At 35.6% G+C, this 288,358-nt stretch overlaps 2 protein-coding genes and 1 long non-coding RNA gene across 6 annotated transcripts; 2 read left to right on the top strand and 1 right to left on the bottom strand.

Annotated features, from left to right (window-relative positions):
* The first annotated feature begins 118,157 nt into the window (after positions 1–118,157).
* Positions 118,158–119,124, top strand: LOC105500042 (ferritin mitochondrial). Its single transcript, XM_011772942.3, has one exon. It carries the CDS (start codon positions 118,250–118,252, stop codon positions 118,979–118,981), a length of 732 nt encoding a protein of 243 aa, XP_011771244.1. The 5' UTR covers positions 118,158–118,249; the 3' UTR covers positions 118,982–119,124.
* Positions 119,125–152,385: 33,261 nt separating this feature from the next.
* On the bottom strand, positions 152,386–225,742 carry LOC105500043 (uncharacterized). Of its 4 annotated transcripts, none has more exons than XR_011624732.1 (5): positions 225,196–225,736; positions 206,053–206,190; positions 203,141–203,261; positions 160,003–160,091; positions 152,386–153,519 (listed from the first exon to the last, which is right to left on the bottom strand). It is a non-coding gene; the product is annotated as an uncharacterized lncRNA (long non-coding RNA). The 4 variants fall into 4 exon arrangements; XR_011624734.1 differs by lacking the exon at positions 206,053–206,190 and adding an exon at positions 174,012–174,088; XR_011624733.1 differs by lacking the exon at positions 206,053–206,190 and having other exon boundaries at positions 225,659–225,742.
* A 78-nt stretch (positions 225,743–225,820) lies between these two features.
* On the top strand, positions 225,821–286,799 carry LOC105500044 (serum response factor binding protein 1). Its single transcript, XM_011772943.3, has 8 exons — positions 225,821–225,962; positions 237,922–238,010; positions 239,035–239,107; positions 258,188–258,259; positions 278,992–279,073; positions 279,822–280,536; positions 282,048–282,085; positions 285,980–286,799. The coding sequence occupies exons 1-8, from the start codon at positions 225,927–225,929 to the stop codon at positions 286,162–286,164; spliced, it is 1,290 nt and encodes a 429-aa protein (XP_011771245.2). The 5' UTR covers positions 225,821–225,926; the 3' UTR covers positions 286,165–286,799.
* Positions 286,800–288,358: the final 1,559 nt, after the last annotated feature.

Here is a 288,358-nt window from a genome sequence, read left to right as displayed (position 1 = left end):
GTACATGTGCATAACGTGCAGGTTTGTTACATATGTATACTTGTGCCATGTTGCTGTGCTGCACCCATCAACTCGTCAGCACCCATCAACTCGTCAGTACCCATCAACTCGTCGTTTACATCAGGTATAACTCCCAATGCAATCCCTCTCCCCTCCCCGCTCCCCATGATAGGCCCCGGTATGTGATGTTCCCCTTCCCAAGTCCAAGTTATCTCATTGTTCAGTTCCCACCTATGAGTGAGAACATGTGGTGTTTGGTTTTCTGTTCTTGTGATAGTTTGCTAAGAATGATGGTTTCCAGCTGCATCCATGTCCCTACAAAGGATACAAACTCATCCTTTTTTATGGCTGCATAGTATTCCATGGTGTATATGTGCCACATTTTCTTAATCCAGTCTGTCACTGATGGACATTTGGGTTGATTCCAAGTTTTTGCTATTGTGAATAGTGCCGCAATAAACATACGTGTGCATGTGTCTTTATAGCAGCATGATTTATAATCCTTTGGGTATATACCCAGTAATGGGATGGCTGGGTCATATGGTACATCTAGTTCTAGATCCTTGAGGAATCGCCATACTGTTTTCCATAATGGTTGAACTAGTTTACAATCCCACCAACAGTGTAAAAGTGTTCCTATTTCTCCACATCCTCTCCAGCACCTGTTGTTTCCTGACTTTTTGTTACAAGTCAATTCAGCCTACTTGAAATCTTGAAAGTCATATTGGCAGTGATATTTTGAAGAGAATATTGTTTGGCAGAGGGGAATAGCATCCTGATATTAAACATGAATTAATAAGGAGGGTCACTTGGTAACTATTTCTATGAATCATGCCCTAAGAGAACTCTTTACAGGAATAGGTCTCTCATCGAGACAGTGACTCTTAATCGTTCTACTTCCCACTGAAGGAGGGTACATAGATGCTGGGTTGTGTTGGATAATAAATAATGATTATTATACATCTAAAACATTGTCCAAGACATTTATTCTAGTTATGCTTATTTAGGAATGCCTATATAAATGGTTATGTGGTACTGCTGAACATCTGTCTCCTGTCTTTCTGACCAGCATCTTATTTTTTAAAATGCCAGTTGTGGCATTACTCTGTTGATTCACAGATATGAATCAGTAATTTTTCTATGTTGTATTTTAGTCTAACTTGATTCCCAGAGTAATTAAGTGGCCCTATCCACTATGTACCTTTAACACCAAATTCTTGTCAGATATGTAACAATATTGGCATATTTGATCACCATCACTATAACAAGAACTTAAGCAAAAATAATTATTCTATAAAACCAAAACAATAATCACACTATGCATAGTCAGTGACCATTGCCACTTGAGATAAGTAACATTATTTTTCTAGTCGAAACTTTCATTTCAGTTCTAACAGAGAGAAGCTAGTTTGAAGATCATTTTTCCCAAAAACCTTCCTCAGTTGTTGAAATGGGTATGTTGACACATTTTCTACTTAATTCAATGTAGATTAGTCAGTGACTTCTCTTCAGCTAAACCTCAAAATGGTATAAAACTGAATTTGCTATCTTTCCCCAAATCAGCTTACCCTACAGATTAATTTATTTGTGTCAGTATTATTTTTCAATCACCTAGGCTTGAAAATTTGGAATTGTTTTTGACTTCTTCCTCTCTTGCATTTCTAACAATTAATAATCAAGTTTTTATACCAAAAATTATTAAGCGTTTACTATATTCTGTGTGCTTAGGATGCAAAGATAAATGATATCACACCTGCACTTCAGGAACTCACAACATTTTCATTTATCCCTTCTGTATTTCTACTGCTGTTAAACCAATCTTCACTAGCTTTCTTGTCTCCACTCTTTTTCACATCTAACTTATCCTAAACATTGCTGCCAGATTAATTTCAGTCCAAAAATGCATTCTATACATTATACTTTTATTAAAATGTGTAATGATTCTACTTTTTATGCAGAATTTTGTTGTATATCTTTATCAGGCATTCAAGACACTTGACAATATGTTCCTCATCCTACTTTGAAGCTGTCTGTTCACTCCCCCAAACCTTCTGTTCCATCTAAACTAGTCTACACACTACTCCTACTCAAGCCATATATATCCCTACTATCAAACCTTAGTTCACACCATTTCTCTTGCCTGAGATGTATACTTCCCCTGACTAAACATATCTAAGTAGAATAATACAAATTTAAGAATGTACACTATTAAGAGTACTAGCTACTTATTGAATACAATCTATGTATATTTAAAGTTTATAATCAGTTTTCCAGTTAGGTTGTACATGCATTGAAGTTCTTGATTTTGAGGTACGTACCTCATTTAGGAAATAGTACATATACTTAAAAGTTTAGTAGTTTTTGTTTGTTTGTTTTTTATAAACAACCTCCCTTCCCTGTACCTTCTTTGTGGAAGGAGAACTTAAATACTTAGTATAGAACTTCTTCAAAAATGTATGCTGTACAATAATCTATCATAAATATCTTACATTTCACATTTTTATTTCTATAAATGAAGTCTTTATAGTCTTTTATTGAGTTTGACTTAGAGTTAATTATAAAATATTATTACCATGAATTCCTAGCTGTAATTCAATCATAACACTCAGAATTGTAGAATTTTGGACTTGACAGGATCCCAGTAAATATTGAAATAAAGGAACTGAGGCCCGGATGTTGCTGGAAGGCATGTATTTAAGAATTGGAAGTATCATGTTTGAGTCTCATCTTTTATGTACTTGAATATAAGGAACCAACCACACTAACATGTGTACATTGTAGGGAATAAAATATTAAGTAATATTGTCACCCGGGCAGCCGTGATGAAATAACTGGAAAAATTACATTTTCTTACTGTTTTTCTTTAGTCCCTTTATCTATAGGCAAAACTGCTTAAAGAAACAAGATGGCCGAGGATTCCACCAGATCTTTTTGACCCTTTGGCCAAATAAAAGATAAGACCCCTTCATGAAACTATTGCAAACTAGAATGGGTGACCCCTTAGATAATTAATGTATTAATACAATGCTAAAACCCTCTCGCCTAAAAGAAGATCATAGCCATTTGTGTACATGCAGGGAGTGAAGCATGTTTGGGGATTCTGCCTGTGTGTTTGGAACTTCACACTGTGCATGCTTACATATACCTCCCTGACCATATCTAACTATCTAAAATCTCCCTGCCTCCCATCACTCTGGGAGAAGGTGTCTTCACAGCAGGAGCTCACCTTCTCCATTCTCTGAGCACTGAATTGTCTTTTTCAACTGGATGTTTTTTCTTTGCAGCCAATACAAAGTAAAGAAATAAATCAATTTACCAATGACAATATTACTCTCTCATTTTCCTCAAAACCTGTACAAGATGTATCTAACAATATCCCACAAATTCAAGTGACATAAGGGCAATGCCTATTTTTCTAAAATTGACATTGGTGATTAGAATTTTCATGTAGATGTATTTGGATGGTAAAGGTAATCCTGTGGTCAATTACATTCTCATCTCACTTTTTTTCACCCTGTTATTTTAAAACCAATGCTTCAGAAATTAATGCTAAAGTAAGTTTTGAATAGATAAGAATTTGTTTCTAAATTTGCTCATACAACTTTAAAAGAATAATGTTACTGGCTATAATAATGCCAATAATGATAGTATTAATTGGCAGAATGGCTACTATATGGCAGATTTTTCTAGAAACTTTACATGAATTAAAACATTGATGTCTCACAAAATTACTCTAAGGTGAATTCTGTCATCAATTAAATTTTTCCAATGAGAAATGTAAAGCTCCAAGGTTAATAAACTTTCTCCAGGGTATACATTGCCTTCTAACCCCAACTGTCTGCCTGATGTTTTGATCCACCATGCAATCTTCTTTATTGTTCTTTCTAAACTCTACGTTCTGTTTTTATGGGCGCCACTGGCTCCTGTCTCTAAAAACGGAGAACAAAGGAAAAGAATTTACCATTTTTTAGCCCTCAAATATTAAATGAAAAGTTGCAGATCTCTGGCACTAATTAGCCTAAAAATTTCTTAATCATAATGTAAGATTTTAGCAGATATGTATAATTTCTACAATCTCCATTTTTAAGTATCTGTAATCTTAGAATATAAAATATTTTTTCTTTCATGTTTATTTAATGGTGCCTTTTCATTTGCCCCCCTCACTTGCGGCTCTTTTGTCACCAGTTACATGGTAATTCCTCAAATTTTAGTTTTCTGCTATATCATGACTCATCAAGTTTTAAGATAGTCATTCAATCCACCAAATATTCTTCTCATTGTGATACTTCCTCTGATAAATAAAAATGGTGTCAAAACAATACAAAGAGTCTCCAATTAGGATATCATCTCTGTGTCATAAATGAAAGGATTTTCTATAAGTGACAGTACACAATTCACAACATGGGTGACTATGTACCACCTTTTGAAAAGATATAACAAATAGAATTGAAAAATCTAAGTCAGTGTATAGTAGCATTATGAGAGTTTTCAAGGCAACCTTAATTTTTCAAAGCTTGTCTATTTATGTTTTGAGAAAGTGGGAATTCCATTAAAAATAATTCATTTACATGGTATTTCTGAATTTATAGAAATTTGGTGATCAGGCTCTTGTTATGGGATCTATTAGTATGCTAGATGTAGGATTCCTCCAAGAATGTCTTGAATTATGTTTATCAACTGACTCCTGTCAATACTTTGTACAACATTCAACCTATTCTACAGCCCTACAGCACCTAAAGAGGCATGCACAAGGGACTCAAAGAAGATATAGCAGTAGATAAGACATTCTTTTTTCTCCATAATAACAATAAAATATTTTTGAGTACTTACTACATGCAAGGAACTGGTTAAACAATTCTCATTTAAAATTTTATTCAATCCTCCTAACAGCCTCATAAGGTGAGGGTTATTTTAACCCCATTTTCATAGAGAAATCAGACACAAAGAGATTAAGTTACCCAACTAGGAAGTATTGGAGCTCATATTCCAATCAAACTGTTATTTAATTCTATAGTCAGTGCTTTATCAACCAAGTTATTAGCCCCTCTATTTTTTCTCATAGCCTATAGCAGCAGAGAGTGGACACAACCAATCTGTGGTCAATCTTGAACTGGGTCACTATATGGTAAGTGAAGAAGTTTAATAACCGAGCTCCTAGGTCCCACTCTTATTGTAGGAGCCAGAGAACACAACTCCTCTGTTCCTTCCTAAAAGCTTCAAAGAGGAGATGTGCCCCATCTGTAAAGATACAAGTTTATATTTTCAGCAACTCTACCCAAAATTAAGAAGCGGCACCCAGTGGGAAACTCTTCCCAAACCAATTCTTTCCAAGTCACACTCCCACTATGCTTCCTCCTATGACCTGATAAATCATTTCCTTTGAATCATTTTAACCTCTTAGAGATAATCTAGATAATTTATTGGCATCGTTTTTAGTATAATCACCAAGAATCTGGTAAAGATATCAAAATATTAGAATCCATAATTATATTAAAGCTATATCTTAAGAAGAGTACATTTTAATAGAATATAAATTGCTAACGTGTTAGCCAAACACAACAACAAAAATTGCTGTTTGGTTGTTTTTTGTGTGTATGTTTGTGGTTGTGGAAGACATTAGTAAAGAGCAGCCAAACAATGGTTTATTTCCTATTTTGGAAAACCATATATCTGGTACAAATGAACCTGGATGGCTCTCACTTGACAGTGGTGCCAAAATGGAAAGCAAATACAAGAGAGCCTAGTTACGAGTTTTGAGCCAAGAGATTATATTCGATTTCTTTCTCACATGGGGCATTTTAGCTTTTTATTACATAATACTATGTGTTAATGTTTATAATGCAGAATAATTGCTTGGCACAATTCACAAATTACATTCACTGCTTTCTATATCAAATAGAGATTTTTAAATAAACTCAAATTGTATAAATTATAATTGGTTGTCTGTAATGGGCTGGTGGTCTCTCTGTCCCTCTGCGCACAGCCCAGTGCCACTGATGCCCCATAAAAATACCATCTGCCTCTGGTATTACAGCTCAAGGGATTTTCTAGTGCTGCGTGCCACCATTATTTACTCTCACTCTGGTCTGGTTTCCATAGTTCCCAACTGTTGGAGCCTATGCCGAATCTGTCACTCTTTCCACTAATAGCCAGGTTGAGCTTTCTGCAGGCTTTGGTTTCCAGCTTTCACTGGCACACCTTCAGGTCTGCTTTGCTTCACACTCTGCCCCTAGCAGACAAGTGCCTCCTGCCTACAAGCTTCCCTGGTCTGCAGTCCCAAACCTGATTCACTGTTCCAGGGAATGGGAGGGAATCTGACAGTGATGCCCAAGTGCTAGTGCAATAAAAGTTGCAACTTCCCAACTCCCTTCAGAGATTTTAAAGAAAATAACAGAAATAAGTAAGAATTCAATTGAAGATTTGGAAGCATAAGTTTGATATCAAAAATGTTTAAAAGAACATAAAATCTCCAACTCAAGATTTAAACTGTGAACTACAGCTGGGTGTAAGATTAGGTCATATGATTTATGTGTTTGAATATTTTTATAGAAAAAAATAAAGTATCCATTTGCATTTACTCACACTATCCACAAATTATTGTACACACCAATAGAAATGTATTATGCTAGTTTTATTAAATGGTGCTTGGCCTGAAGGTTTTTTTTAATCACAAACTTTCTCAGTACCTCATGCACACAAAAGTAACCACAGAATAAAAGCCACCTAAAGTAAAGTGGTCCAGTAGAACTATAATGTGAGCCACATAAATACTTTCCCAAGTATCTATATTTAAAAATTATTTATTTTTAGTAATTTATTTTATTTGACCCAATATATCCAAAATATTGATATTCTTTTATACACCAAATTTTTGAACTCTTTTATGTATTTTACACTCACAGTACATCTCAATTTGGACTAACCACATTTCAAGTACTCAATAACCATATGTGAATAGGAGCTACCATACTCACAGCACTACTTTAAAGGAAAAGATACTTTCTATCAATTTCTTATAAAAAGAATTATTTCTGTAATGATAATATATTCTTAAAAATAATACATACATGTCATGTTCATTAATATCCTTCCCAAATTAAAATGATTTTACTTCTCAACAAAAGTTTCTTTTTTTACATACTCAGTTATCTAGTATCAATATACAATCATGAGTTATAGTTTTGAATTCCTATTGCTGCCAGACAAAAATTTGAGCTGCTCTCATTCTAGGCATCCATGTGGCTGGGTGTTCCAAGTGAAATTGTCTCAGCCCTTGCTATGGAAATATGGTCCTGGGATAAGGTATGACAGGTTAATGGAATGGTATGTTCAGTGAAAAGAACATATAACAACAAGGCATTAAAAACAGTGTATTCTCAATTCTGCGTGCAATTTCAAGGCTGACAAAACATTTCCATGAATTCTTGTTTCCTTAATTAACTTTTTATGCTTTCTTCTTTCTTTATCTCTAAGCAACTCTACAAATTTAATGAGAATTGATTTCATCACAAGGGTTTTCTAAGAAGAAAAACTCTAGTTTTTTAAAGGTCATTTTAGAAAAACCTTTACATTTATAGGAAGAAATGCTAACATATTTATTTTTTAAGAGCCAAAAACATAATACCAAAAATGCTTTGTGTAATTCATTTAACAACACCACCAGTATGTATTCATTTGTTCATTCATTGAAGCTGCATTAAATAGACATTATGTACCATATGGTGTGCTTGGAACAAAAATACAACAGAGAACACCAAAGCTCCTGCCTAGAAGTTTATGTTCTACTGAAAGAGATAGAAATGTGCACTGTCTGTATTCAGAAGTCTACAAGGGAAGTAGCCACAAAGCAGTTGGAGAAACATCAAGAGGACACCTATACTTGTTTACATGGGCAAGTCATCTCTGAAGGTAGTGATAGCTAAGGTGAGCCTTGAATGCCAAGTAGAAACTTCCAGGCCAAGGTAAGAGAAGAGAGAAAAAACAAGCAGTGTTGAAAGAACTTAAGTTCACATAAGGTAGTCTTGTTTATGAATTTAAGAAAGTTTGTATGGCCAGAAATGAAGCTAGGGAATCAAGTAAACAGGATCTACATTTTGAAGGGTCTAGTAAAACCACTCCAAGGATGAGGAGCTACCACAGACTTTTAAGCTGGAAAGTAATTTACCATATTGCATTAGTCTGTTTTACATGCTGCTGATAAAGACATGCCTGGGATTGGGAAGAAAAAGAGGTTTAATTGGACTTACAGTTCCACATGGCTGGGGAGGCCTCCAAATCATGACAGGAGGTGAAATGCACTTCTTACATGGCAGTGGCAAGAGAAAAATGGGGAAGAGGCAAGAGTGGAAACTCCTGATAAAACCGTCCGATCTTGTGAGACTTATTCACTACCAAGAACACAGAATGAGGGAAAACCCCCTCATGATTCAAATTATCTCCCACTGGGCCCCCCCTCCCACCACATGTGGGAATTATGGGAGTACAACTCAAGATGAGACTTGGGTAGGTACACAGAGCCAAACCATATCATGTATTATGCATTATAAAAGTCATTCTGTTCACTGTGTGGATTCCACACGGCTGGAGGAAAATTCATTGAGAAGATGGTATACTTTAACAATTGGTAAGTGTCTAGACATTTAGTGATTAGAAGTAGGTAAGGGAAGAATTTGATAATGATTCCCCAGGTGCTTGCTCTGGTAATGAAGGAGTAGTAGTGCCATCCATTTATTAAGGCAGAGGATCATAAGAATGCATGCGAAATCAAGCACTTACTCTGTGCCAGGCATTGTACTTACTTTTTTATATCAAGCAATTGAATCTTCACAACAAATATAAAAAGCAAGTACTATGATTATCTCAACCATTGCAGAGAGACACGAAAAGCTATAACTGGCCCAATGTTACACAAACTAGGAGAAGGACACAAATCACAAACATATATAAGAGCTATACAATAACAGCATTTGCAGAAGAAAAAGGAGAGAGGAGCAATAAGGAGTCTGACTGGAAATAGCCAAGAGTTATTGACTAGAATGAGCTGCAGCCAACTGGAGAATTGAATTTCAACTACCAGGGATTGCACCCACTCCATTACCTGGTGAATGAATGCAAGAGAGTCAGTATAAAAAAGGAAGGAACTGATGACGTCTACTCACGGGAAATCTCAAAAGAGTTTTCTTTCTGGACAGGGACCAACATGGAGAAAAACGAAAGTGCTGGGAATAAAATCAAAATTGCAGGGATTACACTAGTTGATGTAGTTCTTAATGTTATATTAATATGAAGTGGCAGCTCCACAGACCCCACAAATGATCAAGCACTAGTGAACCAAGATAATTTAGATTTGTGTGTCCAAAAAAATATTTTGCATGAAGCTATTAGAAGCATTTTGAATACAATTACAAGTTTGGTTCTATCAAAGGTATTTACTAATATTCCTATGAAAGTTCCTAGTCAAATATGGGAGACTAGAAGAACAAGAGTGCCATATTGTTCCTCACCTTGTCTCTCTTCTCAAAAAAAAAAAAAAAAAAAAAAAAAAAAACCTGAAAGTTCTCAATAGTCTAAGTCACTTATCTGTGTGTCAGAGTTCTGAGAATTCCTCATTAACAGCTGCATCGAAGAATTTCCATCATTAGTCAGCTCTCAGAACTGGATGGATCTACACTGAAAGAAAATTGCTCATTTTCAAAGCCACTGGGACTGCACATAGGAGAGCACACATATTTTAAATTGAAATTACGTAAAATTTCCTCTGAATATTATTTACTTTACTACAATAGTAATTATTTTTAATATGTATTCTAAATTACAATTATTTATCTGAATTGACAAGTAATATTGATTACTTAAAGTTTTTTGAAAATTTTTTGTCTAAGTCATATATGTAATATCACCTATAATAAAAATTAACACTCATGACTTTTTAAGGCCCTTACAAATATCATAAACAGACACAGAGAATGTCAATTGCTATCACTATTTTCACATTCTGGAGAAGCTAGCACCCAGTTCTAGGACTAAGATTGGAAAATACAAATCTGAATTAAATTAAATATACTTTATTTTCCGAAATATATTTTCTTAAAGCAACACTGAAAATTTAGTTTTGTATTTTGAAAAATGCAAAGAGAGTGGATGTTAAGTGTCCTCACAACAAAAATGACAACTTTGTGAGGTAATGCATTTGGTAATTAGCTACATTTAACCAATCTACAGTACATATTTACTGTAAAACATCATGTTATATATAAATACACACAATATTATCTGTCAATTTTTTTAAAAAAAGAAATGAGAAAAAATAAATGAAACCAAAGAAAAGCACTATACCTTTGCACTGCAAAATACAAATGAAGAAACAGCATTTTCAGTGGATTCAGGTGAAACCCAAAGTTTAGCTCATTCAGGTTCTAAGATGTGATTATAATAATCTGTGTTCTGGAATAAGCAGTTATTTGATTAAGCTGGCAAAAGCTCTTGAATTTTAAAGGAAAATGTCTTTCAGTTGAGTTGACTGTGACGGTTAGTTTTATAGATCAATTTGAGTAAACTAGGGGATGCCCAGATGGCCGGTAAAAGGTCTTCTGGGTATGCCTATGAGGATGTTTCAAAAGAGGTTAGCATTTGAATCACTAGACTGAATAAAGAAGATCTGCTCTCACCAATGTAGGCAGGCATCAGCCAGTCCTTGAGGGACTGATTAGAACAAAAAGGCAGAAGAAGGGTGAACTCTCTCTCTTGCTCTATTTCTCTTTCTCTTCTTGAGCTGGGATATCAATCTTATACACTTAGGCTTTGGAGCTCCTGAACCTTGGGCCTTTAGACTCAGACTGAATTATACTACCCACCTTCCTTGTTTTTGGATCTCCAGCTTGCAGACAACATATTGTGGGACTTTCTGATCTCCATAACCATGAGCCAATTCTCATAATAAATTGCCTGTAGTATATCTATATGTAGCCTTTTAGTCTTGTTTTGCTTGTGTCAATCAAGAAAAAATGACAAGACAAGTCTCAAACATTTTCGGAGATTTGTTTGTCCTGCCAAAGTTAAGGACATGTGCCGGGAAGACAGGTCTATGCCTTTCTCCGAAGATGATTTTGGGGATTCCAAATTTAAAGGGAAAAGGGCAGGATATTGAGAAGTACACAGTTTCCTTGTAAGAGGTGGGCAGGGAAAAACAGTCATTCACACCTTTGCCTTGCTCAGTGAGTCTGCATTTTTTTACACAGGATGACATAGACAAATGGGGCAGAGGAAAAATGCAGGGAATCTGTATTTTACGTAAGATAATATAGACAAAATGGGGCAGGGGAACAATCAGATATGCATTTGTGTCTGGTGGGCCGGGGATGACTGGACCTGTAACGGTAAGCTATTAATTTGTATTGCCATGGTGAAATTTTAACAACTCACTAAAAATTTCCTTGTGGGCAAAATATGGGGGAGGCGTGTAGTTATTCATCTCATAGCCATCTTATTTAGGAACCAGGTTTGCATGACCCAGTGGCCTGCTTGACTTTTCCCATTGGCTAAATGAGTCTGGGGTCCCAAAATTTAATTTCCTTTCTCACTGGGAATCCCTGATACTACATTAAGTAAATAGAAATCAGAAAGTTTTTTGTCTATAAATTTAGATTGTTTTTTGTCTATAAATTTAGACTGCTGAAAAAAAAATATTTTCCACTTTTTGGCTCCTTAGTACCAAAAGTTTATGCTCAGTTATAGTACCCAAACTTATGCTCTGTAAGAACTGACTTCTCTTGAAAATAATATACATTCAATCACAGTACTCATTATATTCCAATTTTATATCTAGCAATATTGCCATTTGATTTGAGTTCAGGTATAAATATCTGAATGTGTCAAAACATTTATTTCAGAAAGTGGGCATTAGAACCTAAAAACAGGAAGGAGTGACTGTTAGCTCAATTAGGAACACAGAGATTCAAAGACCAGGTAAGCAAATAGCTTTCATTTGCAATTGGAGGGGCACTATTTTAGGACAATAGACTGTTAGTCCTTTAAAAGCAGAGATGATATGTTTTTATTTTTGTATCCCCAATATTTAGTGCAGTGCTTGGCACATAGTAGTACTAAATATAAGTGTACACTGACACTTAGGAATTAAAGTGCATATAATGTTATAACCATAAAAACCTTTTAACTTGTCTTCCTTATATAGCATGTATTTATAACAGAAAGTTTTTGGAATGCAGGACCTGTCCTTTTGTGTTTTGTTTTTTTTTTTTTGAGACGGAGTTTCGCTTGTCACCTAGGCTGGAGTGCAATGGCGCCATCTCGGCTCATGGCAACCTCTGCCTCCTGGGTTCAAGCAATTCTCCTGCTTCGGCCTCCTGAGTAGCTGGGATTATAGGACCTGGCTACCATGCCCAGCTAATTCTTGTATTTTTAGTAGAGACAGGGTTTTGCTATGTTGGCCAGACTAGTCTTGAACTCCTGACCTCAGATGACCTCTCTGACTCGGCCTCCCAAAGTGCTGGGATTATAGGCATGAGCCACCATGTCTGGCCTTATCTTGTAATTTTTAAGTAAAACAAAAATTACCAAGTAACAACTTCACTGACTTTAGAGTGTTTTTAATGCTTGGGGAAAAAACTGTTTTATATATTCTTCTACCTTAACACTATACCATACTAAGATTTATAGATTGCCTTCTAGTGTTTGTCTACGCACATATTTTATGTAGTTATGCTGAAATTTTATATTCATTGCTTTGCTCTGTATTTTTAATTTAACATCTTAATATTGCAATGTTTTTATGTTGACGTGTTGTCTGAATAATTATCATTTTTACAGTTTCATAACATTTCAGTAAGTAAATGACAAAATGTATTTAACCATATTTCCTACCATTACTTTTTAGAAGAAATACATATTTATCTGATCTATTCTTTACAGAGCATAATTTCAGATATTTAAAAACATGTTTGGATGCAGAAATTTTTCTTTAGCACAGCACTTACCTCTGGCATCTACAAAAAATGCAAAGCAATCAAACTTGAAGGCCAGTGTAAATTGGGTCAGATTATTTTGTACCCAACACGGGAATGCCCCTTCATCTATTTTGATTTGAAATGTCAATTTCTCAGCTGAAGGCCTAGGAATAGCTCCTCTTTGAATTAACTATGAAGAAATAGAAGATGACCCAGCTCAGTGTTCAGCTGCTTGCTACATATCCGGTTTATGTACATAGATAAATCCCAGGTCTGTCATTGGCTTTAATTTTGAAAATATTATGAAACTCATTCAGGTCCTTGAATTTACCAAATCTAAACTTTGAAATTTCTTAACCTCCATTTCACTTCTCTAGAACACTTATACTGAAAGCTCATCTGTTATAGACATTTTATATTTATTTATTTTTATAAAGTCAAGCTTCCCTTTCCTAGCAATTCTCTTTATGAAATCCCTTGCCTCTGGAAGTAGGGCTACCCTTAGAGAAAAAAAAAAATAAAAGCCAGAGATCTATTTAGTAGTAAAGATTCCTTATTGCCTCTAAAATCTGAAAGCATTGATAAGGGAATAAAATTATTATAGCTAACACTGAGGGCTTACTACTTGCCAAGAACAGTGCAAAATATGTTATATATACTTTAGTCATCACAGAAATCTTATAAGATAGATACTTTTATTAACTTCCATTTTATAGAGGAGAAAAAGGAGTTAAGCTTTATAAATAAATTGCACAAGATCACATCATGTGTAAACGTTAATGTTGAGCAAGATTGATGCTTAATTTCATTCAGCTGGGGAATCAACAATGCCAACCGAAGAATTAAATACCACCATTGCAGAAAGAAGATAAGAAAATGAAAGTTTTCCATTATATGAAAATAAACTAAATAACATTTATTCCCCAGATATATTTCTGTGAAGTATGCCATGCTCCCTCTTATTTCCTATGCATTCATGCCAGATGGGAAAGCCTATAAGAGCATCTTTTGTAGAGGAAGCTTCAGAATTTTCTCAAAACAGTGGTCTAGGGGGCTACCCCCAATCAACTGGAACAGGCTAAAAAGATTACTTCTGTTGCCTATTACTCCTAAGAACGTTATGATTCAGAAGTGGTGCTGGGAATACCTTACAGGTTTAACTGACTAAGACAGAGTCACCGTCTAGACACTTCCAGAAAGGCTCTGTGGCCTGTGTACTAAATAGTGACAGGGAATGATCGTATTATCTACCTCATATAACTGTAAGAAGGAATAAATGAGCAAAAACAAAGTTCCAGATAACTTAGGTTTGATAAATATCCCTCGCCCCCCCCCCCCCCCACACACACACACACAATGATCCAGGCAGTTTTCTATACCCTATTCATCGATGAACATAACAGAAGAAAATCCACCCCCTGACCACCACCTTTCACAAAGTTTAAGAAAAAGAATATTATTCATATTTATTAATTTACTCATGCAGGCATTCATACATTTATTCATTTACTTCAATTTGCTTGTCCACTATGTGCCTAGTAAAGCTTTTTGTTTGAAAAATATAAATAATGCAACCTCTGCCTTCAAAGAACACTGTTAATCAGGACAGACAACAACAACTGACCATAATAAAATGTATTAGACGTTATTATATAGGGAAATGTAAACAACTATGGAGATACAGGCAGTAGTGAATCTTCTTAAAGACATGAAACTTGATTTAAAATATAAATATATAATATATTAATACTTGTTTTTTAAAAATCTCAGTGGATCCAAGTATCAGTTTTAAAGGCCAGCATCTTTTTTCTTTCTAACAAAAATTTGATTTCACTTAATTATATGTGCTTGCTTTTGAAAAAGGAAAAGATACTGTTGAGTCCACGTTGCGGTTAAAAATATATACAATATATAATAAGCATGGGTGGTAATTGACTCAGTACAATGCAACTATCACTTGTCCAATCCTGTATTCTCTGAAGGAATGTTATAATTCAGCAGTGGTGCTGGGAATGCCTCACAGGTTTAATTTAATTACTACAGTTCTGACCTTTTCATAGTAGTAACATATAATCTTTTGTCCCTATGGGTTGGCCTGTTCATTATGTTTTCTGCCCAAAGCTTACCGCACATTGATTTCCAATTACTAGTTTATAAAACTGCCAAGTCATCTCTGTCAAATTACTGTTCCTCACCAAAGCAGCTTAAAAATTATGCAAGTCAAGTGAAGTAACTGAAGCATTAATTAAAATTTGCAGATTGTTAAGACAGACCCAAGAGACACGAAAGTACTGTTGAGGAGGAGCCGTGTCTCTCAAATCATCTGCCACTGTAATTAACTGCCATGTCCTGGTCATATTGCCAAGACCAGAAATTTCAGATTTTTATAATGAATAAACAATTATCTGTGAAGTTTAAGCTACTAATATACATATAAGATTATTCTATAAAGAGTACAATTCTGACTAAACAACCTGAGAACTTTAAAGGCCTTGTGTAAGAATTCAGACAGTTATATATTAATATAGGTAAGACCATGTATATTCGTTAGGACTGGAATCACCTGAGAGTAAGGATGATCTAAATTAACATTGGTTAAACCAAACAGGAATTTTGTTTCCTAATAGGCCTGAGGCAGAGGGCAACTCCAGTTCAATAAGTCTGAAGGAACCAAAATCTTTCCAGCTGTTTGTTTCACCATCTGTATTTCTCATCCTCATAGATCAAAGGGGAAGTTACAACCAGGGGATCAGAACAGGCAGCAGGAAAAAAAGAAGGGGGGTTTAAAAAATTGAGCAAAAGTGGGCTATTATATCTTAAGAACCCCAGAAGCTGCCACATAGTCACTCAGCCAGATTTAGTCACATGGTCACTCCTGGCTGCAATGAAGGCAGAAAAAAGTTTTTATTCTGGCAGCCAACTGCTTCTGCTGAAACATGGGCATCCTATGACTGGGGGGTGAAGGGAAAATTGACATTAGAACAGGAATCCCCAATCCCTGAGCAATGGACTGGTAGCATTCCATGGCCTATTAGGAATTGGACTGCTCGGTAGGAGGTAAACAGTTGGTGAACAAGCATTACCACCCTAGTTCTACCTCCTGTCAGATAGCAACAGCATTGGATTCTCATAGGCGCACAAACCCTATTGTGAACTGCTAGAATGGGCGCTCCTTATGAGAATCTAACTAATGCCTGATGATCTGAGGTGGAATAGTTTCATCCTGAAACCATTCCCCTTTTACCCCTGTCACCCCATCCCCCTCCCCAATTCCGTGGAAAATTTGTCTTCCACAAAACTGGTCCCTGGTGCCAAAAAGGTTGGAGACCGCTGTGTTAGGTCTCCTACTAGTCTCTACTACACCCTTTGATTACTGAGTGATTTAAAATATCTTGGTAGTTTAACAACAAACTAAAGACGTAGTATTTGTAGACAACAAACTAAGAAAACAGTGGTACAAAATGGCCACATTAAGAAATAACAAAGAATTAAAATCAACCCTTCTAATAATTTGGAGATTCCTCAAAAAACTAAAAATATAACTACCACATAATCCAGGAATCCCACTGCTGAGTATGTATCCAAAGAAAGGAAATCAGTAAACCAATGAGATATCTGTGTGACAATGTTTACTGAAGCACTTTTAATAATATCCCAGGTATGGAGTCAGTCCAGGAGTCTACAACAGATGAATGAATAAAGAAAATGTGATGTGGTATACATGGACAATGAAATATTATTCAGCCATTAAAAAAGAATAAAATCCTGTCACTTGCTGCAATAGGGATGAGACTAGAGGACATTATAAGTAAAATAAGCTGGCAGAAAAAGACAAATATCACTCTTCTCAGTCATATGTGTGAGAGCTGAAAAAGAGAATCTCATGGAGGTAAAATATAGAATGATGTTTCTACAGGTTGGGAAGAGTATGGGGAGGCACAGATGAAGAGAGTTTGGTGAAGGGGTACAAAAATACAGATAGATAGAATAAGTTCTAATGTTTTGTAACACAGTAGGGTGACTACAGTTATCAATAATTTATTGTATATTTTTAAATAGCTAAAAGGAATTATTTGAAATGTTCCCGTCACAAACAAATGATAAATGTTTGAGGTGATAAATATCCCAATTGCCCTGATTTGATCATTACACTTTGTATGCGTGTATCAAAATATTACATGTATGCCATATATATGTACAATTACTATTTGTCAATAAAAAATAAACCTTGAATATTAGAAATGAGGGATAAAAAGTAATATACAAGTCATCAGAATATAAATATAGGGAAGGAAAAGGAAGGAATATACAGATCTTTAACAGCAGGTTAATAAGTAGATAAGGAACAGATGTCAAACCAATTAAAGAAGGAAGTATTAAACAGAAAACTATAGACAAGACTCTTAGTGCTCCAGAAATTATTCAAATAGATGACTAAGATTTAATTCTTTAAAGTAAGTTAGATATTTAAAAAGACATTATTAGGGTGTCTATAAAATTTAAAATTAGAATAGTGCTAGGAGCTCTAAAATATGCAAATATATGTATTACAATAAAATCTTTTTCATATAGGGCTTTTGAACTTCATGCAGGAAGAAACATTTTCATTCAATAATGTTAATAATTCTATAATGAATACATAAATAATGGAAGACAATGACAAAATGAGTAACTTTGGAGGAGAGTGCACGAGATCTGGACCTTGTAGGAAAATAAGGATATCAACAGGCATCTTCACCTGCAGATTAAGAGAAAGAAATGCAGCAACTAAAGCCACTCAGCAGCCTCCAATACATTCAGGGTATAAAAGATTCATTTGTGCGAAAAAATTAGGAAGATTACAGTCCACGCTTAGACTGCTGTTCTCTCTGTGCTTGTATTTGAAACCCATCCCTAAGCAGATTGAGAGGAAAGAAATCACCACTGTAGCTGCTCATCATTCAGCATTCGTTTGCATTGGTTTGCCTGCCTCTTTCACTTTTGTAAACATCTTTCAAACTCCATAAGTCTCATTAAAAATCATAACATGTTGTGGCAAAATTTAGACCAAGCATAAGAGATCAAGAATATAAAATAATATGTGGATATATTAATTCTCCTATATAAAGGTAAACTCTGAAAAATAAAGCCAACCAGCTACCAGGACTTGGGACAACAGGCTTCTGTCTCCAGTACCCCAGTGTAGAGGAGTGTGCCACAAAAAGCCTAATCACCCCATCCCCAAAACAAAACCAGATGTTTTTGTTAAACAATACCAGACAAACTAAATAAGCATATTTTCTTGCTTTTAACTGTATCCATCAATTTATTGTGTCATGATGATGCCAAATCCTGTTGGTCAACTTTTTGTGCCGTTGATTAATTAAAAATGGGAAAATCAACTATTATTCAGTAAGTGCTTTGTTGCCAAAACTTTTCAAAAAATGAAATTTCTGAGTTAAAAGTAACAGACAGTTGAAGAGATTCCCGGTGATAAAAAATGTTTAGGGAACATTGAACTAAATTTAAGGAATTATACAATATTACATCTTTGTAGAATATAATTTCAGTAAATAGTATTTTTCCATATTTAGGTTCATTTTCTGGATAGTTGAAAAAGAATCAGTCTATTTTTTAATAATTAGTATTTTAATGCAAATATTAAAAATTTACTTTATCCTTCATGATGTTTTTCAAAGGGATAGTTAAGAAAGTTGTCAAGAACAATATTTTTTCTCTCATCATCTTAACCTGTTCTGAGATAGTCATTAGTCTCCAAAAATAAGCTATTAAGATTTTGTCTTTGTATAGCTACTTTCAAAATAGCCACAGTATTAAGACAAATTGGTAATAATAGTAAACAATAAGAGATCATCTGATTTTTTGATATTACTGTCAAAACAAGCATTAAGGCTTATCCCATCAAAAATTTTTGAAAATCAAATCTCATCTGAAATATGTTTATCATGCAAGCCCAGTTTTGATTCTGAAACAGAATTTTCCTATTCTATAGGGAATTATAGAGTAAAACTAAAAAGACTAAATCGGAAATCAAGAACGCTGATCTAGTTTCAGATAAGGTACTAGCTTCTAGGGTTAAACCAGTTGGGGAACTCAGAGGCAAGAGCCATGTCTTGATTAACTCATGAAAGAAAATTAAATCAAGAATTCCTCAGAGAAGTAGACCATATGACATATTTAGCAATAATGCCAAAGTAATAAAAAAATTCAACCACCAACTTTTACTACAAATAATCTGACTTTTCATCGTGGAATGCTATAATTCTCTTTTTAGCTTCATTTCAGATTAATTTTCTAAAGAGGAAAATATGCATTTATTTGTATGAGAGAAATTATAATTTAGTATTTATGTAACAGACATACAGCTTCAAATTTATTATGAGAAAATAAATATTTTTAAAGATTACCAGATTTTCATTACATTAGAAACAATTCTTTGCAACATTTTATCTTTGGTCTTTATGCAAAGAAATGAACATAAAGCAAAGCTATCTAAGCTGTGGAATTTGATAATCAATTTTCTGACATCTAATTTTATGTTCCATACTTTAGAACAAGAATTGGCAACCCACGCACGGCCTATGTGCCAAATCTCGTTCTCCACCTGTTTTTGTAAATAAAATTTTATTGGAACACAATCATGCTCATTCATTCATTTATGTATTATCTATAGCTGCTTTTGCATTCCAATGGCAAAATTGGGTAGTTATGATCATATAGCTTGTAATACCAAAAATATATGCTACCTGGCCTTTTACAGAAAGAGGGTTGACGCAGGAGGTCTGGGGTGTTCAAATCCTGCACATTCCAGTGAAATTAATGACCCTCGACCACCTCCTGGAAATAAGCTCTAAGTCCTTGGAATATCCTGCCTGGTAGGACGCAAAGACAAGGAGTGTCTTTGTCTATCTGAGGCCTTGGGCCATGCCACATAGTTTGTGCTAACAACGTGATTATGGTGGGGTCCTTAGGTCACACAGTTTTAGTTTGACCTCTGGAGAACCTAGGAAATAACCCTCAATAAAATCTCTGGATACCAAGGCTTGGATGAGCTTCACTAGCTAGCAATACTTTGTATATGTAGTCACACATTTTTTTCTGGTGGAATTAAGCACTAGTCATATAACCATTGGACAAAGACACATGGAAGCTTGAACTTGGTTTCTTCTGAACTTGGCCCTATGCATATTTTGCCTTTGCTGATTTTAACAGTATTCTTCTGCTGTAATAAACTTTCACGGTGAATATGATAGCTTTTCTGAGTTCTATGGGTTGTTCTAGTGAATTATTAAACCTGAGGGTGGTCTTCAAGACCTCTAAACTCACCGAATCTTTCCCAAAATGTTTGCCGATCCATTCCCTGGCCATTATTGAAATGTAAAATGTCAGATAAATAAAACTGATCATACTTAAACTAATAAGATATATTTAAAACTTTTCAGAGTTCACATTATTTTTTCTAACTTAATCATCAATTATATTTTTTAGCAAATTCAATCCCTGAAATAAGACCATTCCATAAGTAAACAACATCAAGCCAACCTATTTTCCTTAATCCAAGTTTGCAGTTTCTTAACAAGTCCTCAATTATGAGTATTTTCAGCATATAATATTTATTTGGAACAATCACAAGAATAAACAACTCATGATGCATTCTCTACTATAGCCAGCAGTGGCTGCCAAGATTTAAACTTATCAAAAATAAAATAAAATGAACCTTACTGTGAATGAACTTTATTCTTTTTTTTTTTTTTTAACCTCATACAAAAGTCAAGAAAGGTAATAGGAAACTCAGTCCACATACTGAATCACTAAGCTTTGTCTTTATGCAATATAAAAAAAAAATTTGCTGTTATTGATTTGTAAAATAAAAAAAAAAATTTAAACCTAACTAAAGAGAGATTATATTCAAAAGGATTATTTCAATAAGGAGAGAGGGACAGTTGCAATAGAGAGAAATCCTGACCTAAGATCTACAAGCCTTTCAAAAGTTAAACAGAAAGAGCTTTTCTTTTATCAGAAAGAGTCAACAAGCCTAGAAAGAGCCAGATGCAGGGACATGGGAGGAGGAAGGGTGGCATGATCTGACAACAGCTTGGAGAATGCTTTCTCAGTGGTCAGCCTATTCCCAGAAGCTTGCGGCTAAGTAGGGGCGGTATGCTGGCTCAGACCAAGGGAGGATCAAATTTAAGAGGATAGGGAAAGGAGAGAAACTTAAGTTCAGCTAATAAGTATTTTGTTTCAGAAATCAATGGGGAAAAGAGAGTTCAGCTAGACATCTGTCTGGCCTTGTCATAGCTAAATAGGGACATCCATAAGTCTGCCCCTATGGGATTTATGGATGTGGGGAGGATTTTTTTCCAGAATATAAAGGTGTGTGGGGATCTCTTAATCCCCACTATGTTTCCGAAGCACAGGGCTCAGGTAAAATTCAACACCGTCAGATCATACAATTAACAATGACAACAACAAATCATTTAGGTAGTATGATGCTGCACAGTGTTAGAAATAGAACAAGTGAACATAATGGGAGAATTGAATTAATTCATGGAAAATAGAAATAAGGTAAAGTAATATTAATAATGTTTTAGCTGAAAAGAATGTCTTCAAAGTCATTTGATATTAAAGACATAACAGGAGTGAAAATGTCCTGTTAAAACAAAGGGAAAATCAACTTTTATGCCTTACTGATGTTGCAAGAAAATCTAAACTGGCCTCTAGAAACCTACACTAATGTTGAGTTACACAGAAAGGGTTCCAAGAGTGGTGAAAAGAGCTATGATCCAAGCATCATCCTCTTGTCTCAGATTATGAGCTTAGAACAAGAAATGCCTTACATTTTCTTATATTATTTTTAATATTTGCAAAGAATGCACCAGGAGAATTTTAGTAATGGCAGTAATAAATAAGTCTTTTCAATTTGGGAAAAAAATAGATATCATATTTCTATTTAATTTAGTTTAAAAATAAAGATCATTGATCTACACTCAGAGCCAGGTACTTGTTTAGGTGGTGGTTTGAGAGTGTGCAAAAAACTAGGTAAAGCCCTGACTTTGTGGGGCTTCATCTCCAGTGCAGAGGAAAGATAAAAGAAAGTAAATAAATAAAAGACCATATTATTATAGGTAATTTTTATGGGCTGAATTGCATACCTCCAAAATTCATGTGTTGAAGTCCTAACTCCCAGGACAACAGAATGTGACTATTTAAAGGTAAGATTTTAAAGAGATAATTAAGAAAAAAATGAAGTCTTTAGGGTTAACTTTAAGCATATATGACTGGCATCCTTATCAAAAGAGGAGACTGGGACACAGACACACACAGAAGGAAGATCATGTAAAGACATGGGGGAGAAGATGGTCATCTACAGGCTAAGGAGAAAGGCCTCAGAAGAAACCTACCTTACCAATACCTTGATCTTGGATTTCTAGTCTCCAGAATTGTAAGACAATACATTTCCACTGATTGAGCCATGCGGTTTGTGGTACTTTGTTAGAACAGTCCTAGCTGCCACAGTTGCACCTTGTACAGTTTGCTTAGAGAAGTCAGAGAAGATCTGTCTGAAGAGATAACATTTTGATTGGAACAAATCATGTCAAAACGCAGGTAGCCACATTCCTGGCAGAGAAGACTAAGTTTGAAAAGCCCCAGAGAACACAAATGAGGCCAATGTGGCTGAAGAAATTGAGAAAATGTGAGAACTGAATGAGATGACTTTGGAGAGATCATACTTAAATATGGTTCCCTGATTTTCGGCATCTGTAAAACACACGGAGAATATTTTAAGGTCTAGAGGTTGTGTTTTGACTCCCTTCTCTCTTTCAGAGTCCATAAGAACAAATCTTTTGGGCTGCCAAAGTCAAAATAATAAAAATCATACTGAGAATTTCACAGGCTTTGTCATCCAAATAGTATATCTGTTGTCCATTGCAACTTGATTACCTTTAAAGGAGATAGAAAATAGAGCCCCATATGGAAGAAGCACAGAATAAAAATTGATTCAAGGAAATACAGAAACAGAGTCACATAAACACTGAATTAGATAATATGTGCTGAAAGGCATGTTTCCAAAATTGCTTATGATCTCAAATAATATAAAGAATGTAATGGTTAAAGAAGAAGAAGAAAAAGAAAAACATAATGTAAAAATGCCCTCTTATCACCTCACCTCCCACACAGACAGGATTAGACATACTGTGAAAACCTAACCCAATTGCACGCCTAAGAAGACTTCCAGCTTTAAAAAGTATTTCTCAGAACAGGCATATCAAACTCTTTAAGGTTATCAGAAGAAATACAATTTACACTGAAATTATAATATAAAACATATCAAGGATAGAAAATAAATGACATATTTCTCCTCTCCCATTTTTGGCTCTGAAACTTCTGGTAAATATCACCAATCTCTCCTGACCCCTTAATAGCATCCCAATTATCTCAATTGGGATGCTCTCAACCGTTATAAGCAGAGTAATACTGTTTAAGTTATTTGAATGTGTTTTTCCCCTTTACATTTCTGTCCACGTGACATCCTCTGTAGTCAGCCTAGGCCTTAGAGTTACTACAGGGAATTACTACAGGGAATGTCACAGGGACATCTGGGGACAGAGAGAGGATTAACAGCTTGTCACAGCAAGAATATAAAGAGAAAAAAGAGATAATCTACTTTTCTTTGCAATAAGACAATATGCTTGAAAGCACAGCTTTGTCAGAGGAAAGCAATGTCATAAATTCCCTTATCTGATATTTTGGAATAAGGATACAGGTTTAAAGGCCTTCATAAATGAGCTTTATATTAGACATTGGCCAAATAGCAAGCAAAAGGTGGTAAGATTTCAGTACTGACAGAAGCAAACACTCAGACACATGATGTGATATCCTTTCTCATGGCCAAAACCCCAAAAGCGGGACTTATGTTAGGAAGTTTGATAAAAACTTAGGATTCTAGAAGTCAATTTTCTTATAGATTACCCCCAAGCAAACCTAGAAGCAGCCATCTCAAAATAAACTGAGTGAAATAAACTGAAACAAAGATCAGCCATCCTTTGGTTCCCATGTGGCATAGTGTCCTGTGGGTACATGGAAGACGGCTGAGTTGAGCATCTATGAACCTGTCCCAAATGAAGGGAAATTCCAGGACAAAAACTAAGAAGCTAAGAGATCAGGTTAGGGAGTTGATTATATTACCAGGTCAAAACCAACAGGTTAAGATCAAGCGGGAAATGTTTTAACATAACAGAGAGACTAGTTGTCATCAGTCGGGTAGTAACCCAGGCTAGTTATATCTAGCAGAGATCAGCAAGATTACAGAAGATTCCATATAAATTTCTGCTCATCACCAAGAGGAAATATGTCATACCCTTTTCCAAATGGCCAACTTGAAAAGGAGCAAGGGAAAGAGTAGAACTCCAAGACTGAGCATATATCTAAAAGGTTATTTTATCATTACGTTAGACTGAATTACCAGTTTGGAATCAAATCTTTGGTTGTCACCTCCATATTATCCATATTATCCACCAATATAGATTTTAATGAGGAAAATCCAACCAGTTAATTGTTTTTTAAAAAAGAGGTTTTATTTTATCTGCCCCTGTCAGTATAACTTTTAAACCTACTAGACAATAAACTGTAACTATTCAAGTTTGTGGGCTAAGTCTTTTTCTTAGACACAGCTAATGTGAATACTAAAAACATTTTTCTCTATGATGCTTCTTTTTCCCTAAATCAACCTGACTTTTCTCTAAAATCATATCAGATTGACACATTCTATTGTAAAATGTCAATTCAGACTGGTTAAATCAGGTTCTGCCAGCTTAGAAGACATGCGATTTTTCTTTTGGGAGTTGTTTTCCTAATATCCATGGCTTTGATTAACAGTTTTTAACTAGAAGACAAATCTACCCATTAATTCTCAAAGTTCTTCAGTGTTTGTTGAAGATGGGGTGGGAAAGGCAAAGGATGTTTCCAAATTTACAGTAAAAACAAAATTTAGCATATTAAGTTACCATTCACTCACAGTAGATTTACAAAAGTATCATACAAATTACACTTTTTCTAATAAACAAATTACACTTTTTCTAGAACATATTTAGACTGGCTATGAGTTCATTAACATGCTTTAAACCACTGTCTCTTTCCCTGAGATTCTAAGTTTATAAATGTTTTTCTCCTTTCCTCCCTGCAACCCCTTCCTTCCCTGGCACAATATTCTCTCATTTTTCTAATTGGATTCCCTGGTTTTATCTTGTAGACATAAAAATTATCCCATGGGTAGACAGGGTTCACTTTGACTTCCATTTCTTTTATCTTCAATTTCAAAAGAAGTTTTTCATGATGAGAAAAGACAACTACGTGTACTTTTATGTAGAACTATGCATTTCTATAGTTCTGAAAATAAGTGGCATAACTTAATACTGTGAAACCGTATGCTCTGTTTAGGTATTTATGCTTTCTCTGGGAAATGCTATTCTTAAAAATGCATTTCATTTTAGTATTCTTAATGGGTTAGTAATAGGGCTACCTTACAAAGGATAAAAACAAAAAGGAAATATTTCTTTATTTCTACTAAGCAATGGCCTCTTTTGAAACTATACTGAAAATGCTTGAATGGACAACAAAACAAGATGAAAGTGAAAAACACAGAAGAACCTTTAAAAGCTTTGTTTTGTGTATTTTCCATTATAGAGAGTGTTATAATTTGATTTGTAATTTAATGTACTGTCTTACATGCATAATTTGTACTTTTGTATTTAAATATTACTATTTCTTATAATCAGTTACCTTAATTATAAAAATACCAAATTTGTTTTATTGAAAATCGTTTTTAAAAACTCAATTTAACAGTTTTCACAAATTAGTTACTTAAGCAAATTATAATAGTAGTTAATATCTTGATTGTTCAATCTGATGAAGCAAAAAGAACAAATGGAGGTCCTGGATTGTTGACCAAGCATCTCTATCCAGGACCTTTCTCATCTGTCAAGTGGGCAAATTGGACTTTACCTCCAAATTCCTTTTCAAGTCTACATTCCCATGGCTATTCCAAACTATTGAATACTTTGAAAAGATTGGTTATAATATGATATAGTTTGGATATTTGTCCCCACCAAATCTCATGTTGAAATGTAATCCCAAATGTTGGAGGTGGAGCCTGGTAAGAGGTATATTGCTCATGAGGGCAGATCCCTCATGGTTTAGTGCTATCCTTGCAATAGTGAGTGAGAAGTATTGTGAGATCTGGTTGTTTAAGGGTGTGGTACCCATGCCCTCCTCCCCAGCTCCCAACTTCTTGCTCCTGCTTTTGCCATTTGACATGCAAGCTCCCACTTCACCTTCCACCATGAGTGAAAGCTCCCTGAGGCCTTCCCAGAAGCTGAGCAGATGCTGGCACCATGCCTCCTGTACAGCCTGCAGAACCATGAGCCAATTAAACCTCTTTTCTTTATACATTATCCAGTCTCAGGTATTTCTTTATAGCAATGCAAGAATGGCCTAAAACAGAAAATTAGTACTGAGGGGTGGGGCATTGTACAAAGATACCTAAAAATGTGGAAGTAACTTTGAAACTGGGGAATGGTCAGAGGTTAGAAGAGTTTGGAGAGCTCAAAGGGAAATAGGAAGATGAGGGAATGTTTGGAACTTCTTAGAGACTGGTTCAATGATTGTGACCAAAATGCTGATAATGATATGGACAATGGAATCCAGGTTGAAAAGGTCTCAGATGGAAATGAGGAACTTATTGGGAACTGAAGCAAAGGTCACCCATGTTATGCCTTAGCAAAGAACTTGGCTGCATTCTGTTCAGGCCCTAGGGATCTGTGGAAGGTTTAACTTCAGAATGATGACTGAGGGTATTTAGCAGAAAAAAATTTCTAAGCAGCCACATGTTCAAAATTGGGCATGGCTGCTTCAAACAACCTGTGTTCATATGCGGGAAAAAAGAAATGACTTAAAGTTGGAACTTACATTTAAACAGTAAGTACAGTGTAAAACTTTGAAAAACTTGCAGCCTGGCCATCTGGTAGAAAAGAAAAGCCCAATTTCAGAAGATGAATTTAAGCAGGCTGTGGAGCAACAGTCTGCTAGAGAAATTTGCATAACTAAAAAGGAGTCAAGTGCTAAAAGTCAAGACAATGGGAAAAAGGCCTTGAAGGCATTTCAGAGACCTTCTAGGCAACCCCTTCCATGACAAGCCCAAAGACCCAGGAGTACTAAATGGTTTCAGGAGCCAGGCCCAGGACTGTGCTACCCTTCACAGCCTCAGGACACTGTTCCCCACCTACAGCCCACTTCAGCTCCATCTTCATCTCAGAGGGCACCAGGAACAGCAGAGGCCACAGAACTGAGGGCATAAGCCATAAGTCTTGGTGGCTTCCAAGTGGTATTAAGTTGGCAGGCACACAAGAGTGCAAGAGTAGTGGAGGGTTGGTATACTCCACCTAGATTTCAGAGGATGTATGAAAAAGCCTGGATGCCTAGGCAGAAGCCTGCTGCAGGATAGATGCCTCACTGAGAACCTCTACTACGGCAGTGTGGAGGGGAAGTTTAGGCTTGGAAGTCCCACTCAGAGTCCTTAGTAGGGCACTTCCTAGTGGAGCTGTTGGAGGGCGACTGCCATCCTCCAGACCTTAGAATGGTAGGCTCTACCAGCAGCTTGCACCCTGTGCCTAGAAAAGTCACAGGCATTCAACAACCTGGAGAACATCCATGGGAGCTAACCTCTGTAAAGCTGCAGGGGTGGAGCTTCCCAAAACCATAGGAGCCCTATTTTGGAACTTCAAGATTTAATGACTGCTCTGCTGAGTTTTGAACCTGCACAGCCTGTAGCCCCTTTCTTTTTTCTGATATCTCTCTTTTGAAATGGGAATATTTACCCAATGCCTATACCACCATTGTATTCTGGGAATAAATAACTATTTTGATTTTACAGGCACATAGATGGAAGAAACTTGCCTTGTTTCAGATGAGACTTTGGACTTTGGAGTTAATGCTAGAATGACTTAAGACTTTGGGGAACTGTCAGGAAGTCATGATTGTGTTTTGCAGTGTGACAAGGACATGAGATTTGAGGAGCCAGAGTTGCAATAATATAGTTTAGATATTTATCCTCATCCAAATCTCATGTTGAAATATAACCCCCAATGTTGGAAGTTGGGCTTGGTGGAAGGTGTATCACTCATGAGGGTGGATTCCTCACAACAGTGAGTACTCATGAGACTGGGTTGTTACATGTGTTGCACCACACCCTGCCATTCCTTCTTGCTCCCGTTTTTGCCATGTGACATGTAAGCTCCTGCTTCACTTTCCACCGTGAGTAAAATCTCCCTGGGGTCTCCCTAGAACCCAAGCCAACGCCAGTGCCATATTTCCTATGCAGCCTATGGAACAATGAGCCAATTAAATTTCTTTTCTTTATGAATTACCTAGTCTCAGGTATTTCTTTATAGAAACGAAAGAACAGCCTAACATATAATACAGGTCCAAAGAAATATGGCTTTTCCTCATTTGGTTTATATATTTGAAGCTGCATTTTCAAAAAACGTTGGATAGTGTACTGGGCTGAATGGTGGCTCAAAAGAATATGTTCATATCCTAATCCCTGGAACCTACAAATGTTACCTTATTTAGGAAAAGGGTCTCTCTATATGTGACTAAGTTAAGGAACTTGAGAAAGAGCATATTCTAGATTATTCAGGTGGGCTCTAAATGTAATCACATAGAGAGAGGCAGAGAACTTTTCGACACACAGAGAAGACATCAAAAAAAGAAAGAGGTAACATGATCACAAAGGTAGAGATTGGAGTCATGTGGCCACAAGCCAAAGAACTTCTGCAGCCATGAAAATATAAAAGAGGAAATGTTTTTCCTCCTAGAGAAGGTACAGCCCTGCTCATGCCTTGATTCAGTCTCTCACCCCTAGTATTGTAAGAGAATAAATTGTCACCCAGTACCTAGTAATCTGTTGTAGCAGCCTCAGAAAATGAATACAGATAGATTGCCTGAGATTTATTTATTGGCAGTGCAGTCAGTGGTGAAGACTCTCTCTTGTTTGATTTCTTGGTTTCCTTGAAACAAGATTCTACTCAGGGAGTCAGAGAAAGAGTCCAAGCAGCTGTGATGGCAGAGTCTTCTAGTTTCCACTTGTTTTTCATCCTAAAGGCTCATCTCTTTCTTTCTGCTCCCTCTTCCTTCAGTTTCTGGCGTTGTCCAGAATAGTACCAGTTACTTATCACATTCAGTGATTTATCATCCAATGGTATTTGAAAAGGAAAAGGGGAACATCCCTCAGCTTTCTTAGAGAAAAATCTCAGAAAATTAGTCTAATGTTATTATAAGTAAAAATCTGTGCTACATGAACTTGGAAGAATCAAAATGGGTTATATATCAGTTTCTTAAGAAAATTTCCAAATGGTACTTCTATAAACCCTCAACTATTGACTTCTTTACTCTCAGAACTGCTTTTATCTTTCATTCCCTACCTCAACTCTTTGAATTAACAACTGTGGTATTTAATACTAAATAGGATATATAACTTCCTATTTGGCCTTCTCATGAATTTGTTTATCTATTTGAATATTGATTATATTCTCTTTTTTTTTTTTTCCATTAATAATGGCCTAAACCTCACCAACTAGCATGCAAGCAAATAGAAAGTGAGATATTTAGTCAAGTTTACCCAGGAAGTTCAAATAAAGTAACTTAGGCATAAACATGGTGGTAAAATCAAGCAGAAGGAACCACATAAACAAAAACAGATGGGAAAGTAAATGGAGAAAGCTGTTTCTGAGAAAGGACTGAAGAACTACATTGATTACTCATTTCTGGATAACTACTCCCACTCACTTCATTACCAGGTAGTTTTTCTAAGTGTGTCCTGTGTAGTATATATTTTGAAAAGTCTATAAAGTCACTTTATTCCTAGATATTAAAAAAAAAAATCTTTGGACCACATTAGATTTGATGTTTTTCAATTCATTTATTTATATTTAGTTTGCATTTGGAAGAACAGAGCAATTTTTACCAATCTAATCTCATTAATCTCCAAGTTATCTTTCTGAGACAGAAAAGCTACATAGCAAGCTATTTATTTTCTGTTCAATGAATTCTTGTGTCATTCTCTTTGCAGTTTAATGAACAGTTTCTCCAAATCCTCAGAGAAATTGAAGTGTTTATTTCAGCAAATAATATGTTTTTAGAAGCACACATTATTACAGAAGTCTTTCCTGAGAAACTTCTCCTGATATATTATGGCCTCTTATCCCATTGTGCAAAGGAAGGTCATAGTAAAGCACATTTATGCTTAGCTCAGTGCTGCAGTCTTTCACTAATAATAAAGTACTGGAATCTGGCAAGGCATTTACATTGTCAAATAAAAGGATTTTTTAAATATTAGTTTTCTTTCCAGGCAGTTTTGATTTGTTACTTATTTCAGTATAATATACATACAAGTATACATGTATAATTTTTTTTAAATTGCTTGCGTTCATGTTACTAATACCCAAATCAAGAAACGGTCCATTTCCAGCACCCTAGAAGATGCCCTCATGCCTCTTTCCAAACACTACCTCTAAGCTCAACACCATTCTGACTTTTATCACTATAATTTGTTGTATTATTACTTTATATAGTTTTTCATGTCTGACTTCTTTCATTCATTATATTTGTCAGATTCTTCCATATTGTTGCATGTTCTTCTAGATCATTCATTCTCATTCTACATAATACTACCTCATTTTGTGATTATGCCATACTTCATCCATTACACTGTTGAGTAGCTTCAGGTTACTCAAAATTGGGTAAATTCACAAATCAGGTTTTGATGAACATTCTTGTATATATTTTGGTAAAAATCAGTAGGCATTTCTGTTGGATTTTGTCTAGGAGTGATATTGCTGAGTTGTGGTATATGTATACATTCAAATTTAACAAATAACACCAGTTTTACAAATTAGCTGTCCTAATTCACTCTCAACAGTATTTGAGTGTTGCAGTTGCTTCACCTGCTCATCTACATATGGTATTTTCTTTCATTTAAGACATTCTGATAAGTATGCAGTGGCATGACACTGGAGCTTAATTGGCATTTCCTTAATTATTAAGCTAGAACATAATTTCTATGTAAATTGGCTACATATGTACATATATATTTGCATATATTTGGTTTTGTCCATATATTGATTCTGTTCATATAAATTGCATACATATATATTTCTTTATATATTTGAATTTCATAGGTATGCAAACATATAATTGTTCAACTGTTTTGCTTATTATTCTATTGCTCTCTTTAATTTTCAAAATTTGTTTATAAATTATAGATATAACCACTCTGTAGAGAAATGTATTATAAATATATTCTCCCACTCTTGGAGCTGCCTTTTCCCTTCTATATGAGAGGGAAGATTTTCCCTCTATGCTCTAAGGGCTCAATAACTGAGTCTATGAAATAAACTGACAACAGGCAGATTAACAGTAGAAGAGGTATACAAATTTCTTACCTGCACAGGGGCATCACAGGAAAGAAAAGTGAATAGCCAAAAACTCAATGAGACCCAAAAGCTTATATTCCCACTTCATAGGGAATGGGGGATGTAGGCAACTTAGGGAAAAACAAATGGCTTTTGGGAAAGACAAATGGCCCTTTTGAAAAACAAGTGACCGTCTGTGACAACGTTTGTCTGGGTGTGGTGTTGACCACTAGCCTGGAGATCAATGACAACTGAATCATTTTGAAGAATGTGTCCCTAGGTAGATAAGGAGAGGCCAGCCTCTCCCTGCATCTGCTGTCTCCCGGGTGCCCTCAGTTTGAAGTAATCAGTATACTAAGGTGGCATATTTGGGGATGCCATTTTGAAAACGCATTCACTCACTTAATGCTCTCTCCTGATGAACAAAAGTTTCTTCAATTTTACTGTAGATCAATTTTTAAATTTTAACTTCTGTAGTAGACACTTTTTGTGTATGTTTAAGAAATCTTTGCCTATAAAGAATTGTGAAAATGTTCTCCTATGCACATGTTTCTAAACTTTAGTGGTTTACCTTTTTCATTTAGATGGAAATCCTTTTGTAACTGATTTTCAGGTATGGTATGAGATAGAAATAAAGATATTTCCATGGATATGCAATCCATCCAGCACTATTTATTGGAAATCCATCCTTTTGTTTACTATACTTTCAAGACATTTTTCATGACAATCAGTCAGATATCAAGCTAGCATACTTTTAAAAAACGTGTCTGTAATCAAGTTTAAATTTTAATTTGGAAAAATGTAAATCCACTGATAGACAAATAAATAAGATGTTTACATATTAAATTTCAGAACAGGGAACAAGATTTTTAAATGATTGGGGAGAAGTAATTATTTTCTTTCCACTTGATGTTTTGTTATTTCAAATGTATCACTGATCTATAACAATAATCACTAATATTTCTCCATCCCCTTTGTCCTGAGGTCCAATTTATCCCAAGAATGCCATGAAAACAGGCATTTGCCTAGGTTCCATAGAGGGTTATGTGAGGAAATTATCACTCTCTTCAGCAGGCACATCTTTTTGCTTTCTTTCTCACCTCACCTATTCAAATCTCCACTTATTTCCAAATGTATTGATATTTCTTCCTTTTCTAAATGATCGTCACCAAACTTTTTGCCTCAGTCTTGCAATGGAAAGTCAGGTAACATTTCGTGAACATTTATTTATGTATTTATTTTTAATTTTTTATTGTTTATTATACTTTAAGTTCTAGGGTACATGTGCACAACGTGCAGGTTTGTTACATATGTACACATATGCCATGTTGGTGTGCTGCACCCATTAACTCATCATTTACATTAGGTATGTCTCCTAACACTATCCCTCCCCCTTCCTCCCACCCCACAACAGGCCCCAGTGTGTGATGTTCCCCTTCCTGTGTCCAAGTGTAATCATTGTTAAATTCCCACCTATGAGTGAGAACATGCGGTGTTTGGTTTTCTGTACTTGCAATAGTTTGCTGAGAATGATGGTTTCCAGCTGCATCCATGTCCCTACAAAGGACAAGAACTCATCCTTTTTGATGGTTGCATTGTATTTCATGGTGTATATCTGCCACAGTTTCTTAATCCAGCCTGTTTTTGATGGACATTTGGGTTGATTCCAAGTCTTTGCTATTGTGAATAGTGCTGCAATAAACACACGTGTGTGTGTGTCTTTATAGCAGCATGATTTATAATCCTTTGGGTATATCCCCAGTAATGGGGATGGCTGGGTCAAATGGTATTTCTAGGTCTAGATCCTTGAGGAATCACCAACTGTTTTCCACAATGGTTGAACTAGTTTACAGTTCCACCAACAGTTTAAAGGTGTTCCTATTTCGCCACATCCTCTCCAGCACCTGTTGTTTCCTGACTTTTTAATGATTGCCATTCTAACTGGTGTGAGATGGTATCTCATTGTGGTTTTGATTTGCATTTCTCTGATGGCTAGTGATGATGAGCATTTTTTCATGTGTCTGTTGGTTGTATGAATGTCTTCTTTTGAGAAGTGTCTGTTCATATCCTTTGCCCAGTTTTTGATAGGGTTGTTTGTTTTTTCTTGTAAATTTGTTTGATTTCTTTGTTGGTTCTGGATATTAGCCCTTTGTCAGATGAGTAGATTGCAAAAATTTCCTCCCATTCTGTAAGCTGCCTGTTCACTCTGATGGTAGTTTCTTTTGCTGTGCAGAAGCTCTTTAGTTTAATTAGATCTCATTTGTTGATTTTAGCTTTTGTTGCCATTGCTTTCGGGTGTTTTAGACATGAAGTCCTTGCCCATCCCTATGTCCTGAATGGTATTGCCTAGGTTTTCTTCTAGAATTTTTATGGTTTTAGGTCTAACATTTAAGTCTCTAATCCAACTTGAATTAATTTTTGTATAAGGACTAAGGAAAGGATCCAGTTTCAGCTTTCTACTTATGGTTAACCAGTTTTCCCAGCATCATTTATTAAATAGGGAATCCTTTCCCCATCTCTTATTTTTGTCAGATTTGTCATAGATCAGATAGATGCAGATGTGTGGTATTATTTCTGAGTGCTCTGTTCCATTCCATTGGTGTATATCTCTGTTTTGTTACCAGTAGCATGCTGTTTGGTTACTGTACCCTTGTAGTATAGTTTGAAGTCAAGTAGAGTGATGCCTCCAGCTTTGGTCTTTTGGCTTAGGATTGTCTTGGCAATGTGGGCTCTTTTTTGGTTCCATATGAACTTTAAAGTAGCTTTTCCCAATTCTGTGAAGAAAGTCATTGGTAGCTTAATGGGGATGGCATTGAATCTATAAATTACCTTGGGCAGTATGGCCATTTTTATGATATTGATTCTTCCTATCCATGAGCATGGGATGTTCTTTCATTTATTATCTATTGAGCAGTGTGGTAGTTTTCTCTTAAAATAATATTTATCATATGTAGACCCAAACAGCCTCCAAAAGAAATTACTTAATTTTTCATCTGTAATCATTACTAGTGTCTTAATGAAGTTATATTCCTTGTAAATTTGATGAAAGATTTTTTTATCTCCTGAAAATATGCATATACATAAAATCATAAATACAATTTCAGAGGTTCCCAGGCTACTAGAAGCCATAGGTTGAGAAATCATTATTTTTCTTTTTTGATGATTCTCCATGAGCATATTTAATGATTAAACATCACAGTGTATGCAACATGTTGCTTTATTGAGGATAATTTTATGGTTGCTCATAGGGCTGAATAAATGATTCCATTATAAAACTGTGTTAAACTGTATATAATAGCTGCTTTTCATTCTAGATGAATTTAGGATATTTCATTTTGATACTAAGAAGTTTCTAAAAATCCCCTTTCAAAAAGAAGTGTCATTTGGAGAAGACATTTCTTTCAATCATGTAATGAAATACTTAGTGGTTGCCCTTCCATCCTATGTTTAAGGCACTGGCTAAGAGAAACACAGAATGCCATATTACCAGTTTTTTTCAAATATATAAAAGAACAAAGCATAATTATAACAGAGCAAAGCAGCTGGTCCTTTCTTTAAAGAATCTAGAAAAATAAATTTGTTACAAAAGATACCCATTTGTTATGATATTCAGAAATTCCACATAGAGCACTTTTTAGTGCCATATTGAGTACAGACACACAGAAAGCCTCTCACACCTGAACACTAGACTGAAACAGAAAGCCTGCATGTGGTGTCAGATACAGCTGTGTATTGCAAAGAACTGCAACTTCAGTCTCATCCTCAAACATTCTCTTACTCAAAATCTCACTGTTTTAATTTTTTTCTTACTGCTCCACAGATGCTAGAGCTGTCAACCCTGAGTTTTATCTAATAGGAGCATTCTTTGCTTCACCAAAATAAAATCAAGCTCTGGGAATTAACATCTGCTTAGATGTGACACCATAGACCCAGTGGATTAATCTCCTTGAGCAGGTAACTTCTTCCACATGTTCCAGTTGCCTTCATAAGTCAATATTTTAAAAAATCAAAACTATTTTTACTCTAAAGATTTTACACTTAGTCGTTCCTAAAATCATGTCCTTTTTATGCACAGAACTTTCCATCAGCTTTCCTTTACACACAAAAAAATAAAATCCAAACTTTTTAACTTAACCTATAAAATTATACATGACTGAGTCCCTGGATACCTCTCTGGCCTATTTTCAGATCACTTTTCACCTTGATCATCATACTCTAACAACTGTCTGTTGCAAGAATACAACAACCACCATCTCTTAGGCCTTTGCTGTTCCCTCTGCCTGGAATGCTCTTCTCCCAGATATCCACATGGTGCACCCTTTGCATTCCTTTAGGTCTCTTTTCATATTTCACTTCTGACTCTACTTAAAATCACAGACCGTTTACTAGTTTATCCTCTTTTTCTGTTTTATTGCCTCAATATCACTTACTACCTAATATTGATTTACATTATTATTTTACTTATGTTTAAAATATAAGCTTCATGAGTGTAGGCATTATGTTAGTTTACTGTTATTCCATTGTGTCTAGAACTGTGCTTGGCAAATTGGGGATGCTCAATAAGAATTCGTTAAATGCATGAATGCTTCCTGAATCTTAACACAGGATGAATTTGCTAACTTTTATTCAGAACCCAGACTTTATGTATACCATTATAAGCAGTCTAGTAACTCAATAATTTCAACATATTTTTTCAAATGAAACAAATATCAAAAGAGTATTAAAACAAAAGGGTTAACTCCATTCATGAAATTTAATTCATTGCAAGTACAAAGAGGACTTAGTAAAATAGTCAATGACTTCAAAAGCAATTGTTGTCATTCTGTAGCCATTTTCTGTGTATCAAAGTAATTCCTTTCTCTGAATCAAACTATACAGTAGGAACCTATTTTTAAAATAGGCAACTTATGTAATAATTATTTCATGAAGAAATTTTAACACCATGTCTTCTAAGGGCTCATTACTAAGAAGAAGTAGATGAACAACTTTTCCCAGATAAATTGTCTGTGCAAAACTGGAGTTGCACTACACCATAGCATATATGCATCCATTTGGCACACTGCAGGTGCCAGTAGGACAACATACCAGAGTGTAACTCTTCCTGATCATTTTCATAATGTCCTCAGTTATTACCTTGTAATAAGCTGGTAAATGTCTATAATTGTTTTTGAGTCATCCCAATGCAGTCATGTAATAATAACATGTATTTTAAATTAAACTTGGGGGTTTTCCTCCATACTGGAATCTCTAGTATTCACATAAATGAAAATCAAAATTAGGATAAGTTAATGTCAAACTTTAATGGATTTTTACAGTGTTAATTGGTGTTCCTTTTTAAATTATTGCTGCCTACAGACACATAGCTGTAGTTCCATGCACTTTCAACCACTAATGCCACCAGGCTAGTAAAGCAATTAATGTATATTTGGGGTTAATTACCAGAATCATCAGAAACAATTTTTCAATTGTTTAAATATTTTATTTTTCCGTAGATTATTGGGGTACAGATGGTGTTTGGTTACATGAGTAAGTTCTTTACTGGTGATTTGAGAGATTTTGGTGCACCCACCATCCGAGCAGTATATACTATACCCTATTTGTAGTTTTTCATCCCTTGCCCCCTCCCACCCTTCCGTCCAAGTCTCCAAAGTCCATTGTATCATTCTTATGCCTTTGTGTTCTCATAGCTTAGCTCCTACATATCCATGAGGACATATGATGTTTGGTTCTCCATTCCTGAGTTGTCTCATTTAGAATAGTAGTCTCTTCAGTCTCATCCAGGTTGCTGTGAATGCTGTTAATTCATTCCTTTTATGGCTGAGCAGTGTTCCATTGTGTGTGTGTGTGTATATGTGTATATATGAATATATGTGTGTGTGTATATGTATATATGTGTGTGTATATGTGTGTGTATATATATGTGTATATATATAAACACATATATATCTCTCTCCCACAGTTTCTTTATCCACTCATTGATTAATGGGGCATTTGTGTTGGTTCCATATTTTTGCAATTGTGAATTGTTCTGCAATAAACATGTGTATGCAAGTATCTTTTTCATATAATGACTTATTTACCTCGGGATAGACACCCAGTAGTGGGATTGTGGATCAAATTGTAGTTCTACTTTTATCTCTTTAAGGAATCTCCACACTGTTTACCAAAGTGGCTGTACTAGTTTACATTCCCACCAGCAGTGTAGAAGCGTTCCCTGATCACAACATCCACGCTGAAAGATCTCTACAAGGAAAACTATGAAACATTGGTGAAAGAAGTCATAAATGACACAAACAAATGAAAACACATTCCATGTTCATGGATGGGAAGAATCAACATTGTGAAAATGACCATACTGCCAAAAGCAATCTACAAATTCAATGCAATCCCCAACAAAATATCACCATCATTCTTCACAGAATTAGAGAAAAATTCAAAAATCCATATGGAACTATGAAAAGATAAAAAACAAACAAACAAAAGAGTCCATATAGCCAAAGCAAGGCTAAGCAAAAAGAACAAATCTGGAGGCATCACACACACACACACACACACACACACACACACACACACCAGATTTCAAACTATACTATAAGGCCATAGTCACCAAAACAGTGTGGTAGTGGTAAAAAAATAGGCACATAGACCAATGGAACAGAATAGAGAACCCAGAAATAAACCCAAATACTTATAGCCAACTGATCTTCAATGAAGCAAACAAAAACAGAGTGGGGAAAGGAAACTCTCTTCAACAAATGGTGCTGGGATAATTGGCTAGCTGCATGTAGGAAAATGAAACTGGATCTTCACCTCTCACTTAATACAAAAATCAACTCAAGAAGGATGGAGGACTTAAATCTAAGACCTGAAAGTATACAAATTCTAGAAGATAACATTGGAAAAAACCCTCCTAGACATTGACTTAGGCAAGGATTTCATGACCAAGAACCCAAAAGCAAATGCAATAAAAACGAAGATAAATAGCTGGGACTCAACTAAACTAAAGAGCTTTTGCACAGCAAAAGGAACAGTCAGCAGAGTATACAGACAACCCACAGAGTGGAAGAAAATATTCACAATCTATACATCTGACAAAGGAGTAATATTCAGAATCTACAATGAACTCTAACAAATCAGCAAGAAATAAACAACCCCATCCAAAAGTGGGCTGAGGACATGAATAGACATTTCTCAAAAGAAGATATACAAATGGCCAACAAACATATTAAAAATGCTCAACATCACTAATAATCTGGGAAATGCAAATCAAAACCACAATGCAATACCACCTTATTCCTGCAAGAATGGATATAATCATAATTTTAAAAATGGATATAATCATAATTTAAAAAATCAAAGTATTTCGTGCGCTATGTAACAGTAGTATTACTTTAAGATCAAATTAACATTACTTGAAAATAACTTTCGAGTTTCTATACGTTTAGTTCTCATTTTATTAAGAAGTATGGTTTCTATAGGTGGGAAGTCTATGTTTGGCTGTGAAGGAAATTAGGGAAATAGAATTGGGTTATAAGCTGAGACTGACATTGATGAAGAAAAAAAGGATTTGAAAGTGTTTAAGGGAAAATCTTAAAAGATAGGAGCCGGCCAAAATGGGCACTGCATGAGCCAAGGAAGGAGGTGACAACTCAGGTGACATGGTGGAGAACAACAGTGTGCTCTTTTTGGTAGTTGGATGTCGCGCATGTGATATATACTTCCTTATCTATCTCCCCTGTGAAATTCTTATTAAAAGATACTTGATTACTAATTGTGACACCACATGGGTTGATTCCTTAGGAAAACTGGAAGAAGGACTGACCAGCATACATATGGATATGGGATTAACAGGCAAAGAATTCGTGAACACACAGTTTGAGATGGTAGGAGGGCTGATATCTGGATTAAGTAATCTTTTTGATTCACCTTACTTCCAGAATTCAAACAACCACTATCTGCTTTCACCAAAAGCCTAAGTTTTCCACAACAAAATAACATTGAAACAGTTTGAATACCATACTTACAAAACTCATTTATAAAACTGAATATTAATAAATTTTGCCTTTGAGAAAATTATGCCCAGATAGCAATTTTATAATCTATCCAAGACTTAAAATAAATTTATTTGAAAATATTTTAAATATAAAGACAATAATGACTTCCATGCATAATGACTTCTCAGCAACCTTTAACTCTGTTGAGATCATAAACAAATTCCATGCCAGAAGCCCTTAGAAATAGGAAATAAAGTATATTTCCCTGCCATAGTACTCCTTTTAATCACGATGTCACCCTTCAAATACAATTGTCCCAAGCAGCTTTCCCCAGTGATGAGTTTATGATTCAATAAAGCACACATTCTCCTGCCCTGAAATTGAAGATGCTTCATTATAGACATAATAAAGTTAAATGGACAAGTCACATGCCTCACAACAGAAGGTTCCTACTGTTCTTACAATAACTAAATGTCCCTAATTTACCTTTATTCAAAGAAAGAAGCTATACTATTTTATTAATCAACCCAACTTAACATAAAAAGACTTTTCATATGTGAAAAAATATCACACAGAGGCTGACCATTTTGTGAATAGAAAACACACACAGTAGCATAATCCTCAATTTATGCTTTCTGAAAGTGAGAGTCATCAGGCATAGGTGCAGATGCTGAGAACTAAACAAGGTGGAATAAGAGTTGAAAGGGCAAAGCTTTGTTTGCCTGTCTATAATAAGAAAGACTGTCCTCCACACATCCCACACAGAATAGAGTTTGGGGAGGTATTTATTTTGGGAGGAGGGGAAAGAAATGGAGAGCCCATGTGAAGACACTGCAATAATCATTAAAAGATCTATTCAATAGAGAAAGAGTTTAGGATAATAAATTACAAAGAGGTATGGAAGCAAAATACAAGGTAAAGTAATTGAGTAAATAGAAAGGGAACTTTAAGAGTTATTAGCATTGAGTTGCATGGAAAAAAACAACTATTCTTCAGATGCTGTATTTAAGTTCCACATTTAAAACAAAACAAAAAAATTCTTTTACTTCTTAATTCAATAATCGTTATATTTTCCTCTGAAAATGTTTCATAACTCATAGTGATAGCTCTCTCTTCTCTGGCTTGCTTTTCCCCAAGGTTATTTATTTTAAATGATAAATGAAGAAAAATCCTAGTACTTTGTAAATAGAGATCATTTTTGTTAGCAACCTTAAATGGAATTTCTTAGAGTATAATACATAGGAATGTAACCATTATCTTTACCACTGATACTCAGTCTGCTTTTACATTTTATGTGAGGAAATACTTCTATTATCTGAAATGCATTAAAGGCACCTACCATGTTTCATTGGAACTAGAGTTTATAGCTACTATAGGGGAGGATATGGACAGTAAGAGTAATAAAAGTTTTGGTAAATAAATAATTTATTTCTACTCCTACAATGGTAAAGGAAATTCCTCAGGACTTTTCATATGTTATTTTTGGATCAACATCTATTCTCACATTTACAAGACAATATTTTACTCATGCCAATATATAAACATAGACTTTAAAAATCCTATAGTAGTATTTCTTCAAGCATGTTATGTAGAATTTTTCCATGATACGTTAGTAGGTGTTTCAGAGAAAAATGAATCTTGTTCAACTAAGTTTGAAATAACTAACAGATTTCTTATTTACTTGAGGACTTCTCAAAACATTTGGTGTGCTCCAGCATTTAATGAATTTAAGAGGCAATAGATTATGCAGGCTTTCACATTTTATTTGATCAGGAAACCATTACACTAAGCATTTATCCTGTGATATTAGTGTTGTGCAGAAAATGCTTTGGTAAATGCTATTATATTTATTCATAAAATGGATAAATCTATAATAGGTAAATGTGCTATTGCAAATCTACATAGTGTTTATTCCTAGATGTTGTGTGTTAGAGATCATGAAATATATTAACCTTACTCTTTCAAACATCACACACAATGAGAGGTCTTTGCTCTATACATGCGGAAATGCAATTATGCTCAGCAAATTGAGGGAAACTAACTGAGGGCAGATTCCTTCAGCTAAGACTTATATTTTCCCCAATAGTTTCTATAAGCTAATATGAAAAGTACTCTTGGGTCCTTCAATTCCCATCTCTGTAGAAACAGCTAGGGAGAATGGGGTAATATTTTAGGTTAGGAGATCATGTTTTGGGTCACAGTGTTATTTAGAGTGAAGGTTTGAGAAAGTATAATCTAATACAGTTTACTGATTGTCATAAAATAACTCAAAGTCATAAAATGAGACTCAGGCACTAAATATGCCAATCATTTTTGATAAATGAAGATGTGGTTCACACTCAAATTGTGCCCTAAGCTGCTTACAAGATTTGTTTTCACATTTAGTGTTCAGGTATGTATTGATAATCCTACAAAAACGCAGGCTAAATTGTATTATTCAGAAAAGCACAATGTATATTTGTATGTACATCAGGCCTCCACTTAAGTCGCTTACCAGGGTGTGACCTTGGGTGAAATACTTTTCTGTATCTCAGAGTCTTCATAAGTAAAATAGGAGAAATAATTATAATCGTATGCACACACATGCAGACATAGACACCATAAAGTTACTGTGAGGATTAAATGAGTTAACATACATAAAGCATTTGAGACAATTCTTGGCACGGAGTAAACATTCAATATGCTTTAGACACTATCATGTGTGAAGTACTATGCTAGTTACTGGGGATGCACACAATAGCAAGCAAGGCAGACAAATTCTGTGACCCCAGGAAGCTAGCAGTCCACTAGGAAAGAGAGATAAATAAATCAAAGAAACGAACAAATACATAAATGCAAGTGTAAATGGTGTAATAGAAACAGCATATGGCCATTGAAAACTATATTAGGGCTCCCACCATACTGTATCTAGGTAAGGAGAACACCTCCTAAGAAGACATTTCAACTGATATTCAGAAACAAACAGGACAATTATGTGAAGAATGTGAGAAAGCACATTCCAAATAAAAGAACAGAATGTAGAAATGCATTGAAATAGGAGTAAATTTAGAGAGCCACTGTTCTGCCAGAAACAAGTGGCATGCTCACAGTAGGCTAATTAGAAAAGGAATTAATAAAGGGATGATTTGCAGTTATGAGCAGGGAACACAGTGTCCTGGGCTTAGTAAGTAGAACTATTACCGTGTCTAAAAGGATGAGATTGGGCAGTGCTTACCAGAGCCCAAAATAAGAGAGATATGCAGATCAGGCCAACTTGAAAGGACTTGATCTTCCAATGGATAGAATCAGCCAGAGGCGGCTGCACAGGGAGAGAACGAGGGAAAAAATAATCTCTCCCTCAAATCTCCTGCTAAGGCACCCTGTCAGTCAACCCAGTGAGCCACAAGGCAAAGAGAGCATTGATGTGGTCTATAAAGACATACTAGGGCAGAGAGCAAGTTGGAGAAAGGGGAGAGGAAAAATAGAGGAACACTGAAAGAAATCTGGTATGAATGGAATATAGCAGTGAGAAGAGGCAATGAGAGTAGATAGACAGGCAGGGAATAAATTACTCAGAAGACAAAGGGAATTTAGATCTTATTCTAAATGCAATGAGAAGTCATGGAAGGATTTTAGGGGAATGACATAATCCAAATTGTATTTTAACAGATTACTCTGCCTGGTATGTAAAAACACCTGGGAAGGTGTAGCAATAATCTAGACAAAAATCTGATGATGGCTTGCATTCAAGTGAGGACAGTGGAGATGGAGAGACGTGGGCACATTCAAGCTGAGAATAGAACTGACAAGATCTTCCCTGGGATTTGATGCTGGGTAACAAAAAGGAAGAAATCAAAGATGACTACTAGATTTTCAGCTTGAGCGACAGGTGGAATGTCGTTCAGTGGGTAGAAACAGACTTGGGAGGGGAGGATAAGGAATTCAATCTGGGATATGTTAAGTTTGAAATGATCTGGGACATCAGATGAGAACGTCAAATAAGTAACAAAATACCTACATTCCCACTGAGAGAAGTTGTCTGGCCTGGGAACAGAGTTATCAGAATGTGGTAGTAATTAACACCACGCCAGAAGAATTAATGAGATCACCTAGAGAGAGTATTATGAGGAAAAAGAAAAGATTAGCTCTGATTTATCCAAACCATTTTTATATAAATTAATTGGATTTAAAGCAGAGAGAGTAACTTTTTTTTATGTATATTATTTTACTTCTCATTTGATAACTTTTGTAAAGTAATGAGCAGAATGTATTTCTTCAGGGAACCAGATATATACATTTATTCATTCAAAAAAAATTCATTCTTATAATGGCCACTGATACTTATATTCAAAATGTTTCTAAAAATATCTCCTCAGGCCTGCATCATCTTTGCAACATTGCCTTATATTTTATATTTGTTTATTTATATGCCTCAGAATTTTATGCTCCCCACAGTAATTAGAGTTAATTATCTCTAATGCAAATAGATCTGTGAATCATTCCTGAATACCTAATGTCCAAGCATCTTAAAGGTTTATATATTTATTTATTTTATTATGCTTTAAGTTCTAGGGTGCTTGTGCACAACGTGCAGGTTTGTTACATATGTATAAATGTATGCCATGTTGGTGTGCTGCACCCATTAATTCGTCATTTACATTAGGTATATCTCCTAATGCTATCCCTACGCTCTACCCCCTCCCCACAATAGGACCCGGTGTGTGATGTTCCCCATCTTGTGTCCAACTGATCTCATTGTTCAGTTCCCACCTATGAGTGAGAACATGTGGTATTTGGTTTTCTGTTCTTGGGATAGTTTGCTGAGAATGATGGTTTCCAGCTGCATCCATGTCCCTACAAAGGACACGAACTCATCCTTTTTATGGCTGCATAGTATTCCATGGTGTATATGTGCCACATTTTCTTAATCCAGTCTGTCACTGATGGACATTTGGGTTGATTCCAAGTCTTTGCTATTGTGAATAGTGCTGCAATAAACATACGTGTGCATGTGTCTTTATAGCAGCATGACTTATAATCCTTTGGGTATATCCCCAGTAATGGGGATGGCTGGGTCAAATGGTATTTCTAGGTCTAGATCCTTGAGGAATTGCCACACTGTTTTCCACAATGGTTGAACTAGTTTACAGTCCCACCAACAGTGTAAAAGTGTTCCTATTTCTCCACATCCTCTCCAGCACCTGTTGTTTCCTGACTTTTTAATGATTGTCATTCTAACTGGTGGTGAGATGGTATCTCATTGTGGTTTTGATTTGCATTTCTCTGATGGCGAGTGATGATGAGCATTTTTTCATGTGTCTGTTGGCTGTATGAATGTCTTCTTTTGAGAAGTGTCTGTTTGTCTGTTCATATCCTTTGCCCACTTTTTGATGGGGTTGTTTTTTCTTGTAAAATTGATTGAGTTCTTTATAGGTTCTGGATATTAGCCCTTTGTCAGATGAGTAGATTGCAAAAACTTTCTCCTATTCTGTAGGTTACCTGTTCACTCTGATGGTAGTTTCTTTTGCTGTGCAGAAGCTCTTTAGTTTAATTAGATCCCATTTGTCAATTTTGGCTTTTGTTGCCATTGCTTTTGGTGTTTTAGACATGAAGTTCTTGTAGTTTGTAGTTCTCCTTGAAGAGGGCCTTTACATCCCTTGTAAGTTGGATTCCTAGGTATTTTATTCTCTTTGAAGCTATTGTGAATGTGAGTTCATTCAGGATTTGGCTCTCTGTTTGTCTGTTACTGGTGTATACGAATGCTTGTGATTTTTGCACATTGATTTTGTATCCTGAGACTTTGCTGAAGTTGCTTATCAGCTTAAGGAGATTTTGGGCTGAGATGATGGGGTTTTCTAAATATGCAATCATGTCATCTGCAAACATGGATAATTTGACTTCTTCTTTTCCTAACTGAATACCCTTTATTTTTTTCTCTTGCCTGATTGCCCTAGCCAGAACTTCCAACACTATGTTGAATAGGAGTCATGAGAGAGGACATCCCTGTCTTATGCCAGTTTTCAAAGGGAATGTTTCCAGTTTTTGCCCATTCAGTATGATATTGGCTGTGGGTTTGTCATAAATAGCTCTTATTATTTTGAGATATGTTCCATCAATACCGAATTTATTGAGAGTTTTTAGCATGAAGGGCTGTTGAATTTTGTCAAAGGCCTTTTCTGTATCTATTGAGATAATCATGTGGTTTTTGTCCTTGGTTCTGTTTATATGATGGATTACGTTTATTGATTTGCATATGTTGAACCAGCCTTGCATCCCAGGGATGAAGCCCACTTGATCATGGTGGATAAGCTTTTTGATGTGCTGCTGGATTCGGTTTGCCAGTATTTTATTGAGGATTTTTGCATTGATGTTCATCAGGGATATTGGTCTAAAATTCTCTTTTTTTGTTGTATCTCTGTCAGGCTTTGGTATCAGGATGATGTTGGCCTCATAAATGAGTTAGGGAGGATTCCCTCTTTTTCTATTGATTGGAATAGTTTCAGAAGGAATGGTACCAACACCTCCTGGTACCTCTGGTAGAATTCGGCTGTGAATCCATCTGGTCCTGGACTTTTATTGGTTGGTAGGCTATTAATTATTGCCTCAATTTCAGAGCCTGCTATTGGTCTATTCAGGCATTCAACTTCTTCCTAGTTTAGTCTTGGGAGAGTGTAAGTGTCCAGGAAATTATTCATTTCTTCTAGGTTTTCTAGTTTATTTGTGTAGAGGTGTTTATAGTATTCTCTGATGGTAGTTTGTATTTCTGTGGGGTCAGTGGGGATATCCCCTTTATCATGTTTTATTGTGTCTATGTGATTCTTCTCTCTTGTCTTCTTTATTAGTCTTGCTAGTGGTCTATCAATTTTGTTGATCTTTTCAGAAAACCAGCTCCTGGATTCATTGATTTTTTTGGAGGGTTTTTTGTGTCTCTATCTCCTTCAGTTCTGCTCTGATCTTAGTTATTTCTTGCCTTCTGCTAGCTTTTGGATGTGTTTGCTCTTGCTTCTCTGGTTCTTTTAATTGTGATGTTAGGGTGTCAAGTTTAGATCTTTCCTGCTTTCTCTTGTGGGCATTTAGTGCTATAAATTTCCCTCTACACACTGCTTTAAATGTGTCTCAGAGATTCTGGTATGCTGTATCTTTGTTCTCATTGGTTTCAAAGAACATCTTTATTTCTGCCTTCATTTTGTTATGTACCCAGTAGTTATTCAGGAGCAGGTTGTTCAGTTTCCATGTAATTGAGTGGTTTTGATTGAGTTTCTTAGTCCTGAGTTCTCATTTGATTGCACTGATGGTCTGAGAGACTGTTTGTTATAATTTCTGTTCTTGTACACTTGCTGAGGAGTGCTTTACTTCCAACTATGTGGTCAATCTTGGAATAAGTGCGATGTGGTGCTGAGAAGAATATATATTCTGTTGATTTGGGGTGTAGAGTTCTGTAGATGTCTATTAGGTCTGCTTGGTGCAGAGTTGAGTTCAATTCCTGGATATCCTGGCAACTTTCTGTCTCGTTGATCTAATTTGACAGTGGGGTATTAAGGACTCCCATTATTATTGTGTGGGAGTCTAAGTCTCTTTGTAGGTCTCTAAGGACTTGCTTTATGAATCTGGGTGCTCCTGTATTGGGTGCATATATATTTAGGGTAGTTAGCTCTTCCTGATGAATTGATCCCTTTACAATTATGTAATGGCCTTCTTTGTCTCTTTTGATCTTTGATGGTTTAAAGTCTATTTTATCAGAGACTAGTATTGCAACCCCTGCTTTTGTTTTGTTTTCCATTTGCTTGGTAGATCTTCCTCCATCCCTTTATTTTGAGCCTATGTGTGTCTCTGCATGTGAGATGGGTCTCCTGAATATAGCAGACTGATGGTTCTTGACTCTTTATCCAATTTGCCAGTCTCTGTCTTTTAATTGGACCATTTAGTCCATTGACATTTAAGGTAATATTGTTATGTGTGAACTTGATCCTGTCATTATGATATTAGCTGGTTATTTTGCTCGTTAGTTGATGCAATTTCTTCCTAGCATCGATGGACTTTACATTTTGACATGTTTTTGCAATGGCTGGTACCGGTTGTTCCTTTCCAGATTTAGTGCTTCCTTCGGGATCTCTTGTACGGCAGGCCTGGTGGTGACAAAAATCTCTAGCATTTGTTTGTCTGTAAAGGATTTTATTTCTCCTTCACTTACGAAATTTAGTTTGGCTGGATATGAAATTCTGGGTTGAAAATTCTTTTCTTTAAGAATGTTGAATATTGGCCCCTACTCTCTTCTGGCTTGTAGAGTTTCTGCCGAGAGATCTGCTGTTAGTCTGATGGGCTTCCCTTTGTGTGTAACCCAACCTTTCTCTCTGGCTGCCCTTAACATTTTTTCCTTCATTTCAACTTTGGTGAACCTGACAATTATGTGTCTTGGAGTTGCTCTTCTCAAGGAGTATCTTTGTGGCATTCTCTGTATTTCCTGAATTTGAATGTTGGCCTGCCTTACTAGGTTGGGGAAGTTCTCCTGGATGATATCCTGCAGAGTGTTTTCCAACTTGGTTCCATTTTTCCCGTCACTTTTAGGCACACCAATCAGACATAGATTTGGTCTTTTCACATAATCCCATATTTCTTGGAGGCTTTGTTTCTTTCTTTTTACTCTCTTTTCTCTACACTTCTCTTGTCGCTTCATTTCCTTCATTTGATCTTCAATCGCTGATACTCTTTCTTCCAGTTGATCGAATTGGTTACTGAAGCTTGTGTATTTGTCACGTAGTTCTCGTGTTTTGGTTTTCATCTCCATCAGTTCTTTTAAGGTCTTCTCTGCATTGATTATTCTAGTTATCCATTCATCCATTCTTTTTTCAAGGTTTTTAGTTTCTTTGCGCTGGTTACGTAGTTCCTCCTTTAGCTCTGAGAAGTTTGATCGACTGAGGTCTTCTCTCAACTCGTCAAAGTCATTCTCCATCCAGCTTTGTTCCATTGCTGGTGATGAGCTGTGTTAATTTGGAGGGGGAGATGCGCTTTGAGTTTTTGAATTTCCACCTTTTCTCACTGCTTTTTCCCCATCTTTGTGGTTTTTTCTGCCTTTGGTCTTTGATGATGGTGATGTACTGATGGTGTTTTGGTGTGGGTGTCCTTTCTGTTTGTTAGTTTTCCTTCTAACAGTCAGGATCCTCAGCTGCAGGTCTGTTGGAGTTTGCTTGAGGTCCACTCCAGACCCTGTTTGCCTGTGTATCAGCAGTGGAGGCTGCAGAAGATAGAATATTGCTGAACAGCGAGTGTTGCTATCTGATTCTTGCTCTGAAAGCTTTGTCTGATGGGTGTACCCAGTCGTCTGAGGTGTGAGGTGTCGGTCTGCACCTCAGTTAAAAATGCAGAAATCATCTGTCTTCTGTGTTGCTCATGCTGGGAGCTGGAGGCTGGAGCTGTTCCAATTCAGCCATCATCAATAGTAGCATTTTTTATGCCATGGATGCCTTTGGAGGTCTGATGAAAGCTATGGACCCCATCTGAGAATAATATTTCTCAATGCATAAAGTAAAATATATAGGATAACAAAAGTAACTAATTATTTTGAAGTACATTTATCAAAATTTAAAATCAAATTTATAACAAAGTTATTTTTAATGCATTAAAAACTGTGCAAGTCTAGTAATTATCATAATTTCAATACAGTAATGAATGCAAAATATATTTTGTAATATCTGTGACAACTAGAATATGGTATAAAAATCTGTCATTTCTGTTCAACATATTCTGATTCTATTGTGTGCATACCTATATTTAAAATGAAGGAAATATTAAACATCAGTTGGGGCACTCTCTACCCCCAAGGAGGTAAGGGTCTTGGTAATATTAGCAGTAGGAGAAAGTGGGGAGGACAAACAAGTCATTAGATCATCGCATTGTGATGAGAGAACATTTGGGAAACAGGAATGCATCATGAGTGATTGGAACACAGTAGAAGTCTTAGAAAGTCTTCTCAGAGATGCCTCTATAGCCATACCAGTAAGGAAGTGTGTGTTTAGCATTTCACATAAAGTAACATGAGAATGCATGTGGAATCAGAAACAGTAATGAAAGCAGCAATATCACAGCTATGCCATGCATTGTCCTTGTGTTCTGCATGAGAATATATGGGAGGGAGTCTCACAACTGCTCTTTCTTCCACTCTCCCAAATAGCATCCTGAGCATTGTCTGCCTGCATCAAAATATCTCATGTACCCCATAAATATGTATACCTACTATGAACTCACAAAAATTCAAAATTCAAAAAAATAGCATTCTGACCCGACAATAGAACCAGAGTATAAAGAATCCTTTAAACTTGTTAATCACTCTATGTGAAACCTATTTAATTCACTCACATTATTGTACACATTGGTTTCTCACTTCAAATTTTTGTTCAAATGTCACATTAACAATGAGGCTTTCCCACACCACTCAATACAAAACAGCCCATTTTCCCATCATTCTCTACCTGCTTGGTTCCATAGTACTTATCATTGCCTAAAATTATATTCTGACAAGAGAATAGTAGTTTATTGTCAGGCTCCCCACTACAAGGTAAACTTCATAAGGGCTATGATTTGGTCTTGTTCAGAGCTGTTTCCATAGTACCTAGGTGAGTGATTGTCACATGATAATAACATGTGATAATAACAGCACTGATTGTTGTTAAAAAAAATTAATGTACATATTGTTTAAGGATGTATTTGTCCTCACCCAATTATAACCATGACTACAACCCTGTCTCACATGTCCATGTCTCTCAGTATCCTTGGTCTTATGTATGTGACACAACATACCCCTTGTCCTTGCAGATACTACAAAAACCATCCCTTGCTGCTACATCTTGCTATTCCATCCCCACCTTCTGTTGAAGTTTCCTGCCTTCACCCACAGAAAAGCCAACATTCTGGAGTATAACTATCTTTAAATATCTTACTCCAGTATAATACACTGCTTATCTCTGAGGATGGTGATACCATCACACTCTACATCCCTGTATCAGGCTGGACTGGGACGTTTTCTCACAATGCTGCTGGCAATATGACTTCACAGTCCATTGCAGAAACCAAGATAAGGCCACACAGCAACACTGAGTTCTACTTCTTCCTGGTTCTTGTCCACCCTACCCCCACTCTGCTCCAGTGATCTATTTTCTCTCTAGGCTCTACTGCATTTAGTTATTTTTTTTTCTTCATTTTTAAATTTCTTTGCATAATCATACATACCACTGGGCAAATAGCCCTCCTTTGTCACCCACATGCCTACTTTAATCATTGCTCATTCATCAATTATGGTTTATCTGTCCATGACAGATATTATAGCAGTGGTGAACTACTAGCAGTGTGGCATAAATAGTGCTCAATTATTTTTGTAAGAAGAAAAACAGGGAGAGAGTAAGGCAAGACCTTCATTTATGTATTTAGTGTGCATTTGTTGAGCTCAGTTTTACTATGTTCCAGATATTGTTCTGTGGACTGTGGATAGAGTGGTGAACAACATAGGATAAAAACTTACCATCCTAATGCTTATATTCTAGTGGGTAAATAAAAGATAAATATATAAATATATAATATAGCAGCTAATGATAAGGGCTATTTTAAAATTTAAACCAAACTAAGGGACTGGAAAAGATGGGTAGAAATGAGCTATCTTAGATAGAGTGCTCAGCGAAATCCCTATGGGGAGGAGATATTTAAACAGAGATGAAATATAGGTAGAAGTAATGCCCAGCACATCCAGATCTGGCCCAAACAAACCTCCTGAAATATTTTTTACTTTCTTTTTTCTTCTAACTCTTGAGTAGATATTGACCCAACGGCAAGCTTTAAGGTGGCAGAGAGTGTCCTTCAGACTAAGTCCATCATTATTGCTTTAAACAGAGAGCCCTCTTCCTTATTACCTCCCAAAAGGTGCCACTCCCATAATGAACATCCTAATACTTTATAAATGTAATGCTGTGTATAGTATATATACTTTATATAATATATATATGATTCTGTATGTGGTAATGTAGTACACTTCATGAAGGTAAAATAGATTTCTGATTTTTTAGCACTGAGACTATGAAGTTACTATTATAGCAACTACCTCTAACATCTCACATTACAATAAATAATAAAGCCTTCTAGGCAGATAAACATTATGTGCAAAGACTTTGGTACAATGAGGCAATAGTGTGGCTGTGTGTTCCATTCCAGGCAGAACATGGAAAGCGTAGCTGGAGCCCAGCACATTAAAGGAAGAGCTGTGTGAGGTGAGATCCAAGAAGTGGGGATGGTGGATGATAGCACTTGGGATTTTAGTTGGTCTGAAATGAATAGGCCCTAAGCTCAGCTGTGTCCTAGAGCTTTCTAAATTGATGAAAACAGCTTTATTGTCCAAAAAGGTAACTACTAACTACTGCAACTGATGAACTGAAATTTTAATTTAAATTTATTAAATTTTAAAATTACAGAGTCACATGTGACTAATGCCAATATATTGGACAGTGCAGCTCTGGTGGCTTTCAGCAGAGGAGTGGCATAACTTATCTTACATTTAAAAATAAAAATCATATGGTACATCTAGTTATAGATCCTTGAGGAATCGCCATACTGTTTTCCATAATAGTTGAACTAGTTTACAATCCCACCAACAGTGTAAAAGTGTTCCTATTTCTCCACATCCTCTCCAGCACCTGTTGTTTCCTGACTTTTTAATGATCGCCATTCTAACTGGTGTGAGATGGTATCTCATTGTGGTTTTGATTTGCATTTCTCTGATGGCCAGTGATGATGAGCATTTCTTCATGTGTCTGTTGGCTGTATGAATGTCTTCTTTTGAGAAATGTCTGTTCACATCCTTTGCCCACTTTTTGATGGGGCTGTTTGTTTTTTTCTTGTAAATTTGTTTGAGTTCTTTGTAGGTTCTGGATATTAGCCCTTTGTCAGATGAGTAGATTGCAAAAATTTTCTCCCATTCTGTAGGTTGCCTGTTCACTCTGATGGTAGTTTCTTTTGCTGTGCAGAAGCTCTTTAGTTTAATGAGATCCCATTTGTCAATTTTGGCTTTTGCTGCCGTTGCTTTTGGTGTTTTAGACATGAAGTCTTTGCCCATGCCTATGTCCTGAATGGTACTACCTAGGTTTTCCTCTAGGGTTTTTATAGTATTAGGTCTAACATTTACATCTCTAATCCATCTTGAATTAATTTTCGTATAAGGAGTAAGGAAAGGATCCAGTTTCAGCTTTCTACTTATGGCTAGCCAATACTGGGTATATACCCAAAGGATTATAAATCATGCTGCTATAAAGACACATGCACACGTATGTTTATTGCAGCACTATTCACAATAGCAAAGACTTGGAATCAACCCAAATGTCCATCAGTGACAGACTGGATTAAGAAAATGTGGCACATATACACCATGGAATACTATGCAGCCATAAAAAAGGATGAGTTTGTGTCCTTTGTAGGGACATGGATGCAGCTGGAAACCATCATTCTTAGCAAACTATCACAAGAACAGAAAACCAAACACCGCATGTTCTCACTCATAGGTGGGAACTGAACAATGAGATCACTTGGACTCAGGAAGGGGAACATCACACACCGGGGCCTATCATGGGGAGGGGGGAGGGGGGAGGGATTGCATTGGGAGTTATACCTGATGTAAATGACGAGTTGATGGGTGCTGACGAGTTGATGGGTGCAGCACACCAACATGGCACAGGTATACATATATAACAAACCTGCACGTTATGCACATGTACCCTAGAACTTAAAGTATAATAATAAAAAAAATAAATAATAATAATAAAAATAAAAATCCTGTTTACTTTGTAGGTAGTACATTGTAACATAACAGGCATGGGAACAAGGCTAATAAATAGGAGGAAAGGCTGGTAAAATTGTTCAACTGAGAGAAGATATCTTGGACTCTGATCATTGTAGTGGAAGCAGGAAGTGGATAGATTTTGAACATTTTAAAGGTGCAACCAATGGTGTTTTTAACATCCACAATATGAGTTGTACTAGTAAAAGAGGAATCAAGGATTACTCGAATAATTCCCTCCCACCCCTGTCCCTTAAACAGCTGGATAAGCAGAAGGCATTTTCTAAAATGAGAAGCTTAAGGGGAGAGTACATTTGTTCTGATGTAAATATGTTTGGTTTGAGGTGTCCACTAGATATCTAAATGCAGATGTAAGGGGTCTGGAGTTCATGGGACAAAGTTAGATAAAATGGTGAGCTACATATGCTAAGTTGTAAGGGAGAAAACTCTTTTGGCCAAAGTGATGTTAATGTCACTGTATGATATGTGACTTCACTAAAAAAGCTTGTCACTTTTATTTCTGTCCAAATATTTAACTAATTCTCCAATTTCTGTAATTTATACATTTTTTTAAAAAATAAATATTTACAATTCCAGATTTCTATAATATTGTTTTGTTTAAAACTGAATATTTTACAATAAGAAATTCAAATCTGCATACAGAGAATTCAAAAATAGCATAAAGGCACCCTTGCAGTACCAAGAAAAATAATGACTATGCATGAAATTTAATTCTATCAGAAAAAGACATTGATGTTAGTCATTGAGAATATAAACACATATTTGAATGTTATCCTTTATTTTTTCTAAGTATTACCTAAAATCTTTATGCATATGTTCAAAATTTTCTATTTCTGGATAAGTGTGATCACATCGTCTGCACCTTTTTTGGTGCCAGATTTTGCTTTGGTTTTCCATTTTTGCCTGCTTCCAATCTTTCACCCTTTATCACTTCCTCCCTTCCCCATATCACATGACATACCCCTGCAGGTCAATCATGTTAAAATCTGGTTTGTAGCTGTTCATATTTTTCTTTATGATCATGGAATAATAAACAGAATATATGGTCTTATGATTTGTTTTAGAAAAATAAAGGATACATCTGCTCTCATGAGAAATAATTCTTCCAAATCTCTTTACTTTAAATAATACGGTTCTAATTAATTCTTTGTAATGGCATAACTTCCCACATTGTTAGTTCCATAATTTACTCAACTATCCCCCTATTTCCATTTTCATGTACATTCACTCAGTTTTCAATATTTTTGGCAACATAAAAAATAACTTAAATATGAATGTACCTATATTCTAATATATCTCCTTACATACTGATGTTTTGATTTCTATGAGCTAGAGTACTAAGAGTGGCATTTCTAGGTCAAATAGCATACACATTTTTAAAAGATGTCAACAGTTTTTCCCCAAAATGTGAAAAATCAATTTGTGCTTTCATCAGTGCTATATAGAAATTACCTTTTTCTCATATTCCCACTAGCAGTAGGTGTTAGAAATCTTTTAAATTTTATTTTACTTTAATTTGTATTTCATTAACTCCTAGTGATTTTAAACAACTTTTTGTGTGTAGGGAGAACATATGAATATGCTTTGCAATAAGGTACATATTTTTCTACCAAGTTGTTTGCCATCTCCTTGTCAATCTTTTGAAAACTCTCTAAAAATGTGTTATCATCTGCACTAAAAATCTGTTTTCTCAAATTAAGCATTTGTCTATTTCTTTATGGTATTTTGTCATTATAAGTTTAAATATTTCTATCTTCTCTTTTATAAAATCAGAGTTTTATTCTTAATTAAGAAGTCTTCTCCACACTTAACTAGTCTCCTAGATATTCTTGCATGGCAAAATGATTTTTTACATATAGGTCTTTCATTCATTTAGAATTGTTCTTGTTTGTGGTTAAAGAATGGTTTTATTTTATATCCCTTCAGATGGACAGCCAGGAGTTGAAGAACTTTTCTGCAAATCATCTATTCTATTCTCATGTGTATTTTTCTAGAGAAAATATATTGTAAACATATTAAATAATCACCAAAGGATTTTTAATGAGATTTTAGATGGTTCCATCAAACTAGAGGGTAGGCAAACAGTTGAATAGCAAGATAAACTAGGAAACTGTCTTTTTTTTTCCCCAGGGAATTTTTTCAGAAGTTCCACAAACTACATCAATATTTATTTCCAACATGGAATATTTATTTCCAACATGAAAATGGAAGAGCCAGCCAAAGCCTTCCAGCCTGGTAAATGGATACTTTCCTATTTATAGTTAGACTGTGAGTTACTTGAAGGCATGCAGGTACAAACTATCATTCCAGAAAGTACTCAAAACAATTTGTTTAATAAATGAATGAACAAATAAGTGAATGGATAAAGAAAGTGAGGACAGATTGGAGAGACAATTCCCTATGGGAATTTTGCATTTCTTAACATTTTATGAGAAGGCATTGACAACTTTTGTTCCACACTACCTTATCAAGAATGTATGTATAGAAAACAATCATGGAAAAAGATATTACCCCACTCTAAGAAAGAGGGCAATCTGTTTTCTGAACAGAAGAGTAACAATAATGTATAAGGCATAGGTATTCCTCTAAGGCAAAGGTTGGGTAGTTTCCCCCGAGCCCTCTTTATAAGCTCGAGGGTTTCCTAAACTCCAAATTCCTTCAGTTGTGATATAAATCCATGTGTGAAGACTGTAGCCACCTGGGCCTGACTTTGCATAACCTTTGCAGAACTTAGGGGGCAACAGGAACTAAAGATATCATGAATTTCATGCTCAATGTGATCACGAAGTTCATGTGTCATGAGTAATAAAACTCTGTTTCTGACCTAGATAGGAGTCTCATGCCTTCTGTCATCATCCATAAAACTATGGCAGGCAAACTTGCTAGCTTGCAAGTATGGTAAAACCTCATACCCTTCACTGTTCTTAAAAGAAGGACCATCAAATTCACTTCCCCTCACAAAATATCTTACCTACTTTTTGCTTTTCTGATATTTCATTCTATTCTCTGGATTAACTCTATTCCTTGTTAAATTTCAAATATTTCTGGAGACAAAAAAATAATTACTACAAAGAAAAAAGATAAAAAGAACATAGGAACACAATTCTAAGGAAATTATTGAGAGACTATAACTGAGCCACTAATGGTAGAAGTGGCTACACAGAAAGGGCTTGGAATTATCAAAGGCAAACTATGCCTCCATCAAATAATTATTTTGAAATCAATACTTGTGTGTTATGGTGTGTTCCAGTTAACAATTTTTATATTGTCAACATTCATTCTGGATTTTCTCTAAAGTGACCAGCCACAGCCCTGCAAAAATATCTATAAACCACATTTTTCAACTTTTGATAAAATAACCTCTTAATTATTGATTTATTGCCAAAGTCCTTTTGCAGCTTCAAGAAGATTTTGGTTTCTAAAATTCTACTGTGTTTTAATGTTAAACTAATATACAAGGTGAATTTTTAGATCAATAATTGGGATTAATCAGTGAAAAAAGCTAAGATGGCCTGACTAGGATATATATTTTAAATTTTTACTGAAAAGTTTTAAGTAACTATCAGTTGAGACTTGTGGAAAAAAGTTAAAAGTTTTATTAGTAATACCTTCTATTTAATATTAAAAAGCTTCAAATGTCTTATGGCATTATATAATTAATGCTTACATTGCTCTTGGGAAATTAGTAAGGATATAAGTTATTCTCTCTCTACTACGCAGTTAGGGACCCCAAGCAGCCACCCAAGTGTTCAGTCACTTTTCTAAGAAACACAACTTTTTAAACTATAAACAGAACTCAACACTCTACCAGACTGTATCTGGACAGAGTCTATAATAAGCCCCAGTGGGTATAATGATAGGGAAGTTTCTGTGAACTTTAACAGCTTGCTGAAATCTTTATGATGGAAACCTGTATTTATGCTTTTAATTACCATGATTTTAGCAGTCATATTCAGGTAAATATTTCTGACATTCTGTGTATAGGAAAGCATACACGTGCCAATTTACACTGACAAAATTTGTTCTTTCAATTTATCAACTGACTAATTAGCTTTCATTATAATGCTTTAAAGATTTTCCTGGGATTTCAGCTCAGTAGTCTGAGAGCTCTCTCTGAGTAATGTATTCACAACAAAACTTGTGAAGCTGCCATCAGAAAGACAGAATTCATGAATGAGAGAGGAAGGCTACGTCAATCTTGGGCAAAGAAAAGGAGGTGTTAAAACTGCATCTCAGAGTATGCTTCTTAGGGAACACATCTTCAACAGTTGGTACCAGGTTGGCCCAAGAAAAAAAGGGCACTAAAATGGATGTTTGGAAGTGTATCACCTCCTACTCCCTTGCAATAAGAACCTCCACACCTGCTGGCAGATAGAGAACTATAGACCCTGGCACAGGTGACAAGCCATCTGTTAAAAATTCTCACCACTGGTAAACTGGGATGATATCCCAAGGGAGGAAAATATATTCATTGATGCATTTTGTCAAGCATTTGGAAAAATATGGGGCAAATAGTAACTATGTGGCCAATGCAATTGGGTGGTTATTAGTAAGAGTAATTGATGATGTAAGAAAAGATAAAGAAAAGCTAAGAGTAATTAGTTCCCAATTGATAGCTAAGTGTGAAAGCCAGAGGGTCTCCTTGATAGCTCATAAAGAGTCACTGATTTGTTCTGCCAATATAAAAGCCCTATTTATGAAAGAATGGGACCCTAGCAGCTTTTTTTGGGACATAGTGCAGGAAAAAACCCCACTGAACCATGACATTGCAATGTAAACAGCTCAATCACTGAGGCAAATGAACTGGCAGACTCTATGGTGTAAGATATTTTGGTGGGAGGAAAATACGCCACATGAAACTTACGGAAAGGTCCAACAGGAGAATCACAATGTGAACTATTAGAGGTATTGAGCAATGCCTTGCCTTGCAACTAAAATTATATATCTTTTGAAAAAGCAACTCCTGCTACATTACTAAGATAGAGAGTTTGTCCATGGGGCACTATATAATTATGTAGCATATTTTCCAATCATGAGTTGAGTATTTTCATATGAATAAGAGGACCAACAAAATCTATCATAATATGAAAATGGTACATCAGAGTTCTAGCACAAGCAGAACCAATCATAAGCAAGCTGCATGAGTATGTAACCCAGATGTCCACTTCATTGCTGTTGCACCAGTAAACCTCCCTCTGCTTACATCCATGGCCATATGGGTAATCTCCTAACCAGCTGACTACAGAAGAAAAGTTTGAGCTTGGTTCAGAGATGGGTCAGCTTAGTATGCGGATGCAAATCACAAATGGACAGCAGTCACACTACCCTCACTAAGGAATGGTGTGCGAATCAGGGGCCAGGGAAAATCCTCCCATTGTGCAGAACTCTGGCGTCGCACTTGGTCATCTACTTTCTATGACAATAGTGGTCTGACAAAAAATTCAAAATGGGCTCCCCTCTCCAGGCACAAGAAATATTTCACTGCTGAACTGCATCACATGCTTTGACTCTAGTCAAACTCACATGCTTACTTTTTGTCAGTTTTATAATCAGAAATATTTAATAAACTATGTCTTCATTTATTTTTTGGCCTCCTGAAAACTTACAGTCAAATTTAAAGTCCAACTGTGACACTTTTGCTGGTTCACGTTGTTAATATAATTGTGTTTTCTTCCATAGGATTTTGATTTTTCTATTAATAGGTCTTTTCTCTCATTGTAATTTTCCCATTTAGACTTCTTTTTAAATATAATGCCTTTCTGTGCCCTTCAGGGGTGCTTTGTGAAAAAGAAACTGATGATTGATATATAATAAATTGATAGGCAGATAAGTATTGCTACATATTTTTAAAAGCAAACAAAAACATGAGACTAACACTAAGACAAAACTGTTAATTGGGATAACATCTCTTGGGCATTCTCCTAGACTTACTGTAGTCCCTACTCTCTACTCTCCAATTTCTTGTTCTCCTTTTCCATTTTCACCCTAGATTCTCTCATATCTTTTTTTCATAGAAATATGGGTTCAGCCAACCAGGGTCAACCAAGGCACTGCTCAATAATACTTTAAGGAGTGACCCTTCCCAGGAACACTTTTATTTTAGTAGAAATCTATTGAAGACAAATAGGGTGAACGCCCAAAGGGATGATTGAATTTAACACATACAGAGAGATAATTGGTTCCCTTATCTCACTTTACAGCATCTTCTGTATTTAAAGCATGAGGATTATGTTATCCATGAAGATCACAACATTCCTATGTCTAGCTCAAAACTAGCTAGACAAGTTTTGTTTTATTAAGCCTCAAGACAAAGGAAAATTGCCAGACTTTTTATAGCTATACTGTCATTTCTTTCCTCTAAATTTTTATAACATGAAAGAATCTTATAAGAAAAAAGAAACTAGCTCTCTAAGCTACTACATGAACAAAACTGTTTTCACTTTTGCAAATTTCACTTATGGCTTTGCATACTACAAAATATGTTTGCATAGCTGTAATCCCAGTTCCAAGTAAATCTGTACATGGTGCTTTATGTCACTTTTAGAATATAGCTTCCCATGCTTCTATATGGTTTCTGGAACTACTCATTTTAACAGGATATGATGTAACATAATTTACCTAATCATCCTTTATGTTATTAAAATTAGGCTATGGTTATGTTTCTTGCCATTTTGTATAATGCTACAATGAAAATTTGGCACAGCTTTATATCATTGTTGCATTAGTTCTGCAGAATTAAATATCAGAAGGTGTTTAAGTAAAACATATGAATATTTCTATTTACCTTAATTATCTCTTATTACTTTGCTCTTCAAAATTCTTGTAGAAATTATAATTATTTAAACCATCTTAATAGAGCATAAGATTGTTGAGTAACCTTCCCAAAACATAGACTTTAATTAGTAACAGAGCAGATATTGGAATCCTGTCTCTTGAGTCCCTGACATTAATTTATTGGATGCACAGTCTTACATACAAGAAAAAAAGGAAATAATGAACTCAATTTTGTGGAAGAGAAGGATGTAAATCTGACTAAATTCCAAGGATGATAGGGACTTCATTAGATTCTGTTTTCTGGGTATAAATATTTTTTCCCAAATTTCTTTCTTAGAAATTTATGGACATTCTTCTCGCTCTAGAACAAAACTCGAGTTTTACTTTCAGAAATCTCCTCTCACCTCCAGATTATATTAGGAATCCTGAAAATTTAATAGGAAATTCTGTCATTCCAAACTTACTTCTTCATATAGAATCTATTACAACTGTAATTAAATCACCAACAATGACTTTCCTAACTGAACATAAGACAGCTTCCATCTATCCTGTTCTCCACTATAACTACAAGGCCTAAAATAATGCCTTATATATAGAAAGTTCTCAATATTTATTGAATGAATAACCAATTAATGGATAGAAGAGCAGATGGGGAAATTAATATATTTTTAAGCAGGACTGAATCACATTCACCAGAACTACTATTATCTCTCTTTCATCTAAAAATCTGCAAAGACTATTCTGGTTCAAGATGATGAATTTACTGTAAGCATGTTCTTTTATTGCCTTTTAAAATCACAGCGAAATGACAGTAAAGATATGCTGTTAAACGACAAACTCTGGCAACTCTGAAAATAGAGAATATGCCATTAATGAAGAATTTTCTGGAAGACAGCATGCACATGAGAATGTAAAGACAAATCAAACCAGAGGAAATTACAACCCAAAGCATTAACTGGAAAAGGCTAATACAGAGAGGGGAGTTGCTTAGCCTGGTAATGACCTGAAAAGGTCTTAAGGCTAGAATTGGCAGGCATAAAATATAAGAATGGGCTGTGCGGAAGCCATCATATATTAATTGATAGAATACCTAGATCTGCTCCTAGCTAGAGCCCTAAAAAGTACTATATAAGAGAAAAAGTTTTTCCTAGTGGCCAATCGTGATGTCAGTGTTAGGGATTGGGATAGAGGCAAATCAAAGCCTGAAGTGATTCTATGCCTCTGCAAGGACCTGCAGGAGCACAGTAGGGGATGCAGTAGAAAGGAAAACAGCTCCTCCTAGGAATAAAATTGATCATGTGCTCTCCCACCAGAGTAGAGAATGCATGCGTGACTGCCATGCTACAGGGACTTTGGATGTCCCCCACCTTTGCAACCAAAAGGTAGCCTTCCAGGTGATAAAGTCCATACAGTTATAGAAAGTCTATATCCAGGCATTCCACTGAGGGTAGAGGCTTGAGGATGTGCAGACGTCTGAACTGTGAATACTATCTATCTATCTATGCTAATCAGCATAGGCCTCTGCCTATAAACAGGAGTGGTTGAACACATTAATAAAAATAACAGCATGAAAAAGAAACATTAATTTTCCAAGCATTAGGTTTAAAAACAAAACCCTGGGTCAAATACCAATATGGTAAGGAGCAGAAGATAATTAAAGGAAAAACACCCACCAGTATTATATGAAGAGAAATAAAAGATTATTATTACTGAAAGTTCCTTTGCTGTCTAGAATGTAGAGACTGGAAAGAATATTGCTTCCATCATCAAAGCAGGAAAACGCTGGGGAAAAATTTTTAAGAATCATAATTTTTCTTGAAATTATTATAGAGCAGAGTTTGCAAGGTAATCAAGTAGCCAAAATCCAAGGGAAGATGGGTCCCTCCTCAGAGATACGGGATGTGAGCACTGAGTTACCTGAGGCAGAAAATGTGAGAATTCAAGCATCAGGCAAGCTGGTTATATGAATTCAGGTAAATTTAGTTTTAATTGCCATATTAAAGTTCTCTGGAGAAACAGAACCACTAGGATGTACATGTGTATGTGTGTAAATATATATGTGTATATATGTATATATACATGTACATGTATACATATGTTCATGTTATGTATATACATATATGTATATCTACATGTACATCTATACATATATGTATATCTACATGTACATATATAGGTATACATATATGTATACATATATGCACATGTAAACATATACACATGAACACATATACACATATACGTGTGTGTGTGTGTGTATATATATATAGAGAGAGAGAGAAAGAGAGAGATTTATATTAAGGAATTGGTTCATGTAGTTATGGAGGCTGGCACATTCAAAATCTGGAGGGTGAGCCAGCAGGCTGAAGGTCAGGGAAGAACCAGTGTAGTAATTTAAGTCCAAAGACAGTTTGTTGACAAAATTACCCCTCCTTCAAGAATGGCCAGTTTTTGTTCTCTTCCGTCCTTTGGCTGATTGGATGAGACTGACTCATATTATTGAGGACAATAGCTTGACACGAAGCCCACCATCTTAAATGTTCATCTCATCCCAAAACACTCTACCAGAATCACCAATAATAATGCTTGACCACACCTCTGGGCACCATGCCCCAGCAAAGTTGACATATAAACTTAACCATCATGATTGCTAAAGCCCATAAAAAAATGTTTAAGTTATTACCTCTAAAAAGTAAGACTATGGGATGAAATAAAGATAATTTTTTACTTTTCATATTTGACTCTATGGTATATCTTCTGGTTGCTATCTTAACTATGTAACTATGTTATTTTTACATCTATTACAAAGACACAGCAATAAAAGCCACAATGTTAGCAAAGTATTTTATAGTTCCACATTGTTTCAAGCCATCATTAACTCTTTGGATTTGCAAAATTAAATTTGTTATACTAGACCAGATAATTGTCACATGCAAATTATGTTTACATAAAAGAAATTTTACCGGCCGGGCGCGGTGGCTCAAGCCTGTAATCCCAGCACTTTGGGAGGCCGAGACGGGCGGATCATGAGGTCAGGAGATCGAGACCATCCTGGCTAACACAGTGAAACCCCGTCTCTACTAAAAATACAAAAACTTAGCCGGGCGAGGTGGCAGGCGCCTGTAGTCCCAGCTACTCGGGAGGCTGAGGCAGGAGAATGGCGTGAACCCGGGAGGCGGAGCTTGCAGTGAGCTGAGATCCGGCCACTGCACTCCAGCCTGGGTGACAGAGCGAGACTCCGTCTCAAAAAAAAAAAAAAAAAAAAAGAAATTTTACCCAAATTGTACCCAAGGGGATTTTGTTCATGCTTCGAGGTTTCTTTCTTTCCAATGATGTCCACCAGGTGTTCATAAGAAAGATTGGAGGTAAAGTGAAAGATTGAAGAGATTCTTCCATGGTGGTTCAGGCCTACAGGAGTGAAGTGACAACCACTGTGAGAAAAGCCTGAAGCCCTAACTAGACACTTCTCTGTGGAACAAAATCCTTAAACACCTTAGTCATGAAAGGAAGCTCTGTCTTCACTCAGGGCACAGGTGAAGACTTACTGTGGCTGAAGGAGGGTGAAAGAGAAAATCCTACCCCTGGGAGAGGGGCAAAAATTATTCCTGGGCTCAGAGTCCTATCTCAGGAAAAGCATTATATGAAGAGAAATAAAAGATTATTATTACTGAAAGTTCTTTTGCTGTCTAGAATGTAGAGACTGGAAAGAATATTGCATCCATCATCAAAGCAGGAAAATGCTGGGGAAAAATTTTTAAGAATCATAATTTTTCTTGAAATTACTATAGAGCTGAGCTTGCAAAGTAATCAAGTAGCTTAAAAGTTGAGCAGAAAAACTGTTCCAGAACAAATCTGCAAAATACAGAAGGCAGAGATTAGCTGCCATGGAGACAAGCAGCAGGATCACTGAGGCAGCTCCACCCCTGAGACCTAGAAGCCCAAAGCCTACTTAAGACCAAGACCCAGACAAGAGAGAACACCTCTTGCCCCATACCTTCAGACAAGAAAACACCCAGCAGTCAGCCACTGGAGGAGACTGGAAAGCTTGGAGAGACATTCACATTATGACCCAGGAAAGAAAGCTGAGGCACAAGGAAACATTGAGAAATATTATACAGCAGGCCAGCCCCTAGCTTAAACGCAACGAAACACAAGAGCAGTTTGAAGTTGGAGGTGCACTGAGGGTAACCATGGCAACAAAAAATTTCCAAACCCGTTGTCTCAACTCCTGACAAAATGAAAGCAACGCTTTAAACTAAGAGCCTAGCAGAAAATGCCTGCCAATTTCTTGACACAAATGCTATTTTCCTTCATCTTTCCTGTACTACACATTATGTATAACCTCATAAAAATTATGACACATACACAAAAAGTAAAACAATTTATTGTCAAGAAACAAAGAAATCAACAGAACTGGACTCACAGATTACTCAGATGCTGAACTACATAGCAGATATAACAAAGGGGAAATGGGGAAAGTAAAGGAAGCTATTTCAGTAACTGAAATCCAGACTCAAGTCTTCAGATTTTAAAGGTTCTTTAAATGAAAATACTACAACAAATTTTAAACAACTTAACCCTAGATTCATTTTAATAATATTCAGAATTTCAAGAATAAATTAAAACTTTTAAAAGCATCTGGGAAAAGATAAGTTTTCAAAGGTATAAAAATAAAATTTGCATCAAATGTCCCATCAAAACATTGGAAAGTAGAAGGTGGCACAATGCCTTCAAAATTTTGAAAGGAAAAAATTTTAACCTATAATTCTATACTCAATGTATTAATAGATGAGGAAGAAGGACATCGGCAAGACAGCAGAATACAATTCTCCAGCGCTTGACCCGTCACAGAAATTCCAATTTAAATAACTATCCATGCAGGAGTTTGAAAGCAAAATAAAGGTATTCACAGGATAAACAAAGATTATGTAAAGATTATGTGAATAACCAAATGAATGTTTTAAACATAAAATCTAATAGAAAGGAAACAGGAGATCTTAGAAACAATAACGCCAGCTCAGGGGAGAACTGTTAAGAAGTTAACATTTTAATAAGATCACCAAGTGATTTTTTTTTTGCTTGTTAAAGTCTGAGGAATTTGTGTGAGTGATTTGAATTACTAATGTTTGATATCAAAAGTCAACTGGTAAAGTCTCAAGTTGATAAATAAAAAAATCAAGACTCAATAATTGAATTTAGAAGTATGGGCAATGGAGGGACTGAAGGATTAACAACTTTAACTAAAAAAAAAAAAAAAAAAGTTTAGGTTATTACCTCTAAAAAGTAAGACTGTGGGATGAAATAAATAAAGGTAATTTTTTACTTTTCATATTTGACTGTATGGTATAGCTTCTGGTTGTTTTCTTAACTAAGTAACTAAGTTACTTTTACAACTATTTTAAAGATATAGGAATAAAAGCCACAATGTTAGCAAAGTATTTCATAGTTCCACACTGTTTTGAGCCATTATTAACTATTTGGATTTGCAAAATTAAATTTGTTATACTAGACCAGATAATTGTTACATGCAAATTATGTTTACATAAAACAAATGTTACAATGAAGCATAAGATTTACTAACTACAAGTTTTACTTATTTTTAAAATATTCAGTACAATAAAATTCCATTTTATTTCAACAAAATATTTGACAGTTTCTTAGATTTGATCAAAATGGTATTAGACTTGAAAATTTTTGCCATTTGGACTGAAAAACAAATATCACTGTAAAAGAAACTACTCATTTTTCATATCACAGTAAAGTTCTAAATAATAGATCATTATCTCTATTCATAAATTGAAAGCAGTACTTTTAACTCGATTCAATTTTTAAGATGGAGTGGTTCTAAAATGAGATTAATCCCACTTTCGTACTCTAAACCTTAAAAGAAACAATATTTTGTGTCCTTATTAATGAAGTAAACCTACTCAATTTATAATTTCTTAAAGATAAAAACACAAGCAACCATTTTGTATTAATCATTTGTGTTGTGGTAATAATCAACCCATACATCTCAATAGTTTATGACACAAAGGTTTATTTATCATTGATGTCTGATTTGGGTAGCTATAGGTCTCTGCTTGATGTGTCCTTTCATTCAAGGATCTAGGATGAAGATGAGGCACCTATCTGGGACACATAATTCTCAGGGCAAGGGAGACAAAAAATAACAAGATTTCTGCTTGGATTTGTGTATCTAATGTATGATCACATGTCATTGGCCAAAGTCCAATGTTGTTGGGGAATTTCTATTCCACACAGTAGGCATATAAAGTTTCTTAGAAATGCATGAGACTCATAATCCTCCTTCAAAAAGAAGAAATACATTTTAGGGACCACCGTGTAATCTTTCGTAATCCTGTCTTTTTCACTTTTACTTCACGCACTGTCACAATCACCTTCGGAGATATTCTGAGGTCATGCCAGATGATGATGTGTTCCACAGAGGAACAGGAAAGCTGAAGAGTTGTATTGCTGCCAAAAGTATGGTTGAGTAAATTGAATAATGAAACATTTTTAACCTTCTTTAATGCCAAAAATTCTTCATTTTCGTTAAACTTATGCCACTTAAATTATCTTGTTTTATCTTTTATTTTAGGTTCAGAGTTACATGTGCAGATTTGTTACATAGGCAAATGCATGCCATGGTGGTTTGGTATACAGATAATTTTGTCACTGGGGAAATACGCATAGTTACCCAGGTAATAAGCATAGTACACAATAGGGTTTTTTTTTGTTTTTTTTTTTTTTTTTTTTGCTCCTCTCATCTTGCATACTCATGAGGACCCCAATGTCTGTTGTTCCCCTAGTATCCATGTGTTCTCATTGTTTAGCTCCCACTTATAAGAGCATACAGTATTTGCTTTTCTGTTCCTGTATTAGTTTGCTTAGGACAACAGCCTCTAACTTTACACATTTCATCTTTTGTTTGATAAAATCATAGGTTTATGATTATTTCTGCATATAATTTTGAAAAGGCAATAAATATAAATATGAAATGCTTCAATTAACCACGGGATTAAACTGGGAGCCAAATTTGACACCAGATGAATTCTGAATATCGATTTCTCAGTTGAATAGAAAGAGCTATTTAATTCCAATCAGTTCTATGCAAAATAGACAACTCACAAAAGAATTTTCTATGAAACATTAGAATTTGTCAGACTATGTGATTTTTCTCCATTTGTATGCAGAGTATATGCAAGTCAGACTGCAGATCCTGAAACTGTCAATATCATTGTACCGTATTGATTAATAACAGTCTGCTTATACTTCTTATCCAAATAGCTATCACTGCCAATCAATAGAATGTCTGTTGTTAAAATTCTTGCTCTACTGATTACCAAAGGATACAAAGAGTAAGTTTTCTTACCTAGAGGATAGAAATTAAATGTGTTGCAATGGTTATGTAATGCTTTTTACAAAACTCAAAAGATAAAGTGTAATTGTTCTGCACAAAAAGCACTGAAAATGTACTGATTGCCCTAAATAAGTGAAAACTCTAGAAATTAAACTGTACACTCTCTCTCTCTCTCTCTCTCTCTCTCTCTCTCTCTCTATATATATATATATATATATATGGCTATATTTTGTCACTTTGCATTCAAATATAAAAGTGCGTATGTAGTAAAAATATCCTTTTTTTTCTTGAATTTTAAATCAAAATAACTAATTGATATACAGTTTTCAGTGTGATATCATATAAGACAGATTTCATTTTTCATCATCAATAGTATAATTGATGGGAACCAGAAGCAGAACTATAAAGAGAATGTCCCTTGGGTACTGGTAGGGGACAAACTGAAGTTTTTCAGGAACTTCAAAATAGGCAATATCACTGTCAATTTTCCAACTTCCTTTCATTTTGTAATAATTCATTTCACAAGTACAGAGAACATTTCAAGAAGTTTCTCACATGTGGAGCAGTGTATTATAGACAGTGCTTGCCACATTTGCATCTGAACTGTGTAGTTATGAGCAAGACAATCAAGCTATTACCGCTTCATGTGTAAAATGGGGTAAGACATACCTTGAAATATTGTGAGAATGAGAGAGGATGCATATAAAGAACCTGGCATAGTGGTTGGCATGTAAGTAGAAACCAATTTTTGGAAGTTTCCTTTGTTAAGATTGATTTTAATGTTTATTAATCTGAAAAGCTCTTAAAACTCTAATATGCTACTCTGTTGCTTTGAATACACTCTTAAAAATAAGCATTTTTGGAGTGTGCTCTACTTAAGACATGACAACTTTTATTTCTAACCCATTGTCAATATGGTATTGAGAAGGGACGACAGTGGATTTAGCCATAATAAAAATTAGAGGTATTCGATTGTCACTTTTTTAACTGTTTGAATGAAAAAGAGTCCTATCCTTTCCAGACATATTGACATACCTGGAACATGCAGAGACATCTCTCTGCGGTTTTTTTTTTCCTTTTGGAAAGTATGATACATTGGGAAATAGTTGGTCATTGATCCCAGTTCTTAACAGAGCTCCTAAATTCCTTTTAATTTCTTGAGTGATAAGGGTAATAAAAACTTCTTTATATTGAGGTGACTCTTGGTGAGCCCTAGCCAGCTTCAGAAGGGGGACTCATCACCAGAACAACTAAGGCATGATTATTTTGTCAGAATCTTCAGTCCCACCCTCACAACCTCTAAAGGAGGGAAAAGGGCTGGAGGTTGAATTAATCCCCAAAGGCCAATGATTTAATCAAATATATATATATACACATATATGTATGTATGTATGTAATGGAACCTCTTTAAAACATGGGATTCAGAAAGCTTCTGGCTAGGTTAACACGTGGAGGTGCTAGAAGGGTGGAGTCCTTGGAGAAACATGGACGCTCCATGCCCCTTTTCCTATGCAACTCTTCCATTTGGCTCTAGGTCAGTTTTATTCTCTATTAAAAGAATGATAATAGCAAGTAAAGCATTTTCTGAGTCCTGTGAGGCATTCCAGCAAATTATCAGACCTAAGGCAGAGGACATGGGAACCCTTTATACAGGCAATTATTCAGATGTATGGGTGGAAACCTGGGACTTTTGACTAATATCTGAGTGGAGGCAGTTTCATGGGACTGAGCCCTCAACATGTGGGGTCTGCATTAACTCCAAGTAGTAGCAGGATTTCAGTGGATTGCAGGACACCCAGTTGGTGTCCGAAAAGTTGGAGAATTGGCTGCTATAGGAGAAAACGTCTACATATTTGATGTCAGAAGTGTTGAAGGGAAAGGAAGTGGAAAGGGTATTGGCAACAAACAAACAACAAAAAAACACTACTTGGGCAGATATTCTAGCTAATTTATAACTCTTGAAAAGAAGAGAAATATTGGGAAAATAGAATTCCAACACAATTTGTCAAACAGGGCAGAGAATGATGCTTTTTAAATGCATTGCTTAGTCAAGGAACTATAATGGTGTTTTGAAGTCCCAAAGGGATTAGAAGTAGGGAGACATGCTCTTCATGTGATATCCTACACATTATTAGCAACAGGGGAAATCAAAACTGGAACAAGTATACTGGTTAACAGTTAAGGTTTAGTACAAGGAGGAGTTAAATTCTTATCTAGGGTTCTAAAACATTTCAATCTTATTTCTTATAGTTTCTGTTCAATATATATGTACATAACTATTAAAAACACACTGGTTTTTACCCTAAAATTGTAATAAGCCACACCCAAGGCAGTACCATTCACTTTTAAGAGCAATATTTTCTAGGACCAATCCGAGCAAAGCTCACTTTAAAATAACTGCAAATATAACTTGGATATATGAGGAATAGTAAACGAAATGGGATTATTTGTCTGGAGGAGAAACATTTGCCTAATAATTGCTTTAAAAGTTCTATTTAATAGTCACCATTCTAACTGTTGTGAGATGGTATCTCATCGTGGTTTTGATTTGCATTTCTCTAATGACGAGTGATGATGAGTTTTTCATATTCTGTTGGCCGAATAAATGTCTTCTTTTGAGAAGTGTCTGTTCATATCCTTCGCCCACTTTTTGATGGGGACTTTTTTTTTTTTTTTTTTTTTTTTTTTTTTTGAGTCTGGCTCTGTTGCCCAGGCTGGAGTGCAGTGGCGTGATCTCGGCTCACTGCAACCTCCACTTCGTGGGTTCAAGCAATTCACCTACCTCAGCCCCTTGAGTAGCTGGGATTACAGGCACCCACCAACATGCCCAGCTAATTTTTTGTATTGTTAGTAGAGACAGGGTTTCACCATGTTGGCCAGACTGTCTCAAACTCCTGACTTCATGATCCACCTGGCTTGGGTTCCCAAAGTGCTGGGATTACAGGCATAAGCCACAGCGCCTGGCTGGATGTTTGATTTTTCTTGTAAACTTGTTTCAAGCTCCCTGTAGATTCTGGATATTAGATCTTTGTCAGATGGGCAGATTGCAAAAATTTTCCCCCACTCTGTAGGCTGCCAGTTCACTCTGATGATCTGTTCTTTTGCTGTGCAGAAGCTCTTTAGTTTAATTAGATACCCTTTATCAACTTTCGCTTTTGTTACAATTGCTTTTGGTGTTTTAGTCATGAAGTCTTTGCCCATGCCTATGTCCTGAATGGTATTGTCTAGGTTTTCTTCTAGGGTTTTTATGATTTTGTATTTTACATTTACATCTTTAATCCATCTTGAGTTAATTTTTGTTTAAGGTGCAAGGAAAGGGTCCAGTTTTAGCTTTCTGCATATGGCTAATCAGTTTTCCCAGCACCACCTATTAAATAGGGAATCCTTTCCCCATTGTTTGCTTTTGTCAGGTTTGTCAAAGATCAGATAATTGTAGATGTGTGGTTTTATTTCTGAGGTATCTGTTCTGTTCCATTGGTCTACATGTCTGTTTTGGTACCAGTAACATGCTGTTTTGGTTACTGTAACATTGTAGTATAATTTGAAATCAGGTAGCGTGATGCCTCCAACTTTGTTCTTTTTGCTTAGGATTGTCTTGACTCTATGGGCTAAGTTAGGAAACAACAGATGCTGACAAGGCTGTGGAGAAATAGGAATGTTTTTACACTGTTGGAGGATTGTCAATTTGTTCAACCATTGTGGAAGACAGTGTGGCAATTCCTCAAAGATCTAGAACCAGAAATACCATTTGACCCAGTAATTCCATTACTGGATATATACCCAAAGGATTATAAATCATTCTATGATAAAGACACATGCACATGTATGGCTATTGCAACACTATTTACAATAGAAAAAGACTTGGAACTAACCCAAATGCCCATCAATGATAGACTGGATAAAGAAAATGAGGCACATATACACCATGGAATACTATGCAGCCATAAAAAAGGATGAGTTAATGTCCTTTGCAGGGACATGGATGAAACTGGAACCCATCGTTCTCAGCAAACTAACACAAGAAAAGAAAACCAAACACCACATGTTCTAACTCATAAGTGGGAGTTGAACAATGAGAACACATGGACAAAGGGAGAAGAATATCATACACTGGGGCCTGTCAGGGGGTGGGGGGCTAGGGGAGGGATAGCATTAGGAGAAATACCTAATGTAGATGACCGGTTGATAGATGCAGCAAACCACCATGGCACGTGTATACCTATGTAACAAACCTGCAGTTTCTGCACAAGTACCCCAGAACTTAAAATACAATTAAAAAAAAAAAAAAGAATCTGGGGGAGTCTTGGGAAATGTGGGCATTTTAAAACTAGAAGGAAAGTGAATTATTTGTGATCAGAGAATAGACTGTAGATTCTTAAAATGCTTACAATTATCCCTTCTCCCATTAAAAGGCAGAATCCATTTTTCCACCTCTTGAATCAAGGTTAGTAATACGATTTGCCAGGTAAATAAGACATTAGCAACATGAGACAAGCACAGAGTTGAAAAGCTCTTGCACGTTAGAGCTTACACACTTGCTGCTCCTGGGACCTTGCCCCTGCCACCACTTGAATACATCCAGTGCTAATGAGAAACATATGGTCCAGTCACATACTCTATTTGAGAGGTGGTTAACCACCAGTCATATGAATAAAGCCATCCAAGATTATCCAGGCCCAGAAAGCCTGCCAAGTAGTAACAGAGGAATGGCCCAGCACAAATTGTCTAGCTAGACAAAAGGTTTTTGTTTCAAACCACTATAATTTGTTAACAACAAAGGTAGACCAATACACAAAACTGACATATCTCTAAACAAACATCTAAATATAATATTAAAACAATGACATGAATGTCTTCTGTATCTCTTGTTAGAAGTCTGGAAATCTACATTGTTGGAATTTAGATATTTTATTTGCTTACAGGAAAACATTTTCATCAGGAAAGTTGAACCATTTTAAAACATGATGGTCTATACTTTTTTATACTAAGTTTAAGATAGCCTATATAGTACTATCTTAAAAAGTAAAGAGAATTAATTATACTACACAAAAATAATTAAAGTTGAGAGATCTGGCTGTTGGTGGTGGTTGTTTTTCTAGTAACCATTACGTACATAGATGCCTTAGAGCATGAAACTCAACTGTTTTAGTCCTCTGCTGTTCAATAAGTAATATAAGGGAGGTTGGAAGAGATGAAACCTGAGCTTACATCTAAGATTTTTTGGTTTTCTGATTTCATGTCAATTTTTGAGGTCCAATTTTTCTTCTGTCAATCAAACTATGCTTTCCATAGCAGTTAAACTTACATAACTATATTCTTTAAGTATGTATTGAAGATTTATATTTCAAGAAAGAAAATAACTACAAATGTAGCTTGCTCACCCTACCTATCTTTAGAAAGGGAGATAGAGATTTGTATTTTCTTTTATTTATTTATTTATTATTATTATACTTTAAGTTCTAGGGTACATGTGCATAACGTGCAGGTTTGTTACATATGTATACTTGTGCCATGTTGCTGTGCTGCACCCATCAACTCGTCAGCACCCATCAACTCGTCATTTACATCAGGTATAACTCCCAATGCAATCCCTCCCCTCTCACCCCTCTCCATGATAGGCCCCCGTGTGTGATGTTCCCCTTCCCGAGTCCAAGTGATCTCATTGTTCAGTTCCCACCTATGAGTGAGAACATGCGGTGTTTGGTTTTCTGTTCTTGTGATAGTTCGCTAAGAATGATGGTTTCCAGCTGCATCCATGTCCCTACAAAGGACACAAACTCATCCTTTTTTATGGCTGCATAGTATTCCATGGTGTATATGTGCCACATTTTCTTAATCCAGTCTGTCACCAATGGACATTTGGGTTGATTCCAAGTCTTTGCTATTGTGAATAGTGCTGCAATACTGGGAGTTTCACTAATCAGTTCATTAAAATAGTTTATTAACCCCTATTATATGTAAAGTATTTGTGCTTAACACTTTATAGGTTACAAAAAAATTTTAGATATAGAAATTTTCCTTGAAGAGCTTTCTAGTAGTTGGAAAAGATATTTACTTATTAAAAAGCAAATACAAGGTAAAACTTTAAAATATATAACAAGTACCAGAGACACACCACATAGATTATTATAGGGAATATATAAGAAGTGCTGAGAAAAATTTAATGTTAAATTCATGAGGTGCTACACACACATAGTAAATGTTATTTAAGTGTTATATGTTTATGTATAGATAATAAGTAGCTAGGAATAATTAGCTACTTGACATGAATGGCTCTGAAAAGAGACAAGTCAGCTACCTCTTTTTAAAAGTCAGTCAACTTCCTGCCAAGGTATTCCATCCATTAATCAGTTTTCAGAATTGGAACAAAATTTGCTGAAACATTTATTTCCTCAAATATTTGAATACAGTGTTGTCATAGTATTTTATATTATGGATGAACTCTAACACAAGAAGTCTTCTTGTTGGCATATTTTAATTATATCCCTCATATGTTGAGCCTGCTCTGCTTTCAAATGACGGCATTATCATAGAAATATACGCATAAACTTCATATTTATGTGGTGTACTGGCGTATTGGTGTATCTAACCCTGGAGATTGTCATACAGTAGGCAGTCTGAGAATCTTCTGGGAATAAATAAATATTTCAAAGTAATTTTAAAATTTGTAGACTACTAAAGGCAGTGTTTTTTAAATGCAAAGCTAGTAGGTACTGTTGCTCAGCCTATAATTTTTTTAAAATACAATAAAAAGTATGAAGTCACCAAAGTAAAAATCCAAAAACTGAAAGTTGAAGATTACTTTGAATTTATTTCAAATACATAAAGATTTAAAAAGCTATGACATTTATCTAAAGAGGCTCTTAAATAAAATAAAAATTTTATGTAAAATTTATATGTAAAAAAGAACTAATTTTCCCAACTTAACTTCCACCAGAGACAGGCTTGAAAATTAAAAATAGAGATGAGGGAGGAAATGGGAAAAATACAAAGGGAATTTAGAATCAAGTCTTAAAATTATGCCAAGGTGCTATACTATTTTTTTAATTTTTGTTATTTTTATACTTTCAGTTTTGGGATACATGTACAGAACATGCATGTTTGTTACATAGGTATACATGTGCTATGGTGGTTTGCTGCACTTACTGACCCATCCTCTAAGTTCCCTCCCCTTGCCTCCCACCACCAACAGGCCCTGATGTGTGTTGTTCCCTTCCCTGTGTCCATGTGTTCTCATCGATCAACTCCCACTTGTGCGAACATGCAGTGTTTGGTTTTCTGCTCCTGTGTTAGTTTGCTGAGGAGGATGGCTTCCAGCTTCATCCATGCCCCTCCAAAGGAAATGATCTCATTCCTTTTTATGGCTGCATAGTATTCCATGGTGTATAAGTACATTTTCTTTATCCAGTCTATCATTGATGGGCATTTGGGTTGGTGTCTTCGTTATTGTAAACAGTATTACAATAAACATATGTGTGCATGTGTCTTTATACTGGAATGATTTATAATCCTTTGGGTATATACCCAGTAATGGGATTGCTGGATCAAATGGTATCTCTGGTTCTAGATCCTTGAGGAATCACCATACCGTCTTCCACAATGGTTGAACAAATGTACATTTCCACCAAAAGTGTAAAAGCATTCCTATTTCTCCACAGCCTCGCCAGCATCTATTGTCTGACATTTTAGTAATAGACATTCTGACTGGCATGAAATAGTATCTCATTGGGGTTTTGATTTGCATTTCTCTAATGATCAGCAATGTTGAGCTTTTTTTCATATGTTTTTTGGCCACATAAATGTCTTGAGAAGTGTCTGCCCATATCCTTTGCCCACTTTTTGACTTTTTTTTTTTTTTTTCCTTGCAAATTTGTTTAAGTTTCTTATAGATTCTGGATATTAGACCTTTGTCAGCTGGGTAGATTGCAAAAATATTCTCCCATTCTGTAGGTTGCCAGTTCACGCTGATGATCTTTTCTTTTGCTGTGCAGAAATTCTTTAGTTTAATTAGATACCATTTGTCAATTTTTGACTTTTGTCGCAATTGCTATTGGCATCCTCATCATGAAGCCTTTATCCATGCCTGTGTCCTAAACGGTAATGCCTGGGTTTTCTTCTCAGGTTTTTATGGTTTGGGGTTTTACATTTAAGTCTTTAATCCATATTGAGTTAATTTTTGTCTAAGGTGTAAGGAAGGGATCCAGTTTCCATTTTCTGCACATGGTTAGCCAGTTTTCCCAGCACCACTTATTGAATAGGAGATCTTTCCCCATTGCTTGTTTTTGTCAAGTTTGTCAAAGATCAGGTGACTGTAGATGTATGGTGTTATTTCTGAGGTCTCTGTTCTGTTCCATTGGTCTATGTCTGTTTTGGTACCTGTACCGTGCTGTTTTGGTTACTGTAGCCTTGTGGTATAGTTTGAAGTCAGGTAACGTTATGCCTCCAGCTTTGTTATTTTTGCTGAGAATTTTCTTGGCTATATGGGCTCTTCTTTGGTTCCATATGAAATTTAAAGTAGTTTTTTCTTTTTCTGTGAAGAATGTCAGCGGTACCTTGATGGGAATAGCATTGAATCTATAAATTACTTTGGGCATTATGGCCATTTTCGTGATATTGGTTCTTCCTATCCATGAGAATAGACTGTTTTTTCCATTTGTTTGTATCCTCTCTTATTTCCTTGGGCAGTGGTTTGTAGTTCTCCTTGAAGAGGCCTTTCACACCCTTGTTAGCTGTATTCCTTTGTAGCTATTTTGAATGGGAGTTCATTTATGATTTAGCTGTCTGCATGTCTATTGTTGGTGTAAAGGAATGCTTATGATTTTTGTACATTGATTTTTGTATCCTGACACTTTACTGAAGTTGCTTATCAGCTTAAGAAGTTTTTGGGCTGAGATGATAGGATTTATAAATATAGAATCATGTCATCTACAACCAATGAAAATTTGACTTCCTCTATTCCTATTTGAATATTCTTTATTTCCTTCTCTTGCCTGATTGTTCTGGCTAGAACTTCCAATATGATGTTGTATAGGAGTGGCGAGAGAGGGCATCCTTGTCTTCTGATGGTTTTCAATGGGAATTCTTCCACATTCTGTCCATTCAATACGATATTGGCTGTGGGTATGTCATAAATAGCTTTTATTATTTTGACATATGTTCTATCAATACCTAGCTTATTGAGAGTTTTTCAACATGAAGGAATGTTGAATTTTATCAAAGGCCTTTTCTGCATCTATTGAGATAATAATTTAGTTTTTGTCTTTGGTTTTATTTATGTGAAGGATTATGTTTATTAACTTGTGTAGGTTTAACCAGCCTTGCATGCCAGGGATGAAGCTAACTTGATTGTGGTAGATAAGTTTTTCGATGTGCTGCTGGATTCAGTTTGCCAGGATTTTATTGAAGACTTTTGCATTGATGTTCATCAGGGATATTGGCCTGAAGTTTTCTTTTTCTTTTTGTTGTGTTTCTGCCAGGTTGTGGTATCAGGATGATGCTGGCTTCATAAGATGAGTAGGAAGGAGTCCCTCCTTTTCAACTGTTTGGAATAGTTTCTGAAGGAATGGTACCAGCTCCTCTTTGTACCTCTGGTAGAATGCAGCTGTGAACCGCTGTGAATCCTTCTGGTCCTGGGCTTTCTTTTTGGTTGGTAGGCTATTAATTGTGGCCTCAATTTTGGAAGTTGTTATTGGTCTATTCAGGGATTCGAGTCTTCCTGATTTAGTCTTGGGAGGGTGTATGTGTCTCGGCATTTACCCATTTCTTGTAGATTTTCTAGTTTATTCACATAGAGGTGTTCATAGTATTCTCTGATTTTAGTTTGTATTTCTGTCAGGTCAGTGGTAATATCCTTTATCATTTTTTATTGTGTCTATTTGATTCTTCTCTGTTTTCTTCTTCACTAATCTAGCAGTCTATCTATTTTGTTAATTTTTTCAAAAACCCAGCTCCTGGATTCATTATTTTGGAGCATTTTTCATATCTCTGTCTCCTTCAATTCTGCTCTGAGTTTACTTATTTCTCATCTTCTGCTAGCTTTTGGATTAGTTTGTTCTTCCTTCTCTAGCTCTTTTAATTGTGATGTTAGGGTATTGATTTCAGAGCTTTCTAGCTTTCTGATGTGGGCATTTAGTGCTGTAAATTACCCTCTTAACACTGCTTTAGCTGTGCCCAGAGATTCTGGTATATTGTATCTTTGTTCTCATTGGTTTCAAAGAACTTCTTGATTTCTGCCTCAATTTCATTATTTACCCAGGAGTCATTGAGGAGCAGGTTGTTCGGTTTCCATGTAATTATGTGGTTTTGAGTGAGTTTCTTAATCCTGAGTTCTAATTTGATTGCAATGTGGTCTGAGAGACTGTTATAATTTCAGTTCTTCTGCATTTGCTGAGGAGTGTTTTACTGCCAATTATGTGTTCGATTTTAGCATTAGTGCCATGTGGCACCGAGAAGAACATATATTCTATTGATTGGGGGTGGATAGTTCTGCAGATGTCTCTTAAGTCCATTTCATCCAAAGCTGAGTTTAAGTCCTGAATATCCTTATTAATTTTCTGCTCATTGATCTAATATTGACAGTAAGGTGTTAAAGTCTCCCATTATTATTGTGTGGGAGTCTCTTTATAGGTCTCTAAGAACTTGTTTTATGAATCTGGATGCTCCTGTATTGGGTGCATATATATTTAGGATACTTAGCTCTTCTTGTTGAATTGATCCCTTTACCATTACATAATGCTCTTCTTTGTCTTTTTTTTTATCTTTTTTGGTGTAAAGCCTGTTTTGTCAGAGACTAGGATTGCAATCCCTGCCTTTTTTTTTTTTTCTTTCCATTTGCTTGGTAAATTTTCTTCCATCCTTTTATTTTGAGCCTATGTGTGCCTTTGCATGCGAGGTGGGTCTCCTTAATACAGCACACTGATGAGTCTGGACTCTTTATCCAATTTGCCTCTCTGTGTCTTTTAACTGGGGCACTTAGCCCGTTTACATTTAAGGTTAGTATTGTTATGTGTGAATTTGATCCTTTCATCATGATGTTATCTAGTTATTTTGCACACTAGTTGATGCAGTTTCTTCACAGTGTCATTGGTCTTTATGTTTTTGGTATGGTTTTTGCAGTGGCTGGTACCAGTTTTTCTTTTCTATACTTAGTGCTTCCTTCAGGAGGTCTTGCAAGGCAGGCCCGGTGGTGACAAAATCACTCAGCATTTGCTTCTCTGGAAAGGATTTTATTTCTTCTTCGCTTATGAAGCCTAGTTTCACTGGATATGAAATTCTGGATTGAAAATTCTTTAAGAATATTGAATATTGGCCCCTACTCTCTTCTGGCTTGCAGGGTTTCTGCAAAGAGATCCGCTGTTAATCTGACAGGCTTCCCATAGGTAACCTGACGTTTCTCTCTGGCAGCCCTTAACATTTTTCTCTTCATTTCAACCTTGGAGAATCTGACAATTACATGTCTTGGGGGTTATCTTCTCATGGAGTATCTTAGTGGTGTTCTCTGTATTTCCTAAATTTGCATGTTGGCCTGTCTTTCTAGGTTGGGGAAGTTCTCCTGAATAATATCTTGAAGTGTGTTTTCCAGCTTGTTTCCATTCTCCCCGTCTGCTTCACGTACTCCAATAAATTGTAGGTTCAATTTTTTTATGTAGTCCCATATTTCTTGGCGGTTTGTTCATTCCTTTTTGTTCTTTTTTCTCTAATCTTTTCTGCATGCCCTATTGCAGCAAAGTCGTCTTCAAACTCTGACATCCTTTCTTCTGCTTGATTGATGTGGCTATTGATACTTGGGTATGCTTCACAAAGTTCTCGTGCTGTGTTCTTCAGCTCCATCAGATCGTATGTGTTCCTCTCTTATCCTAGTTAGCAGATCCTCTAATCTTTTATTAAGGTTCTTAGTTTCTTTGCATTGGGTTAGAATATGTTCCTTTAGCTCAGCAGAGTTTTTTTATTACCCATCTTCTGAAGCCTACTTCTGTCAATTCATCTGTCACATCCTCCATCCAGTTGTGTGCCCTTGCTGGAGGGACATTGTAATCATTTGAAGGAGAAGAGACACTCTGGCCTTTTAGGTTTTCAGCATTTTTTAATAGATTCTTTCTCCATGGGTTTGTCTAGTTTCAATCTTTGAGTCTGCTGACCCTCAGATGGGGTTTTTGTGGGTACCATTATGTTGTTGTTGAGGCTGTTGTTGCTGGTTGCTGCTTTCTGTTTTCCCCCCTCCCTGCGCCACAATGGTCAGGTCCCTCTTCTGTAGGGACCTGTGGTTTGCTGGGGGGGTCACTTCAGGCCCTACTCATTTGATTCAGTTTTACGCCTGGAGATGTCACTAAAGGAGGCTGAGGAACAGCAAGGATGGATGTCTGCTCCTTCTTCTGGGATCTCTGACCTTGAGGGGCCCCCAACCTGATGCCAGTAGGAATGTTCTCATATAGGGCATCTGACAATCCCTGCTGGAGGGTGTCACCCAGTTGAGTGGTACAGGAAACAAAGCCCATTTAACAAAGCACTGTGTCCCTTGATATAGGGGGTGTGCTTTGCTGTGGGGAAACACACTGATCTGGGCTACCCGGATTTCTCGGAACTATCAAGAGGAAAAGCTATGTCTGGTGGTCCACAGAGACTCTACACTACTATTTTCAACAGTTATTGAACATCTATATCATCTCAGTAGAATGATGATAAGTGATTAATGCCACTTTTGTGATAGACAATGAAGGCTACAGTATCAATATAAATCAAACTTAAGAGATTTACATTAGCAGATAATGTTGCAGTTGTTTATGTTTGCTTTGAATTTCTTGTTTTGTATTTTAAGGATAAATTGTTATCGCCTTTATTTTTCCCCTTTACCTTCTTATAGTTATTCCTTATAACCATATTAAAAGTGATTTACAATTAACCACAGTATTAACCACTTTCAGGATTAGAATTTAGATTAATACAGTCCCTCTTTTCACAAGGGTCACAATGTAGCAGAGACATAATTTATCTACTTCACAATGAAAATACACATCTAAAAGCCCTAGAGAGAAGACAAAAAAAAAATTCATTTTAACAAATAGATTTATAATACTGAGTTCCAAGAAACAATTCTATAGTTGGTCTTTTCAGGTGAATCACAAAAACAGATCTCCAATAAGATAAACTTATGTTGATACAGGCCTAACGCAGTGTCTCAGATGTAGTGGGCACTCTGTAAATATTTGTTGCTGAACATTGCAATAAATTATACTATCTTTACTTTCAGAGTATAAATATCTGCACCTTAAATAGTTGTGTTAATATACCAACCAGAGGAATTAGTAGACAAGAAATGAAGATACAGTTGTCAACTATACTAACAGAGGTTTCAGAGTTTATGTCATAAGAGGACTTAAGTGACAATGAAATGATTCAGTGAGGGATAATGAGATATTCTAGAGGATATAATAATAAAACTGTTAATATGAATTAACCTATAGGAAATCTATTTAAATCCAACAGTATGTAAGAAGATCTAGAAAACTAGGTTTGTAGCTAGAAATGGGCAGACAAAACACATAAGAAAACTCAGTAGAAGGATGATAAGTAATAAGTCCCAATTTTATGATAGACAGTAAAAGCTATAGGGTCAATATCGATCAAACTTAAGAGATTTACATTCACAGATGGTGTTGCATTTGTTTATATTTGCTTCAATTTTCTTGTTTTGTTGTATTTTAAGGATAAAATTATGATTGCCTTTATTTTTCTCCCTTTACCTTCTCTTCTCACTCTGCCCAAAGCAAGAACATCAAAGAGCTTATGGTGGTGAGATGGAGGGTATATGATTAGGAAAATTTACAAAGATAGTAAAGAAAAAGAAAAGAAGATATTGTCTATAATCTGTTCAAAGAAACATTCAATCAAATAAGTTCACAGGGTTAAGGGGGAGGTAGTTAATCTATGTATCAATGGTTTATCATAAAAACAAAACTCAAATCTACAGAACTAATTATAATTGTACCAAGTTTGCCAGTAAAACTATAATTTTTTCTTGACTCATGTTCACACATCCTAAACAATTTACGAAGTGATTTGTGTACACATTTTATGATTAATTTGCACAACAAATGAGTAGAAAACAACTGCTCAGAAAGTTTAAATAAGTAAAGGCTAACGGAAGTTGGATGAAGTCAGGAACTCAAATACTGAAAACAGGTTTCTTTGAAAAACCAGAAGTGAGGATGCTTCGTGGTCTATATTTAATATTAAAATTTCTCCTGATAAAAGTAACTATCGCTTGTTAAGCAAACATGTGACAAATGTTTTACCTCTCCAAGTGGGAGTTTCTCCCTGGCCCAGCTGGTGGCTCCTAGGACCCATATATTATCATATGGGTTTCTGCCCTTATAGTCAATAGTTTTCACCTGTTAGTACATGAACCTAGGTACGCACACATTTGGGTCTCTTTAACAGTAGTAAAGACAGAGAGAATAGCTACCAAACTTCTCCCATAATCTTTGCAGACCCTCTGCCATCCTGTCTGTTGGGGTTCTGCTGTCCCTCATTAATTCATTGTGTCCACCATATTGCCGATGCACCATTCAGGCAGTTGGCCATGCACCTATCAATTATCTTCAGATCACTGACCTCCTCTCTACCCACAGGCAGCGCCTATGTCACATTACCAACCTCCAATGCTCCTCCAGTACTCTGCTACCTCGCAAAGAGCTCTCTCCTCCTACCTCTAGATGTCATTCACTCACTCTCTGGCCAATAAATGAATATTTTCCTTACCTAGTAAACAGTTTTCTTAAGAAGGTCCCCACAGTTTATTTGTTTGGTCCCTTGCCTATTATTTTTACAGTTCCGCTAGAGTAAGGTGAAAGAAGTCCTCAGCAGAGTAACTTGGAGACTAATAACACAGTCTTTCATCCCTACCCCAATTCCTTACACATACAGGTACACACATGCAAACACACACACACAGTTTACAGGTGACACTAGAGAACAAGTCAGGAAATGTTCACCCTCAGCAGTTTGTACTATATATTGGATGTATTGCCACCTCTCTTGACAGGCAAAACTAGTACTGAATTTTATTCGCTCAAGTCAGATTTCTCATTTCTCTCAGGAGCCTCTACCTCAATCCCTAAAATCTAGTTTCCTTCATTTCTATTGCTCCAGTCCATCATACATAACTGTATTCATCAGAAACCCAAAGTCAGACAGATTTCAAGCTCTTTTTTGGGCTCCTGAGCCTCAGGCAAAAGCAAACCAAGGAATGTGGCTACTCACCTCTTTATCTCTCAAGGTTCTATGGCCATTAATGAGGTTTTGTCTTTGTAAAACACGGAACTTCTACTACCACAGTACTTTTCAAACCACATTATTATTTCAAATAGGAAACAATACATTTAACCTCAAATTACATGCATCTAAAATAAGCATTGATGAACCTTATCTATGTCCAATAAAATTTAGTAGTTTTTTATTCTACTCAATATTTTTTATGTTTAAATAGGAGTCAAACCCACTAAAATGATCCAATGCATCACTAGTAGATCATTCCCACAGTTTTAAGAGTTTTTTCTAGGAGGCAGAATGAGAAAATGCCTAACTCAACATGTTTGAATATTGAGTCTCTAAGTCTACCCAACAAAATACCATGTAATACATATATTATATCTTAAACCTTCTCAATCACACTCCATGGTAGATACTGTTATGCCTAAATGACAAAGTCCAAGATATTTAATGACTTTCCCAAGGTTGCATATCTAGAAATGATACTTCAGAACATGAAATTCAGGTTCATCTGAGCTAAGTCTCCTCTCCATATGACAGTATGTTGTTACTTATGGTTCAAACAATCCATGAGTATGGATGGAACAATGAAGAATATAAGGCATATGTTGCAGGGATTAAGAGAATTAAAAGCCAAGCTTCCTTGTAAGCTGGACTTTATCAATTCAGTATACATTTATCTTTTGGGGCCCAATTTGCTAGACATTGTCATACAAAGATGGATACTAAACTCCCTCTTCTCAGAGAACCCAAAATTGTGGGTCAAACTTGAATTCTGGATGTAATCTGGACAGACAGAAATGATGAAGATACTTCAAGTCAACAGCACAACACGAGCAAAGAATAATCACAATAAGAACTTATGCAGAGGCAACAATAAAAAAAAAGAAGACTGAGGTGGAGAAAAACACCCTACCATATGTTGCTAAATGAGAGAAGTAGGATGAGGACTAGTCACAAAGAGCAGCAACTATGTGCAGAATGGGGCACTTGGTGAGGAAAAAAGACACCCTGTAGGGTCATACCTTTGACAAGGAAATAAGAATGTGTTCAAAGGCATAGATATTTTTTTGACAAGTTTTCTAAAAGATAGTTAAAAAGGTATCCAAAAGGCAGTAGAAAATCTACCTGCCTCACTCTTTCCACGCCTTTAATCAGAATGCTAAATACAGTTGTTTTTAAATATGTCTCCCAATTTTTTGATAGTCCTCCCATCAAAAGGCAGAGTCTAATTCTCTTCTTCTTGAATAAGAATTGATTTTAACAAATCACTTTTAAGGAAAACTTCTAGCAATTACAATGAGAAGGAAGTGACGCTATGTGACCTCCAAGGCTGGTTCAGGGATCAGGTCACAATAGTATTTCTGCTTCTCTCTCTCTCACTCACTCACTCACTCACTCACTCACTCCCAAACAAAAGGAGGAGCATGTATCACAGTAATTTCTCTTGAACAGTCACTGCCTGCATAAGTAACACACACCAAAACAAACTTAGGGGAAAAGAAAGTGGGTGCTGATTGAGACATGAGACTGTGATGGCTTAACAATACAAATCAGTGGTGCTGTCCCAGAAGCAAAGAGGAGCACACAACAGAGAAAAACATTTTCTTCAAACATAGAGCCCGATACAAGGATTTGGGTGCAAGGGGTTCATTCTGGAAGTGATTGTAGAAGTGCAATGAGGGTAATAGGGATGTAAGGGAGGGAAAGGAAAACAGCTAATAAATGTTGTATTGCTCTGTGGGCAAGTGGAACTTACTCCTACTGGAGACCCTCTGAGAAATAGCTTGAATACTCTCTTGGAATCATCTTGCATGGGATAAAGAAGATGGGGTATTTCCACCAATTCCCGTTCTTCATTAGTTAAGAGATTGCTCTAGAGTTGTTAACTCTTCAGCACCGCTGGTGTGGCCCATTTGTGGGTAGAGCATACTCCTAGAAGCAGATAATGTTTCAAGCAGAGACACAGGTAGCCATTGGTATTCTTCCTACAGGTAAACTTCAGGCTGAGAGGATGTGGGTGAGACACTGCCTGCTGCAGTGTCTGACTGAATGGGTCATTAAGCTGTGAGTGAGAGGTAAAGAAACAGAGATGGTAGTAAAAATATCATTCTGGTGAAGACTGACTGTGGAACAAGGAGAGAGATGCAGTGACAGCTGGTGTTTTATGGTTCTAACACTTAATTCATAGATGCACATTTCAGCACTCAGTGTCTCAACTGCCATCTTACGTGAGAAACCTGGACCTAAGAGGAGATAAATTGTTCCTCCAAAGTTTCACAACCACCACGGTTCTGCGACTCCTAACATTTACTCTGTGTTATTACATACTTCCTCATTAATATATCTTTACCTTAAAAAGAAAAAACGACAAATAGGGATTGGCACGACAACCTGCACCCAGATAGGGCATTGGCAGCCCCTGGAAAGTGGTCTGTTTACCAGTGAAGTCAACACCCAGCTCCCAGGATATGAACACCTCTGTTTCTTGAAGTGTATATAAATATTTTTCTTTGAAGAACTCACTTTTTCTCCATTCTCGTATATTCTGCTATTTTTGAAAAAGATGACAACGCTTTCCACAGATTATTGCTTCTGTCCTTTATATGCACATCAAGGTGCATAACGTATAAGTGAGAAAAACTGAATTTCTCCAGTTGAGTATTAAAGAGTGAAGCGGAATTATTGAATTCAATCATGTGTTAGTAATCCTCCAAAGAAAAAGTTAGCATATACCAGAGGAACAAAATTTTACTAAGCCAGATACATCATAGGCGTCTAAGAAACAACCTGAAGAGGTTTAAAAAAATCAATATTAAAATAGCACTTAATCATTTATAGGAGGACGCCATTCTCAGAAGTATCTTTTAGTAACAGTCTGAAATTATATCCCCTAGTATAAAAACATGCCTTTAGTCATTGGAGAGATTCTGCTGGCACAGAGTGATTTATTAGGGAGTACAGGAAGATTTGAGATAGTAGAGTCTTATATTTGAAAGATTATCTTCTCTGCCTGGACAATAATTATATATAAGGGTAAAAATATGACATGAAAAAATAAGAGGACATCTATGAAATAAGAACACAAGATCAATAAAATTGTTTAAAATAAAGTGAACAAGAGAAGTTTTCATTAATGATATCTAATATGCTGAGTACACACCTGAGGACTATGTAAGAAAAAGTCACCATAATTGCTGCCACGAGCAATTTTAAAAAGAGAAAAAACTATAAAGGAGTTATTTTAATCAAGATTAAGTTTTCCAGAGACCTATGTGAGGTTGTGGCATACCTCTCAACCTTTCCTAAAAATCTTCCCAAAATGATGCACCATGTCAAACCTTTCTATTTAAGCAGCTTCAAAGGATCACAATAAAACTTGGCCTGCTCACACATTTTAAATTCAGCTTTTATCAAACTGATTGATGATTTGAATTGGACTTATGTCAATTTGATTTATGTGTCTGCTCTTGGCCTATGCTATGTGTACAGACCATAACCGAGTTGTCACTGATGAAAGAAGATCCACAAGGACAGGGATAATATACCTCCCAAAGGGCCATTAAAGGGAAATCACAGGACAAACCTTGTCCTTTGCTGAGTCCCATGAGCTCCAAAAAGCATGTATCTTGCAGTGCCAGGCACAGATTAGGAGCACAGAATCACCTGAGATTAGCAAACAAACATATCATGTGCTTTCCGGAAAGGTGACATCACTCGTCATGTTCCTTTGAAACAATTTTTAAATAATGGCTGAGTTGAGAAACCATTTAAGACTCATCAACTGTTAACATTAAGTGATATCCACAATTATGATCAGCTTGCATTGCTACACAGAGCCCTTGTAGTTGTCTTACATTTTCTGATTTAAATAGACATTTTTCTTGCCCCAGGGAGACACCATTATCGACGTTTGGTGGAGAAAAAATATATGAGACAAGTATTGCACTATGAATAGTCACATAAAATTAAGTTCTTAGCCAATGAACTTGAAGACTTGATATTAAATTTCTAAGTTGATTTTTTTAGCAGTCTGCCCTTTTAGGAACAATATTTTGATTTTACCATTAACAACTGTTGGCCAAGATAGAGAGTCCTATTTTCTTCACTTGTGATCTGTCATTATCACATATTCTTCAAAATCTTGTTGCCACTGCTAAGCATTTTAACTTTTTTCTCTATTGTTGTTCATTACTATATTTACCTTCCACTAATCTATAATGAAAAATAAAGTATAGAACAGACTGCAGGTGTCTATCTAGGATGTCAGTATTTTCTTGGATCATTACCAAACAGTGCAATGACAGGATTCCCAAACTGGTCTGTTGCTTAACATTGCTTTGCAAAGATCTACTGAAAACATTACTTCTTTAACAACTACAGTGTACTTTCTGTAAATTGCCACTTGTTGATACCTCCTAGAAAACCACCAAAAATTAGCTGGAAAAATATGTTTTGAAAATGTTGAAAGGAAAATTGTTTCCACTGAAATCTGCAGAAAGCAATATACCATGATTTTGGAGGGTTGTGTTGGTGCCAGAAAATGTGTTTGTCTAAGTAGACCTCTAAGAATATGGAATTTTACATTTTCTATAAACTTAAAGCTGTAACCATCAACAGTTCGCTGGCTACTTTCTTCTCTCTGGTTAACAACGCTCAATAATGGGGTATCCACAGAGTTATGAAAGCATATTCTTTATAGATCTTCAATCAAGAAAACAGTCTTGTCCTTGGTAAGTTTATGTGCAGTTCTCTAATTGGAGAAACTGTTCTAAGCCAATCATGAAGTCCTACTTTCTCCCCAGAATATTAAGATATCAGATACCCCAACTGGAAGGTTCTACTGGTCTCAGGAAACATCTGGCAAACTGGATTCTTACCAGTTGTCTCTGATATTCTTAAGGAATTAATTTGAAAAACTTTATGCTTCCCCAAATAAATAATACAATAACATTTCAAAAGTACTACTCAATTTGAGTAAGGGACAATGAAATTTGCTTGAATTTCAAACATGAAAAATAGTCAAAACTTACTCAAAACCAAGGTGACTCTGTTCCCACATATAACACCCTCTGAATACAATTCAAGTTTGTAACTTGGTAAAATACAAATGATGATAGGTTTTATAAAACACTGTTGAAGCAACAAATGCCATAGTTCTGTCTTATTTCTTCTCTCATAACCATGGCTTCAAGCACCACACTGTTCTGTCTCAATAAAATGCACATCATTGAGAGAGCTGATGGAGGAGAAAGCAGCTAATAGCTCTGAAAGAAAGGAATGATTAAATACAGTGTATTGTGACTATTGTGTTTAATTTCATGATATATAAAGAAATTTAATGACTTATTTAGCTGTTTCTTCAGGATGGCTTCTTCTGACCTTTTACAGCTCATTCAGTGCCTTAGGAGAGAGGAAGATAAGAATGCATTTCAGATTCTTCCATTATCCTGCAGTATAACAAGAGGAGCACTTTCTGGTGTCACTACAAAACTTGATTATCCTGGTTAGGAAGATGCTTTTCCAAAGGAATGAAAGCGCTCCCACTCTGCATGATGCTTTCCTTTCTCATTAAGCCTGACATTTCAGTGCTTTGTTGCAAACAAAAACTTATAATAGCACTGGACCAAAGGTATAAAATTTTGCCCTGAACACATAATACACTGTATAAAAGGAAAGGGAGTGAGAGTTGTTGATGTATGCTTTGTAGTTACCACTTTGTGACAGTTACCAAACAGCAGCAGCTATTTTAGCCAGTTTGCAGAGAACCAGTTTTGGACAAATGTTCGAATACTGGCTACTGAACCAACCTACGTAATGATAATTTAGAATGGGCTTTCACTAGAAAACCAAGCATATTTGCTCTAACATGTATTCTTCAAAATAAACAAACTGCCTACTTTCTCCATAGCCAAAAATGTCGGCTAAATTCCCAAATTTAAATTTTGACCTTCATTTTAAGGAAAATGAGCACCTGTTTTACTTTTAGAAATGGAGACCTAACCAGAGAGTACCAGCAACGATTGGAAAAACATAGCAATGGTCTGTTAGGGGTGGAGTGGCTGTTAGATCCAGCTCAATCATTATGATCTAGGACTTAGATTTTCTGGAGCTTGAGGAGGGGTGGCCAGCATATGCATATGTCACTGTATCCTTCTCACACTATATTACACCTCTTTATTTTCTTGATAGAAGTTTAACATTTGGGTGTGCTTTTCTTTTAATATTGAAAGCATTTTTTTAAAGAAGTTGAATATTACCATTATTTAAACTGCCAAGTCTTTGCAAATATTTTTTAATTTCTACTTTTATTTTAGATACAGGGGTATATGTGCATATTTGTTACATGGGAGTACTGAGTGATGTTGAGGTTTGGAATACAGATCTGGTCACCCTGGTAGTACCTCATAGGTAGTTTTTTAAGCCAACACTCCTCCTTCCATCCTCTGGTAGTCCACAGTATCTATTATTTCCATATTTATGTCCATGCGTGCTTAATGATTAGCTCCCACTTATAAGTGAGTACTTATGGTATTTGGTTTTCTGTCCTTGTATTAATTTGCTTAGGAGGATGGCCTCCAGCTCCAACCACATCCCTATAAAGGACATGTTATTCTTTTTTTTATAACTGTGTAGTATGCCATGGTATATATATACCACGTTTTTGTTGTTGTTGTTGTTGTTGTTAATCCAATCTACCATTGATGGGCACCTGGGTTGACTCCATGTCTGTGCTATGGTCAATACTGAAACAATGAACATATGAGTGGATGTGTCTTTTTGGTAGAATGATTTAGTTCCTTTTAGGTAAATACCTAGGAATGGGATAGCTGGGTCAAACGGTAGCTCTGTATTAGCTCTTTGAGAATCTCTAGAATGTTTTCCACGGTGACTGGACTAATTTAAATTCCCACCAACAATGAATAAACTTTCTCTTTGCTCCACAGCCTCACCAGCATCTGTTATTTTTTAACTTTTTAGTAATAGCCATTCTGACTGGTGCAAGGTGGTATCTTATCATGGTTTTGATTTGCATTCCTCCAATGATTAGTGATGCTTAGCATTTTTTTCATATGTTTCTTGGCCACTTGCCAAGTTAGGGGTTATTGGGGTTAAGTCATAGGTTATTGGGGTACAGGTGGTATTTGGTTACATAAGTTCTTTAGTGGTGATTTGAGAGATTTTGTGCACCCATCACCCAAGCAGTATACACTGCACCCTATTTGGAACCTTTTATCCCTCGACCCCTCCCACCCTTCCCCCCAAGTCCCCAAAGTCCATTGTATCATTCTTACACCTTTGCATGCTCATAGCTTAGCTCCCATATGTGAGTGAGAACATACAATGTTTGGTTTTCCACTCCGGAGTTACTTCACTTAGAATAATAGTCTCCAGTTTCATCCAGGTGGCTGCAAATGCTGTTAATTTACTCCTTTTTATGGCTGAGTAGTATTCTATTATGTGTATATATACACACGCAGTTTCTTTATCCACTCATTGATTGATGGCCACTTGGGTTGGTTCCACACTTTGGCACTCACAAACTGTGCTGCTATAAACATGAGTGGGCAAGTATCTTTTTCGTATAATTACTTCTTTTCCTCTGGTAGATACCCAGGAGTGGGATTGCTGGATCAAATGGTAGTTCTACTTTTAGTTCTTTAAGGAATCTCCACACTGTTTTCCATAGTGGCTGTACTAGTTTACATTCTGACCACCAGTGTGAAAGTGTTCACTGATTACTGCATCCATGCCAACATCTAATGTTTTTTGATTTTTTGATTATGGCTATTCTTACAGGAGTAAGGTGGTATCACGTTGTGGTTTTCACTTGCATTTGCCTGATCATTAGTGAGGTTGAACATTTTTTCATATCTTTGTTGGCCATTTGTATATCTTGAGAATTGTCTATTCATGTCCTTAGCCCACTTTTTGATGGGATTGTTTTTTTCTTGCTAATTTTTGCTGTAGATTCTGAATATTAGTCCTTTGTCAGATTGTATGGATTGTGAAGATTTTCTCTCACTCTGTGGGTTGTCTGTTTATTCTGTTGACTGTTCCTTTTGCCATGCAAACACTCTTTAGTTTAAATCCCAGTTATTTATCTTTGTTTTTCTTGCATTTGCTTTGGGGTTCTTGGTCATGAAATCCTTGCCTAAGCCAATGTCTAGAAGGGGTTTTCCAGTGTCATCTTCTAGAATTTTTAGTTTCAGGTCTTAGATTTAAGTCCTTAATTCATCTTGAGTTGATTTTTGTGTAAGGAGAGAGGTGGATCCACTTTCTTTCTCCTACATGTGGCTAGCCAATTATCCCAACACCATTTGTTGAAAACGGTGTCCTTTCCCGTTTATGTTTTTGCTTGCTTTGTTGAAGATCAGTTGGCTGTATTTAGGTTTATTTCTGGGTTCACTATTCTGTTCCATTAGTCTATGTGTCTATTTTTATACTAGTACCATGCTGTTTTGATGACTATGGCTTAGTAGTATAGTTTGAAATCAGGTAATATGATGCCTCCGGATTTCTCTTTTTGCTTAGCCTTGTTTTGGCTATGTGATCTCTTTGTTGGTTCCGTATGAATTTTAGAATTTTTTTTTCTAATTCTGTGAAGAATGATGGTGATATTTTGATGGGGATTGCGTTGAATTTGTAGATTGCTTTTGACAGTATGGTTCTTTTAACAATATTGAGTCTACCCATTCATGAGCATTGGATGTGTTTTCATTTGTTTGTGTAATCTATGATTTATTTCAGCACTGTTTGTAGTTTTCCTCATAGAGATTTTTCAACTCCTTAATTAGGTATGGTCCCAATACTTTCTTTCCTTTTTTTTTTTTTTTCCAGCTGTTGTGAAAGGGATTGAGTTCTTGATTTGATTCTCTGCTTGGTCACCGTTGGTGTATAGAAGAGCTACTGATTTGTGTACATTAATCTTGTATCCAGAAACTTTCCTGAATTCTTTTATCAGTTCTAAGAGCTTTCTGGAGGAGTCCTTAGGATTTTTGAGGTAAATAATCATATCGTCAACAAACAGTGACAGTTTGACTTCTTATTTACTGATTTAGATGCCTGTTATATCTTTTTTTTTTTTTTTTTTTTTTTTTTTTTTTGTCTGATTGCTCTGCCTAGGACTTCCAGTACTGTGTTGAAGAGGAATGGTATGAGTGGGCATTCTTGTCTTTTTCCCATTCTCAAATGAAATACTTCCAACTTTTCCCCATTCAGTATTATGTTGGCTGTGGGTTTGTCATAGATGGCTTTAATTATATTGAAGTATGTCCCTTGTATGTCGATTTTGCTGAGAGATTTAAATCATAAAACGATGCTGGATTTTGTCGAATGCTTTTTCTGCATCTATTGAGATAATCATGTGATTTTTGTTTTTAATTCCATTTATGTGGTTTATCACATTTGTGTATGTTAAGCCATCTCTGCATTCCTGGTATGAAACCCACTTGATCATGGTGGATTACCCTTTTGATATGTGGCTAGATTTGGTTAGCTGGTATTTTGTTAAGGATTTTAGCATCTATGTTCACATCAGGGATATTGGTCTGTAGTATTCTTTTTTGGTTATGTCCTTTCCTGGTTTTGGTATTAGGGTGATGCTGGCTTCATAGAATTAGAGAGGGTTCCCCCTTTCTCTATCATGTGAAATAGTGTCAAAAAGACTGGTACTAATTATTTTTGTATTAGTATTCTGGTAGTATTCTGGTAGTAGTCTGGTAGTATTCTGCTGTGAATCCATCTGGTCTTGGATTTTTTTGTTGTTGGTAATTTTAAAGTTACCATTTCAATCTCACTGCTAGTTATTAATCTGTTCAGGGTATCTAATGCTTCCTGATTTAAGCTAGGAGGGTTATATTTTTCCAGGAATTTATCCATCTCTTTTAGGTTTTCCAGTTTATGTGCATAAAGGTGTTCATAGTAACCTTGAATGATCTTTTGTATTTCAGTGGTGTCTGCTGTAATATCTCCCATTTTGTTTCTTAATGCGGTTATTTGGGTTTTCTCTCTTCTCGGTTAATATTTCTAATGGTTTATCAATTTTATTTATCTTTTAAAGAATGATCTTTTTGCTTATCTTTGTATTTTTTTGTTTCAATCTCATTTAGTTCTGCTCTGATCTTGGTTATTTCTCCTCTTCTGTTGGGTTTGGTTTGTTCTCGTTACTCTAGCTCCTTGAGGTATGACCTTAGATTGTCAGTTTGTGCTCTTTGTCTTTTTGATACAGGCATTTAGGGCTATGAACTTTCCTTTCAGCATTGCCTTTGCTGTATCCCAGAGGTTTTGATAGGTTGTCATTATCATTCAGTTGGAAGAATTTTTAAATTTGCATCTTGATTTCACTTTTGACCCAATGATCATTCAGGAACAGGTTAATTTCCATGTATTTGCATAGTTTTGAAGATTCCTTTTGGAGTTGATTTCCAGTTTTTTTCCACTGTGGTCTGAGAGAGTACTTGATATAATTTCAATTTTCTTAAATTTATTGAGGCTTGTTTTGTGGCCTATCATATGGTCTATCTTGGAGAAAGTTCCATGCACTATTGAATAGAATGTGTATAGATGAAATGTTCTGTATATATTTTTAAGCCCATTTATTCTAAGGTATAGTTTAAATCCACTGTTTCTTCATCGACTTCTGTCTTCATGACCTGTCCAGTGCTCTCAGTGGAGTATTGAAGTCCCCCACTATTATTGTATGACTGTCTATCTCATTTCTTAGGTCTATTAGTATTGTTTTATAAATCTGGGAGCTCCAGTGTTAGGTGGAACCTAACAATATACGTTTATGGTTGTGATATTTTCCTATTGGACAAGCCCTTTTACCATTATATAATATCCCCCCTTTTTTAACTGCTGTTGCTTTAAAGTTTGTTTTGTCTGATGTAAGAATAGCTACCCCTGCTTGCTTTTGCTGTCCATTTGCATGAAATGCCTTTTTCTGCTCACTTATGTGAGTTTTTGTGTGCTAGGTGAGTCTCCTGAAGGTAGCATGTAGTTGGTTGGTGAGTTCTTATCCATTCCGTGGTTCTGTATGTTTTAAGTGGAGTATTTAGGCCATTTACATTCAATTTTAGTGTTGAGATGTGAGGTACCATTGCATTCACTGTGCCATTTGTTGTCTGTGTACCTTGGATTTTTGGTTTTTGGTTTTGCTTTTTAACTTGTATTTTTGTTTTATAGGTCCTATGTGATTTATGCTTTAAAGAGGTTTTGTCTTGATGTGTTTCCAGATTTAGAGCTCCTTTTAGCAGTTTCTTGCAGTGGTAGCTTGGTAGCAGCTAATTATCTTAGCAGCTAATTATCTTAGCATTTGTTTATCTGAAAAAGACTATCTTTCCTTCATATATATGGTTAGTTTCACTGGATTCAAAATTCTTTGCTGATAATTGTCTTGTTTGAGGACGCTAAAAATGACCCCCAATCCCTTCTAGCTTTTAGGTTTTTTGCTGAGAAATCTGCTGTTAATCTGATATGCTTTCCTTTATAGATTACCTGGTGCTTTTGTCTCAACTCTTAAGATTCTTTCCTTCAAATTAACTTTAGATAACCTGATAACAATGTGCCCAGGGAATGATCTTTTTGTGGTGAATTTCCCACGTGTTATTTGTGCTTCTTGTATTTGGATGTCTAGGTCTCTAGCAAGGCCAGGGAAGTTTTCCTCGATTATTCCCTTGAATATGTTTTCCAAACTTAGACTTCAATACGTTTGGTCATTTAACATAATCCCAGACTTCTTGGAGGCTTTGTTCATATTTGTTTTTCTTTGTCTTTGTCGGATTGGGTTAATTCAAAGACTTTGTCTTCAAGCTCTGAAATTCTTTCTTCTAATTTGTTCAATTCTATTGCTGAGAGTTTCAAGAGCATTTTGTATTTCTATAAGTGTGTCCAATGTTTCCTGAAGTTTTTAGTTTTTTTATTTATACTATCTATTTCCCTGAATATTTTTCCCTTTACTTCTTGTATAGGTTTTTGGATTTCCTTGCATCAGGCTTTGCCTTTCTCTGGTGCCTCCCTGATTAGCTTAATAACTAACTTCCTGAATTCTTTTTCAGGTAAATCAGGGATTTATTCTTGGTTTTGATCCATTACTGGTGAGCCAGTATGATTTTATGTTGGGGAGTGTGGGTGTTAAAAAGCCTTGTTTTGTCATATTACCAGGGTTGGTTTTCTGGTTCCTTCTCTTTTGGGTAAGCTCTGTGAGAGGGAAGGTCTAGGGCTGAAGGTTGTTGTTCACATTTTGGGGGGTGTTCACTTGATGTAGTACTCTCCCCCCTTTCCTATGGAAGTGGCTTCCTGTGAGTCGAGCTGCAGTGATTGTTATTTTTCTTCTGGTTCTAGCCACCCAGCAAGTCTACCCAGCTCTAGGGTGGTACCAGGGGCTGTCTGCACAGAGTCCTGTGGTGTGAATCATCTATGGTTCTCTCAGCCATGAATACCAGCACTTGTTCTGGTGGAGGTGGTGGGAGTTGTGGGTGTGAAATGGATTCTGTGAGAGTTCTTAGCTTTGGTGGTTCAATGTTCTATTTGTGTGTTTGTTGGCCTCCTGCCGGGACGTGGCACTTTCCAGACAGCATCAGCTGTGGTAGTGTAGAGAAACTGGTGGTGGGTGGGGCCCTAGAATTTACAAGAATATATGCCCTTTGTCTTCAGCTACCAGGGTGGGTAGGGAAGGTCCATCAGGTGGAGGCAAGGCTAGGTATGTCTGAGCTCAGACTCTCCTTGGTGCAGCTGCTGTGGGGGTCCTGCAGCAGGTCTTGCTGCAGCTACTGTGGGGGATGGAGGTGAGGTTCCCAGGTCAATGGAGTTATGTATCTAGGAAGATTATGGCTGCCTCTGCTGAGTGATGCAGATTTTCAGGGAAGTAGGGAAAAGCCAGAAGTCACAGGCCTCATCCAGCTCCCATACAACCTGAAGGGCTGGTCTCGTTCCCACCATGCGCCCACTAACAGCCCCGAGTCTGTTTCTAGGCAATGGGTGAACAGGGCTTGAGAACTTGCCTTCAGGCTACCCACCTCCCAGCTGTGAAAGAAAAGGACTTTGGTTCTCCCCCAGCCTGTGGAGTCTACACGCCAGATTCACACCCTCCCCCGACTTCTGGTCAGGATTCTTCTCTCTCAGTCCAAATTGTTACAAAATTCAGCCGGAGACTTCCTTCTTGTAGTGTTTTCCCCCACACCTCTGGCCACCCTCCAGAAGGATCTCTGTGGTGCCAGGCAGGAATGGCTTGCTTGGGGACCAAGCCAGCTCCCAAGGCCTTCCCCATTGCTTCCTCTACCCCTGTATTTCACTCAGCTCTCTAAATTGACTCAGGTCCAAGTGAGGTTGGAAACTTCTCCTGCAAACTAGGCCTTCAGTTTTCCCAGTGGAGGTGGGTGTGTTTGGGAGTGGTAAATCTCCCTTTCCCACTTCCACAGTTGGGGCACTCACAGTATTTGGGGTATCTCCCGGTCCTGCAGGAACAGTCTGCTTCCTTCTGTTAGAGGGCCTGTGGGTCCTCTTGGGATTCCTGGTTTGTTCTTTCAGTTGTTCTGGAGCCAAAATTCACGATGCAAGCCTCCTCACACTGCTCTATCTGAGTAGGAGCTGCGATCTTGTATCTCTTTTGAGAAGTGTTTTGTTCATGTTCTTTGCCTATTTTAAATGAGGTTATTTGGGTTTTGCTTATCAATTTAAGTTCCTTATAGATTCTGAATATTAAGCCTTTGTCAGATAGTTTGTAAATATCTTCTCCCATTCTGTAGGGTATCTGCTTGCTCTGTTGATAGTTTTTTTTGCTGTGCAGCAGCTTTTTAGGTTAATTAGGTCTGACTTGTCTGTTTTTATTTTTATTGCAATTGCTTTTGGGGACTTAGACAAAAATTCTTTGCCAATGCTGATGTCAAGAAGAGTATTTCCCAGGTTGTCTTCCAGAATTTTCATAGATTGAGGTCTTACATTTAAATATTTAATCCATTTGAAGTTAAATTTTGTATATGATGAAAGGTAGGGGTGCAGCTTCAATCTTTTGCATATGGCTAGCCAATTATCCCAGTAATATTTACTAAATAGGAGTTTTTTCCTCATTGCTTATTTTTTTCAGCATTGTCAAAGATCAGATGATGTAGGCTTTATTTTTGAGTTTTCTGTTACTTTCCATTGGTTTAAGTGTCTGTTTTTGTACCAATACCATGCTGTTTGGGTTAATGTGGCTTTTTAGTACAGTTTGAAGTTAGGTAGTGTAATGCCTCCAGCTTTGTTCTTTTTGCTTAGAATTGCTTTGGCTATTCAGGTTCTTTTCCGGTTCCATATGAATTTTAGAATTTTTTTTTTTCCTAATTCGGTGAAGAATGACATTGGTAGTTTGATAGGAATAACATTGAATTTGTAAATTGCTTTGGGCAGTATGGACATTTTTATGATGTTGATTCTTACAATCCATGAGCTTGGAATGTTTTCCATTTACTTGTGTCGTCTGATTTCTTTCAGCAGTGTTTTGTAGTTCTCCTTGTAAAGGAGATATTTCACCTCCTCGGTTAGTTGTATTTCTAGGTATTTCAATTTCTTTATGGCTATTGAAAGTGATACTGTGTTTTTTATTTCACTTTCAGTATGGATATTTGTTTTTAGAAGTGCTACCTATTTTTGTACATTAATTTTGTTTCCTGAAACTTTACTAAAGTTGTTTATCAATTCTAAGAGTTTTTTGTCAGAGTCTTTAGGATTTTCTAGGTATAGAATCATATTAGCAAAGATGGATAGTTTGCCTTCCTTTCCTATTTGGATGCCTTTTATTCCTTTATCTTGGCTGATTGCTCTGGCTAGGAGTTCCAGTACTGTGCTGAATAGGAGTGTTGAGAATAGGCATCCTTGCCTTGTTCCATTTTTCAAGGAGAATGGTTCCAACTTTTGCCCATTCAGTATGATGTTGGCTATGGGTTTGTCATAAGGGGCTCTTGTGTTTTTCATAAAGATAACAGTCGTTGCCCTATTTAGGAACTGCATTAGAAATGGAAATTTTACTTTTGAAAAATATTTTGAGATCACCCATTGAAACTGTCATAATCAATTTGTTGACACTTTGTATACTACTGAAATATACTTAAAAGTATTGTTTGACATCGTCTATAATGTTGTTAGGCGGCAGCATGGTTTTATGTAAAATACCCATTTATCTGTAATCTAAACCCTTAGTAGAACACACTCTATCTTATTTATTTATCCATAGAAATAAGAGGCATGGATCCACTGAAGGAAGTTACGAGGGTCAGAAAAATCCTGTTTAGTATATAAACAATACATGCAATTCTGTGCTATAAAGAGCTACATGAAATTAATTTTAAACACAGGGTTATCAAAAGATGATATAGACCAATGGTCAGAATAGTCTAAAATAAATGTATTTTATCTTATGATATAATTTCTATTTCTAAATTCTCACCCTTTCCTCCCTGAATTTAAGTATGCCTGAAATTTAGAAATCAAATATACACTATGAAATATAAAATTTTCCTACCCTTTAAAACATATAATTTATTCCTAAAAATATCACTAACATGCAATATAAACAAATTCACATGCTCTATAGATCTGCATTATCCAATTCATGCTGTCTTTAGTAAGAAAGCATATAAAAATTATATTTATTAAAATAAAAATGACCAGTGGTTAATGAGTTAATACTAGTTAATAAATTAACAAATATGTTGTATTAGTTACTTAGCACTGCATAGTAAGATTAACAGCTGAAAACAACAGACCTTTATTATCCCCCAGTGTCTGTGGATCAGAAGTCTGGTTGTAGCTTAGTTTGGTGCCTCTGGCTCAGGGTCTTTCATGAAATGGCAATCAAGGTGTTAACTGAAACTGTGTTCCTCTGAGACTGGACAGGAAGAGAACACACTTCCAAGGTAAATCATATGGCAGTTGGCAGGTCTCAGAAGACCTGCATGCAAGCTCACTCAGTCTCCTGCAGACGTCTGCCTCATGACATAGCAACTGGTTTCCCCCCACAGCAAAAATAATCCAAGAAAGAACAAGAGAACTCCCCAAATAGAAGTCACAGTCTTTTTTCACCTAATGTTACATGTGACATTCCATAATGTTTGCCATATTCTATTCATTAACAAGTCAGTAACTCCAGTTCACAATCAAAGGAAAGGGATTACACAAGGGTGTGTATACCAGTATACCAGGAGGTAGACATCTGGGGTGAAGGTGGAGGCTGCCTTTCATTTATTATATTGACATTCTTTTAGTAATATATCTTTTAGATGGTAGTTCTGCTTAATCACTATTCATTTCTTATATATGATACTTAATTCAAATACTCTATATCAATATGATATCTGGCTAATTCAGTTGTTTGCACCTATTGAACTAAAGGCTCCAATAAGCACATTTAAATGTAATGTATTCTTCCATATAAAGTAAGATATAACTTACTTTATATAGAAAAGTGGGATATTTTTGACATTGTTGGAAACCAATTTGTACTTTCTACATTACTTAAAATCACCTTCACACATAATTTCCAAGTATCAAGTAATTGTTAAATGCCATTATTTGAAAATAAAATTATAACATTCTCTGGTATAATATTAATAAACTCAATTTTAGCCCACAAATCAAATCTGAAAACTGACCTCTGTATTTCTGCCAAGAATGTTTTCCTGGTTCAGCAGAATGGGGTTAAAACATTGGACAGAAACAAAATGTAAGAGCCAAAATGTAAAAGACTTAGAAAACTTTAGTTCATAACAATCATTTTCTCAGATTTTTATAAATAAAATAGAAAAACAGCATTGATCAAAAACAGGTATAGCATTCATACCTGCCTTTTAACTATAGGTGCTGCACATATAGCTGCCATTCATTCATCACTTCCCAAAGTTTAAAAAAAAAAATCAAGTCTTGCTCTATTTATATAATTCTTTATATAAGCATCATCAAGGATTAAATTTAAATTTCAATAGTGAATCACAAAATCTGTCCCTTCCAGCTTTCTAAATAATTTTTGTAATACATTCCTTATTAGACTATTACGTTTTTGGTTTTAAGACAGAAATGCTATAAGACTATTGGATTTTCACCATTACATTTTTTTTTAATAAGGCGGAATCAAGCCAATCCTGTGACCTGTGGGTATTTCAGACAATGTCATGGTTAGAGGACTAAATGTAAATCTTTTCTGAGTGTCTTTCTCTCTAACTTGGTTCTTGATTGTGGTTGGTCCTAAACTGAAAGTGTTGGATATGACAAAAGACAGCTACTAATGATCATGCATGTCTGCAAAAATCACACCTCACAGCACTAAAGACTTCTCAAGGCTTTTCAGAATACTCTGTGTCAAAATGATTCATCAAGACTGCCACTTCAAAATATTTCTAGCAATCACATAAGGAACATGCTGAGAGTGCTGTGAATTAGATCATTTTAAACATATAGAAGTAACTTTATTTTCTTAACTGCTTTCATCAAAGTAGAAGATATTCCCAATTTAGAGGTTCTTCATAAATGATACACATTCACATAAGAATTGTTCATATAAATGCTAATGCACAAACACACACACACATTACACATTTAGGCTCACACATGCTGTGAAGAATAAAACAGCTTTTCATCTCAAGTAATGCTGAAATACACTTTTGTTAAAGCATAAAAGGCACTTGCATAAATGTATAAGCATCAAACTGAAGGTTTACAAGTTAAATAATTTAAAAGGAAAATAATGAGTGTTAAGAAGTCTCACTTAAAAATTAAAGCTTGTTCCATAGACCAATAAATACTTAATTACTAGTAAACAAAAATAAATCTCTATTTTAATTCCTCCAAGAAAATAGCTCTTCCAACTATTGTGTGAATTCATCAGTTTAATATGAAACAACAATGGCTGGTCTTTCCTCTAGAGATGCTTTCTAAATGTGAAAACAAAGTCTTATTCAAGACCTTTACGAACACAGAAGGAGTTAACCCTGACAATGAGATCCGTGTTTGGAAAGAGTATCACATTTATAAGGATTCTTGCAGGTTATAAAGCACCTTTGTGCAAATTAAAAAATAGCAACCCCTCTGGGCCCAGATTGGCACATGAACAGCATTGTGAATTATGGGCTTCCTTTTATTGAATGGACAGACTAAACAGGAAGCACAAGCAGGATCTTGACCTCTTGTAAACCCCTCCATTGTGCCCACTTCTACAAAGAGCACAAACCGCACAACCATAGATACCAGTCCTGGTGTTAGGTGGCGGGACTCTGAATGATTGTGGAGCAACACAGGTCACCAAGCAAACTTACCAGTATAATACTGTTATAGCAGGTAACTAGTCAAGCATGAGCAGGGCGGGAGAGGGCTTCCCCTGACCCAAACACACACCAGGAATGTCAGGTGACCATCAGATGATGGTCAGGCAGTTGTCACTCTGTCTCTCTAAAATAATAATTGGTCACAGCTGGCACCAGGGAACGGCTGTCTACCAGTAGATGGTAACACCTGAAACTGGTGATCAGCAGCTTCCAGGTAAGATCTAAGGAGTCACGCGAGTAGGCTCAAGCATACACATTAAGAGGCAAAATGGCAGAGTTTGACTGGTTTGTGATCTTCCAGGGACATTTAACTGGTAAGGGAAGAAGGCCTCAAATGAACATGTGTACAATTTCAGTAAACACTGTACATGCTCACCTCCCAAGTGCTAGCAAGCAACTCACATTGGGACAGCCCACTCCAAGGGAAGAATCGGGGGTGCAAGGATGCAAGACCTCAGAAGTATGCCAACATAAAAAATTCAAGGTCAAACAGGGCACTTGATCTCTCAAGTCACTGGCCATCATCCAAGTGTACTTCCTTTCATTCCTGCTCTGAATCCTTTTAATAAACTTTCATTCCTGCTCTAAAACTTGCTTCAGTATCTCCTCTGCCTTATGCTCCTCATTTGATTTTTTATTTTTTGAGACACAGTCTCACTCTGTCGCCAGGCTGCGTGCCGGGATGCAATCTCAGCTCACTGCAACCTCCGCCTCCTGGGTTCAAGTGATTCTCCTGTCTCAGCCTCCTGAGTAACTGGGACTACAGGTGTACACCACCACACCAAGCTAATTTTTGTATTTTTAGTAGAGACGAGGTTTCACCATGTTGGCCAGGATGGTCTCGACCTCTTGACCTTGTGATCCCCCCCACCATGGCCTCCCAAAGTGCTGTGATTATAGGCACAAGCCACCACACCTGGCCTGAATTCTTTCTTCTGAAGAGGCTAGAATTGAGGGTGCTAAAGACCCATACAGATTTGCTTCTGGTAACAATGCAACCCTAATGTGGTTTCAATGTTTGTCCCCTCTAAAACTCAGGTTGAAATTTCCTTGCCATTGTGATAGTATTGGGAGATGGGACCAGTAAGAAGTGTTTAGGTCATGAGGGCTCTGTCCTCATAAATGGACCAATGCTGTTATCACAGGAGTGGGTTCAGCCACTCTTACTCACTTTCTCTCTCACTCTCCCTCTCTCTTTTCCCTTCTACCACACTATGATGAAGGCTCTCTCACCAGTTGCTAGCACCCTGGCATTGGACTTCCCAGCCTCCAGAACTGTAAGCCAATCAACTTGTGTTTATTATAAATTACCCAGTCTGTGGTATTCTGCTATAGCAGAACAAAACAGACTAAGACAAAGCCTTACAATGCAAATAGTTAACCAGAGAAGATTAAGGTCTAGGAGGTTTCAAATAGAATCCAGAGATCAAGGAAAATAGTGCAGACTCCTAAAGCCAAAAAAATATGAATAACTATGAATTCCACAACAATGATACTCTGGCAATCTTTGTAACTGGTTTTGTCCCCGAGAACTAGTTTATCTGCTAGAGAAAGCAAGAGAAGTAAAATATTTGTATACCATATTTTATAACATGCTTGATCCAGCTGTCTATTCTCTGGATTGGATTACAAATGTGATTACAAATGTGCTACAGACAGGGACCTTAAACTGTGAATGCCAGGTACCTTACGGGTACTTAGTAATGCAAAGCAATAAAATCTCACTTTATATAGAGGGAAAAAGGGAAAAATGGGATTTTGAAAAATTAGTTGGGTAAAAATGACTAATTTCTACATTTAGGGAAACAATTATTGGGTGATAAGGGACAATGTCAAAAGTGTCCTGCATACACTATCCTAAAATAGCTCCATATTCCATTTATTTTAGTGTTTTTCCAATAGGCCCGCATGAGTGCATGTCATTAATTTGGTGAGTGACAAATTTGGTGATACCATTTTTCTATATCATGAAGGTATATTCACAACTTAGCTTTGGACTTATAATTAAATGAAGCACAAAACCCTGATTTATTAAAATTCATTGCAGATTTTTGGACAGAAATTTATTCATGCTCAAAGGCAAGAAATCATTGTGAAGGTTTGTGAACTCAAATTTGTATTACTTTTACCCCAGGAAAAAAACAAGATGTCAGTAAAACCTGTATTCTCTTTACTATATTGTAATTCATATCTAGGTGGACCAAGTTAATAATTTGGTTGACAGAAAATATAACTGATAGTAATGCTAATAAAATATGAATAACATTTTTAAAATGTGGTTGAATATAGAAATCACTGCAATACCTATGACAATACAACAGCCCTTGATTCTGGTTAGCACAAATCCCCATTCCCCTTCCAGCAAGCACACTTGTTCATAATCTTTTGTACAACTTACTCTGTTTAATTCTTAACTAACATTTCCTAACCTACATTGCCATCTCAATTTGCCTCTTGATCTCTGCAAATTATTTGTCATCCCCATGTCTCTCCCTGTGCCACAAATTCCACTACTCTCAGACAGATGAGTAGACCAAAGTCATTAGCCTATGTTGAGATTTATTTCTCCCATCTATGATGATGTAGCATCTTCAAAAGTCTCTTTTAATTTTTTTTAAATTTAAATACTGAAAAAGTAAAATAGCTCTTAATCACACTATTTTAAAATGTATAAAATGTTAATGTACAAAAAATTAAAGTCACATTTCCTTTCTCCAATGCATACAATTGTGATGGTCAGAGGTTACCATGGTTAATAGCTTGGTGCCAATCTTTTCTGACATTTTACTGTATTTATTCATTTGTCTTTCTCTTTCTCTCCAGTGTCTGTGTGTATACATACTTACATATTCACCTTTTTTAATCCTTCCAAATATAAAATCACATACACAGGCATACACTGATTTTCCCATTAATAATATTTTCTTAATATCTCCCCATATTAACACAAAGAGGACTATACTTTGTTTTATTAAAAGGCTGAGTGATATTCCATGGTATGACCCTTCAGTAATTTGCTAATGTTCCGTTGATAATTTACATTCAGTTTTTAATTGTTATATACCACACCACAATGAAGTTAACATACATCTTTGTATACTACCTCCTTTTCCAATATAGGATATTGAATCAATATGTACTTCAGTGTATACTTTTGCCTTTTTTCAATATGGCAAATTTCTCAAAATGGAATGGCTAAATTATAGGATTTTGTATGAGATTCCTGAGAACAGGATTAGTGCCTTTTCTTTCCTTATAGATTCCCACGATTCATATAATATTCCAAGATATAGTAGTGACTAAAAGGGGTTAGTAGACTCTAGTTAATTGAGTGGTTGACTATTCTAAATACAGAACCTACATTTGTAAACATTCTGAAGAAAATTGACCCTTTCATTTTTTTCCTACAACAATAGAGCACTGCCATGTTATTCAACATCTAAAATATTTCTCCCATTTTGATTAAAAACTGAATTATCAGAAACATTTTTCTCTATTCATTCAAATTATATAAAATGGAAAATAAATGTGTGCATATTCTCTGCAATTTGTAAAGAGAAAAATGGGTAAACTGATTCCTACTGCACAGTGTGTTTGTGAAGTTTCAATGAAAGGATGCTCTTAGTAAGTCTTGTATAGTATTTTCCATATACAAGCACTCAGTGGCTATGACCTTTCTTCATTATAATCACTGGAGAAAGCCAAGAGCTTATGTTTAAATGTTATATTACCATATCCTGTTTTAAGTTACAGAAATTGTTCAAAGTATGAGAATTAAGTTGTAATTATTAAAAAGGTTTTGGTGACATAAAATCTGCAGTGTCTTGAGCCATTTAACAAAAATAAAAGCACTTTCAAAGATATTTACTTGTGAGCCAATGTTAAAGAATTAAGAAATAACAAGCAGACAGGTTTACAAAAAATACACTTACAGTCATCAGTCATCCTTGGTTTTTCTATGTCCAGTTCATGAACTGAAAGTACTCTCTTTTATGTAACTTGAGCGATAGTGGTAAACCACATCTTTGGTGGAAGTAGCATCCTTGCAAGAGTTCTAGCACTTAAAATTGCTACTCCTGGCACACATAAAGGCCAGCATATGTATGTTTCATGAACTTTATCATTTCCTAAGATTATCGTTTCCATATTACAGCAAGCAAGGATATACACACTATTAAATTCTTTAGAGCTAGAAAGAAGATTTAAAACTCTAGCCCAATTTCAAACCCATTCTCTTCTAAGGTACAATGTACACTGGCCATATCTGACCAAGCACCACAGAAGTTTTGTCTGCACTTTTCCTCCTCCAAATGTAAGTTTGACCTGTCACCTTTAAGTTTCTGATGTTATTTTTTCTGCATACAGTCATCATCCCCCAACCTTTATTAAGACTGTAGTCAAATCCTACCTTCTCTACAAGGCATTCATTAATCCATCTCCTGCGCTTGCTTTGAGATGCTAACATAGCTGACTTTCTATGATTAAATGTGACTCTACCACTTTGCCATGAGTCCATACAGGCCGTACAATCCAAGTTACTTTTACTCATTTGCAGTGTTATTTGATTCTTACCCTTCTAGAACCAGGTTCTAAAGACATTTTTTGAACTGAATTGAGATGAGTTGAAGATAACTGTTTACTTAATTTTAAGTATGTAGGGCTGAAAATATGTGGCCACTGGCCTCTACCAGCAATAGAGCTAGACAAAAATAAGCCATTAAATGAACTATAATTTAAAAAACTATAACTCTCCAAGACTTTGTTCCTAAAGTATAATTTGTAACTAAGAAAGTTTGAGGACTTGAGGGAAGTTTAGTTCATAATTATATTCATTAACAGTATTATTGACTCCATTGTATCGAGAATCATACTAAATGCTATATACACAGGAGTGAGAAAATGGACATTCCCAACAACCAGAATCTCTTAATTTAGTGGAGTAAAAAAGTAAATAATTATAATCCAGTGTTATGACAGAGTAAGTACAAGGAGTTGAGATGTCCTATAGGGAAATGAAGGCTTCTAAGAACTGTCTAAGAAATGATGCAAAGAATGATGGAAATTAGCCAGCAGACAAAGCTACAAAAGGACAGGGCAAGAGTAGACACAGTTGCAGAACTATTGAAAAGCAGGAGCAGCATGGGAGCTGTCAGAGGATAAATCCACTCTAATTTTATTCCCTTCAGCAGCTACCAAAGGGTTTTTTTGAGTTCAACTAAACATTTAAATTTACAACACTAGCACACGCCACTAAGAAGGACACAACAGGAACTGCAGCTTACTGGCAACCTAGTACCAAGCATTCCTCATCAATGTGGACACCTGCAGTATTTCTTACAGCAATTCACATAGCTCTCCAGAAGCTATTTTCTCCCCTGTGTAACAATTCAAAAGCCAAGAGACAGGATCCACGTAAAATGAATACAGAAGATTCCCCAGATGGAAAGCCTCGTAGTTGACAAGAGCCACTCTCTTACAACAACTCCATACTTTCCAGTGACCACACGAAGAATATACCAGAAATAAGTCACCACACTCAGAGAAGCCCAATGTTACTTTGCCAATCAAGGGTAATGTTTCCATAAGCAAGATCATCTAGAAATAGACTCCACGTTTTAACAGAGCCAGACAGTTAACTGGTGGTTATAATTCCACACAGAAGGGGAAAGAGCTTTGTAATCCTCTGCCCACACTCCCTCTGTGATTAGTCCTGGATGGCCCAGTGATCCAGGTAGTGGACATAGCATACAGAAGCCTGTGGGAAAGAACAAATGGTACATCTGGTGTCTAAAAGAAAGTTCATAATGACTGGAGCATATTGGGGTTGGAGGAGAGTAAAAGATGCTGGAACTGGCAAAAGAATAGCCACAAGGCAGCAACAGAGAGTATGTTTTGCAGGACTATAGTTTAATGTAGAAACACTAAAAGGTTTAAAGCATGGGAATAATTTAATCATATTTATACTTTAAAAAGTTATCTATGGCCTCTCTATGGACAGTAGATTGGAAGAGTATCAGAAAGCCTAATACCTTATGTTTGACCCAACAAATCCACCCCTACCCTGTTTGCTTCCCCAGGGGCTGATCTGAATGCACTACAACAAAGGATTCACTACCTTGTGGCTTCCTGTTAGATTCAACCTAAAAAGAGATCCAAGGGAAGATAGAGGCCAGAGTATTCATTCTCCTAAATTCTTTCCTCCAAAGTTTCCTGAGGTGCGCTCTGCTCCTTGACCAGGTGCCCCTGCTCTATGTGATTGTCTCTGAATAGCTCACTCTCACCTGGGTTCTGATAACGCCTCCCCTTGAGACTAACTCCAGGTCGCTCAACTAACTTTTCTGACCTCGCTTCACATACATTTGTATACAATCCTTCTATGAAACCTTTCTAGAATTCTAATTTTCATGCTCCATCTATTTTCTACTGGATCCTGTGCTGATCACAATAAGACATTAGGTCAGACAACAAGTGAGTAGGTGTTGGTATTCTGCCCAAGATCCTCTTGTAAACATTTTCTATTTGTGCGCCTCTCTGCCCCTTCAGTATGCTGCCTCTAACAAGAGAAGTTATAACTCAATTAGGATATCAGTCCTCAGACTACAGGTAGGACAGGAAAACCAGCATAGAACATGGGTGTTTGTATCTTTCCAGAGTGGTCCTGAGACAGTGAGTGGCTGTTGCAAGAGTATGAAAGCCCAACTCCCTTACTCCATCTTAGGACCATTTCTGAGCTCCTGATTTTCTGTGTTCCTGATTTTCCCTGTGGAGTCAACTGATATCACCTGCACAGAGGATTAAGTACAAAATAAAAACGTGTGGCCACCTTCTTCAAAAAGCAGAAACAAAGTGCTATTAGAGGTACTAAAATATAGAATATTTTTTCTTCTATGATCTCTCGTCATGATGTTTTTGCTATTTTATGTCATTCTAAAATTTAAAAAAGCTTAAAATTTTGAATCGTAAGCCTGTATTTCACCATTCATCTTTAGATTGTGCAATGCTTGTTTTAATACCAATATAAAAGCAATTAACTCATATGCAAAATCTCTAATTACCCAATTTGTATTTTGTAGTTTGTACATGCGCATGTATTTCATTGTTATCAAAACAGTGCATACACTACACAAAAGTAACGGAAGTGTTTTTCTTTCATTTATTGATGGTCTCACATTTTATCAACTCTTACTTTGGCTTACTGAGAAGGAAGGAGTAAAAGAAAAATGAACTATGGTTTGCTTTATTTCCCACTTTCCTTCTGTGTCATCGGTTTTAGCATGAGTAGTCACTAACACAAGGAGGTAACACTAGTAAGAATAAACCTGATATTTCTTTGGTTGTTTGTGTATCTAAGAATGCCATTGACTTCTTTCTGCAGTCTCAGCAAGTGCTGTTTTAAAGGGAAATCACCTTCTAAGAGCTGTTGGCACCCTGATGTACTCATAGACTCAATCCACTTTTGTGCTTGCTTTGAGTCTTCCTGAACTCCCACTACTGCCGAGTCACCAAAATTCAATGCTCGTGGGACATTGCAAATGCTACATATGAATTTTGGGAAGGCAAGAAATGGCAAACACATAAATTGCATTTCTCTCATCTGCTCAGTTGCGTGCTCCATTTTCCCATCAAACTTCAATCACAAATACAAATTCAAAGATAAAGTTTAAGAATTTCAAGACATAACAGCAGAACAGTAAGCCAAGAACCCTTCTGAGTGAAGGTCCCTGTGCAATTGCAGAGGTTGCACATCCAAGTCTTATCTTCATTGGATTTTGCTGAAATCGGGCCCTTTTATTATTTCCCCCTTTCGTACTCCCTCTAGCTCCTTATTGGTTTCTCCTGGCAGTATTTCCTTAATAAATCACTGGAGAATGAGTCTTTTTGTCAAGGTCTGCTTACCAATTTAACTTAAAATGGTTTTTACCGAAAGTGTTCCTGAGAAGCAAATTTAAGATGAGATTCAGGAGATGTATCACATGTTTAGCAAATAATAAAACACCATACTCCCTTTCCACCATACAGGTGATGAGTGTGATAGCTTCTGGAATTCTATGGCACTGAAATTACTAGAATATTCACCTATTTAACTGGGACAAATACAAAGAGATACCCTGGCTTGGGCAGTATCTGTCTTGATTTAGGACTATCGTGAAAATGTGGAATTGATTGCTTTTAACTAGGTGATACTAATGTCTTAAAAGAGAAAAAGGCAGGCTCAGTTGAGTTACTTACCAGCTTAATGATACGAAAATCAGAAATTCCCTCATGGTGGAATTTAAAGGGACCCTCATGTCCTAGAGCGGGAGTCAACAAACTCCAGACCTGAGGCCAAATCTGATCCCCTATAGTTTTTATAAATGCTAAGTGAAGTAAGTCAGCCACAGGAAGAAAAATACTGCATGATCTCAGTTATACGTGAAATCTAAGGGGAGCAAAAGGTAAAATATGCAGACATAGAAAATAAAACAGTGGTTACCGGGGTAGGGGGAATGAAGGGAAAATGGGGAGATGTAGGTCAAAGGATTCAAATTAGCAGATGTGTAGGATGAACAAGTATAGAAATCTGATATACAACATGAGGACTACACTTAATACAATTGTATTGCATTAGGGATTTTTGTTAAATAAGTAGTTTTAGCTGCTTTTGTCACAATAATACTATGTGAGATCACAGACGTTTTTACTCTGTTAATCTTCATTATAGTAACCATATTACTGTTTATATGTATCCCATCACATCATGTTGTAAACCTCAAATATACACAATACAATTTATTAAATAAATTATGCATTATTATTATTAGCACACAACCATGCTTATTCATTTACTATGGCTGCATTCATACTACAAGAGCAGAGTTTAATAGTCGCAACAGAGACTGGCCTGCAAAGCCTAAAATGTTTATTGTCTGGCCGTCTCTAGAAGAAATTTGCAAATCCCTGTCCTGGAGTCCGAGAGCAGCCTGAACAGAAGAAAAGGCACAGGACCTGTGCTAGTCTGTTCTCACACTGCTAATAAAGACATACCTGAGACTGGGGAGTTTATAAAGGAAAGAGGTTTAACTGACTCACAGTTCCACATGGCTGGGGAGGCCTCACAAACATGGCAGAAGGCAAAGGGGGAAGCAAAGTCACATCGTACATGGTGGCAAGCCAGAGCGCTTGTGCAGGGGAACTCCCATTTATAAAACTATCAGATCTTCTGAGACTGACTCACTACCACGAGAACAGTATGGGGGAAACCACCCCCACGAGTCAAGATTCAATTATCTCCACCTGGCCCTGCTCTTGACATGTGGGGATTATTACAATTCCATGTGAGATTGGGATGGAGACACAGTCAAACCATATTAGGACTTGATTGTAAAAGTAGGAGAATTTCATTGAAGGCTGAATTCATTGCCTTCACCAAAATTATGGCTCTGATAGAGAAAGACTGAAACTTGGAATAGAAACATCTGGGTAAAATGCATATAAGTTCATTCAACTGCCAGATTTTCTTATTGGCTTATTATTGAACCATATTGGCTTGCAAAAGCAGCCCACTGCTTCTTGCTGGAAGAAAGAAGCAAACCCACCTCTATCAGTGACTATGCAGAGGCATCAACAGGGCTGGTGCTAGTAGGACAATGCTTTTCCTCAAAATCAATCCACATTGCCCCTGATGGCCCCTTGTATTAGTTTCCTATGGTTGTCATAATAAAGTATCATAAACTAGGGGGCTCACATCAACAGACATTTATTCTCTTACAGTTCTGGATGCTAGAAATCCAAAACCAACGTATTTATTGGCAGGACCATCCTCCTTCCAAAGACACAAAGGAAGAATTCTTCCTTGCCTGTTCTAGCTTCTGATTGTTACTGGCAATCCTTAGTGCTCCTTGGCTTGTAGCTGCATTGCTCTAATTTCTACCTCTGACTTCACATGGTCTTCTCTCCTCTGTGTCTATGTGTCTGTCTAAATTTCCCTCTTCTTATAAGGACATCAGTCATTGAATTAGTATATACCCTAAGCCAATAATCTTATTTTAACTTGATTATGTCTGCAAAGATCATGTTTTCAAATAAGGTCACATTCACAGGTTCTGGATGGACATAAAGTTTGGGGGGATATTATTCAACCCAGTCACTCTGACATCAACAATTAGGCATCCATCATTAAGCATGGCCCAAACAGAGAAATACTGATGCCAACCCTGCTGTGAAATAGAAGGTTTATACTTAGAGGGAGCTACAAATCTGATTAATATATACTGGCATCAACTGAGACAGAATGCTTGGGAGTGGATCTTGAGGGTGTAAACTGTGGCAGAGTGGGGAGGAGTTGGAATATAAAGTTGTGTAAGAGTAGGAATTGGCCAGGCATGGTGGCTCATGCCTGTAATCCCAGAACTTTGGGAGGCCAAGGTGGGCAGATTGTATGAGACCAGGAGTTCGAGACCAACCAGGCCAACATGGCAAAACCTGTTCTCTACTAAAAACACAAAAAATTAGCCAGGCATAGTGGCACATGCCTGTAGTCCCAGTTGCTTGAGAGGCTGAGGCAAAAGAATTGCTTGAACCTGGGAGGCGGAGGTTGCAGTGAGTTGAGATCGTACCACTGCACTGCAGCCTGGGCGACAGAGCGAGACTCTGTCTCAAAAAAAAAAAAAAAAAAAAAAAAAAAAAGCAGGTTTTGTTGATGTGGGGGCACTTTTCCCCTGACTAAAGATTTAATTCTCTGACAAGAGTCCCTAGAGAAAATATTAATACACTGCTGGATGGCTCTTTGAAATCTTCAAAATCTGTTACTACATGTTAAATGATACAGAAATAGCAGAACTGCCTGAGCAGAATTGAGGGAGAGATCAAGTTCAGAAAATGAGCATGCTGGAATGCATTTACTGTATAAGACCCAAGAATCCACCAGATGACCACATTCCTTAGATGGCCAGAGTACGCCGTTTACACAAGGCAAAAATGAATGTGATAATGAACGAGTCATGAACAGCATTCAGACGGTCAGTTATATAGGCCAGGACTAATTATTAAAGATGCTGTTATGTAGAACTATGTTCCCTAGTATCAACGAGTATGACAGGATTCAGAATAGCAAGGCCAGATAACAGCATTTATCCACCAGAGAGAGGTAAGTTGAATTTACCACAATAACCAGAAGATCAAATGGCAACCAGGGGCATTGACCTGCCAACACCTATGGTAATGCCTATTGACCATGCTGTTACTAGTGGCAAGACAAGTGAGTAGCCAGATTGAGATACATGAAAATAATAAAAAGGGGTCCAGAGTGGATGATGTCAGCTGCCTCAATGGAAATTTATAATCAGTTGTCTAGTTTCCAGACATCATCCAGTTCTTTTTTTTTCCCCTTTCTTTCTTTTTTTTTTTTTTTTTAATAGAGACAGGATCTCACTATATCACCCATGCTGGTCTCAAACTCCTGAGCTCAAGCTATCCTCCCTCCTCAGCCTCCTAAAGTACTGGGATTACAGAAAAGAGCCACTGTACCTGGCCTTTGACATGAGCCAGCTCTCACACCCAGACATATCAATCGAACATGTTTCTCCTTGTAGAATGACCCTGCAACTCCTCAGCAAGTAGATATAGCTGTTTTGTTTGTTTTTGAGACAGGGTCTCATTCTGTCACCCAGGCTGTTAGTGCAGTGGTGCAATCACAGCTCATTGCAGCCTTGAACTCCTGGGCTCAGGCAATTCTCCCACCCCAGCCTTCCAAGTAGCTGGATAGATATACACCACCAAGACCAGCTAATTTATTTATTTATTGGAGATATGGGGTTTCCTTATGTTGCACAAGCTGATCTCAAACTCCTGATCTCAAGCAAGCAATCCTCCCTCCTCAGCCTCCCAAAGTGCTGGGATTGCAGGTATATGTAGTTTGGATTAACTCTTTCCTTTCCTGAAAGGACCTATGGGCATTTGCTTGTGTAATAATATACTGGATAAAGAAAAATACTCAGTTCTTTGAGGATTGTTGGATACAGAGTCCAACTGATGTTAATATCCAGAAACCCAGAGCACCACCATAGCCCATTATTACAGTAAAGGTAGAGGGAAGACATGTGACAAATGAAGTCCTTCCCCACAGTTATCTCACTGTGGATACAGTATATCCATGGACCTACCAGTTGCCATCTTCTGAGTTCCTAAATGCATAACTGGAATGAATATACTTAGCAGGTACCAGGACCCTCACGTTGATTCCTTGACATATGGAGTAAAAATGTCCACAGAAAACTCAAGAGGAAGCCCCTGAAATATCCCGTTCATCAAAGTTATTCAAACTAATGAGTTCCATATCCTGTTTGGAATGTCAGAGGTTAGTTTTACCCCTAAAGAATTAATGAGGCAGAGGTGTTGGTTCCCACTCTATCACCATTTAATTCACCAAGTAGACTCTGCAAAAAAACAAAAGAATATTAGTGAAGCATGGTGGACTGTCCAAGCAGTATCCACAATCACAGCTGTTATTCTGGGTGTGGTGTCTTTACTAAAACAGACCAACTAAGCCTCCAGTTCATGGTATGTGAATTTTGATTTGGGTGCATACGTAATTTTCAGTATTCTTCATGAAAGCATCTGAGGTAGTTTACATCCATCTAGGATGGGCAGCAGTATACATTCACAGTCTTGCTCCAGAGATATGCTAACTTGCCTGCTCTCTGTCATGATAAATCTAAAGACAACTGGCTCATTTGAACATTCCACCATATTGGAATGATGACACTAAGTTAATAGACCTAATAAGTGAAAAAGTACTCTGGACAGTCAGCTAAGAGGGTGAAAGGTAACCAGTGACTGGAATATTGGTGAAGTTTTAAGAGTCCAGTGGTTTAGGAAAAGCCAATATCTCTTGCAAGGTAAAGAGTTACTGCACCTTGCACTTCCATTCCTAAATGAATAAAATGAATGAATAAAGCAGAATTTGCTAGACTTCTTTTGGTTTTAAAAGCAGTACGTACTACACTTGGGAGTTTGGTTCTGACTTATATACGGTTCTTATCTAAAAAGTTCCCAGTTTTCAGTGGACCCCAGCCTAAGGCAAAGAAAAGTACTCCATAGCTGAGTCCAACTACTCTCTTCAGAATTCTGAGACTTCCTAGTGATAACAGAGCAATACATATGTTATATGCTTTTTCTTTTCCCAAAGAGTAGAAAACAAACCCTCTATTATTTTCTATTCAAAACCCACAAATATTCCATTAACAGCAAGTGCATAATCCATAGTGATCAATGGACTTATCTCCACCCTGGCTTCATCACATTACAGGCTTCTGACAGCAAGCAATTTTAGAAGGGACCAAGGTCAGTAATGAAAATGAAGAGTTGCGTACATGACTGACTTTGTTACATAAAAGAGAATTTTTTTAAAATGAGAAAAAGAGAAAAATGTCTTCATTACAAATGCAAATATAAAGGGATCAAGTTACTTTCTACCTTTTTTCCTCATTGTTTATGACTGCTCTCATCTATTAATGTAAAAGAGTAGCATATTCTTCAAAGATTTTTCAAGGTATTTAAATTCTAAAAAATGTTTGGTGTTTAAAATCAAGTGCTTTCAAGTAAAGAATATAATAAAATATGATCTACATATTACATAAATCAAAACATGGCTTAATAAAAAAATCCACATTCATATAGTTAATTTCCCATTGGCAAAGCATTTTCACATATATAATCAATGATTGTCTAATATATCTATAAAGGAGAAATAAGTGAATACTGTTATTCCTTTGGAGACTGAAACCACCAAGTACAGAGATTTTCTGCAAAGCCTCAAATAATTTAAAGTGAAGATGTCTCCTGATATACTTTATAAAATGTATTAGGCTCAACTGGTATACCATACAAAATAAGAATTTCTACTCTAATTTATTTGGACATTTTAAAGCATTTATGTGTGTTTATTTTTTAATATGTGTCAAGCTGTAGGCTGGGGCCTGGGGATTTAAAAATGAGTAAATAGTAGGCTCTGCCCTTAAGAACACATACATACACACATGTATATACAAGGAATTATAACATAATACAATATGCTCTTGATATAAGCAAAGTACTTAACCAAATACAAAGTAATGATTAATTCTGAATGATACTATGTAAGACTTTACAGAAAATGTAATATATTTGATGAGACAGTTAAAGGAGGTTGGAAAGATGAGTTCTGGGTGCGAGGAAAGGAAAGTGAAGAAGCAGAGAGAAATCCAGAGAAGCCTAAAAGCTTAGGGTGTTTTAGAGGAAGAGAAGAAGACATTACAACTAAGAAAGAAATGAGTTGTGAAGAGTGGTGGGCAATCATCTAGGTTTGTATTTTTTTAGAACATTAATTTTACTATAAATACTAGAAATCAAAATGCCCATAATATAAACATAAGACCTATCACATCCTCGCATTTTCAAAGTCCAGCAAATTATATGACACATTTTGTAATATGAAGAAGAAACACTTTTGACAAATTAACATAATATTTAAATGTGTATTGTATTTAATGGCATTTCTGCATTACGCTTCATGTATTACATTTGTTTTACATCTATGCATTTTATTACTTAAGGGATAAACATTTATATGAAGAACATCAATTTTCCGAAAACGCTAGTAGCAGCAGTCAGCATTTACTACTATTCTAAACAATCATTTTCATAACCTCTCTTTAGGGAACTACATTTTAAGAAGAGAAAAAATGGGGGAAAAATAAAAGTAAAGATGGGTGTGGAGAAGTGAAAACTAGTGAGAAATTGCCTGGCGAATATCAATCACCTTCTAGTAGCAAAGTTTAAGTGCAACTAGATCTTAAGCATCCCTTTTATTTGCAGCACCTTTTAAGAAGCTATATGAGAGCAGAGAGCTTACTAGTAAACTACAAGTTTGACACTCCCATACAATACAAGAATTTTCACCTCACTACCCATACATAATAGCAACAATATAACATCTGTAAACATCCTTTGTAAGCTGTAAAGTTCTTTTCATATTCAATAACAATAACACTTGCTTACTGAATAATTAAGACAATTAATTTTTAATAATTAAACAGGAATTATCCAATAAAAACTATTAAAGGGTATTCCAAGTGCTTATCCTTTGTCAAGCACTGTGATAAATGCTCTGTATGCATTCTCTTATTTAATTCTTTCAACCACCCATGGGAGATAAGTAGTTTCCTCAATTTACAACTGAAGCAACTAACCTAGAAAGACAATCTGAGCTGACCAAGGAAATAAAGGAAAGTAACATAGAAACAGTAATACACAGATAACATAAAGAAGACCTGAATAGAGACAGTACTATTATCAACGACCCAGATAATAAACATAAGAATCAAACAATCATAACAAAAACAAATAGCTCAATATATAAATGGACAAAGATTTGAATACACACTTCACCAAGAATATGTGGTTGACAGAAGGCAGGTGCAAACATACTTAGCATCAGTAATCATTATGGAGATGCAAATTAAGAACACATTGAAACACCAGCACACATTCATTAGAAATTTTTAAATTTAATTAAAATTAAATGACTGACAATACCATGTGTAAACATAAAATGTGAAGGAACTTGAACTCTTACAGTCTGCAGATGGGAATGTAAAATGGCATAATCACCTTGGAAAACAGTTTGGAAATTTCTTTAAAAATTAAACATATACCTATCATGTAATCCAGCTTTTCCTACAAGGTATTTTATCAAGAGAAATGAGAGCATCTGACCACAGAAAGACTAGTACAAGAATGTCTATAACAGCTTCATTTTAATAGCCAAAAACTATAACAACCAAAATGTCCATCATCAGATGAAAGGATAAACAAATTATGGTATATCCATACAATGGAATACTACTCAGCAATAAAAGGAACTACTGAAACAAGCTACAGTATAGATGGATCCTAAAATAATTATGGTGACTAAAAGAAAGCAGGTACAAAGGAACACATACCGTTGACTCTATTTACATGAACTATATGCATCTGCAGTTTATTGTATGTCAATTATATATCTCTATATAAAGCTGTTTTTGTATGTTTATATTCACTTTCGTGTGTCTGTAATACACGTTTTTCATTTTTTAAAACCTCTGAGTATTACCATCAACATTTTAACAATAGTAATCTCTGGGCAGAAGACGAATTAGGGTTGTTTTGAATTTTCTTCTATGTGCTCACCCTTATTTTTTCAGTACCCCACAAAAATTACATAAATACTATTTTAACACTAAATGCTATTTAAAGTTTAATTTTTAAAGAGCCATTTTTATAAGGATATAATCTCTGCATTAACAAAAGATAGGAAAGTACATATTTTGAGTTCAAAGGCATTTTATTCCTCCTAGGGTTTCTACGGTATCTCTTTTTTTTTTTTTTTTTTTTTTTTCGAGACGGAGTCTTGCTCTGTCGCCCAGGCTGGAGTGCAGTGTCGCGATCTTGGCTCACTGCAAGCTCCGCCTCCCGGGTTCACGCCATTCTCCTGCCTCAGCCTCCCGAGTAGCTGGGACTACAGGCGCCCGCCTCCACGCTCGGCTAATTTTTTGTATTTTTAGTGAAGACGGGGTTTCACCATGTTAGCCAGGATGGTCTTGATCTCCTGACCCAGTGATCCGCCCGCCTTGGCCTCCCAAAGTGCTAAGATTACAGGCGTTAGCCACAGCGCCCGTCCTATGGTATCTCATTTCTTTACAATGAAGATACATTTTATATTTAAAAATAAACTATGCATGTATTTTAAAAGAAACAGTCTTAAAAATGTGCCCACTATGCTGGCAATTGTTTCCATACTTACATGTTAAGCAATCAGTTAATTTATGTACACCTGCTTTGGATGTGGACCTTTATTCTCACAGGTAAATGGTGACTTTTGGTTCACCCTTTTCACTGTGTTGCCCATCCAACTCTTGGTCCTTATGAAAAGGTCAGAGAAGAAGGGGGAGTACAGCTTGGTCCCTTCTTTGGGAAGTCCCAGTGCCTACTCTCCTGACAGCCTTTTTCAAGCAGGTGAAATCAGTGACAATCGCCAAAGAGCAGAAATCTCGTGTCGACGGTGGGGGCGAATGTTCACGGAATCGTGACTGGGCATCTGCGCTCGCCTCCGCCTGGGCGGCGCCCTACGCAAGTCCCCAGCGACCCCGGCGGCGCTTCCCCGGCGCCCTCCGCGTGGAACCCTGCGCCTCTGGCAGAGAAGGGGCGTGTGACGCAGTCGCCGTTGCCTAGGGCCACATTCTGATCGGATCTGACGCTTCCAGATCATCGGATGTGAGGCCCGAGAGGGCCGGGCCTCAGTTTCCCCACTTCCAAGGAGGCGGCGCTATGCTGTCCTGTTTCAGGCTCCTCTCCAGGCACATCAGCCCTTCGCTGGCGTCTCTGCGCCCCGTACGCCGCTGCTTCGCGCTTCCGCTGCGTTGGGCCCCGGGGCGCCGCCCCTCGGATCCCAGGCCGATCGCCCCCCGCCGCACCCTGACCGCAGCCGCATCCTCCGGGGACCCTACCTGTCCCGCAGCCGGCTCCTCTCGGGTGCGCCAGAACTTCCACCCCGACTCTGAGGCTGCCATCAACCGCCAGATCAACCTCGAGCTCTATGCGTCCTACGTGTACTTGTCCATGGCCTATTACTTCTCCCGGGATGACGTGGCCTTGAACAACTTCGCCAGGTATTTCCTTCACCAGTCCCGAGAGGAGACAGAGCACGCGGAGAAGCTGATGAGGCTGCAGAACCAGCGAGGAGGCCGGATCTGCCTGCAGGACATCAAGAAGCCGGACCAGGACGACTGGAAAAGCGGGCTGCATGCCATGGAGTGTGCTCTACTCTTGGAAAAGAATGTGAACCAGTCGTTGCTGGAATTGCACACTCTAGCCTCTGACAAAGGTGACCCCCATTTGTGCGACTTCCTGGAAACCTACTACCTGAATGAGCAGGTGAAGTCTATCAAAGAACTAGGTGACCACGTGCACAACTTAGTGAAGCTGGGGGCCCCGGATGCTGGCCTGGCGGAGTACCTTTTTGACATACATTCCCTTGGAAATGAAAACAAGCAGAACTAAGCAACGGGCTGCCTTCCTCCCACGTCATTGGGTTCAAAGACCAGAGTCAGCTGTCTCCTGCTTTCTTGCCCTTAAAATCACCTCCATCTTTATATTTTTCTGTTATACTATTCTTGCAATAAAGTGATTTGTAGAAAAAAAAAGTTTTGCCCATGTTTAACAAGGACTTTTTATTAACCATCAAGACACTTATTTTCCCAGCTCGAAGAATAGCCCAGATAACTATGGTATGAAAAGGACTCCAAAAAGCTACTGAAAGAGGGTGCAAACTAACGTTCTCCAGTTGCCAAGTATTATCAGAATATGAACCTACACTTAAATTCTGTGATTTTTAATTCAACAAGTGCCTGCTATATTCAATACCTTATGCAAAACGCTAAAGTGGGAAAATGGATAAAAATATACAAATAACTATAAGTGAAGAATATTTAGTACTGTGAAAATCATACATGCAAAATGCTATGACAGCTTTTGCCTTTTCCCATGGTGTCCCAAGAAGCAGTACAGTCTGGAGATTGTTTTTTAAAAGAATTCATAGTCAAATTTGGGATAAGCTACATGAATTATCAGTGCTGGTCTTGGAAAATCACAGCATATATTAACATTTTAAGGGCTCTGGGACATTTTGCAATTAAACAATAAATATAAAAGCTTGAATTATTTTTGTTTAGCTCAGTGTTTTCCAAACATATGCAATCTCAGTGTTTTGTTCTTTTAATGTCAGTAGTATAACAAACTAGATCTGATTCCACACTCCATATACTTCACCACTGAGTCTCTCTTTTAACCTGCCAAGAAGAGTGAAAACACTGCATAAAACACCTTTCTGTGGTCTTTACAATGGACAGAAAAGAACATGGGGGTTAAACAAAAGTCAAGAAGGGATCCAGAATAAAGGAGGCATCTAGTCAGATGTTTTCTTTAGTCATGGAAGTGAGGAGGGGAGAGTCCAGCATTGGAATAGACTAGAACACTGAGTGGTGATTGGAAAGATGGGCTGGGGCAGAGTATAGAGGTGAGAAGGGTTTGGGCTTAACTCAGGGGACAAAGGCAAGGACTTCAAAGGCTCTCAACAGAAGAAAACAGTGCTCAAAGTTGAGCAATCTGAAGCTTAGTCTGGTTATACAGAGTAAGAATCTGAAAACAACCGAAATATCCCTGTTAGTTTGGGTTTTCTGAGACACAGATGCCAAAATGGGATTATGTGTACAAGAAATTAGGGGAACAGACCTCTGAGAGAAAATGGAAAAGGAGCAAGTGGGAGAAGCAGGGAGAGCCTTCAGACTTCATGCAAATGTAATCCCCGGGGGATGAAGAAGGGAAGTTGTGCATATTTCTTTGGAAAGGTCTGCAAGACTGTCAGGGAGGCCTCAAGTCAAAGTCACTAGTCAAAGGAATCCCAAGTCTCCCAGAAATGAGCCTAAGTACCTTTCCTGTATTTAGGTATTGACTGGGAGGTATAGACTTGCAGGAAACCAAGTAATGAATCAATTTCAGAGAACGGCAGCTGAGGCTCTTGGCAAATTGTGCTCCCTGCAGTCCAAAACCTGAGAGGTACTTGCATATTATGGCACAAGTTCAACAAAATGACTTAGATTAAAACACCAAACAGTGTTTTAGATTAATACATATAATATTCTGTAGTTATTGTTAAATATGATTTTGTACAAACACCTTATGGTGTGTATAGAAATTCTGAATGTATTATGTTAAAAATGAGGAATATTACACGATGGGGTTATATAATTCTATATGTACAATTGTAAGACAAATTATATTATATATGCATATAAGATGACAAAGTATATATACCAACAAGCAAAGCTAGAAAATTCTTTTAAATAGTGAGATTGTGGTTGATATTTATTTTCTTTAATTACATGTCTTTTAAAAATACATTTGTTATAATGGACAGTCATTATTATAATAAGACAAGAAAAGCAAAATATAAGATGGAGGGAAAAGCAATAAAGGCCAGAATTATGGTAAAACCAATGGAAAGACAAACAAAGAGATTCTGGTGGAGAGTTTAGAGGCAGAATCATTTCAATTTTGTGACCAATTTAATGACTGGAGCTAAAGAAATGAGGTATGGGAGAAAAAGTGATAGGTCTGAAATTCGAGTTATTAAAGAATAGGAGATTTGAGAATAGAGATCTCAGCAGGAGGGATAATTGGAGGTGGGGGAATGCATAATAATTTTGGTTGATTTTGTTGATCATTCTCACTTTACATTCTATTCTTAAGTGGGTCTATTTTGCTGCTCAGGAATCCTGTTATATTTCTATGCAAAATCTCTTCAAGTTTTCCAGATGAGTGGTTTTCAAACTATACCTTGCAGCCCATTAGTGTGTCACAAAATTATTTACTGAGTCACTATCCATGTTTTGTGAATAAAATAGAGTAGAATTGAAGTGACAGTAAGTGAAGTAAGGGTATTGTTTCTTGAAACTCTTGTTTCAGGTGGGGTGTGTGTGTGTGTGTGTTCTCATGTATTTACATCCTGGATAGTGATATTTCTTATTCTGTGTTTCTGTCAAAAACTTTCAATAGCTGCTCTCCTACATAATTATTTTACAGATTCTCTTTTCTCCTCAAATCTCCAAATCTCCTCTCCCTCCCTACTGTCAGTTGGTAATCCGCTTATTTCACTGAGAAATTAGAAGTACTAAAAGAGAACTTCACACTTTTTCATCATTGAATTAATCATAAGCTTACATCTGTGTTCACTTAGATTTTGTTCTGCTAGAATGGTTGTTGCATCAGTGTTGCCTCCTTAAAACCAATGCCCTCAATCCTAACCTCCCCACATAGGCAAAGACACAAGGATATCACACCTATGGTTTTCCTCTCTCTTGTAGCAGCTTTGCCCTCTTTATCACTTGGTCCCATGAGAATGCAAACACTGTATTATTTCTCCTCATCCTTAAAAAAATGTCACTTCTGGACTCACATTCCATCCAGCAAACACCAGGCTACTCCTCTTTACTCATCTCCCTTGTACAACAAAACTTCTTGAAAAAGTTCTTCCTGTCTCCACCTTTTATTCTGCTTTCTCTTGATCCCTCCCAAGGAAGCCTGTGTCCACTACTACACTATTTATTTCCTGTCAATAAAAATAGTGACTTTCATGTTAATAAACTCAATGGTCAATTTCCCAGTCTTCCTAGAAGTACTTGTCCATTCTCTGTTGAAACATGTGCTTACTGTTCTGTATTTCAGTTGCTCTTTCTAATCTCTTCCCATCTCTCTGACCTTTAAAGCTTGGAGCGTCCCAGAGCTCAGTCCTCACATCTGGACTTCTTCTCTTCTTTATCTATACTTGTTCCTTAAAGATCTCATCCTGTCTGGGGACTTTTATTTAAATATATATTCATTAACAAATCACATGTTTTAGTTTGCTTCAGCTCATCTTTGAACTCCAGACCTACATATCTAAATACCTAATCAATATTTCCCCTCAGATGCCTAATAGACATTTCATATTTAGCATGTTCACAGCCATACTCTTTATTTCACCACCCTCCAAAACCTGTTCAACCCAGTCTTTTGCTTCGTAATGAATGGAAACTCCAATCTACCAGTTTCTATGGTTCAGTCATCCTTGACTACTCTCTTTCATATGAAAGTCAGGTCTTTCAGCAAGTTCCTTTAGGTCTTCCTCTAAAATAGATCCAGAATCTTACCACTTTTTAAAGCCTTCATCATTGCCACTTCTGTACGAGCTCTCACCTTTTTTTCCATTATTATATTTTATGTAACACTCTTTGTTTTTGTTTAATTTAGTCTTCCCTGCAATGCAAATATGTCATACTTTTTACAGATCTAACTGCTTTCACACCTAGGAACATTCTGTCATTTCTTCACAAAGCAGCCAAAGTGTTCCTTTGCAAGTGTAAGTCATTTATTGTTATTTCTTTGCTCAAAACTCTCCTATACCTTATTTAATTTGGAGAAAATGTCAAGATCAAGATCCTTACTATAGTCCACAAGGTGCTTTGTGATATGAGACCGTAAAATCTTTTTGACCTGATATTTCTATATGTACTCTGTGTGTGTGCGTGTATGTGTGTATGTGTGTTTAAGAAGTGGTAAGATTATATTATTCAATATGCATACAATAATATATACTATATGCAATATATATAATATATACTATGTACGATATACATATACTAATATATGTATACAACATAATACTGTGTGTATATTGTTTGTATACACATGTATATTGTATGTACTCTATGTATGTTGTATATATATTGACCTCACTATTCATATGTATATGAATATATGAATATAATACCTTTTTGATCTTAACATTCATATAGATATATGAATAGTTAGGTCAAGATATATCATTATAACTCTTTCCCCAGGCCTTTCTCTCTTTCTCCCCACTCCCTCTCTCTCAATCTCTCTCAATATCGAGGGCATCTACGTTGTTTCTCTATATTGAGAGAGAGAGAGAGAACAGGAGAAAGCATGTCTTCTGCTTGCTTTACTCCCATCACATTTGTCCCCAGGACCTCAGGTTGTTCTCTGTGTAAGAATATTTCGCCCCCAAACATGAACATGGTTTTCATTCTAACTTCCTTTGAATTTCTGATTAAGTGTCATCGTATAGAGAGACTTCACTGATTATCAGTCTAAATTTGTGACTACATTTCCCATCACTCTCTATCTTCTTACTTGATTTGCTTTTTCTCCATAGCACTTACCACCACTGGACATCTTTTGTATTTACTTGTTTCCTTCTCTCACTAGAGTGTAAGTTCTGCAGAGCAGGGTCTTTGTTCTGTTCACTACTCTTTTCATAGCTCCAGAGTAGTAGCTATCTCTTAGTAGGTTCACGATAAATATAAATGAATGAATGAGTGAGTGAGTGAATGAATAAAGATATCTAGAAACCAGCTGGAAGTGCTGATATGGGTCTTTCAAAAAGTATCAGAGAAATGAATCTGGAGGTTACTCATATAAAGTTGTTAAGTAAAACTGTGAAAAAGCTGAACTGACAAAGGAAACAGGAGACAAAAGAGAAACAGAGGAGAGGGGTCCAAATATAGAAACATAGAAAGTTGAATATCTCTAGATTTAGGGGAGATTCAATAAAGAACTCATGAAAGGATACAGAAAAGGGAACACTGGACTTGGAAGCTATAGATGACAGAACTTCTATCAAATGCTGCAGAGCTTAATTGGATTACGGATTCATAGGAATTGGCCATAATAAGTCATTGATTATTTTAGAAGAGGGACTTTAAGAGTGGTGGTAAAATAATTGAGGTGGAGAACATAGAAATCTCCTTTGAGTTTTTTTTTTTTAAATAATTGAAGGGGAAAGAGGGTAAGGATTGCTGTGCACATTATTAGGCTAAGGAAATAAGCCAACAAAAGGGAGAAACATGAGCGGCAAGTGATAGATAGAGAGGTTCCGTGGAAGAACAGAGCACAAGATAAAAAGCTTAGGTGCAACCTAGAAGAACATGTCATTCCAAACTAGCCTGCATGAACGAGGGAGGAAGTGATGGGTTTTAAATGAGAAAAGGGCACATTTAGGGTGCTTACATAGGTTGAGCTCAAACTTCTAAATAAAGTATCAAATTAAATAATTGATTAAGATATGGCTATCTCTATACAGAAATATTTCAATTTTATGTATCAGGTATTATTACAAAAATAACTCAATATAAGTTATTTTATAGATAGGAAATAAGTCTTTACCCTATGTCTAAAATTTAAAACAAATACAGAAGCTTTCACAATTGAAAAAATATGTTTCTGGAATTGAGCAAAATGGAGGATATATTTCTAAAGAGAAACCTAGTATGTGAAAGAAATGACTCCAAACCCCTAAATATTAGAATAGATTGTACAACTTTTGAACATAAATACCCAGTGATACCAAGACCCAAGGCCTTCAGACTTGCAGAAAAATATATAGTATATTCCCCTAACATTAGTAGCTCTTGAAAAACATCATCCTTCATATTCAATTGTAAATGAGGTTTTGTGTAATTCATTTAAAGGGTAGAAGTCTCTTGGAGAAGCCCTTAAAATGCACTAAAATGCACTCCAAGATCTCCCAGAACAAAGAGTGTGTGTGTGTATGTGTGTGTGTGTGTGTGTGTGTGTGTGTGACCTGACTTTTTAAAATTTTGAACATGAACTTCAAGCTTTCTGCACTTGGATAAAAGGCAAGAGAAAACATTCAGCACCTCGAATGCAACAAAGACAAGTGAGAGGAATGCATGGTGAAGAAAAAGACTCCCTCGCAAGACACTTCTCCACTCCCTCCAAAACTGCACCAAGAGATGTATTCAAAAAATAGACATCTGGGAAACATGCACACTTGCTAAGCAGAACTGACAAGTGTATTATCTCTGCTTACAACAGGCTGTTAGCATAAACTGTCAAGCAGCAGTCAGGTAATAAAATCAGTAAAGTACACAGGCTTTGAGGTGTGTTTTTTAGCTTTCCTGGACTTCATATTTCTATTGTGCATGATTAAGACACTTAATAGGTATATTTGTTAATGAAGAAATAAATGAACAAATGTGTGTGTGCATGCATAAATGCATATATACTGAGTATCAGATGGAATTCCAATGCCCAACAAAGAGTGGGACTGCGTGGCAATTCTGGAGAACAGACACAGACATGCACTCAGGGTTGGGCTTCTTCCAAGCAAGCTGGCCAATTTCCCAGCAGAGATGATGGCCAAATATTCTCTTGAGAAAGATATCTAATACTTTTGGAAATACCTTAGTTTCTCTCAAATGCCCTAAGCACCATATTTTCACAGATTGAAATAGCAGAAAGAATTTCCAATACCATAAAAGGATTGCTAGACTACTGAATTGTGATTGCATAACCTATATGCAGATCATAGGCAATGTAATGTAGTCATTAAGAGCTTCCCCTTGAGAAGGCAGAATACCTACATGAGAGTAGCTACTCCACCACATACTGACTGTGTGATTTTGGGAAAAAGAAGTTAAACTGTCGGAGACTGATTTTTCTCCACTAAATAATAACCTACCACAAAGTTTATGGTGGGGATTAAATGAGATAATGCATATATAGTTCACACATTATCTGGTGCCTAGAAAATACTCAATAAATATTAGCTGCTTTAGAATTTGTGTTTTAAAGGGAGAGAAAGTGATGTGAATGTGTTTGTGATATTTTTGCTTATATATGCATAAATTGTCTCTAGAAGGATAATGTCAGTTATCCTAAATGAAAAGAATGGTAGTCAGGAAAGGGAACACAGTAAGACTTTTTCATTGTATAGCCTTTAGTATCTCTTGAAGTGTTAATCCCCTGAATTTATTACCTATTCAAAAACAGTAAAATTTAAATATAGCAAATAAATTAAAAACTGCTGTTAATTTTACTCACTTCTAAACAGCATACATATACTGCACTTCACTATAATATATTCCCACACTAAATTTAGAAGTAATTCAAATAACAAGTTGGAAGACTAATCAGAAGAGGACTTGTATTTCTGTTTAATCCAGCCTAACGCATTTCCCAACATTTTTGTTTGTTTTGCTCTCCCTTTAGCCATAGATTAAAATACAGGCAGTCCTCACTTTGCATTGTTCCACTATGCATAATTTCAGTTACTACAGTTTAGTTTTATAACAGCAATACTCCAATAACATGGGTCAAACCAGCTACCACAGTATATTTACTGAGAATTAACTGCATAAAGAACCAGTTTGCTGCTAGCTCTTCAGCCCACAAATCACCATATAACCACCAGACGCAGGTCATGATCAGGTACTAATCATGTCACTTCTTTCAAGGTCTGCCTGAGATTGGAGATTGGTCATCATGCATCTGTTATGGGGTTTATCCCCAGATCATAAAGTGTGTAGTTGTCTCCTTGTTTCCCAGTGATAAACCCAGGTAACATTTTTATAACAATGGATAATCCAAAGAGGGAACTGGTCAAAAGAAGTAAGTGCAGCAAATAAATGAAAAGCAATCATGCAGGAAGTGAAATTGAATATTATTAGAACTTATTCACCTAAATGAGCAGTTATGACAAAAAGGATGAAAGATATACCAGAGAGGTGATGCCAGCAAAAACTTCACATTAACAAAACTCTTGGAGCTACTTTACAACACCCGAAATACAAAAAATAACATTTTGGAAATGGATTCAGATTTAGAAAGGAGTATGACAATTTTCCAAGGCATAAAAGAGATGTTGGCTCCATGTGCTAAGTTACATTATAAGAAGAAAAGCAAGAAAAGCACTGTTCAAACTACTCTTACTATTTTTTGAAAGAAATAAAACTAATTTTTAATGTTTCAACTGTTTTAATCACAGTGTACTAAATAAATATTAGTTTTAGTATTTTTTCATTTTCCTTTACATTTATTGCCAAAAGTAAGAGAGTGTTTAGTGTTTTGACAAAAACAATTTAAAGGCTACGCAAAAATCATAATTTTTTCCATGATTACTAAACTCACTTTGCATGGTTTCAACTTGCAAAGCCAAGCTGAAAGCAGTCATGCTTCTTTTCCACCAGATGATATCAACTTTATGCTTCATCTTAAAGAATGTGATTTATGAACCCAACTATTATCCTTAATGAAATATAATAACGTCAAATCTGTAATTATTGGAGCTATTTTCAAAATTAACACCAAAGATATTACAAATATCAGCAGTACCTGAGTTCGGTTTCTTGGTTTTTGGTATTTTATTGAAACATATGAAATATATACACAACTGGATTATAATGGTCAAATGAAAAAAATAGTTACCCTGACTTGAGGCTAGCAACACAAAATAATAGATGGTATTTTATTTTTTCTTCTGTGCATGAGTTCAGGAGAGTCAATTCCATCATGGAAACCAAAAAAGATTTCGATAGACCTGTTTCCAACATTTTCTTTAGAGATACATACAACATGTGTTTAAGGAATAACTTGACTATTTTAGGGTGAACTACTGTATATTATTACTGGCTACTCTGCATTTTTAAATATTTAGACACTACATATTGTATTAGTAATTTTGAAAGAGCAAAAGACATAGGTTGTTTGGATAACAAGAGGGGTAATTATGAAGAAGGAAACATGAGCAAGATAGAAATAAATGGAAACTATAACTGGAAAATTCAATTCACCAATGAATTTTAGTGACACAAAACTTCTAACTGGTAGCGTGCTACTTCCGTTCATTGCTAACTGCACACAGAGTGCATCCAAAGGAGGCAGTTAAAAAGAAGCAAGGTGCTGCGTGAACCTAGGGAGGAAAGTTGGGGGTGGAAATCTCTGAAGATGTAGTGACTGAGTAAGAAGAGGACATGAGTTCATTTCGTAACATAGGGAAACTGGTCAAGCATAGAGGAAATATCATTGCAATAAATGAAGATTTGCAGGAAGAGTTAGTGGAAATATGGAGAAAAGTTATAACTGTCAAAAGGAAAAATGAATTTTTTTTTCACAAAGTGCATCTAATTTAGTTAGAAGCCTGATAATCATGCTTAACAATTTTCTTTCCCTCGACTTCCATGTCCAAATAGTTGCCAAGGTTTGGAGATTTTTACTTTCTAAATATTTCTAGATTGTGTCTGTACTCTGCATCTTTTCCACTAACACAGCTACCATGACTGCTCTCCCAGATGCCCAGACCACTGGCATAGTCTCGTAAGTTGTCTTCCCACATCTACTCTGCCTCAGTCTGCTCTCCAGACACACTCTCTGCTCTTCTCCACCTCTCCCCATGCTTCAAGATGCTGAACTACAAGAACATATTAATGGACCCCTGCTCTATGGAGTCCTTTGATCCCATCAAGGTATTTTTTCTCTCAGCTCTTTGTGTTCAGTGTCTCTGCAGGTGTGCAGCATCCCTGCACAAAAGCGGTATCTTCTGTAAGGCAGCTCCCTCTACTTAGCCTCTTTGTCTCTGGGTTCCAAAAAACTCCGGTAATTCTTCCTGCATCAGGCCTGGGGAGGAATTATCCCACTCTTGGTCTCCTCTCCTCCCCATCTTTTGTAAATAGCTGCTTTATTAATATTCTCTTCAAATAATCCCACTTGACCGTGCCATGTGTTTCCTGTCAGGATCTGGATGATGGTCTTGTCCCTGCTCTTTCTCCAACAGCATCTCTTAATAGTCCTCATCCTAATCCACACTGCTTACATTCTCAATGGCAACCCATTGAACTACCTACAGTTCCCCAAGTGTGCCCTTATTACATTCCACTTGTCTTCCTTGCTATTCACCGGCCCTAATATCCACTCTATAATTCAGAAATTTCCTCTTTCCAGAAGTTTTGATATCCTCAACTTACCATCTTCTAGTTTGTGTTTGGGCAGGCATTTTAGCTCCTAGAGCACTGTATCTATCCATACCACAATGCTTATCACTCCATGATTGCCTTTTATTTGTCTGTCTATACTACAAGCTCTGAATCACCATCTTTAATTTCTAGTCCCGAGGGCCTAATAACCTCCCTGGCACATGATAGCTATTCAATAAGCAAATCAAACTATAAAGCTGTGTGTGTAATCTAGCTAAAACAGTTCAGAGCTATTTTGTAATATATTGAAGCACAGTATATTATAAAGAAGCTTACCTATTTACCTCAACCATTTTCTTCTTCCAGTGCAGATCTTAATGAGAATACAAAGACCATAGCTAAAATACTGCACCAAGTATACAGACTGCTGCAACTGCCTCCATCAGTCATTTATCTTTCCAAAAGTAAAAGCTTTACACTTACTTCTCAATTCTCCCTCACTGAGCATTTTATTTCTTCAGTGTTGTCAAAGAAAATACAGTACATTGAAAAGTAAGGACGACTCAGAAAACTGGATTTAGAAAGGTTTCAGAAGGAGGTTTATTCAGGGAAAACACGAATGTTTCATAGTATTCTTACTCTCATAACCGTTGCAGTGAGAGTAACATTTACCATTTGTTTACATTATTTTATTAAAATTATTTGTTTCTTTTCTTTTATGGCTACCTCTTCCTCTCTTCTCCCCCATTTCAACCACATTATTCCTCACTCAGTTCTTTACAGGACACTATGATATTCCAACTAGTCCCCTTTCAGGACTAAAGAACTTATTTCGCAGCTTCTGGGAATACTGACAGTTGATGGCTCACAGGCGAATCCTTCCTTTCAAGTTTTACCCTCAGCTGAAGAGAGCTGCAGGTATGACATCTTACTCCCTCCTGGAGCAGTCCACAGCCGATGACTAGTCAGTGCTGAGGGCTGGAGGGGGAAAGCATACAGAGAATATGAGGAAACAAAGCCCCCTTGCTCCTATTTGGAAAACCATGCAGGGATATTTTAGCTCCAGAGGGCCTGGTGGGACTGGTTTTTGCTGTGACTTCATCACAGCCCAACCCCTCCCTAAGCTTGATCTACCCTCCTTCATTTCCCTTCAATGGTTGACACAAGGAGCACTCCCCCACTCCCCCATTCACTCCTTGAATGCCAATCTCTATCTCAGAACCTGCTTTCCAGGGAGTCGGACTGTGAGAGTCTTCAACAAGGACCCCATTTAAAAAAAAAAAAAAATGAATTCTTCCATGCTTCCTTCTATAACAGTTAATCACATACACAAACGTATGTAGACATATATATGAATAAAGGTGTCAAAAATACATAAGATTTTGGCTTTTGTTAATGGGATATTATAAATTTCTTAGTTTTACCATTCAATAGCACATAGTGTAAATTCTTTCAACACAACTTGTACCACTTTATAATTTTAGTTTATTCTTTGAGTAGTTACATAATACTCCATGATGTTAACATATCATAATGTAGTCATTCACATTTTGCTGGGCATTCATCTTGATTATTGTTTTGTTTTGTTTTCATTTTGGCCCCCATGAACAATGCTAGAGTAAATATCATTGTATATATGCCTCTATGGACTGTCACTTTCATTTCTGTAGGTTTCCAAAAATAATAGCTTCAAGAATATGTATATTTTATTTTCATAGATATTGCCAGATTTATTTCTAAAATTCTATAATATTCACATTTGTACCATTAATGCAGAGAATAACTTAAGAAATAATTCTATATGTCATTTTGATATATTTCTTTCTTGTCCCATACATGGACAAGTGACTTTATACAAACTTTCTTTTTCAAGATGAAAGTCTAGAGAGGTCCCCAAAATCAATCCAGCATTGATTTTTTTGGATATAACCCCAAAAGCACAGGCAACAAAAGCAAAACTAGACAAATGGGACTATATCAGGCTAAAAATCTTCTTCACAGTCAAGAAAACAATCAACAGAGTCAACAGGCAACCTATAGAATGGGAGAAAGTATTTGTAAACCATACATATAAGAGGTTAATATTCAAAGTACATACAGAACTCAAACCACACAATCACCAGAAAATAAATAACCCAATTTTTTAAATGCACAAAGAACCTAAATAGACATTTCTTGAAAGAAATCATGCAAATGGCCAACACATATATGAAAAAATGTTCAACATCACTACTTATCAGAGAAATACAAAGTAAAACTGCAATGTGTTATCACCTCACATTTGTTAGAATAGCTATAATCAAAAGGACAAAAGATAGCAAGTGTTGGTGAGGATGTAGAAAAAAAAGAACCCTTGTCTACTGTTGGTGGGAATGTAAAATGATGGAGCATACCAAGAAACAGTATGGATGGTCCTCAAAAAAAATTGAAATAGAACTATCATATGATCTAACAATCTCACTTCTGGTTATATATCAAAAAAAATCAAGTCAGTATGTTGACGAGATATCTGCACTCCCATGTTCATTGCAACATTATTGACAATAGCCAAGTTATGGAATTAATGTAAATGTCCATCAACGGGTAAATGGATTTTTAAAGTTGTGGGATATATACACAATGGACTATTATTCAGCCTTTAAAAAATAAGGAAACTTTGTGATTTGTGAACCTGAAGTACACTCTGTTAAATGAAATAAGCTAGGCACAGAAAGACAAATACTGCATGATCTCATATGTACGTGGAATCTGAAAAAATCAAAGTCATAGAAACAGAGAATAGAATGGTAGTTGCCAGGGGTTGTGGATATGTTGGTCAAATAACACAAAATATCAGTTAGAAAGAATAGGTTGAGGAGATGTACTGTACACATGGTGAATACATTTAATAACAATGTATTTGCATACTTAAAAATTGCTAAGAGAATAGATTTTAAGTGTCACCACAGAAAAAAAGCATGTGAGAAAATGGTTATGTTAATTAGCTTGATATAACCATTCCACAAAGTATTCATATTTCAAAACATCATATTGTATATGATAAACAAATATAATTATTTGTCAAATAAATAAACAAATAAATACATAAATTGTATCATTACAAAAAAAATGATTTAAGTGCTACTTAAATCATCAAAACAACAAACACAAAATGAAAAACCACTCATTTTAGAAACTCACAGACTGGTAGAAGTGATGTTAACATAAAAATGGAAAACTTTTAAAATCAAAGTACTACAATTAATTGTAAGATTACAATTATTGTAATCTTGTCAGATTACAAATCTAGCTTTCTTTTAAGTTAATGTTTAAATGGAGCTGGAAGTTATGCCTGGTATACTTAACTTTATCTAAAACAATTTCTTTTGTTATTCAGACTCTCCTAGAAGCAATAAAAAGTATCAACCTCTTTTCCCCCAGAGTTGACATTATGATGTCACTAAATATGTTTAAAAATTAGGGATAGTCAGTAAGAATTATTAGAACTAGCAATTTCCTGAATCCAGGAAATAAATATTGGTTTAAAAAGCAGAAAACAATGATGTTCAATTCGGAAAACTACATACAACATTCCATATTCAGATTTTAAATGTAGTCAGGTGCAAGAATAGCTAGATACTACCATCCCTGATTTCACCAACAAACCATTATGGACATTTTTAATACATGATACAAATCTAACATTATTAAGTGTGTTTCTGCTGACATACAATAAAATATATATATCACAAAGTTCAGCTATTTTGTCATTGGAAAATGTGTTGTGATTTGCAAAGAAAACAGTTTTCCTGTTTTAGCAAAATTAGAAGTTAATGAACTGAATATTCCACTGTAGCATTAACATAAATAAATACAAATCTACAACAAAGAGAGTTAATCAAATTGAGTTGAACAATACATTATCCTAAGCACATTTTGCACAAAACTACAGGCTGAGGAGTAATTATTTTTATGCACAGGCACTTGGCATTTTCAACTTGGAAAATATTTTTGCCAAGTAAAGTTGATTCCATTTACAAGCGCAACCAGTTGTTTGCTAATGTTAGGACACCATCTTGTGGATAAGGTATCTAATTTGGAAACCTATTTGAAATAATTTACACAGTAAAACGTAAAAAAAAAAATGTTCTTGGTATCACAGAAATTAATCAACAGTTTTACCTTTATTTTATTACCATGTCTACAAAAGGTATGGCTAATAAAAGAACACTGAATAATTTTTATCAAAGGAGCCTTTTCTCATTGTGCATCTGCTACACACCAAATGTTGTATTCCAAAGTCAGTGTATTAGAAAAGCATTTTAGTGAAACCTTTATTCTACAGAGAATTAATGAAATCCGTGTTAATAAAAATAAACTGTCATTTACCACTATAACACAATACTGAACACTTTAAAGATATAGATTGTTGGCCAAGATATTGTTCTTGAGTTTTATATTGTCAATATTAAAATATATATGTTGTGTGTGTGTGTATATGTGTGTGTGTGTGTATGTGTGTGTGTGTGTGTATATATATATATATATATGAGGCATATGAGAATCTCAAAGATCAAACTGGTTTTCTCCTTAAAAAAATTAATTTCTCTATTAAACTTGCCTGTTTATTTAAATAAGAAAAGTAATACTTATAGGAATGCTGATGCAGTTTGACTTTATATAACACAATAAGTTAGCAGAAACAGAATACATGCCTAAGAAAGCTGAGCGCTAGTTTTGCCTCTGCAACTGATTAGCCACCTATCTTGGACGAATCAATTCACTTCCCATGCCTTAGTTATCACAGCTGAGACAAGAAATAATAGATGCTTGTCCAGAGAATTTTTGGACATAAAATAATACATATAAAATTTCTGCATCCACCACAATATAGGAAATAAGAAGAAAAACAGATCTGATTTTATTCCAGATCCTTGTTCCAATCCCTGTCCTCAAAAACAGCTATGGTTTCTTTAGGTTTTTTAAAAAAAATTATGTGAACACCCACTGTATCTTTCAACACATTTTTCTTTTATTAAGCTGTTATGTGCAGTAAACCTTCTTGACTAACACAGCACTCATGTGATTTGGGGAAGGTAATTACATTTAGTTAATGGAGGAGGGATTAAAAATTCAGGTTTTCATTAAACAGGTATGGGATTGAATTCTGATTTCCTCACTTACCAGTTGTATGACTTTGGGTAAGTTATTAAGCTTCCCTTGCCTTGGTTTTCTCACATGCCTCGCAGAGTTCTAAAAAGCGCTAAATTAAGGTGTATAAGGCATTTATCACAGTGACTGGTCTATGGCAAGTGGGAAATGGTAAACAAGAAAGATTATTATTATAATTATTGTAAATGGATATTATTTAATTTGACATCCTCCCAAATCTGAAAATAAATCAGAGCATGAAATACTCATCATTCATAATATCTGTAAAAGAAGTAATACTCTTCTGCATTGATGCCCACAAAATATCCACTTAGAAGAAGACTTAAATGGTATTTTTATAGAGTCTAAATTGATTTCCTCTAAATGGCTAAAGCTCTAAAACAACTTGTAACTTCCCATCTGCACCATAGTACACAGACCACAATACATCCAACTCTTCAAGAGATTTGAATCTTCACAGCTCATTAATCTATAATGAAAATAATTTATGAGCATCTTTGACTTACAAAGGCAAGTTGCCTTCTTCATCATGCCTTTGTGGCTCCTCCAGTAAATGTGGTGAGTCAAGGTTCAGCAGCATTCAAACAGCTTAACCATCAAAGTGACCAAAGGTCTTTTTGAAGGAGCTAGAGAAATACAAGAGATATCCTCTAGTCTCTCTTCTTACTGTATGATACTTCAAAAAGTGAAAATACAAACTGACTATTTGGAAATGTGAGATTGTGTTGTTTTTCAGCCACATATGTGATTTTTTTGCCCTTGATATCTAGTTAACTAAAATAGAAGCATTTTACAAATGCATAAATAATGTCTCAGAAAATAAATCTGCATTCCCCTCCTCCCTCTCATTCTTTTTTCTAATTCAATTTCTAAACTTGAAGAATCAGCTCAATTCTCAGCATATCCCTGTATCCTTCCTCATCCATTACAAGTCCTAACGGCCGTCCTAGGCCATATTATACTTTATTTTCTTTCATGCCAATAACTTGGAGCAAATAAAGACACCTCAAGCAGGCTAAAAACCTAGGATTTCATCAAATTTATAGCTTTTAAATATGAAATTAGCATTTAACTTGGAGAGAGGCAATCTGATTTTTTTCTGTTCATAAAAGTATAAACTTTTTTATTATATTTAGACTGAAGAATTTATTGCATGCCTATTGTTTGAACTCAGATAGTCTTTCATTTCACATTTTTCTCTTCAGTCATAACTGGATCATATTACTCACGTTAAAAAAGACATAACATACAAGAAAATAGTTCCAAATTCCTTTTCAAAATATGTGTGTACTTTTTTCCTGGCTTTCACAACAGCAAGGCATTTCCAACCTGTCTATGGCTTTGTTTTTGCTAGAATTTTTCTATGCAATATCCTAAATAAGCAATTTTTGGGGAGGCATATTAAAGCTCTCAAACTTTTCATAAAAGAAAATACTCTTTTCTCGTAAGCTGTATTCCTCCATTTATTATTTATTTTAGAAATTCAGCTACCAGTATTGCTGATTTTAGAGTATTAGCAGCTGACTGGCTCGGAGTTGGTAGCACGGTCTACAGTTGTCCTCTGTGCCTGTGTGTGTGTATCACTTGTTTAGGTAGATGATGGTGGAGAGTGGTTTTTATTTGAAATTTTTAATTGTAGAGGCTGATCATGTCATTAGGAAATATGTGTAAGGAGTCACACAATACTTATTGATTAGCTGCGTGGGCATCCAGCTCCTTAATCTAACTCTTCTCAAACTGTTACCTCCTCCTATACTTTGTAAATTAATGCAGGTCAGGGACTTCAAGAATCTCAAAACAACAGGTGGCTGGGATTATGTGTAACTATTTTGAGATAATTGCTTTCTGCTACTTACCCTCAGGTACTGATACAATCCTCTAGCGACAATTGTTCAAAAAATCCATTATATTTTCTGTTATGTCCCTATCCCTACCCTTTACAAATTATCATTTGAACAATATTAGCACAATGTTGAGCTGTAATAGGAACTTAACATGATTTTTGGGGTTTCATAAGGACTTTCCTTGCAACTATTGTTTTCGTACCAATCCTAGATTTCTTTCTTCCTTTGAAAACACCTCTATACTATACCCTCTGTGAAAAAGAGTTGTGTGTTTCAGTAAGCTATATTTTGAGGTACTTCCTAATGTATACCTTTCCATTTCAAATATTCGCATTTTTGTTACTTGGTTATATTAATATTTTTAAATAGACTTTTATATACTCACATTGTCTACTTAACTTTTTAATTGTGATCAGTAGTGCATCCTATCATGGGCTGATTCATTGGCAGCAAAGATTTGAGAGAAAATGTTCTGCATATGACAGTACTGCTTTCAACTGAATATAGATTGATCCAGCACATTTATATTAGGAGTTTTTTTATTGAAAGTAATAGAGCTGAGCCCAGATTAAGAGTGCTCCATTGCTTTCAAAAAAAAGTCCAGTCATAAAACATGTTGTACTTAACATCTGTGGCCCCTTTCATCTCCTGGCTTCGTATGACAATATGTGCACTGTCTTTTAACCCTTGCCAATTCAGTATTATTACTTGTTTTGATGGTATATTTCTGAAATGTACTGCACAGGAAACTGAGGTCAGGAAACTGTACCAAATAATTATTGTTGTAAATATTAATTAAGATAAACAAAATAAATTGAAAATGGCACTGTTATTATTTACTTTTTTATCTAGATTCTTATAATCTGACAATTCTACCATCTCACTGGTACATGATAGTCCAAGAGCTGAGGTGATATTGCAGGACTACCATTAGAGGGGGAAAAAGGCAATTCTAAGCTGTCTCAAAAAAATATTCCTGGCTGGGCACAGTGGTTCACACCTGTAATCCCAGCAGTTTGGTAGGCGGAGGTGGGGAGATTACCTGAGGTCAGGAGTTCAAGACCAGCCTGGCCAACATGGTGACACCCAGTCTCTACAAAAATACAAAAATTAGCCGGGCATGATGGATGACGCTAAATTGTTCACCCTACCTGATACTAATTTTCCATTATGACAGGAAACACACATTAGAACCTACAAAGTAGTTGAGAGGGGATATGTACTTGATGAATGTAGAAAAATCATCTCTGCAAAAATGCCTTATTTACATGATGTTAAAAATCAATCATTTTTACCTAATTGGCATCACAGTTGAGCTGAATTAAGATAAACAGCTATAATTTATTACGTTAAGCACTCTCATTTGTATAACAAGATGCCCATCACAACAGAAGAAAGTACAGCCAAACAATATACTAAAGAGTCACAGATTTATTGACTATTTTAACTGAAAATATCCTTAAATATTATCTTGTCCTGATATGTTAACGACTCATCTTTTAAAAGAAAACAAAGAACAGATAAATTCATGGGTGACCGGGTTGAAAAGGTGAGAACTGTTTAGGGTGGGTGTTAGAAATCTCTTTGTTAAAAACTGCATGTATTTAAAATGTTACAATGTTACTGTTTAAGAAAGAATATTTGAAAATATGTATTAAATATGTAAGTGAACAATAAGAAACACAAAATCTTATTAATTAAATAAATTGTGCTTGCAAAAAGATATTAAACTACAATAGGCACAGATTGCAGTTTCAATTAAAAATACTCTGTTCATTTTTTTGGCCACAATAGATACTACCAGAATTAGTTATAATTAATTTTAACCTGGTCTAAACTTAGAGTCATAGGAAATCTTGATAATGTGTGTGAGATATTAAGATTTTTAAAATCTGATAGCAATTTGGTTAACTATAGATAAATATGATATTACATCTTGTTATTCTTCTCAATTTTAACAGAAATAAAGTAAATGTGTTCCCTTGGTGAAAAGGTTTTGGATCTGATTACGTTAGGCAGAGAACTCAAGTCTGACCAAACTTTAAATGAAAATCTTCCAAGAAGAAGCCTCATAAAAAACAAATAATGTTACAGATGCCAGTATTTTCATGAATTTGGAGGAGTTAGGCTCAATGCATACTCAGAATAGCATAGACCAGAAAAGGAAATGATGACTTAGACCTACAGACAAATGAGGAGGATGAGTTTGCTCAACAAACATTGCTTTTGCTTACCAATATCCATTCCAACTTCCTTTGTATGTAGCACTATCATTTGCTTGGAGGACTGTTGTTCACCAGTATTGGTTCTGTCGGTGTTCCACATCCAACAGGTTCACTCCAGGGAAGAATTCACATTGGAAGGAGAAGGAATAGCAGGAGCTACACTTTTGCATGAGTAATTGTATTGTCATTATCAAATTACCAATTTCTTCAAAATAGTAAGTCCACCAAGAACAAGAATACTGGGTCCACTCCCCCAAGCCAAAGGAAAAGCCTGGCAGAGTATTAGCGATTCCACAGGCTGAAGTTCAGCACAAGGGACGAAACAAGGGGGTAGAGATGATTTATCGTTCAAGGCCCTCCTGATTGTCAGGGCTCACCCTAGCACAGCTGACTGTGGATCTAATAAGAACTGATTTCAGAGTCTTCTGCTGCTGGGACCAAAGTAGTTAAGAATGCTTTCACTTCAGTCAAGAATGGCCAAGGACTGAGCAAAGCTGCTCAGCTGATCTTTTAGCTTGGGGTGAGTAGGTAGGCCTGGAAGAAGCAAGCCATAATGGGGTAAGGATGGTTTGTTAAAAGTGGATAAAGTTAATAATATGGTGTGTCTTGAATTGAGAAAAAGTTTAAATATACAAATGACCACACTTCTTGATATTTTGCAAAGATACTCTCTCACAGCATTTGAAATACCTCTCTTTGGGACATTCTTTCCTTTATTCTCCTGTGGTAAGATTTTATATATATGTCTTAAATGCACTAAAATGCTATCTATCTTCTAGGGAGAATACTCAGCTCTGAAAATGGTTTTATTACATTTCTACATAATTCTAATTTGAATTAAGTATTCCTTCTGTGGGAAGGTATGGACAATATCTAATTAATAAATAGATCTGTGCACTGGGCCCTGCACATCACAGATATACAGGAAATAGTTGTTCAATGAATAAATGCCAAGTTCATGAAAGGAGTAGTTCCTTCTCTGACTGAAATTATTCAGATCTATCTTTAATATTTTAAGTATTCATAAAAAATGTTTCAGCTGGAAATTAAACCTCATTAGCACCTGAGACATGAAGTGCTCTCCTTTACACACAAAATTAATTCTATTACTGACGGAGGAGAAGTCTTTTCAAAATGAGTAAAAAGGAAAATGAATACGGAAGAGTAGAGAGGAAAAAAGCAGTCTCAAAACTTAGGTATGGCATGTATTTTCAGACTCTTAAGTACTGCTTTCTGGTTTGTATATGGAATATAACAACACGGCACTTTAGTGTGCAATTAGAAAACACGCATAACAAGAACCTTAGTTTCAATGAAAAAGAAAAAGAGCTTAAGCTCTCTCAAACCAACTAGGGGGATTGTGTCCAGTTTTTCTGCAGTTAATAAAGAACTCTTCTCTGCTTCATTTAGATAGTTCTTTATCCTCAAAAAAAGATTTCTTTTCTTCTCTGATACCTGAAGTTCCAGCTTTCAACGCCCATGGTCATCAGTATTATCTTCTTTGGAAAGATTCTTCCTCAATGATAAAGAATGATAGGTAGTAATGTGAATATCCAAAAGATATTCCATTTACAAGCTTTTCTATCTAAAATACAAAATACTTCTAAAAGGAATGACTTATGCTTTATTTGTGTTTTTCTGGTTTATTTAACTTTTTTTGTTTCTTATCCACATAGATTTATCCACAGTATAAGTGAATTTAAAAAGAAGGAATTTTAAAATAAACATGATGACCTATTCCATTATAAAACATATTTAAGTTTAAGAGACAACGAATAACATAGTCAATAGAGAATTTTTCATTCTCTCTTGGGTTTCAAATAAACTTGGTTTCAGTAATTTAGAGTTTTGAAAAATATGTCAATGTGTAAAGCGCACTGGTGCAGCTCCTGGAATAAATTTTGGAATAAATCAGATTGTGTTCTCTTCTACAAAGATAATAAGAAATATGTCCAACAATTGTTTTCAATGGGTTATGAACTTTCAGAAGGTTAAATTCTCTATTTCTGTTACTCTGGGGATTCTTCTTATATCTCTAACAAGCTCAGTACAAGTTGCACCTGTCAAATGTTTTGGCAGTTTACAAGACAACAGTGCCTGAAAGAAACTGGGCCTACATTTTCATGTATCTTATTGAAGTTTGACATTTTACAACTGTGACTCAAATTATTCTATCAAATAATGCTTCTACTTCCTTTATAAGAGTGAGAGGCTTAATGCCAAAGGCACAGCAATTTAAAGATATCCTTTTTCTAATATTGTCTTCAAAACATAATTACTACAACACATTAGAGCTTATAAAGTGACACATACAGGTTTCTGCATAAACTGTATTTTTTATAAGACTTTGTAATAATTATGTCACATGAAATACCAAAGAATGTTTCTTTCTGAAAGATTATATCTAAAATTATCTAACTTTATAAAAGAAAACAATAGCCCTAATTAACAGAGGGTCATCCTAATGATATAGTGTCATTTTGATCTAATCTATTACTTGGATTTTTACTGTCTTTTTAGAAATATGACACAAATTTTCATACAGATTAGAGACACATGAAATACCTGAAAATTCTACTTCCACCTAAAGGAAAAGAGGAGAACAAGCTTCTCAATGCACCACAAGTGCTCTCCAAAATTCTTCCCTCAGAACTTCAGCCTTTCAGAGGGTGGAGAGTGGGAGGAGCGAGAGGGTTCTTGGATCTCATGCAAGAAAGAATTCAGGGCAAGTCTGTGAAGTGAAAGCAAGTTTGTTAAGAAAGTAGAGGAATAAAAGAATGGCTACTCCATAGACAGAGCAGCCCCGAGGGCTGCCGGTTGCCTGTTTTTATGGTTATTTCTTGATGATATGCCAAACAAGGGAAGGATTATTTATGCCTCCCCTTTTTAGACCACACAGAGCAACTTTCTGACATTGCCATGGCATTTGTAAACTGTCATGGCGCTAATGAGAATGTAGTAGTGAGGACGACGAGAGGTCACTCTTGTGGCCATCTTGGTTCTGGTGGGATTTACCCAGCTTCTTTACTGCAACCTGTTTTATCATCAAGGTCTTTATAACCTGTATCTTGTGCCGATCTCCTGTCTCATCCTGTAACTTAGTATGCCTTAAACATCTGGGAATGCAGCCCAGTAGGTCTCAGCCTCATTTTACCCAGCTCCTATTCAAGATGGAGTTTCTCTGGTTCACAGGCCTCTGACAGAAGGAGAGGGTCTTTCGGCACCTTTGGTGCATAGGGCAATAGAGTCCTAAAATTTTTTTGAGCAGATCAATCCAACAGAGGCATAAGGTAACAACAACAGATAATGTGAATGAGAACACAACAGGTAAAGGGAGCCTTCTTTTTCAACCTGTAAGGCTGTTTCATTTGCTCTAAAATCACAGAGGATCATATATTGTTTATACGATGTGACATAATAAATTTTGAAAATTATCTGAAAACTGATCTAATTCTATCCCTAGTTCCTATGTCTTCAGTTGGAATCAAAATTGAAATTATCTTGCTTGGATAATCATGCTTTCCACATGGCAGTTTATGGAGCAAAAAAATAAACTATTTTTTATCAAAAAGAAAAATATAGAATAACCAAGTCAAAAGAATATTGATTTTTTTGTCTTATATAGTTGGCACAAATTAAAATCATACAGTAGAAGTCCAGCAGCTAACTCTGGAATTTTCCCTGAATTCTTCAAGGATCTCCTCTTCCTATTTACTTGCTGTTCCTCCCTCTACCCAGCCTCAGATGTCCTAAATTTAGTGTTTCTCAAGTTTCAGAAATGTACTAATCTATTTCGATGTAAAAAAGAATGCTCTTTGAGGCTTCCTAGTACTAATAAATTATTTTTATTGTTTGTCAAATATGTATAAACACAAAACTAAGTATAAACTCCTTATGCTTAGAGCTTATGGTTAGAACTTCAATTCTAAAACCAAATTAAATATATACAAACAAAATTATAAAAGCAATAAAATTCAAATTAACGTTAATTTAGTGTGGTAGATTATGCTATTTTGCTGCAACAAAATGTAAAGATGATCCTTAACACATTGGTTTGCCATCTTAGTTCAGAATGCTTATGCCATCCTGTGATATCTGATGATTCAAGTATTCTAAGATTTCTCTATTAAAACTATTGGAAAATGTTCAATTGTGCAGTGCACTGTTTTGTAATTGGACCTTTACTTGGTATGAGATGTATCATTTATGTACAAAGTTCTGCCTCTGTTCTTTTCATATTATTCTACATTTAAACTACCCTTTAGCTTAAACACATATTCACCAATGTGCAGCTCTCTATGAGGGCAATTTTGACTTTTGAGGGACATTTGGTAGCATCCAGAGACATTGTGATTGTTACAAAATGGAAGGAGTACTAGCATCTAGTAAGCAAAGGACAGAGATTCTGCTAAACATTCTACAATGCAAGGATAGAGCCCCATGACAAGGAATTACCTAGTCCAAAATGTCAGTAGACTGAAGACTGAGAAGCACAGCCAAGGCAAATACCAACTGTGAATAGTCAAGTCCTACTTGAGTGCTTGGTTCTAAGTGGTTATCTGGATGATCCAAAATATGTTTATATCAATTTATTTCATATTTTTGGTTGAAATGTTTAAAACAAATTTAATTTAAATTGGCATTCAATAATTCTAAAAAATTATTGAACTTCATCAGATATATAAAACTTAAAACTACAAGAACCCAATGAGAGTTATTTTGAAGAAATTCATTTTCTTATATAATATTATTAAAAAAATCACACAAGGCTCTGGGATTTTTTATTCTTAATTTAATTGTCTTAAAAATACCACTCTAAGAATTTGCCTGTGTTATAGAGTAATTAGAGTAATTACTTATAGAATTACTCTAAATTGAATCACCTTCAGAAAACATTTGTTAGTCACCTAACTGACTGTAATAACACACAAAAGAAACAGAATTTACTGCAGAATCCATGCTACAGTATAACAGAGCTGGATATACATTTCTAAAAAAGGGGCGATGATCTAAGAAAGTTGGTAAACTAGAATTATAGATTAGTCTAAAATGATATGATGATTAAGAATCTTAACATCATCCCTAGTTTATCATTAAAGCATTTATCGAACATTTGTTATAAGGCATGGTTTTTATAAACTTTAATCTCAGGTCAAGTACAGTGTATTTTTCCTCCTTACTAGTTTCCATGTCTGATAGGCTCCAGTCAGAAGGTCTGGGAAATAAATACTTGCCAAGAATAAAGAAAAATACAAAGCTTTTAAGGCTAAAATTCTAGTATGCTGCAACAGAAAATGTTTCAAAATAGTTTGCATTTCAGTTGCTTCTTAACATCTTCTTGCTAGTTGCAGCAAGTTTTGGATGATCTTTAATACATTTACCCCTCCCTAAGAGGCAGTATTGATTCAGACACTGGCCTAGAATCAAGCAGTCTTCATTTGACATTTGATTGTCCTGATACCTAATAGTATGGCCTTAAGCCTATTCTTCCTATAGTCCATTTTTTATTCGTACAATACAGATAGCAATAATAGTTCTATTAGCTTTTTGATGGCTAAATGAGGTAAAAGAGAGTGCTTAGAAAAATATCTGGCACTTGATAAGCTCTCAGTAAGTGTTTTCTATAATTATTTCTTTATTTGAGTTGTTATATGAGGAATAATTAAAAGATTACAAAAATAGCAAATGAAGATGATTAAAGCCCCATTTTTAAAACGCAGCTGGATATTTGAAATGAACAGAATTATCCTGCCTAGAGTAAATCATTCTCTGAATTCTCTCTTGACAATAGTTCCACTGAAAATGTGCCCATTTACTGTTTTAATTCCATTTTTTCATGAATTCAAACAAATGAACATGTACTGAACACCCACTAAGTTCCACAGCAGATGCAGTCTAATGTGGAGATTCAAAGAAAAACAAGGCAGAGTCTCTGCCTTCAAGAAATTAATGATGAAAAGGGAAATTGATATTGGCACAGAACCAAATGACCAGAAAAAATGCTTTAGCCCACTCCCTGATTCACAGGCTTACTGAAAAAAATGTTAGTGAACATTTCATAGCAACTGATAATGCAGATAAAACTAAGAGCAAAGAACTGTAGCTTCCATGCATTTGTATATGAGGAACTCCTTTTATGAAGAAAGATGTTGGTTATAGGTTGGGGAAATAATTCCAAGCTTTTCTTGGAATTATTCTCTTAGAATCATTCCATAGTTTGCCTTTCTACTGTATTGTGCAGAAACACAATGTGGGTCCACAACACACACACACACACACACACACACACACACACACACACACACACACACAGATACACCATTTAAGCATGCATCTTTTTTTCTTTTAACTTCATATACCGTTCAATAAAATACTCAGCATGGGTTCCTCTTAAGATGGCCTCCAGTGAAATAAGACGGTGGAAATCAGTCCCAATAAAGAAAAGACAGGACAGACAACTGAAATCAGAAGTATTGCATTTAGAACACTCTTGTCATTTGCTCGATTCCTCACAGTGTTGTTGATGAGGCTTCCCCTGCAAATACTTTGGGTATTTATAGCCTTACCTAGCTTCTGCAATGTTCCTGGGATTTGTCTGCTAAGAGCCTTGAAAGGAAAAGCATTGTGAAGAGGTGAAAATGACAAAGTAGAGCTATATATGGAAAGTTAGGAGCAAATGATGCTTAAAAGTTAACTAGAAGAACAGCAAAATAGGCCGGGCGCGGTGGCTCAAGCCTGTAATCCCAGCACTTTGGGAGGCCGAGGCGGGTGGATCACGAGGTCAGGAGATCGAGACTATCCTGGCTAACATGGTGAAACCCCGTCTCTACTAAAAATACAAAAAACTAGCCGGGCGTGGTGGCGGGCGCCTGTAGTCTCAGCTACTTGGGAGGCTGAGGCGGGAGAATGGCGTGAACCCGGGAGGCGGAGCTTGCAGTGAGCCAAGATCACGCCACTGCACTCCAGCCTGGGAGACACAGCGAGACTCCGTCTCAAAAAAAAAAAAAAAAAAAAAAAAAAAAAAAAGAACAGCAAAATAATCTGCATGCAGTTATCCTTGGAGGAATATTTCTACCTGCAGCATTTAAATCATCGCACTTGTTCTTGTTACATTTATAATAATAATATTAAACCTGTAACACTTTTGGAGGACAAAAACCAATGTGGTCTTATGTCATTGATACATAATAACTGAGGATCTACATTGCAGTGTCATTTGGCTCTGTAAAAGGAAATCAGTTCTAACTTTTTTTATCTATAAAGGATGTGAGATTTTTCAACAACTTGGAAACTTACAAGTTAACCAAATAGCCAAAACAATTTTAAGCAAGAAAACAAACCTGGAGGCATCAAACTTCCTGATTTCAAAATATACTACAAAACTACACCAATCAAACAGTATGGTACTGGGATTTAAAAAATACACATATAGACCAATAGAACAGAATAAAGATTCCAGAAGTAAACCCACTCATATACAGGCAACTCATCCTCAACAATGATGCCAAGAATACATAATGGGGAGAAAGTAGTGTCTTCAATAAATGGTATTGAAGAAACTGGATAGTCACATGCAAAAGAAGAAAATCAAGCCATTATCTCTTACCATATACAAAAATTAACTCGAGATGGATTAAAGATTTGAACATAAGATCTGATACAGTAAAACTAGGAGAAAACAGAAAATATCAGGAAATCTTCTTAACTTTGGTCTCAGCAATGATTTCTTGAATATAATACCAAGAGCACAAACAAAAAAGCAAAAATAGACAAATGGGTTTATATGAAACTAAAAAGTTTCAGCACACACAGTCCAATAGAAAGGCAAACTGTAGAATGAGATAAAATATTTCCTAGCCATATATCTGATAAAGGGTTAATATCCAAAATATATAAAAACTCCCCTAACTTAATAGCAAAATAACAAATAATCCTATAAAACAATGGGCAAAAGATTTGAATAGACATTTTTCAAAAGAAGATGTACAAATGTTCTACAGGTACTATATGAAATAAATGCTCAACGTTATTAATTATCAAGGAAATGCAAACAAAAACCATAATGAGATGTCACTTCACACCTGTTAGGTTGGCTATTAGTAAAAAAAAAAAAAAAAAAAAAAAAAAAAAAAATGTTGGTGAGGATACGGAAAAAAGAGAACTCTTGCATGTTCTTGGTGGTAATGTAAAATGACATAGCCACTATAGAAACAGTATGGACATTCTTTAAAATATTAAAAATAAAACAATCACAAGATCCAGCCATCCTTCTGGATAAATATCTGAAGGAATTAAAAATCAGAATCTTGAAGTGATATCTGCACTCCCAAGCTCACTGCAGCATTATTCACAATGGCCAAGATATGGAAACAAGTCAAATGTCTATCAACAGATGTTTGGGTAAAGAAAATGCGGTATATGCCTACAATGAAATATTATTCAGCCTGTAAAAAGAAAGAAGTCCTACCATTTGTGACAACATGGATAAACCTAAAAGACATTATGCTAAGTGAAATGAGCCAGATACAGAAGGATGATTAGACATAATTCCTCTTATATTAAGTATCTAAAATAGAAGTAGATAATAGGATGGTAGTTACCAGGGGAAGGGGAAGAGGGAGATATAGAGAGTTGTTATTCAATGGATATAAAGTTAGAGTGATATAAGATGAGTAAGTTCCAGAAATTTGTGCAACATGTTGCCTATAGTTAACAATAAGGTGTTGTGTATTTAAAAATTTGTTAAGAGAGTAGGTCATGGGTTCAGTGTTCTTGTCACAAGAAAAGGCAGATGTAAGGTAGACATTAAGAATGTTTTGATATATTTATTGTCTGAATTGTGGTGATGATAACTCAAGTGTATACATTTGTCTAAATTCACCACATTGTACACATTAATTATATGCAGTTTATTGTAAACAATTTATATGTCCATAGAACTGGGGTGAGGGAAGTTAGCCTGCCACAGTTTTATTGGTGCTGGCAGAAGACATGATACTCCTAAGTCCTGAAAAAGCCCAGGTTTTTAATCACAACAGTAATAGTAGCCAGATCATCACCATTTTGCACCAGTTCTCTGAGCCCCAATATTCATGCATTACTGCAAAGAAGGCCAGATGACACCTGTACAAAGAATAGCGTATATTACAGGAAAGGACCTCTAAGTTTAGGAAACTCAAATCTTTTATCATGGACAGTTAAGCCTGTTTGGCCCAAAGGCAAACATTTTTATTTATTGTATCCAACAGTAAAAAAAATCTTCTGTTTGCTCTGAAGGGAGACACTACCCTTATCTCCCAAGGCAGTTTGCTACACAAACATCCTTAAAAACATAGTCTAGAATGTGGTAGGTAGACAGTGCCTTTGCTCACAAGACATCTAGAGATGTGAGAGAGCAATGGAGAATGGTTGTATAATTGAAACTATAATAACTTAAACATTTTCTAACTCTGAAGTCGTGTACATCAAACAAACCTCTTTAGGGTTTAGGAAAACTATATTTGTGTGTATTACACAACATATACAAAATATAAAAAGTTAAATGCCTACAAAAATAGAAATTTAAAAATGTGAAATATCGAAACACAAAATGAACTGAGTTATGACTATAGCTTGTGTTCTTTGGTGGGGGTTAATTTAACCATTAACCTATGGTGACTTTTACTCTATCATTAATTAAAATCTAGAAAAATTTTAACAGATATTTTCCTTTCTTCTGGAAGATATTATCTTGACTTCTTTAGTATCAGGGAGTTCATTGGTCCTACAGTTAGATTTATTATTGGGAGTAAGATCACACATTCTTCTCATACTCCTTTTCACCCAAATGATAATACTAAAATGGAAATCGTTTTGACCAAAAACATAGGTAAAGCCTTTTTCTATGTTGTATGTATGTGTAGGGCTGTGTGTGTGTGTTTGTGTGTGTGTGTGTGTAAGAATGAAATTTCTGGAATAGTGAAATCTATCAACACTCATTTATCCTCCCTGATCTTCAAATAAGCCAGCTTGTTTTCCAAATGACAAATGACATAGACACAAGAACTTAATATTGTTTTTCTATCATGCTGAAGTCCACTACAGGGTAAGTGCCTAATATCACATATTATGGAGCTAGCCCAGAAGAGAATTTGAAGGTTCATTTTTAGAAAACTTAAATGGATTTCCAAATCCTAATTAAAGTATCATTCCTACAAGACAACCAGGATTTCATCCCTCTTCATATTTCAAATCTCTACCAGAAAAGTTGAAATATAACTATATAATTCGGGGTTGTTAAATAAAACAATCTAAAAGAGGCATTTTCAATATTTACATGACCATGTTAACATAACTTCAAGTGACTTAAATTATTCATAAAAATGGTGCTTCACCTGGACTAACAGTTGCACTATTAAGATAGATTTCACACATGTTTATTCAATGACACAAATGTAGAAATATTGTGTAGAGTCTGTACTAATACAAATATAAAAAAATAATTGCTTCCCTCTAAAAACTGACATTATTGCAGGAGGCTAGGAAGAATATGACAAGTATGTAGAAATCTTGATAGAAAATTTAAAAAGAGAACTAATATGAGACAAATTTTATGTAAAACATCAATTTCATTCTAATTAGAGCAAGCTAAATTAGTAAATGTCTGATTTACACACTATTTAACTATTAGTAATTGAATTTTGCTTCACCATGGCTTACTGAACTCAAAAGTTTATTTAGGCACCCTCCTAAAATTTCACTGAGATGACAGAAAAAATATATATAAAACTAAGGATATATAGCAAGGAACTTGTTGAGTCAAAATAGTCAGAATATAATTTTGATTTATTGTTACTCTCTTTTAAGAGAAGTTGCTACTTGAACATTCTAGCTAATTCTATTCTACTACTGCAAGCAACAAATCACTTTAAATTCGTAAAAAACTGACTATAAGAAATTGTAGCGTCTAACAAAATTGAAAATTTTTCTTCAGCCCAGACCTTAGAATATTTTTTATTATTATAAAATAAATAGCATAAATAAGGCATTTATGCTATGCCTTATTTCTCATTATTTCTTTTTCATTCTCCACCAAACCTATCAAGTGAGTTGGAAATGTCATTGTACCAAAAGAAAGAGAGGAGAGCACTTATGCTATGGTGTATTTTTTATCCAAGGTAATGTGAACCAACAACCAGGCTCTATTCTTGCTGCTTCTGTTCTTCCAAAGTTGTCAGTTCTCAACCAGGGCTATCTAGGAGACCCTCCATTCTCCTGGCTGACTGGGTCATGAGAACACACAAAGAGGTCTGCCAGCAACCCTGAACCAGGCTCTGTGGTCAAGCTCAGTTGTTGCTTTAAAAATAAGCAACATTTTGAGCATTTTTATTTCTTCCCTGGGGAAAGATTATATGATGTTGGTGACAATTCAATTATAACCCTCTTAAATCATTTCAGGCAAGTTCAAAACAGGCATAGTCTCCAAACAAAGAAATACTTTGCATAGAAATTTTGCAAACATGACTTGTTATACCCCCTTGCTGTGGTATATATAACAATTCTATCTGTGGAAAGATACACACCAAGCTTTATCTAGAAAAAACTAGTCTGGCAAAGTCATTTGTTTCCCATTTAAAAGGTTACTTAATGTTGGGAAGACCAAGACAGTGTGAATAATGGACTTACACATAGTGAGTCCTTAGTGTAGATAGCCACTAAGTTAATTCAGATGCAACAGATTCAGCTCTACTTTATTTAGCACCTACCATGTGTCTGTTCTACATAGGGACTGCATATAACAATAGAAAAAGATGAGTTGATGTATCACCATATTAAAGAGCCCAGAGATTTGCTTAAAGGTCTCATATAGTGCCACATACTATTATGAGCATTATTCAAGATGCTTGTTCGCTGAAGAACACAGTACAAGAGAATCACTTCTTCATTCCTAGTCCAATTGCCCAGTTCAACCCATAATGCCTGATGAGTACACAATCCCAACAGCCTTCTAACTACTCCGATGGCTTTCAACTGTTATTCACATTCCAATCATCTTTCATATTGTTCTCAATATTTATTTCTAAAAAGGCAGCTCTAAAAATGGTCATTCATCTACATAGATTCTTCCCTCGCTGACTCCCATTACCTACATAGAGAGTTTAAACTCCTTGGCATGGTATTTTAGATACTTAGAGGACTTAGGTCTGACTTACCTTTTCAACTACATTCTCCTTCATTCCCCACCATACCTATCATGCTGAACTACTTATCCTTCCCCGAAAAAAAAAAATCATACATTTTCAAATCCTTATTTTTTTTCAGTACTCCTATCTCTATTTGGAAAACACAAAGTTTGTACTGGATATGATTTATCTAGTTCTGTGACTTTGTACAACACAATAAGACTAGAAAGCAAGTACAAGCAAATTAGATAGATACTTGGATGTCTCCAAAGATGAGAATTGATGATGTTGAGATACAAAAAGGTAATAAGGGTGACAAAACATGACGTGGTGACTAGAAGAGTCTAACTTGAATAGAGACATGAAATCTAGAAATGACTGAAAGACCAAATGAATAGGAAGGCAGTGAAGCAACTGATGGCTAAGGGAAGAAAAAGAACATGTTCTATGGCAGAAATTAAGAGTAAAAGTTTGGGATAAAAAACATTAGATATTTGAAGTTGAACAGTTCTAGTTGATGATGAGTTTCGAATGTTGAGAGGGAATTGCCAAAATTGAATTTTGAATGGGAGATGACCAAAGGGCCATGAGGCTAAAATTTGGAAAAGGTCATACAGATCAAATCAGCTAGATGAAGCAAGTATAAGGCAAAACATTGTCTTAATTGCCCAAATCTTCCCCAACTGTGGAGGAGGTGAAGAGGATGACATTGAGGTGAAGCTTGAATAGAGAGGTGAAACCTAGAAATGACTGAAAGACCAAATATCTTTGATGACATAGACCTCAGCTCATTGCATAACTTAAAACCAAACTGCAATACATCTAATTTATATCATTTAAATAAAATATAGCTTAAGATAATTACCATTTGAACATAATTTCTATCAAAAAATACCCATACAGTTGATTTGTATTTTTATAGTTGATTAAAAACTGAAAGATACATTTTTTATTTTTTTTGAGATGGAATCTCGCTCTGTTGCCCAGGCTGGAGTGCAGTGGCCAGATCTCGGCCCACTGCAAGCTCTGCCTCCCAGGTTGACGCCATTCTCCTGCCTCAGCCTCCCGAGTTGCTGGGACTACGGGTGCCCGCCACCACGCCCGGCTAATTTTTTGTATTTTTTAGTAGAGACAGGGTTTCACCGTGTTAGCCAGGATGGTCTCGATCTCCTGACCTCGTGATCTGCCGCATCCTCCCAAAGTGCTGGGATTACAGGCATGAGCCACCACCCCTGGCCGAAAGATACATTTTTTAAGCATGCAATTGATTCAGGATTTTTCTTGGCCCCTTTGCCAGACTTCCATCAAGGGCACCCTGTCTACTTGGCCTGCAGTGCTTAGCCTGTTGTGGGAAGGAGCATGTGAACGAGTGAGTGCGGGATCTGGCTGGCTGCTCCATCAACACAGTAGCAAGGTCTGTGCAGGGCCTACAGCCAGACCAGGCTACGTGTCACCTACAGGGGAACACAGTCGCACCCAGGCAAGGGTGCCTATGACCTCAAAGCCCCAGTGGGGGTGTTAGTGTGCAAATTAGCTCTTTTAGCTCCACTGTCCACAGCCTAATGGATGGTAGCATGTTAGCAGCTCAGTCTCCCACTGGTACCATCATATGGGGCAGTTGCCCTCTGGTAAGGGCAAAGAACCAGTGTGAAAGCCTTTCTGGGTACCAGCACTCAGTGGGTCTCAAGCTCTTGTCCAGCATCCAAGAAGAATGAGGTCACGCTTGACGACTGAAGGATGGCAAGGGTGGAGAATTTTATTGAGCAATAAAAAGAGCTCTCAGTAGAGAGGGGACCTGGAGAGGGGATGGGAAAGGTAGGTCATCTTTCCCCGAAGTCAGGGGTCTCTTCCCCAAAATCAGGGCATCTCCTCCCCAAAGTCAGTCCACCTCCCTTCTACCAACTGAGTCTGGGGTCTTTATAGGCTCAGGATGGGTACAGGGTGGGCTGTAAGTAGTATTGAAAAGGCAGCATTTGATTGGTTAAAAGGCATTATTCAGAAAGAATCAATTGGGTGAGGGTGGGCACAGAAATAGAGTTCTCACTTTGGTCTGTGGGTTTCAGGCTGGTTTTGGATAGAAGGTGGGGTTTCACTGGGGACCCAAGCTTGTCTGTCTGGGATTTCTCTGCCTCCTGCCTCTATTACAATCACTGGAATAAAACATCTACTGGACGAAATACACAAGATTGAGAAAGTTTAAATTTAATAATAATCATGTAGAATGCCCCACAGTGAAAAAACTGCTTATAATACATGTTGAGATAAATAAATGTTTAACCTTTTGGCTAAATTTAAAGTGTAGCAATAAAAATGGCTTAGCAGATTGCAAAACAGACAGGAAAAAGAACTCAGCCCCTGCTGTTTGAGTCAAGTTTTTCTCCAGAAACTTCATTAACAGAAGAAGCAGTGCTGATGCTCAGCACTATTTCATGCTTTGGCTGTGTCCACCCACAGAGGCATAAGTAGATTTTTATTAGACATAGATTAGATAAACTGAAAATATTCTGGGCTGTCTGTCAAAGAAAAGTGTCAAAAATCATTACATTACAAGAAGAAAAAGTGTTGAGTAGATGTCCTAAAAATGACTGTAACTTTCAAATCAGCATTAAAGCCTACACATGATAACAAGATTTTACCCCTACAGTTGCCAATATTTGCCTTAATAAGTGAATAATATCAACTGAACAATTGGGAAGGGTAACGACTAGGTAAAGGAATCTAAAAACAGTTATGTAGGTTCAAATTCAGAGACAGTGTTTAGATAATTGACCAGTGCTTCACATGTTACTCCCCACTAATTGAGATATTGTAGATTATTGAAGATGTTAATGAAACCTGGGAAATCACCAACAGCAACCCGCTTTTCAAGTTGAATATTATCAAAACCTGAAAGGCAATGGAAAAAAATAATAAATTAGTGAACCAATGATGTAAGAAATTGGGTAATATGTCTCACATGTAACAACACCCAAAAGCTCAAAGTAAATTGGCGGAGTAAGATTTAGCATGCAAACAAGAAAAACAAAAACAGGAGTCCCTATTCTTATATCAGATAAAATGATTTTAAGTCAATAAAAATTAAGAAGAACAAAGAAAGACATCACATAATAATAGAGGGTACAGTCCAACAAGAAGACTTAACTATTATATGTGTGTGTGTGTGTGTGTGTGTGTGCATATATATATATGTGTATATACATATATGTATATACACATATGTATATGTGTATATATATATACATGTATATATATGTATGTATATATATACATACATATATGTATATATATGTATGTATATATATACATACATATATGTATATATGTATGTATATATATATACATATATATACACACACACACACGCACGCGCGCGCACACACACACACACACACATATATGCCCCCAACATTGGAGCAGCCAATTTATAAAACAAGTTTTTCTTGGCTTTCAAAAAGACTTAGACAACGACCCAATCATATTGGAAGACTTTAAAACCCCACTGACAGCGTTAGACATATCATTGAGGCAGAAAACTAACGAAGAAATTCTGCACTTAAACTTGACCTATGGCCAAATGGACCTACTAAACATCTACAGAACACTCTACCCAACAACCACAGAAATCAATACCAAGTATATTTCTAAAAACTACAGAAATTCATGGAAATTAATCAACTTACTGCTGAATAACTCATAGGAGAACATCAAATTTAAGGCAGAAAATAAAAAAAAGAAAAGTTCTTTGAAATCAGTAAAAGTAGGGACACAATGTACTAGAACCTCTGGGAGGCAGCTAAAGCAGTGTTAAGAGGAAATGTATAGCACTAAATGCCTTCATCAAAAAGTTAGATCTCAACTTAACATTTTAACTTTGCACCTAAAGGAAATAGGGGGAAAAAATCTCAACCCCAAAGCTAGCAGAAGAAAAAAAAAATAACTAAAACCAGAGAAGAACTGAATGAAATTGAAATGCAAAAATCCATATGAAAAAATCAAATGAAACAAGAGTTGGTTCTTTGAAAAAATAAACAAGAGTGATATATTGCTAGCTAGATGAATAAAGAAAAAAAGAGAAGATACAAATAAGTACACTCAGACAGACAAATGTGACATTACAACTGATTCTACAGAAAAACAAAAGATTATCAAAAAATGCTATGAACACAAATTACAAAATCTAAAAGAAATGGATACATTTCTAGAAATGAAATCTACCAAGGTTGAGTCAGGAAGAGATTGAAACCCTAAATAGAACAATATCAAGCTCTGAAATTGAATCAGTAATAAAAATTCTACTGGCCAAAGAAAAGCCCTAGACCAGATGGAATCACAGATGAATTCCACCAGATGTACAAAGAAGAACTCACACAAATCCTACAAAACTGTTTGAAAAAACTGAGAAGTGGCTCCTCCCTAACTCATTCTATGATCGCAGCATCAGCCTAATACCAACATTGGGCAGAGACACAATGAAAAAAGAAACTTCAGGGTGATATCCATGATGAACATAGATGCAAAAATCCTGCACAAAACACTAAAAAGATGGAATTCAGAAGTATATGAATAAGTTAATACACCACAATCAAGTAGGTTTTATTCATGGGATACAAGACTGGTTCATTAGACACAAATCAACAAATGTGATTTACAACATAAACACAATTAAAAACAAAACCATAAGCCCATTTCAACAGATTCAGAAAAAGCTTACAATAAAATCCAACATCTCTTCATCATAAAAATCTTCAACAAACTAGGCATCAAAGAACATACTGCAAAATAATAAGGACCATCTATGACAAACACACAGCCAATATCATACTGAACTGGCAAAAGCTGGAACAACTCCTCTTGAGAAACGGAACAAGAGAAGGATGCCTCTCTTATCATTAATACTCATTATAGTTCTGGAAGTCCTAACCAGAGCAGTCAGGCAAGAGAAAGAAATAAAAGGCATCCAAATTGGAAAAGAAGAATTCGAACTCTCTCCCTTTGATGACAATAAAATTCTATGCTGAGAGAACCCTAAAGACTCGATCAAAAGGCTTCTAGAACTGATAAATAACTTTAGTAAAGTTTCAGGATACAAAATCAACATTCAAAAATTAGTAGCATTTCTATACACCAATAATGTCCAGGCAGAGAGTCAAATCAACAATACAATGCTACTTGCAATAGCCACAAAGAAAATGAAATACCTAGGAATACAGCTAACCAAGGAGGCGAAAAATCTCCACAAAAAGAACTATAAAACACTGCTGAAAGAAATAAGAGATGACACAAATAAATGGAAAAATAATCCAAGCTCATGGATTTGAAGAATTAATATTGTTACAATGGTCATACCACCCAAAGCAATTTACAGATTCAATGCTATTCCTATCAAACATCGTTCTTCACAGCATTAGAAAAAATTATTCCAAAATTCATACGGAACCAAGAAAGAACCCAAATAGCTAAAACAACCATGAACAAAAAGAACAAATCCAGAGGTGTTGCACTACGCATCTTCAAACTATAATATGCTATAAGGCCACAGTAGCCAAAACAGCATGGTACTGGTACTAAAACAAACACGTAGACAAATGGAACAGAATAAATAAATGGAACTCAAAAATAATGCCACACACTTACAACTGTCTGATTTTTGACAAGGCTGACAAAAACAAGCAATGGGAAAAGTAGTCCCTATTCAATAAATGGTGCTGGGATAACTGGCTAGCCATATGCAGAAGAATAAAACTGGACCCTCACGCCTGTAATCCCAGCACTTTGGGAGGCCGAGGTGGGCGGATCACAAGGTCAGGAAATTGAGACCATCTGGCTAACACGGTGAAACCCTGTCTCTACTAAAAATACAAAAAATTAGCTGTGGTGGCGGGTGCCTGTAGTCCCAGCTACTGGGGAGGCTGAGGTAGGAGAATGGCGTGAACCCAGGAGGCAGAACTTGCAGTGAGCCAAGATCGCACCACTGCACTCCAGCCTGGGCAACAGAGCGAGACTCCGTCTAAAAACAAAAAACTGGACCCCCGTCTTTCACCAAAAAATAACTCAAGACGAATTAATGTTTTATATGTACCACCTCAAGCAATTAAAAAAAAAAAAGACCCTAGAAGAAAACCTTGGAAATACCCTTCCTGCTTCCTGAGACTTCTTGGCAAAGAATTTTTGTCTAAGTCTCCAAAAGCTATTGCAATAAAAGCAAAAGTAGTCAAGCGGGACTTGTTCAAACTAAAAAGCTTCTACACAGCAAAAGAAACTATAATAAACAGACAATCAACAGAATGGGAGAAAATATTTGCACACTATGCATTTAACAAAGGTCTAATAGCCAGAATCTATGAGGAGCATAAACACATTGACCAGCAAAAAACAAATATTTCCATATAAAAATGGGCAAAATACATGAACAGACACTTATCAAAAGAAGACTTACAAACCACCAACAAACATGAAAAACTGCTCATCATCATGAATCATTAGAGAAGTGCAAACCAAAACCACAATGAGATATCATCTCATACCAGTCAGAGTGGCTGTTATTAAAATGTCAAAAAGCAAATACCAGAAACATTTGCTGACAAGGCTCAGGAGAAAAGAAAACATTTATCCCCCGTTTGTGGGAATGTAAATTAGTCCAGCCACTGTGGAAGAAAACCTAGGCAATATCATTCAGGACACAGGCATGGGCAAAGATTTCATGACTAAAACACCAAAAGCAATGGCAGCAAAAGCCAAAATTGACAAATGGGATCTAATTAAAGACCTTCTGCACAGCAAAAGAAACTATCATCAGAGTGAACAGGCAACCTACAGAATGGGAGAAAATTTTTGCAATCTTTACATCTGACAAAGGTCTAATATCCAGAATCTACAAGGAATTTAGACAAATTTACAAGAAAAAAACAAACAACCCCACCAAAAAGTGGGCAAAGGATATGAACAGACACTTCTCAAAAGACATGTATGCAGCCAACAGACATATGAAAAAATGCTCATCATCACTGGTCATTAGAGAAATGCAATCAAAACCACAGTGAGATACCATCTCACACCAGTTAGAATGGTGATGATTAAAAACTCAGGAAAAAACAGATGCTGGAGAGATTGTGGAAAAATAGGAATGCTTTTACACTGTTGGTGGGAGTGTAAATTAGTTCAACCATTGTGGAAGACAGTGTGGCAATTCCTCAAGGATCTAGAAACAGAAATACCATTTGACAACAATCCCACGACTGGGCATATAGGCAAAGGATTATAAATCATTCTACAATAATGCACATGTATGTTTATTGCAGCACTATTCACACTAACAAAGACTCAGAACCACCCAAATGTCCATCAATGATAGACTGGATTAAAAAATGTGGCACATGTACACCATAGAATACTATGCAGCCATAAAAAAGGATGAGTTCATGTCCTTCAAGGACATGGATGAAGATGGAAATGGAAACCATCATTCTCAGCAAACTATCAAAAGATCAGAAAACCAAACACCACATGTTCTTACTTGTGAGTGGGAGTTGAACAATGAGAACACATGGACACAGGAAGGGGAACATCACACACCAGGGCCTTTGTGGGGTGGGGGGCTAGGCGGGTGATAACATTAGGAGAAATACCTAACGTAGGTGATGGGTTAATGGGTGCAGCAAACCACCATGGCACGTGTATACCTATGTAACAAAACTGCATATTCTGCACATGTAACCCAGAACTTAAAGTACAATAAAAAAGAAGAAAGGAAGGAAAGAAAGAAGGGAAGGGAAGGGAAGGGAAGGGAAGGGAAGGGAAGGGAAGGGAAGGGAAGGGAAGGGAAGGGAAGGGAAGGGAAGGGAAGGGAAGGGAAGGGATATTAGTTTACGGCCCTCAGACCCTTTCAAGAGCATTTCATGTGCTATATAAAGATTTGACAATGGTTGATCTACCACAAAAAAGAAAAAAAAAAGATTAGAAACTACAGATACTGGAGAGGATGTGGAGAAATAGGAACACTTTTACACTGTTGGTCGGAGTGTAGATTACTTCAATCATTGTGGAAGACAGTGTGGCGATTCCTCAAGGATCTAGAACCAGAAATACCATTTGACCCAGCAATCCCATTACTGGGTATATACTCAAAGGATTATCAATCATTCTACTATAAAGACACATGCACATGTATGTTTAATGCAGCAATTTTCACAATAGCAAAGACTTGGAACCAACCCAAATGACCATCAGTGATAGACTGGATAAAGAAAATATGGCACATATACACCATGGAATATTATGCAACCATAAAAGAGTATGAGTTCATGTCCTTTGCAGGGACATGGATGAAGCTGGAAACCATCATTCTCAGCAAACTAACACAAGAATAGTAAACCAAACACTGCATGTTTTTACTTATAAGTGGGAGTTGAACAATGAGAACACATGGACACAAGGCGGGGAACATCACACACTGGGGCCTGTCAGGGGATGGGGGCCTAGGGGAGGGATAGCATTAGGAGAAATACCTAATGTAGATGATAGGTTGATGGGTGCAGCAAATCACCATGGCACGTCTATACCTATGTAACAAACCTGAATGTTCTGCACATGTACCCCAGAACTTAAAGTATAATTAAAAAAAGAAAAGAAAATACGCGATTCCTGTTTACCACTATATAGGTGTCAATAAGTTACAAAATTATGGTATTGATCAAGACATTTTTCTTCAATAAACTGGCTATGTAGGGTGTTATGAAATTAGAAAAATATTTTAAATTATGAAAAAAATGTGCCAACTTGGTGTTTTTATTTTTCTTCATTCATCCACTTGCTATTTGTACAATAAGGAATAGCATAGCTATCCATAGATGATTATGGCACCCTTTTGCATTTAGGAGTTATGAGCTTGATGCTTCACAATAACCCTTAGAGACAAATAGGAGATGGATACATAATATGATCTCAAAGTGCATCATGATGAAAAGTAATGGCTCCACCTCTCACAAGCTGTGAAATTAAGGGCAATTGTTATAACCTCTCTGAACCTCTGTTACTTCCTTTGTAATGCCTACCTCCTAGGATCTTTGTGTGCAATTAGATAAAGGTTGTTAAAATTTTAGTACAGTGTCTTCCTTTGGAAAAATGCTTAATAAATGGTAGTTTATATTATCATTATTATATAAAACCAGTAAGAGAGACAGGACATGAAGGAAAGGACAGTAAGTACAACTTAACCTAGTGAAATGTTAATATCAGAAGTAAAAAGCATTGCAGGAGTTCATAGTAAAGCAGAACTATTCTCCAGAGATGCTTTTCTTGAGACGTTGCTAGTTAGTTGGGCCTCAAAGACAGGGGAAAACTCAAAACACAGATAAGGGAAGGAGAATATACCAGGTAAGGTGAAAGCTGAGGTTCTGAGGCACAGGCACATGATGTGTTTGGCAGTGTGGCCAGGAGACTCTTCAGGAATATCTTGGGACCTGCAATTGAAACAGTAGGTAGAAATAAGATAGAGGAAGGCTGTAAATGTCAAAGCAAAGAGTTGGATATATTTAGACATTGAGAAAATGAAGTGAAGTTTCCTAAACCCAGAATTTTAAACAAGTGTATTTATGTACACTGCTAAGTTAATTGATGCACATGTTCAAAAATTACTTCGTTAGATTTCTCAGATTGGATCTCTATTTTTAAAAAGCTATTCAAAAAAGCTTACTCTTGGCCGTGCGTGGTGGCTCACACCTGTAACTCCAGCACTTTGGGAGGCTGAGGCAGGTGGATCACGAGGAGTTAGAGACCAGCCTGGACAATGTGATGAAAACCCTGTCTCTACTAAAAATACAAAATTTAGCCAGGCGTGGTGGTGGGCACCTGTAATTCTAGCTACTCGGGAGGCTGAGGCAGGAGAATAGCTTGAAACCAGAAGGCAGAGGTTGCAGTGAGCCGAGATCGCCCACTGCACTCCAGCCTGGGCAAAATAGCTAAACTCTGTCTCAAAAACAAACAAACAAAAAACAAAACAGCAATTAAAAAAAAGCTTACTCTTGCTGGCTCTAAAAATAGCAATTTATGCAGTCCACAAAACCTAGCACATAGTAAGTATTCAACACATGGTTCATAAATTTGCAATGAATTTTGTTCATTGATAATAATGAAAAAGATGTGTATATAAAATGTTATAACCCCAGGCATTATGTTTTCCAATAATTTCAACTTTCCCTACTCCAGCAGCCAACAAAGAGGAAAAACTGAGTAATTAGAATTCACCTCTTCTCCCTTCTATTGGACATGCTTAGGAGCAGTGGAAAAGCAAAAAATCAGGGATGATGCGGAGAGGTGAAGTCAGTAAATGACAAAAAAGCAAGTTACAAATTGAATAATCACTCTCTAAGTAATACAAGTTGTACAGTATTATGGATAATTACCATTTCAGAAGCACTTTAACAATGAATATCATTTGCAAACAGCTATTACTTGCATAGTTGAAAAGGGTTCATTTCCTAATCTCCCCTAATGGCACTTATTGTACAGCCAAAACTAATGTTACGTATGACACAGGGCTGAGGTCCTCCTTTAATGTCAAGTATACAACTGGGATATGACAGTTCATCCTGTGTTAAGTACTACTGGGAGACAATAAACAGTAAGAGGATGACTGCATAGGCACAGAAGCCAAACTTCTGGCTCAAGACTTGACTCCACCACCAACTAGTTTTGACCTAATGTAAAGTTCCTTATCCACTCTGTGCCTGAGTTTCTCATCTGGAAAAGGTGAATAATAGTAGTATCTTCCTATAAAGTATACATAAGTTCACATATGTAAAACACTTGGGAAGAATGTCAAGAACGTGATAAAAGTCAATGAAAGTTAGCTATTATCATTCACTGGGTAAATGAATGACAAGAATTGATAGAGCAGGAAGCAATTGCCTCTATATAGGACAAAGTGTAAAAGTCAAGGAAGACTTCAAAGAAAAGGTAACGGTTAAGCCTGAAGGTTTGTTATGAAGGAATGGTGGAAGAGTAATTCAGGCAGGGAAATGGAGGTACCTGGTATATTTCAAGTGGGGAATAGACCTTTACTCCAGAAGTGGTGGAAAATGAATCCAGAACCGTAAGATGTTGGGATGAAGATTTGTAAGAGTTTCAGAATTCTTTAAACTTCAGGTAATTGAAGATTTTGAAGGTTTTTAAACTTGAAAGAGACTTGACTAGGCCTCATATTTAGAAGGAACCTGGGCAGCCACTCAAGCTAAATGTGAGATAACTGTAGCAGCCAGACTCATTGAAGTCTGCAAGTACACTATGAGGCTATCACTGCTAGTTATTTAAAACTTATGATGCACTAGGCAACCAGGCACTGTGCTATTGTGTGCTATATATATACACACACACACACGATTTCTAACCTTTTTTTTTAAATAGGGTCTCATTTCATTGCCCAGGCTGGAATGCAGCGGCACAATCATGACTCACTGCAGTCTTGACCTCCCAAGCACTAGCAGTCCTCCCACTTCAGCCTCTAGCAGTCCTCCCACTTCAGCCTCGCGAACAGCTGGAACTGCCATGCCTGGATAATTTTCTTAATTTTTTTGTAGAGACAGGGTCTCCCTACATTGTCCAGATTGGTCTCGAACTTCTAGGCTCAAGTGATCCTCCCACCTCTGCCTCTCAAAGTGCTGGGATTACAGGTGTGAGCCACTGCACCTGGCTCACATCTGTAATTGGCTCACACCAATTTCTAATCTTTAATGCAACTATGTAAAATAACTATTTGTCATTATACAAAATTATACATTATACATAAACAAAAGATCAAGAAGTTTAAGTTATCTACCCAACCAATAACAGGCTAGTAACAGGCATAGCTAAGTCTTCAAACATTCAGGTCTCTTGGGGGCCAAAGTTCTTCTTCTTTCCACAAACACCTGCCTCCCTCCTGAGTCTGTTCTATGGCATCAACCTAAGACAATCAGTCAACAATGAGAACCTGAATAAAGGTGTCTACAGTGTGGATGAAGAGGGATGATTGCTTACAAAGACACGTGAGGTCTGCAATTTAGAGATGTTTTGAACAGGGGATTTGTGAAAATGCAAGATGTTAAAAACAATTCTAAATTTCCTAACACAAATAATACACTTTTCAGTATAGAAGAGAGGTGTTTCGTGAGAAAGATAATAGAGTTAGTTTGAAGATTTTGTAGGCTTAAAGTGCCCGTGGGACATCTATTTGGAATGATCTAGTTTTCAGGTAGAAGTAGAGCTTGAAGCTCTGCAGAGGTTAGCCTGCAGAAAGACTTCTGAGATATCAAGCATTAGGTGATAGCTGGGAATACAGAAAGAGAAGTTTGCACAGGGAAAACACATGAAAGAGTAGGAGAAAGAGAAAAAGGAGTTTTTGTGACACTGGATTAAGTTTTTAGTCTCTGAAAAGCCAGTAAGTTGAATCCTTGTAACAGTTACTTGAGTGTGCCAAACTACTGAGCTCTCATAATATCCATTAACGACAGACGTTTTTCAGTTCTTGACTGTATTCCGAGCAGTCAAATGTATTAAAAACATGCAAGTCATTGCCTTCCAAACTTATCAAACACCCCTTTTATAGAGTTCATTGACCATCAAAATCTCTCAACAAGAAAAAAAGCTAGAATTACAATATTAAACATAGACAAATAATTTGTGTACAAAATAGGAGCTCTGCAACATTATTTGTCAGGCTGGAACACAGATTCAGCTCCCCTGATTTGCACTCAAGAATATTATTCAATGGAGTGACTGCATCTGTTGACACAATGTGTATCTGTCCCTCCTTGGGACTGAAATGAAACCAAATCAGCTCACACTGCTGTCTTGATAGCTCTAAAATTATAATTGCTATTTAATCACTACTAAATTGGACTTGGCCTTCAATTCTTGGCAAGTGTTTTTATTACATTAGTAATATACTGAACTTCTCTTTCTTCGGTCTCTTTTGCCAAACATTCTGTAATGAAAATACACAAAATATTATTTTTGTAAAATGTTGACTACAGTGTAAGGCAAATAAGGTTATAGTTAAGTAGGTTCTTTTTATTTAAGATAAACAATGATATCATTAAGCATCGCAATAATGTAAAACTAAACAAGTGTAATCCTGATGAAAATTGTTTTCCAACTAAAATTCCTTTTTGAATGGCAAATCAACCTCACTAATATATAATATGTAAATTATGAAACTAAAATACATCTCACATTTGTGTTTAAATTATATTAGATTGATTTCTGCTCTACAAACACATTATGTTGCTACCAGCTTCCTTGGTAATTATATTCTTACAGCCAGTGAGAAAAAAGCATTTCTACATTCTAATAAAGAACAATAAAAAGTATGATTTGATTGTGCATTTTGATACCTATTTAGGAATAGTAAATAGCAAATTATTAACAAATAATTTATTTTAAATTAGGATATATTTTAACTGCATTAAAGCATAAAAAACTAAATTATAACGTTGGCTGAGTCACTTTAACTTCTAGTCTTCAGCTTTTCAACCATATAACGAATGATTTCTTAAAATAATTACAAAGTTCTTTCTAGTTATAATATTTTAATGTGAAGTGGCAATACCAAGGCATAGTACTGAAGAAACTTTAGATTCAATTTCCAGGATCACTCAAGACCACTGCCAAAGAACGTACCAATAAGAACAATGGTCAACTAAGCAAGTGCCAAGTTCAGTGTCGAGTTCACCGTGCACCCATTTAGCAAATTGCTGCCCCAACCTTCTCTGATGCAGATATTCTAGAGTGGAACTGCTCATACTCTTTAATCTTTAGTTTAAATATTTTTTACATGTAATGATAAAGCTTGTACTAAAACAAATATTTGTCAATTGAGGAGCATTTTAAAGCACACCTTCATAATTAGAAAAGATAAAGGGCCATTTTTTTTCTATAATACAAGACAACTGAAAGAAATGTTATAATATTCCTTCCACTATGCACATTTTGAATTTTCATCATTCCAAGAGTAGACCTACATTTGTGGTTTAAAGTTTCAGTGTGTTTCCTGTGAGGAAAAAGGAGTTCCACTAACAAGTCTTTCTTTTCAAGGTCAATGACACATGCCATTGAAGCACTTGGGAGACAATTCTGCATTTGATTTCAGAGACAGAAGTTAAACTAAAATAAGCATATTGAGATGCACTAGATGCTAAATTATTTGCTCAGGTTCTGTAACTAGGAAACTTGAATTAGCTAGTGCCCCAGGCACTGAGATATTAAAGTTGTAATATAAAAAGCTCTGCTTATGACTTTGCCCTGATGACTTCTTGTCACTCATATGCCAAAAAAGCCTATTTGGAAATGCACACCAGGGCATGGGCAATAAGTAATTAACTGTGCTTTACTTAAAATCTTTTATTATACAAGTCAGAAACTCTGTTTCCCAATGACATTAACTTACTTGAAATGAATAATACATGGCAAGAAATTGGTCCCTGCAGTTCAGAAAGGGGATTTGACTCTGTTTTAGTAGATTGTTCAGACAAGGCAAAGGTAATTCTCATTAAAGTTTTGAGCATGTAGTCATAGACCAGTGAGACACAGAATAATTACATGTACCTCCCAAAAGACAAAGAACATTAATAATATTACCTCACACACATCTCAAGGATCAGGCCTGAAGGAAGTGATTATAGCATATAACAATTTTCTCCAAATGTCCCTTCAAGGGATCTGATTAAATTCATCATATGCTGAGATATTCTTTCCTTTCATATATTTTGAAAAGGTACTGAGTATATAACTTTGCATATATATATAGTCCTTTTCTAAGGTAAATTCATTCAGTTATTAAATATCTAATATACTTATTTTGTCATAAAACATCTAATATATTTACTTAAGTGACATCTAAATACATTTTTTAATGGGCAACTGTTAAAGAAAATCAAACCCAATACTATTTTCTATCATGGCTAACCTATCTGACTGCTTTCTTTGAACACTATATTGACAAACCTAAGCATATCTTAGTGTTCAAAGACTTCTATAATGAGAGTGTTCTAAAATGCTCACTTTGCTGTTTTAGCATATCTAAACTGCTTACAACATTTTCATTGAAGTTTTGAACAGTTATTCAGCAATTAAAATAGATCACATATGGACACATCCATTTCTTATAAATTAATATGCACTTTTTACAAGAAAAATATTTCTGCTTTTGTGCAATAATACTTTTATATAAATATTAATGCACATGAGAAAATAAGAAAAATAGTCTAAAAGATTAGATTTTTAATAAAAATATGTTCTTTAAATATTCTCCATAATTTACTCTTTTTTAAAGTGAATCTTCTAATATTTGTCACAACAGTAATAAATTTTTACTAAGGATCTCAGAGAGAACTAACACCCCAAAATATAACTCCATTGCTTTTTTAAGAAATCAAAAGTGATAAGGCACAAACTTCTCACACAACCTCCTGAAGACAAAGACTTCCTACAGTTGTTCTTCATAGCTGTTACTCTAATAAAGGTATTTGATACTTGTTGGTAATATCAATGGCCACATTTTAAGTCATAATATTTTGGTTTTCATTTTCTAAGAGGAAGGAAGAATGTTAATATAAATAAGTACATAGATAGGTAGATGGGGTGTGTGTGTGCGTGTGTGCATGTTATATGTTCTCAATCTCTTGTTTAGTTTTTTGCTGTTGGGTAGTCAAATTAAATTACTTTAATATTTTCTTTTCCAATACAGTGACCAAATGAAAGGCTTTCTAGACCAAATGCAGAAAAATCACTTTAAAACACTGTGTAAACTGCAGATCAAAGTGTTTATATTCACCAAACCATACCATTCAACTAATCTCTTATCCTTATGCATGAGCTAAACTCAATTCAGGAATGAAGATTATGTCTCTCAGTCTTACACCATCCAATGTTTCAAAGACAATTCAAGCCAGGTGGTTTATAGGCTATACAAGTTAATAGTAAATATAGACAGAATGAATTCATTACATCATTTTGTCCTGGAGAGTGGCATCCTGCTAGAGGAGCACAGGATATAAGACAGCACAGAGGGAACCCAGATACGTGGTCACACAGGAGAAAAGAGCAGTTTATTAATTTCACAAAACACCCAGGTTAGTAGCTGTTAATTCCTTAATGTGAGAACCTACCATTGGAAATTCTAATATCTACTTAGAATGACTTCATAATTTTAGAAGCAAAACAGAAATAATGGTTACATCCTCCTATTATCAGATATATTATTGCTTGAGTGTAAAAATATTGAAACATTGGTACACAACTTACCAAGTACAAATAGATGAACAGGAGTCTTGGTTAATTGTTAGGAAGAGATATTCCAAATGTCTGTGTATGAGTATATTTCTAGACCATTCTAAACTGGCACTGTTTTAGTAGAGACTAATAAATGACAAGTAGTAATTGTTTTTCATTTTCAATATGTGGACATATATCAGGTCCACCTCTGAATCATTATGGCTGAGTTTAGTACAATTAGTTTATTCCTATTCTCCTTTATCTAAAAAAGAGGTAAAATGTAAGAACTTTAGTCAACCAAATAAACAGACTTTGGGGTTAGACAAACAATTTAAATTTTAAATTAGGTCAGTGAAATGCACAAAAAGATTTCACTCTTACAATCTCAGCTGTATAGATATCTGTTCTAGTGCTGAAATACTCAACTATCTCAAATACTCAACTTCAGCTCAGGTAGAGAACTTCCTTTTTCTGCTGAAAAAGCATCTCAAAAGTACGTTTATGCAGCTTTAAACTTTTGATAAAGCTAATCTGCTTAATTAGCAGCAAGGAGTTAATCTCAAGCCTCAGTGGATAAGACTCCTCCCAACAGCTGATTACCAGGATAGTTTTGTGGGTCTTCTCCTGAGAGATTCTGATTCAGTTGGTGTGGGTTTGTGTTCAGGAATTTGCTTTTAATCCGCACCCAAATTGCTAGTGATGCTGGGGGCACATTTTGAGAAGCACTTATGTAAAAGGCAGGGACCAAAATCTGAGTAACTCCTACAATATCAATCTACTTATGTTGTTACCAAAATTGCTTATATTTGAAGTTGTTGAAGGATGTTAAAACGATGAGAAATATTTGTGAAAAGCACGATAACCTATCCAATGTTTACTCTGACATGGATAAGGTTCTCAAAGCCTTCCTGTTTCTTTTTTCTCTCTCTCCTCCTATGTCCATACACACACGCACATACATACATACATACACACATACATATAATTTATTGATTTTTCTATTTAAAATTAAAGTAAATAATAAACCTCAACTTTCACAATTCTTAATATGGGGATTTATAAGTTAAAAAGTACTATTTGAGCAGTTGACTTTTTGTCTATTAATCCCAATGGCAATGACCTAGAAAGTAAAACATGTAAAAATATACATTGGAAGGCAAAAAAGAGTATTCATCAAATTTTGAAAGCTTTAAATAGCTATTATTTGGGAGTGGGAAGATGGAAACAGACAAAGGGTTTTATGCCAACAAATATTACAATTTAGATGAAATAATTACATTCCCACAGAACTTACAAAGATTGACATAAGAAAAAAATAAAATCTGAATTTCCCTATATTTATAATTAATTCAATGTAAATTAAACATTTTTCCACAAAAAAAAACTTCAGGTACAAAGGCGTAAACAATTTATTCTAACCAAACATGTAAGCAGAAATTAGGCATATCTTAAAAAATCACTTTGAGAACAAAAACAATGAAACCACTTAGGTTTATAATATCAGCATAATTTTGATAACAATCACACAAAGCCATATCAAGAAATTTACAGACAAATCTCGCCAAGAACATATGTACAAATATCTTAAATACTGTATTGGCAAACAATTTAGTAAGATGTAAAATAGAAAAATATCATGACAATATTTGGTTTATTTTAAAAACACAAAGCAATTTTAGCATTTGAAAATCAATGTATGTCATAGTCCTAATATTCTAAAAAGAAAAAATACTTGACCATCCAAATTCGATAGTGTGCGTGACAAAACCTAAATTAAGAGGAAGAAGATTATTATTAATCTGATAAGGAGACTCTTTTAAAAACTGCATTGTACTTAAAGAGAAAATATTGAAATCTTTTCTCCATGATTGGGATTGAGTGTTATTATAGCTCTTTCTATATTATATTGAAGACACAATAAGATAATAAAAACAAATGGTTGGAAAACAAAGGTATCTATAGCTATTCACAGATATATTCAACAGATTATTCAATAGACTCAATAGATTATTTTACAATAGCATCAAATATATCTTATATTTAGGAACAAATCTAACAAAAGATGTGTCTGCTCACTAAAAAAGATTTAGAGAAATTAAATAAAACCTGAATAAATAGAAGAATATATCATATTAGTGGATTCAGACAATATTATAAAGATTTCAGTTTTCTCCAAATTGAGATATAGATTAAATTCTGTTCCCTTAACACTACCAATGGAATTTTTATGAAAATTGACAGGCTGATTTTAAATTTTGGGTAAAAACACAAGGGTAAAACTTCAAAGACTGAAAATACCAAGTGTCAGTGACAACCACTTTGGAAAATTATTTATCAGAACAGACTAAAATGGAAAATAAACACATCCTATAACTCAGCAATTCTATTCTTAGGCATATACCCAAAGATATACAAGACTGCACATACAAGAATGTTACTTAGTAAGAACAAAACTCTGGAAAAAAATCCAAGTGATGATCAAAATTTGAACGGATGAATAATTTGTATTACATTTTTATAATGAAATTCTTTACAGCAATAAAAATAAACAAACTTCTACACACAGTAACATGGATAAATCTCATCATGTTGAGCAAGGAAGCCAGACACATTACAAAATAGCACATACTATGTTATTTATGTAAAGTTTTAAATGAAGAAAAATTCATCAGTATGCTGTAAGTCAAAATAGTGGTTATCTTTAAGGTGTTACAGGAATAAAGGCAACACCCTCCAGGGTGTTAGTTTTCTTTTGCCTAATCTGGATGGTAATTAAATGGGTAGGTTCACATTACAAATATCTCTCAAGCTGTAAGCTTGATTTATATACTTTTCTGAATATATTATATACTTCAGTAAAAGCATTTATTTAAAAATATTACAATATTATTAATAAATAATTTAAAATAGTATTTTAATAGTAAATATTAAATAATTTAATAAATAATATTAGATATTTAGTAGTAAATATTGAATATTTACTATTAAAATAATATAAATTATTTTTTAATTTTTGAATCTCATTTAGACTTGGTTGTAATTATTCAGCCCTACCTTTTAAAATCTGCATCCAATATAAATAAGTATAATTATTGCATATATTGTGACTATGAAATAATTACACTCGTAAGTATTGACCATGGAACATTTTAATTTCTTCAAAGTTACATTACACATTGGGAAGGCTATATAAGATAGTTGTTAAAAAGGCTGGTTCTGTAATAAGTTTACATAAACTTAAACCTGAGTTCATGATTTACTAAAATGTGATTTTGGGAAAGCTATTTAAACTCTTTGTGCAAAAGACAGATTCTGGCCAGGTGCGGTGGCTCACACCAGTAATTCCAACACTTTGGGAGGCTGTGATGAGTTCAGGAATTCAAAACCAGCCTGAGCAACACAGGGACACTCTGCCTCTACAAGAAAAAATAATAAAAAATCAGCCAGGCATGACTTTCATCCCTTCTTCTCAAATAGTACTGGTAGTCCTATGTCCTAGGACTAGTCCTATGTCCTATGTCCTTTATCTACTTCTATCCAACAAGATAAAGATAAACAAATAAAGGGCATCCAAATTGGTAAAGAGGAAGTCCAACTGTTGCTGTGCATTAATTATATGATCGTATACCTAGAAAACCTTAAAGACTCATCCCAAAAGCTCCTAGATCTGATAAATGAATTCAGTAAAGTATCAAGGTACAAAAATCAATATACACAAATCAGTAGCACTGCTATACACCAACAGCAACCAAGTTGAGAATCAAATCAAGAATTCAACCCCTTTCACAACAGCTGCATAAAAGATAAAATACTTAGGAATATACCTAACCAAAGAGGTGAAAGATTTCTGCAAGGACAACTACAAAACACTGCTGAAAGAAATCATAGACAACACAAACAAATGGAAACACATCCCATGCTCATGGATTGGTAGAATCAATATTGTGAAAATGACCATACTGTCAAAAACAATCTATAAATTCAATGTAATTCCTATCAAAATACCATCATCATTCCACACAGAACTATAAAATACAATTCTAAAATTCAAATGGAATCAAAAAAGAGCCCACATGACCAAAGCAACATTAAGCAGAAAGAAAAAATCTGGAGGCATCACATTACCCAACTTCAAACTATACTACAAGGCTATAGTTACCAAAACAGCATGGTACTGGTATAAAACCAGACACATAGACCAATGGACCAGAATAGAGAACCTAGAAATAAAGCCAAGTACTTACACACAACTGATCTTTAACAAAGCAAACAAAAATATAAAGCAAGGAAAGGACACCCTATTCAACAAATGGTGCTGGGATAATTGGCAAGCCACATGTAGAAGAATGAAGCTGGATCCTCATCTTTCACATCATACAAAAATCAACTCAAGATGGATCAAAGACTTAAATCTAAAACCTGAAACCATAAAAATCCTAGAAGGTAGCACTGGAAAAACTCTTTTAGACACTGGCTTAGGCAAAGACTTCGTGACCAAGAATCCAAAAGCAAATGCAACAAAAGCAAAGATAAATAGATGGGACTTAATTAAGCTAAAAAGCTTCTGCACAGCAAAAGGAATAATCACCAGAGTAAACAGACAACCCACAGAGTGGGTGAAAATGTTTGCAAATTATGCATCCAACAAATAACCAATATTCAGAATCTACAAGGAACTCAAACAAATCAACAAGAAAAAGCAAATAATTGCATCAAAAAGTGGGCTAACGACATGAATAGACAATTCTCAAAAGAAGATATACAAATGGCCAACAAACATGGAACATACTCAACATCACTAATTATCAGTGAAATGCCAGTCAAAACAACAATGCATTACAACCTTACTCCTGCAAGAATGTCCGTGATTAAAAAAATCAAAAATAATAGATGTTGGCATGGCTGTGGTGAAAGTGGAACACTTTTACACTGCAGTTGGGAATGTAAACTAGTACAACCACTATGGAAAACAGTATGGAGTTTCCTTAAAGAACTAAAAGTAGAACCACCATTTGATCCAGCAATCCCACTGCTGGGTATCTACCCAGAGGAAAATAAGTCATTATATGAAAAATATACTTGCACATGCACGTTTAGAGCAGCACAATTTGTAATTGCAAAAATATGGAACAACCTCAAATGCCCATTAATCAACAAGTAAATAAAGAAAATGTATACATATATACATATATATGTATGGATGGATACACACACACACACACACACACACACACACCATGCAATACTACCCAGCCACATAAGGGAATGAAATAATGGCATTCACAGTAACCTGGATGGAGTTGGAGACCATTATTGTAAGTGTAGTAACTCAGGAATGGGAAACCAAACATCGTATGTTCTCACTTATAAGTGGGAACTAAGATACAATGTTGCAAAGGTGTAGATTGATATAATGGACTCTGAGGACTTGCAGGAAGAGTGGGAGGGAGGTGAGAAATAAAAGACTACACAATGGGTGCAGTGTACATTGCTTAGGTGATGGGAGCACCAAAATCTCAGAAATTGCACCTAAAGAAGTTATACATGTAACCAAACACCAACTGTTCCCCAAAAAAACTATTGAAATAATAACAATAATATAAAATAAATTAGTCAGGCATGGTGGTGCATGCTTGTAGTCCAAGCTTGGGAGGCTGAAGCTGAGGGATCACTTGATTCCAGGGGGTAAAGGCTGCAGTGAGCAATGATCATGCCACTGCACTTCAGTCTGGACAACAAAGCGAGACCCTGTCCCCTCTGTTCCCCTTAAAAAAAAAAAAAAAAAGACAGATTTTTCTTTTCTTCATCTTTAAAATAAGAATGATAATATTACCTACACCAAATATAGTTGTGAAGATTAAGTGGCAGAATACATTTAAAGCCCTGAAAGCAATAGTTATGCGTATCAAGTGTATGATAAATGATAGTGCAAGATGAGAGATACAAAAAATGTAGTCTTTCCTATAATTAAAATATTAGCAACTATGTACACATGCATGGATTAGTATGTAATCATACACTTCCTTCCCCTATAGTTGAGAGGGCATAGACGTAATAACATCCAAGAACAATAAGCAAACCCAGCACCCAGATCTTGGTGTCCAATATCTTTCTGCAATAAAAGGAATCACAGATTCTTAGGGGAAATGGCTGATTCTAGGACTGGAGCAACAAATACACAAGATGAGCCTGGAGCATCCTGTAGTGCCAGAAAGTGAAGAAGTGCTCAATGAAACCCCACAATGATGGGGGTATGTCAAAGGGACACAGGAACCAGGTGAAAGCTGTCAATGGCCAAAACTAAAGAAATTTGAACAACAAAATAAAGTAGTATTATGTTATTTAAAAAACTTATGAAATAAATATCCTTGAGTCCATACTGACATAAATACATAGTCTTAAAAAAAATAAAACAAATAGGAGAGAATAGACAAATTTCCTGTGCTTAAAAAATTCCAAATAGGCCGGGCGCGGTGGCTCAAGCCTGTAATCCCAGCACTTTGGGAGGCCGAGACGGGCGGATCACGAGGTCAGGAGATCGAGACCATCCTGGCTGACACAGTGAAACCCCGTCTCTACTAAAAAATACAAAAAAAAAAAACCTAGCCGGGCGAGGTGGCGGGCGCCTGTAGTCCCAGCTACTCGGGAGGCTGAGGCAGGAGAATGGCGTGAACCCGGGAGGCGGAGCTTGCAGTGAGCCAAGATCACGCCACTGCACTCCAGCCTGGGCGGCAGAGCGAGACTCTGTCTCAAAAAAAAAAAAAAAAAAAAAAAAAAAAAAAAAATTCCAAATAATTTGTGTGAATACTCTGCCTCAAAGAGATGGAGCATAACTCCTCGCTTCTTACACGTGGGCTGAGCAAAGTGACTTGCCTCCAAAGAGTACAGTATGGACAAGAGAAAAACAAAAAAGAGAAACTCATCAGTGGAGACACCTGAGAAACACTACCTCAGCCAGGTGATCAACTTTAGCATCAACAGTGACACATTATGTTGCTAGTATGTATCCTTGATAGGATTTGATCAGAGCGCCAGTTTACTTTTGTGGTTTTCCTACCAAAAACCCATAACCCGAATCCAATCATAAGAAAAATATTAAACAAATCCCAATCTGGGGACATTATATAAAATACCTGACCAATACTCTTCAAAACTGCCAAGGTCATCAAAAACACGAAATGTCTGAGAAACTGTCACAGTCAAGAGGAGCCTAAGGAATTAACAAAACAATGACTTCATGTAATTGGGTATCCTGGATGGTATCCTGAACCAGCAAAACGACATTAGATAAAAATTTTAAAAACTCTGAATAAAGTGTGAATTCCGGTTAATAATAATACATTGATACTGAATCATTAATTGTGAGGACTGTATCAAACCAATGTAAGACATTAATAATAAGAGAAACTGGGCGAGGAGCCTAAGGGAACTGTTGGCACTATTTTGAAAATGCTTTTGTAAACCAAAAACTATCCTAAAATAAAAGTTTATTTTAAAAGGCAAATGTCATTAGAAAACTCGTGTGACTGTATGAAATTATTTTTAAAGCAAAAAAATGCAACATACATGTAAAGCATTTTTACATATCTTTATTGATTTTGACCAATTCTCAGTCCCTTTAAATATTTTCTACTTCTTCATGGTCATTTTCTCAATATAGAGCTACTTCATTATCACTAGAATTTGAAGGACTTTGATCAGTATTAGTAATAGGAGAAAAAACTATGACGATAAAGAATTTTTTAAAATCTGGATTTCAGTGCCACCTTTTGGACTAGCAACAAATGTGACCAACAACTCACTTGGCCCCCGATGTTTCCATAGTCCTCATCTGTAATTGTGTTCTAAACTATATTTTATTAAATGCAAACATTTGTAAGTATTAAAATATATTACCTTAGTCATTAATAACTGATAAAATCAACATCTTATCTAGGAAGTCTTCTATAGACTATAGTTGGCATAACCAAATCAGCTATTACTAATCTCTGATAGCAGATAAATTAGAAAAGAAATAAATTAAATAAAAAAATTATAAAAACAAGTCTACTGCTTGATGAATTTGGTTAAACCTCTCAGAAATTTAATTGTTGCCAAATATTCTAAATATTCTATAAACAACTTAAAAATCCTGGCAGAATTTCCTTATTTATACCATTTGTCAATATACTACTTATTTATAGTATCGTATACAGCAAAGCTGTAGACATTTTAACAGTTCTCAAGGAATTTCAATTTTATTTCAAAGCATTATAAACCAGAGGTTTCACAATACTGAGTAGTAGATACTTTTGATGGGAACCTTGCTTTTAGCAATACTATACTGTATATTTTAGTGTTACACAAAATTAAAACAATTTATTTCCAACTGGATAGGAACAACTTGATATTATAACCAAGAAAATTAAAATGAAAGGTAGCCATGTGCATTTTTTAAGTTAGCAGTCATATTTCACTAGGCCATTTAAAATATTTCAATACCTTAGAGATAAATGAGAAAAAATTCTGTCAGATTTAAATGCAAATATTGAACATTGCATGTGAAAGATCTCTCAACATTCTCCTACTACTGCAACTCTTTCTCCAAAAGTTCTAGATTTTTGTACCTCTTTTCCACTAGTATTAATTAGATTCCTAGGCAATTTAGCTGACACCTTAAAAATGTCAAAGACCCGGTTGAAATTTTAGAAACAAAAAAAAGGAAAAATAAATTGTGAAGACCAGGAAACCTGATAATGAAAACAACCAGGTGTGTTGGGCTGGAAGGAAGTGGTGTTCAAATGAGGAATCTTCCTGGATTTGAGTCTGAGTTCGCATGTCATTATGCAAGAAAGAGATAACCAGAGATGGGATATTTAAGAGACTAGAATTTTTCAAATCATCAAGGAGAGACTGGCATTCTACACTAAGGAAAAGTATGTACAAATATATGGTAGGCTCTAGAAAACCCACACAGTCCCAGATTGCTGGATGAAGGCTAAGATTGTATTCACTGATTTCTATAGAAAGTAGTAGGTACAATGCTGCTGAAGAAGTTGTGCATGTGATTAACTGTGATGCCAGGCTGGCTTGGAAGAAATGGGCATAGGATCATTGATGACTTGACAAAAAACTGAGAGTAAATGTATGAGATTTAGATTTTGTAGAATTTGAGAAAATAAAATAACACAGGCTGAAAGAAAACAGAAATTGTTATTGTTTTTTGCTCTCATGTAAAACAAGTCTAGAAAACAGGCAGTCTCGGGTAGAACAGCATTCCATAAAATCAAAGAACCGTTCTCCTCCTTCTATCTTGTCCTCTGTCCTTCAGCTCATGGTTTCCTTCCCATGGGCCAAAGGAGGGCTGGAACTCCAGATAGAACATGAGCTGTCAAGCCAAAAAGCAGAAAAAAATAAAATAAAATAAGTCCCTCCTCTCAACTACCTTTATGGAAAATTATACACAAAATGTTGCTCATATATTTTGAGCAGAACTTAGTCACTTGGCTAAGACTAGCTGTAGTAGATGCTGGAAAATAATAGTCTTTTTTTGGATAGTCACGCTTACTACAAATCATGGGTTCTATCCACAAGGTGGAAAGAGAAAGGATATTGGGAGCATTTTAATATAATATAATTTAGTAATAACCCAATACTTCAAAAATAAAATAGTTATAGATGATGACAATGTCCAGCAGTATCTGTTTTCTAAAGTATAGAGAACATAAAAGACATATATTTGGTTGTACTGAGGAGCTTAGAAGGAAAAAGTTGAGGTGAGGAAGTTGGATGGATTATGCACAAGAACATTGAAATCAATCAGAGCAATAACAGAATGTGCAAAGAATAGGAACTAAAGAATATTCAAAATCCTCACTGAAGTTTGAGAGAAAACTAAGTCAGTTAATAACTGTATAATTGGAAGGTGTGATTTTTCATAAGGAGGGTATTTTTTTAACAGAAGAGGAGAATCCTGGTACAGAGTTGATAGATTTTTAACTTTAGCCCTTCAGGTCAGGAGATCCAGAAAGTAAGGAAGGTAAGTGAAGAGCTCTCAGCAATATTGGTAGTGAAAAGAGCATGGTCCCACAGATTTGATGTGTAATGACACCTTTTCCATTCACTAATTTCATAATTATTAGCAAGGTACAAAACTATCTTGTTTCCTCATTTAAGAATTGAGAATAATATCTGCCTCAAAAGTGTATGGTAAAGATAAAAAAAAAAAGAAAACACTAAAACATTGCTGAACTCATAGTAGAATCTCAAATAATGTTAACCACACTTTCTTCTTCCTACAGTTTCCAATCTGTCTGTAGTGGGAGTTTGCTTTTTTAACTTTATAGTCGTTTCTATAAAAATTTAGGATGGAGAACAAGAATATCATGGGCAGATAATGCATTATTTAACCTTCAATTAAGACAGTTCACATTAGCCTTAATTTATTATGAATGAGGAATCTCTGTTAGGTCATAAATTCAGTCACTTGTTTTCTTAGTACCCTCTATTAGGCATTAGGAGAGAAAGGGTGCTGTGAGTCTCAGTGACATGTACGAACAATAAGCAAATATCCTCCCAGGGTGCCTCTTTGCTAAAAGCCTGCCATATGTCCACAATGCACTGAAGCATTAACAGCACATCTCATTTTATATCCCCGTTTGACAAGCACAACTTAAAGCAAGGATGAGCTTGCACTAAGTGTGCTTGTCTAATTCCCATTACTGCTAATTATGTGCACACAGCAGGAAGACCACATCTCTTCAAAATAAGGCTTACTTTTCAAGAGAGACAGAGGATAAAAGTCAGTAAATTTTCAAAGTACCAAATGATTTCTTACCATTATTAGCATTTTATGTACCTGTGGATATTTTATTTTATAACCTTAACCATTATTCAGTTGTGGCCACAGGCCCTATATGAGCTTTCAAAAAATAAAGTCATTCCTATTCTGTTGCCTGGCAAGACCTAGCAGCAATTTGTCTTCATAAAGAACCCTTGCCATGCTATTTCCTGAATTGCAGACTAGAAAATTTGCTTCAAGATTAAGAGGCACCAGTGAAAAGAATGAAATACATAAAAATAAAAACTTTCCTATCTCTTTATTTGAATTCTATTAAACTAGTGCATGTCGTTTTAAAAAGGAGATAAGGAAATTTTCGACCGGTTTTTCCGTTGATTTTCTATTTTGATTTTTCTGATTATACAAGGAAGTGCTTATGAAATGCTTTGGGCATAATAGCACAATACATGTCATTAGAACTGTACACACACATTTCTCTGTGCAGTTTTCCCCAGGATATTTATGCTGCAAACAAAAGTTAATATCTAACAACTTTTTCAGTCTTTCACCCTCAATTGTATATTTTTAAGATGTTGAAGATTACAGAACATCAGAGAGAAAGTATATGTTGATAAGATAAAAACACGGTATTACTAAAGCTGCAGAGCCTGACATATCGCTATAATAAACCAAATTGAGCATATTCTTGTGTCAAGATCTGCCTGTGTTTTTAGAAACATTCATTTTCTTATGAAATATCCAATAGTAAAACAAAATCCCTTTCTGCATCACAATGTAGATAGCAAAATAATCCAAATTCCAATGCTTGGAAATACGTAGATTTCTACTTACCTTCTTTATCCCAATTTGAATGAATATATCATTTCATTTTTATCCATGTCAACTTGCAATCTCTGAAGATTGTTTAATGCTTCTATGGCTTTTGTTAAATGATTCTACAGCAGATTTCAGGTCTCTGTAAATTCTTCTTGAGATTTCATACTTTGAGCCTTTCCATTTTAATTTTATCATCAGGAGTGTTTGAGGCATTTCATGGGAAAAAAAAAAAACCTATGTCTGCCAAATGATTCCTTTAAAGTCAATTTTTATAAAGGGTGTTTTTGATTAAATGGTATGTGATCATTGTATTCAGTTCACGGGAAAGTAAGTGTGTTCCTCAGAGGGGGATGCGGAGACGTGGGATTCAGTTTATGGACAGTAAGGATTAGACAGTTCGTTTCTTTAACTTTACCCTATTCTCTTTAAATTACACATGATTTCATGGGTGTCAACTTCAAAATGGAAAAAGACCAAAGGCAAAAACACATGCTTTGTCTTATTTAGTTGCTTAAGTCTTTCAACTGCGGTCAAAACATGATTGTGAAAATTTCAATTTAAAACTATGTTTATGATGAGTATAAAACGGACCCCCAAACTTCAATTAATTGTAGCAATTGTACCTTTTCTTTGAAAGATTTAAAAGTTGCACTCCTAAGTTCCTGAGAGAGCAGCTCTGATTATTTGATTCCCTACTTACTCCCCAGGTGAGCTCCAGAAGCTACTCCAAGCTACATCTAGGGTCATTTTTTTCTTCTAGGGCATAGAGAGGTAGATATCCTGCAAATAAGAAAACACCTACCTCTTCTCGGCTTCAAATCATTCATTCTTCCCATTCTTAAAATATCAGAATGAAGTATACTTTCTAGGCCAGCTTTAGGACTGGGTCTAGAATACTGCCCAGCAAAAATGTCCCATCCAACAACTGAATCAGTTTATTGAGCAACTTCCACAACTAGAGATAAAATGTGAATGCTCACAGAGAGATTATGTTGACTCTATTGACACTGATGGGTGACCAGAGTAAGACTTTCAGAATGAACAAATGAAAAACAACTGTGGACTAGCAAGACATTCTTCATAAGTTATGTAAGTGAAAAATAATTTTAAGAGGTCTGGAATTGGTTCAACCTGGCTGGTTATTCTTGGCAATAGTGGGATTAGTTGATTATTTCTCCTGTTTAAATTAGTTAAATACTCAGAAATTGATTGAGGTTACAAATCAAGCTTCTAGAAAGAGAATAAACAAGCAGCTGTAAATGTTTGTGAAGATGCCTCACTAAAGGGACAGCCAAATTACCTGGCTCCAGCCTGGCCCTTTGACTCACCCAATCAAACCAGCTGCCAAGTCTCTCCCCAGAAGGTGGCCATTAGGCTCCTGGCTAAGAGGCAGGAATTACAATATAAACAGCCTTTTTTCTACATATTTCTTCTCCACCTCTTCAATGTTAACAGTATTGGGAAATAAGAAAAAAATCAAAAATATAAGGGTTAAAAAATGAATGTGATTTCTAAACAAAGATGATTTATAAACCATTCAAATAAATGCATTTGCAAAAAAAAATAGATTCTTTTTCTACTTTTGTATTAAATAAAATTTGTCACACAAATTTACTCATCATACCTACCTATTAGATGTTAGTTTCCTTTAAAAATAAGCATTTACTACCTGAAATTCATAAACTATATTCATCTGTAGGCAAAAACTTGGTCTTTTTCTTGTATTCCATAACTCTGACACTGGCGCAAAACAACCATCCAAATTCAAAGCCTCAAATGTATGTTTGCCATTTCACTTACCCTTACCTCTAATCCTAGCCCTCCTTCCATTGCTCTTACAGTCACTCATTCCAATTCCCCTGAGGTTCAGTCATGGCCTCCAGAACAACTTGTCTGACTCTGATTCTGCCTTGTGCAATGCACTGTGTGCATTCCTGAGAAAATAATCTTTACATGTCTTATTTCTGGTTATATACCATGCCCCAATGGCTTCAACAGCTCCTAGAAACCTACAGAATAAAGACCAAGTACTTTATTTGCTAAGTATTCCAGAAAGGTTTTCAAGACCACACTCTGATTTGACTTCAACTTCTCTCGCACTCTGTCCCATTGCTCCTCTTCAAATCACACTATGTTCCAGTCAATTAGATCCTCAACTCACACCAGTCCTGCAAACCCTCCTTCTCTTGCCTTGTCTGCTGTATCCACTGCCTGAGTTGCTTCTTCTATGGTCAGCTTCCTCAACTACGCCATATGAGGAATCTCTTCAGATTCCTTCTCAGGAAAGCCTTTGTTAAAAGCCCAAAATAGGTCAGGACCTCTCCTTCACGCCTTCTGAAATCAGTGTTTCTCCTTGTAGTATTTATAGCATGTGTGATTAATTAAATATTTGCAAAATTATTTGTCTAATTCTGTTTCTGTCACAAGATAGCAAGAGCCTGAGGACAAACACTGGTATCTATTTTTTTCTTTGTATTCCCAGCACCTGGAAATGAAATAATTATTTCATTTAATAATAATATTTAATAAAAGGAACCTTGCAATTTTTCAGTTCCTTTACTAGAGTAGTTCTCAGACAGAAGGTGCACTACAGTAATGCATTGTGATAATGATGTGTGTGTCTTATCTTCAGCCTTTATGTTTTAGTTACCTTTGTCTCCCTGATAGCACCTTGGACAAATCTGTGCAGATACTGCTCAGTAAATTTTTTTTAATCTAGTGGGAAGGAAAAATTATTAAATGCATACTGTTTTTCCACACTGAAAGCCCACATTGAAAAACTAACCTTTGGCAGACTGAGATAATTAGCTCTGATTTCAGATAATTTTTTAAATTTGATGTGTTTATTTTTATAATTGTCTAAAATTTTCTACATAAGCACATCCTGGATATCTGGCTTATAACCAAATGCTGCTTCATCATTTCAGCACCTGTTGCATTTTTCTTTACTACAACATTGAGACTCAATAGTTCACTTTAATTGTTGAGGCTAATGACAAAAGAACAGATGTGGACTTAATACACAAGTAATATTTTCATGATGAATGAAGGTTAGATAGATATCACTGAGCACTCTTGAAACAATGGTTATGAAGCTGTTTTGATGAAGAATAGCGGAGGACATTTTGAATTATCCCTTAGCATATGGTGGCATAGGCATGCCAAACTTAAAAGAACCTGCCTGTAGCTCTTGGTTTCATATTTACATTTTGAGCAATGGTTCAGTTTCAGCAAACAATATCATCTGTCACAGTAAAGCAATGTTTCTATATAAAATTTCTTGCGCTGTTTTAGTTTTGCTTGCATTTAGTTGGTAAGCTTATTTTGGAGAGTATGAATCAGGGGTAGAAATTATGGGAAACTACTCACCATCCCTAGCTACCAGGACCACTGGGTAGAACAATAGAAATACAGTATTACAGTATTAGTAGATGTAATGTTTCACATTGTTTTAAACCATAAAACAAAAATTAGTCATTTTCTATTATTTCACATTCAATAATCTTATAAAAGAGGGTAGTATATTAATAAACACAAACTGCTCAAACACTTTAAAATATTGATGATGACAAATAAAAATAATTTAAAACTACATTGAGGAGGGGTATAATAATTTCTTTTTCAATTAAAAGAGGTCATACATTTCTCAACTTTGAGAAACATTGTTCTTAGCTTCTCAGTATGCACCGCACCCCCCACCCCAACTTTTAGTAACAGCACCCCACACTTCTCTTGGAAAACCACTCTCCTCCTTGTGGTTTTAGCAGAACTATAAACCATGCTGTTGCTGCTTGCCTTAACTAAGCTATAACCACATGATTCACATTAGAGCAATCATATTCTCTCAACCAGGAATTTGGATATTGTTTGGAGAGACATAAAAGTAGAAGACAGATGGATTTGGGCTATTTCCAATGAAAATAATTGTGAGTTTTTGCTACTGAGATCCCTGAAGCTACAGTGGGTTTCTGTTCTTTCTTGAATCCTTCTTGAGCCTCTCATTTTATATAATGAGTAATGCATTATCCTTCTTACAAACTTTTTCTTCTCTTTTCTTTCATTTTTGCCTAAGTTGATCAGTTGATTTATTTTGGTTGCCACCAAGAATCTTAACCAATGCAGTAATCTAAACAAACCTAACCCAAAGTCACACAAAATTCAGAGGAGAATTTGAGAAATTGAGAAAAAGTATTCAAGAGCTTACAGAAAGATAAGGAAGATAAAAGCAATACCGTGTATAACATTTTCTTTCTTTCTCTGTCTGGTTTATAAGTTTTGAATTCACTTATTAATACATTTTGAAACTGATGTCTCACACCTGACCAAATGTTTCTTGAAAGCAAGAAGTAATTCGTATTCATGTGGTATCTCTAGCATCTCACAGAAGGCTTGGCACACCTAATAGGCAGTCAATAAATATACTTTGAACTGATAAGTTTCACCTCCAAGGTTTATGGTTACAACAGTAGGTCAATAAAGAAACAGTTTTTAAAATTTATAAAGTTTATTGTAAAAAGAGGCACAGGTGAGTTTTCCAGTTACTGGAGAATGATCTTTAGTATTACTGCCATAAACATCCTCCAGTCTACAGTAGGCTGCTTTAGGTTAGAAAATGGTGTTTACCTTTGTACCTCCACAATCCAAAAAATGCCTTATATATAGCTATCACCTCAATCACTGTTTAGTCAATTAATGTAAACTGAGATTAGATCTGTCATTCTAGAGTTTATTTTCAGGATATAAATCAATGTGACTTGAATTTGAAGACAATGTTTACATCATACTCTAGTTTACACATATTGTTGCTCTACTGAAATTAATATCAAACTATCTCTGTTGCTTACCAAATTTCTTCCTTTAAACTAGGATGCCATACAGCAGCACGAGTTCCTCCAATTGTCTATACTAGGTCTGTTGAGGTCTAAGGTGAGAACCACTGAGCATTGAACGGTAAGTTAATTTGTAATACTAACTCTTTCGGGTGTACCGTCATTGTCAACATCTTTATTAAAATATTTTCAGTCATTTTTGCTGAAGTACATGATACAGAAGAGATCACTTTCACCTATGCACTGGTGACCTAGCTAGTTTTTTTATAGAGCATTAAGCACGAGCTAGTCATGCTCAGAAATAATGCCACACATCTACAATCATCTGATCTTTGACAAACCTGACAAAAACAAGCAATGGGGAAAGGATTCCCTACTTAATAAGTGGCATTGGGAAAACTGGCTATCCATATGCAGAAAACTGAAACTGGTCCCCTTCCTTACACCTTATACAAAATTTAACTCAAGATGGATTAAAGACTTAAATTTAAGACCTAAAACCATAAAAACCCTAGAATAAAACCTAGGCAATACCATTCAGGACACAGGCATGACCAAAGGCTTCATGGTTAAAACACCAAAAGCATGGCAACAAAAGCCAAAATTGACACATGGTGTATAATTAAACTAAAGAGTTTTTGCACAGCAAAAGAAACTATAATCAGAGTGAACAGGCAACCTGCAGAATGGGAGAAAATTTTTGCAATCTATACATCTGACAAAGGTCTAATATCCAGAATCTACAAGGAACTTAAACAAATTTACAAGAAAGAAACAAACAACTGCATCAAAAAGTGGGCAAAGGATATGAACAGACACTTCTCAAAAGAAGACATTTATGCGGCAACAAGCATATGAAAAAAGCTCATTAACACTGGTCATTACAGAAATGCAAATCAAAACCCCAATGAGATGCTATCTCACACTAATTAAAATGGTGATCATTAAAAAGTCAGGAAACAACAGATGCTGGAAAGGATGTGGAGCAATAGGAATGCTTTTACACTCTTAGTGGGAGTGTAAATTACTTCAACCATTGTGGAAGACAGTGTGGCAATTCCTCAAGGATCTACAACAAGAAATACCATTTGATCCAGCAATCCCATTGCTGTGTATATACCCAAAGAAATATAAATCATTCTACTCTAAAGATACATGCACACATTTATTGCAGCACTATTCACAGTAGCAAAAACTTGGAACCAACCCAAATGCCCATCAGTGATAGACTGGATAAAGAAAATGTGGCACATATACACCGTGGAATACTATGCAGCCATGAAAAAGGATGAGTTTGGCCAGGCATGGTGGCTCACACCTGTAATCTAAGCACTTTGGGAAGCTGAGGCGGGAGGACCACAAGGTCAGGAGATCAAGACCATCTGGCTATCATGGTTAAACCCCGCTTCTACTAAAATACAAAAAAATTAGCCAGGTGTGGTGGCGGGCACCTGTAGTCCCAGCTACTTGGGAGGCTGAGGCAGGAGAATGTCGTGAACCCGGGAGACAGAGCTGGCAGTGAGCCGAGATCACGCCACTGCACTCCAGCCTGGGCGACAGAGCGAGACATTGTCTCAAAAAAAAAAAAAAAAAAAAAGGATGAGTTCATGTCCTTTGCAAGGACATAGATGAACCTAGAAACCATAATTCTCAGCAAACTAACACAGGAACAGAAAACCAAACACCATATGTTCTCATTCTTAAGTGGGAGTTGAACAATGAGAACACATGGACACAGGGAGGGTAACATCACACAGTGAGGCCTGTTGGGGATGGGGGACTAGTGGAGGGATAGCATTAGGAGAAATACTTTGCCTTGTATACTATCTTGTATATGTGTGTGTTTGTGGTTATTTATTTTCACTGTTTCATACCTGTCCCTTAAAATGTATCCTAAAAATGAGTAGATTTAGGAATTAAATATATTTTTCTCTAAAATTTAGAACAGCTCAGGGTGACTATAGGTTTGAAGAGAGATATGAAGGCAGCAAATCTGATCATACATTTTATGCAAAAACAAAAAGTCAAGAATGAACAAGTAAGGAAACAGCAAGTCATCATTTTATAGCAGAATTTAATTGACCAGTGCAGCTCAAAATATCATGGGGTTGGCACCTAAAGAAAGTCATGGCATCAAGTTTTAAATTAAAAGCTCATTTTACCTCTTCTAAACAATTATCAAAGGATGTTGGTAAGTTATAGAAATTATAGCATCACCAATTGGCATTCAGAGTTCTGATAGCGGTCCTCGTGGTTTCCCAGTAAGAGAGCTGATTAACATGAGTGGATGCTTGAAATCCATTGTTCATAGTTTTATCAACATGGTAATGATAATAATAACCAGGAATCCCTCATTAGTTACGTATATACAAATTATATATATTCTCGAATTACATAGTTTTATTCTCACTATTTCTTTTTATATTATTATTTAAAATAATAGTTGCTATTTATGAACTTCTTACTGTATTCCCAGCACTATGCCAAGAACTTTATGGAAATCATCTTTCATTTAATGCTTACAGTGACCAAATTAAATAGATGCTATTATTGTTTTCATTTTATAGTTAAGAGAACTGAGACTTTGAAAGGACTTTTTGATCTAATTAGTGGCAGAACCTGACCACTTCCCAGATCTGTCTAATTCCTGAATCTGCATTCTTAGCCACAAACTTACACTGCTTGAGTAGAGAAATACTGAAAACCATACAATTCAAAAATTTTATTTTCATGACTAACATGGCTCATAATTTTTTTAATTTTATCTTAACTAAAAACAGAAAAAAATGAAATTCTTGAAATGCAAATAGAAGACGCTTGCTTTATTAAGCAAATCTGCTGTTAAACCTTGATCTTGAATTCCACTGACTCTTCATAGTATCACCACTAGCAATGCCAGATTCATAAACATTGTGTACCAAAAATTAGAGCAGTTTTTCTCTTCAACTCAGCGTATTTTACTGAAATAGAATGCTTTATTTAAACAGATGTGCCAAATAATCACTAAACATTAGTTTCTAAATTATAGGCACGTAATTTAGAGTAGAAAAGAAAGAATATTATACCTAAATAATCAAATCTCAACAAAAACGTTAACAGCTGTCAAATACTGCATAGTTCTGCACAGTAATCTCTAAGCTTGATGATATTCAATATATTAGAAATCTCTTAAATCATACACAGCATATACCATAGGCTTCCCTGGATTGTGTAACTTACAGAATTTTTAAAGATGGCTTTACATCAAAAGCATTTTATCCTCCTCAGGACCTTCAAATTTTATCTAGCTACATTTTTACAACTTAGGAGAAAATATAACCTTGGTTATCTGTATGGTATCCCATTTACCCACCACTTTCATATCCACAAAAGTAGAAAGTTAAGAAGTGTCATGAAAATCCGATGTTCCTAAGAACCCTTTGATGGCCTTTTCTTTAGTTATTAATATCCAAGGTCACCATTCTTCCCATTTTGAGAAACTTCATCTCCCTTTTTCTGATTCTTATTTCTGCCCACAAAGAGCTAAATATGACACTACCGTTAGTGGACTATATTTTATTCTGGATTTCCATAGAAATAATATATATTTCTGTGGGATAATTTCCTATTCAGACCATAGTATCTGAGTTTATATTTTAACCTAAAACATCATTTTTAAACAAAAATTTAAGTGACTTATCTGTATTTGTCTAAGACTTCCATACATTGAAAACTAAGATTCCAACCCACAATCCTTTTATCTGATTGTAGAAATCCCACCATTGCTAGGTCCCAAGACTGTAGTCTTTCATGGCAATGTACACAGAGGTGTAGATATATTAAGTACCTCATGCCCTCATAACAGAATAATGTATAATACAATCATTCCTAAAATGTGGAACACTCAACATTCAGAGTACTTGTTCACCAATAAAACATTTTTAATTTTAGTGGTAGTATGTTTATTGAACATATATCAGAATATATTACTAATATATTAAACTGTAATATTAAGTAAATGATAGTAAGGGTGATATATGAATGAGGCAAAACTTATGAAATTCTACAGGAATTACTGAGGTTTAAAAATAATGATTTAATTATAATATAATTGAAACTTGACTGTTCTCAAAAGAACATCAAAATTAGGCCAAGCTAAGGTATTATAACTAATTCATAGTTTGTACCTAAAGTAGAAAATACAGGAATAATTTCTCGCTGTGTTAATGAATAATATCTTCAGGCATTCTCAAAGCTAATGTTTTATTAAATGTGACATTATAAACATTAACTTTTACAAACCAAGCCAAGAAGTAAAATATGCTGAATTTTAAATAATGTATAATATTCATAGATTTTTCTCCCACTCAAATTTATGCTTTACCCTGTAAGGACGATAAATAACGGTGGCTTGAAAAGATTTGTAAGTACTTCTTATTAGGCTCTCAAGATATTTATTTGAGACAGAAATATTAAGAATCATGTAAAATCAAGTAAAACTGATGGTAAGTAAGTTCTATTCCTAATGGCACACCCAATAAGCATGTGAGGGAAAGCAAGTTTTACTTATTTGAATGTAAAGGAGAACGCAGTAGATTTCTGTTCAATTAGGTGAAGGTTTGAGCTTTGTCCATTCTTGGCTTCCTCAAATTGTGTGAATTTGTGGCTTTAAAAAAACTTTAAATGAATGTTAAGTTATGTCTTTTGTTTTATTTTGAACATAGGCTTCGCTTTGAGCTACTATATTCAGGAATAATGCCAAATCACTAATACCATAAACGTTGCAGGAACAGGAAACCAAATACAGCATGTTCTCGCATATAAATGGGAGCTAAACATTGAGACACATGGACATAAAGATGTGAAAAATAGACACTAGAGACTACTAGAGAGAGGAACGAAAGAGGTGGGTTGAAAAACTACCTATGAGGTACTATGCTTGCTACCTGAGTAGTGGGATCATTTGAACACTAAACCTCAGCAATTTAACCATGTGACAAACCTGCACATGCACACCCTGAAACTAAAAGTTAAAATACATATATATATAAAAAATATATTACAATAGAGTATTCGAAACACAAGTGGTTGAATAACAAGTCAGTGGTGTCACAATCCAGAAGCAAATAAGAGATGGATAATTCTATGTTTAAAAGTTTAATGTATAATTTACTGTATATAAATGATATCTCGTTAAACAAAGTTTAGTGGTGGGGGCGGAGCAAGATGGCAGAATAGGAACAGCTCCAGGCTCCAGCTCCCAGCGCAAGCGACACAGAAGATGGGAGATTTCTGCATTTTCAACTGAGGTACGGGGTTCATCTCACTAGGGAGTGCCGGACAATCAGTGCTGGTCAGTTGCTGCAGCCCAACCAGCGAGAGCTGAAGCAGGGGTAGGCATTGCCTTACCTGGGAAGCACAAGGGGGAAGGGAATCCCTTTTCCTAGCCAGGGGAACTGAGACACACAACACCTTCAAAATCGGGTAACTCCCACCCCAATACTGCACTTTACCAAGGGTCTTAGCAAATGGCACACCAGGAGATTATATCCCACACCTTATCGGGAGGGTCCCATGCCCACGGAGCCTCCCTCATTGCTAGCACAGCAGTCTGCAATCTAACTGCAAGGCAGCAGGGAGGCTGGGGGAGGGGCGCCCGCCATTGCTGAGGCTTAAGTAGGTAAACAAAGCATCCAGGAAGCTCGAACTGGGTGGAGCCCACAGCAGCTCAAGGAGGCCTGCCTGTCTCTGTAGACTCCACCTCTGGGGACAGGGCACAGCTAAACAAAAAGCAGCAGAAACCTCTGCAGATGCAAACAACCCTGTCTGACAGCTTTGAAGAGAGCAGTGGATCTCTCAACAGGGAGGTTGAGATCTGAGAATGGACAGACTGCCTGCTCAAGTGGGTCCCTGATCCCTGAGTAGCCTAACTGGGAGACATCTCCCACTAGGTACAGACCAATACCCCACACCTCACACGGCGGGGTACACCCCTGAGATGAAGCTTCCAAAGCAAGAATCAGACAGGTACACTCGCTGTTCAGCAATATTCTATCTTCTGCAGCCTCTGCTGCTGATACACAGGCAAACAGGGTCTGGAGTGGACCTTAAGCAATCTCCAACAGACCTACAGCTGAGGATCCTGACTGTTAGAAGGAAAACTAACAAACAGGAAGGACACCCACACCAAAACCCCATCAGTACGTCACCATCATCAAAGAGCAAAGGCAGATAAAACCAAAAGATGGGAAAAAAGCAGTGAGAAAAGGTGGAAATTCAAAAAATCAGAGCGCATCTCCCCCTCCAAAGGAACACAGCTTATCAAACAGCAATGGATCAAAGCTGGACGGAGAATGACTTGGACGAGTTCAGAGAAGAAGGCTTTAGTCCATCAAACTTCTCAGAGCTAAAGGAGGAATTACGTACCCAGCGCAAAGAAACTAAAAATCTTGAAAAAAGAATGGAAGAATGGATAACTAGAATAATCAATGCAGAGAAGGCCATAAACGAACTGACAGAGATAAAAACCATACACGAGAAATATGTGACAAATACACAAGCTTCAGTAACCGACTCGATCAACTGGAAGAAAGAGTATCAGCGATTGAAGATCAAATGAATGAAATGAAGCGATAAGAGAAGTCTAAAAAAAAAAGAGGAAAAAGAAATGAACAAAGCCTTCAAGAAGTGTGGGATAATGTGAAAAGACCAAATCTACATCTGATTGGGGTGCCTGAAAGTGAGGGGGAAAATGGAACCAAGTTGGAAAACACTCTTCAGGATATCATCCAGGAGAACTTCCCCAACCTAGTAAGGCAGGCCAACATTCAAATTCAGGAAATATAGAGAACGCCACAAAGATACTCCTCAAGAAGAGCAACTCCAAGACACATAATTGTCAGATTCGCCAAAGTTGAAATGAAGGAAAAAATGTTAAGGGCAGCCAGAGAGAAAGGTCGAGTTACCCACAAAGGGAAGCCCATCAGACTAACAGCAGATCTCTCAGCAGAAACTCTACAAGCCAGAAGAGAGTGGGAGCCAATATTCAACATTCTCAAAGAAAAGAATTTTCAACCCAGAATTTCATATCCAGCCAAACTAAGTTTCAGAAGTGAAGGAGAAATAAAATCCTTTACAGACAAGCAAATGCTTAGAGATTTTGTCAACACCAGGCCTGCCCTACAAGAGACCCTGAAGGAAGCACTAATCATGGAAAGGAACAACCAGTACCAGCCATTGCAAAAATATGCCAAAACATAAAGACCATCGATGCTAGGAAGAAACTGCATCAACTAATGAGCAAAATAAACAGCTAATATCGTAAGGACAGGATCAAGTTCACACATAACAATATTAACCTTAAATGTAAATGGACTAAATGGTCCAATTAAAAGACACAGACTGACAAATTGGATAAAGAGTGAACACTCATCACTTTGCTGTATTCAGGAGACCCATCTCACATGCAGAGACACACATAGGCTCAAAATAAAGGGATGGAGGAAAATCTACCAAGCAAATGGAGAACAAAAAAAAGCAGGGGTTGCAATCCTAGTCTCTGATAAAACAGACTTTAAACCATCAAAGATCAAAAGAGACAAAGAAGGCCATTACATAATGGTAAAGGGATCAATTCATCAGGAAGAGCTAACTATCCTAAATATATATGCACCCAATATGGGAGCCCGAGATTTATAAAGCAAGTCCTTAGAGACTTACAAAGAGACTTAGACTCCCATACAATAATAACTGGAGACTTCAACACCCCACTGTCAACATTGGACAGATCAACAAGACAGAAAGTTAACAAGGATATCCAGGAATTGAACTCAACTCTGCACCAAGTGGACCTAATAGACATCTACAGAACTCTCCACCCCAAATCAACAGAATATACATTCTTCTCAGCACCACATCACACTTATTCCAAAATTGACCACATAATTGGAAGCAAAGCACTCCTCAGCAAATGTACAAGAACAGAAATTATAACAAACTGTCTCTCAGACCACAGTGCAATCAAACTAGAACTCCGGATTAAGAAACTCAATCAAGACTGCTCAACTACATGGAAATTGAACAACCTGCTCCTGAATGACTACTGGGTACACAACGAAATGAAGGCAGAAATAAAGATGTTCTTTGAAACCAATAAGAACAAAGATGCAACATACCAGAATCTCTGGGATACATTTAAATCAGTGTGTAGAGGGAAATTTATAGCACTAAATGCCCACAAGAGAAAGCTGGAAAGATCTAAAATTGACACTCTAACATCACAATTAAAAGAACTAGAGAAGCAAGAGCAAACACATTCAAAGGCTAGCAGAAGGCAAGAAATAACTAAGATCAGAGCAGAACTGAAGGAGATAGAGACACAAAAAACCCTCCAAAAAACCAATGAATCCAGGAGTTGGTTTTTTGAAAAGATCAACAAAATTGATAGACTGCTAGCAAGACTAATAAAGAAGAAAAGAGAGAGCAATCAAATAGATAGACACAATAAAAATGATAAAGGGGATATCACCACTGACCCCACAGAAATACAAACTACCATCAGAGAATACTATAAACACCTCTATGCAAATAAACTAGAAAATCTAGAAGAAATGGATAATTTCCTAGACATTTACACTCTCCCAAGACTAAACCAGGAAGAAGTTGAATCCCTGAATAGACCAATAGCAGGCTCTGAAATTGAGGCAATAATTAATAGCTTGCCAACCAAAAAAAGTCCAGGACTGGACAGATTCACAGCCAAATTCTACCAGAGGTACAAGGAGGAGCTGGTACCTTTCCTTCTGAAACTATTCCAATCAATAGATAAAGAGGGAATATTCCCTAACTCATTTTATGAGGCCAACATCATCCTGATACCAAAGCCTGGCAGAGACACAACAACAAAAAAGAGAATTTTAGACCAATATCCCTGATGAACATCGATGCAAAAATCCTCAATAAAATACTGGCAAACTGAATCCAGCAGCACATCAAAAAGCTTATCCACCATGATCAAGTGGGCTTCATCCATGGGATGCAAGGCTGGTTCAACATACACAAATCAATAAACATAATCCAGCATATCAACAGAACCAAAGATAAAAACCACATGATTATCTCAATAGATGCAGAAAAGACCTTTGACAAAATTCAACAGCCCTTCATGCTAAAAACTCTCAATAAATTCGGTATTGATGGAACGTTTCTCAAAATAATAAGAGCTATGTATGATAAACCCACAACCAATATCATACTGAATGGGCAAAAACTGGAAGCATTCCCTTTGAAAACTGGCATAAGACAGGGATGCCCTCTCTCACCACTCCTATTCAACATAGGGTTGGAAGTTCTGGCTAGGGCAATCAGGTAAGAGAAAGAAATAAAGCGTATTCAGTTAGGAAAAGAAGAAGTCAAATTGTCTCTGTTTGCAGATGACATGATCGCATATTTAGAAAACCCCATCATCTCAGCCCAAAATCTCCTTAAGCTGATAAGCAACTTCAGCAAAGTCTCAGGATACAAAATTAATGTGCAAAAATCACAAGCATTCTTATACACCAGTAACACACAAACAGAGAGCCAAATCATGAATGAACTTACATTCACAATTGCTTCAAAGAGAATAAAATACCTTGGAATCCAACTTACAAGGGATATAAAGGACCTCTTCAAGGAGAACTACAAACCACTGCTCAGTGAAATAAAAGAGGACACAAACAAATGGAAGAACATACCATGCTCATGGATAGGAAGAATCAATATTGTGAAAATGGCCATACTGCCCAAAGTAATTTATACATTCTTTATGATTCAATGCCATCCCCATCAAGCTACCAATGAGTTTCTTCACAGAATTGGAAAAAACTACTTTAAAGTTCATATGGAACCAAAAAAGCGCCTGCATTGCCAAGACAATCCTAAGTCAAAAGAACAAAGCTGGAGGCATCACGCTACCTGACTTCAAACTATACTACAAGGCTACAGTAACCAAAACATAGTACTGGCACCAAAACAGAGATATAGACCATGGAACAGAACAGAGTCCTCAGAAATAATACCACACATCTACAGCCATCTGATCTTTGACAAACCTGAGAAAAACAAGAAATGGGGAAAGGATTCCCTATTTAATAAATGGTGTTGGGAAAATTGGCTAGCCATAACTAGAAAGCTGAAACTGGATCCTTTCCTTACTCCTTATACGAAAATTAATTCAAGATGGATTAGAGACTTAAATGTTATAACTAATACCATAAAAACCCTAGAAGAAAACCTAGGTAATACCATTCAGGACATAGGCATGGGCAAGGACTTCATGTCTAAAACACCAAAAGCAACGGCAACAAAAGCCAAAATTGACAAATGGGATCTCATTAAACTAAAGAGCTTCTGTACAGCAAAAGACACTACCATCAGAGTGAACAGGCAACCTACAGAATGGGAGAAAATTTTTGCAATCTACTCATCTGACAAAGGGCTAATATCCAGAACCTACAAAGAACTCAAACAAATTTAAAAGAAAAAAGCAAACAACCCCATCCAAAAGTGGGCAAAGGATATGAACAGTCATTCCTCAAAAGAAGACATTTGTACAGCCAACAGACACATGAAAAAATGCTCGTCATCACTCACCATCAGAGAAATGCAAATCAAAACCATAATGAGATACCATCTCACACCTTAGAATGCCATTCTTAGGTGAATCCTTAAAAGAATGGCAGTTAGAATGGCAATCCTTAAAAAGTCAGGAAACAACAGGTGCTGGAGAGGATGTGGAGAAATAGGAACACTTTTACACTGTTGGTGGGATTGTAAACTAGTTCAACCATTATGGAAAACAGTATGGTGATGCCTCAAGGATCTAGAAGTACAATATGATCCAGCCATCACATTACTGGGTATATACCCAAAGGATTATAAATCATGCTGCTATAAAGACACATGCACACATATGTTCACTGTGGCACTATTCACAATAGCAAAGACTTGGAATCAACCCAAATGTCCATCAGTGACAGACTGAATTAAGAAAATGTGGCACATATACACCATGGAATACTATGCAGCCACAAAAATGGATGATTTTGTGTCCTTTGTAGGGACATGGATGCAGCTGGAAACCATCATTCTCAGCAAACTATCCCAAGAACAGAAAACCAAACACCGCATGTTCTCACTCATAGGTGGGAACTGAACAATGAGATCACTTGGACTCGCGAAGGGGAACATCACACACCGGGGCCTATTATGGGGAGGGGAGTTCATTCATGATTTGGCTCTCTGCCTATTATGGGGAAGGATTGCATTGGGAGTTATACCTGATGTAAATGACGAGTTGCTGGGTGCTGACGAGTTGATGGGTGCAGCACACCAACATGGCACAAGTATACATATATAAGAAACCTGTGTGTTGTGCACATGTACCCTAGAACTTAAACTATAATAATAATAAAAAAAAAAGAATTGAAGAAGACCTCCAAAAAAAAAAAAAACTTAGTGGGAAAAACATAGGAAGACCTATGTAGTGAAACTGATAAAAGAATTACAGAATTAACCAGCACCTGGTAATAATGAGTGCTGACTGACAATCATTTCATGGAATAACACAAAAATATCAAATTATACTATAAAAAGCTTTGTCATAAAAATTATGACAGACAGTAGCTCAGAGGCAAATTAGACAGCTGAGCCTGAGGCACTCTAGTCGGCTTGTAATAAATCAAATATATGTCCAGTGAGACTAAAATATATACAGCTTCAACACAGTAAAAGGACTGGCAAAGTCATTAAGAATTATTGTTAGAGATACACAGCATCTGCACAAAATAATAATCATAATCAGAAATCCATCATGTTGACTGACCTTCCTCTCCACTATCTACCCAGAGGAAGAGAAAGTATTTGTTTAGGGTGCAGGAATTAAGAAAAAATTTCTCTCTGGGCCGGACATTTTGTGGCTCACAACTGTAATTCCAGCACTTTGGGAGGCCAAGGTGGGTGGATTGCTTGAGCTCAGGAATTCCAGACCAGCCTGGACAACATGGCGAAACCCCATCTCTACAAACACACATACACAAACACACACATGCACACACACACACACACACACATAATTAGCCAGCGGCGGTGGCACACACCTGTAGTTCCAAGTTTCAGTTACTTGTGAGGATGAGGGGGAGGATCACCTGAGCCCAGGGAGGTTGAGGCTACAGAGGGGCGTGATCATGCCACTGCACTCCAGCCTTGGTGACAGAGTAAGACCCTGTCTAAAAAGAGAAAAAACAAAGATCTGTCTGCCTTCAAATTTATGAAAGGATTTACATTGAGTACCCATTCTTACCACTCTGATTTTTTTTTTTAACTTTTCAGTTCAGGGGTACTTGTACAGGTTTGTTACACAGGTAAACTTGCATCATAGGGGTTTGTTGTACCGATTATTTCATCACCCGGATAAAGGCCTAGTACACATTAGTTATTTTCCCTGATATCTGTTGTTCCCCTCTATGTGTCCATATGCTCTCACCACTCTGATTTTGTATTTGTAAGTATTTCTCCTTCTCACATGTTGCTTTTAGTTTGCCTTTTCCTCCTTTTTCTTTTCCAGTTTAGTTCTGACTATATTCAGTTATTTATAGTATAGTGTTCATGACTGTCATGATAATCACTGGTCCTTATGAGTCTCCTTAGTTTCTGTATCTGTTATATATTTATCAATTATTTCCAGCACCATTCATTTACTTCCTTCAACCAAACTTCCAAGTTGCATATAGATTTATCTATGATATATAATAGTATTATATGTGACTATAACTTACAATTTAAAACAATGGTGTTAAACAAATTTTCTCTATTGTACTCTTTCCATTCAAATTATGTATCTTGATATTCATGTTGCTATACAGTCTAAGTCTATTCCTTCTATCCTGTACATAGTATCCCAAAGCATACATATGGCACATTTGCTTATCCAATACACCTAGCAGCAACAAACATCTGCATATCAGCCTCCCTGCACACCATGGGAATGTGTCCCAGGAGTAGATATCCAATAGCAAAATGACTATGCTTTGCAATATGCACGTATATCAACTGATTTTTTTTTATTTAATATTACTCTCACTCAGGGATTCAACTTCTTCCTGGTTTAGTCTTGGGAGAGTATGTGTCCAGGAGTTTATCTATTTCTTTTAGATTTTCTAGTTTATCTGCATAGAGGTGTTTATAGTATTCTCTGATGGTAGTTTGTATTTTTGTGGGGTCGGTGGTGATATCCCCTTTATCATTTTTTATTGCATCTATTTGATTCTTCTCTCTTTTCTTCTTTATTAGTCTGCTAGTGGGCTATCAATTTTGTTGATGTTTTCAAAAAACCAACTCCTGGATTCATTGATTTTTTGAAGGGTTTTTTTGTGTCTCTTATCTCCTTCAGTTCTGCTCTGATCTTAGTTATTTCTTGCCTTCTGCTAGCTTTTGAATGTGTCTGCTCTTGCTTCTCTAGTTCTTTTAATTGTGATGTTAGGTGTCAATTTTAGATCTTTTCTGCTTTCTCTTGTGGGCATTCAGTGCTATAAATTTCCCTCCACACACTGCATTAAACGTGTCCCAGAGATTCTGGTATGTTGTGTCTTCGTTCTCATTGGTTTCAAAGAACATCTTTATTTCTGCCTTCATTTCGTTATGGTACCCAGTAGTCATTCAGGAGCAGGTTGTTCAATTTCCATGTAGTTGAGTGGTTTTGAATGAGTTTCTTAATCCGGAGTTCTAGTTTGATTGCACTGTGGTCTGAGAGACAGTTTGTTACAATTTCTGTTCTTTCTATGTAGCACTTTCTAATTGGTTCTTGTTGATATAAAGAATGTTGCTGCTCTCCACACAGCATTTTTACAACTGGAACTTTTTTTAAAAAAATCTTATTTTTTCATGAGAAGTACTTTGATTATTTTGATTTTTCAATGTAAATAATCAAATGACATATAATTTGAAAATAAATTGTCCCTTCCTCTCAAATCTTGTGGATTTTTAAAATTTCTTCCTGTTGTTTTGTAGGATCCATCTAAAATCTCTCCATTTATTATTATGCTTGCTATAAGGTTTTAGTGTATATCTTCTCCTAGATTAAAGAATTTCCCTTTCTGCCTATTTGAGGGTGGAGGGTGGAGGGTGGAAGGATCAGGAAAAATAACTGATGGGTACTAGGCTTAATACATGAGTGATGAAATAATCTATACAACAAACCCCCATGACACAAATTTACCTACGTAACAAACCTACACATGTTCCCTTGAACTTAAAACTTAAAAAATTAAAAATAAAAGAATTTCCCTTTATAATCCCAGCTTTCTGAGAGCTTCCTATCATCTATTTTTTTTTATTTTATTGTGTTTTTATTCACCTATGGAATTGATTATAGTTTTTTAGTCTTTTATGATTAATTGCACAGATAGTGTGTATAAATGTTTATTACTTTTGCTGCTAACACAAATACCCATGATAGAAAATGTACAACATATAGCCAATTTTTAAAAAGAAAATAGTCACTAATAATCTCGACACTCAGAGAAAATGTCTTAATAATTTTGTATATTTCCTTCCAGGTTTTTTTTTCTTATTTACGCACATTTACATATTTTTTAGATAAAATTTGGAGTACATGTGGCCTGAGAAGCTTGCACTCTTTTGTTCATTTAAAATTGTATTGTGAAAATTTTGCAGAATCATTGCCAGTATTATACGTGTGTAGCCTGTATCAAAGATATTTCAACAATTGCATATATTAAATATTTAGGTTGCTTTCAATGCTGATACTTAATGCTCTTTACATAAATGCTTATTAAAACAAGTCTGTTGTTCAAAAACCCTGGATTTCTAGGGAACATATTTATTGAGACTGTGTCATATGAGTTTTCAAAAATTTCCTTAGAAATAGTACTAAGTTCCTTTTCAAAAATATAATAGCAAATACAGCATTTAGCTGGGCATGGTGGCATGCACCTGTGGTCCCAGCTACTCAGGAGGCTAAGGCAAGAGGCTCACCTGAGCCTGGGAAGTCGAGGCTGCAGAGAGTCATGATCATACAACTGCACTCCAGCATGAACAACAGAGTGAGACTGTCTCAAAAAAAATTTTTTTCAGTTATATGTATATAATATATATTATACATTTATAATAGCAGTTAACAATGATTCCAGCCAAATACAAGAGTGCTCATGTAATCATACTTGTCAAATTTGAGTAAGTGCAATAAAGAAATTATTAACCAAAATCTTACTTTCTCCTACCCATAAATATGACACTATTTTACAGTTTGAAAGAATGTTTAAAACAGAATTACATATTCATAAATGTAGAAATGAAATTCAATGCTAAGTAGCCTAAATGATGCAGTACTTTGAAAACTATTAATATATTTGTTGTCTCAGCAAAAACATATATCAACAATAACTAGTTAATACATTGACAATTGCATTTAATATTCAGTAACCTGGCTCTCTCCCTCTAACTCTACATAATCTGAGTTTTGGCCCTTTTTTAAATAGCTATTCTCTTTCACTTGTGTCTTTACCAGTACTGTTTATATTTTCAGTTGTTCAGAGACCTAACTTTTGGCTGTATTTATCATCTGTATTTCTTGTTTGCTTCCTGTTACATTAGTTTCTGCATTTCTCTTTAACATTTTCTTCCTTCTGCTTATTTTGGCTTTATTACATGAGTCTCTTTTTACTTTTTAAGATACTTAGCTTTGAATGTTAAATCTTTTACCCCAATGTGGGTATTTAAGACTGTAGACACTCTCCTAAATATGACATTAATAGCAACCTACAAACTTTTAATGATAAATACTACTAAAAACACACTGTATTACATTATAGACTGGCGGCTATTAATGCTCAGAAATTTAATGAGGTTTATTTTATACCCTATATGAAACATGAGCTATTTTAATAAATTTTCTGCATAGGCTTGAAAATAGTACATTCTCTAATTCTTCAATTTAATATTATGCATGTCAGTTTGAACAAGTTTAGTAAGTATGCTGTTCAAATTATCTGCAGTTTCATTGGTTTTATTATACACCTAGTTGAGCAGTTACTGAGTTATTTTAAAATATTGTAATATGATCGTAGATAGTCCTTGTGAGTTTATAAATATCGGCTTTATGTATTATTAGACTAAGTTACTTAGTGTACACCAGGTTAGGACTGTTGCATCTTCCTGGACTATATAACTTTTTACTATTTTCTAATGATTTTTGTTGTATATATATATACATGTATATATTATCTGTGTCTGTGTGTGTATAGAGAGAAAAATGTAGATCCCTCTTAGAAAAAAATATAAAATTGTATTCTTAATCCTACTTGACAAACCTTGTATGTTACTTTCATCCTTTCACATTTATTGTAATTAACAACATATTTTAGTGTAGTGTTGCCATTCATATTGTACTGTTTGTCTTCCTATTTCAATTTATTTTTCTATGTTTCTGACTACTTATAGATTGATCAAGAGGTTATATCCTTTCTTTTATTCCACTCCTACAAATTAATAAAATATACTCTCTTAACTTTTTTTGTGTTTGCCTTAGATATCTTAACAGGCACACTTAATATATAAATTTAGTGATCTTTACCTTTCCTTCAAGCAACAGATGGATCTTTAATGATTTAACTCTGTTCATTCTTTGCCAATTTATGTTATTTTTTCCAGTATTTTAGTTTCATCTTTTACTTAAACCCCGTAAGTCAGATATTATTTTATGATTTCATAAGGTCATTGCTAATTTAGGTGTACCTATATATTTTTCAACATCTTTGTTCATAATTTTTTCCCTTATTTTTAGCATCTTTAGATTACTTTCTTTTGTATCAGGCCAGTGATGTATTTTTAAAACTTATTTTTATGTTTAATCTAGCATTTTTAAATTAATGGATCTCCCAGAGTAATTAGACTCTTGTTTTATCTGAAATTATTTATATTCTTTACTTTTTTAAATTATTCAAATAAGTTTTACTTGAAAACCAGACGCTAATTTTTAAATACACTATTTGATTCAATTAGCTAATATATTATTGAAGACTATTGCATCTATGTTCATAAATGAAATTGGCCTATAATTTTGTACAACCATATCTAGTTTTGCTACCAAATTCTGCTATCCTCAAAAAACACTTCCTGCTTGTCTTTCACTGAGCCTATTATTTAATTGAACTATGAGAAAACATGCAAACCTAAAATATGAAGCCAAGTAAGGGATAGATAGAAATTCGAGGGGGTTTAGAAGTTTAAACAGTGCTTGACCAAAAAAAAAAATGAGCCAACATTTGCAAAAACAAATTTTACTGACATTCCCAACTTACTGTTCTTCATTATGAAATGTGAGTCGATTATATACCAACTTTTTAGGAATATCAAATAATAGGAGACAAACTTGACTGAAACTTTTACTGTTTTATAAACTAGGAAAGATTGTCAAAATGTATATGTTCATATAAATATAAACATAAATGTATATATTTAGTATGTTAAATATTAACAAAATTTGTTGTATTATAAGCATAAATTATAAGATATATATTTAGATGAATGCTTGACTACATTCATCTAAATAGAATTACAAATTTGGGAAAATAGATACTGCAGAGTATGGCTTTTCCATTTCTTAAAAAAAAGTATTGAACTCGCTCTTAGAAGAGTTTTAAAATTTACAGCTGATATTCACAAAGGCATGATTTAGCGCAGTATTCTCTTTTCCTGTGTTGGCACAGTATCTGGCATGTGGAAGTTACTATGTATTCATATACTTTTATTGTGATAACATCCCTCACTTTTTCCCTAGCCTTAGAATAATGGTCAAGAAACTATTGTATTTTTCCTATCATTGAACTATTCCAGAGATACTGGTACTTGTTCGATCTCTATCTCTTTCACTCACAAAGCACGAAAATGTCTTCTTAACCTCAGTTTTTCTTCTTGACAATAAAAAAGCTATTTACAGTATGACATAATATATTGACTCATTAATTAGCCTTAACTGATCACAATTGATTAGTTTGACAAGCAAATGACTTAATAGAAACAATTCTATAAGCAGTGATAAATAGAACTAAAAGTATAAAATTATGAATGTGATTAAAAATACTTTCACCATGATCAAAAAAATCAAATAAGAATACAGTAGGTGTTTAGTTTTAAGCTCTCTATGTAATAAGTGGATTTAAAATATTTTCTTTCTTTCTTTGTTTTGTTTCTGATGCCAGGCCTGGAGTGCAATGACGGAATCACAGCTTATTGCATCCTCAAATTCCTGGACTCAAGCCTTCTTCTTCTCAAGCCTTCTTCCTCAGCCTCCTGAGTAGCTGGGACTACAAATGTGCACCACCATGCCCAGCCAATTTTTAAAATTTTTTGTAGCTACCAGGTCTCACTATATTTCCCAGGCTGGTCTCAATTTCCTGGACCCAAGCAATTATCTTTCACCACTTCCCAAAGTGTTAGAATTACAGTCATGAGCCACCATGCCCAATAAAATATATTTTCTTATTGTTCTGCAACAGGTAGGTGGACCATTAAATTTTGTGATTAATTTTATGAGGAGAAAAGTAAAACTATAGCAAATAGATATTTGCTGAAGTAGTAAATAGAAAACTCATACTCACTTGCAAGAGAATTCTGGAAACCAACTGATAGCTGTAACTCTGATTTCTTTCCCTAGATAACTTTTATTCAATACATGGAAAGTAAAACAACTCAGGTGGAAACAGATCAAAACATTTGAAGAAAGTAATGTCATCGAATTTATGAGAAAGGAGCGCTGACTAGTGAGAGGGAAAAGAAGAAAACAGTCAAGAATTATGTGCCTAAATACTTCACCCTGAACACTATTCATGTTATACAATGAAAAACTGTGGATGAATCTTGACATTATTTATCTGGCTTGATATCTCTCTCAATACAACAGATTTTGAAAGCCGACTTCTATTTGAGGATATAAATACATATTCTTCCTTTTTGTCCAAATCAAGGAAGCATCAAGCACTTAAATAAAAGACACTAAAAATTGTCACTGAACATATCACACAATATAAGCAGCAACTCTGATAAACTAAATTGTCATTTTTTAAAATTTTTTTTTAAGATACAGGTAGAAGCATGGATCCAAAGTAACACCAATGTATTACAGATGTCAGTTGTTCTAAGTGTAGTATAATGAATATCCCATCATTATCATCATTTTCTATTCTCTAGGTACCATAGAAAACCAGAATTAAGCAATCTTTTACATTCCATATGTATTTGTCTTGGAATTATTTTGATATAATAGAATTTGGTGGTTAAGGATATGGCTTGACCCAGATTATCCCTGTTCAAATAGTGGCTTCAACATTTCCTCACTGTGTGACATGCTCTGGTGAATTAATTTGCTCACTGTGCTTCGGTTGTTGAAACTATCAGGAAACTTTTTTTCTTAATAATGGTGCCACCCTTAAAGGGTCATTTTGAGGGTAAAATAAAGCATATCAAGTGCTTGGAGACATACAGCACTTAGAAAACAAATTTTGCTGTTTTATTATTGTGAATACTTGAATACATTATTATTTTTTATTACTATTAACATTGTTCTTAATCCTTAACTTTTCCCCCTTTTTGTCCTTCCTGGGAGATAGAAATATTAACAATTTGAGGTTGTTATGACTGTGGTGTAACTATACAACTTGCTGATTCTGAAATAATTTATTCTTTTTCACTCTCTACCCCTGGAGTCTATATCAAGTTAAAGTCTCTTGTTTTTGAAAGTAAAAAAAAAAAAAGATATACATAATGAATAAAAAAAGCATATAGTTAATATTTCACAACTAACCTTTAGCAGAAAAAGACTGTCAAATTATCTTCCATGTAATTCATCACTGTCCTTTATTTTCTGAAAAAGTGGAGAGATGTCCTTGATCCACACAGCTTCACAGGACATATTTGATTAGTTCCTAAGGATACACATGAAATGTCAAGGAAATATTACTACTAGGCATTTTAATACCTTAATGAGATCCTTTTATTCTCCCTTCCTCTGCTCTATTACCTTTCCTTATGGATCCCAGTTGCTTATTACTTTGGCAACAATAGATGATGTTACTGATGTGACTACAGAGTCTCTAGACTAAAATTTAAGTTCTTTAGCTGATGATAAAATTGTCAGAAATTCATTGTAACAAAGACGTTCATTTTCTCTCCCATTTCTTTGCTCTTAGGACCTTTACAAAGGCTTACTCTACAACCTCCAAGTCCCAACCAGAAACTTGAATTCAGAATTATGAGAAAAGAATATGCACTTGGGAACCATATAGGCTGAGCTAACTTAATGCTGTGGTGGATAAACAAAACATATTTGAATAGTTCCTAGTATAATGTTCAGTTTTTAAAAAAGTACTGAATTAACCTTAATTTCTTTTTCTGCTTCTTTTCTTTTGAAGTGTCACTTTTTTGCCCTTAATTGTGCTCTGTATTTTAGATGTCTTCCAATTGTCAAAAGTCTTATCTATCCTTCTTACCCAACTCACCTTTCACCTTCTTAACTAAGCCTCCTAATATCACTATTAAAAAATTTGAATTTTTTAGTTCTTTGAGAGTAGTAACAATATCTTCTGTCAGAGTTTCTAAAAGAGTAAGTGGCTTGAACACAATGAAAAAGTAAATTCCTTTGAATGAACTATTTGAAACTGGAATGTGAATTTGGGTGTGAGGTCAAGAATACTGGCATGCATAAGGATCCAACTTGTGCTGCGTAGAAATCAAATAGGCTGTATCAAAAGTAAACCAAGATGCAGCTGGAAGCCATTATCCTAAGCAAATTAATACAGGAATAGAAAACCAAATACCACATGCTCTCACTGATAAGTGGGAGCTAAGTATTGAGTACACATGGACATAAAGATGGGGATGATAGAAACTGGGACTACAGGGGAGAGATAAAAAGGGGAAATGGGCTGGAAAACTACTTATTAGCTAATTGAGTACTATGCTCACTACCAGTGTACCGGGATCATCTGTATTCCAAATTTCAGCATCACAAAACATTCCCATGTAACAAACCTGCACATATACCCTTAATCCAAAATAAAAGTTGAATTTTTTTTTATTTTACTTTAAGTTGTGGAATACACGTGTAGAATGTGGAGGCTTGTTACATAGGTATACGTGTGTCATGGTGGTTTGCTGCACCTATTGATCTGTACTTTAAGTTCCCTCCCCTCGTCCCCCCACCCCCCAACAGGCCCTGGTGTTTGTTGTTCTCCTCCCTGTGTCCATGTGTTCTCATTGTTCAAATTCCACTTAAGCAAGCATGCAGTGTTTGCTTTTCTCTTCCTGTGTTAGTTTGCTGAGGATGATGGCTTCCAACTTCATCCATATCCTGGCAAAGAGCATATTCTCACTCCTTTTTATGGCTTCATAGTATTCCATGGTATACTATGGAATGTACCACATTTTCTTTATCCAGTCTATCACTGATGGGCATTTGAGTTTTTTTTTTTTTTTAAAGTAAACCAAGGTTCTAATATTGGGGGCAAGCACATAATAAAAGCACAAACTTTTAACTATTAAGTGGGAGTCTCAACGTGAACCTTTAGCCTTAGAGAGCAAAACCAGTGCAGGGAAATTTTCTTAAACATGAATAGCACATTGTTCATATACTATGACTCTGTTTTTTCTACTAAACCTTTCTATTGCTCTGCAGCTAGAAGGTACTTATTTAGACTTTATGTAAATAATATTATTTCTACCTACTGAACTCTTGCTAGAATGGCCTGCTAGCATTTGTAGTTCTATATTCACATAATTATGGTACTCGTACATTCCAGTTTGCATGACAAATAAATTCTACAGTTTTCTTAGCAGGGACTTCTATGATAAGGGGGGAAAATGCCTAAGGATGTGACTGAAATAACTACATTGCAGAAATAACTAAAAATAAGACCACCAAAACTATGAACATTGATTCTATACAGGAAATAAATTATTCTGGAACAAAAATAAATTTTCAGAAATATGTACAATGAATATCAGGGTAATAATAAATACCAGAAAAATCAAAATGCAATTATGTAAAATGTTATTTTAGCACTGAAAGATTAAGTAACAGCTATATTATGAGAAGGATTGGATTTGCAAAGAGTGAAATGTAGGGAAGATTTCAAAAGTAGTAGGATATTCAAAGGTTAACAATTGTTGCATGTAGGAGTAAGGGAGATGAATAAATTAAAATCATTTCAAGTATCCATGCAACCACTGAAATGATTCATTTTATTATTTGTCAATTTACAAGAATGTTGGTTGTAAAATACACAAGCAAGCCAAAAATTTAAAAATGTCAAATTTTTGAAAGCATGTAGACCCATTGTTAACAGTGTTTTGAGATTTTCTGTGTTTGTTTTCTTTGTTTGGTTTGGTTTTAGGCAGTTATAACCATTTGATAGTTTCAGGTTCCTTTCAACAAAAAGATAAGCATAAATGGGACCTTTTTTCAACTTTTCTTCATGGTGCAATAATTATTTTATTGTCCATTTTTCACAATTTGCAAACAAGATTAGAGTACAATAAATAACTTGGAACATATATGACTATATATATATATGTCTGTATATATTTGCAAAGTATACCTATAGTTTTAGAAATAAAATTACTGAAATAAAAGGTAAAAACATTTTACATATTTATATATTTCACAAAATTTCTCTAAAAATTATTAGAATATAGAATACTAGAGTATTATACACCTACTAGAGCAGTGGCCTTCTGCTCATATTTTCAATAACGCAATCAATATTTTTTAAATGTTGATTTTAAGTGTTGTTAAAACGTTCCAATGGAAGCACTTTTTCCTCTCTCTCCAATACAGCAAAAGTGAAAGGATTATTTCTATAACAAGGCCAACAAGAGAGAAGACATACATGCAAATGTAAATCCCAACTAAGAAAACAGCTGAAACTCTCACAGAAGGTTTATAGTGAAAAACGTAGTCCACATAATAATTAAAATAATATTCTGTTATGCATAAATTCTTTGTAGGTTTTCTCCAACTAGTCCAAAGATGAACTTTTCCTCACTTTAGAGAAAAATTGTGCTGAATCAGAAAATAATTTCCAACTCAAATATTAGTCTTATTAAAAATATAACAAATTATCTGATGTCTGTGATAGTAAAAATTAAGACTGTCTTCTGAGTATAGACTAAGTTTTTTTGTGCCTTTCTTAATATGTTTAAATTTAGAATCCACTGATTACTGTACATTAATTTGCCAATTTAAACTTTCCAGTTTTTTCAAACAAAATATCATATTATATGATATCAGGATTGAAGTAAGGACTCTAGGGATGTTGTATTTTCTTTAAATTTAATATAAAGGAGTGAACTAGAAATATAATTATATTCAACTTACAAAATTAAATTTAAGACCACCGCTTACCTGAGTCCTTCAAACACTCATTTAATCGATATGTGTTTTTAACGCTAACAGTTACATGCTTACTCAGAGAGCTTAATTAAGAAATACAATGATGAAATTAGCAAAGGTACTAAAAGAGGCCATCTGGACATTTAGTCTTTCAGCCCATAGACTATCTGTATTTATTTTATGTTTTTAAAATTCATCTAGGAACAATTTAGAGAACCAATATAGCAATGCCAGATGTACTTTGCAAGATGATTAGGAAGCAGATGGTTTTATGATCACATTTGTGTTTTAAAAGGTGTTATTCTATTATATAAGGTTCACATTCACAACACATGCTTCTTGTTTAATATCGTGGATGGTGTCATCCCATCAGAGCTTCTCACACATTTCTCTTCCTTGCATCTGTTCAGTAAGTATGCAGACTGATTCTCTTAGCAGGGTGTATAAATTATCTCATACATTGTTGGAAGAATGGTATATTACGCAGTCCTAATTTTCTTATTGACATGATAACATCAGTAAAACTTATACTATAGGCAACCGTGGAAAATCAACACAGATGCCTAAAAGCCAACTTGAGTTGTGTACAGTTAGATTTAATGTGACACTTCACTTTTACTTAACTAAGCTCAAAGGTACAACATACTCTGAAAGTAAGTCTGTATTAAGAGACTATAACTGTGATTTTTCTTGGCTTACTCAATTACTAATAAAAATATTAGGCTTTAGTTAACCATGATAGAGAATAAATGTGATTATAGTAACAGACGTGCCCTAGTGAAGAAAGCAATTAAGCATTATGCCTTTTGCTCATGCAGTAAATTTTGATTTTCTCACTTTTTAAAGATATAGTTCAATGTAAGAAAAGCATTTCAGAAAAAGCTTGCATTGGCTATAAACTCAGTCTGTGTCCTGACATCCTGTCACTGTTCCCTGCCTGACTTGTGTAAGTAGCCTAATTTGGGATCTGAATGATCCAGTGGGAATGATCCTATTACCTAAACTGACTAGATTAGTGCTACTGTGAGAAGATAATCTCATTCATTCAATTAGCATTTATTTACCACCTGCTAAATGGTCCTAGGCTACTCACTGGGAATGCAGATATATGTAGATCATTGCACATGCCCTCAAGGGGATCATAGTCCAATGGTAAAGTAGGCATGCAAGTAATCGTATGTATATGTACATATTCAGAAACATGTATTTCAGAGAGGATAACATATTGCACATGCATATTCTATAATGACACAAGTATTATATACAATAATTGTTTTAATATAATAATCATATTTAAAATATACAAATAATCATATATCAGAGAGATTACTATTATTGTAATATTGTATTATTGTAATAATATTACAATAATAGTAATTATATTATTATTTATAAAAACTTCAGTTAATGACATTCATTCTGAAGTATTAAAGGGGAAGTTTATGGACATCTGAGATGTCCTAAAATGTACCTTTAAAATGTACCTAAAATAAGATGGATTAATGGTGGAGAGATAGATAGATGATTGATAGATAGATAGATAGATAGATACATAGATAGATAGATAGATACACAGATAGATAAATAGATAATGTTGTAAAGCAAATATAGTAAAATGTTAATGATAGAATGCAGGTGGTGGGTTACACGTATTTACTCTCAACTTTTCGGTATGTTTGAAAATTTTTTTCATAATAAAATGCTAGAAAGGAAAAGAAAGTAGGATGGCTGAGAGTGATCAGATGTTTGAGAGTTAAAATATGGTAAATGGAATCAAGAATAAGTTTGCTGAATGTATTAGTCCATTTTCACGCTGCTGATAAAGACATACTTAAGACTGGGAAGAAACAGAGGTTTAATGGACTTACAGTTCCACATGGGGGAGGCATCACAATCATGGCAGATGGCAAGTCATGTCTTACATGGATGGCAGCAGGCAAAGAGAGAGAGTTTGTGCAAAGAAACTCCCATTTTTAAAACCATGAGATTTCATGAGACCCATTCACTGTCATGAGACTAGCATGGGAAAGACCCACCCCCATAATTCAAACATCTCCCACTGTGTCCCTCCCACAACACATGGGAATTACCGGATTTACAAGATGAGATTTTGGTGGGGACACAGAGCCAAATCATATCACTCGCTTTGGCAAAGTCTCTTAGCTCCTTTAGCGCATTTGCCCTTGCCTCATGGTATTCTAAATTCCTTCTTTTATCTGGTCCTACACTCTATTTATACAGTTTGTCGAAGCAAGAAGATTAACATTTCTGTGTGTATTCTAGGACTTCTGAATTCTGCTTTGACCAGCGGCCTTTTTTTTTTTTTCTTTCCGTGTGTGTGCATGTGTGTGGGTGGGTGTGTGTTTAATACTTTCTGTAGCCTTTATCTGTGTTCTTTGATTTTTGGCCTTTTGACTAGGGAAGGGAAGACACTCTCAGCGTCCAGGTGTAAGTGCTACATGGGATGTGAAAAGGAGGCAGACATTCTTTTTATTTTTATGTAAATGTGATGCTTCATAATATTATCTCACCAAACTGCATTGAGTGTTTTTGAGTAGATAGGTAATTGTCTGGAAAGAAAAGTGACAAATTGGTAGGCAAATCAGCAGAAACTTTTTAAAAAGATGGTTACTATTACCTTTCTGTACAGGAGGCTAACCTGTAGTCTATACTCTGGACAGGAGAATATATTTTTAGTTGTCCCAGTTTTTTAAAAAAATCAGTAATTCTCTTAATATATCACATAAGGAGAACAGGTAGTAGAAAAAACTATCAATCATAGTTAGAGAATTATCAGTCTAGAATAATATATAATAAAATAGAGAACTTGAGAGTCCTGCAATCAATATTTCAATGGATTAAAAAAATGAAACCAACTGGAAATAAAATATAGAAGGCGACAATAGAGTTTAGTGGCCCAGGAGAAAATTCAATGTGTGCTGAATCCTCAAGGACATATTGGTGTTTCATTGTACTAGATTTGGTCTCAAACAGAATAAGCAGAAATGGAAAGTAGGAAATATCTTGAATTACCCTTGACTAATATTTCTTTTTGATTAATTAGAAGATAATGATGGTAAGTAGTAATTTGCCATTTCCTCACATTGGGAATTGGACAGAGAAAGCATATCTTCAATTTGTCAAAAAAAAAAATCAGAATTAAATTTATGAAACCTTTGGGGTAGGGAGTGCTGCTGTCCCTTTTGTCTTGTGGAATTGAGGTAGTCGATGTAGAGATCTATCTACCACCCTAGTTTTACAGGTGATGATCCTGAAGTTCAAGATGACGTGACTCTCCCAGGGCCACAGCAGTAATAAATTTTCATATTGGCACTAGACACAGAAGCATTCTGATTCATAGTCCGTGGCTCTTAAATCTCTAAAAATTTTCTTGGCAGCATCTAGCTATTCATCAAATTTTAGCCTCCTCAGTCTTGGAAAGGTATCAGCACGTCAATGTAGAATTATTTTCAGATCTTTGTAACATTGAGTCAAAAAACCAGTTTAACTTAGAGTCCCTTTAAAATTATCTAAATTCGGCATTTTTATGAGGATTCATTTAATCCATTGCTCAGCATGCTTTTGTGTACATACTGACGTAGCTTTTTATTCATCTTAGTGACTATTAATAGTAGTTTTGAATATTAAGAAAATCTGACTTTGCTATTTTTTATTAATAATATTCTCAATTTAACCAAGTACTCAATATCAGCATGCACAAAATGCATGTCCCTGTTAATAGCATAGATATTCAGCTAGATGCTGGGAATAAGATGGTGAGCAAAATCAGACATGGTTCCAACTAATACTGGGCTTAGAGTTTAGTGGGGAGACAGACATTTAACAAGCACAGTAGTGGTCACATAATTTTAAAAATTACAGAAAATAACATGCCCAATAAAAGCACATGATAAAGACCTTCAACAAATATGTATTGAATGAATTATTGGACACTGACCACATATGGGAAATGGTAGACTGATTTGAAGTGAGATGGTAATTTTAAGATGCATCAAATTGTTAAGGGCTTTGAAAGGCAGGATAGGACTTTAGACCTTGTACAATAAAATGTATGGATAAAGAGAGTCATTGAAGCTTATAAAAGAAAAAACAAAATGATCCTCTTATGTTTTGGGAAGAAAGGTTTTGATATGAGTGAGAGAATGGCATTGTAGGGTGTAAAACAAGAAACAAGCAGATCAGTTTGCTGGCAATTTTAACAGTTTAGGTAAGAGAGAATGAGAGACTGAACAAAGGTAGTGAGATAGAGAATGAGGAATGAATTTAAAAGACATTTCATGGATACTTATGACAGAAACTGGTGACAAATAATCCTTTGAGGTGTCAGGGATAAGATAAATGAGATATTAAAATTCATCCAATGTTTCTGGTTTAAATGACTAAGATTACATCAGTAAATAAGACAGAACGAAGAATAAGTTTTGTAAATAAAGTTGAGGAAGAAAAACAGCCACTCCTGATATTGGAGAACTGATCTACAACTCACAGCCAGGCTTCAGTGTCGTTACAAGTTGGTTTGATGCTCAAAACTAGGCCATAGTGTTCTGCTCTTGAACATAAACAGTCTCACAGAATATCAACATCAAATGAGGTTACTCTGAGACCATGACTAAGTGAAACTAAAAAAATGGTCATTGCTCAACCACAAAATACCAAATATTCCTTTCCCCAAATAAAATGTGACTGTTTTTATAAACCAATTTCAATTTTATCTTCACTGTAGTCAGCCCTCCTCTATACATAAGATTTATTGAGATATTCATGGATTTTCCTTCTGCTTTCTGAAAGCACCCAATTTAGATCTAACTCCTGCTTCATCAGATCCTCTCCAAAATTACTCAGGCAAACCCATAATTCTATAAATGCTTTCAAACACCTTCTTACCGAGACCCTGTGTTTCCCTATAGTGTGCATTCTCCCTCATTGAAACAAGTAATAAATCTAACTCATTTAACTACAGCTGTGCTTCTGGTGGTCTTTGGCTGAAGGTCATTGCATGGCAATAGGCCTAATATTAGACAATGTCATCTTGAAGTGTTTCTTGGGATATAAGATACTACTGGAAATACAGTTGCTATGTTGTGTCATTCATTTTCTTTTGGTTCATTAAGTTCTTAGAGATACACTTTTCTGAGGAAAATCATTCTGGAGGAACCTAAAAAGGGACCAAAAAATTCAGAATTGCTTAAGAATCTACTATCAGTGTCTTTTGATAAATTCTGTGTATCCAAAAAGAAAGCAACCATGTAAAAGGTTAACTTAGATAAAAGTAATGTAAATGTCTTTGTGTGTATTAACATGCTATAAAAGGTACCATTCAAGGCAAAAAATAAATAGGAGGAGAAGAGGTAATTTTTATTAAAAAATGGAGCAGTGAGGCCTGCTTTTTGTTAAAAAGATTTTCTAAGGTTTGTCATAAATATTGCCATTTGTGCAATTACAGTATGACATTATATGGTAACTGGTCATACATAACAATCTACTGCATAAATAGAATGACTTGGATTAATCCGGTATGTTTTGTAGCATATATACAGTTAAAACCCAGCATGAAAGGTTAAATAGGAAATATTGCCCAATATTGCTTACAAGTAAAATGCTCCATTGTGATGAGATTATTTGGTTTAATATCATATTACTCTCTGATACCTTTTAAACTTTTTGGGAACAGGTATAATTTGTAGAAGAATCTTGATTCAGTTTAAGTGTAGGTTTTTAAAACTATTAATGTCCTTTTTATATTTTTATAAAAATGTACAAGGAAATTACTTTTGAAGAAAATGAGCTTCTATTTAAATGTTGAAATATTTGTATGCTGTGAGTTTAAGAAGCCTTTAATTACCTGTAAGTTTTAGAGAACCATCTGCTTTCCATGATTGTAAAAAAGAAAAAACTATGAAAACATCATTTTAAAGGCTCCCTACAGATTATATTGATTGTCAAGTATATTTAATAAAGTATTAATCAAATGCAAAAAGTAGAGACATTCCTACATATTGGTGTGTCACAGCATTCCCTAATAACATTATTGTCTTTGTTTTTAAGCCCAGACTTCTGCAGATATTATCCTGTCCCACAGCCCAGCCCTTAGTACTTCGTTGCACTATACAGTTGGTTGTTACAGACATAAACATAGATCAGGGGTTTTCAACCTTAGCACTATTGACATTTGGGCTGGATAATTTTTTGTCGAATCAATAGTGTCCATGTGGCTAGGTCAGGTATGAAAAAGTCTGATGTGAAGCAACCACTACCTGATGAGGCTTATAGCTTAGACAGTGATACATGTTGGGAGGCAAGAGAGGAAGCAGTAACTGACTCAGCCAACACAGTCAAGTCTTGTCAATCAATGACAAAGGACTGGGATGATGATCTCATACTAAAGCGCTCTGAAACCCAGCTTAGTGCCTAAGAGGTCACTGGTGACATTAACAAGTAGACTTTCAGTAGAGTGGTAACAAGTAGTTACCAAAGTTCAGTGAGCACACTGAGGAATCTCTGTAAAATAATGAAGCAGAGATATCATGCTTGACTATGAATTGGGCAAAATAACAGAGCTTCTCTCTCTTACTCTTCTTCTTACTAGAGAAACAGCATTTGATTTCTTCAAGCAGAGGCTAGGTGACCTGCTAATTTTACCTCTCCAGGCTATATATCTTGCCTCTCTCTTGGTCTTGATGGGGAAGTGGCCCAACAAATTTGCTACAAATCCTTTATTCCCTGATGGACAGATTAAAAATGTTTTCTCTGAACAGGCTTACATTGTAAACCTTAAGTAAAACTATTTATAGTTGAATTTCCAAATAAACAAGTTATTTGGGAATAATATACAAGGATTAAAATTGCAATTCAACGCACACAATCCAGAGTAGCTTTAGATGTGTCTGAAAAACGAAAAGAAAGGCTGGAATTTTATTGAGAAAAAGAGAAAAGTTATGTACATTGTTTTGAAAGAAAGTTAATTGGCACTGGTAGTGTTGAGCTGAATGAGCATAGGAACTTCTGAGCTCTGAGTAGTAAGTGGCAGCAGTTACTACAAAAGATGTAATCTTCAAGTGATGTTTTTTTCTGTTGAATTGCAAAAATACTTCCTGGAACAGGGACTTGGGTGTCTTTCCTCATGGCTTCCCAATTCCATTTTAGTTGAGTATGACATGAATGTCTCCATTTTGAATAAACAACTTTCACAATATCATTCACTTTACTCTCGTTCAAACTTCTATCTTTATGTTTAAGTATAATGCAGCAAAATTTCCTTTAGAGATTATTCAATAATTTACAGATCCATAAATTTCCAGGTATTCTGAAACCTACTTCTATCCGTCTACTAAGATTCATGTATTTTGTGTTTTGCCTTAAAACACCTTACTTCAGTTTTTCAAATGTTTAATAACTTAAGAAAACTATCATTTTTTAGGAGGGATGTGTGTAGAAAATATATTTAAGAAATTAAAAAGGTTTTAATTTCTAGGCATAACAATGTTTTTGGAGACTTTAGGGGTTTATGAAAGATCATTTGGAAGCTTTATTCTATTTGTGAAATAGTGTGTCTTCTACTACCTTACTTTTATCTAACTAATTTTCTCCAGTGGAAACTTTTTCTTCCTATTCTTCAGCTTCCTATTAAAGTGCCTTCCTTCCTTGAAAATGAAACTCAAATTCCACCTTTTGTAGTAAGCATTCTCGTCAAACTGCTTACTCACTGCCCTATTATACTCCAATAGTGCCTCACACTCTTACTACAGTACTTAATGTAGTCTATCTTGGTATTAGAATCAATTGAGTTAGTACTCTAAGTCCACGGTGGACATGGACAATGTCTTCATCGTTTTTGTATCTCCTACTGAACCTAGTACAATGCTTTGTAAAACAGATACTCAAAAATGTTTATTAAAATGAATCAAAGCCAATCACGATGTTGAAAAGAATCTGAACTGGGTTTTAATAAGGTTTTCTGAACTTTAAATTATTACAGGCTTTGTTACAATAATCTTGAGCCTATCTTGGGCTAATTGGCAAATAATTAAAAGAAGTAAATTGTATATGTGAAGGAAAGTATAGTTTATAAATTGTATTACCTCATTAATTATTGATATTAATAAGTAATTAGATGAATGGGAATTAATGACATGGTGGCTACCAACTATTAATGTAATTTATACATTCATATCATAGAGCTGTTATAAAACCGCTACCAGTGATTTTATGTCAAAAGACTTGGACTGTCTCCTTATTACCTCTATGACCTTAGGTATATTTTTATTCATCAAATATGAATCCCTCACATGTACCATGCCTATCTCACAAAGTTACTGTTAAGATCAAATGAAATAATAAAAATAACAGTAAGTTATTTAGAGGTAAATATTCATCAAGAACTCTATACTGTGCTTTCATTTAAATATCACAACAATCCTGTGAGATAGATTTTCACTCCTATTTTCACAAATAAAGAAGCCTTGGCACAGAGCGCTTACATAGTTTCCCCAAGATCATATAGTTATTAAGAGGTAGAATTAGAATTTAATATCAGATAGTCTGATTCCAGAGCCAAAGTTCTTAGCCCAAATGTTAAATTGCTAAGTAAGTATTAGCTCTATCACTTTGAATTTTATAAAACTTGGAGTCATGACATTAACTACTTACTGAAAATTTTTAAGATATAAAATTTCTAGAATAAAACTTTCTTAGATTTCCTAGAGACATAAAGTAACAAATCTAATCAAAATGCTCCATAAAAATTAAAATGCAATTTATGCCAGAAATATATTAGAAGGTTGATTTAGTAAAGCTGTTAACTTAGTGACTTGTCAATTATCTGCCTCTTATACAGTAGCTGGTTACACTCTTTAGTTTGTTATATATTTTTTAAAAACAGAATCTTAAATGAATCCATTAGTGTTTCACTTAGACACTTTATTGTTTAGTGACTTAAAATCAAAATTTGAAATCTTAAGGTGTTAATCCTAACCATTAAATAAATATAAGACCTGGTATATTCATCTATTTTCTTTCTAATTCAGAAAATGCTATGCATACCATATTTAGATTGCTTTCCTCAACATCTGCAATTTGGATTACAATGTGCAATTTGGAGAACAACACTGCCACCCAGGGGATAGAGGATTGAAAGTGCAAAGTCAAAATAAAATTTGAGAGCAGTGGTACTGGATTGTGGATGAAACACTCAGTTGTGTTGCAATCTGTTGTGAGGTGAATTACTAACAATAGTTCAAATCCCAAAGATTGTAAACAACATGGTATAAAAAAGATAAGATTCTAAATAATAACTTCTCTTTTTTCTATTCATTTAAGTAAAAGAGAAAAACATAGAGTTACATTTACTTTCTTAATAATGGCCCATAACTTTCTAACAGCTGCGATACAATTAGAACACATATGGGGAAAATGCCTTAAAAAGAAAAACAACATATCAAAGCAATTAAGGCCCCTAGTAAAATAGAAAAAAAAATACCTGGATTTGATTAAATTATTCACCATGAAAAACATCAAATATCATTCTAAGTTGTGAAATTTTAAAGCTCTTCCTATTAAAGTCAGGAAAAAGTAAAGGGTACTCACTATCACTGTTATTACTTACACGGTTATTACATTTGTTTGGAAATTCTAATAAATATAATCATTCAAAACAAAATAATTGCTATAAATACTGAAAGAGGTAATTATCTTTCTAATAATATGACTACAAACTTAAAAATCCTTCTCACTTCCAAAAAAATACTTGAAAAAGTGACTGGAAAACATATACAAAAAAAATCATGATTTAGTTTGTATCTATATTGGTAACCAGCTAAAGTATATGGAAATGAGAGAATATATTCCTTTCACAATTGCAACAACAACTATGAGACTACATTTTAAATTTTATTTGGTTTAAAAGTTAATAACACATGGTACAAAATTTATAAGGTACAAAAGGAAACATGGTAGAAAGATTTTACCTGTTTATCCAGCTCCTCACTTCCCCTGTAAAGAACAAAGATACTACACAAACAATTGTGGTTTATGTGTGTATGTGTACACATATCTTTCCTTCTAAAACACACAAACAATAGCATACTATTGTGTAGTGATACTTGATTTATTCATTGCACAATATATCATGAAAAGCCTTTCATTCCAATAAAGAGCTGATTATTCTTTTTAATGGATTATTAATCAGTTACATATTGATGGACAAGTTCCCTCCAATCTTCTATTATTACAAACACTTATATACTGAAGAGCTTTTTACATGCATCAGTAATTTGTACCAGTGTAATGTTACCATATTTTTCTAGAAGTGTAATTGCTAGTCCAAGGGTAAACATATTTATTTAACAGTTTTATTGAGCTTTAATTGACACACAGCTGCATATATATAAAGTATACATTTGATAACTTTTGACATGTGTATCTACTGTGATAGCATCACGAAAATCAAGATAATGAACATATCAATTACCCTCCAAAACTTCCTCATGACCATTTTAATTTTTTTTCTGGCATCTTTCTATCCCTCCTCTCTCACTTCAGCAGGCAACCATTGATCTATTTTTGTAACTATACATTAGTTTGCATTTCCTAGAATTTTATATAAAAGAAATAATATAGTATGTACTCTTTTTGTCTTGATTCTGCCACTCAGCATAATTATTTTGAAATTCATCCATGTTGTAGTGTGTGTCATTGCTTTCTTTTACTGAATGATGTTAGTGTGTGTGCGTGTGTGTGTGTATGTGTGTGTGGGTATCAGAGTTTATTCATTTGCCTGTCGAATAAAGTTTTGTATTGTTTTTATCATTTGGCTATTAAAAGTATAACTTCTCTGAATATTTAAGCACAAGACTCTGTATGGACACGTAGTTCCATTTCTCTATTAATCTAGATGAGAAGGCCTAGATCATATACTAGAAACTTCTTTAAAAACTCTGTCTATAAATTGTACTACGTTACATTCCCACTAATGATGTTTGAGAGTTCCAGGTACTCCGCATCCTACTTGGTATAATCAGACTTTTTATTTTAGCCATTCTAGTAGGTAGGTAATGAAATCACATTGTGGTTTTAATTCGCATTTCCCTGATGTCTAATGATGCTGAACATATTTTCATGTGCTTATTTGCTATTGGCATATCTTTCAAGAGTGAAATATCTGTTCAAATCTTCTGCCTGTTTTCTTAACTTTTGTTTTTGGAAAGCTCTTTACATAGTCAAGGTTAAAGTCCTTTATAAAATACGTAATTTTCAAAACTTTTCTCTCCATGTGTGGTTTCTCTTTTGACTATCCTCCCAGTGTCTTTTGAAGAGTAGAAGTTCTGTTGTTGATTCAGTCCAATTTTTAAATGTATTTTTATATGGATTCTGCTTTTTGTCTAATATCCTGGAAATTTTTGCCTAACCCAAGGTCACAATATTTTTTTCAATTGAAAATATTTTTTTCTTAATTTTTTGTATTGTTAATTTTTATGGATACATAGTAGGTGTATATATTTATGGGGTACATGAGATATCTTGATGCAGGTATACAATGTGTAATAATCACATCAGGGTAAATGGGGTATTCATCACCTCCAGTATTTATTATTTCTCTGTTTTATGAATGTTCCAATTATACTCTTTTAGTTTTAAATGCACAATAAATTATTCTTGACTGTAGTCATATACTAGATCATATTCATTCTATATACCTATATTTTTGTACCCATTAACCACCCCACTTCCCCCATCCACTACACTTCTCAGCCTCTGGTAACCATCATTCTATTCTCTTTCTTCCTGAGTTCAATTGTTTTAATTTTTAGCTCCCACAAATAAGTGAGGACATGTGAAGTTTGTTTTTTCTATGCCTGGCTTATTTCACTTAACATCATGTCCTACAGTTCCTTCCATGTTACTGCAAATAACAGGATCTCATTTTTATGACTGAATGTATTTCATTGCATGTATGCATCACAATTTCTTTATCCATTTATCTGTTGATGAACATTAGGTTGATTCCAAATCTTGGCTATTATGAATAGTGCTGCAATAAATATGGAAGTGCAGGCATCTCTCTGATAGTCTGATTTCCTTCATTTTGGGTATATACCTAGCAGTGGAATTGCTGTAACATATGGTAGTTCTATTGTTAGTTTTTTGAGGAATCTCCACATTGTTCTCCATAGTGGATGTACTAATTTACATTCCCACCAATAGTGTAACAGGGGTTTCCTTTTCTTCACATTCTCACTAGCATTTGTTATTGTCTGTCTTCTGGATAAAAGTCATTGTAACTGGAATGAGAAGACATCTCATTGTAGTTTTCATTTGCTTTTCTCTGACGATCAAGATATTGAGAATCTTCTTATACCTGTTTGCCACTTTTATGTCTTTGAGAAATATCTATTAGATATTTTGCTCATTTTTAAATCAGATTATTAGATTTTTTTCTACTAAGTTGTCAGGACTCCTTATATAGTCTGGTTATTAACCCTTTGTCAGATGAATAGTTCCCAAATATTTTCTCCCATTCTATGAGTTTTCTCTTCACTATGTTGATTGTTTCCTTTGTTGTGTGGAAGCGTTTTAACTTGACGTGATCCCATTTGTCCACTTTTGCTTTGGTTGACTGTGCTTGTAGACTATTACTCAATAAATCTTCATTCAGACCAATGTCCTGGAGAGCTTCCCCAAAGTTTTCTTTAAATAGCTTAATACATTCAGGTCTTAGATTTAAGTCTTTAATCCATTTTTATTTGATTTTTATATATGGTGAGAGATGGGGGTCTAGTTTCATTCTTCTGCATATGAATATCCAGTTTCCTAGCAGCACTTATTCAAGAAAATTTCCTTTTCCCAATGCATGTGCTTGGCACCTTTGTAAAAACTGAGTTCACTGTAAATGTGTGGATTTACTTCTGGGTTCTCTACTCTGTTCCATTGGTCTGTGTGTCTGTTTCTGTGCCAGTACCATGTTATTTTGGTTTCTATCACTCTGTAGAATAATTTGAAGCCAGATAATATGATTCCTCCAGTTTTAGTCTTTTTGCTTAGGCTAGCTATGGCTATTCTGGGTCTTTTGTGGTTCCGTATAAATTTTAGGATATTTTGTCTATATCGGTGAAAAATGTCATTGATATTTTGGTAGGATTGCATTGTATCTGTAGGTTGCTTTGGGTAGTACGGACATTTAAAAAATATTGATACTTCCAATTCATAAACATGGAATATCTTTCCATTTTTGTGTGTGTCCTCTTCAATTTCTTGCATCATAGTTTTTCTTGCATTGTAGTTTTCATTGTAGAGATCTGAGATCTTTCACTTCTTTAAGTTTATACCTAGTTTTATTTGTAGCTATTATACGTGGGATTACTTTCTTGATTTTTCACATGGTTCACTGAACACAGAAACGCTACTGATTTTTGTATGCTGATTTTGCATCCTGCAACTTTAATCAATTTATCAGTTCTAATCGCTTTTTGGTGGAGATGTTGTTTTTCCAAATATAAGATCATATAATCTGCAAAACCAGGATAATTTTACTTCCTTTCCAATTTAGATGTTCTTTATTTCCTTCTCTTGTCTGATTGCTCTGGCTAAGACTTTCAGTACTATGTTTAATAACAGTGGTTAAAGTGAGCAACCTTGTCTTGTTCTAGATCTTAGCAGAAAATCTTTCAGGTTTTCACCAATCATTATGATATTGGCTGTTTCTGTCACGTGGCTTTTATTATGTTCAGATATGTTCTTTGTATACTCTGTTAAGTTTTTATTGTGAAGGAATGCTAAACTTATCAAATGTTTCCTCAGCATCGGTTAAAATTATCATATTTTTGTCATTTATTCTGTTGATATGATGTGTCACATCAATTGATTTGCATATGATGAACCATCCTTTCATCCCTGGGATAAATCTCACTTTGTCATGATGAATGATTTTTTAATGTGTTGTTGAATTCAGTTTGCTAGTATTTTGTTGAGAATTTTTGCATCAATGTTGATAGAGATATTCTGTAGTTTGCTTTTCTAGATGTGTCTTTAGCTTTGGTATTAGGGTAATACTGGCTTCATAGAATGATTTTGGAAGTATTCTCTTCTTTGTTTTTCAGGATAATTTGAGTAGGGCTGTTCTTAGTTCTTCTTTAAGTGCACAGTAAAATTCAGCAGTGAAGCCATCAAGCCCCAGGCTTTTCTTTGCTGGAAAACTTTTTATTAAGGCTTCTATCTTATCACTTGTTATTGGTTTATTCAGGTTTTGGATTTCTTCATGGTTCAATCTTGGTACATTGTATGTGTCTAGGAATTTATCCTTTCTTCTAAGTTTTCCAATTTGTTAGCATGTAGTTGCTTACAGTACAAAGTTTTTGTCCTATGATTTCTTGAAGTTCTATAGGTTTTACATTTGGATATAAACTCAACCGTTTTGAGTTGTTTTTCTAGATGGTGTTACATGTGGGTGAAAGTGGTGTGTGTGCACGTGTGTGTGTTCCATATAGATATACAATTATTCAGGCACAATTTGTTAAGAAAACTAACTTTTCCTCACAGAATTGCCTTTGAAACTCTCAAAAATCATGTGTTCATACATGTGTGAGTAAGCTTTTCAATTTTATTCTGTTTGCTAAACATCCATGGTTAGTTTTAATCTATAATAGTATGACTAAAACTTAAGAAAAGTGCAAAATGAGAATAATGGTAGTAATCCAGCTTGTTAGATAAGAAAGAGATTACTTTGATGTAGTCATGGAAGAATTCTCAAGGAAAGTGGGTGTTGCGAACTGAATTGTTTCCCCGGCCCTTCAAATTCATATGTTGAAGACCTAACCCTGAGTATGATGCTATTCAGAGATAAAATCTTTAGGGATGTAATAAGTTTAAATAAGGCCATAATGCTAGGACTCCAATAGGATTGGTGCCACTATAAGAAGAGGAAAACACCAGAGAGCTCTCTCTCCACATGTGTACAGCAGAAAGGTCACATGGGGTTGTGGCCACAAAAAGGTGGCTATTTGCAAGCAAAGAAGAGAGCTTGTACCAGAAACTAATCCTGATGGTACTTTGATCTTGGACTTCAAGCATCCTAAATAAATCTGTGTTGTGTAAGCTATCCAGATTGTGGTATTTTATTTTGGCACCCCAAACTGACTAACACAGTGGGATCTAAGAAACTCTTGAGGAACCTGACATTGAAAAACTTGAGTCTCTATGGAATGTGTTTGTGGACCCTTAGTTCCACTAATTGGAACACTGTAATAAAAAGAAAAAAAGGTCTCAAACTAGTTACTTTTAATTATAATAGCCTTGTCATTTCATACATCTGACAGCATTGAATTGATCCAGGTCAGCCCTCCATGAATAAAACAGTGAGACAGTTTGCTTCTTAGAGAAACTTTCAACCTAATTAACACAAATACATTATTATTACTGGAGAAACTGGGCATTGCTTAATGAAAGCCAGTTAGTAGAACTACCTTTGTTATCAAACAAAATAATTTTTGAGACTGTAGGAAGTCTCAAAAAAGAGGCAGGAAGATTGAGTTGGAGGTGATATACCTGGAACAAATGATTTCACATTAATATTGTGAAAATGGAACAATACTAATCTCTTTAAAAACAAGAGTATCTAAGGTTGTTGAGAGCTTTTAATATAAAAGAATAACCAGTACACAAATTATTTCAAATTAAAGTAGACTGTCATAAATAGTATAGTATGCCCCACTGGTAGACTATCATAAATACTATAAATATGACCCACTGGTGAGCAAAATTAAACTTATCTCTGGGGCTGTGGAAATAATTCTTAAAAGAGATGGATGGAATTTGACCTGGTCTTGAGAAGTAGCACTTGAGAAAGCAGATGCAGCAGAGGAAGCCTCATAGCTAATGGAGACAGCATGGGCTAAGGAGGAAAACAACTAAGCAAGTGCTGATCCTGAGGAGACTGGTGGTTTAAGAACTGAGATTTTAGGGATCAAAAGAAGTGGTCAAGAGAAAAGGCTGCAAAGCTTTTTAGAGTTACAGGAAAATTTTGTATTAATAATACATTTTCTGAAGCATTATGGGATCATAACTCCTTTCTCCCAAATTTAAAGACAGATTTTCCATAAAGCTATTTTTCTTGATTATTTGACATTCCTTCCTATGTATTTATATGCAAAGTACACTACTCACCTGGAGATGAAAAAGCTCCTACACTGCAGCTTTAATGACAGAAAGTAGACAAAGTAAACAATTACAATTCAGTGTACGATTTAGTAATGGCAAAACTACCTTCATGTAACACTGGTCAAACAAGAAGTCAGCTGTTAAATCCATTTGTGTCCAAATAATGCACCAAACTAAAAGAATACCTATTTCATTTACCAAGTCAGAGCTATTCTAAGTGGAGTTCAGTTTTATGAGTTAACAGCATGGGGTCTGGACAAGGCTGGTTTCTTGGGCAAAGGCTTAGAAGTGGGCCTTGGTTAACTGTGCTTTGGGAACATCTTGAAACTATTAGTAATTTCATTTTGGAATTTGAGTTTTGTAAGTGAAGTCCAGCGGGATAATGGAACATGTGCCAAGGCCTTGTTGTCTCAGGTCATGTGTGGTCCTGTCTCCCACAGCCTCCCCAGGTGGACTCTCTGGTTTCCTGCTCTCTTGTCTCCACCCAGCAACTGCTGCCACCTTGTTCCAGTGCATACACCCCTACCTGAGTCTTGGGGCAGAGGTCTCAGGCACCTTTGAGGGTCTGCCCTGACAACCTAATGTCTCTGTGCTTTAGGGAGCATCTCATTAAATAATAAATTTAAAAACACCATGAAGAGTCAAGAGACACTATAGAAGAAACTGGTTATTTTATTTGTTTTGTTTTGCGACGAAGTTTCACTCTTGTTGCCCAGTCTGGAATGGTCTTGGCTCACTGGGACCTCCGCCTCCCGAGTTCAAGTGATTATCCTGCCTCAGCCTCCCAAGTAGCTGGGATCACAAGCATGCGTCACCACGCTCAGTTAATTTTGCATTTTTAGTAGAGACGGGGTTTTGTTTCTGGAATTGGTTCCTTCCGGTGGGTTCTTGGTCTCACCAACTTCAAGAATGAAGCCGCGGACCCTCGCAGTGAGTGTTACAGTTCTTAAAGATGGTGTGTCCGGAGTTTGTTTCTTCAGATGTTCAGATGTGTCCGGAGTTTCTTCCTTCTGGTGGGTTGGTGGTCTTGCTGACTTCAGGAGTGAAGCCACAGACCTTTGCAGTGAGTGTTACAGCTCTTAAAGGTGGCACATCCAGAGTTGTTCATTCCTCCCGGTGGGTTCGTGGTCTCGCTGGCTTTCACGAGTGAAGCGGCAGACCTTCCCCGTGAGTGTTAACAGCTCATAAAGGCAGTGCGGACCCAAAGAGTGACCAGCAGCAAGATTTATTGTGAAGAGCAAAACAACAAAGCTTCACCAGAACAGGTTACCCCACTGGTGGCTGGGGTGGCCTGCTTTTATTCCCTTATTTGGCCCCACCCACATCCTGCTGATTGGTCCATTTTACAGAGTGCTGATTGGTGTTTACAATCCGTTAGCTAGACACAGAGTGCTGACTGGTGCATTTACAATCCTTTAGCTAGACACAAAAGTTCTCCAAGTCCCCACCCAATTAGCTAGACACAGAGGGCTGATTGGTGTGTTTACAATCCTTTAGCTAGACACAAAAGTTCTCCAAGTCCCCACCCAATTAGCTAGACACAGAGCACTGATTGGTGTGTTTACAAACCTTTAGCTAGACAGAGTGCTGACTGGTGTGTTCACAAACCTTTGGCTAGACCCAGAGCACTGATTGGTGCATTTACAATCCTTTAGCTAGACAGAAAAGTTCTCCAAGTCCTCAACCCACCCAGAAGCTCAGCTAGCTTCACCTCTCAGTTTCTCCATGTTAGTCAGGCTGGTCTCCAATACCCGACCTCAGGTGATCCGCCCGCCTCGGCCTCCCAAAGTGCTGCGATTACAGGCATGAGCCACTGTCCCCTGCTGGAAGAAACGTTTTTCCTGTATTTTAAATGAAGGGGCCTGGATTTTCATTTTGCACTGCACCCCACATATTATGTAGCTGGACTTGAAGTCCTATAGCAGTGGACAGTACCAGGCAAGTGACTCTGGGCAAGGCACTGGGTGCCTCTGAAGTCACTTTACACATCTGTAAAATAATAGTTCAGAGCAGCGTTGGGTGGCTCACTCCTGTAGTACTAGCTATTTGGAAGGCTGAGGTGACAGGATGGCTTGCATCCAGGAGTTTGAGGCTGCAGTGAGCTATAAATGTGCCACTGCACACCAGCCTGGATGACAGACAGACCAGGTCTCTAACAAAATAATAATAATTATAATAGAATAATAATATCTATCTTGTTGGATTTCTGTGGAGATTTTGAGCTAATTTATGTAAAGCTCTTGGATCAGCATTTGACACATTTTAATGGTCAATACTAGAAAGTGTTGACAATTATACATTACCTAAATCAAACACATTCCCTTACGTGTCCTATGCCCGCCGGCTAATATTTCTAAACAGCCATTCCCACAGGCAGTACCAAATGTGTATCCTGGTTTTTCTTCAAACGTTCATTCCTTAAATTTAAACCCTTCTATAGTGTGCAGGAAAAAATGTTCGCACCTCAGCTATAATGTGAGGTTGGAACAAAAAGCTGTGAGAATTTAAAAAGGCGTGTTTGTTAGAAAAGCAAAAAATATTCACAAACACTAGATTTAAAAAAATGGAAGCAAAAAATCGTTCATTCAAGTGCTTGACCATTTCACAAGAGCTCTTTCACAGCCGCTCAGCGCGCCCCTCGCCATTACGAGAGAAAAACCAAGGCCGGTACAATGCGGGCGCAGTGTACTAAGGGGACACACACATACAGTGTACTAAGGGGACACACACACACATACACACACACCCCCCCCACATCTTGAAAACCTGTACGTTCCACCGCTACCAGCCCGCCTCTGGTTTCCATAGGAACGCGCAATTCCGTTGCGTCGCCCTTTGCGCCGGAAGTTGCTTATATCAGTTCCGGTTTTCCCCTCCAAGCGTCAACGTTTCCTTTTCCCAGGCGGCAGCTAGAGCAGACGGCGGATGAATTGTGGACAGAAGAGGCTTCCGTTGAGGGGCGTGGCGACGCAGCCGCAGTCTGGGAGACTCAGTTCACGTGCAGGCAGCGGCGGATCATATTCCGTAATCTACCATGGCTCAGCCGGGAACTCTGAACCTCAATAACGAGGTGAGCGCTGAGGAACCTATGGGGCTGACATTGAGGGTCCTCAAAACCAGGTCTTTTGAGACGCGTGGTCGGAGGCGGGCAAAGAGGGTGCGGCTGGAGGAACTTTCGTGGTGGGCCCAGGGGAGTTTCCCACAACTTGGAGTTTGGCAACCGGTAATTTCCCTTTTCGGTCTCTAGGTGACTAAAGTGACAGACATGTGTCAGGCCCCACGAATTTATGTGTATGGGACTTTGGGAAGACCCTTTAGCCTGGATATTCAATATTTTCGTCTGTAAAGCGGAACTCAAGATAGTTCGTCCCAGGGTTGTGAGATTAACTGAGATACGTGAAGTATTTGCAAGTGCCTGACCCTTAAACTTTCAGTACACATTACCTGCTCCTTATTGCCTGTCGAAAATGAAAGAGAGAAATTAAGAGCTGTAGCTTCTAAGAAATTGCTGATCTTGAATGAGACTGTATGCTCCGTACTTCGTTTCCTCTTCCAGTTAGTGTCTTACTCCTTTGCTTCGATTTACAGCGGAACTTCAATAAAGAACTGTTCATACTTGCTATCCCCAATTCTTTTTTCTGCTTCTTCAGTCCATTCTCATCAGACATTTGTTCTCACCACCGTCTCTTCCCTAATGTGCTAAGGTCAACAAAATACTATTCCTACCACTTACCCGCCTCTGGTTTCTGCTTCTATTCAACAAAGTAATGTCATCCGAAGTCTTAAAGTAAGCTGGAAACGTAAGGATCGAGTAAGGAACTCACAGTGACATACAGAAAGGAAATTCTTTATCCCGTGTATGAGCAGGTCACTGTTTAGAGTACACATAGTAATGTAAGAGATATTTCATATTTTCTAGTAACAAGGCGGGAAAATGAAGTGGGTAATATTTGTACTTGGTCTTTAAGGATCTTCCCCAGGAATCACTTAGTCAGTGATTCAGGAAAGGGGAAGAAGTCATTCCAGGCAGAGGAACTGGTATAAGCAGGAAAGGGTTAGTAGCAGAAGAAACCGTGGGTAATATAGGGATAGGTAACTTCACTGATGGGAACTTGTGAGATGAAGAAGGAAATAAAACTGAAATATATTCCCTACTGCCAGATTCACGAGTCTGGATTTCAGTTGAAAGTGGAGTACAAGATATGCTGAAGAGGGAAGCTGCAAGCAGTTACTATTTACTCATAAACATACATTAAGCTTATGCTTTCTGCCAGAAAGCATTTGGTGGGCTATTTTCCATTAGGTTACCTGTGATGTATGAAAGATCGGAGTAATGTCCTTGGGATTTCAACCCCAGGGAGCTTCATATCAAATTTTGTAATGACTTTGATGATGGAAGTGACAGGGGATAAGCCATTTAAGACTGTTTTTCCACTTAGCTAACTTCTGTTCTTCTTCAAAACAGTTAAAATTTGACCTTTAGGAAACCTTCATTAACTCACCTCGGTCTGGGTTAGGTGTCTATTCTTTGTGCAGCCAGATTGCTTTCTCCTCTGGAAACACTTATGTAACTGTTTCTGTCTTCCTGTGTTTATGTGTCTGTCACGTGTAACACATATGTTTACTAGGTAATTAAATGAATTTATGAAAGCAGGAACTATACACATCCATCACTGAAGTCTAGTGTGTTCTAATGTGAAGGGGATAAAAAGATCAGAAAAAAAGTGGAGATGATGGAGGATATTATAATTTAAAATTAGTGGGGGAAAAAACCACAAAAGGAAAGATAGTTATAGATTTATCTACATTAAAAAATTGAATAACATACCAAAGAAAAGAAAAAGGACAACCAACTAGAAACAAAATATGCAGCAAATATGACAAAGGACTAATGCCTTTAATAGGAAATACCTCATGGAAATTAAAAGAAACCATCTCAGAAAATAGGCAGAAGTGAATTAACAACTTCTTAAGGAGGAAATGTATCTGAAAAATAATTTGAATTTGCTTTCAATCTTTTCACTTCTTTTCCATCACCACTAGAATCCTAGTACAGCTGCTGTACTAGCTTCCCAGCTACTTACATGGACTCTTCTCAAACTTTAATCTTTTATATATATATATACATTTTAGGTTCTGGGGTACATGTGCAGAACATGCAGGTTTGTTACATAGGTATACATGCGCCATGGTGGTTTACTGCACCCATCAACCTGTCATCTACATTAGATATTTATCCTAATGCTATCCCTTCCCCTCCCCCCCCGCCCACTGCCACAGGCCCTGTTGTGTGATGTTCCCTTCCCTGTGTCCATGTGTTCTCATTGTTCAACTCCAACTTATGAGTGAGAACATACGGTGTTTGGTTTTCTTTTCTTGTGTTGCTTTGCAGAGAATGATGGTTTCCAGCTTCATCCATGTCCCTGCAAAGGACATGAACTCATACTTTTTTATGGCTGCATTGTATTCCATGGTGTGTATGTGCCACATTTTCATTATCCAGTCTGTCATTGATAGCCATTTGGGTTGGTTCAAAGTCTTTGCTATTGTAAACAGTGGCACAAAAAACATATGTGCACACGTGCCTTTATAGCAGAATGATTTATAATCCTTTGGGTATATAGCCAGTAATGGGATGCTGGGTCAAATGGTGTTTCTATTGCTAGATCCTTGAGGAATCACCACACTGCCTTCCACTATGGTTGAACTAATTTACACTTCCACCAACAGTGTAAAAGTATTCCTATTTCTTCACATCCTCTCCAGCATCTGTTGTTTCCTGACTTTTCAATGATTGCCATTCTAACTGGCATGAGATGGTATCTCATTGTGGTTTGGATTTGCATTTCTCTAATGACCAGTGATGATGAGCATTTTTTCATATATTCGTCGGCTGCGTAAATGACTTCTTTTGAGAAATGTCTGTTCATATCCTTTGTCCACTTTTTGATGGGGTTGTTTTTTTCTTGTAAATTTGTTTAAGTTCTTTGTAGATTCTGGATATTAGCCCTTTGTCAAAGGGGTAGATTGCAAGAATTTTCTCCCATTCTGTAGGTTGCCTGTTCACTCTGATGGTAATTTCTTTTGCTGTGCAGAAGCTCTTTAGTTTAATTAGATCCCATTTGTCATTTTTGGCTTTTGTTGCCATTGCTTTTGGTGTTTTAGTCATGAAGTCTTTGTCCATGCCTGTGTCCTGAATGGTATTGCCTAGGTTTTCTTCTAGGGTTTTTATGGTTTTAGGTCTGACGTTTAAATCTTTAATCCATTTTGAGTTAATTTTTGTAGAAGGTGTAAGGAAGGGGTCCAGTTTCAGTTTTCTGCATATGGCTAGCCAGTTTTCCCAACAACATTTATTAAATAGGGAATCCTTTCCCCATTGCTTGTTTTTGTCAGGTTTGTCAAAGATCAGATGTTTGTAGATGTGTGGTATTGTTTCTGAGGCCTCTGTTCTGTTCCATTGGTGTATATATCTGTTTTGGTACCAGTACCATGCTGTTTTGATTACTGTAGCTTTGTATTATAGTTTGATGTCAGGTAGCACGATGCCTCCAGCTTTGTCCCTTTTGCTTAGGATTGCCTTGGCTATGCAGGCTCTTTTTTGATTCCATATGAAATTTAAATTAGTTTTTTCCAATTCTGTGAAGAAAGTCCATGGTAGCTTGTTGGGAATAGCATTGAATCTATAATTACTTTGGGCAGTATGGCCGTTTTCACAATATTGATTCTTCTTATGAGCATGGAATGTTTTTCCATTTGTGTGTGTCCTCTCTTATTTCCCTGAGCAGTGGTTTGTAGTTCTTGAAGAGGTCCTTCACATCCCTTTAAGTTGTATTTCTAGATATTTTTTTCTCTTTGTAGCAATTATGAATGGGAGTTCACTCGTGATTTGGCTCCCCATTTGTTATTGGTGTATAGGAATGCTTGTGATTTTTGCACATTGATTTTGTATCCTGAGACTTTGCTGAAGTTGCTTATAAGCGTAAGGAGATTTTGGGCTGAGATGATGGGGTTTTCTAAATATACAATCATGTCATCTGCAAACAGGGACAATTTGACTTCCTTTCTTCCTATGTGAATACCCTTTATTTCTTTCTCTTGCCTGATTGCCCTGGCCAGAACTTCCAATACTATGTTGTAAAGAGATTAAGATTAAAGTTTGTTGTTATTCTTGCGAAGTAAAGTAAAAATTTATCTTTACTCTTCTAAAAAATAAACCATCACTTTTTACTCTATCTTGATGATTATTTGTTGCATATTCTTGGTACTTAGAAGAGAGAATTTTTAATTGCTTTTTATAGCAGCTTCCCTAATCTCCAGCACAGTACCTTGTCTACAGGTAAATATAAGAAGTAAATATATATTGGGCAGATGAAAGCATGGATAGCATAACTGTCAACTAATGTTCAAATGAGAGGGAAAATCTCCTAAATGCTGACTTTTTTCTCCCTTTCCATTAGAACTAGAGGAGAAATGCACAATTGAAAACCAGTGCCATAGAATTTAGTGAGTAAATAATTTGCAAAACTAGAGCTAGATTTTCTCAAGTCATCTGTTTTCTAAAATTTAGACAGCAGTGATATGTAAAAATCAGAATTAGGAGGTGTAGCAATCTGATAGAGTGCTTTAATTTCATAGGAAGGCCAAATCCTATGTATACAACTGACATTATTTTATTCTTTTTTTCTTTTTTTTGGGGGGGGGGGGTTGGAGTCTCCCTCTGTTCCCCTGGCTGGAGTGCAGTGGCGCAGTCTCGGCTCACTGCAAGTTCCGCCTCCCAGGTTCACACCATTCTCCTGCCTCAGCCTCCCGAATAGATGGGACTACAGGTGCCTGCCATCACTCCTGGCTAATATATATATATATTTTTTGTATTTTTAGTAGAGACGGGATTTCACCGTGTTAGCCAAGATGGCCTCAATCTTCTGACCTCGGCCTCGCAAAGTGCTGGGACTACAGGCATGAGCCACCGCACCTGGCCTATTTTATTCATTGATAGCAAATTACCAGTAAGCCCATTAGAAAATTGCTTTTCATTTCTTGTAAGACAGTAAAGGTAGAAACTAAAGTGCCAAAGAACAAAATGAGTTTCCTCCACATATTGTAAAACATAAGAATGTCCGGAACCATGTTTGTATGTGCTTATGAAGTTACAAAACTCCGATGTCATGATTAGGTGCAGAGTATTTTTTAACAATTTTTTTCTGAAATATTAAATTAGGGCCTATCTGTAAGAAAAGAACCAATTTGTGTTTAGTTATTAAACTATTCTGGAAAGTTTTGCTAGGTGGCAGCATGTGCCCAATAATGGTTAAATTGTAGATAATCACTAAGCACTCGATATTTTTAAAAATTGTTGCTCATCAGAAATAAAAAGTAAAATCAACAATAAGTTATCATCCATATGACATAATTAGGATCCTTTTTATAAAACAATAATTTTGGCCAGGTGCAGTGCCTCACTCTGTAATCCCAGCACTTTGGGAGGCTGAGGCTGGCGGATCACTTGAGCTCACGAGTTTGAGACCAGCCTGGGTGACGTGGTGAAAACTCGTCTCTACAAAAAATACAGAAAAATTAACCAAACATCGTAGTACATACTTGTAGTCCCAGCTACTTGGGAGGCTGATGTGGGAAGATGGCTTGAGCTCGGGATGGGGCGGAAGTTGCGATGAGCCGAGATCACACAACTGTTCTCCAGCCTGGGCAATAGAGCCAGACCTTGTCTCGAAAAAAGACAAGAAACCCAATAGTTTTGTTAACTATGAATTACTTCAAACGTATGGAAAATAATGTAATGAATCTTATAATCTGCTTCCTCTGTTTAGGAAATGTCAATGTTTTGCTATATCTTAATGTTTAATTCCACCAATCTTCTTTTCTACCTCAGCTGTAATTATTCCTCTTGGTGTGTGTTTTTCTCTTTATATTTTTCACAATTTTTGTAACATAAGTATCTATACCCAGTGTATAGTATTGTGTTGTGTACTTTTAAACTGTATGTTGTTTTACAAATTATAAATTATAGTAGTCTCCCCTTATCCATGGGGGTTATGTTCAAAGACCCCCAGTGTATGCTTAAAACCTCAGATAGTACCAAACTGTCTTCATTATTATTATTATTTTCTGTACTGTAATGGGCAGGTAACAGATACAGCAGGAATACACTGGATGTATGATTTACATCCCGTGTGGGATGGAGTAGTACAGTGAGAGATTTCATCATGCTGCTCAGAGTGGTACACAATTTAAAATTTATGAGTTATTTATATTTGGAATTTTGGCTAACCGCAGGTAATTGAAACTGCTGACGACAAAATTGTTGGTAAGGGGGGACTTCTGTATTTTATTCACCAAATGTTACTTTTCAAGTTTTATCCATGTAATACCTACAGATCTTTTGCATTGATTTAGAATACTACATTGCTATATGCTTTATTTATATACATTATCTTCTCTCTCATGCTACATCTTGTTAAAGTGCTGCCATGAATAATCTTGTGTATAGCCTTTTCCTGTTGTTGAGAAGGTGTCTTCGGAATATATTCCTAGAAGTAGGACTTTTGTTAAAGCACAGCAAGGTTTCCTCCAAAGAAGTAAACCAGTTTGCATTTCTACCAGCAGTGTATTTGTCTGTTTCCTCACAACCTCATACACAGAATGTGTTGTCATAGTTCTTTTGTATTTCCTAACCTGATAAGTAATTAATGAATAACAGACGTTTTAACGTGTTCTTAGAAACACAGATATAGTTAGATTTTTCTGAACACTGCAAGTTCCCCTGGAAGAATACTAGCTCTTGGAATAACTATTTTCTAATAACTATAGATTTTTATTACAGGCTAACTCAAAAGCATGGTAAAGTTGGTGAATTATCAGAGGCTAACTAGTTGGCCAGCTAACACATAGCCAGCCAAAAGTCAATTCAGGTAGCATTTAATTTTGTCTTTGGACCAAAGTCTGCTGTCTGCTTTGTATATCAGAAACTTCCTATCATTGTCACCACAGAAATAGAGCTCATTATCTAAAAAGCAAATTCATATTAAACATAAATGTATAAGAGATTGTGTGAATGAGAAAGGTAGCTTATTTTTAAAAATCTGATATACATAGTAATGCTCACATTGTAAAATACATTCTTTTCCTGTATACGCTGACCATCAGCTGCTTGGTATGTAGAAATGCAGAAAGGGGTTTTAGTTGCATGATTCATGTTGAGCTATGATGCATCTGTTCCCATAATTGAGTTATTCCAGAACAGATTAGATTTCTCAAGTCTCTGAGCTGGGGAACCCTTTCTTTGGAATTTCCTTGAGTTGGACACTGCCAACTTTTGCCTCTCTGTGGTTTCCTTTCCTGTGTTTATGTTGACTCTTCTGAGTCATCTCACATGGTCTTTTCCCAAATAGCTATATTAGACTTCCATTGTATTTATAGTATTTTTATATTGTCTATGCAAGAGATGCCTTATGTTTAGATTTTGCCAGGTTACCTTTAAAGGCCTCTGTATGCCTAATTTATAGGTGGTACTTCACTGTCAGTACATATATATTCACTGTGTATGTAAGTCTTAACTCTTTTTCTTTAGATCTTATAGATTGTCTTAAATGCGTTCTCTTGCTGTTTGGAAGCCCCTTGGCTTGGCTTCGTTAGTCTTGTTGGTGATGGCTTCAGATCTTCACTTCAATTTCTGTCTTCATACCCCTTCTACTTCTCTTTCATTTGCTTTCTTCTGTTTCAGCATATTTTATTTACATTTCTAAGCCTCTGTTTTCTCTGTGCTCACACTATTGCTCTGTTCTTTCCCTCCTAAACAATAATCATACTGTTTTTACAATTCTAACAATGATAGTTCTTGCTTTTGGTTAGAGTTTTGCCAAAGTGTACTGCCATTAAGCAGTGCACTTGGACTTCTGGCAGTATTGGTGTATTAGGTCTGTTCATTGCCTTCTGAGTTGTCTGTCAACCAACTTTATAACTCCTGGGTGACAAATGAATTGGCAGCCTTTTAAATCCTAACTTAAAGGCTATATTTGTCATCAGTTTTGCAAAAATCTAAGTGTTTGGGGAAACCTAAGTCTTAAATATATGAGGTATTCTTTTTGGTTTTAGAGTTCCCTTATCCATTAATACAAATATAGTATTTCTTAAATTAGAATTTTAAAATTGGAGACAAGCTTTCTTATGATTGGACTGCAACCAAGGACCAACTCTGCCCTCTGCAGTTTATTAGTTAAGTTTGGTTAACAGTGGTTAGCAAATGGTATATTATCATCTCATGCACCTGCAAAGTTAAGCAATTAGAAACATTTGTTAATATATTTTAATGTATAGTTCATCACTTGCTATTAGTTTATTTTATGGATAACTTTTAAAAATGTATCATGACACCATATAATTCTGTTTATGCAACGTGGCAGTTCTTTTTTTTTTTCCTTAAACCTTGTCTATGTGCCTTTTCATTTATGCAAAGTATGTTTTTTTTCTAAATGGGTCTAATTTTGAAACAAATTCCTAAGAGGTTAACTTATCTAGGGGGAAAGAAGCCTGATTACTGTGCATTTTTAAAATATATTATGCATTTGAAACAGTGAATAGACTGTGTATTGTTACATTTCTGTTCATTTATTTAACCAATATTTATTGGACATATACTGTGTGCCATGCACTATGTTAGGTGTTGAGATGCAGTGTTGGATAAAACCAGATACTTGACCTTCACAGAATTTATAACCTACTGGGGAAAGACACATTAAAAATAATCAGATTAAAAGTAAAGTAAAAGTTACCAAGTAAAGGTACTTGTGACCCTCTCAGGGAGGCCAGAAGAGACTCTTCATAGAAATGACAGTTGGTCCAAAATCAGGATGAATAGATGTTAACAAGCTGACATAGGAAGAAAGAACATTCTGACCAATGGAAATGGTAGGTGTAAAGGCTTTGTAGTAGAAGTGAGCATGGTGAGGACAGGGGACTGAAAGGCCAGTGTGGTTCTTCTGAGAACAATTGGAGACCGTTAAAAAGAGTTACGTAAAGGTGTGACATTGGATATATACTTTAAAAAATTTTATTCTGATGGCATTGTGGATAACTGATTGGAGAGAGGCAAGAATAGGTGCGGAGAAACCAGTTAACAGTATCTCAGCCACGATTGTGAAAAGGTCAAGGTAGGGGAAAAAGTGGTACAATTTGAAAGATAGTTAAGATTTAAGATTAATAGGACTTGGAGATTCATTGTGAAGGATTAAGAGAGCTACCTCTAATGACCCTTAGGTTTATGACTAAAATAATTGTTCCATTCCCTGAAATATGAAACTCCCCTCCCCAACAAAAGAAGGGAAGAGTCTTATTGGAGGTGAAGAACATGAGTTTAAGTGTGAATTTGAGGTGATTTTGAGCACACTCAGAAAGAAATGTCAAGCAGAAAGTTGCACATTTGGGCTTGAAGCTAAAAGGAGTGATCTCAGCTCAAGGTAAAATTTTTGACTCCTCTTTGTTTAGGTGACAAATATGCACACATAACATCTCCCAGAGCTAAACAATGTATTGTGAAAAGAAACACTGGCTTGGGACTGCCCCTTCAACTCTTAACATTTTATGAGTGGGTAGAGGTGGATGAATTTTCAAAGAAGATCAAAATAGAGTGAGTAGAAAGGAAAGAAGAAAACTGTCTTGGAAAACCAAGGGAAGAATGTTTGAAGAAAGAGAAAGTGGTCAAAAATGTCGAATTTCCATTGGATTTCAGGGGCTTTTTTGGAAATCATTGATGCCCTTAGTGACATCTTTTAGTAGACTTCATGAGGATGAAAATCAAACTGGATTTGTGTGGCATGCAGAAATAGAGATACTGAGTTTGGATGTCTCTTTCTAAAAGCTTAATTCTCCACATAACTAAAGAGGGGGTGGTCCTAGTGAACTATGTAATGAGGATGTTTATTTAGTCTCTAATGAAAATGACTCAAGCATGTTTAAAAATCAGTGAGAAACAAATGTGTTAAAAGGAAGAGAATGACAATGCTATGGTAAAGGGATAATCCATAGTAGAGGTTCTAGGAAGGCAGAAGAGAATGGGCTCTAAAAGACAGTTAAAAGATTAACTTCAGATATGTGTAGTGGTATATCTTGTATTGTAACTTTATTTGTAAAGGAAGATGGGTCATGGAAGTACATTTGCATTCATGGTAGTAGAAAAATGATGGTCCCCAACTGATAATTATTTTCTCCATGCGATTGAAAGAAAGAAGGGAGGATGGAGACTAGAGGATTCAGGACAGTAGGCAAAAGTTTAAAACAGGCATTGTAGAGTGAATTGAACAGAAAAATATAGGATGGCTAGAAAGAATGGGGGTCCACTTGAGGTTAATTATGATGAATTTATAGTAGACAGAATGTTACAAGTATTTGCTATTGGCATACAACAATGAAGAACTCAGAGTGTTTTTTTCATTCAAGACTATGGTTTCTTAACCAGAGGGATAGGAGTTTAAGAAATTGGCAAGTGTTTATCATGTATCTAAACTGCGTAAAAAGAGGAACATGTAAAGGATTGGTGGTCCTAATGAAGTCAAAGATGGTTGTGGTGGGTGGAGTTGAGCAAGCAAGCTGATAGAGGTTGTGATCACAGTGTGGAATATTTGAATTAATGGTTTTAGAAATTGAATATTATGAATGAAGACAAGGTTGACAGTGTAGCCATGGAAGTGGATGGCTGAGATAGAATAGATTAGGTCTTTAGAAAATAAGTAAAGAAGTGAAGATATAATTATCAAATGGGCTATTCAACTGGACATGTAAGTTACACAGAATGATGGGAGAACTTAGGGTATAAAGAAGTTGTAAGTTGGTTGCTAATATCTTCAGTGAATAAGGGAGTGAATGATGTGAAGGGTAAGAGAAGATATTATTAATTAAATGGAAGAGCCTTAAAGACACAGGATGATGTTGATAATGTTATTTTGGCAAGAAGAATTTGAGGAATTTTGTGTGCCAGGCACTCTTGCAGGACAAAGAAAACACTATATAAATATTACAAGACTCCTATTTTCTAGGAGCTTGCTGTCTATAGAAAAAGACAGCCACGTGAGCCATTAGTAACAATGCAGTGAGGTAGATGCTTTAATGACAGAATCTGTATAGTGGGGGCCGCAGGGATGGAGTGGTTATCTCTAACTGAGGAAGTCATTGAAGGTTTCACTGGAAGGACTATATCGGAACTGAATTTTATGTAGTCCCTAAAGTGAAGAAGGGGAAGAAGGACATTCCAGGAGTAATTTTTAAGATGTATGCCTCCTAACTGTGATAGACAAAACATAAACTCCGTGATTACATGCCATTGCACTGAAAGCTATTATGATGTGTATTTTTTTTTGTAACTAGAATTTCCATTTCTTGGTCTATAGCTCTGTTTTTTGTTCTTAGAGTTAAACATTGTTCTCTAGTAGGATGATTTAAAGTATGTATTTGTATATGTGTGGCGGGGGGAGCATTTATGTTGACATGCACATATGCTTGCACACAATGCCCTTGTGTTTGTGGAGCTGCTTTTAAAATTATACTTGAAATAATTTATTACTAAAAATAATGAAAGGTTTGTTTTTATAAATAAATAAAATAAATTGCTAATTAAAATAGTCATTCAACAAATTAAATTCCTACCCTTATGAGTGAGGCTTTGTTTTAAATGGTGAGAATACAAAGATGAATATGACAGGTTCCGATTTCAGGGAACTCACTGTTTATTGTGTTCCAAGCCCAGCAAGATATAAGTGTAACATTAAAATACTTATCTCGGGTAATACCATGACTTTTTAAAAAATTATAACTTGTTTTTCTTAAGCCCTTAGACACATTTTTAGACTGCTGATTTATTCCTTCACTATTTATGGAAGAGGTTTGATTACATCAAGCTATGAATATAGTTAGACAAAAAAGGTAAAGTGGTAGACTAAGTCTACAATATTAAGACTCAAAATAAAGTGTGTTTGTTCCTGAAGTAAGTGTGTTTCTTCTAATTATGACTTTATTCTTCAAAGGTTGTGAAGATGAGAAAAGAAGTGAAGAGAATTCGAGTTTTGGTTATCCGAAAACTTGTCAGGAGTGTTGGCAGACTGAAGTCAAAAAAGTTAGTCATTTAAAGTCATGAACTTGTGACTAATAAAATGTCAAAAGTTGTTTTTATTTGATGCTTTAAAATGTTTAGGGTGGGATATAGAAAAGTAATCAAATATCTTACTCATACAGCATTTTTGTTTCATATGTGGAGATGATGTGAGATAGAATGTGCTGTGTCAGCATGCCCTTCTATGGTTTGGACATCATTGCTCAAGATACAGGATGAATTTTTCTGCTGCTTTTGCAAAACTCTCTTTTGGTCTTTTCAGAATAAAATTCCCTTGGGCTTATCTGTTTTATGTTATTAGAAGTTATTTTAAGATGCTGATACAGCTTAACAAATCTAGTAATACCTTAACAATCAGTTTTGAAGATTTTATATCACATTTTTTCTTGAATTGCTAAGCAATTTGAAATCTTCAGTACCTTGTGAAAGTGTTTATTAGAACATTGTGTTCCATGTAATTTTTTGGAAAAATACAATATTTTGTATTTTCAGTATCACTAGTGTTAGTGAAAAAGTATTTTATTTATAGTTCTTCTTATAATGTAAGCATGAATACTTAGCCTTCAAATATGTTTTGTTCCTGATTAATTTCCTGCTCTTTCATAAATATGTCAGAATATAGCCCTTCTTTATTTTTTTCTTAAATTCCAGAGAGCAAATTTTCATTAGATAAAATTGTAGCCAAATTCTAATTGTAACTTATGAAATTTATATTACATTAAATATACTATTGATTGATTAAAAAAGTGTTGTTAAGGAACTAGAGAAGGCAAACTGTCAGCAATGATAGTCATTAATACAATGCCAAGACAGTACTTATTTTTGTCAGTTACTGACATATGGGTTTGTTTAGTAAATTGAGGTTTCCTTTGGGAGTGGGGAAAATGGGCAGTGTAGGATAGTGGCGTGTTTGTTGTTTAGAGATTTATTACACTTTTCTAAAAAGAAATGAAGTGATTATCCATTACAGTATGAGTCTAAAAATTAATGCTTTGCCTGGCTGCATATTGTAATGTATTTTTTGCAGGGGTACTGAAGATGCACTGTTAAAAAACCAAAGACGGGCGCAACGATTGCTTGAAGAGATCCATGCCATGAAGGTAAGGACTTCTGTGGGTGTGAATGTGCGTATGTTTCTGAGTATCCTGTTATCCTGCGTTTTGTTTGTGTGTGGTATTGCTTACTTGAATATGCTTGAGAGTTGCCTAAGATATCTTGTATCAGTCTATTTGGTGAAAATGTAGTACATTTAGAAAACTGTAATGTTTAACCTTGCATTTTTCTATGTTTTTGACTGAATTTGTTAAAGTGCTAGGCTAATTTGAGTCAAAATTGTGCCAAACTAAAGTCATCTATGTTTAATAATGCCTCATGCCTCAGGTTTTTAATTTTTACTGTAACTTTAACATGAAGCCAGTTCGAGAATTAAAGTCTTCACGCTATTTGGGAATGTGGATGGTGATATTGGTGGCTGACATCATGCTTTCCTTGTTGCCAACTCAATAACTTTTATGTATTGGTATCTGCATTTTATTCAGTTCTGTAGTAACTTCAAGTAAAATTAGTGTTAGGCCAACATGATCCCATATTTTTGTTTTTTTTCAGTCAGACTCTTCACTAGCATAATTTTTAGGTCTTCTCGCTGCTCTTACTTTGAGGAAACTTTCATTTACCAAATGACATGACATTAAATGTCTGGGAGACTGTTTTACTGTAGAACTTAAAAACAACATTTGGTCCCAGCAATTTTCTTAATTGCAGGGTCATTTTGCATGCATGTTTGCCTATTATATTTTGGTATAACTTTCAAGTTTTGAATTAGGTAAAAGAGAAAGAAAATTCTCTAACAATATTTTAATTGAGTTAGGTTATCAAAGCTTCTCACCCTTTCTTCCTTTTAAAGGGATACTAAAGTGTTTAATAGGACAAAGTTATCCCAGTTAATCTGAATAAAAACATCTAGGAAACGACTCTTTGATATGAAGTATATTTGTTTCTTGTGTTCTTCCCTCCCTTCACTGCACACTCTTGTAAAATTCATGGAATCCATCTGATAAAACTTTTCTTTCTCAAAGTTATAATCCCCTTTGTATCCAGTCATTCAAGAAGAAAAAGTATTCTGTATTTGACTGTCAGTGATGATTTGTGTCTCTGTGGTTTGCAGATTATTTAGTCTTTTTCATATACCTTTTTTTAATGATAGTCCTATGAGAAATAAAATTTTTAGAGATTTTGCCTTGAGAATAGCAATAAAATAGGAAGTTACAATTTATCTCTTTCACTTTCTCTTAACCAAGGTTCTTACTAAATTACATTGCCTACCTAAATTTTTCCCTGTAATTTCTTCTGAATAGTCATTTTTGTAGTCTTAAATTATTCAGAGGCTTTGAGCTACTATATAATTGCTGATTTTATTTTACCATGGAAAGAATGTTGTGTGTGTGTGTGTGTATGCATGTATATATATACACATACACACACAATGTATAGTTGGCTACTCTGACTTTAACTTCTTTTGTAATGCTGTTTAAAAACTGGAATAAACTGGAATTTAAATATTTATATATATATGTAAAATATATATATGCACACACTACATTCTTTCCATGGTTTATTATATATAATAACTTGTATGCAGTGTACGAAGAGTTTGAGAACAAAAGATACTCAATCTTTAGAATACTTCCCTGTTGTAAATTTCAGTGATACATTTGGTTAAGTTAATTAGAAAGAAAAGTTGTCCTTTTTGATCTAAATGTAAAGCCTGTTTTCTTTTTTTTTTTTTTTGTTTTGAATCTCATCAGCAAAGGGAAATCTGATTCAGTGATAAAGTTTGTAGTTTACAAGATTACCACATCACTACCGTGGTTTGGTTTGGTTTGGTTTGGTTTGGTTTGTGTTCTATTTTTCACTGTGATTATGCAATGGAATGGTTGCATCATAGAAAGCCAGATTCATAGCCTATGTATTCCTTGAATTCATAAAATTCATAGTATGTATATGTCTTGAATTTGTAGCAGGAATTAGGGCATACTGGGTTGGCTACTGTGACTTCAACTTCTTTTGTAATGCTTTTTAAAAACTGGAATAAATTTAAATATAAAGTGAATACTAGAAAGACTATATATTTGCTGTTCTTAGATGTCAAATTTTATTCCTTATTTATGGTTCCTTTACAAATTTTTTTGTCTTTTCTAAACAAAGCAAATACATACAGCATTTTTCTTAATTAATAGGTCATTTGTAATTGTCTTAGGAAGTGGTTATTACCTACTTGAGAGTATCAAATAAATGGTGACAAAACAAACTCTCAGTCTTAATTAAATTTGGAGAAAAGACCTCTGCTTATTTATTTTTCCAGAGAAATTTTTTCCTTGGCTCAGATACTGCTTCATTTTTATAGTCTTATTGATGACATACTGTCCTATTCTTGCTTTCTATAATAATAGGGTATTTTGTTGCAGGATGACTTCTTTGTGAAGAAATCCTAAGTATTTTTAGAAATGAGAGTTTGCTTTTTCTGCCCAACCAAGAAAAAAATTGACTTGATCTTTATCCTTTAAAATCATAGGTTCTAATTTTATAGACTATGGTGTATGAAACCCAAGTCTTTGCTGCCTTTTCTAATAGTGTCTATACTTTTAACGTTGATATTAGTAGAAATATTGGCTTCTAAAACAGTTTCTTTTTCTTTGAAAGTTAGTTAAATTAGCTATCAACATTTAAAGATCAATAAGTTACTTAGCTGGAAAAGGAAATGGTAAAATTCAAACATATACTGAAATTACTCAAAATGTGCAACAAATCTCTTACTCGATAATGAAAGTAACAACTAGCTTTTACTGAGCATTTACTATGCGCCAGGCAGTATATGATGTGTTTTATATTTACTGTCTCACTAGGTAGATACCATTTTTATCCCTGTCTTACAGAATAGGAAACTCAAGCTTAGAGAAATTAAGCAACTTATAATTGATTATAAAGCTAATTATGTTATCCACTGTAGTATACTGCTTCAGTAAGATGAGAACATCCTATAATATAGCTAGACACTTTCCTAGATATTGGAGGAGATAATTTAATAAACATGAAACTTGCCATCTAGGAAAAAAAAGACCCAAAGATGTGCAACATGTCTTCAGATCCTTTAATTCCTCACAGGTAAATATACACAGTAGCCTATATCTGTATTTCTTTTTTTTTTTATTTGAGACGGAGTCTGTCTCTGTTGCCCAGGCTGGAGTGTGGTGTCCCCATCTCTGCTCACTGCAACCTCCGCCTTCTGGGTTCAAATGAGTAGCTGGGACTACAGGTGCCTGCCACCACGCCTGGCTAACTTGTATTTTTAGTAGAGACAAGGTTTTGCCATGTTGACCAGGCCGGTCTCAAACGCCTGACCTCGGGTGATCCGCCTGCATCGGCCTCCCAAAGTGCTGGGATTACAGGCGTGAGCAACCACTCCTGGCCTATCTATCTGTATTCTTTTTTAACCTCTTCCTCTCTAAGGCTGTTACTTCTTCCTATCCTGAATATTCTTAATATGAGAATTTATGTGTTCTTCTTTGAGACCTTGTTCTGCCTGCTACATCTTCTCCTCTAGTTTAAAACTCTCTCCTTTAGTTTTATTCTTCCCCTAGTTTTATATTCTGAAATCTATTATTAAAACCAACCTTTGAGCTTGTAATCAGTAGTTAGGATCAGTTTGTCTCAGGCTTCTGCACAGCTTGATCCTAAGTGGTTGTCATTAGGAGATCACAAATAAAAAAAAATAGTATAGGTTATAATCTGTAAAGGCATAAAAGTTAAGTGAAATGATATATCATCAAAATAATATAATTATCATATCATTTGAACCTCATCACAACTCTAGGGAGAATCCCATTTCAGAGGACATGTTCAGAAGTATTCTAGGCTGCGTATACCCCTTAGATTGGAGGTTTATCGTTGTATGTATTCATATACTCTTTAGAATTTTGTGATGTTTCTGGTTATATATGCTTTTTAAAAAGTTATTGAGTTTTTTTCTATAGTTTCACATACTGTGGTTTTGGTAAATTTTTTTCCTATGAATGCCTAAACAAGTTCCTTCATAGGGTAAAAGATACCTTATTGAAGCCTGTAAGTACACTGTACTGTGCTAATTAGCTATGTCAACTTGACATTTTGTTCGTTTATTCTATGAAAGTAATCATATTAAAAGTATCATTAATCTTACACTATAATTATTTCTGACAATTTTATTTATGAGCTAATATGTTATCAAATCAGACTCAATGTGTTAGAGCTCTTACCTAGAATCAGCTTTACTAATAATTGTAAAGATGCAAATAGTCAAAGGGGACAGGTGAAGCAAGGAGAGAGATCTGGGACGCTATGTAATTCCATAGGCCCTTCCTTTCCACATCAGACGTGTACTTTCTAGCGCAGAGTCTCCAAATGAGGATGTCTGGTTATTACCTCATATCAGAGAGCATTTACGTTTGGAAACTTCTCCATGTAATATCCTCAGGTTATATAGCTTACATGATATTCTCCAGTGTGCCAGGCTTCATAAACCCGTAAATTCTGGGTTTGTTTATTTTAAGCATCCTTAACAAGGGACAGCCTACTAAGATCATTCTTCAGATAAGGACCCTCCTCCTAACAAAAACTCATTATCCTATCTACCAGAGGGACTGCTTACCATCATGTTAACACGAAGACTAAACTGCATCACTTCCCTTTCCTAGAGTTTCCTCCTGTTAAAGGAAATGAATAGATCCCAAGATAGCTACTTTAATTCTCCCCTCCCTGATATGTAATAATCTTCCTTTTAGCTTTTCTTTTGTGTTTCATGATATATAATACTGTATTTATACTTTAACTTCCAACTTTTTGGAAAATACTTCAAACCTATAGAAAATTGTAATACTGCAATATGATAATAATAGTGCATTGTATCACTTGCATTTTTGTACCTTTACTATCAGTGCTGAATTTTCTGGCACTTGATTTAAGTGCCATATGCCAGATTTCTCCATTGTAAAGGTATCTTTTCGGTTTGCTGTTACTAAGTAATCTGTGAAATGATACTGTGAGACTGTGTGAATATCCTGTAGTCTTTCACCCAGTGATTAATGTTCTATGGCAACATCTGTTAAAATATTTTTATTGTTTCTATTTCTCTTCTGCAATAGTTTATTTCTCTGATAATATTTTCATTCTTTGAGAGGAATTTTTTTTGAACACCATCAAGGATGGTGATAATAGCTATTTTTGTTTATGGAGAAGTAAACTGTTCTTTTTCCTTTCCTGTTCATATGCTGGGTAATTTTGGACTGTACCCTGGCCATTATGAAGTTGCAGAGATTCTGGATTTGGTTATTTTTCTCGAATAAGTGGCTGTTTTAATGAATTTTCTTGGCTAGATTTTAACTTTAAACTATGTTTCTTAGACAGCAGTTCCAGTTTCAGATTAGATCTTTTGTCTTTCAGCAAGATGCTTTAAATCTACTACTTATCTGAACGCTTAAGATATTTAGAGATTTTTTCTCTCTCTCCCTTCTGGGCTTACCCTGCTCTCTCAGCAGATAAAGTATCCTGGATTCATTTTTTCAGGGGTAGCTCTGCCACTGTTTCTAAATCCTGCTGATTGCAGTTGGCCTTAGGCTAAACCTTGAAGAAATGGTAACTACTTGTGCTGTACAGCTTTCCATCTTCTTTCCTCCAAGTAAGCTTGGTGGACCGTCCATTAGAGTCTGTCTGTTTCCATTTACTTTCTAATATCTTCAGATAGGCAGATAGGGCTTTTGGGTAGCATGTCCAGGTGTTACGGTTGTTTTCAGGATTGGGGGTATGGGGATGATTAATCATGTTATCTTATTCTGAGGGCCTCAAGACACACTACAGTTTTGATTTTAGGAAGATGAAGAAGAATAAGTAAAAGAGACTGAAAAAGTGTAGCCAGTGAAGGAGAAAAAGAACCAAGAGTATTGAAGAAACTCTTTCAAGAAGGGAATGATGAATTAGGTGTTTTTGAAATGAGCACATTTAAAAACACGTTCAAATCATAATAGACTTCCTGCCTCTGGTGTCGCCTTCAGATCATGTTCTGCACTCTAACCAGTGACCTTTCTAAAATGCATATCTAATTGGACTTCTTCCCTGCATGATATACAAGACCCTTTGTGGTCTGTACTCTAGCTACCCTTCTGTTGCTTCTCTATCTTCCACTTACCCTGTACCTTTTTTTTTTACCAGCTAAACTGAATCCCAAACTTAGCAGTTTCATGCCCCATTGCCTACATCTGAGTTTTTAAACATAGCACATCTCTCCCACCTGAACAAACACTTCCTCTTCCTTCAACACCAAATTCTTATGTTATTAGCTCTAGGAAACTTTCCCTGGCACTCCTGGAACTCTAACCCCAAAAGAATTACTTACCTACTCTGTACAGGCCCTTTTACTTCATGTATTTGTGCTATCATATGGTATAGCAGTCTGCTTTCATGCCATTCCTGCTGCTTAGAGAGAACTTCTTAAGAAAATGGGTTATTTTACTCAATTAATTGTTCCTAACACCTAGTAATGTGTCTGATACATAGTGAATGCTGCTTGACCAGCTGACGGAGTGATTTCTACTGCAAATTTTTTTTTTTTTTACATGTTGGCACGTTTACAATGTTGAGGTTGTTCTGAGTCTCTAAAGATAAATGGAATACTATGGAACTGCTATTAAGAAAAATCTGTAATCAGAGGCTTTTCTTTTTGCTTGTTAAGTATCAGAAACAGGAGGCAAAAGGTTCTTCATTTTATACAGTCACCTTAGCCCATACCCTAAGACCATATAACTTCCAATTTAATTTTTTAAAAGGTAGAACTTTTGTTTCTAAAAGGAGAGCAAGAAAGATGTCCTGGTTTGTTAGCCTTCTGTACTTAACTGTGACCTTTGAAATTATAAACAGGAAATCATAGCACTATTTTAGAAGATCGGTATATAATGCTCTCCTCACACTCATGAAACAGCATTCAGTAACAGATCATCATACTGAAATCCCAGTTTGCTTTCTGACATGTGGTTTCTACAGCTTTAAGTTACTATTTTGTATAGGTCATATTCCTGAAATTCTTACTGTTGCATTTTTAATATATAGGGGTCATGATTTTCATTGTAGACCATGTTTATGTAAAGTCTGTGATTGCCTTAAAATATTCTTGTCTTCTAAATAAGAACATATGTGAAAAATAACAGTAGTATATATCGTCTGTTTTTGAACTTGCTTGCTTCTGTTTGAACACAAAGAACAAGTTGCAGGCCTTTGTTGGCAAAAGAGATGAAAATGCTATTACTATTTACTGAGTCATAGTATACAACTAAGTTTTAAATAAGGAACTGATTCTGGAATTCTTTACCTAGATAAGCCTACTTCAGAGGCTACTGAGTGTATAAACAAGATTCAGCAGTATGAAGGAAGAAAGCAGTATAATATGGCTTTTCAAAAAAAATATTTCCCATTTATTTTTGTTTTGTTTTGATTTGATTTTTTGTTTTGTAATTCTGGAAATTTGAACCTAAACCTTAGCCAAACATTTCCTAATAACTGTGAAAGTATCCAAAGCATTTTTAAATTATTAATTCAAAAATTTTGGACAACCAAGACTACTATCATGATTCCAGTCTGAAATAATATGGTGCTTGAGAAAAGAGTTAAATATTACAACATATTTTGTTGGAAACACATAATAGGAGACAAAGCGCCCTAGAGAAAAGCAGCAATAGGATCAGTAAGTAACTGGTCTTACAAAATGGGATGTTCTTTTTGTTTTTTTAACTGGATATCACCTCAATTTGGGGTTAAATGGAGACAAATTATATGCAAACAGTAAGCTTTTCTTCACAAGGCCATCCATTTTGTTAGAAGGAAATGTCCAGAATGAAAAAGGTTGTTCAACTTATTTCTTAGAATACAGAAGTGTTCTATGTAGAATCTTCAGCCTGATGTAATTGCTGGGTGTCATTTTCTCTGTCTGCCTCTTTGAACCTGATAGAAGTGAGTCATTTTATGTGCCAAGAATAATTTTGATGTTTTTATTTGGTATAAAAAATGTGATCATGTTTAATCACTTACATTAAACAAGCTGTTTTGCCTGATTTTCTAAAAAGTATTTTACTGTGAGAGATAGGACTGTATGGTAAAACAGAAGTTTTGGGAGCTTCATTTGACTGCATTATTTGCTAATGTTTATGTTGAATTAATATTTTTTGATAAGATGCAGATCATTCTACAATTGAATTATACAAGTTGTTTAAGCTTTTGTTGACTGACACAATTATTTTTATATATTGATGAAAATAATTTATAGGTGAAAAATGCATTAAGCTTAGTTTTTAGAATATGAAGATTCAACTTTTGACATGAAATTCAACTTGGAATTAAAGTGAGACAGTACTATTTGTAGACATTTAGTAATTCTTTAACTGGCTACCAGCAAAAACCTGACACTAGTAAAATTTCTTAGTAGTAAACTTACTTTGTTTTATTATATTGTTCTCCTGTTCAAGACCCTAAATTAGCTTCCTATTGTCTGCCAGACGGGATCTAATTTTTCATGAGTATTAAAAGCATTTTCATCAGTTGACCCCTGTCATCATGCACAAATGTATTAACCTCATTTCTATGTACATACTACAGTCAACATTATATTCCCTATACATTACGCATTCTTGTTTTTTAAGTTTCTACAGTTTTGCCTGATAACAAGGCAGGATTTTCCACCACATCACACATACTTCTGCAAAATCAGACTATCATTTTCACAGCTTTCACCAACCTCTAAAGTAGTGATTTTATTGGGAAAGATGGAGGATGTATGCATAAGGCTTCATGCCTTAGGGCATGTGTCATAATGGATGGGGGTTTTGTGTGATTGGAGAAAGCTCCTCTAGTAATTTGGTTATATTTTTATTGTTCCCACCAACTGCGCTAAACAGAAATTACCCCACTTACTTAAAATTACCCTGCTTACTTCATCCTCATACACACAGTGCTTTGGTAATCAGTTTTTAGAAATCTATTATTAACACATCTTCCTTTTTGTTACTATGACAGGTTATTGGCATGTTATTTCAAACGTGAAACTGTTTGGATTGCCTTTTTACACAGTGTTCTGCACATAGAAGGCTTTCTGTGAAGTTTCTGTGACATGTTTCAAATATAAATGGGCACATCTATAAAAAGATGTGTAAGAGGTTATAGCAGTATATAATTTTTGTTTCACTTATTTGCTGTGGTGAGTAAATAAAATATACAACATCAACATTCCTAGCCATGGTACACTTTAATTTTTAAGAATTTGAATTTCTGTAGTCTTTTAATCCATATAAATGGCATAAATGAAATGTTATTTAAGATGACCATTGCCTTCAACACGATTATGAAAAGTTACACTAAAACTTTTCATAATGACAGAGGGATCCAGAACAGAGATATTTTCCAGACCAGCTATACCACACAATCCGTTATCATTGTACAGATTGCATTGTGACTTTAGACCAGAAGCTAAAGTGGCTCTCTTTATTTCAGTTAGCACTGTAGGATTCAAAAAACAAAAGTTTTACTTAATATTTTTTAGTCTGGTACTTTGCCAGAAAAGTTCAAATACTTACTTATAATCTCATCTCAGAACCATCCTCATGACCAAAACATTTTATTTTGGCTCAACAAAAATATATTATGTCTATACTTTGTGTGCGCCATGTTTGGCTAGTTTACAAAAATATAGAAATTAATATGGTGCCTGCCTTTGAGAAGCTTAAAGTCTAATTAGAAAAATGGAGAGAGCTTCACTGTGATGTGTTGAAAGATGCTGATAAACGTATTTGAGGAGGGACACTTAGCACTGCTTGAAGATTCAAGGAAGTCTTTCTGTAACAGGAAGCTGAGTCTTAAAACTTGAGTGAAACTTTAGAAATTGTGGGGTGAAAAACTTAAATTTGTATTGCTTCATTATTTTGTTTTGGTATTGGGTTTTGTTTTTCTTTTTTACGTTGTAAAGGAAGTATCTGTAGAATCAAGAAATACAAAGCTTTTAGATTATTAGTTTCTATTCATGAAGTCTGTGTAAGGGAAGATAGTGATTTAAACTCATCTCAACATGATCAAGAGTAAAGATTAACTGCTGTATTTTTTTAATCTAGGTAATAGAAAATAATAAACCTGAATGAAGGACATAGTTATTAAATACACTCTGCCATGGTTCCTGCACAGTGGCAGTGTTTACTGACCTGTCTGGTTTATGTTATATCTAATACTGTGATAACTGAGATATTTAGTGTAACAATTTATAATACCTAACAAGTAAAAATAACTTCAGTATCCATTCTTTCAACAAGCACTTATTGAGCATTTACCAAATGCGGTGTACTTTTCTAGACACTTATGGTATACCTGAGAAGAGTAGACAAAGGTTTCCGATCTTTTGTAATTTATTTTTGTGGGGAGTTGGGGGATTAGGGTAGACAACATAATAAATAAGTTAATTGTGTAGCATGTTAGTAGATTATATACTGTGGAAGGAATAGAGCAGAGTGGGAAGGATTAGGAATGATGATGTGAAGTAGATACTTGGTTATGTAAGTCTGGAGTTCAGAGAAATTATCTTGGCTACAGATGGAGATTTTGGGGAGATGTCCACATATATATGATATTTAAAATAATGAAACTGGATGAAATCACTGAGGTATTATTAGATAATAGTAAAAGGAAGAGTACCAAGGACAGAGTCCTGGTCCATTCTTAAGTTAGAGAGAAGAGAAAGAACTAGCAAAGGAGACAAAGAAAAATTAACCAAGAATATGGGTCTGACGTAAGTCAAATGAAGATAGAGTATCAAGAAGAAAGGAAGAATTAACAACAATTGATAGGCCAAGAAAGGGACAGTGCTGCTGATATGTTGAGTAAGAGGAGTACTGAGACTTATTCATTAGATTTAGCAGCTTGGAGATCATCACGGGCTTAAAATAATGGGATTGATGTAACTGGGATAAAAGCCAATGAAGTGAGTTGGAGAGAAAATAAAGAGCATTTGGAGATGGCAAGTGTTGACAAGTGTTATAATTAGGGTGATCATATAACCAGATTTCCCTGGGATTGTCTTGGTGTTCATTCACCATGTGCCTTATTTTATTCTCAAATGGGCTGTAGTCTGAACAACAAATATATGATCAATGTGGTTGTGATTCATTGCTGTCAGTATGCTTTTTGACACCCAAATTTAGCCAGTGGTAGCCCCTTTAAGCCAGCCTACATAACTTGTTTGAGACCCTAATTTGAACTCCTTTTGTCCTTTTCCGGCATAAGAAATTATCACAGGGTTTATACTTTTTCTGCCTCATATCTGTAATCAGCCATTTCTCTAAGAAGTCCTGCTTCATTGTTAGTGGTATTTAAAAACCAAAACCCAACACATGGATAGTTTTTGATTGGAAGGAAAGGTAGTGAGAAAGTTAGGTAGCCAGTTAGAAGGCATTCTAAAGACAAAATTTTAAAAAGCAAAAATATTACAAAGATATTGAGGTAGAAAATTTAGTCAGGTGATTCTATGTAGAATTGAATGTTAAACATGGAAGTGTGTTATAAAATTAGAGCAGTTAGATCAGAAAGATACATTGAGACCAAGTACTGAAAAGATTTAAATACCAAACTGAAAGTTTGACTTCATTCTGTATTCCGGATGGTGATGTAATGGCCCTTGGAGTTACTCATCCTGGAGTCTGGAAGAACAATTAGGCTATTATAATCCACACAATCCATAAAGAAGTCTTGAACCTAGGAGTGGGATAATGGTAATACAATGGAGGGAACAGATACAACTGACAGTACCAAAGAGAAAGCAGAAACGGTGATAGGAGCATAACAGAAGCATAGTAAAGGGACTCCCAATATCTCATGACACTGAGCTGTCTAATCCTAGCGGCAGAAGATTGAGATGCAATTTGTTTCCATAGAGAACAAAGGAATAGGTGTAAGAAGAAGGTAGTGATATTTTCTTTGGGAAAAAAAGTCTATTGGCAATATGATGATAGAGTATAACTTTATTGAAGTTTCATCTAGAACTGTATGTAAAAAGCAGAACAGTATTTAGGAAATAAAGTTTTTGTTGTCACTGAAAGGTAATCATAATGAAATTCTCAACTATAGAAAAGTATGAAGATTTTGATGTCTCTCACTCTCTCACAAGTTATTTCAGATTCTTTATTTCAGAGAAATGACTCATTTTCAAATAGACCAAAAATCTAGAACTCAGACTTTTCTTGGCACCTTCTAATTTTTTGTATTGGGGATTAATCCCTTATAACCTAAATATACTATTCCAATTTTGATCACACTTTGGAAAATACAAATGTGTTTTGTATTTTATTAAGTTAAAAGCCTGACTCTGATAAGATTCTCTTGAAATTAAAAATGTCAACATGATTATTGCCTCCAAGTTGCTTTTTGTATTTACCCAATCTCCTTTCCCACAGCACAATACAGAATAGTTTGGTTACAAATGTTTACTTTCCCTACTTAACCAGAGGCAACACTACACTGCTTATACGGTTATGAGTCACTATATTAGATTGTTCAAACAAAGTCCCTGGAAAGAAGAAAGACAAGGTTGTAGCCAAATAACCAAAATTGGGATTACCTAATTTTGACTTAGTTTGATATTTTATGTAAAAGCAAAAAGTGACATCTAGCACTGTGTGGAATAAGAGAACTAGAATAATTCTGATGGATCTGGTTATTAGGGGATGATGTCTTTAATGTTGAAAACATGAATAATATTAGTTTAACATAATTAGGAAGGAATTAAAACAATTTTTAATTGATCATCACTGACAACAGAATATAGCCAAAAAGCAGAAGAGTATTTGCAGTTATATTCAATTTAGAGAAAAATCTAAATTCAAGAGAACTATATTTATCTGAAAAAAAAAAAAAAAAGACATTGGAATTTGTTTGTTTGCTTGTTTGTTTGAGACGGAGTATAGCTCTGTCGCCAGGCTGGGTTGCAGTGGCATGATCTCGGCTCACTGCAACCTCCGCCTCCCGGGTTCAAGCGATTCTCCTGCCTCAGTCTCCTGAGTAGCTGGGATTACAGGCACCTGCTGCCACACCCAGCTAATTTTTGTTTGTTTGTTTTTTTTTTAGTAGAGACAGGGTTTCACCATGTTGTCCACGATGGTCTCGATCTCCTGACCTCATGATCCGCCCACCTCGGCCTCCCAAAGTGCTGGGGTTGCAGGTGTGAGCCACTGCACCCTGCCTGGAATTAGTTTTAGATGAAGGAAAGCTAAGTGATGCTGTCTGGTTAATCATCTTACTTAGCATTAACAATATGCACTAGGAAGAACATGGTGTAACAGTATCATATAAGCACAAACTAGTTTCTTTCACAATTTTAAGTGCTATTAACCAGGATTAAGTGTGGTGCTTGAGGGACTAGGTGATCTTTAAACGCTGAGTACATATAAAATGTCCTTGGAATAGGTATATAACTTCTGTCTAAAATGTCTATTACTGGGTCTGGAAATGGATCTTAGTTTTCCATTTGGCATGAAACCTTTCCTCAGAAAGAACAAGGTTGTATCTGGGATCTGCCTGGCTTGTTACCTAATGTAGTTTCTCAACCATTCACAATTATAAATCTGTATATTTCAGTGAGTCTTTAAGTAGTGCTTTACCTTCTCCCATTATAAGTAAAACCAGAGTAATGTAGAAATGAGCAGTAAGTACTCTTCTTTGCAACACTCTAGTAGTCCTCTTGGCTGATTTTTTTTTTTTTCCCCTAGTAGTTGCTCTCTTTCAACTTTGTTTCTCTAAAGAAAAAGCCTAGATTGGCAACTGAAAATTTTTTGGCAAATCTTGGATTTGACTTTTTGCTAATAAGAGACTTAACTGATTTTTTTTTTCTCACTAAGAAATAGACTTAAAACGGAGCTGCCATTCAACCCAGGAATACCACTACTGGGTGTATACCCAAAAAAAGTAAGTCATTCTACCAAAGACACATGGACATCTATGTTCACAGCTGCACTACTTACAATAGCAAAGACATGGAATCAGTGCAGGTGCCCATCAGTGGTAGATTGAATAAAGAAAATGGTCCATATATACTATGGAATACTGTGCAGCCATTAAAAAAAAAAAGGGGGGGGGGGAAATTGTGTCCTTTGCAGCAACATGAATGGAGCTGCAGGCTGTATTCTTAAGCAAATTAACAGAGGAAGAGAAAAGCAAATACTGCATGTTCTCACTTATAAGTGGGAGCTAATCATTGAGTACCCATTGGCTTAAATATGGGAACAATAGACACTGTGGACTACACAGTGGGGAGAAAGCTGGGTTTAAAAACTACCAATGGGGTACTGTCCTCACTCCCAGCACGAACGGGATCTGCACTCCAAACCTCAGCATCACACAATATTCCCATGTAACAAATCTGTACATGTACCCTTATATCTAAAATGAAAGTTGGGGAAAAAAGGAAATAGACATTTAAAATGTTTCTACACTGGTCCAGTTCTGTTCAACATGTGTCATTGTGCTTGAGTCTGACAGTCAAAGCGAATAAGACACCATTCTTACCCTTGAAGAACTTACACTCTAGGCTCTTCATTCCATTTTTATGTCAAGAATATGGAGAACAAAGGTTATTATAAGCATAAGTTGTTTGTTTTATGTATGTCCTCAATGCATTTTTTTTTTTGACTACATGTCTTATTGCCCAACCATGTTCTCACTTGAAGCAGAATTGTTCTCAGCAAGCTGGTTAGAATATATGTACACTTCTGAATAGTTAGCCAGAAAGCTGTAGTGATTCTTTAGTGCCTAAGCCTCTACATACCATTTGTCTTTCAGAGTTTGCTACTTTTTTGCCAAATTAGGGCTTACTTGCTTTCCAGTGCACGTGTAGAAAACAATTTATAATGAAGAGAGTTGATGTATTGTCAGGTAAGGGACCCCAGCCTCAAATCCAGGGACGTTGTCCATCTTCCCAGGCATTCTTTGTAAAGAATTAATTACTTCAGATCTTGAAAACTCAATTCTTCATGTCTCCTCCAGTTTTAATTACTGATCTTCTAGATTCTACTGAGTTTTGCTATGACTGGCTTCCATAATCAATTTGATAAGTAATTTATATGTTCTTAAAACATAAGTATTTTGTGACCAAATTATAATGTATTATTGACACTGTTAAATTCAGTCCTACAGTGATTAAAAAAAAAAAAAAAAAGTTTTTTAAAATTCTCCCTTAAAAAATGGATATTCTGAGTTAAAATATATGTAAATCTAGGTTTCAGAGCAGTTAGAGAAATAATTTGCTAGTCCTCACAATTTAGTATGAACTTCCCAAGCAGACTTCACAGCAGACTCTTAGGAGGATTCAGAAAAGCTATGTGTGAAATTTTCTCTAATCTTTTAGTAGGAACACTAATATTTAAGGTGCTATCTGTGCAATTGTAAATAGTACATCAAAAGGAGTCTTACTCTGAAAGTCAGTACCTGATTTCTTCTGAATAAGAATAACTTCATAATATATCATTTATTGCAGTTTTGTGTGTCTTAAAAAAGTCTTAGTTTCTCATTGTTTACTTAAAAGAGTACCTGACAATTCCAGTTGTAGCACAGCTTTCCTATCCATCCATATTTGCTAAACACAATTTTTACATTTTATGTGAACCATGTTTTAGGAGATAGTATTCCCTTTTAATGACACAAAGAGCTGTATTTAAAACTAAGGTAATAAACGAGTTGATCCAAAATACTGAAGTATAAATGGTATAAGACAAAAAGTTTAAGCCATCCAAATACATCTATATTTTGCTTAGTTTTAAGGTAAATATTTAATTATTATTTATTGCATATAGTGTTTGTCCAAATAATACGGTATAATGAATTATTTTATAATACAAAGATTGGTAGGAGATAGAAAATACCTTAATTTCCTAGTGCCTCTGTATCAAATTATGACAAATTTAGTGGCATAAAACAACACAAATGTATTGTCGTACAGTGCTGAAGGTTAGAAGTCCTAACGGTAACAGGGCTGTATTATTTCTGTAGGCTTTCAGTGGGGCTATATTCTCTTTGTAGTCTCTAGGGGAGAAATTTTCCTGCCTTTTCAGCTTCTATAGGCCACCTGCATTCCCTGACTCATGGCGTCTTTCTCCATCTTCAAGGCAAGCAGCATAGCATCTTCTCTTCCCTCTCTCTCTTCCCCCTCCACCTCCCCCATTTCCCACACTTATGTTTTTGTTTGTTTGTTTGTTTTCTCTGCATCTCCTTCTCTTTGACCTTTCTGCTACCCTCTTGTAAGGAAGATTGTGATTACATTTGACTTACCTGGATAATCCAGGATAATAACCCCATCTTAAAAATTCTTAATTACATCAGCAAAGTCCTTTCTGCCATGTGAAATAATGTATTCATAGGCTCTGGGGATTAGGACATGGACGTCTTCCAGGAGCTATTCAGCCTAGCACACGGTGTGTAATTAATCACTACTTAGGTTCTAAAAGTAGAGGTTATTGTAATCATGCTTTGTGTTTGTGTATCATGCTACTAGAGCTACAAATGGTTTTCCCTTTCTCAATCAAATAATATGTTTTCCACTTATTAGCCCATTTTAGGGGTATTGTATTCCTAAACGACTCCCTGTAGTTTTTATTACATGGATTTTTTAATGTCTTAAGTCTAATATCTACCACGTATCTGAGGCTTTGGGTTTCTGGGGAAAAAAAAGTAAAACAGTGAATGAGCTTTTTAAAAATTTTGATACTCTGGCTCCTGCTATTGCTATGAGTAATAAACTGCCGTTTGTCTCTGACCCAGGAGCCTTGTGTCTTCTACCAACATCTGTCATACAGTATGTATTTGACTAACTTGTTAGCTTTCAAATCTTGACATTGGGTATTGCTAATAATTACTTCCAACAAATTAACAGCCTTAGTGGCAAACGTATTTCTTTAAATATACCCAACCTGAGTAAATTCATATCAACTTCACTTTCTGTATGTCTTTTAAATATATTTTGTTTATTTTGAACCTTTGCATCATTCTCCCTGAAATATTTCTGAAAGACCACAAAAGTTGCCAAAATTACTCACTTGGGTTGCTCAGTGCCTCACATTTATTAAAAAACATATGTATATATTCTCTTCTGCTGAAAGGGTTATAATAACACTTAGCTCATATAAATCATGCTTCATTTTAAAACCTGTGTTTCTCATACCTAGAAGATTCTGATGGTCTTGGTTAAAGGATCATATGACATCACCACAAACCGTGAAATATAAACTCGTTTTTTGTTAGTTTTTCGTGAATGCTTTTAAACATGGTAGAGATTTTTTAAATTTATCATAGAGGCAGTAGACCAGAAAGATGATGATCTAATAAAGATACTAGTTAAGATCAGTCTTTCTACCACCTAGTTATAGGACCTTGGACAAATCACATGATTTGAGTCTTACTTTTCACTTGTTAAATGAGGAATTGACAGAGGTAATTTCGGTTACTTTTAGTTGAGTAATTTAATTCACTTACTTTCATTACTTTTATTTACCAATGCAGTTGTTTTAAGGCTAATAACCACTTTAAATGCTTTTCGTAAATTTTGGTACGTAGTATTTTCTTGTTGTTACAAATTCTGACGTATCTGTTTATATTTCCCCTTTCTCAAGACTTGTTTAGTTGAGGTGGTTTTATTTATTTATTGTTTTAATTCCAGATGGAAAGGCCTTTTAAAATTTTTCCTTTGTTGATTAGTTGATTTTCTTTCATTTCTACTTTTTCATTGTGATCAGATAATGTTGCTTATAGTATTTTACTTGATGGAGCTTACTGTTGCTATACTTTCTTTGACTTAATGATAATTTTTATCAATATTCCATGTGTACTTGAGAAGAAGATACAATTGTTTTTAAGGTCTTGTAATTTTATTTCCCTATTTTCTTTCTTGACTGGAAGTTGTGTGTCAGAGTCTTGAGCTAATAAATAGTATTTCTATTTCCTTTATTTCGTGAAGTTTCTGCTTTATGTAATAGTTGTGTTTTATTTGACGCATAGTCATAAATGTTATCTTCTGTCTTAATTTTGTTTTCTTTGCCTCAGCTTTGTCTGAAACACAGTCTCAGCACCTGCTTTCTAATTTTTCCTGTTTGCCTGCTATATCTTTGAACCTTTTTAAATACTGTGTTCTTTGTCTTTATTATATACAGTATAGAGTTAGGTTTTGCTTTGTGATTCAGTTTGACAATATTTTTCTTCTAATAGGTACATTATACTAATTCACAATCCGTTATATTCCTGATGTTTCCTTTCAACTCTGTCATATTTTATATTCTAATTACTGAATATTCTATGTTGTATTTACCGTTTATTTCTCTACTTAATGTGTCTTCTTTGTCAAAGATTTTTTAAAAATTATTTTGGTATTTAGAAAAGTCTGTATTTTCTTTCCATGGATGATGTATTTATATCTCATATTGCCTATACTTTTCCATTTTCTTATGTATCTTTTATTTTCTACTCTGTTCATTTTGAACAGTATTCTTCAACTCCTGTTTACCCGACCTAGATGGTAGTCAGTAATCTTATTCTTTCCCCATCTCCTCTACTTTTTCTAGTTGTAGTTTTTCTTGCTTAATCAAAACATATAAAGCCTACCTACTGTTCTTTCTCCTATACCCCCACACTTATTTTAGTCATAGCTCTACAAATAGATACAGTACTCAACATCAATTATTTTATCAAAGTTATCTTTTGCTGGCTTCTAGAAGATTCCTCAGAAGAGGCACATATATATAATATTTCCTGAATTCTTGCAGTTCAAAACTGTTTTTCTATACATTAGATATTTGAAGAGCTGCTTGACTGGGTATAAAATCCTAAGGTTAGAGTTGTTTGTATGGAGTTCCTTGAAGATACTGCATCTTACTTGCCTTGTATGTTGTTCTCAGAAAGATTTGCTCTTAAAGTCATTTTGCTGTGGCTATTTTAGTAGCATGATAATATCTTACTGTGGTGGGAGTTAATTCGTTTCTCAAAATTAAGATGTTGTTTAATATTGTTTCTTAAGACATAGAAAGGAACTTAATAATAGTGATTAATTTAAAGATAGATACGTAACTAAAATTTGTTTTATTCTTTCGCAGGAATTGAAACCTGATATAGTAACTAAATCTGCTCTTGGTGATGATATCAACTTTGAAAAAATCTGCAAAAAGGTATATCTGCAGTGGATTATATTTGTCTTATGAAGTGTCTCATTTATATTTCTTACTTTGTTCTTGAAGAGAAAACTTACCAAGAAGCCATGCTATTAGTTTGTAATTACTTTTCCTAAATGAACTCCATTACTGCCACCAAAAAAAAATTTTTATGCTAATTTATAAATTTTGTTTTGCTGTAATATCATACCTTCAAGGTCCTTAAAGGTATGTTGAACTTAATATGACATTTCATGCATTATATAAAAATTAGTCTGTTGATCATACTACTTAGAACTAAGATTCTATTCACAATAGCAAAGACTTGGAATCAACCCAAATGTCCATCAGTGACAGATTGGATTAAGAAAATGTGGCACATATACACCATGGAATACTATGCAGCCATAAAAAAGGATGAGTTTGTGTCCTTTGTAGGGACATGGATGCAGCTGGAAACCATCATTCTTAGCAAACTATCACAAGAACAGAAAACCAAACACCGCATGTTCTCACTCATAGGTGGGAACTGAACAATGAGATCACTTGGACTCAGGAAGGGGAACATCTCACACCGGGGCCTATCATGGGGAGGGGGGAGCGGGGAGGGATTGCATTGGGAGTTATACCTGATGTAAATGACGAGTTGATGGGTGCAGCACACCAACATGGCACAAGTATACATATGTAACAAACCTGCACGTTATGCACATGTACCCTACAACTTAAAGTATAATAATAATAAATAAATTAAAAAAAAAAAAAAGAACTAAGATTCTTTATTATTTTTCCAAGTATTTTTTATGAATATCTCATTTAATCTGTACATTTGCCCTTTGAAAGATGTTTTTTCACCCTCTTTATACAAATGAGGAAACTGGAACCCAAAAAGAATTAAATGAGGTAATTAAGAACACACCACTCTTAGGTGATATCATCATTATGTTTTTCTACATCTTCCGCTCTTCGGATTTTCCACTCCTGCTTCTTCCTTAGTAATTCCCTTTTATAATTTGTACCCACGTTGTTCCACTTGAGAACAGATTTTGTATTGATTGATTTTTCTATATTGTGTTTGTTTTTACTCATTGATTTTTGTTCCACTCTATATTCTTTCCATCTTCTTGATTTATGTTTTTTTTTTCTGGTTTCTTAAAGTGGAAGCTTAAATTACTGGTTTTAGACCTTTTCTAATAAAAGCATTTAATACTATTCATTTATCTGTAAGCAATACTTTAGCTGCATTTCATAAATTTTAATAGGCTGTTTTGTTGTCTTAGTTTAAAATGTTTTAAATTTCCCTTGAACCCTCTTTGACTCATGGTTTAATTTGAAATGTGTTGCCTAATTTCCGAACGGGTTTTCCGGTATCTTTTTGCTATTTTTTGTTTATTTAGTTCTTTTATGATCCGTGAACATACATTTTGTGATTTCTATTCCTTTGAATGTTGTACTTTTGTTATAGTCCAGAATATAGCATATCTTGGTAAATATTTCATGTGCACTTGAAGACAGCATATATTCTGTTGGGGTATCTGTAAATATTAAGTCAAATTGGCTGATGGTATTCAGATTATCCATATTTTTGCTGTTTCTTTCTGCCTACTTTGTTAAGAGGTGTGTTGGAACCTCCAACTATGAATATCAGTTTGCCTATTTGATCTTTCAATCTTGTCACTCTTTGCCTTAAGCATTTTGAAACATGTATGTTAGGTATGTAAACTTTTAGGATTTATGCTCTTGGGGCACTGATCCTTTATCATTACGTAATGGCCCTCCTTAACCCCGATAATGTTTATTGTGCTAAAGTCCATCTTGTCCGAAGTTTATATCACTGCTTTAGCTTTCTTTTGGTTAGTGTTTACATTCAGTATCTTTCTCCGTCATTTTACTTTTAAGCTGCATATGTCTGTGTACTTAAGGTGATTTTTTTTTAAATCAATAGCATATGTTTGGATCATGCTTTTTATCCAATCTGATAATCTCTCTTTTAAGTGGTATCTTTAGGCCATTTCTCTTCAATGTGATTATTGATGTGGTTGGATTAAAATCTATCAGTTAGCAGTTGTTTTCTATTTGCTTCATATCTTTTTGCTTTGTTTTTCTTCTTTTTTTGATCTCCTGTTAGTTAATTGAGCATCTTATCTCTTCCGTTGACCTATTTATTACATGTACATTTTTATTATTGTTTTTTAGTGTTCACTCTACAGTTTATAATATACACTTTTAATTAACCAAAATCTGCTTTCACATAATTTTATGCTGCTTTATATGCAGTATAATGATCTAAGAACAGTAAATGCCAATTACTTTATGCCTTCTATTGTGCCATTGTTGTTAAACATTTTACATATGCTATAAGCATATAATAGATTTTCCTATTTTTGCTTTGAACATTTGAACCATTCAGTTTAGAAATAATTAAACATAAGAGTAAATCATTTTTTTACTTTCATTTATTCAGTTTTGATTGCTCTTTATTTCCTTGTTTAAATCCAGGTTTTCTGCTGGTGTATTTGTTTTTCCTGAAGACTCAAAATATCTTGAAGAGTAGGTCTAGTTTCTACAATTTTTTGGCAAGAAAGTTTCTGTTTGTCCTTTATTTTAAAAAATATTTTTACTAAGTATAGAATTCTGTGTTGATAGTTCTTGTCTTTCTGCACTTTGTCATCTAGCTTCTTTAATTTTGTAAATGTCTGCCATAATTCTTATCTTTGATCCTCTGTATATAATGCCCCACCTCGTCTCACTCCAAACTGAGTATAAGATGTTCAGTCTAACTGGTTCAATGTGAATTTGCTATTTGTCCATCCTTTTTTTTTTTTTTTTTTTGGCTCTTTCTGGTTCTCTAACTCTCCAGATAGGAACCAGAAATTCACAAGTCTCAACATCTGAATTTTAGAAGGAAAGAAACCAGAAATCTAAATTTTGCATTAATTTTTATGATAAATTATAAGACTACCAAATTTTGGGTTGTCTAGAGTGTAACCTTGAGCTGTCTGTTCCCAGAGGATACATTATCATTCTTTCTGCCTTCAGGGGACTTGAATAGAAAAAATTGACATACACTGACTCTGGATGTCATGTTTTTCATCAATAAAATACTTCAGTGAGATCACCATTAAAGGTCCCTCCTCCAAGCTCTTAAGTTTTTCTCTTATTTTAAACCTCCATAAAGTTTTGCTTTTGTGAATCACTATTCTCAAAAAGTGATGGGATAATTCAAATGTAATAAATCAGAGCATACTTTATAATATACTATGATAATTATATAAAAGTTTCTAATCATAACTACTTGAGTAAAATGAATAAAAGTTTGTGTAATGTTAAGATCTCTCAAACTGTTGGAAATTTTGCTATAACAGGTTGGTATCTAAATATTCATTCAGTGGATGTTTATGTGCAAATCAGCATGCTAGATGATTTAGGGCCATGATTTCAAAACTTTTATTTCTCTCAGAACCTTTTGTTAAAAATTTTACCCCACACTAAGTGTTGTATATTAAATACATGAAAACAGCTGCTGTAGGGATTGGGTCTGGCAGTTAAGAAGCCAAGTCATCCTTTGGTATCTTAAAAACATTGCTAAGGACACTACAAGAAAAGATAAGAGATAATCTTAACCACAGAGTTTATTTCTAAAGGAGAGTTTATACTTGTAACTAACTATAAGATGTGTGTAAGAAAAAGATTTGAAAATACTCATTCTTATATTACAGATTGATTTGTCTTTAAATTTGAATTATTTATTAAATACAACACATATTCAGTGCTATAGTTTTCACTAAAGTGTGTTAGATACAATCACATTTAATTTTTAATATTTGCAACTCTAGTGGAGGAGTTTTGATCGGGAGAGAATTACAACCCCATTGTATAAAGTAGAAACTAGAGCTCATGGAGATTAGTTTGTCCAGATCAGTACAATCAGCTAGTTAACTGAACAAGAACGTAAATCTGTGTCTTCTGAAGGTTTCATTAACATAACAAGCTTTTGATCTGGATTTCATTCTAATTCATTCTTCTGTATAATCTGATGTTTCATCATTAATTATGACAAATACTGGATTTTCCTATGTTTACTTTTCTTCAGGATTGCTGTGGAATCCATGTAATGGGCTTACTCTTTGAATTTTTAAATATAGTACAACTTCAGAAACTAAATTCTTACCAAAGACTTTTGTTTGAGGTCCTGATTAGATTTAGATTTAGCATTATGTATTGTGAAAGGATATTTGGAACAGATACTGCATAGTTTTTACTTTTCTTCCTCTCCATCATACCTAAGGAAGAATCATCAATCCACTGGCATCATTAATAGTTCATGGCAGTAATTATTAATAGTACTCATAGAGATGTAAGAAATTGTTGAATATTAGAGTCTCAAAGTGTTGAGAATATTTTTCAGGGAAAATCCAAAGATTAAAAAGTTATTTGAACTGTATGATGTTAAGGTTTTTTCCCAGCCTTAAGAAAAAAAGCACTGATGCTACATTTATGTAGCATCATTTCTCTACAATTAATTGATATTAGTCATTTTAAATTTTAAGGCATTTTATGGCAAGAAAAGCTGTCCTTGTCAGAAAAGCAACACAAAAGTTATGAGTGCAATTTTGCAGTATTTTTATTCCATGTAATTCATTCATAAAGAGAAGAAAGGCTTAGCATGGCGGCTCAGCCTGTAGTCCCAGTGCTTTGCTCCCAAAGGAGGCCAAAACAGGTGGATCACTTAAGCCCAGGGGTTCAGGACTAGCCTGGGCAACTTGGTGAAACCCCATCTCTACAAAAAAAAAATCCAAAAAATAAGCTGGGCGTGGTGACACACAACTGTAGTCTTAACTACTCAGGAGGCTACATTGGGAGAATCACATGAGCCTGGGAGGTCGAGGCTATAGTGAGCTGTGGTCATGCCACTGTACTCCAGCATGGGTGAAAGAGTGAGACTGTGTCTCAGAAAAAAAAAAAAAAGAGAGAAGAAAAATGTTAACCCTAAAATGGTTTTAAATTTGTGCTCAGGTCTTACTGAGACAAAATAATGACATGTTGAACAGAATAGTGCTAATTAAATAAAAATATGGCACAATATATTTGTTTTTAATTTTGTTGAGATGTCAAAATATATAATAATTGTTTTTTTGCCATATATGTCTTTAGCATACTGATTTCCTTTCCTTTGGATATATACTCATACCCAGTAATGGGATTGCTGAATCTTATGGTAGTTCTATTTTTTATTTTGTTTTAGAACCTCCATACTGTTCCTCATAATGGTGGTATTAATTTACATTGCCATCCAACAACGTACAAGGGTTCCCTTTTCTCCACATTCTCTCCATCACTTGTTATCTTCAGGCTTTTTTGTAATGGCCATTCTTATGGGTTAGAGGTGATATCTCATTATGGTTTTAATTTGCATTTCCTTAATGATTAGTGATATTGAACATTTTTTATGTATCTATTGGCCATTTGAATGTGTCCTCTTGGGAAATGTTTGTTTAGGTCCTTTGCCCATTTTTAATTGAGTTATTTACTTGCTAGTGAGTTTCTTTTTGTTTGTTTATTTTTATTTTTATGTTTTATTTGAGACAGGGTCTCGCTGTGTCACCCACACTGGAGTGCAGTGGCAGGATCTCAGCTCACTGCCACCTCCACCTCCCAAATTCAAGCGATCCTCCCACCTCAGCCTCCCAAGGTGGGAGGTGCCAGCCTAGAGGCTGGTGTTCTAGTGCTGGTGTAGCAAGTGTAGCTGGGATTACAGTCATGCGCCACCACACCCGGCTAATTTGCTAGTGAGTTTCTTGGGTTCCTTTAGTATTGTGGATATTAGACTCTTACCAGATATATAGTTTGCGTATATTTTATGTTTTCATCTAGCAGTTTTATAATTTCCAGCCTTACATTTTAGCCTTTAATCCATTTTGAGTTGAGGTTTGTGTATGGTGTGACATAGTGGTCTAATTTTTTTTTTTTTTTCATGTGGATATCCAGTTGTCCTAATACTGTTTATTGAAGAGACTGTCTTTTCCTTATTGTATGTTCTTGGAAGCTTTGACGAAAATCAGTTGGCCGTAAATGCGTGGATTTATTTCTGGTGTCTCTATTCTGTTCTTTTGGTCACTATCATTGGTGTTTCTGTGGTTATCAGTTGTAATATTTCCTCTTTCATTTCTCATTTTATTTATTTGAGTCTTCTCATTTTTTTAGTCTAGCTATATAGGTTTGTAGTTTTATATCTTCAGGAAACCATCTCTGGTTTTGTTGATCTCTCTTGTTTTTCTCATGTCTCTTTCATCTGTTTCTGCTCAAATCTTTATTATTTATTTTCTTCTGCTCACTTTGGGTTTAGTTTGTTCTTATTTTTCTAATTCTTTGAGGTGTAACTTTAAGTTATTTATTTGAGATCTTTTTTGATGTAGGCATTTATTGTTATGAACTTCTCTCTTAGAACTGTTTTTGCTGTGTCCCGTAAGTTTTGGTATGTTGTGTTTGCATTTTCATTTGTCTCAAGATACTTTTTAATTTTCCCTTCAATTTCTTCTTTGACTTATTAGTTGTACAGGAACATGTTGTTTAATTTTCATGTACGAGTGAATTTTTCAAAAATTCCTTCTGTTACTGATTTTTAGTTTTATATCATTGTGGTCAGAAAAGATACCTGGTATGTTTTCTGTTTTCTTAAATGTGTTGGGCCTAATTTTGTGGCCCAGCATATCATCTGTTTGGGAGAATGTTCCTTGTGTTCTTGAGAAGAAGTTTTCTGTTGCTGTTGGATGAAATGTTCTGTAGATGTCTATTAGGTCTATACAGTCTAAGGTGTACTATTAGCCTGATGTTTCCTTATTGATTTTCTGCCTCGATGACCTGTGCATTGCTGAAAGTGGAGTATTGAAATCCTCTGTTATTATTGTATTACAATCTGTCTCTCCCTTCAGCTCTGTTAATATTTGCTTTATATATTTGGGTCCTGATACGGGGTGCTTATATATTTACAACTGTTATATCTGTCTGATGAATTGACCTCTTTGTTTATATAATGACCCTTGTCTTATCATACAGTTTTTGATTTTGTCTTTTTTAACTAAGTATAATTACTCCTACTCTTTGCATGGAATATCCTTGCTTCGTTTCTTCACTTTTAGTCTATGTGTCCTTACAGATAAAATAAGTCTCTTATAGGCAGCATATAGTTGGGTCTTATTTTTTGTTTGTTTGTTTTTTGTTTTTTAAATTCATTCAGCCACTATGTGTTATGATTGGAGAATTTAATCTTTTGACATTCAAAGTAATTATTTCTGCATATGGATTTACTACTGCCATTTTGCTAATTGTTTTCTGGCTGTTTTGTAGCTCCTTTGTTCCTTTCTTTCTCTCTTGCTGTGTTTCTCATTTAGTGATTTTCACTAGTGGCTACTTTGATCATATTTTAAAAGTCTATACTTTTATTCCTCCTTCCGCTGCATTTTGGTGTTATAATTTACATGTGTATTCTTTAACAAACTATTGTAGCTAACAATATTTTAATAGTTTTGTCCTCTCATCTTTATATTAAAGATACAAGTGATTTGCACACCCCCATTTAGAGTATTAGTAGATTCTAAATTTGACTATGTACTTATTTTAGTAGTGAGTTTTATCATATATTTTAGTGTTAAAAGTAGTGTTCTTTTCTTTCAACTCAAAAAACTCCCGTTATCATTTCTTCTTGTAAGACAGGTCTGGTGGTAATGAGCTCTCTCAGCTTTCGTCTGAGAAAGTTTTTATTTCTCTTCTTTTCTGAAAGACAACTTTGCCAAGTACAGTATTCTTCATTGGCAGTTTTTTGTTTGTTTGTTTGTTTGTTTTTCCATCAACACTTTGAATAAATCATCCCACTCTCTCCTGGCTTATCAGGTAGGCCTTTACTGAGAAATTTGCAGCTAGTCTTATTTGAACTCTCTTATATGTTATTTGCTTCTTTTCTCTTGCTACTTTCAAGATGCTTTCTTTGTCCTTGATTTTTGACAATTTGATTATGTGCCTGAGTGTAGTCTTCTTTGGATTGAATCTGATTGGAGACCTTTGACCGTCCTGTACCTAGATATTTATGTCTTTCCTCACATTTGAAATTTTTTCTGATGTTATTTCTTTATGTAAGCATTCTACCCCTTTGTTTTTCTCTTCCCCTTCACAAACTCCTGTAATTCAAACATTTGTTCTTTTGATGCTGTTCCATAAATCTCATAAATTTAATTCATTCATTTTCATTCTTTTTTTCTAATTTCTCCTCTGACTATATATTTTCACATAACCTATCTTCAGGTTCACAGATTCTTCTGTTTGATCAGTTCTGCTGTTGATGTTCTCCATTAAATTTTTATTTCAGTGTATTTTTCACCTCCAGAATTTAAATTTTTCAAATAGTAATTTTAGTCATTCTGTTAATTTTCTCATTTTGGTATTTTATTGTTTTCTTTATATTATTAATTTGTTTCTGTATATATTTTGAAGTTCTGTAAGCTTTCTGAAAATAATTATTTGAATTCTTTGTCATTCTGTTCTAGATCTTCATTTATTTGGGGTCAGCTACTAGGATATTATTCTGTTATTTTTGTAGTGTTGTATCTCTTAGGTTTTTTCTGTCTCTTGTTGCCTTATGTTGATTTTTGCATATTTACAGAAGTAGGGACTTATTCTAGTATTTGCATACTCGCTTTGTCTGGGAGAACCCTTCTCCAGTCAGCACATCCAGAGATTTTGGGCAGGGTGTCTGGTGTGATTTGAGGGCAGGTTTGCTGCTGGAATCCTTGGGCAAGCTGGCCTGGTGACCAGGTCACCATGTGGGCTGGCCTGGCATCTGGGTTCATGTGATAGGGCCTGAAGACTGGATCAATAAGGGCTGGGCTGAAGACATAGTCTACATGGGTGGTCTTGGGGCCTCAGTCCTTGGCATTCAGCCTGGAACTGTGAATGCTGAGGTGGACCTGGACTCTGGATCCTCTGGAGCCTGGAACCATGGGGGCTGGCTGGGTATCAAGGCCAGCATGGAGCATAGGTCCACAGGGCTAGTCTAAACTTAATATTGCTGGTGCTGGCATGGTGCCTGGAATCACTGGGACTGGTCTGGATCCTGGGGCCATGGGGACCAGCCTGGATCCTCTGTTGGTGCCAGCCTTAGAAGCTGATGTGCAAGTGCTGGTTTAGAGTCTAGGTCGACAAAAGCTGGCCTGTATCCTACATCCTCGGGGCAGGCCTGGGACCTGTGTAGACAGGAGTGGTCCTGCACCCTGGGTCTGTGTTGGCTGGTCCAGTGGGAGTCTTCTGGGACAGACCTGGACCCTGGGTCTGCTGGAGAATGGGGCATCAGAGGCCAACCTGGAGAGTGGGGCCTTGGGACTCAGCCTGGCACTGGGCAGGTCTGGAGCCTCTGTCTGCACGTGCCTGCCTGGTGTTTGTGTCCAAGGGTGCCAACCTGGTCATGGGGCAGGTCTGAAACCTGGGGCCACAGGGGCAGACTTAGTGCTGCATAGGTCTGTATCCTCAGTCACAGGGCCTGGCCTGGTGCTTGGGTGGGCTTGAAGCCTGGAGTTACAAGAACCACCTCGGTACTGAGGTCAGTATATATCCTGAAGTGACTGAGGCAGACCTGGACCCTGGGGTTTGTAGGATCCTGCCTGGTGCCAAGGCAGGCGTGGAGGCTTTGTCTGAATGTACCAGCCTGGAGCCTGGGATCTGACAGGTCTGACAGAGGGTGACCTAAATGCTGAGACCACAAGTGCTAGCCTGATACTGGGCTGCCCTGAAACCTAGGGCTGGCCCAAAGCCTGGGACTGTGGGGATCATCCTCTGCTGAGGGCAGTTCTGAACCTGGGGCCACTGATATTGGCCTGTCTTGGGACAACCGAGAGACACAATTTGCTGTGTAGGCCTAGAGCCTGGGACTGCGGCATTCAACCTAGCACTGGGGTGAGCCTGGAGTCTCAGTCGTTGGTTACCAGCGTGGAGTCTGGACCGGTGACGGCCTTCCTGGTGCTGGTTTTACTGGAGTACGTTGTGTTTTGGGTTCCCAGGCAAAGTATAGTGCTCACCTCTCCCTCCCATCACCACATGGAAAGTATTTCTCACCATGGTTTGCTGCCTGGGGTTGGGGAAGGGGTGATTTGAGTAGTGTAAAACTGTTCTTCCTACTCTTTCCAATGTCTTTTTGTTGTTGTTTTTCTTTTTTTCTTATTTCTGTGCTATACCTAGGTGCTGTAATCTCTCATCTGTTTTCGTTAGCTCTTATAAAGGTATTTTTTTGTGTAGATAGTCATTCAAATTGATGTTTCTGTGTAGGTATGAGCCTTAGAAAGTCCTGTTCTGCCATCTTACTGACATCCATCCCTATGAACATTGTTACACATTTCTTTTGGGGAATATACCTGAAAGTGGAGTTACTTGGTTATGGAACATGGCATATTTCAGAAACTAGGACCAAAAATAAAATATTATAACAAAATATGCTCCTTTCACCTTTATTTTCTTATTGCTTATGAAATGACATGAGTTTTGGGAGCTCTGGCCAGGAACCAAGATAAACACCAAATATGTATTTCTTTATTCTATAACAGTATCACACGTATGTTCAATTTAGGAGATACGCTGGTTTTCCAAAGTAAATGTACTAATGTATACTCCCACCTTCAGTATATGAGAGTTCTAGTTAAGATTGTATTGCTAGTCTTTTTCATTTTAGATATCCTAGTGCATGTATAATACCTAAATTTAATTTGCATTTTTCCATTGACATGTCATCATTTTGTTTGGTCATATGCATATCCACTTTTTTATAGTGCCTGGTTTTATCTTTTTTTAAACATTTAATTGGTTTGTTTTCTTAATGATTTATACGAGTTCTTCAGATATTTTGGAGTGAACTCTTTGTCAGTTTGGAAATAGCTGCCTTTATTATTTGGCTTCCTTTTACTTTGTTAATAGTTTCTTTTGATGTATACAGTTTCCTCATTTTAATTAGTCTCTTCCATTATAATAATATTTTCTCTTTCCCCCTTTTCATGTTTTCTGCCTACTTTTATTTGGCATTTTCTTACTATATTTTATATCTATGATCTTTTATGTTCTTTTTGAAACTGAGAGGTGGAAAATAAACAGATGAAGATGTGATATTTTAAAACTCACAGGAAGTATTCCATTCTTCAGATGGGTGGAAGGATAGATTCATGCATAGTTCTTGGTAAGTTTTCTGAGTAGGGTGGCCAGAAATGGTTAAAATGACTGTCCTGTGTATGTGCATCTTTTTATAGTATGTAGATGAGCATGGTCCTGAAAGGATTACCTTACCGATTTCTTGCCTATCTACTATTCTTGCGAGCAAGTCGAGTTGAGGAAAGTGGTTCATGTTCTGCGATAATGGCAAGGATAATTCCCATAATCTCTCAAGGGAAAATATTCTGGGCCAGGTTTGTCTTTGGAATTTTTGCTTTCTATATGTCCTGAATCTTTTCCATTTTTCTTTTAGAAACTAGTGCCATAGTGGAACATCCCATCCTGGTCTGTTCAGTTGTTCTATGCTTCTTTTCTGGCACTCAACTCCATCCTCCCCTTTAACCTTCCCTTCCCAGTAACTCTGCCACCAGTACCAAACTGTAAGATCCAAAGACCTATAAAATAGTGATAAGTATAAGCACTGTTTGATTCAGTTGTGTCACATCACTACTGAAAATTCGTTTTATTTTTTTCATTTCTACACTTTTAATTTTCTCAAGCATTCATTTCCTTCTGTCATATTATTAACTCCCTATGGCTTTCCTGTGTTAAAAGGGCAAGTTACAGAGAGGTTCATTTTTGGCCTCTGCTTGCCTAGAATTTGTTATAATTACATGGAGTTCTGCATAGTTTTCCTTTTTGTTCTTGTTGTTTTGTCCTATTTTTATGTGTTTGTTCTTCCTTAGTTGACTATAGGACATATATGTATGGTGCTCTGGGACTAAATACCTTTAGAAATTGATCCACTCCTGGAAATAGGAACCAAGGAAGAGTGTAATTGGTATTTAATGTAAGTTTTAACTGAAGATAAACATCACTATCACTTAAAAAGCAGACCCAGTGGCTTAGGAGAAGTAGAACAGTGATTATGTCCTCTCCCTTTTCATGCAGAAAAGAAATAATAGCTGCAGATACCCCTACTACAAAGCTATTACTTCCTCCAGTTGATTAATGAATGATTAGCTTGAATGATTAAATGACTGGCTTTATCACTTACGCTTATGTTCATTCCCTCACAGTAATGTTCACATATAACATTTTGTGTGTATGTATATGTGTGTATCAAATTCCCATAACTTTATTTAATTTTCACAAAAAATCTATTTATATATGACCAGTTTTCAGTGTTTTTATTAAATGTCTTCAAACGCAGGAACACACAGTAGACAGAATATTGGAGAGTATTTTTTTCATCACCACCTAAATATCCATGTTTAGTTAGTCACATTACTCGTGATCCAGCCAAATGGACTGTTTGCTATTATTTTTCTAAATGTTTTTGATAAATACAAATATTAATATGTGGGTTTATATCATCAGATAAAAATCTATAATTGAAATTAAGTCCATCTGATATTCAAAGTACTGCTACTAGCATTCTACCTCCACCAGTTTATTTATAGTCAGTTTGTTTTAGGTAGTATTTCAAAGAAGAGATCTTTTTCATTTTGGGGTTGTTTACATTCTGAGATACATCCAAATACTTTTCTGTTTATAATAAATACCCATATACCCAAATAAAAAATTTCCATTAAAAGGTAAGGTGTTTTCCCTTTTTTATTTAATGTATTTGAAATGGAAGAAACTGGAGGTATGTTTCTGAAAACCACAGTTTCCGAAGAATTTTCCATGGCAAACATTACGTCAGTTTTAAATAAGGAAAGCTGTGGTTTCCTTCATACCTCCTGATATTGGGAAGACTTTTTCATGCAGGTGTAAAAACTGTTTTTTCATTGAGATTACTTAGTAGCCTTTTAAGTTTCAAAATAAATTTATTTAAGATACATCAGTGTATTTCTATTCCCTTTATAAATCTCCATTTTCTATCTCATCTATGAAGCCTATCACATTCTGCCTTGTATTAGTTGTTTGTGCATTTGTCTTAGCCTTTTAAATTAGAGCAACATTGTGAGCTTCAAAAGACGATCTCTGTGTCCTCATGTGAAAGATAGTGTCTTCACATAATAGTAAGAGTTTAGTAAATACAAAGAGGGAAGAAGTTAAGTGAGGAAGGAAGATGGGCAAGAGAGAAATGAGGAGGGAAAGAGTCTGTTCTACTCATTCTTGTGAGTTTCTGCACTTAACCCAGTGCAATAAGCAAGAAATGCAAATATTATCCCAGTGCAATAAGCAAGATGCATATACTATCTCAGTGCAACAGAGACCCAAAACCCTGCCAAAGTAATAAACCTGAGCCCATCTGCTTCATCAACTTTTTGTTTTAATGCTTATATTTCATTTCTTTTCAAAAACACATGAAGGGAGCTTTACGCAATTTATAGTGTAAAAAACATCTGGAGTTGGGTCATGAAACGTGAAAGTTATCTCAGAGTTGAAAAGAAAATTTGTTGAGAATACTAGACTGAATTCTGAAAACAGATTTTGAGTTCTAGCTTGTTCCTAATTGGGTAGGTAATCTTGAAATCAAGCCTAGAAGGTTAGTCTCATTGATTGATAAAATCTTTGGTCCATTTCTCCTTTAGATCTTGTTGAAATTTGAATTTTAAAAGTTAAATGTGGGATTTTCTAAGAATAAAATTCTTAAGAATAAAATTAAAGACTTAAAATGTAAAGCTAAAAATATTAAATTTGACTTTCTCTTAGGAAGAATAAAAATACTTAAATAATTGCCATAATTTACTAAATTGGTATGTCAAAGACTTTCTTTAAAACCAATATTTTTAAGTACATGTGTAATTTTATTAGTCTTTTAAGAATGGAAAACTAAGTTTAGTATTTATAAAACATATAACTAATGTGTATGTTATTAAGATTTTCATTTGCACAGTTTTTTTCCCATTAGAATATTTTTTCTACTCCCATAATTGCAAGCAACTTATATTTGCAAATTACATGTCATCAAGATGAAATACAAATTAGTTAAAAATAGCTGGCAACTAAATATAAGGAATATTGAAGGACCAGATATATACGAAGGAGATATATGTCTCTCCTACAATACACTCTGATGTTTAGGAATGCCTTGATTAAATAATTTTTAATTCAGTGAAAGCCTCAATTCTAATTATTATGATTTCTTATAGTGTTATAATAACAGTATTCTAATTAGTACTTGAGCATAACTTGTGCCTTTTTCTTTGAGACTGACAATTCAGATACACTTCTAGGGAGTGATTGTTAATATCCTCATTATAAGTTGTGAACTCACACTCTGCAAAGATTCTTGTTTAGCAAAAGTTAGAGGTTTCTAGGAGTTTCTGCATTTCAACTAGTGTTACCTTCTCCCTAGCTTTGTGACCTTAGGTTACTTACCACCTCTGACTCTTGTTGCTTCTCATTTCTGTAATAAAGAGCTCTTCCAGATCAAACGTCCTGATGTTGCATTTTAGTCCCTCTTCAGAGTTGTTATGGCATCTGATAAAAATGACAAAGCTCATCTTCCCAGTGTTTAGATTTTTTTTGCCTCAAAACTTCACTGTGTCATGCACTCACTATGTCTGTATTGTAATTTTTAAATATGTTTTGTTAAGTATTATTAACTCTAACATTTTACCTATTTCAATATAACAAGTAGTTCATTCTCTAAGATGTTTGGCCATGGTATTGGATAGGCAACTTTATCAAAATTTCATTTATAAAAATTAGAAGCACTGAGTACATTTTGAACTGTATATACACCATAAGATTATGGTACAGAGTAGGTACAGCACATACTTCACAGACATTTTTGTTAAAAAATTCTCAATAAAATAAACAAGAACTTGAGAAACCGTTTATTTTCAACCCATTGTTCTTAAACAGAATGGTATTTCTACCCGTGAAGCGATGTTTCTCTTAGCCATTGTTGAGGACATGGATACTTCCACATAGTATAAACTGGATTTTGTATTTATGGTTATTCAGAACTTTCCCAGAAGCAAAAAGTGTATTCTCTGGTATGGTGCGATTATAGGAAATCAAATGCCCACATGTCATCCTTTTCATGAATAAGCCACATTCTCATCAAATATTAGCCGAAGCATAAAGCATCAGAATATGTTTTATATTTTCCTTAAAAATAACTACCCTTATCAACAAAGTACTTATTAATAGAAAAATATATTTGGTGTAGAGGTTATTTTCATAATCTAAAACTCAGAAGTCATGAAAGTTTGACTCATGAAAATTTTAAATTTCTCACCCAGAAAATTGTCCAAGAAAAAGATTTTAAAAAATACTAACATTGCAAATACGTGTGAAAGGACACAGCTAATTTTCTAAATCTATGAAGATTACTTATGATGAACAAACCAGCAGAAAAAGAACAAAGCAAGATTTATGAACAGATGTTTGTAGAAAAGTACATACTAGTGGTCTACTAACATAATGAATAAAAAATAACGTTATAATGACTTACTGTTTTTAGTTTACAGAGTTTTTAGATTACAGAAAACAAAAAGTCTGCTAACATTCTGCATGGGAAAACCACATAGAAAAACATACTTTAATATATTGCTAATGGAAGTGAAATTTGGTAGAGCTCACTTGTATGTGGAATCTAAAAACGTCAAACTCGTGGAAATAGAGAGTAGAATGGTCGTTACCAGAGGCTGGGGGCAGGAGTAGTACAAACTGGAAAAGGGAGAATTGGTCAACAGATAGAAGGTTACAGTTAGAAAGAAGAACCAAATTTTGGTGCTCTGTCGCACAGCAAGGTGACTACACTTAAGAATATATTTCAAAATAGCCAAAAGAGAGGATTTTAAATGTTCTCATCACAAAGAAATGATAAATGTTTAAAGTGATAGATATGCTGATTACTCTGATGTGATCATTCTACAATGTATACATGTGTCAATATCACTTTGTACCCCATAAGTACAGAAAATTATTGTCAATTAAAATAAAACAACATATTCTAGAGTTTTATAGCAATATTTATATATTTATAACATTTTATCAGCTGATAGCATTAACTATTATTCTTCAAAAACACAAATTGCATATAATTACAGAACCTAAAGCTGTAGTATACATAATTCTACATAACTACTCATTTTATATCCCTACATACCCTGTAGACCCAGACTTTTATGTTCTCCTTTGGCTCACTGCTGTTATATATGGCTGCAGAGCCGCAATTTGACAACTACAATGTGAGTGACTATCCTGGGATTATGCAACACTGTGGCCTTTTTCGAATCAGTCTCCTTTTTTATTAACTTGATATTCTTCCACAAATAAGTGCTCCACAAAGATTGCAACATAAAAACACAGTTATAGAAGAAGACATTAGAAAAAAAAAATCTAAAAAAATCTTCATTGATGAGATTTGTACATAATTATAGAATTGTAAATCTTTTTCTAGAGTCTTTCAGAAAAAAATGAAATTCCCTGAAATCAGATTACTAAATCAAAGTTAGCCTGGGATATCTTCCAGGGCAGAGAAACAGCTTTGCTAAATAAAATTAATGATAAAATGATTCTTAGCAAAATAGCATTTACCCCCAGAGTCAACACTAGATATGCAAGTGTTACCACTGCTCTTCTAAAACTTGTTATAACTAAGATGGGAAGGTATAACTAACTCTGGAAAGAAATACCCAGTTCTGCAAAGATTTTAGTAAGTTGTCAAAGCAGGGATTTGGAAACAGCAGTATACTACACAATTTTTTCTTTCTTCCTGATTTTTTAGTTCTGCCCCACAAAGGATTGTATTTGCCTGTAATTTAGAGCAGGCATCATACTTTTTCTATAAAGAACCTGAAATGAATGCCTTTGTAAGACACACAGCTTCTGTCACAACTACTTTGCTTTGCCATTGTGTCATTAGTGTAGACATAGGCAGTATACATGTGAATGTGATTGACTTTGTTCCCATAAAACTTTATTAAATAAAAGAAGTTCCAGCGGCAGGCTGGAACAGCCCCCATGGGCCAGTTTGCCAATTCCTGGTTTTGAAAATCGAATACTTCTACAAGAATTTTTTTATAAAAATGGCAGTACTCTGTTATTCCTTTCCTGCTTCAATTGCAGTTAGTTCATACAGAGTTTACCCCTACAGCAACATGTTTATGTACTGTATTAGCTTTTTCATTTTAAGCACTAGCTGTTAACTTTATGTTGTGGTAGGTAAGGATTTAGATCTGTTTTCTCCCTCAGGCTCTAAGTCATATATCCCCTCCATCCTCCTCATATACTTATCTCCTGATATCCCTCCTTATCCCCTCCATCCTCCTTATATACTTGAATCAGATTAGATGAACATTTAGTGATTATGTTATTGTTACTGTGAGTCATGTACTGAGTTATTATTACTTTTCTTTTTCTGCATAATATTTCTGTTTTCTACCATTTGTGATAGGTTTATTTTGTTAGTTTTCTGTCTTATCTCTAGTGTAACACCAGTCTCTCCATCTGCTATTGACATGTCCTCTCCAGATATTCAACACACCAAGTATCCCTAACCTAAGTCTCTTGTCACCATCATACTGGAAAATTCCTTTTGCCTGATCTTCTGTTTCTTGTCTCCTATGCCATTCTTATTACTTGTATCCTTCCTCAATTTAGGGGAGCCAGTAGCTTCTTGGGCAGAAGTGTACACGGGATATAAATTTTTTTGAAATAACTTTGCATGTGTGGAAGTATTTTTCTTCTTCCCTAGGTTGGAAATTCTTTTCCTTCATAATTTTAGAAGCATTAGCTGCTCTATAGTTTGAGTTCAAGAATTAAAGTCTGAAACCATTGTGATCTTGTACATCTTTCCTTTTTAGTTTATTATTTGGTGACTTGTTTTACTATCTGAAATCTTCTAGGTCCCAATATACTGATGTGACTATTTTCATATATTGTTTTCAGTCTTCTTAGCCTGAAAATCATGTTTTCCATTGGGGTTTCTATATTCTAGCTTTTAATGCTCAAGCAAGCATGTTTGACCTATGCCTTCAGCAGCCCAGGTTGTCACTAAGTGACTCAGGATACTAGCAATAGGCTTCCTTCCTAAATTCTCTTCTGTCTGTCTTTCCTGTATCAGGAAAATCAGCAGCAGGTTGAAGAAACGGGTTCACTTTGTGCTGTACTTAAATGAATGGTCCATAAGTAGACGACATTTCTTGGAAAAGGTTGAACAGAAGCTGTGTCTAATAGTCGGAATAGAGGTGTATCAGTTTCCTAAGGCTGCCATAAGAAAGTATCACAAATTGAGTGGTTTAAAACTACGTAAATTGGCCAGATGCGGTGGCTCACGCCTGTAATCCCAGCACTTTGGGAGGCTGAGGCGGGCGGATCACAAGGTCAGGAGTCCAACACCAGCCTGGCCAACGTGGTGAAACCCCATCTCTACTAAAAATACAAAAATTAGCCGAGCGTGTTGGTGGGTGCCTGTAATCCCAGCTACTTGGGAGTTGGGATATAAAGAGACAGGAGAATAGCTTGAACCTGGGAGGCAGAGGTTGCAGTGTGCCGAGATCATGCTACTGCAACTCCAGCCTGGGCAACAGAGTGAGACTCCCTCTCAACAACAACAAAAAAAGGTAAATTTATTTTCTCACAGTTGATGAGGGTGAAAGCTTGAAATTAAGGTGTCATTGAGGCCACACTTTCTCTGAAAGCTCCAGAGGGGAAACCTTCCTGCTTCTTTCAGCTACTGGTGGCTGATGCCAGGATAACTCCAATCTTTGCCTTAGTGTTCACGTAGTCTTCACTGTGTCTCTCTGTGCCCCTATATCTAAATATTCTTCTCCTTATAAGGAAACCAGACATACTGGGCTTAGGACCACCCTGAGCCACTGTGATTCCATCATAATTTAATCTGCAAAGACTTTGTTTCCAAATAAGTTCACGTTCTGCGTTTCCTGGTGGATGTGAATTTTGAGGGGACACTATTCAACCTAGTACACAAGATAATTAAATAGCAGGTGGTCCTGGCACAGGATTTGCACCAGGTGTAATTTAAATATTCTTTGAGTGACATTACTCAGATGGATCCTCCAAACAGAATAGCTTGCATACTGCCATCATCTTGTTTTTATTTCGGTATTCGTACATTTATAATTCTGGGTTGGAAACACCTTATATTTGACTATTCACAATGAAGGGTAAATTTAGGATAAAGACATTTGAAACTGGTTGTTTTACTTTCACACACTAGTGAAATTTATTCACTAGCTTTATTAATGTATATTGGGTGCCTACCACTCACTATTCTAGGCATTGAATCTTTAGCAATGAGGCAAACAAAGTCTCTGCCTCATAGATATGAAAACATCTACACTGCCATGCAGTGGTAAGTGATGTGAAGTAAATAGTGATGGGAAGTGTTGTGCTAGTTGAGATGACATTTAAGCAGAGACCTGAATACAGTGAGATGATCACCCGTGTATATATTTGGGAGTAGAGTATTCCAGGTAGAGAAGAGATTGCAATGGTATGGCCTAAGCATCAGAAGGCAATAAAGCTTAAAGAAGAACAGATATGGAAATAGCATGATTTGATTACATTTTTAAAATCCGCCATGGCTGCTATGTGGAAAACTGACTGTTTAGAGAGCAGATTGCAAAGGAGAGTGCCCAGGTATCAGTTTAATTATGTCGGTCCAGGTGAGAGGTGTCGGTGATTTAGTCAAAGGTAGTAAGAATAGAAATGATGAGAAGCGACTGGTTTTGGATATATTTTACATTTGGAACCACAGAGTGTCTTGTGAGTTTTGAGGGAAAGAGAAATATTGGGAAAGAATCCTTACAGTTTTAGGCCTGAGCAACCAGAAGAATGGAAATTACATACAATCAGATGGAAAAGCTACAGGAGAAGCAGATTAGCGAGGAAAAAACAGAATTCCGTTTTGACAATGTGAAATAGATGTCAAGTTAGGTGGTTTGATGTATCAGCTTAGAGCTCAGTTGGAGCTGGAGGTCGAAATTTAGATTTGTCAGCCTTCATATGGCATCTCAAGTCATTAGTCGGCATTGTGATTTTTCCAAATGTATAAATATATTAATATTGTATATAATGTCCCCATTCAGTCATCATCAAATATTTATAACGTGTTTTCTATGATCAAGTTATTGTTCTAGGCCCTGAGAACGTGTCAGTGATAGTAGACATTTAAAATAGAAATATGGAGCATTAGATAATTTCTGGGTCTCTGTTAAATGGGACTTCAAGTATTACAGTAGTCTCACCCAGTTTAGCACTAATATGTTATTTGATTCTTTGATATTTAGTCATCTTAATTAGATCATTTAAGCTCTTTGATAGTAAAAACTATGTTTTTTTTTTTTTTTAATGTTACACATGGTGCTTATCACAATTCTGGGAACATTAAGTATCCAAAGAATATTTATTAATGATTAAGTGATAATTTTAATTATTCAAAGGCAGTAATATTTTTGTCAGGATGATCTTTGTCTTTAGCATGGCTCGATTATACAGATAACTTATCTAAGGAGACTATTAACTAGTTCTATTCTCAACTCTAATTTTAAAGACTATGATAGATTTTATTTTATTCACTTTCAATGGTGTCATTTTTATTTTATTTCCATACATTTATTATATTTTTAAATTTGCAGCCAGATTCTACTGCAACTGAAAGAGCAATTGCCAGACTAGCAGTACATCCTCTTCTGAAGAAAAAGATAGATGTGCTAAAAGGTATGAATTAAATGACTTTTAAGCCATGTACTTAATGCCTTTGTAGACTTTGGATAATGGTGATTCACTTATTTTAACTCTTGAGGTTCTATTATAAATGTAAGTTTCTTTCAAATATTTACCAATGTGGAAGCTGTCTGAAAATACAGAAAGTGTGATCTCTGAAGAAAAACCAAATCTGTATTGTTTAATAAATTCTAATATATGAACATATAATATGTAATATATATCTTTCTATATATAATATATACAAGATAAAGTTGAATAGTTTTTTAAAAATATTGACATAACTCATTACTTTTGGTTTTCCCACTTAGGAACATAATTTTTTATATATTTATTATAAAATATATTTATAAAATGAAATGTTTTTGTCACATGATACTGATTTTTATGTCTGAAAGCACAATTTATAATACTCAATGCATTATTATTATATAAATTAAAGTTGCCATTTCCTTTTATTTGTATAATGTGATGTTTTTACTGTTCTTCATAACTCCAACACATGAAGAAAAGATTTTCTTTTCATTTTCACGATTTAAAATGAATACATCTGAGCATATCATATGTTTGGTTTTTAAGAAGTCAAAAGATTTCTTTGTGAATTCAGACCCATTATATGTATTTAATATCAATTCCAACTGCCCTCTTAAATCTTTTCAAATAATTTTTTTAAATATTGTTCTAAAACAGTCATGTTTTATGTTTCAGTGCTAAAATGAGTCATGCACTATTTCTCTTGCAGCTGCTGTCCAAGCCTTTAAAGAAGCAAGACAAAATGTTGCTGAAGTTGAGTCATCAAAGAATGCTTCAGAGGACAATCATTCTAAGAATACTTTGTATTCAAATGATAATGGAAGTAATTTACAGCATGAAGGAACTATTATCAGTGAGCAAAAAGTCAAAGAAACCAAAATACTGGCGAAGAAACCAACACACAATTCAAAGGAAAAAGTAGCCAAGATGGAACATGGACCTAAAGCAGTGACTATTCCAAATTCTCCATCAAAGCCTTCAGAAAAGGATTCTGTAGTTTCCCTTGAGTCCCACAAGACACCTGCTGACCCAAAGCTGAAAACACTAAGTCAAACTAAAAAAAACAAAGGATCTGATAGCTCACTCTCTAGTAACAGTGATGGCGGAGAAGAAGTATGTGAAGAGGAAAAGGAGTATTTTGATGATAGCACAGAAGAAAGGTTTTACAAGCAGTCTTCCATGTCTGAAGATAGTGATAGTGGTGACGACTTCTTCATTGGGAAAGTCAGACAAACAAGAAAGAAGGAAAGTAGTTGTCATTCTTCAGTTAAGGAACAAAAACCACTCGAAAAAGTGTTTCTTAAAGAAGATACAGGTGAAACTCATGGGGATACAAGAAATGACAAAACCAAGCCAAGTACAGAAACCAGAAAGTTAGAATCAGTGTTTTTCCACTCTTTATCTGGATCTAAAGGCTCTAGAAGGTAAGATTCTTTTTCTGTTCTGAAATAATCATTAGTTCTTTTTTAAAAAGCTAGAAATCTATGTGTCCATATATGAAGAGACTATAATTCTAGTTTGTACAACCCATCCTGTTTTTAGACATGGCCCTCTCCAAGGTTATAGTGGGATATTAGGTACAGATAACATATGGCAATGCCACATTTGTCCAGTTTCATCAGAAAATGAGATGTTATAGCCAAATAATATGCCAGCTGATTTAAATTTTATTCCTTCATTTATCAAATCTTTGAAACTTTGAAATCGTTTTTGATGAAAAACTTTTGAAAATGTTTCACATGTCTTTTTAAACAGAACTTTCTGAAAAGAATATGGTGTATTTTCTTGATGACCCAGGACCATTATTGTAAACATCAGTCATTTTACTGTCTAGTACCGTTTCAGTATGTAAGGCTGCTTGCCCTTAAACTGAGTTTCTCCAGACTGCTTTTTATGTGGTGATGTTGCTATCTCCATCTCTGTTGCTCACCACTTTTCATAGTTGTTCTGTTATAAATCAGTAAGTTTACCCTTATTTGTAATTCCAATTTGATAAAGGATATCTTCACATTTTAGAGTAAAGGTTATGTTTAGCTGATTTCTTCAGTAACAGCTATAAACTGTTTTTGCATATATTTACAAGTCAGGGATAGTTTTTAATGAAATAGAAAAATGTGATGTAAAAATTTTTCAAAAATGTCACAGTATGTATTGCAAAGACATAAAAACACGTGGAGTGTTGAAATAATTAAATTATTTACTTCTGTTTTCCAAACTTGCCTCAAAAGGCTACATTTTTTTCTCATTTGAAAATGGCATACCACTATCCCTTTACTACAAAATATAAATCTTTTTTTTTTTTTTTTTTTTTTTTTTTTTTTTTTTTTTTTTTGAGACAGAGTCTTACTCTGTCACCCAGGCTGGAGTGCAGTGGAGTAATCTTGGCTAACTGACCTCTACCTCCCAGGTTCAAGTGATTCTCCTGCCTCAGCCTCCCGAGTAGCTGGGATTGTAGGAACATGGTGCCACACTTGGCTAATTTTTTTTTTTAAGTAGAGATGGGTTTCACCATATTGGCCAGGCTAGTATAGAACTCCTGAGCTTGTGAGCCACTGTGTCCCGCCAAAATGTAAATCTTAATTTTTGATGTATGAGAGTCATTCTTTCTGTGAGAAGACTTTAGAAATTCTTTATCTAGATAATCCCCAAGAGTAAAGGCAAGGTAACCAAGACAAGACATTTTCCATTACAAACAAAATTCTCTTTAAAGGTGGTGAGGGAAGTAGGTCCTCACATGTCTGTAGTAACATTGGATTCTAACAAACCTTTATTTGATACACAACCTGGGACTTTCATAATTATCTATTGTTTGCTGGTGTGACTAAGGAGTATAGTAGCCCTTTGAATTAGTTTTATCATCAATTTTGTTATGTTATTTTCTTAAGATCAGAGGATTTATCTTCAAAAAGTCATAATGGTGTTTTTCTTCTTTTAGAAATTACAAAGAACAGGCTCCAAAAACAAGATCACTAGGTATGTATTCACACTTGCCTAACCTTCATATGCAGTTAAGCTATGTTTTACCAAAGTAAAAGAATGAAAAATTGTTGTTGCTTAGTATAGTCTGAATGAATTATGTACCCACAGAAATATTAACAGAGCATCTTATAATTATCAATATAATTTTTTGTTGTTGGTTTTCTTTTTTTCTATGTCCTGCCAGAGGGAAAAATATAGATAAAATTTATCAGGAAATATTATGTCTATTTAACTTATCTCAAATTAAATCAACACATTTTTAAGTAAATTATGTAAGTTATATCTTAATTATTAGTGATCCTAAACACTAATGCCATGCCATTAAATATTGAATAACAAGTATATTACTTTCTTAGGCAAGAGTATAATCAGAATATTTTCAGATTAATTCATAACAAATCTAAGTTTAATGTATTTGGGGAGAGTGACTTTTCACACAATCCTAGACTTTCACTAACTGAACATAGCAAAAATTCATTTCTCATTCACATCACAGTCCACTGTGATGAATTAGCAGAGAGGCTGTGTTCCACATAGTCATTCAAGGATCAGGCTTCTTCCATCTTTTGGCGTTTTCCTCCTCCAGGTTCCAAATATTCTCCATTTGCCAATAGAAGGGAATGAAGTACATGGAGAATTTTGCAGATTTTTGTGAGCCAGGCCTGAAAGTAGCAGAAACCAGTTTCGCTCACATATCATTAGCCAGAATTCAGTCACATGACCCCATCTAGCCACAAAGGAGCTAAAAAATGCAGTCTTACTATATATCTAGGGGAAAAGAGAAAGTGGAATTTTGTGAACACATAACTTTTTCTGCCAGTGACCATACTTTCTCTCACCAGATGCCCATTTTGTTTGTCCTCCTACACAGAGCACATTTACCTCCTTCCCAAGGAAGCCAACCCAAAGTCACATCCAGTCACTTCATCTAGCTCAAAGTTCAGGATCACTGGTCATGCAGTACTTTCCATCAAATGTCATGGATGAGATTCCTCAAAGTTTGGTGACCTTTGTACTGAAAAGAAATTCATACCATGATATACCACATATCGAGTAGCAGAACAGGGACCAAGTAATGAAAATAAAAACTCTTAATTGCTTAAGGGAGAAATGGAAGCCACACAACAGGTCTACTACCTGAAATTCTGCTGAGCAAAGATTATGAAGGCTCTGAGAGGAACTTCCTTATCCATTGTTTTTCATGGTCCCTGTCTAGGAAGGGTCTTTGTTTCATGGCCACATCTGAGGTGGGTATTTAACATCTCTTTGGAGTTTGCCCCAAGTCACTGGTACAAATATAAAGTGATGAAGATTGTACAAAGTTCCGCAGAGGTTTTTTCCATCCCAGGCTTGTGATTTCTTTCAGTATACACTTCCTCAAAAACTCAGTGGATTTCTGACCTGTGTTTCCTTCAGTCCATCTGTGGGCTAGTTACTGTACTGAAAATTCTTTCTCAGAGCTAGTTCTCAAACTTGTCTTATTTATGTTTGTTTGTTTGTGTTTTGTTTTGTTTTTCCCACTTCCCACTCTCATTCAGCATCTACTGCACTGAGAATTATCAGGTTTGGATGGGAAAGCCATACATTTAGTCTTATCTCTGCTCTAGGGCTGAGTTGCTGTGGGCCTTTTATTGCTTAAAACTTTTCTTAGACTTGCAGGTTACTGTTTGGGAGTCAAAAGCTTTTCTAAACCTTAAGTTCCCAAATATCTAGATTCTTTCTGTTCTCTCTGTTCTCTTTTGTGTAGTGCATTGTCAAGGACAGCCAGTAACACACTGATCTTTTTATTCTTTCCAACTGGTTACCTTTGTACAGCAAACTCCATAGGCTTGTGGCCTGCTTGCCAAGTTATCACGGACAACAGTTTTATCTATTTCTTTGGCACATAGGTTTCTTACTTCTCATTGTCAGTTATCTGTTTCCTTGCTACCCACCACTGAACTGCTAAGCCAATACCAAATTTTTATGTTATTGTAATGGTACTTCAGAGTACCGATTTTAGTATTATTCATGGTAGACTACCTGCTATAACAAGTAACTACTAAATCTCAGTGGTTTGTCATCCATCAGTCTGTCTGCTCCTTGGAGTTTTATTCTATCTTGTGCCTCTTGCTGCCTGTGGATCCTAGGAGTTCTCTTCATTCATCAGTGATACAGAAGTAATGGAAGATGGAATGTGAGGTTTTTATGGTCCAGGCCTTTTACTCACATTTTATTGGCCATCACTCAATTAGCCATATGACCTCACCTAACTGCAGCAGGAATGGAAAATATTCTGATTGTATGCCTAAAAGGAAGATAATACAGGATTTGGCAGAAACATGTCAGTATGCCCCATTTATACCATATATTCACAAACATAGGATAACTGTAAATATAAGACATACCTACATTTTCACAATGAGAATATCCAAATAAAGGGTTTTTCGTGCTTAGCTTGTATGCTTAAAATATTTACCAGTTTATTTACATATACAACTGTATGTAATATATAAAATAATACTTTCATTTAGAAATACTGCCTTATTCAAATCTCAGTTTTTATGAAACAGGTTCTTTTTAAACTTTTCATCACTACAGCCACTCTTTGAATATTATAACAGATTTCTAGAGCGCATGTGATTTGTATAAGATAAGGTTGTTTTGATTTCTGTCTAGATAATGTTTTGTAAATATTATCCCAAACTATGCACTGGTTTATATAACATTATTACATTTGTTTTCTTAAAGAAGTCTTTAAAAGACTTCTGACAGGCCGGGCGCAGTGGCTCATGCCTGTAATCCCAGCACTTGAGGAGGCTGAGGCGGGTGGATCGTCTGAGGTCAGGAGTTTGAGATCAGCCTGACCAATATGTCTCTACTAAAAATACAAAAATTAGCCAGGCGTAGTGGCACACGCCTGTAATCCCAGCTACTCAGGAGGCTGAGGCAGGAGAATTGCTTGAACCTGGGAAGCGGAGGTTGCAGTGAGCCAAGATCACGCCACTGCACTCCAGCCTGGGTAACACAGCAAGACTCCATCTTTAAAAAAAAAAAAAAACAAAAAAAAGGCTTCTGACAATGATTTCTAACTTGCAGTGGAGAAATTACGTAGTCATAGGACTGATTAGTAAGTCTATATTAAGTTTCTTGTCTCTCTTTTCTTTCTGATTCTGTCTTCTAAGTTCTGTAAGCACCTAAAATGTGCATTGATTCTTGTCTTTTCATGCTAGTATATCTTCCCCAAATAAGACTTGATTCAAAATCATATAAAGTGATAAGATACTATATGGACTAGAATACAAGTTGCCACCTTCATACCTGGAAACTAACGTTACAACTAAAAAAGAACTTTGTCTTATATTCTTCAGTAGACTTAGTAATTTACCTTGTAATAACCATTTTTGGTTCAATAACAGACGGAAGTGGAATCAATTTATAGCCCTTTAAAAATAGGTAAACACTATCAGTATTGTCAGTCCCAGTGGAGTGTCTTAGCTAAGATGTGAATTTTCTGGCTACATCTGCTTCATGTACACAGATATCATAAGCTAATGATGTTCCTTTGAAAATACAAGATGTCCTTCTTTTTTGCCTTCTATGCTAGTGCAACAGGGTGATTCTTTTCTTAATGTTGTTATAAATAAGACAGCACAGCATAAATTAAGAGGCACTCAATAAACATCTACTTATAAGGGTTAGAAAACGTGTGTCAAAATTGACTACTCGTATATAAATTTTCAACTTCAAAGTATTCCCTGTTGGACTTCAGTTTTAAATTGTGAAATATTCCATTAAGAAAACAAAATTTCTTTTTTTAATATTGGTTTGAAAAAGATGAAATTTATTTCTCCTTTATGCTCTTTAGGTATATAGTTAGTTACTATTATTTTTGCTTTCTCCTCCTAGATTTTCCGCAGAATGAGCCTCAGATCAAGAATCAGTTTAATAAGAAGCTACCAAGAAGACTTGAAAATACAAAACAGCAATTGCAGCTGCCTCTTCATCCTTCATGGGAAGCAAGCAGAAGGCGAAAAGAACAGCAATCTAATATTGCTGTGTTTCAAGGGAAAAAAATTACATTTGATGATTGATTAGTGCCTCTTTCTGCGAACTTTTTCATCTAAAAAAAAAAAAAAAATTTTTTTTTTAAGACAGGGTCTCACTCTGTTGCCCAGGCTAGAGTGCAATAGTGCAATCACAGCTCACTGCAGCCTCGAACTCCTGGGCTCAAGTGATCTGCCTCCCAAAGGGCTGGTACTGCAGGTGCATGCATTACCATGCCCTGCTTTCTCACCCCAGGCCCTGCAGCTATTACTTAAACTCGTATTTGAATAAATCTCTTGGGGGGAATTATAGAATGTTTGTTTTTGTATTTCTTTTTTTTTTTTTTTTTTAAGTAAATTCAAGTTATGTTTATGTAAGCCTTTCACAAATCCAATATGTACTTAAATTGATTTTTAATATCCCTCAGACTGTTTCCCTTATGAAGTAATTTGGGGATTTTTGTAATCTCATATTTTCTCTTTAGTGCTTATCATGTAATGTGCTTCACTGGTTCAGCTCTGTTGTTTCCTTAAAAAGTCAATGTATATTTAAAATAGTAATGGAAACATAGGAAATCATAGCTATTTAAACCAGATCACCCTTGTTAAAAATCATTCTTGTTAGCAAACTAAAATAGTAACTTATGGATGTACAGATAAATACTGATTTTATTATTGTTTTACGTACTTGTGATCATGTACTTTTTGATTCTAAAATAGTTGTCTAGGACAATTTTGGGATTCTTAATTATATTTTAGTTACTTAAGAAAATTGTTTAAATGTAGCAATACAACCAATAATTGGTTTTATGTTTCACTGCATATAAATATTTCCATTAAATCAAGAATGTATATTATCTAGTTTTGACTATATATTATGATTTTAAAATTTTTGAGGAATCATAGATTCTAATTTTTAAGAACAAATTCTGAAGGCGATTGGATTAAAAGAGCATTTCCACTGATAGCTAAGCAAAGAAGTTGTAAGATGACTCACTGAGGAAAGGACTGCTTTATACATTACAGTACTGCTATTTAAAAGGAAAACAGAATTTTTTAAATCCTTTCAAATGTTTCACTTTTGCTATGCTGGGAAAAATTTTGAAGTTCTTGGTAAACTGAATAATGCTAATCCATGTTTCCTGCACATTAGTTCCTTTAATGGCAGGGAAGGCCATCTGGTTAACCTGTATTCACAAACTCTCAAGAGTTTCTACTTATTTCAAGAACTTAAGAATTTAGATAACTAAGCTGGGCGTGGTGACTTATGCCTATAATCCCAGCACTTTGGGGGGCGAAGGCAGGTAGATCGCTAGAGGCAAGGAGTTCAAGACCAGCCTGGCCAACATGGTGAAACACTGTCTCTACTAAAAATACAAAAAAATTATCCAGGCGTGGTGGCCAGCACCTGTAATTCCAACTACGCAGAAGGCTGAGGCATGAGAATTGCTTGAACCTGGGAGAGGTGAACGTTGCAGTGAGCTGAGATCACACCACTGCACTCCAGCCTGGGTGACAGAGTAAGACTGTCTCAAAAAAAAAAAAAAACTTAGATAAATAGAATAATGGAATTCAAGAGGTTATGCAGAGAAAATTATTTTTGCTGTGTCAAATGCAAACATTGCTTTTGTACTTCTTTCTTTTAAATTTTATTTTGACATAATTTCAGACTGACAAAAAAGTAAAAGGAAAATGTCTCTGTACCTACCCAGAGTTTGCCAGACTGTGAAGTTGGGGTCACTATCCTCCACACTGCTAAGTCTGTCCATGAATTTTTACCTCAACTGGAAGGAGTTAGTTAGAGTCCAAGTAAAAAGTTAAGAGGGAAGAGTTTTGTTAGCTGTTAGCTATTAGATTTTGTTATAAGTTCTGTTGGACTTTGTTCTGGGATGCAGTGAAGTTACTTAGAATCAGTTTGGTCATTTCGAGGTTTGTGCTTTGTTAGAATGGATCTACAAGAGCCATTAGTCTAGGATATTGGTTCTCAACTTGGAGTGATTTTCCCCCCAGGGAATATTTGTCTACATCATCTGGAGATATTTTGAATAGTCAAGGGTGGGGAGTGGGAGGGGGCTACATCTAGCAGATATAGGCCTGGGATACTGCTAAGTTGTCCATAATATATACACACACACACGCAAAGAATTTTAGAGCCCCAAATGTTAAGAGTGCTAAGGTTGACAAACCCTAGTTTAGGGTTCATCTGACTCCACTACGAGACATTACCATTTTAGGAACTCTA

Source organism: Macaca nemestrina, chromosome 6 (assembly GCF_043159975.1).
Source record: "Macaca nemestrina isolate mMacNem1 chromosome 6, mMacNem.hap1, whole genome shotgun sequence".
Taxonomy (NCBI): domain Eukaryota; kingdom Metazoa; phylum Chordata; class Mammalia; order Primates; family Cercopithecidae; genus Macaca; species Macaca nemestrina.
Note: the sequence above shows the minus strand (reverse complement) of the source record. Positions and strands in the feature narration are given on the sequence as shown.

Excerpts from the sequence above, each read along its gene's own strand:
- LOC105500042 (XM_011772942.3), top strand. The coding sequence starts at position 118,250 with ATGCTGTCCTGTTTCAGGCTCCTCTCCAGGCACATCAGCCCTTCGCTG.
- LOC105500044 (XM_011772943.3), top strand. The coding sequence starts at position 225,927 with ATGGCTCAGCCGGGAACTCTGAACCTCAATAACGAG. Across the intron at positions 279,074-279,821 it reads AAAGATAGATGTGCTAAAAG|CTGCTGTCCAAGCCTTTAAA; the intron begins GTATGAATTAAA and ends TTTCTCTTGCAG. Across the intron at positions 280,537-282,047 it reads GGATCTAAAGGCTCTAGAAG|AAATTACAAAGAACAGGCTC; the intron begins GTAAGATTCTTT and ends TTCTTCTTTTAG.